This window comes from Atractosteus spatula, chromosome 20 (assembly GCF_055471065.1).
Source record: "Atractosteus spatula isolate fAtrSpa1 chromosome 20, fAtrSpa1.hap1, whole genome shotgun sequence".
NCBI lineage: Eukaryota > Metazoa > Chordata > Actinopteri > Semionotiformes > Lepisosteidae > Atractosteus > Atractosteus spatula.
Genome location: NC_142725.1, coordinates 14,578,816 through 14,867,173, shown reverse-complemented (window position 1 = coordinate 14,867,173; position 288,358 = coordinate 14,578,816). Strand labels below are relative to the sequence as shown.

Sequence of the window (288,358 nt, the reverse complement as noted above, 5' to 3'; positions counted from 1 at the left end):
CATCACAGCCAATTCTTTGGACACAGTGCTTGTCACCTGTTGCTCTACTTTGATAAAGTACACCCTGGAGCACAGGCAGCACGTGTCACCTCTCTTGTCAACAGCCTTCTGGATCATTTAAAGGGGAGCAATTGCATCAAATCACGTACTGATGCCACAGATTCTCAATGGCAGGAAGAATCCAACTAAACCTCTTTGTTAGTTCCAAAGCCCCTTGTTTGCTGCCTGTTGCTTGTATAAAAGGAAATTATGCAATGCTAAATGATTACTAATACAATGACATGAGGACAATGAAATGTGGTATGAAATTAAATATTTCAAAATATGCAAATATTACAAACTTGACATTTTACCATTCTTCATTTTAGGATCTGTTTAACTTGATCTTACCAAGCCAATCTGACAAATAATTTTTTGCAGTGTTCCTTTTAGCAAGCAATTTAATTTCTTGTATTTGTTAGATATTCATAATTCTTAAAGTGCATGTTTTAAATTGTCTTACGGATATACTGCCTCCTTAATGGCAAATGCAAGGTCATTTTCTCTCGGTTCTTTAAAAACCACCCCATTTAGTTTACTGATGACAGCCAGTGATGGGTATTTTAGTAAAAAATTTTACAATGAAAAAAAATCAGTATCTTTATTGTTTAATGTTCTCAAAGAAACCTCTAAGAATTATGTATTGAAAATCTAAATTAGTAAAATGGCAATTAATTCTAATCAACATTTAAAGGAAGGCGAAAGGTGAATAATAAACACTCAATAATAAATGTGCCTATTTTCTTCACTCTGATAAAGAAAAAAACTAGTGAAGCTAATTATCCATGCATCACTGTGTAATTTGACAGTACTGTAAATGAATTCAGGAGCCGTGACCTCACTACAGAATTACCAGAATGAAGGATCAATACAACACCTGAAGATAAAATGATCTGTATTTGTAATATGTAGTGAAGATAAAGAAAAATGACATGACATTAATAACTATACATTTAAATCAACTATAGTTACATAGAATAAATATAGTTTCATATAACATACAGTAGTATCTTAAAAGTTGATATGCATCAAACATTTAAGATGCTAGTTCTATGGGACTTATTGAAAGCTGTAGAAAAAAATATAAAAAATAAATTGAACAAAATAAGCCATGAATGCTAATTGTGTTTTGTAAATTAAAACATTCATTGTCATATTGTGTATAGCTCTGCCTTGTGGCCATTGTGTGATGGCTGGACTCCGGCTCACTGCAACAATGTATCGTACAGTAAGTGGTTATTGAAAATGGATGGATTTTGTGTTAACTAGTTTAATAATACAATGCCAACTGACAGCAGCCACTTTTCTATCCTGGTTGTGGTGACCTCAATATGCTGTGGTTGTTCGTTCCAGATGGACTCCCGGATGGTTAATTAAATTCCTTATTTGAGCTAATAATGTCATTGATTAGATTTACTAGGCTTTTGTAATTGTTTTCTGCTTCAAAAATGTTGCAGTTACTTATACTGTAAATATTCGTAAGTAAATTTAAAAATTCAAAGTTGCAGAGCTGGAAACAATTCCTAAAAGTCGAATTTGTAAATTATTCATAATACAAACAAAAGTCATACTGTATATGTACTGTATATGTCCCAATATGTAAGTACTTCTAAATTTGTAGTGATGATAAAAAATATATAAAAACAGCTAAAGAGCTAGGGACTGTAGAAATCTGTTGTAAAAACCAATTACAATTTTTCTGAAAGTGCAGTCCATTCACCAATTTTTTGCTGATGCAAGTGGTGTCCAGTATGATACCTCTTTTTCATTATAGGCATGTCATTGTGTTTATTGATAGATTTATACAGTATAAGATATGTTTGGAGAGAACTATGGAAATTATGCCCAAAATCTAAAAAATGTGCTTGTTGGTGTTGTCAGAATGTTGTTATTTTATTGTTGTTATTATGATTTTAATGTCTAGAAAATCAATGTTTGTCCAGTATGACTCAGTTTGTCTCAGTAATTTATTTCATTTACTGTATTCCTGTTCAGTGTCCTTCATGTGTTAGTGTAGACGTCCTTCACTAGTCTACAGTATTGTATGCCTTTAAATGATTTATCATTTACATGTACCATACTTCCTTTTTCTACTGCTTTTAGAATTCGATTTCTGTTAATTCACTTCTGGCATCTACAGCACCAAAGTATGAGTAATACTGTATATCCCTAGTCTTTCAAAATGATCGTGTGCATATATTTGTCAAAATGCACCATGAGCTTTATCATGCTTTACATAAAGAACATGATTCTAATATAGTGGAGGCTAAAGTTATTCAGAAATACAAGAAATCCTTGGAAACAAGCGTGGGAGATGGTCTAAAATGTAAATGACACAGTGAGCACTATAAGCAATACATCCCTGTGAAAACTGTGCAAGTTCTATTTTCTTTCAGGCATTGTCGATTTGTGCGTCAGGCGGTTGACAGACATACTTCATTCATCACACTTGGGACTCCTGATAACATCTGTTACTGAGATGCTAAAATTCCCTGACAGAAGGAGGCATGACACTGGGGACCTGGGGGTTTGTCAGTTTGTAGGTTTTGGCAAAGAGGTACATGTTAAAATTCACAAATAATGAAAAAGAGAAATGAATGTTATCATAGAGCCTTATTGTTTTATCGTGCACTAATCTGCTTCTCGTCCCAGCCATCCCATCACTGCAAATCTCAATTAATCTCAATTATTCATGCCAATTTTAAACGAACCGTAGTATTAACAAGGGTTGCCAAGGCTGAGCATGTTTTTTTATTATGTGTACAAAAAATGAGCAACAAACAATGGAGGCATTAATAACTGAGTAAAAAGATAATTATGAAGTGAACTGTATTTTCATTTGTATTAATGCCTAACCAGGGCTGGTTTGAGACCAAGTTCATTAGCCTTGTCACTTCAGTCACAATTAGTCAGGTTTACTAGGGTCAGACTGGAAGGTTTGTCAGGCTGTCTCCTCTGTCAATTAATGATGGGATGGGAAGTTACAAAAATGTAGACAATTATGAACAATTATGCAGACAGTTCAGGCTTCCCTCTTTCACCATTAAAAAGTGCATCCATGCTTTGATTTACAAAATCTAAGTGTATTGTATCTTGGATGCATTGAAGCCTGAGTCCGTGAAGTCTTATGCTTAGTATGAGTGAGAATGACTTGGGCTTACATGAACAATCCCCAGAAAGAACTGCTGTGGCTCTGGACAGAACACTAACTGTTAAATGATCACCTCGGTGTGACATTCAATTCAATATCCCAATGCCGATACAACAGGAGTCTTTCTTTCCCCGTGTTTTTTGTTCAAACACCCCTCCACCACCAGTACAACAGCCCTTTGATTGGTTTTATTAGGGGGATCTGACAGTTTCCACCACTGCCCTGCAAAAGAAGGAGAAAATATTAGAGGATTGAATTCAGATCCTGATAGCACCAACAAGGGGATTGCTTTGTTTTTGAATTTTATTTAAAATATTGTGTTTCGATTTGGTCAGCCCACAACAAAAGGGAAATTGTTGCTTTCGAAAGGTTAAAAAAAGACCAAATAGAATGATTTCTAGTCTTAACGGGTTGCCATATAAAAAGCAACTTATACCCTTATACTGTAGATATAACTTATAGATAGAACAATGAAGACCGAGATAGGGTCAAACCAGGCGGCTATTTCAAACTCAGCAGGACAACTGGAATCTAAAAGGAAATTCATTTAAGAAGGAAATTAGGAAACATTTCTTCACATAAAAAGATGTGGATGTCTGGAACTACATTCCCAGTCAGATGAGGTCCAAACTCTGAGATCCTTCAATAAGCAACAATACGCTTTTAGGTTTATGCAGCTTCTAAACTACCAATTAGGGCCTCCTGATTGATGGCCTCCTTTATTTTGCAGCCTTTTATATGATATTATATCCCTCTAGACTACTGTGTTAAAACTAAAATATGATCTTAAGACTTTGTGTCATTTAATACAAATGCATTACTTGTTGGTGTACTGCCTGTATCTCTGGAGCCTCGGCTTTGTTTTAAAAAATCTTTAAATGGTCGTAGACTATTCCTTCCTAAATGTTCATACAGTATATTTAAGCAGATTTAGCAGACTTTCTTAGAATAAAGGTATAAGTGTGGTATGAGATCATGTTTCAGAATTTACAGATGAATCTTTGTTATAACCTGGGTCCCATTACTCCCTTTCTTAGCTTGGACCCTGATGGCTAGTGAACAGTCGAAATTTGCAATCTGTTCCAATTTATTTTTCATGATGTGTTTCTATAAGAAACTATTGTTCTTTAAGGCTCATGAGACTCCACTTCAACTGACCAGTTTATTTTCTATCATTCTTTCTCAAAGCTGTTTGTTTTTCATTATTCTTTCCTGTCAATTTCAAATATTAATGATGTTGCAGAAAGCCTTATAAATTGCCATTTGTTTAATTTCTTTTCTGTTTGATCCAGTCTTTAATTTACCATGGACCCTCATTCTCTTAACAGGCAAGATGTCATGAAATATTTCCCCAATGGATATTCAATCAAATAGCCATTAACCTCCGTCTACAATCGTTATTTTCCAGGAATTAAAAAATAATTATTTCAGACCAAAGCATGGCTGAGGGCTTTCTTTAAACTAAGTGGTTTGTTGGTTTACAGATCACATGTGCTTTATAAATAGGAAGAGCAGATTTTTACCTTGGGCCTTAAACTTCAGCTGTGTTCCCTTTATGAATTCTTATCAGAGACTTGAAGAAAGCCAAGGTTATTGGGCAGGAGATAACGTTTTTTATCGCCTGCGTTTTAATGCTTTCATTATGATACAAAGTTCTGTTTTGTAGCACAAAAATGTGAAGAGTTAGAGGTTAATACACTCTCCAGAAAAGAATGAGGTATTCTGTTGCAAGCACAGTAATCGAATGATTTTTCCCCCTAATTAAAAATTCTTAATAAAAAAGCATAACATATTTCAAATGACCAAAGAACAGTATTCTTTAGCTGAATACCAGTTATGCTTTCAAAGTATATATAAATAGTGCATATTTAATGACAGTATATATTATAATTTATATACTATACATACACCTATATTCTATGTTTTATTCAGGAATTTACTCCTCCCCATTTTATTCTTCACTTTATTCCAATTTGGAATACAATGGAAGCTAAGCTAAGCAAGACTTAGCTGCTCAGAATTGGGATAGAACACCTCCAAATATAGCCAGTTGCTGTTCTTCTGATGAGACATTAAACAGAGGTCCTCGCTGTACATTAAAGATCCCATGGCACTGTTCATAGGACTAAGCGCTCACTCAGTTCCATGTTGGGTTTGCTCAATCCTGCATACCTAAAGTTTCCCCTTAATTCACCTGGCTACTGTGACTCACTCAGACGGGAACTGAGCTTGAGTGAAGACTAAACTACCCTGATATATGCTCTGTTGGCATTATCTCAAGAAATAATGACCACCCCCATCAAACAGTGAAGTGTGTACAGATCAATTGGACTTAAAAAATAATATATTTCTTCTGTTCTGCCACTCAGTATTGTCTCCTGTTGAAAAGGATGCTGCTGACATTTTTGTGAACAAAGATAAAAATTTGGAATCCCTAAATCTCTGTCTCACGGGTTACACTTTGTTAAAGGAAATTTGCAGCCACAGTGCAAAACCAAGTTGTGTAAAAGATACAATTATCACCATTACAGGAGAACTACTACAATATAAAATTGTCAGCGGGACTGAAAATGATAATGAGAAAGCCTGTAGGCTGGCCACATAATGGGCTTAATCATGGATTTCAAGTAGAAAAATACAAGGAATTAAAAGTGTTGAGAGAACGTTCATTCCAGATGTAGTCATGTAACAATATCGAATTAGCAATAGTAATAGAAAAATACAATTAAATCTCCTGGAATGTATAGTTGGGGTAATTTTACAAACAGAGGACATTCAAATGTCTATGATTGACACAAAAATATTATAGCTTCTGGAAAGTTGTTTTTGATGATTCATGGTTAGCATTGTTTATGTAGTTTATGAATCTTGCTTTAGAAGCAAAAATAACCCACAACAATTAGGATATAACTACATATTCAGAATACAGTATGCAGTATGCCTACATTTTAATTCAGTTTTTTTAGAAAGGTTGACATTATCTTGTTTTTTATACTGTTTTTTTCCCTGATAATTTTTAATTTAATACTGCAAATAAATTCAAAGCACTATTTAAAAAAGATGTTGATTCACGAAAGGATAGGGAAAAATGGGTAAAAGATTAGTTTTTGTGCTTTTTCAGAAAGCTTAATATTTAAAATGGGAATTCAAGTTAAAGTTGAAGACATTATTGTCACAATTAACACATGAACAGAAATGAAATCTACCAGGGAAAGGCTTGTGGGAATTGTTATAATATGTTCAGATTTGTATTCACTGTTGGACTTTGAAAATTTGAAAATGTTCATCAACGCAATTATTGTGGACATGACATCACCCAAAAAGTTTAAAAGGCCCTAGGATGTTTGGTTTCAGAGAACACCAATTTTCAAATTCCATCTAGTCCAACAGGGAATGCAACACTATGTGACCTACCATTATAACTTTTACTCTGACTCAATTTCCCACAGGCCTTTTCCTGCCAGATTTCATGAGTGTTCATCTGAGGATTTTGATTACAGTAACAAGAGGTTTCCAGCAATGTCTATGCTTAATAATTAAGCATCTTTATGCTATAATGTGCAGAATATTCTTCGGAACTGGTACATAACCCAAATATAAAATCCTCTTGAATCCTGCCATCCCCTAACCCATCCTCTAAAGGACAAAAAAGAGTAAGTAAATTGTAGGTTCTTGGGGCTTGGAAGAAAATACCTGACAAAAACCCATATGAAGCTGGTCATCATTCTACTGCCAAAGTCAAAGAATGTGTCTTGATTATAATCTATATTCAAAAACTTCAGAACTTTGATTGAGTTTTTAGAAAACTAGATGAAAATAACATACCTGGTACACACTGATAGAAGAGACCTGAGGATCTCATGTTATTGTTCTGCTTCTTCTTACTTTGTGCAGATTTTGCATTGGACTGCAATAAGCATTTGCTGTGCATGATGAATGCTTTTGCAAATTGTTATGGCAGACTTATTCCTCCTGCCTTCTAGCCTGCATTTAAATTTCATCAGCTTTAACAAAGGAGTCGACATTGGAGAACAAACTGCAAGATGCTGTCTTTTTTATTCCTTTGCCAGCTAAAAACTAGATCAGAGCTCTTTTAAAGTCAAGAAAAAGATCTTCTCTTTAGCATGACAGATGGATGCTTTATGACAGGGATCAATAGCTGTAAGGAAATCAGGGATGACGTTTTAAGTACATAGCATTGATCTTTAATGAACTGCATGGACTCCAGAATCTGAAATCTGAAATTTTTGGGGAATTTTCTATATGATGTGTTGATGTTGAAGTTTTATGTTTTATGTTTTATGTTGAAGTTTTATGTACTAGTGCATGAATCACATTAAGTTATTCAGGAAAAAGTTACATTGATTTTGTTTTCTTGTTTGCTTTTCCAGAAATGAATATGGTAGTCAAAATAAATGGTGTTGTTTATGCAATGTAGCATTAATTATTTTAAATAATGGCCTTGCTGTCTTCATAATTGTTATTTCTGAGACGGTATTAGTATTTGACCTGACCAATGTTTTGTTGTTTTCACTATCAAAAATGTACAACAAAGAATGTATTTTATTAAAATGCACTTAATATTATATATATTCTACAATATTATATGTCATATTCCTGTATATACAGTAAATGCATTTTTAATATGTGCAAAACTAAAGTTTTATAACAGCCATTACAAAATGGGGAACTGAAGGTCAGGCTCATTGATTTGTAATGCAAAATAAAGTTAGTAAAGGTCACCTATACAACAAAGATATTACCTGATCTTGAATGCAATGCAGAGCCCTGTTTTGTAAAACAAAATGAAATATTTTATATCTGTATTTTGCTTTTGCCATCACTGAAGTTTTTAAGTTATAAGAAACAAGCTTTTGGGATGCAAAGCACTTCAGTTCCTTAATGAAGTTTATAACTGAAGTGGTAGAGCAAACTGTGAGCAATGTAACGTTACACATTACATAACCCCCCACCTCATCATAACACTTTCATATAATACTTTTTTTTCTTTTTCATCCAAAGGATATTATTAGTTTTTGGTGACTGTCATCAGTAACATCAATGCAAATTGAGAACTCAGATGATTCCCACATTTATATTCTGGTATGATAGCTGACTTTTGTTAGAGCAAACTTACAGGAGCTACAGTATGCAGGAACAGCTATTAAACATGTATAAGACCCATTGGTTGTTAGACTGTTATGGTGGCAGAGTCCTCTTAGGCAGTGTGGCCAGTTCTGCACCTACAGTATAATACTATAGTCCTTCAGGTTTTACAAGTCATCCTTAATTCACCAATTCCCAAATACTTAAAACAATTTTGCTTTCACGACTGAAGCAAATTTACGTTTTGTACCATTCAATCATTCTATATTTGTATTTTCTGACAATCAAGGACCACCATAGGCTGTTTCCTGATAAAACCAAGATATAAGTTCATGTGATCTGAGCTATTACGCAGTTTACTACACTATGTATTCTGTCAGGTTAGAACCTGTAGCTGCCTTCTTAATGAATATTGAAAAGAAAGCTTAACACCTTTACCCTTTTATTGTGTAACCGTAACTTAATCCCGTATTTGAAACTTTGAGAAACTTTTGAGTCTTTGCCCTATTACTTAGAAGCATTACAGGAGAATGTGCTGTTTTGTTACTGTATAGAGAAACGTACTTTTAACATTGCATACACTAACGAAGTCCAATATTCAACAATGTGTGGATTTCATTACATTGAAATCAGGACTTGTTATTTCTGAGAAAGGAGAGTCTGCATGCTTTTTTTGAAAAAAGATCATCTGTTATACAGTATTCACAGCTAGTATGTAAACAAATGAGCAGACAAAATGCAAAGCTACATTTGACTGAAGTCATAAAACATCCAGGAAGGAGCTGAATATGTGTGTGAATCCAAAACACCAGCAGGAAAATAACTGTGTTAAATCATCTGTAACAATTGGCCTTTTATATTAAAAATGTATCGTCATTTTTCTAGGTTGTTTGTGCTGTGCAGCCTTTTGTTCAGTTGTATGTTTTGTACAAACAATACTTGTTTTCTTTATTTTCATTTGACATTTTGTAATGGTAAAATTAACCTCAGTAACATCTGAGTAAGAAATGAAAATATAAGCAAAATCCTTCAATAAAGGCAAAAGGAATTGTAAAAACAATGTCAAGTTATTAATATCATTTTACTGATGAAGAGCCGATTGTCATGGTTTTTAATGATATGTACTGTACACTATACACTTTTTAAATGTTTTTCAGCTTGTGTAGACAGTTATTTCTGTAGTTGTTTGTACATTTTTACTTTTGAAGAAGATAGATGTGTGTAGTTTGTCCATCATTGAATTTTAAAGGAAAAAAAAGAAAATGAAAACTCAAGCCTTCCTTCCCTTTAAGCCTTACATAAATAATCAACCTACTTCAGAAGCAGTATGAATCAGGTACTGAATCTATTTATCCAGATCCAACACAGATGGTTCGCCTACACAATTGAAAGAAAAGATGACTTCTTCTTTCCTTCTCCAAGCCAAGCATTCTCTGTCTTCTCACTACAAGGCCTCTTTGAGAAACCTACGTTTGTTTGCCAAGTCAGGTCTTTCTGAATCCCTGTCATATTTTTTTCCCTGGTAAAATCAATACCCTGTGTCCTCAAAGATTATTAAGGAATTAGCAGTGAAGGCCAAAGTGATGAAAGAGAATATTAACTACTTCCGAGCAAAAATTTTCCAGAATAGAGACTCAAGCATTCAGATTAGGAGGATAACTGTCTGACCTGTGCTTTGCAATGCTCTCTAACACACTCTTGTGCACTTTGGTTCAAATACTGAAGGACCCAAATAAGAGCTGATTTTCTGTACAGCAAAGGCTTAAGTTAGGTTTTCCCTTTAAATTCTGAGCTGAAAACTTGAAACGTTGTTTGTGCTTTTAAAAGATAGAATAACACAATCTTGTTTCCTCCTGTTAATTATTTTGTTCCGTTGGCATCCTTCTTCATTGCTTTATTTTGTCTCAGAACTCCTGGGAGTGCTTGAAAAGGAAAAGTGCTTACAAAGCTTTGACTACCTACAGTACAGGAGGATGCTGCAGCTAAATGCACTTTTTTTTCTTTTCAAAACAGCAAGGACACTTAGACATGAGAGATTTGACAGTAACAGAGAATTACAAAATGCAGAAATGTGTAGTGGGTTATTAGACAAAAATAATACTTTCAAAGAGTTTTTTTTTACTGTGATTATCTTCTTGAGCGTGTAATCTATATTTTTTCAGTAAGAGAAGGTGTAAAATCAAACACCACTTAAAAGTTCTAAAAGTTACACTTTAAAAAGTTACCTTCTTTAAGTCCTCAGTTTGAATTGCTTTGCCTTTTACTGCACACTGAAGCATGAACTGGTTTCTGAACTGAACTGGCTTTAGGGGCTAGAACAAAGTTCTCCCAAGGTCATACTTAATGGCAACTAGCTCTTATCAAAAAAAGAAAGGAAGTGTTGCCTGTCATTTAGCACCAGTGCTTCTTAACCTCAGGCATCCTCTTCTGTTGCCACTGTCCATCTGATTCCTGTCCTTATCATGATGTTCTGTATGGAGCCAATTGCTTCCAGACCCCACTGCAATCACATTGTAATGTGATCGGGTCAGAGTCAGAGCGCTACCATTCTGTGCAGTATACAGTACAGTATGTGAGCTTCACATCTCACTGATTTTCTAGCTGTGGCATGAAATCAATGGAGCATTCGACATTTTGCTCTGTTGAGCTACTGTACGTTCTCCGAATTCCAGCTAAACTTCTGGAACTAGCTACAAGCACTGCAGAGTTTAGGGGTACCCAATATTACTTGCTTTCAGCTGTTAAAGGGGATCAAAACAGACAAGAAGTGCAATAGAACAAAAATTAAATGGTAATCATATCACACAGTTTGCTAGGATTGGAAAAGCTTTCTGTGTTTGTGATGTTTACCACTAATAAAAACACCTTTCATATTTTTCGTGATGAACACTTATTGGTGGATGCTTAACTAGCTTAATTGGCATATCTGTTCATATGTATTAATATATATTTAGTAAGCTGTTTTGAAGTATAATTGAGTATTGATACTATACACTGTATTCCTTAAGTTTATAATCATACATATGGACAGTAGTATAATTTATATCTACAGTTTGAAAAAATGTTTTGTGGATATTTTATTTAAAGAAATGCAGATTTACCCTATAGCAACTTTACCACATTGGCCTTGTCATTTCTATGTCTTCATTGTATGCTGAGCACGATTATGCAGCTCATCAGCGTGTTGCCATGGGAATGTGGTGGTCTAAGGGACTATTGAAGGAAACATACAAAGGAAGCCAAGGTTTTATCAAAGTACTGTTTATGTATAGCTATATTGTGGGTTTTTTTTCAGAAAAACGTCAGATTCGAGAGAATATTCTGTATCTGCAAAGAGCAAGTGAGATGAGTCTTAATGCAAAACCCAGGAAATGATTTATAAATGTTTTGTTTGATTTCGTCTGTCATTCCTGCTGCCAAAATAAGAACCTAGGTGTTAATCAATACTTTAAAGATGGTGGTAGTGTTAAGGTACTGTAGCATTGTGCAGTGTCTTTCTCACACTAGACCAGGGCTGTATAACTCCAGTCCTGGAGTAACAGAGGCTATCCGATTTTCCTTCCATGTGAACCCTTAACTACTTAGCTGAACTAATTATATGCTTTAATTGAACAAGTTGAAGCATCTCCTCGTCCTTTTAGAGAGACTTCTAGAACATGCTGGACAGAAACCCTTGAGGACTGGAGCTGGATAGCTCAGCAGTAATGTGGCCACCTGTGGCATGTGAAACTACCGCCACTTCAAGAGCTTCAGTGGAAATCTTCAGCTGTTCCACTCGACTGTACCGAAGCTAGGGTTGGAACCATTTTGATTAACTTGGTTGGGACAGGAAGCTCCAGAATACTTTTCCTCCTCATCCGAAATGATATGTGCAGTGGATTTGCTCTATCAGCTATGGAAACATTGTAGTCTCTGGTGTTTTCATTTAAAAGAAGAAGAATTTAATCTCAGCTTGTGTTTTTCTAACAACTCAAGTGTATTGGCTAAATGGCACAAAAGAAAGCCTGAATGAAATTGAAAGTGGCCCTGAACGAAGTCTAAGTAAAAGGCAAATGTCAAAACAGTATTAAAAATCAATCATATAAATATGAAGCTGAAAATGAAAGAGTGCGAAAAAGGGGAATAATGCCCTCGTCATCTGAGCTGTCACTGCTCCTGCTCAGAATGATGCCAATTAGGCATCTTTCCCTGAAACCTCTTAAGTCACGAGGGGCACCTCACCCACATGAGAAATGCCAAGGAGTTTGTGAAGTCAGTTCTTTTCTTGTTGAAAACACTGCCTTTACTTTTTTCCTGTAAAATACCCAGTATGATTTCTATAAAGAGCTTAATGCAACACACTTTTTTTATACAAACAGTAATGGCCTATGCATATTGATGTCATGTATTACAATGCAAATACTGTATTAGTATTGGCATTCCACATTCCAAGCATTATTATTAACTTATTTATTAAATGTTACAAAAATTGTACTTTATTAACTGTACTTAATTATTTGTGCTGATTTGTCTTCTAAGGCTATTGCACACTCATTCTTCCTCACAACTGTATCTGGAATTTCAAATGAATTAACTCATTTTAAAAACTGGTGTTAATAAGTAGTCTAAAACTGACATTCATTCACCAGTAAACCATAATTGTCTCTTGCTTAGATGGACACCCATTCAATAAATGTAGAAGAAATATCATTGAGTACAGTTCAAGAAAAAAATGCTGTACAATACTTAGTCAAATAGAGAATTCCATTTTTTGGAGAAAGAGGGACCTATGTTTTTAACCTATTCTTGATACACACTCCATCCTGGAATACTGTTCCTTTTAACGTATGTGTACTGTATGCTTGTGTATGTGCATGTACTTGTGTATGTTTATGTGTAGTGTGCATTTGTATCCAGTATGTGTATGCATGACTGCGTATGTGTGAATGTTTATAGAGCACATAGAATGGCAGTGTTGCATTATGACTAGTACAGGTCACACATATGCACCATTTTCACTACACAATATAAGCTGAATGTTAAATGGCTAGTAGCCTGGAGACAGATGCTTGCAGGAGAAGGAGACAAGCCAGATAGAAAGCTTATTACTGTACATCTGAGGCGCTGCGCAGTGTTCTGAGTAATCTCTCATTTATATAATATCTGGATAACTAACCTGCTGCTGAGACGCAGCATAAGATAGAAGTAAAGAAGGAAAGATAAAAAAGTAAAGAAGGCGAATGGCAGAAAGACTGGGACTAAACAGCTGCCCCCGTCTGGCTAAGGTGGAGAGAACTGGAGCTGATTAATAAAAAAATTAAAGAAAAGTTGAATATCTAAAAGATTAGAAAATCTGTGAACCCTGAGACCAGACAGACAATTTTGAAAAGTTAGGTAAACAGTGAGTTAGAAGCTCAAAGTGAGTTAGGTGTTTTATTTTTGCATATTTGTCTTTAAAGTAATAAACACCATTTTAATTGCACTCCTTTTTTTATCTGTTTTTCTCAAATCCCACCTATCGCGACGCCCCTAGGATGACCGTACCCCCAGTGGCATCACAATCTATGTACTGTATACTACTGTATAGGTGTATGTGAAGGGCAAAACTTTTTGTACTGCCTGTACAGAATCACATTTCTTCTGATTGATGGAATTGTCCCCTTTTTAAAATTATCCCATTTCTCCCTAGTGTACATGCATCTGCCACTGGAGCAGCAATACTGGACTTGCTGTGTCCTGCACCAGTATTATTCCAACAACTTTGTCAGAGAACATGCTTTTTCTTCAGTGAGCACAGGCTGCAGAAAGAACAGCACTTGGGCCCCCTTCATTAGCACTGACTTCTGAATATGGTTATATTTAAATTGGATCTTTGAGGTGATGACAGTAATGCCATCTAGAAATCCCAGGAGGAGAGCCTAGTAAATTCACAGCCTTCTTGTGCTGTTTGGAAATCATTTTTATTGAACATTCCCTCCCCATAGAGAGAGCTAGTAAAATGCAAGGGAAAATGACTGAAAGCCACAGTGTGAATGGGAGAGAACCCATCACTGGCTAGCAAAACAAACAGTTTTCCCATGGTAACATAAAATACTTTCTTGGTAAAATATACATTATAATTGGACTTGCAATAATACAACAAAACTTGAGTGCGATGGAGGATGAATATGGTCATTAATACAAATCTCTACTAAATTATTTTTAATGAATACTTTTTTCAGCTTGACCACCTGCAAACAATTATCAAAATATATGTACATTATATATGCAACTGGGCTTGATGAATCGATTAAGTGATGACATAATTATCAAGAAAAACTTGGTGTTTTTGAATTCTCCAGCTGGAGGAGGCCTGGCTTTTTGATGTAGAGGAGTTCACTGCAGTCTGAGGAGGTGCACAGCAATTAATCAAAAGAATGCTCTGTGATGCAATTATAAGGATATTAATATGCACATAACAAAAACTGTTTGGGAAGGAAAACAAATAGAAAAAACAAAGCTAGTTCTGAAAGTGGCAAAATATGAAAAGAGTGTAACAGTATCAGATCAGAGAAGGAAAGAACAAGATGCAAGTGAATTAATTTGATCATTACTGCAATCCAATTTTCTCCCTGATGAGAGCAAAATGGAGGGAGGATAATAGGGCCTGCAATAAGTGCAGAGTGATAGGAGTTTAGTGTCATTAGTAGAGACAACTTCATTAACTACCCGGAACAAAATAAAGATACAATTGCTACTTCCAGGCCATTAAATTAAAATAGGAGGCTGATGAAAGTGCAATAATAGACTGAAAAGAAACATTAAGATTTGAATGTAAAATGTAAAATGATGTCTGTATTTAAGATCGAAATAACAAAAATAATACGAAATTTTATGTATAAAATTTTATACATATATTTATGTATAAAAACTTTGTTATATGACAATAACAAGAGAAATGTTATAAGAGCAAAGAGCTCACTGTTGCTACTGTACATAACACTTCCTTTTTCTTTGCTTGTGAATATTAAACTCATGGTATCCCAATCCTGTGGGTCATTATACCTCACTGATGTGACAGAGAATGGGGAGCCAGAAACAAAACTAATAAGCATGGACTCCTAAATACTCAGGTTGCTTAATATGTGGTTCATATTTCATCTCATTTAGAACTTTCAAAGATCCTTGATTGTTCAATACTGTACTGTGATCTTTAACTAGGGAGGGTGTAAATACTGTTGACATGCTTCTTAATTGTGCGCTTTCTTCTATCAACAAGTGTAATTGTTTTCTACAGCTGTATGCTACCACCAGCAAAGAAGCTTAGAGGGCAGACAATGTGAGTGAAATGGTGTAAATGTGATTTCTATTTATACTGTTGTGTATATTTTCAGTACAGGAAAAAGTGCTTTCTGATACTGTTAATGGTGATCTAAACCATTTCATAATTAATGCAGTTTATGCCTTTTAAGTGTCATAATTTAAAATTGAAGAATGAGGAATTTATCAGGCCACGGCACAAACTTATTTTTTTTATTTTTGAGCTGTTGAACTGACAAGGGAATTAGAATTCACTGGTTGGATGTAAAAATATATTTAAATTTCAGTGATACTAAAAAATGATGACATGTATGCACATATGTATTTTATTACATATGTAAGAGTATTTTTTTTAATTAATTACACTAGATTGTAGAAAGAAAGTCAAATAGAAATGTTTTTTTTCATCTCTAGAGTGGCACTGAGTTTCACAAGCTTAGAATTTCCACTCTGATGCACTATTGATAATTGTTAATAACTTGAATAACTTGAGAATGTAGTATTGTACATTCCAAAATCTTTCTATGCCAGTCAAAACATGAATGATCTACAGCACATCTATGATCAGTTTAGCTTTATTCTTCAATCCCTCTCAATCCTTTTGCTTCAAAGACCACCGTGTGAGTTCTTATTCTTACATAAATGACTAAATAACAGAAAGTGGAAAATAATTGATTTCTTCTCATCCCCATGCCAAGAAGGGCTGAGAAACAATGGAAGCCCATTATTAACAATGATGAAACGGCCATTTCTCACCAGAAACTGATAAATGCCAGCCATGCATGAAGATAGAGTGTTTAATTATAGAAGGAAAGACAAAGAAGGAAGCAGCCATGAATTAGGAGGTCGGGTTGCTTACAAAGAAAATGCAAAACTGCTCTATCTCTTCTTATGGTCCTGTCATTTGTAAATGTCACCTGTCATCTCATGAGCTCCAGTGCATATATGGCTCCACTCTCCAATTCTGTTCATTCTTCTGGACTTTTACTCTACCATAGCAAATCCTGCTCTTCCCCAGGGCTGGTGGACGTGTCACCATGATTACAGGACCTCCAAGGGCAAGCTGTTTCTGACAGTGCCCCTTTTAAAACCAAGACATTCATTGTTTTTGTTTTCTCAGCTGGAGCTTAAGTACTAAGCATCTGAAGGTCAGGAGGTTGTTTTTCTTTCTTTTCCTAGATAGGGTGATTTTTAAAATGTTTTGTTTGATTTTTAGTCCTTGGATGATCACACATTCCATGTACTGTAGCTGTTCTGAGTTTGGATATTTTACTGAGCTATAAGAAAAATTAGAAGAGAGACAAATAAGGGGTGGTCGTTCAGGCCATTTGGCTTCATTGCTTACTAGTAGCTCAGTAATACAGTTTAAGACTCTCATTCGGCCATTTAGTGGAAGAGGTGAGGGTAACACCTTTGAGGACATACTGTAGCAGGGTAGATTATGTTATACTCTGCCAAAATTTTGTTTAGAAGGTGTTTTTAAAAGTTTTAAATTTATTCATCTGTATTTTCAAATTGAGTCCTTCAGCTAATGAATTGCTATTGGATCTCATGCATCTCATTGGGTTAAATTCTGTTCAATTCAATATGTTGGGAACTAAACAGTTTCAAGAAATAAATTTTCCTTTGAGAGTAGGACATTCCTCCAAGCACAAGAATGTACAGTATCTGATTCCTATAATCCACAGTGATGATCAGAATTCTACACAACTGACAAAATTGCACACAAAGTTCCAAAAAATGTGGTTACAAGTACATAATTGTTTTTGTTTAACATTAAATCGCTTTATCTACATGTTCAAGTTAATTATTCCTTACCTTATATTTATGGTATGTTTGCAACATGCATGTAACACTGTGCTATTCTAAATTAAATTGCAGTGTACTCAGTCTGGCATTTTCTGTCATACAGTCATTTTTGATTTATTTCCTACACTATTACAGAATTTACAGTAAAGACTTAATCAAATTACAACATTTAACACTCTAAAATGTCTTTCTTCCCAGATATTAATTTTTTTAACATATATAAATTCTAATAATTTGCTTCATTAATTCCTTAGCTCATATTTCATTTTGCTTTCTTAAACGTGACAGTTCTGCAGGATGTATTGGTTTGGAAGACATGTTGCTTTTTATTCTGTTCTTTCAGCCTGTTGCTAAAAATATCGCCTATGGGTCAGCACTGGCTCATTCATTTAAGTCTGCATAGTTATTAATTAACATTTTTCATGCCTAGCAATTAAAGGTTTAGGGGTTATTGGGGTACTTTCAAAGCTTCAACCAAATGTCTTTTTTAGAAACGCACAGTTAACTAGGTCTTTCGTTTATAATTATGACTAATAATTTCAAACCAAGTATGTGTATTTACTGATGTACTTTTTAAGGAACATTAAAGTAAGATCCTCCCCTCAATATCTAATCAGTATCTAATTTAACAAATCTGTCTGCTCACTGCTGAGATGTCATTAGCAGGAACACAGAATGAAAATGTCATAAGCTTGTTTAATATTATTTAGATTCATATTCTTGGTTGAATATCTGCATGTGTGTGCATGTAATGCATAGTATGATTTCTATAGGATATTTTGGAAATGGGCAAAAAAAAATGTTATGTCCTGCAGTTGTATCAGATGTTTTTACAAAACTGTAGTTCCAAAAGGCATAAAATTAATTAGAGCGTGATTAGAGGCTCCAATGGGAAATGCAATCATCATGTGTTTATCTGTCTTAGGAACTTTAGCTTTATTATCATTATGAGATAGCGGTGTGCTGTAATGAAGACACTCAGAGTAGTAATGCAATAGCTTCAAATTGAGAGACTGATATAGGTGGAATGCACATAGAGCAAGCTTGTCTATCAAACTACCTTCACATTTTGAGTAAGAGAAGGCACATCTCTGCAAGTTAAATTGCCTTTTTTCATGATTAGGTTTGTTATCTGTAAAATGCGTTGCTTTGGTGTAATCAAGGATATCTCTTGAGTATCCTGGCAAGACCACCTACTGTAGCTTCTATAGGAGAGCAGGATTTTAGACACATATTTTAGGAAGGCCATTTGTAATTGCCAGACCACTGGCGTGTTTTGCATTTCTGCTTGCTTCACATTTTTTTATTATTTCCTCATTTTTCTTCATAGTGACGGTATATTGATGTAAATGTAAATCCTAGTCCACAACAGGAAAATTATATGTATTGTCCTAACCTGAGTCAGCACATAAACTTGGGGCACCACTATGTTTCTTGATTGTGTTTTTTAGACACATTTTTACTCTTCAGTAATAATAACATGAAAGAATACAATAACTAGTTAAGTAATTGAATTTTTAAATACAGATTTTGTGGCTTGATTAGTAAAGGTGCTCACTAAAGTATAGGTTGTGCAATGATCCAGGCATCATGGGTTCAAAGCTCAGTCATGTCAGTGGCTGACTGTGACTGGGATTCCCTAAATGGTGGCATGCAATTGTTTGAGTGCTGACAAGGGAAGGGTAGGATTATTTGTGCAGGGCTGTCTTGGGTATCAACAATACAGTGACCCCAGTGGTGTAGAACATGCCCTGAGTTTATAAGAGTTTCTCTGTGTGCAGGATTCCCTTGTGTGAAAGACATGTTGTGGAGACACCTGTTATTTTCCATATAAGAATCTGATAGATAGGCTGAGTAAGCATACCATTGTCTCACATACAGTATATGGAAGAATACAGGAAGGATCAGAAGGTTAACTCTAAATTTATTGATCCTAAAATGTATGCTTCTCCGAATGCCACTTAGGGCACTTAAAGAAGATATTTTTAAGAATTGAAGGGTGCTTTTGAACAATGGCAAGCAAATCAGATGGGGGGAATCATTTTGATGGTCTGATCTCCAGGAGGTCTCTTTGTTATAAAATAAACCTCCTTTTAAATCTCTATTGAACTGCACTATTACTCCTTGCATCCCTACACAGGGCGTTGCCTACTCACAGTGCTGAATGTGAGGGTCAGGCCTCTCCTCCAGTCAGTGCACAGAGCTGCATTGTCTGTGATGTGTTAAAAGATTAATGTCTCAAGGGCATGCAAGTTTAAAGAGTACCATACCAAATATCATTCCTCATTCTCTCCTTTGCACAGTCGCAGTATTCACAGCCATGAGCCGAGACACGAACAGCACACGATGGACAATTCCAAATCTGGTGGGTTAGGACAAATAACCGGTACAGTATAATCAAATATTAGTGATGATTCTTAATTTTTTAATTGATAGTAGCACTTACCGCCAGGCTACCTGCTACTGATGTCATTGTTAATAAATTACCAATTCAGAAAAATCATCTTATTTATTTGTTTACTATATAAACAAGGGGCAACATATCCAGATGTGATTTTTTCTGCTTTACTTTATTGCCCATATACTGCATATGCCTCTTCGAGTTTGTCTGCTAAACAGAAGAGCCTCTATTCAGCGACTCTCAGACTTTCCAGATCAAATATTTTGTTTCCACGTGCTTACAATTTCCTTAGTAAATATTCTCAGTACTGTATATCAAACTCTTTGAGTCCTAGGAATGCTTGGTAGCATGAAAAGTACAGTGCTTATCTATATCAGTCTCTCCCCGTGTTACGATAAGAAATGGTATTGCTGAATCCAGAACCAATGCTTTTTAAAATCCCAGTCTATTTTTATGAATTTGCAGGGACTTGAGGTTTAGGAGGGGAAACACGCTGACAGCACCCTTTGCCTAAAACATTTAGTCATAAATTCTGTACATGAAGCAAATTCATAAGTAGCAGATAATGATTTGGATCAGGCCAAAGCCACCAGAGGGAGTAATTAAAGACTTTTGAATTGCATGGTAGGAGGAAACTATATATAAAAATATGTATTTTTAACTTGCAAACATTTCTTTTTTTGATGATCTCATGAATTTTTCTCATTATAGTGCCTTTGTGCACTTAGTACATGCTCTTAAACACTTTTTAAGCAGTTTGGTTTGAGCTTAGCAGACCACAAGTCTACAGTATATACAGTATTATACATACAATATATATACAAGTATCTATATGTGTCTGTGGGCACCACAAGTAAAATTAAATTATGTGTGTCTTTTTTAAAGAAGTTACCATTATTATGTTCTGTTATTTTTTAAAGTATTCCTCACTGGGCCTTTTAAATCTGATATACAATGCAGATTATTTTAAGATCTGAAAAGAAAGCTCAAAGTACATTTGAAATTATTTTTACTAGAATTTAAGCTTGCTGAATGCTTAAAGCAACATGTCAAAGGTGGATTTCAATGTAAAATCATATTACTCACATAAAGAATTTATTTTAAGTCTCATGAGAAGGTATCTTGCAGGAGACTGAGATTCTTAAGTGAATGATGGAAGGCATTTGCACAGTATGTGAATTCCATTTAAACCTATCTGGCCAGTTGTGTTTGTTTATGAAACAAACCTTTCAGGTTTGAAGAGTCGCTTCGGGTTCAGTATTTCTTTGATATAGCTATTTGTCGTTTGAGTGATCAGGGAAAATCACCATCATTTCTCAGCTTAGTTTTGGCACGTTCCTTTGAGATAGTTATCAAAAGGTACAAGTAGAGTTTGTGGCTGATACAGTATTAGGACAGAGAAACAAAGGACTTTTTATAGAGCTCCAAAGTAGTGCAGAGCAAAAGATACTTATTGCTACTAATGGGAAAATCTGATCATTCACACTGTATGTTTTCTGTTTGTTTTCAGAACAATGTCTAGGTGACAGGTTTTGTGTGCATACGGAAGGGTTCAATACAGTTATTTCAGCTCCAATTTTTGATTTCCTGTAGCAATGTTTTTTTTCATTTCTCTGAGGCTAATTTAAAATACATGAATGTGTTTGTGAGCCTTATTTTGTTCATCTTAATCAGGTCATCTTGTTAAATACTAAAGTATGCAATGTTATCATCTAAAGAAAAACAATCATTGCACATATATTTCTGTTGTGGGTTCATAAGTCATTTATTTTTATTGGTTGGCAGTTTCTTCATTATGAGCTAAGGCAGTTTTAGCTTATTAATTTTCCCTGCTGGAAAGTAGAAACAAAGGGGCTTTGTTAAATGTGATCCTTGAAAATGCCAGTTAATGTGTTCGTTCTTATACACCATTCCATCATGTGACACATTAAGCACAAAATCTGCACATTTCCATTTTAATGTAATGTAGTTTAGACCTAGTGGTTTTTTTCCAATAATAATTTCTTGACACCAATAAGATTATTTTACCAGTTAAGTATAGACAGGTAAGACACAAAAAAAACTTAAATGAACTGAATACCTCCTCTTAGAGACCCAAGATTGCTGTGGCTTCAAAAGCAAACGTGAGAATAACAATTACAGCAATCCAAAGAATACATTTAAGTGTAAAATCAAATACTTTTACTATTTATATTCTGCTGGTGTTAACATTAAATCAGTAGAGGAAAATTCAAATAAGTATTAATATTTGATATGGAAACCTAAGCGACTGCATGTTTCATTCTCCACTCTGGTGTGAAATATCTATAAGGGCATCATTCTGCCATACAGGGATACCACGGATGACGACCAGGGTGGGGGCTTGGGCACAGTTGTGCTGTACTACTGTACGTTCATATTTTGTTCTCAGTTTTTGAAAAACTTTGCTTTACCAAACACATGCTTTATTGGAAATGACCCATGCAAGTGAGAGACAGTCCTGTATTTGAGATTTACAGTATATACAGTACATTGCTACCCGCCTAGTTTGCTGATGTTGTATGTTATGCTAGAAAGTAGTTTCTAGAAAGGACTGTCATAAAAACTGAGTAGTATGACTCACTGCTTCTCAAGCACTTCTGTTAATGTCTTCCTAAAGGTGGGTCTTAGCTTCTCATTTCAAAAGTTCGAAAAATACACTAGTGTTTGGAATGGGATTTTTTGTTGTAGCAATACAAGAATTAATGATACAGTACATCATCTAGCATACTGTAGTGTATCATAAATAATGTATTTTAAAGGAAGATGTTGTTATAACAAACTTCATTAAGAAAAAAAACTAACTGCTGTAAAGTATGAACTTAATTTTCTAGGTTTATTCAAAATGTGAACAACATATGATGATTATGTCATACAGTATATGAAACAAGAGCTATTATAAGCAATTATCGGTAAACTCTGTAAAATCTATAAATTATCTGTATCTTACTTATTAGAATGTCTGTTGATAAATTGCATCAACTAAAATTATGAGCCTTATACATTTGTTGCTGTTGTTGAATTATGAAAATTTGTACGTAGAATAGTCAAAATAAATGTTAGCATATACAGTACATGGCATTGGTATAAACCAGAACACACATTGTAGCTCTCCTGTTTTTTTCTTAGCTGAGACCCAACAAGGTCAAGTGAGTTATACAAGATTTTTAAAAGTGTGGGAGGAAATCAATACTGGAATGTCCTGACTACCGGTCTTTTGTAATAAGCCCTGTTGTTTACAGCTCTAGTTCATCAGGTGACAAAACCTTTTTAACACCAGTTCATTGCTGCTACTGTGTGAATCAGCACCAACCCAGGGACACCTACAATACATATTCTAATCTTTAGTAAAAAAAATCAGACATGCACGACAGCAAAGTAAGACATTGTTTGTAAAGAATATGCTACCAAAGCTTTATGTGGCAGATATCCGAGTGCACTTTCATTTCTCTCTATCATTCTTATGGTCACATACTTTTAATGTTAGATCAGTATTGCATTTTACCCTTTTATAAACCCAAGGACTAATTAAGAAGCTGTTGGTTGGGGGATTTACAGGGAAAAGGAAAAAAATAATCTTTAGTTGATAAAAGAACATTTAAATATGATATCTTCTACAGTAGTTCAATGCGAAACAGAGTCAGCTGCAGGGCTTCAGAGAATGCATGCTAAGGTATCTTGGCTATATATTGTATCTGCTTTTTGATTGGCCCACAGCAACAGTATGTCAAATGTAGCCTTCACCCCGGAGAACCACACATGTCCATTTGACTTGTGCTTTTCAATACGGAGAATTGTAAGTGTGCACAAAGGAAAGTCTTTGAAATGATAAACTGAGACAAAACACTAAAAAGTTTTCAAATTTAACTTGAAAGAATGAGATAGAATATAAAATCTCATTTTCCAAACCATCAGCAAAAGAGATATGGAAACACCTGGTAGAGTTCAAAGGATAATAACAAAGATGATAGCTGCATTAGGAAATGTGTGTAATTATAACCATTATTACCAGAGTTACTTACAGTACATTTGGCCGGCTGAAAAAGGAAAAAGATAAAGCGCTGCAGCCCTTTTAAAATCCCAGGGATGTAGGTCTAGACATATGCCTTAGAACACAGCTCTGATTAAGAACATTAATCTTACAGCCACTTCAATGCAAGCAGCCCACTCTGCAGCACAGGGAAAAGGAGCTCCAGCACTGCTTCATTTCCCCCTGTTGCCTCAGGGTCTTGTCCTAAAGACTGACACTTGCTTGTACACACACGGGGAGGTTTAAGAGGTTTTGAAGGAATTTTTCGGGGGAAAAAACAGTAATATGTTTTGCAGGTTTGTGTGAAAACCCCCAAGGCAACATGTACATTGTGAAATCAATGTGGCTTCAGATCTAATTATTTATTGTCTGGCTTATAGAAGGGGAGAGCACAGTGAGCTAACAGCTTAAGCTGTAGAGCTGCAACAATGAGCTGAGGTGTGATGCCTAGAGAAAAGTGCATAACTGTCAGTTCATAGCCTGTTTAATTTGTGTACTTTCAAAAATATGGAAGTAGAAAAGGACCCACTTATTAATTACAACAGAACGGTACTCTTCTGTTGACCAGAACAGTACTGACCAGAAACCAGACCAGAAACATACTGTACTGTTAATTCTCATCTTATACAGTACATACTGTACTGTACAATATGCTCCAATATACCATAGATGTGATGTCCAATCAAATAGCCGTTATAGACTTAGACTGTGGTATACCTTGACAAAAGTAGAGTGGAATTATGATGAAACATGAAAAGGAATGGTAAAGCATGATAAAGTACAACCCAAGGCAAGGCACAATGTCAATTTGGGAAATCACATAATGACCACATATACAGATGCAGCCATTCAAAGTGCGCGTTACAGACACGTACCGCAGGTGACGTCGCTCAGTATGACGCAAGATGACGCGGGGCACCGCAGTACGTGATTGGTTGACCGACAGGGGCACTCGTGGTCCGTTGGTCTGTCGTAGAAAGACAGTAAACGTCTTTGCTGTGCCCGTTGTAGGTATTGAATTTTACCACTGAAGGGAAATCTTAGTAGCTGAGCATAAAAAGAATAGGAGCATACTGTAACGCGTGTGAAGGTCATAAACGATATTAATTTTGGAACATAAACATACAGTGTATAGCTGGTCTTGGTACTTTAAAGAAAAAAATACACACCAGTATTCCATTTCTCCCTAAACATTTTAAGCTTCGAAGTCTTTAACTAACGCGATACCGGAGTCAACAAGCATACTTTTAGAATTTGATTAAAAGGGAATATAATATGGAATCGCGTATCTAAAGAATTTAATAATGGTATTCGTGTGCTGCGACAGGGCTGTGTAGGGCTGTTTCGCCTGCCTGTTCATGTGAGCTGTCTTGTAGACGTGACTACCAGCTGACAGGTTGTGTTTTCGAATCCAGCTGGTGCTGGTCTTTTCTTTTAACAAACATTTCTTCGAAAAAATAGAATAGTGATATTATGGACAATCAATTGACTTTTATATTTCAAAATATCGCAACATGATCGATATTTGCGATATTTTGAACATATCTTCCCTTCTGACAGCGGTGCCTGCTTCTATTGTGTGTGTGTGTGCAACAGAGTAAATTTTTAATAGCGTTTTAAGCGAATAGGTAATTAGATTGCTCGTAAACCTAATCGCTTTTTCTACATAAACACAGCATGATTACTCTCTGAAAATGCTTTTCCTTTATTTTTAAAGTAGGCTCAGATTTCAACTATAGATCGTATTATTATAAACTTTCTTGGAAAAATGTATTTTATGTAAACCATGTTTGCTATTAATTCATTTAGGGCTAAAATACGTTCATTGTCTTCCAATCGAGTCGAGTTGACATTGGAAGCCTGCCACACCCGGACTGTTAAACCAACGCATTAGCACGTCAAAGCCCATTGAGGGTATTGAGCCAGTATTGGCTTTAGTATTCCCCCCCTCTCCCCTCAATTCAATTCAATTCAAGGTGTTTTATTTGCATGACAGATGGGTACAAGCAGTGTTGGGTATGTATATTGTAACGCTTACGGCAGACAGGCACTGTGTAACAGCCGGCGCACCAGAGCAGCGCACCGAGGGAGCGTCTGCATTTATAACTTGGTTTTTAAAATTAGTCAAGCAATATGAAGCATCTTCTTTTACTTTTGAGTCCCTTAAATACATTGAACACAGCTTTCTCACCACTTAAGATTGCTCTTGATACCATCCTTACACAAAGCAGAAGGGAGATTTTAGTGCCTGAGCATAAAAAGAATAGGAGCATACTGCAACGCGTGTGAAGTCCATAAACGATATTAATTTTGGAACTTAAACGTTCAGTATATGGCTGGTCTCGGTACTTTAAAGAAAACATACACACCAGTATTCCATTTCTCCCTAAACATTTTAAGCATCGAAGTCTTTAAGTAACGCGATACCGGAGTCAACAAGCATACTTTTAGAATTTGATTAAAAGGGAATATAATATGGAATCGCGTATCTCAAGAAATTAATATGCAATAACTGAGTCAAGGGACTCAGAGGATCCAAGGCTAGACTGAGTATAATAGGCTTCGGGCTTCTATTGTGACATCTACTGTAAATTACAGAAATGTTAAAAGTAAACAAAATAAAGTAACTAAAATGTGGTCTAAAATCACCCCTTTAGACACCCCTTTTACTTCACTGGTGTCAGATATGAAAGGCAATAGTCTCCCGTTCTGTCTGCTGTGTGTTGCAGCAGAGGGACTCCCTGCCGCTGAAAGGGGCAGAGTAACTTGCATGCCCTCTAGTACAGTTTACACATGCACGACTTTAAAAGCTAGCAAGACAGGTTTCGATTCACATTAGCTGGCGAGCCTTGTTAAAAAAACGAATGATAATGTAACATGCCACTGTTCATGAACAAAGTTATACTGAGATTTCCTAAGATACGCGATTAAAAAATAAATAAATAAAAATTTGAATCTCCCGCGGAACACATTCCATAAGAATCAGTGGTTTTACAGTATATATCGCCTTTAAAGGTGGCTTCTCAAAACGCTTTACGGGATAAAAACAACCAGAACAGCAGCAACAACAATATTGTATTTCGTTGCACTTTGAAAACCAAGTAATAACTTAACTATACAGTACGTGCAAACGTTTCGTATGTTGCTGTCGTGAATGTCTGCGTACCCATAAGTATCTTATTTGCCTTGAGTCTGTCTACAGTATCTCTGTCCCACTACCCCCATCTCTCCCTCAATTCAATTCAAGGTGTTTTATTTGCATGACAGATGGGTACAATTCTTGTTGGGAATGTATACTTTGATATTTACACCCGGCGCGGCACCGAGGGAGCGTCTGCATTTATAACTTGGTTTTTAAAATTAGTCAAGCAATATGAAGCATCTTCTTTTACTTTTGAGTCCCTTAAATACATTGAACACAGCTTTCTCACCACTTAAGATTGCTCTTGATACCATCCTTACACAAAGCAGAAGGGAGATTTTAGTGCCTGAGCATAAAAAGAATAGGAGCATACTGCAACGCGTGTGAAGTCCATAAACGATATTAATTTTGGAACTTAAACGTTCAGTATATGGCTGGTCTCGGTACTTTAAAGAAAACATACACACCAGTATTCCATTTCTCCCTAAACATTTTAAGCATCGAAGTCTTTAAGTAACGCGATACCGGAGTCAACAAGCATACTTTTAGAATTTGATTAAAAGGGAATATAATATGGAATCGCGTATCTCAAGAAATTAATATGCAATAACTGAGTCAAGGGACTCAGAGGATCCAAGGCTAGACTGAATATAATAGGCTTCGGGCTTCTATTGTGACATCTACTGTAAATTACAGAAATGTTAAAAGTAAACAAAATAAAGTAACTAAAATGTGGTCTAAAATCACCCCTTTAGACACCCCTTTTACTTCACTGGTGTCAGATATGAAAGGCAATAGTCTCCCGTTCTGTCTGCTGTGTGTTGCAGCAGAGGGACTCCCTGCCGCTGAAAGGGGCAGAGTAACTTGCATGCCCTCTAGTACAGTTTACACATGCACGACTTTAAAAGCTAGCAAGACAGGTTTCGATTCACATTAGCTGGCGAGCCTTGTTAAAAAAACGAATGATAATGTAACATGCCACTGTTCATGAACAAAGTTATACTGAGATTTCCTAAGATACGCGATTAAAAAATAAATAAATAAAAATTTGAATCTCCTGCGGAGCACATTCCATAAGAATCAGTGGTTTTACAGTATATATCGCCTTTAAAGGTGGCTTCTCAAAACGCTTTACGGGATAAAAACAACCAGAACAGCAGCAACAACAATATTGTATTTCGTTGCACTTTGAAAACCAAGTAATAACTTAACTATACAGTACGTGCAAACGTTTCGTATGTTGCTGTCGTGAATGTCTGCGTACCCATAAGTATCTTATTTGCCTTGAGTCTGTCTACAGTATCTCTGTCCCACTACCCCCATCTCTCCCTCAATTCAATTCAAGGTGTTTTATTTGTTTGACAGATGGGTACAATTCTTGTTGGGAATGTATACTTTGATATTTACACCCGGCGCGGCACCGAGGGAGCGTCTGCATTTATAACTTGGTTTTTAAAATTAGTCACGCAATATGAAGCATCTTCTTTTACTTCTGAGTCCCTTAAATACATTGAACACAGCTTTCTCACCATCCTTACACAAAGCAGAAACTGTCCGATGACTCACAGTACAAGTGGAAAGATTACAGATTTTAATCGTCTTTAATTTTGTCTTTAATTTTGCCTGTGGAGTGTATCTTATTAAGCTCTAAATTGCATTTTGAGCGCGGTTTTTTACTTTTTTTTAATTGCATTTTGGGCGCGGACAGCACATACAAGGGTTAATGAACTGCGCCAAGAAATTTAAAATAGTATTCTTTAGGTGTGAGGGTAGGAGTGGACCGCAGCAGGCATAATCAGCAAACCAGGAAAACAAAGAACAGGACAGGTGAGATGTGTATCCAGAAAGCGAGTGATCAGAAAAAGGAAATGGAAAACGCAGAAAAAGAAAACGCTTTACAGGATAAAAACAATAACAACAGTAGTGGCTGGGCAAACGATTTTTTTTATCGAAATACAAATTGAGATACTGTACTGTATAATGATGTGCATGAACAAAGGTATACTGCAATTTTCCTTAGATACGCGATTAATGCTTCGTAGGAGGAGGCGGTCTTTTCCTCTTGTCTAACAGTTTGTCCACAAACAAAACATTCCTGTTAGACAAAAGGAATTGAAAAAAAACAATTTTGTCAATGAAAACCGGTGTGTGTGTCTCTCCCTGCTGGATGTTCCTCTCACAAACTGCTGAATGAATAAAATAATTTTATTGAAAATGCGTTTGCGATTGTCTGGTATTTAATCTGGTCCCTTTTAACTGTTTTTCGATCTACTGTATTGCTTTGAGATGCCACTTTTAAAGGCGATATGTAAAATAAAGTTTTTTTTATTATTGTTATAGAGAAACATGATCAGATTTTCCCTGGTTCAGAAAAAAGATCTAAAGTGCTACACATAACTTTCTTAATTCGATGTATTTAAAGCAGTGAACTACTGTAGGTGTCACATAACATTCAGAAATACAATCACGTATTTGACAAATAAAAACGATTATAATCTAATCCTTCCACGTTTGATCCCAAAATCCCAAGAAATATAAATCTTGACGGGTAGAAAGCTATGCTGAAAGTTTATTAAGATGCTTAGAAGACAAAGATACTGTATCAATTTATGTTGCATTAGCCTGATTATGATTAAAAAACACATATAATTAAACACGCGTTTGCGATTTAAATCAGAACACGATTTAAATCAATATCGATTCCATATTATATTAGCAGAAAAGCTTAAAACTACCACTTTTTCACACGCTATTTCACATGCTAGTTAAATACTTCGATGCTTAAAATCGTTAGGGAGAAATGGAATACCGGTGTGTATTTTTCCTTTAAAGTGCCGAATCCTGGAATCTGACTGGCTGACACCCCTCTGAAGTGGTTCCATAAAATCTGGTATACGGAAAAGAAAGCGTTGATAAATACAAGTGTCTTTTAATACACTCTTTGCTGTGCTCTTGAGGATCCTTGTGATATTTTAAGCTCTAGTTGAATGATAAGTGTCGCATTTTAAATCATTTTCGTAGTTAGAAATTATGAAACGCCCTGTTAAAAGCAAGGAAGTTTTTATGCCCGTTGAAGTAAAACAAAATGCCTGACAAAGTATGGCTTGGACAGATTCCAAGTGCTTGTACAAATGTGCTAAAGAAATTATACTTTGAGTATACAGCTTGTCTAAAGTCATCCATTATTAATACTATTAGTAATATCTTCAGTAAAGGCTTTGATGCATAAATATTTATGATAAAGGTAGGCTGTGTACTTTTGTCCAACTGAGCAATCTTGCTTTCATAAAATATACCAACATTTTAATGACTGATGATTAACATGCTGTAATACACAGTTCAAAATTAAAGGCTCAAATGCTGTACATGAGAGGTTAAGCTCCCCCTGGCGGTTTTACAAGGCGACGCCGGATAGTTAACCACGTGACACCACGTTAACTGCGTCATACCGCGTGATACTGTGACACGCCCACCGGGGTATGCCGCGAAATACCTCACGCATTTTGAATGGCTGCATCTGTACTCTATCATGCCTGTGGCATTAAGGGACTATAAAAACAGCTGATATGTCATTAGAAGTTGTCACAGGCCTCTACACTGGTAACTAGTTTCACAGAGTGTCAATTAGCTAATTATATTATTGGTGAATGTTAGGTTACATGTTCTGACATGGGTGTTAATTAGTGAATATGTGGTATATAAAAGGTTTTCACAGTGTTAGCAGTGGTTGGGTGTTAGGAAGAAGTCTGGGGAGGTTGCTTCGCACTTAGAAGAGAACTGAAGTGACTGTCTTTTAGGAGTCTTCTAAGTGTAAGACCTGCTATTAACTCTACGGTAAAGCCTCCTGCACTGCACAGTGTCATTCTTGTGAGTATTTATATGCTCAGATCTCTGAAGCCACTTTAACTATGTTGTGGTCTGTCACAATGGTAAATTGTATTATGCAGATATATTCATTTGAACACGTTTTAATCATTAGAATTTCATTTAGGTTTTTGTAGAATTGTGGTTATTATACATGACATTTTCAGAAAAGGTAATATTAAGTGCTAGTATATAATAACAAAGCTTCATGAACTCCATCTATTTTCAGTCACTTACTGTAGTATAACACATAGTCATGGTATTAGACTAACCCTGCAGGTTGCATGGTGGATGGGACTCCAGTCCACAACAGGAGCTGACTAGTTGAGAGATATTCATTATCTTAGACAGGATGTCTTTGTGGAAGGAAACTGGAGGACCCAGCTAAAGGCTATGCATTCAGATCCTATCTTAACTCCCCAACCCCTCTAGTCTTATAAGGTTCTGTATATGCGATGTTAACCCAATCAAAAGATGTTTCTGGATTCGCAGATCATTCACCATGAAATTTGATTAATGCCCCATTCAAAGGCACACTTATGAAGTCTCTATTGAACAGGAACTTTTTCAATTTAATTGCAAATAGTTTGTAAGAAAGGGAACACTAAAGGCTCCAACATTTTTTGTCAGGTTGAATGAGTATGGTAATTCAAGTGAAGGCTTTCTTTATGAGTGTGCTTATAAATGGACATGCTTTTCCCTTGAATAGATACTCTTCTTATTTAACATTAGTGCAGTTTTTAGCTTGCTCTCCTTGACATAGCATTTTATCAAAGGTGAAAGACTTAAACTTCCAAGATCAATAGTGCTTAATCTTTATGAAAGCTTGAGGAGAAAGATTGGCCTCTAAAGTTAGATATTTGTTTCTTCTCTTGCAGAAACAGTGAATTATTTTAATTTTAACTTACCCCAAAGTGCATATTTGACAGTCCCAATGCTGAATCTGTAATAATTCTCTAACATAGACATTTCTAAGTAGTATCCTGAGTAGATACTGTATCTAAATCTAAATAATTCAACAGGGAATGAAATGTAAAATGTAAATGTATTTCTAGCATGACTGATGCGTGTTGATCAGTGATAAGATTTTATATATATATATTTACATTGCATTAGTTGAACTAATGGAGAGAAATGCTTTGCAATGTGCAGTAGAAAAAAAGGAAATTACAATTTCATGTTCATGTTCATGTAGCCCTTGGAGAGTGAGAGCTAGATTAAACCCAATTGTTCTCAAATTATTCTCATGTAGAACAGGAACGCAGAAATGCCAGGCAATAACTGTCATAGTTTATTACTCTCAGGGTGGTTCAGTGGGATTGTTACAATTACATCGACCCTAGGGAAAAATAATACGTTTCAGCAATTATTGCTGATTTTGTGATTATTCTCAGGATTTAAAACTCAGAGCTGGAAATTGTTTAAATAAAACATCGTCTGTATGCATCTGTGGTGTCAGAATAAAGTTGCCCTTCTCTTAAAGGATTCCAAGGCTGATCTGTATGTCTGTGTGGCCACTGAAGTTTAACTGAGAAGTTAGACATTAAACCATATAGTTTGATTTTTTCTTATTTGTTGCACCCAGTCATTTGGCCTCTGGCCTTGCCTTCACTCTTTAAGGTATCCCTTCTTGCAAGGTGATGTGCTGCTGTCCAGTTTGACACACAGTGGCTATCCCTGGGCAGGAGCGTTGAGGAAACACCACCCCCAGGTCTTGAGCCTACAGTGCAGTTTAGCATTCAATCTTTGTTTTAAGAAGAATTTACATTTTGTAGTATTATAAGACTGACTTAAAACTTCCATGTGAGCTTGTTAGCAAATATAGTAACTATGGCAGAATAAGGTAGAAAGAAAACACATCACACATGTACACATTATTATGGATTGCATCATTAACAGCACACATGATCCATTTATAAGATGCAGGATATTTTCAGTGCGGTGAAGTCAGGGTAGGGATAAGTAAAACAAATCTTTAATGTTTGTACATCCTGAGCACTAGTCCCTTCAAGCTGCTGTGACTTCGCCAGCTAAACGCTCACTCATCTCACACTTCTGTCTGTTCCTGTGGTGTTCACCTCCCCTCCCTGTGCAGATGAGATGAAGAGGGAGGCACATTCGTTGCTGTGCAGAACAGTATCTCTGTGTAGAACACCTGACCTGGAAATGAAGATCCTGCTGTGTGGCAGTGTCTGTCTGTGTGTTAATTCATTACACCCTGCCCCCTGAGGGGACAGACACTTCCTCCTGATCCTGGGTGGCTCTGAAGATCCCACAGCAACAGTAACAGTTTGAAGACCTTCCCTTCAAGGCCCTGGACCCCACTTTTATTCTGTTGGCAACACTCTTCTCTCTTTTTAAAGAGCGAAATCCTCAGCCAACAGATGGAAGGCTGTTCTTTTCAGAGCCATAGTCCCAGCGGTGGGAATTTGCTGTATTGCTGAAGGGCTGATTCCGTCTGGCAATATTCGAAACTGCTCTCCACATTCTCCGATTTTCTTCTTGCATCCCCTTAGTGGCAGGCCTTTCTTTTTAGCCCGTCTACTTCAGCCTCCCTGGGTCTCACCTTTCACATATTTCCCACTCAAGCAGCAATTTGAGACAGGAAGAAAAGTACATCAAACGTGATGCTAAGCACTCCTTTAGAAGGGTGATTGTGACACCATAGCTCAGAGTCTTATAGACTTGTTTTTTTCTCAAAAGGGGAAAGCACTTGACAAATGTATTGAATATAAAACTAAATGGGAACAATATTCGTTTTTCTAGAGGAGTTTAATGTGTTTTTTGACATTTAGGATGTGCTCGTAGTATTGTAACCTTTACAGCACGTTGGTGCAGCACTTGAGTTATTTTAGTTCTTTTAAGACAATAAAATGGATGGCAGGACAAATTACATTTTAAAAATAATTGATATAAAAACAATATTTACAACATTTTAATTTCAGGAGACAAATACTGCCTTTCCATTCATGTAAATCCCAGTATGCCATTTAGTCTTGCCATACTTCATGGTGCTCAATCTACTTTTGAAAATACTTGTTCTCTTTTCTCACTAAAAGAGCCAACTTTTTCCTCTTTTGTCTTTTGTCCTCTGTCCTCTTTCTCAAATCTCTCTGCGTCTTCCAAAAAATCTTTTTATTTTAAGTTGCTCACCTGGCCAATAACTGACCACACCCACTCATAGTTAGTCAAGAATTCTAAAATATTATGCCTGTTGCATAAGGTCAGATAGATCAGAGGATGTTTCACTAGGCTCGATTCACTTTGTTTGGAATGCTTTGGAGTGGATATGTGTGCTGTCTTAATATTGCTTTTCCTTGCTTTGGAGTGGAAAAGTTGTCACTTTTGTCTACTGTCAACAACATGTGGTGATTTGTATTTAATCTTTAATGTAAGCAAATGATGACTGAAGGGGCTGCAGGTGGCAATGTTTTTCTGTTGTCGTGTATTGTTGTGTTGTTTGTCTCAGATGTGCATATTTAGCATCCCGCTGTTGTAATAACTTTAAAGTTCCAGTGTTGTGGTATAGAGTCATTGCCAAGAATCACAGCTCTGTCTTTTGACTGTGTTTGACTCTAGTCACATCAGCTGAGGATTAGATACTGGCGAGGGTGTTTCCCTGAGGCTTGGCAAGGATGAAGGGGCATGAGCAAACTAGCCTTCCCTGTCAAAATGAATTAGTTCTGGGGTTTTTTAGCCCTGGTTTCTGCTCCAACCAAGCATATTCTCATCCTCCTCACCTTTTGGGAGCCAGGGGTTGTGTCCCATCATTGAGGTTTGAATCTGGACAGGCCTCAACCTGGAATTATTCACGTTTATTTTTTATTTGAAAAGATTTCAGTTAACATTTAATGTACGGTATTTTTAATTAATTAGATGTAGAGATGAGTAAAATAGAATATAGATCTTATTTTTCACTAATGGGCAAAATGCCAGTTCCAGAGAGTAAAATAGGCTGTATTGGTTATTGGGTTAACAGATCAGAACCAAAAATATTGGAATAGAAAAGGCTAAAATAACATGTAAACCTTTATTTGTATTTCCTGGCTATAAAAATGTTCTGAAAGTACCCTCATTCACATCTTAGTAATTGGCAAGTTATACAAAATCAAGCAAAAGGCTAACTTTTCACACCCATTGATGGAAATGCACTAGTGCTGTTGTTCTAATACAATACTGAATATAAATACATTTTCGGATGATCATGGCATCATCAGTCCAAATGATGTGGAGTAAAGACTAAAATACATTGCATTTGCCAAGAAATCTGTCCAATCTCCAGTTGTTTCTGAAAATGCCAGGACAAAACTGTTACATGCACACCTCAATTGATTGACATTTATTAATTAACTGACAAACTAATGGACAATAGGTAAATTAGTGTGATAGAGATGCTGATCACTGTTTGGCTCCTGAATTTAAGTGGGAAGAGTCGTTTAAAGATTTTAAAGCAGGAAAGCTCATACAGTATGCTTTTAAAACATGTGCTGCTCAGCTCCTGCTGGGATTTGATCACAGTGTCTCTCACGCACCTCATGTTTCAGAGCCGTGCAGTGTAGCACCATTCCCCAGACACCGGTGAGCTCTGCTACGCTAGAATTCCACACTAATCAGGTTTCAAGGGGGCGACGCCTGCTTCTAAAACAGGTTCAGCGCCACTGTAGCCTTTTACACATTCTGAAAAAATAATTAGTGGTTCATTTCTTCCCATATTGTGAATTAAGAGTATACATATATATTAGTTCAGGTGGGTAGCTGCGTCAGCATGCGTAGCCTGCAAAGGAACAATTAATAGGTTTATTCCATGCTGAAAAGAGAAGAGAGAAAACACAACATTTCAGCTGTGAAGCCTACTTCAGGTGTGAAGTCTTCACAGCTGAAATGTTGTGCATATACATTATACTGTACATATGTGCGTCTTCTATTTCAGCACATATTAGTTGTGCTGTGACGATAGTAAATATTTTTTAGATTCACATAAATAAAGTACTGCCTTTTCAAACAAATGATATTTGTACTTTACCTGCTTTAATGATGGATCCTTTTAAGTGTGCTTCAAGATTGTCTTTCACTCTTGCTAATCAAACATTAAAGTTTTATGAATATAAGTTACATATTCAGTCAGCAGCATTTACGCATTGCATCCAATGTCAGATGCTAAGCAAGGCTGGTCATTACGCCAAGAAACCTGGCGGAATATTAATGGAACCAGGATTTTGACTGCTTGGTCATTAAAGATCTGATGGCACTCTTGCTAAGAACAGGGGTGTTAATTTTAGTGTTCTGATAAATTCTCCAATAATTGTACTATAATCGATCAAGCCATTTTTGCTGCACAGGAATAATAGGCAAGAATGCTATTGACCACAGGCTCCAGGAAATTGGTTGATTCAAATTCTAGAGTCACATTTTTTTTTAACAAGGTGATAAGTATAGAAACACTGCAAAAGTTTAGCTAATTTTCAATAATCACTCCTGACAAGGACCCTTTGCATCTAATGCTAAAGCAAATCAAGAATTGTAATTATAAGAACAAATATACTTATTTTAATAATGAAATGTCAAAAGCAGAACTGAAGGTCAGCAGACTCATTCTCGGTTTTTCAAACATACATATAGTATTATTCAGTATGCAGCAGTGTGTATTTTATGTATTATTAGACTCTGACATGAAAAATGTCCCTGTCGTCACGGGGAACCACTGGATAGTCACTAAGGGCTGTTAGAAGCCTCTTGACCTCAAGCTGAGAACCAACACACGTAATGAAAAAAGTGTAGCGGAATAAATCCAAAATTCAGTATATCATATCAGAATATGTAGGCTCAACACCTTGTGCACAAAGATTGAATACCGCCTGAATCATGCGTTTTTCATAACCAAAACAAACTTTAACGTTTATCTTTTCAGTCACTGTGATGCCCTGGTGTTTCAAAGCTTAATAACATAGTCTAGTGTGATTTATCTCTTATTAGTAAATCTCCTGTTTACTATCCTTTGAACACTGGCAGCCATTTTGGCTCTGGAGAATGCTATTATACAAAGAACCAGGACAGCTGCCACAAAACACTTCCCAAGGATTTACTGAGTGCAGATTTACATCTAGCATTGTATGCAGCCACCTTGTATATGTGAATGAATGTAAATTAGTATAATTTGAGAAATTTGCTGTTGTGCCTTGGGCACATGGTTTCATACAGCTGTCCTCCAATGAATAGCTGAATTATTCCAATCAGCATTGATTTCTTCCCAGAAGCAGCATATTTTAATGATAAACTCATCAGCATACTGTATAACTGTACTGAGTGTGGTATGACTGATATTTTCTAACAATACAAATGCTAAAACAAAAAGGCTTTTGCACACAACATATTTAAAGTAATTAATTATAAAAGCAGTTTATTTTGTAGTTGTACTAGTTCTCTACAATTTGTTATTGAATTATTTTGCTGCAATTTTTATTTCTGTTAGTCCTATTCTGCAGGTACGGTATTATGATGAATATATTATCTACCCATTCATTATTATCAAGCTGCTTCTTACTGATAAGGAACACAGCAACTCAAGACCTATCAAGGTAGGCCTATACCCTTGACAACACATGCCTCCACTGCAGGGAACATATATACTCAAGCCCAATGTAGATGCACCAATTCACCTACTCAACTGTCTTTAGGAGAAGGGAAGACACCAGAGTACTTGGAGCAATCTCAGCAAGACTTAGGGAGGACAAGCAAACTGCATACGGAACACCAAAATTGAACCCAGGACACAAATGCTGTAAAGTAGCAGAACTAGGGCACACTACCACACTACGCTAAAGATTTCAAATCAAGGTGCAACTTCCCCTGTGTGACACAGGTTTTGGCGATTATCCCAGTACATCAGACACAAATCTACATTCCATTGGCAAAAAACTTGAGTCAGAACTAAATCTGTATCAGCTACATAATCTTTGAGAACTAATGAAATCTGGCAACACATTAAAGGTCTATCATTTTAAACATGTGCAGCCATCGTGCACAATATGCTGACTGAAGCTATCCTGTCTAGTTCTCAGAACAGCATATTTAACTTCATTTCACCATGACTACTGTAAATTAAAAATAGGCTTTCCAGTGCCAAGTTTCCCAAACTCCTGATCAAATATGTCTGTTTTAGCCATAAACAAGAATTAAGATTTAAAAAAATGAATTAGGAAAATATTCCAATAATTTCAGTCTCCTAAATTATCTGAACATTTCAAAACATGAAACCATTTTAAAAGGTTTCATCATAACTGCTACTGTACATCCATTTTTAACACTTACCCCCTCTCTACTGCAACCTGTCTTGTCTGTCATCTATTCTGTTGTGTACAGTGTGTCGAGTGTAACCTACATGCCTTTGGGAGGTGTGCCTGATGAAAACAGGTAGGTTACTCAAAGTCACAATTAAACACAGCACCCTGGAGGTGTGGGACAACTTGACACACCACCATGCCTCTGTGCCACCCCTCCTCATCAAGGGCAAAGCATTCAATAAGGTTTTTAACAAGCTAGTTTTTTTAAGATTGTTGTATTTTTCTACTTAATTTTGTTGGTGGATTATTCATGTTTTCTAAGAGGGATTGCCTTTGATAATTGGTGCTTAGGCTTTAGGCATGTTCACAGACCATACTACCTTCCTAATTCCAGATTTTACTGAATGAAAACCCACCTATTAAACAACAACAGTAAAACAAGATGGGGATTTATTTGCTAGGCTGTGAAGTGCTTTCTTTTCTTTCATTAATCCTCCTACAGTCATGCGCTTTTTTAGAATTTGGTCTCTAGAGGCAATGGTGACTGGTCTGATACAGGCTGCATGCAAGCCCATACATTACAAAATTCCCTGTACTGCTGAAACCTCTACATTACAATTAATCCATTAGTACCGACACTCGGTGCATGACTTGTTTTTTTATCTTTGTTTAAAGTCTCAGAGGCACCTGCAGCATATGTAATGGATAACAAATGGAACAATTTGCTATAATCCAGACCTCTGGGGCACTGAGCATATCTAAAACTTTCTTTGTAGGTTGGAGAAGCCTGAAAAATATCTCAGGAACAAGTTGTATCGAATAATGTTTCCTTTCTGTGCATGTTTGTTTGGCTGGTGTTAAGCTGAAGGAAACCGAAAAATGATTCATTCATCATCTGCAATCAAGCTGATGAGTACAAGAATCAATATGCAACGCATATGTGAGAACAGGCTCCATCTCAGGCCTGCTCTCCTCCTGCACAGCTGCTAGGAATACACACCAGGAACTAACAAAACTTAATAGAACTCTAATTAGCAGGGTTAGTGAAGCCCACTTGCATTATCATACTACAGTGCTGGAGCTCCGGTGCTCACTTAACGAGCTCCAGTGCTCCTTATGGAAAGGCAGCTTTTCAATTGATACAATTGTCACATTAATTATACTCAGGTTTTCAGGTATAAAGGCATGGAGACATATTAAAATACTGAAAACATTTCAAATACCTGTTTCACACACACTTTACTTTACAGTGGAATTATTAAATTTGCTTTTCTCACCATTTCAGTAAGATACGATATTTGTTCCAAATGTTTGATCCTGTAATAATATAAATTCTTTTTTTCTATGTTCTGGCTTCCTTTGTTGAAAATGCAAGCTGAAAGGATGGGCTCAGGAGATGCTCACTAAAGACTCCTGTTATGTTTTATGCAGGTGAGTGTTTTTTACAAAAAATGTTATATTAGCAGACATGGAGACATGTGGCCCCAAGTGTCAGCATTTGTCATTTAATTAAAATAGTTTTCATTAAGACATGTGGGCACAACGCTGCTGCCTCACAGCTGTAAGGTCCTGAGTTGCATATGTTCATAAGATGATATGCACAATAAAACATTTCAGAACGAAGTACGCAGCAGAAAAGCAATTTATTTCTTTGTGAATGATTGTGATTAACGCACACTAGCCTGGAAGGGTGATCTTTCTAATACATATTTTAGAACTAAGCTTAATTGAAACTTTAACCAATTTAAGCACAATGATAAAATGTATAAATAATGCTGTGCGTGCATCTCTTTAAACTCTGAATTAAGAATATATACTATATATCTGAGCTTAAAAACCAATTTGTTTCTGTCAGATTTTGAAACAAACTTCGTTGTTCGTTTTTCAGTATTAATTTTATATAATATTCAGTATCTCATTTTGGACTCCTATTTAGAAAGTAGTCTTTAATTAATGCAGTTTTTAAGTCACACTTTTTAAAAGGCTGTTTTATCATTAATGGAGGGTCAAAGCAATGAAATTAAGCATTGTTTGAATAGTGTTGTACTGCTTTTTGAACCAGAATAATGGTTAACATTTAATAATGTTTGCATAATGGCTTTGCCTGCTCAGTAATAAAAAATGTTTCTAATAATGAAGCATTTTTAATTAATTTCCATGGGGGCTGTTTCAATATATTTGTAAAATCTTAATTTCTTAAACCTTTGTGCACTTTGGTTTTGAGGAGCAGATGGTTGTGAGAAATATTCTAGGGCATATAATTATTCTAGGCTTTCCTTGGAAACTGCACTGATGTGTCATAAATAACTAACCTTACAGACAACTTGATTTTGTAACTTTTGTAATTTGTCTGTAGTTTGATCAGTTCCTAATTAATTTAGTATAGCTCCCCTGGCTGAGGAAACAGAGAGGTGATTGTAAGGACAAGGCAGACAGGACCCCCACTCTTCTTAAGGAATGAGCTTGGGAGCTGCTACAAGGGTTAAGATGGGGTGAAGGGAGGGTTGCAAAAACAAAATGCAAAAAGGGGGACTTAGGAGGCAAAATATTTATATATATATGAGAGTGAAAGTGGATGACAGTAGAATCTGACCTCCTCCTGAACTTCTGTTTAAGACTTCATTAAACGTTTTTTAGAAACTAACAGGATGGTTTGTGTATTGTCCTTAATAAAACATGTTTCACAGTGCAGATTTGCCAGTGTAATTTGCAGAAGATAGTACTTTCCTTTTTTTTAAATTTGGAAGTGCCAGTTGTTATGTGATTTTTTGTACACCACAATTGTTAACCCTTTCAGTTTTTCCACCAGTACCAGTACCCTCCTTTTTCTTCTAAAGCATGCACGTGTGCAACCTGTCCATCCATTGTCAGAGAGTTGCTTATCCTGGAGGTGGTCAGAGCAAGCCAGAACTTACTGAGGTAGGAGGCAGAGGCTCTAACCACTCTGACACCATGCCATCTGTGTGCCAAACAAGCACAACATTTCACCCTCTGAGTCCTGCAATGACTACAAGACAGTGAGCATTGATTAGAGGAGTGATGTACTGTAGTAATCACTGACAACACCACAGGTTCACAGGTGCCCTTGTGGTCATAGGCATTGCTGTTGCACAGCAGCTCGAGAACACCGTGGCAAATGGCTCTGAAGAGCACACATTTTGGAAAACATTTGCAGTCTTGCCCCTTACTCCCCCACATGTGCTGACACAATGATCGTAACAACTGCTAACTCCTTTGAACACTTTGAAAATGAAAATGGGATGTGCAAACCATAGTGATATTTAATAATCATACTATGCACAATGAATTAAAGATGAGGTGTACAGATAAAAATATATTTTGCAGCACAGGACCAGATAATGTTTAAGAATGGTAATTGGTACTGTATATGACTCTTGACTAAAATTTGTACACTTCATTTTGTTCTCTCTCAAGGCTATTGGGTGCGATTTTTATGTACCCAATTTGTACCGTATGAATAAAATACTTTTTTAAAAAAGAATGTGACAGCCATTGAAATAGCTGCTTTCTCAAAGTGTCGCATCTTATCCCGGCAATCAAATGTGATAGGGAAGCAGGAAAAGCAGCACACTGTTTTCCTGTGTCATTACAACTTATTGTCTCACTGATAGCTAATTTGCTACCAGGAAAGTCTTTCTAGCCTGTTGATTTGAGTCTGGCTTTGTGATTTTATTACATTGTGCACTACTTAAAGAAATTATAAATGACCCCAAAGGCTCTCTGATATTAGACACCTACTGAATTGAGAATGAATACTACTTTTGCACATCTCCACAATTCTGAGAAGAATTATTCCAATTATGCTAATGAAAGAAGTGTTACCTTCACCTAACTGATACTGATGTGCAGCCTTATTAGTCCAGCTGCTGGGGATGGTATTTCCTTTTTGTGCTAGAATGTGTGTGCGCATACTGTAGGTCATTGCAATTAATGTCATAGAGGGACAGAGGGTGAATTAAATAATAAGCAAGACAATTAATTCTTCTTAATATCACATACATATACAAAACACCAGTTTATTCTAGAGATATGACACATATGATATGGTAAAAGCAAAACAGTATATTAATAATACTGTTTTTAAACTAGGGAAACTTTGGCAGTGATACAGTTATATTTTAGGTGGACATTACCTTAATGGTTTAGTGAAAATTCCTGTGGCACTGGATAGATTATTCATAGTTTAAAAAGATGAAAAGATAAGTGGCAAACATGAGGAGGCCATTGGTACACCTACTGTACAGTATATGGGGCAGGTACATGTTTTGTCAAAATATGGGTGAATTTGTATGGCAGTCTGTCAATGAAACTAAAATGATATACACAATGTCATGGTGTAACATTCACCATGAAGTAAAAGACACCCCATTAGATCAGCTAAATGCAGAGGAAAGCATTAGACAGCTGGAAGTATGCAAGAAGTTATTTTACTGATGCCTTAAATATATATATTATGTTATGTTACAAATATATATATATTACATACTGTATATTAGGAACAAGTAATAGGTTTATTCCATGCTGAAAAAAAGAAGAAAGAGAACACAACGTTTCGGCCGTGGAGCCTTCTTCAGGTGTGAGAGAGACAGGGCAGTAGGCAAAGGTAAAGTAGCGGGAGAACAAAGGTTGGGAGGGAGGAGGAGTGAGAGGCGGGAGCAGGGGACAGAAAGAGAGGCCAATCAAGAGGTGTGAAGTCAGAATGGGTGCAGAGAGGTGTGAAATGAAACTTCCAATGAATGGAGAAAATTTAAAAGAACATTAGTCTGTCGTTAAGGGAAGGGAGAAGGTGTGATCCTAGCTGCAGAATAATTTTAGTTTCGGTGGTCTTTCTGATGTATGAGTTTGGAAAACCGTCTTTGAGAACACAGACGGAGAGATTAGAGTGGTCGTGGCCGTCAGAGGTGAAATGAGAAACAATGGGCTTGGAGAGATCTTTAATCTTTACAGCCCTGACGTGTTCTCTGAAACGGTCTCCGAGTCTCCTTCCTGTTTCTCCAATGTAGATGGCTGGGCATTTACTGCAAGAGATACAGTAAACAAGGTTGCTGGAGGTACAAGATGCTGTCTGGGTGATCCGGAATTGTCCTGAGGGGCCTTGAATGAGTGTGGTGGTGGCTGTGTATTTGCAGGTGATACAGCGAGCTCTGTTGCAAGGGAAAGTGCCTGGTGTGGATGGTTGTTGAGGGCGGTCAAGGGAGCTGTGAACAAGGAGGTTACGCAGATTAGGTGGTCGGCGATATGAGATAATAGGGCGATCAGAAAAGAGGGCCCCAATGGAGGGATCATCCTGTAGGATGGAAAAGTTGTGGTTAATGGTCCTGGGGATAGGAAGTGTGTTAGGGTGGTAAGGAAGCACCAGAGGAATGCGGTTGTTACGGCGGGAGTTCCTGATCGGGTTGATGGTCCGGGGGGTGTTTTTGGCTCGGGCAAGGGCCCTGTCAATCACACTGCTGGGGTATCCTCTGTTGATGAAAAATGAGTACATTTCGAGGGCTTGGTTCTCGAAGTCGATGTCGTCGCTGCATAATCGTCGTAACCTAAGGAACTGTGAAAAAGGAAGAGAGTTTTTAGTGTGGTTGGGGTGAAATGAGCTGTACAGGAGGTAGCTGTGTGAGTTGCCATGGGCACCAGAATGGGACCCAGCTATGCCAACATTTTTGTCGGCTGGGTAGAAGAACGCTTCTTCGCTTCCTACACTGGCTATGTCCCTGACCTCTACAAACGATATATTGATGACTGCGTCGGTGCCGCCACATGCTCCAACGATCAGCTTGAGTTCTTCCTGCACCATTTCACCAACTTCCACCCGTCCCTCAAATATACGATTAACATATCTTCCACTACTCTTCCGTTTCTAGACATCCACTTGTCTATCAACTACCCCCGACTGTCCACTTCAGTTTTATTACAAACCCACGGATTCACACAGCTACCTCCTGTACAGCTCATTTCACCCCAACCACACTAAAAACTCTCTTCCTTTTTCACAGTTCCTTAGGTTACGACGATTATGCAGCGACGACATCGACTTCGAGAACCAAGCCCTCGAAATGTACTCATTTTTCATCAACAGAGGATACCCCAGCAGTGTGATTGACAGGGCCCTTGCCCGAGCCAAAAACACCCCCCGGACCATCAACCCGATCAGGAACTCCCGCCGTAACAACCGCATTCCTCTGGTGCTTCCTTACCACCCTAACACACTTCCTATCCCCAGGACCATTAACCACAACTTTTCCATCCTACAGGATGATCCCTCCATTGGGGCCCTCTTTTCTGATCGCCCTATTATCTCATATCGCCGACCACCTAATCTGCGTAACCTCCTTGTTCACAGCTCCCTTGACCGCCCTCAACAACCATCCACACCAGGCACTTTCCCTTGCAACAGAGCTCGCTGTATCACCTGCAAATACACAGCCACCACCACACTCATTCAAGGCCCCTCAGGACAATTCCGGATCACCCAGACAGCATCTTGTACCTCCAGCAACCTTGTTTACTGTATCTCTTGCAGTAAATGCCCAGCCATCTACATTGGAGAAACAGGAAGGAGACTCGGAGACCGTTTCAGAGAACACGTCAGGGCTGTAAAGATTAAAGATCTCTCCAAGCCCATTGTTTCTCATTTCACCTCTGACGGCCACGACCACTCTAATCTCTCCGTCTGTGTTCTCAAAGACGGTTTTCCAAACTCATACATCAGAAAGACCACCGAAACTAAAATTATTCTGCAGCTAGGATCACACCTTCTCCCTTCCCTTAACGACAGACTAATGTTCTTTTAAATTTTCTCCATTCATTGGAAGTTTCATTTCACACCTCTCTGCACCCATTCTGACTTCACACCTCTTGATTGGCCTCTCTTTCTGTCCCCTGCTCCTGCCTCTCACTCCTCCTCCCTCCCAACCTTTGTTCTCCCGCTACTTTACCTTTGCCTACTGCCCTGTCTCTCTCACACCTGAAGAAGGCTCCACGGCCGAAACGTTGTGTTCTCTTTCTTCTTTTTTTCAGCATGGAATAAACCTATTACTTGTTCCTTTGCAGCCTACGCATGCTGACGCAGCTACCCACCTGAAATACTGTATATTATATGTATATTATGTATAGCCTCTGAGGGAAGCACACCACGTATACAGTAACTTTCATTTGCATCTCAGATTTATAGTAGCTGAACACCTGAGTACCTTATGCATTCTATATAGGTTTTCCTTCGCAGACAGCAAAGCCTAAATACAGTGTGACTCCTGTCATGGAAAAACATCACTTTCCACACTATATGCAAAGCAAATGTACACTTTGAGCCTTTGGGTTCAGCTGGAGGAATATTGTGCATGCTGTGGAGCACAGATTCTCTCACAGAATCTTTGTGCTTCCAGATTTTCATTTCAGCTGAGCTCCTAAACACTTCCTCTTCTGTCTCTTCCTAGTGATAAAGACCACTTGTGAAAAAAAAAATTCTGTAATTAGCATCAATCTTGTGCAATTTCCTGAATTTCAAATTTGGAATATAAACCACTGGACCTGTGCAAAACCAAGATGGCTTCAAACTTCAGTACTTCAAACAGGTTAAAACAGATCTAATCAAGCAAGCAGTTCAATTGAAATGATTAATTGATCTAGCCAATAAAAGACTCCATTGGCAAAAACACAGAAGAGACGGGTTTGTCTAGGACCAGGGTTGAGAAGCATTGCTGCAGTGTGTTAATATAGCACATATGCTACCCACGGTGTGACCAGCAGGAAATAACTTTCTTTCAAAAGCATTTGAGGATGGATTTGACAATCTAAAAGCCAGCAAACAAATGCTTGTAAAAAATAGATTGAATAATTAAAAGGCAGTCTGTATATTCTGTATTTTCCTTATCACCTGCTGAAGTATTTTATTTGTATTCTGCATGACTTTTCTATATAGATGCCTATCTAGGCTTGTTCTTAGGATGGTTACAGAAACAGCGGAGAAAGACTATTGTTGGATTATACCAATTATTATCATACAAAGCCAAATACATTGTGGCAATTCCCATGACTGTAAAAAGACTGCTTCAGATTTAAATATTCTGATGAAAAAAAAACAAGATCAAATTAATTGATTAAAAAATAATGCAGAGTTCTTTTGAGTCTACCACAAAACATTTTTGATTAAGAAGAGGGAGTTAAATATCCCTATAAGTATAATCACTGTGAGAATGGGCATTTTCATAATGATCCCCTTAATATGCTTTAATAAACTACCAAAGAAAGTATCAATCCAGAAATCCAGGAAAACAATTAATAATCTTTTCATAAAAGAGTTAAATGAATCTATGAGAAGAACTTGAAAGTTCAGTGCTAAAAACCTTTTTATCATTTTAGTAGCAAATTAATGATCTTCTGTTTATGTGCTCATTAAAACCCAGTGTGTTTAACTAGAACACAGACTATTTTCATGGCTACCAAAGCTTTGTGAAAAAAGTTGTCATGGCTCTGCTCATTAGTCTTGCACTGAGAGAATATGGTGTTCTTCGTAAATTCTTCATGTGCTCCTCTCTTTTTCTGGAAGAAGCAGACCAAAATGCTTTTTTAATTAAAAACAAAAGTGTTGAGTACTGATGCATGCTCCGATTGTTTGTTAAGGAGGCTGTAGATGTTAATGGCCTTTAGGGGAGACAGACTTAAGATTTTAGACATCTGTGCAATCTCAAGCATTGTGTATTTGTGGATGGCAGACTTCTTATTGAAGAAAAGGTAGCACCAATGCTGTCTTTAATTTACTGCCCTGATTCAATGCCATTGTGTGTGTTGTTTCTCTCCCTGGCCCCATTTGGAGACAGGCCTTCTCCATGTGTGGGATTTAAAAATGAACAGTTTATGAGAGACGACTAATCCCTGCAGTTTTGCGGCTCCTTAACTCACTCAGCTTGTGGAGGGTGAGAATAGCTCAATCCAGTGGCGAGCTTGTCATCTCTGAGCCAGCCAGGTTTACACCAAACCCACTTGTGTAGACTCTCCAATTTATTAAGATGTGGGATGCTGTCTATCCTTTCTAAAAGAAAAATCATTACTATCATCCTTTGTGATGGAGCATCTCAAATTGCACTATAAAAGAGTCCAAGGAGATAAAAGGGGAAAAAAGAAAACATTTTAAAGAATAATACTTTAAAGTAAGATTCTACATGATCCAAGGAGACAGATATCCCTGTCGCCAATTGCTCATGGAGATATATATGAATGCTCCATTTGTGAACTGGGGTTTGTGTCTCAGAGCTTGAATGGAATCAACGATGAAAGAGGGAATGATCCATTCATGATCTTGAAAGTGAAAAGATTTTAAAATCAGCTTGAAACTAAATTCTGATTCCAGAACAGGATTAATATAAATCACACAACAAGATCTAGTGGAGACCCTGTTTGACTGAGATGTTACTGTCCAAAGCCCTAGGATCCAAAGTTAAGGTGATTCATTGTACGTTTGTTTTTATTCTGCACAGTGCTTATCCATGAATGTTCTTTCTGAGGCATTTGTCAGACTCCAATATACTGGAAGGTTACAGCCACATTCAGGAGCCCTGTTTTAATTTAAAAAAGGCATGTTAGAGGGAGCAGGTGCACAGGACATTTTGACGCTGAGTGCTGAAGCACACTGGGTAATTAGCACGATTTATGCCACATGGCTATCCTAATTCTCAAGTCTTTATCACTGCAATTCTCAGCAACCATACAGCAGGTGGCAGTGCCAGACAGAAATGAGCTTTTGTTTTGCCAAAAATCTAAGTCATGAATATTAATTAATTAACATGTCTGTACTTTGTAGCAGGAAGCAGTCTCGGAGGATGTATACATGTTTGTACTTGGCTTATTGAAAATCATTATTCTTTACTTTGTGATACATGAACTGCTATTACACATTTCAGATAACACAGCATCTGGGAGGAACTTGTTGCCTTTGGGTTAGAGAATAGCAAAAGACATTATGAAATGCATTTGTGGACATATCCCTTTCGGAATTAGATTTGATTTATTGACAGGAAACTATATGGTTGTGCACACAAGATTAGCTGCAATGACTGAACAACAGCTGACCTTCACCTAGGCATCTACTGCCTTAAGATCATAAAGATTCTCTTCATCCCACCTCACTAGGGTACAATTTTCAAAAGACCTGTTAACAATTTTAAGGATTACAACCTTCTAGCCTGATACAATCATATCTCAGAGACTAGGCAAGGCTGGGCCTCGTCAGAACTGGTTAGGCAGACCTCCAAGGAAAACCAGGGTGCTGCTTCAAGTGGTGTTCAAGCAGACCAGTCAGTGGCAATATTTCCCCTAGCACAGCATTTCCAGCCCAATGTCTCAGTATGGTGTCAGGGGACATTGTGTTGTAGGATGTGCACTCCTTCTGATGATCATCATCATTATTCGTCCATTAAAGATCCCACTGCATTGGCTGTAAGCGGGGTATTAACTGCACTGTCCTGGCTAAATTCGACTATGGGTTATTTATTTGGTGACGTTTTTTCTCACTTCTCCTCCTGATGTGCTGTGTAGTGGCAGCACTGGTACATTATGGCTTCTACATGTCACCCTGTAACACATACTGTACAGGGTGGAGTAGTGGAGGTCCACCACTATACATAAAGTGCTTTCGGTTTGAGAAAAATTATATAAATGGAACTGATTATCATTAAGGTTGTTATACTGTTAAACATATGGAATATTCTTTAAGGTTTAGACCCAAGTTTGAAAATGGAGTTCAAGGAAATAGTGTATTTTTCCTCATTCATCGAATGCATAGCTCTATCTCAGTGCAGAGTGCCAACATGTGCCATCTCCATAATTGAATAGCCGATAATGAAATAATTAGTTTCGCTCAGTGATTGATTGCTAGAAAACAGCTAGAAATACTGAAAACCATTGATAACAAGAGAGAGGTCAAAAGAAAAATGAGCTGGCTATATCGGCTTTGGTGCTTTTAGCTTTTTTGTCAGTTTCCAAGTTTCCTAAAACAACAGCAAAACGGAGTTAATTCATCACTGTGACTCACCTGATGAAGTTGTGCTTAATACATTCTGCATCCCACTGAACATCTTTAAGGTTCATTTAGTCTGTTTGTTTTTGGTTTGTTAACAACACAACAATACCACAGTACGAGTTTCTTACTTTACATTTTTGCCTTTTGCAAATCACTTCTGGATACATTCATGCTATGGACAGTGTGTATAATCTGTGCCTTTTTTATTCACAGCTCATTTACTGTATTTATTAGATATCTCAGAGAATGGGAGGTTGAGTGATATTGACTGGTGCTGCATAACTGGTGAGAGAAGTGGGACTGTTGTTATGAAAACTATCAGCCAGTATGGATGAGAAAAACATCAGTTTCTGCAGATGTGAGATATTAAAATACTGGTGTAGTCAATATCTGCAGAATGCCATTTCTTCTCAAGCAGCCCATCACTCAACGCAATAGACAAATTAAGTTAAAAATGAAACCCTTAACTAGTGAACTTCAACTTCTTGTATTTTTTTTTGCAGGTAAGGACCATTCTTATTCAAAAAAGGAGGAAATCCCACAAACCCCAACTCAAGAACATGACAGCTCAAGAAAGGCTGCAAATGAGAGGAAGCCTTCTAACTCCTCCTGCAGGTTTGATGATGTAGTATCTGAAATGCCCTTTTTATAGGAGCCTCCACATTCTGGCCAGGAAATCTGGTTCGTATACTGTACCGACAACTTTTTTGTCTAAAGAAGCGTTTTCTGTTGTTAAAACTTAAAGAATTGTGAGAATCTTTGAAGCTCACTGCTATAAAGCTGTCATCAAACACATGTAATTATTTTCCAAAACTGTATTTTTTCCCCAACATAATTTCACTAGGAATGACAACACCCAAGATGAAAGTGTCATGGAGCAAAATTGTGGGCTAACCTGCTAGGCTGAGGGCTGGCCTGCGGGCCAGAGGACAAGGAGGCCAGGACCCCCCTGCAGGGTGACCAAGGGGCAGCTGCAGAGGTGGAGGTGGGATGCAAGAGACACGCAAGAGAGAGAGACAGGGATCTCATAGGTATTTATGAGAGGAATGGATTGTCAGGAGCGATTGCTAATTACTGACAGCTGTGTGTGATTGAACTGTTGTCATCCCTCCCGAACTTTTGTTATAAACTCCATTTAAAATTTGAACTTCATTTCACAACAACGGTTTACTCTATGTGTTCTAAGGGGGAAAAAAAGATTCACAATATGCTTCTCTTTCTTTCACAGAGCAAACAATAATAAATCCAAAAGGTAATTATAGGTATCTTTGTAGTCTGATTTATGTAATAAAGAAATTTGTAGGCCTAAGTTATCCTTCATTATTATTATTCATACGGAAACACAGGACAAATTGCAAGGAAGTAAATTTTGTTCTTCGGGCAAGATGTGTCCTAGACACCGGTAATATAAAAGACCCATGTGTGTAAGAACATATTTCATGTTTTGTTTAATAAAAAATAACCACGTACTGTAAGAGTATATACGGCATACATTCTAGGTCACGGAAAAACGCATTTTCTGTTTCATGGGAGAAAACGAATTGTACACGAAGGGAGCACAGCAGGCGACTGTTAGTGGTTTTAGCGATTAGCAGGGCGCTTTGTCGAGCCCTGAACTGTGAACAGATCTCTATCGAGAAGTACTGAATCCCCCTTCATAGTGATAGCTGTGCAGCGATGGATATCTGTAATTCGCTGATTCAGGGTTAATAAAATAGTGCGTCTCTCTTCTTTAAAATATTCAAATTATAATTAGAAAAAAGTAAAGGGAGAAAACGACTGGGACACCTTGTGGTGGAGGTGGAAAACTTACTGAAGTGCGGGCTCAACCCCAAATCAATTTGTAATCAACTCCCAGAAAGTTCACCTGCTCACCTGGAGGACACGATGGCGGCCGTTCCAAAGTACCGGACTTCTAAAAATGTACAAACGGGAGCGATATTAACTTTAATTAAACTTTTAAAAAAGAAATAATTATAATATACTGTAGTTGTATCATTGCAGCTTCGGTCAGGATCAGATTTTAAGGAACAGGATTTAGTTTGCTGGGTAAGTCGACGTTTGGTTATTGGTGTTACGTCTTTTTCTGTTTTAAAGTCTATCGGTTTTAAAAGCTTGAAAAGCATCTAGTCAGATTATTGTAACTTAATTTGAAATTAAATATAACCACTCCTAATTTGTTTGTTCATTGTCTTGTTTATGTAGTGTTACCTGACATTTGCATTCAATTCTTATTCAGTATAATTCAAAGCTCGATATAATAGTGTTTTTAGATGTGCTATTCATCAATGGTTTCGATTGTGGAAAGAATGTCAGTTTCAGTTATTTGTTTTCTAGGAATACAAATATGTGCAGTTATCGTCACAAATATATTGGAAGGGACTTTTAAAATGGGCAATTAATATTGCAAAAGCTGAGTATTTTCCTAGTGACAGAAGTTTATTCCTTAAATGTAAACTCGGTGTGCTTTAATGAATATTGTACTAAGACCAATAATCAATTTTTGCTTACACTGATTTTCAGGCTGGTCTTAATAAGGATTGTATATAAAAACGTTTGATGTTGAAACTAGCAAACACAGGCATCTTACTGTCCGGCAATTAAAGTATTTGATCAAAGTTTTTTTTTGCCTTCAGGAGTCACATGGGAACATCCCGTTGCTCCAGTCTTCGTGAACTTCATCTTCAAAGAAAAATGCTTGGAAAATACATTTTACGGATAAGGTGAGTTCAATTTATCTTAAATAGCATTTTTAAATACTTGGACGTATTTACCTGCTAAACAGGACCTATTTTTGCGATCTTCTAAAGCCAAACAAAAGCCCCTTAAACCTTTTCTGTGAGGGTCATTTCTAGCATCCTTAAAGCACAAGGTAATCTTGAGGTTTCAGATGCCTATTCTAAACTATTCAGTTTTTTTATTTAGTGTCTTATTACAATATGTTTAGGTGGTTGTTATTGTTAACTTATTAAACGGGGAATAGCCCCGTCTTGTAAAACGTATTTAAAATCCCAGCTGTAGTTGTACCTTTTACAAGAAAAAAATGTTGGCTAAAAAGTAAGTTGGCTCTCTAATGAAAGTTGTACATGCTGTGTATATAACACTATATATGCAATGGATGTGACAGTTTTGTTCTTGGCCATTTGTTTAATTAGTTTTCCATTCTAAAGGAATAGCAGTGATATTTTGAAGAGATGTTGTATAGTTGATAGTTCTATCCTTTTACAAAGAATAACTTTTCATTTGAAAACGGTTGGCTGTGATGTGGTTATGCATTTACAGTAGAACTTTAGCTAAATATGTATTGCCTTGATGAGTGTGGGCAATATTTATTCTGAGGTTTGCATTTGTGCTACACTCTGGTGGAGATGAGAACACAATTTTACAAATTGAAAACATTAGTATGCTTAGTGAAGGGCCTCTTACAAATCAGTGCTGATATGCGAACATTAAAATGCTTAGAGAAGTCACGTTTATTCTGTTCCGAACCAAGGTCTGCTGGTAGTTGTTAAATGTTCTTGTTTTGCTATGGACAGTAAATGTGTGCTAAAGTTTATTTTTCTTTGTTCTAGGTTGTCCTGCAGACGAGGAACCCTTCTGATCTGAAAAACATCTGTTGCTTTTCTTCATTAAACTCTTTTATGTGAATTTATTGTCTTGTCTTCTGTTTGAACTCTAGCCAGGTCTGAGTGCCACCCTCTGGACTTCTTGCCTCCTGTGGACACTGCCTTTGCGTTTGATATCCATGTGATATAAGCAGTATACCCTCAGTTTATTTGGCTCAGTTTATTTGGGCTATCTCACTTCATAGTTAATTAAGCTCACTAATGAAGTGAGGGTGGGAAATGGTACCCAAAACGGTCTTCTGACTGCCTCAGGTACTACATGTGCCAAAGCCCCGCTCCATAACCTGAAGATGTGACATGGGCACTTGGCCATAGAGCCTGCTGGCTGGCTGTGGTACTACAGAGAGCCAGTGTGGGCTCACAGGACCTGATCCCCCCAGAGATAAGCACAACTCAGTAAACAAGCAAGATGTACAGCAAACAACAATTTATTGAGCACACAATGGCTAGTGCAACAGGATCAGAACCATGTTTGGGACATAACCACCCACGACAGCACCCATCGGGGAAACACTGGGAATTATCATTTAGGATAGTAGAATAAAAAAGATGTAGTGTTGGATACTGCATAAATAGTTACAATCTTTTTCTCAGAAAAGTTAAAGCAGGCAAATAAAGGACTAGTAAACTTGGGTTACACTACTTTGCAAGGCTATAATAGTGTTTAAACATCAAACAGTTAATGTAAAATTTAAACATTAATTTGAGAAATATTTACAACAGAAAATGGTGCACAACATTCACATTATATAAAGCAGATGCTAGAGGGATCTACAGTGAATTAAACAAGTACAGAAGTCCAATAGAAAAGGTTTTCTACTTTTCAGCGTGGAGTTAACTTCTGCTTGTTCCTCTGCAGCCCACACAACCATGAAGCTCCTTATTCAAACCTCTAATTTTAAACAGGATACAATCTTTACTGTCCGCAGAGTCTGGATTCAGTAAATAGACATACAGTATCCTCCAAAGTGAGTGGGGAAGCAAAGAAAAAAATCTCATTTACAGTTAAGTTGTATTTGTGATCATGAGATTAATATGAATAAGGAACAAGTAATAGGTTTATTCCATGCTGAAAAGAGAAGAGAGAAAACAACGTTTCGTCTGTGAAACCTTCAGATGTGAGAAAGACGGCAGGCAGCAAAGATTAAATAGCAAAGGAAAGTGAGGTGAGACAGCCAAGTGACCTGACAGTCCCGTCCTTCGATTAATATGAATAAGTACAACACCCAATTTATGTTGGGTTTTTACAAGCAATAATCTCATCACATTGGAACAAAAGCATACTTTGTGCTCAACACAGTGATTTCAAATGACCATAAGTACCAGGACACATTTACTTTAGGTAAATTGCACACGGTACACAGTGTTTTGTTTCATACCCCCTTGAAACAATAACTGCATTAAGTTACAATTATTGAGCTCAAATGATAGTGTTACCAATCACGATGCTTTGCTGCAGCCATCTACGAGTTCTTGCCTATTCCTGTTGTATTCCAACTAAACTTCTCTTCATGCATTTCTATTGGTTTTAAATCTGGACATTGACTGGGCCACTTTTATATCTTCCACTTTTGTCTCATGATCAACTCCTTGGTTGCACTGAGTATAAGCTTTTGGTCACTGTCATACTGCATGGTGCAGCGCCACCCAAAAAGTATGGAAGCATTTATTCTACATTTTGTCTGTAGAATGTTATTGCAAGGTTCAGAATTCAATAGGCATACAAACAAAGCATGGAAAGTGAGGTGAGACAGCCAAGTGACCTGACAGTCCGTTCCTTTGATTTCACAAGGGAAAAGAGAAGGGTCTAACACCACCTGGTGAGGAGACACAGAGGCAGAACTGAAGGGAATGAGGCACACCTGGAATGAGGTAGCTCACAGTCCAGTTTGCTGGAATACAGTCACTGAGGTCCCGTGCTCCACAGGGTGCAGTGGGCCTACTTCAACAAGCCTGGCAGCTCTCACTGGAGAAGGAACAGAGGGAAATATCAATGGTGCTGAAGCACTCCAGTTCAGAAAATAATTTTTCGAAAGGTCAAAATAGGTAATGTGATATTTTGCGTGGCTGTAAATGAACAACATACTTTTTCTTTTCAGATTATTCAGAGATTATTTGTTAAAAATCAATATGATTTCAATTGTTCTTCAAATATTCATACATAATGTGGCACAATGTTTCAAGGTGCATACAAATTCTGAGTACTATTAGGAAGAGCACCGTCCATTATTTATGAGAGAAAATCTCCATGTACTATAACAGGCTTTTCGCATAAGGAGAAAAGACCTCTGCTCCACATATGTTGCCCCTCCCTTCAATTAGTGAAAGGATTTCATTTTGCAGACCTTACAAACACACAATCTCTCAGCAAATATTCCTTCAATATTGCCTTTGGGTGATTTTCCATTTGGACAAATGTTTAATGTGTAGCTCAAAGTATAAACCGGGTCACCTAAAATGCAGTGTCAAATATCAAATATATGTCACACGTATATGGTATTGCACAAATCAATATTTTTGTACTACAACCACCTTTTGAGAAACAAAGGTCAACAAGAACAGCCCAATGACATGACATAGATTACACTCTTAAGGGTATAATTTTAAAGAAAATGCTTCATGTAGGAATACATTTAAAATAGGAATTATAATGAAAACCAACCAGTAGTCAACTCTGAGAAACAATTTAACAGCGAAGCACTTCAGACCTTGAAAAACACGTATTCACGTGAATATTATGGGGCATACACACCTCGATATCTTTAATATTGTAACGCATACGGCCACCATTGCAGGTTGAATAACAGGGACCGCAGCCGTCAGGCTGACGCAAGATTTCCCTTTAGCCCAACTGGCTCGGTCCCTGTTGAGTGAAGCCGGAGGCCCGGGTTCGAGTCCCCAACGGTGGGGGGCGACGTGAACCCGAGAGCGCTACAATATGTTTATAGATTTAATATATATAAACACAACCTCAATATATTTAGCAGTTATTTCTGGGGGGTTTTAAATGGGAAAAGTGGTACTGATACTTCTGCATAGCGATGTAATAGAATATAGTATAACAATACCGTTACTATAAGCCTTATTTACCGCAACTGATTGGGTTTACAAAGGGCTGACCCCAGGACAGCAGACGAATTGGTAATGAAAGTTTTTTTTAAGGGTTAGAAATTCTACATAACTGACAAGCAGAGCCAGTGAGTTTTGAAATAAAAAAAACCTACGGGATCAAACATTTCCATGTCCCCGACGACTCTACCAACTTCCGAGTTAGGATGTCTAATTAAACAGTGAAATGCCCGTTTCTTTTTGAGCGGTTTTCTTACCATTTCTCTACAGCAAAAAGAAAAAGAGCAAATCCTTAAACTATAGTTTCATGACTCTCGCCCCAACCTATTTAGAACATAATTTAACATCTCCTCTTAAAGGGAAATACATTATGAAGTTAAAACTCATTAAAGACTTTACCCGTTTACTTTACCTGTTTTCAAACAAGTTTTCGGTTTTGTAAAAGATGAATGAACGACGATTTAAAATACAAACATTTTACAACGACCATCTTCGTTTCGTTTTGCAACGTCCGCCATCTTACCTGGCACAGCTGAGGAAGGCGGAGTCTCTTCGCAACACACCTGCAGACTGGAACTGATGAGGCAAAGGCCGCTGATTTTTACAAGTGGATAGTTACTTCCAAAATCACGTCACCTAAACCGCCAATTTATTCCCGTTAAAGCCGGCTTGATAGAGAACCGGCGTCACGAAACTTAGAAGCGGGCTGGTCCCAAGGAGTCTCGAACCCGCAACTTAGAGGGAGGCGCAGAGCTCAGCCGCTCGAGTACTATATTGAATCTGTGAGTGATAAACACTTCAGATTGTGAGTAACGCATAGGGAGTACAGTACTCACACATAGACTAAAGCCACTGCGCCACCAGGCCAGCGAGTAAATGCCTTGCTGTTTTGGTATTTCTTTGTAGTAATCTATTTAGAGCCAAGTCAGGCTATCTACGCAATAAATAAAACGATCAGATTAAAAAGTAATAATACCGAGTTGTATTCTAAGCCGAGAAAACATCAGAACCTTCATTCACTGACCTCCTGTTGCTGTCAATCATGGGAGCTGACACAGGCAGTAAATGATTTCTGGTACACCTCAAGAATGGAACTGCGCATTTTCGATCTGCAGTTATGGAAATACTAAACCTGTTCATTTTTTTAAAAAAGAAACAACTATAGCTGTACTAATCCTAAAATAATCTGCAAGTATTTAAAAAATACTTCTGGGGCTGAGACTCGGAACCATTAGGACTGAGCTACTAGATCCGGATAAAAAGGAGACACCACTGCCGAGCGCTACTCCATCTCTACCAGCAAAAGGCTTAAGTTCATCTTCGTTCCGAGTGAACTGCAGAGACAGAATGCAGTAGGAAAAATCACAGATTGTGCACTATTAAGGTCCAAACCTCTACCACAGGCATTGCTTTTGCTAGTGCACCAGCAACACTGAAACAAAAAATCCAATTGAGCATTCTGGTATGAACCTGTAGAAAGTGAACTGTACAGTACAGTGTATACAACCTGTTGCCTCCCACTAGACTAACCTTAAAAAGTAACCATGATTTCTCATGTTTCTTAAATTTAGAAATATATCTTGAAGAGGCTCCGGTATTAGCATTCATTAATCATTTGTCACAAACTTTTTTCCTCCTTAAATCCTTACAGTTTTAAATAGATTCCTATCCCTCTTCCTGTTATTTCCTTAATACTTTGTATCGCCTTAATACTTTGGTAATGAAGTTCTCAGGCATTGATTATTTTTTTTAGCCTTTCTCAATATTTTTTAGAATAAAAATGTGTGGAGCATTGCGTGGTGCCCTGGGTTCAGTTCTGGCTTGGGGTGACAGCATTAACAGGTCGTCCCTGTGTCAGTGTGGGCGCTCTGCTGTCTACCACACGACGTGCTGGCTAGGTTTGGGCTGACCTAAGTTGTCTTTTTCTCCATGGCCCTCCTATGGAGTGGGCTTGTAGTGCAGCCCAGAAGCCCTTCAATCTATCCCACCTTGTGATGTGTGCTTCCAGTATAGGCTCCAGCAAGCCCTCAGACGGATCTGTGACTGATGATGGATGGATGGAGGTTGGTGTACTGGATACAGTCGGAGTGGTTTATATTATACTGTAAGGCCCCGTTATGCATCGGTCCTGGTTGTGTCTGCTCTCCTGTGTATCTCTGACCCCCGTGTTGTGGGACACAGCTCTAGGAGGTGCAGTCCCTTGGCGAAGATGTATAACATCTGCTTGGCTCTTTTTCATGTCATGGATCCCTTCAGACTCTCAGTATATTCCATTATAACTCAACGCATCTGCTTAAAACCCATTACAGCCTGTGAAAATATAGCATCTGTAAATCTTCCTTCATTGATTAAACAAACAAATCCTGAGTTCTGTTTTATGTTTCCCAGGACATTAATGAAAACAGGCTGCATAGCAAAGCAGTATTTTCTTATCATGATGACAAAAATACATTTAAGCACTATGCTAATAAGCTGTTTTTAAATATATATCCCAGTTTTCTCTCAAATAAATGCATAAATCAGCCAAGTCTTCAAAAAAAACTTGGTAAAATATGGAATTTATGAAGTCGAACATTTCAGAGAACCGAATTGGCTTGAGGTAATATAGCAAATTTATTTCACAACCCATTTAGATTTACTAATAGACTTATAACAATATACATAAAAAAATAATGGGCATACAAACATTTACTCTGCAATGAATTTTGTAAAAATGAATGACTGAATCATTTTATAGTCATTACATATATTGTACTAAAAAATAACAGCACAAAATCACATATTTCAAATCAAATACATCCATCGTCCATTTTGAGATAAACCTTTGAAGTGGATATAGTTCACTGATAATCCCTTTGTCATTCAGCAATGAAATCCACTGTAAGGCAATTTCAAGTACCAGGCTGCCACCTGCTGAGCATCAGTGTGAAATCAAATTTATTGTAAACTTTATTAACAGTATACAGTATATTCACAATTATTAGCACGGGAACAGTTGGTGCTGTGAATGTGTGGTGTATTAAATCTAGATAGTTTTATTTTCAGAGGCAGCAGTTTTAAAATGTCAGTAATTCCAAATAACAGCATGGAGAGTGTGCACATTAATGCACACCAACCTTGTACCAGCACAGAGCTTTAATAAAGTGTTTTTTCCTTTCTCTTTAGAACTAAAATTCAAGGGGAAGAAGTCTCCCTTTCAGAAGTTTGGTTTAGTTTCCTTTAATTCTGAAAAAGACCTTCATTTTTTTAATCATTGCAAAAGCTGTGTACACATACTGTATCGTGTTTAAGCATCACAATATAGATATATTGTACAATGAAGCAGCCTTACCAGTGTTGTAGTGCTTTGATTTGTTTGATTACTGAAATAGTAGCAATCATTCAAGAGGAGCTGAGAATATGGCTTGTTTGTTGCTTTCTCACAGCACCCCTTCTTGTTTCTGAGATGATCCCGAACTCATAAGTTGAGCCCGACACCAGAAATATCCTCCTCTGTAACCCTGGATGGAAGCATGACTGGCTTGTGTCTGGCACTTGTCTTTATTGCTTTTTACCAGCATGCACAAGCCCTGGGTCTCCACTAGAATGAAGTCCCTGAAGGACATACAGCTTCTACAGTGATCTTAGGCACCAGTGATTGCTTCCAGTAGCTGTGCTGTCTGATTAAATTTACCTGAACACCTTTTAAAACTCATAAAAGTAACAGCACCAAGTGCTGGGTTTTACTTGGCTCTGGTTAAGGTTCAGTTGTTCTGTGTATATTTCTTTTTCTCTGTTTCGATAACTGTCAAAACAAGCTAAAATTAGCATAAAGCACAGGAATGCATTAAACCAGCATTTGGAATAGTGAGAAGCTGCTTAAGGATACCCACAACTCTACTGTTGGTTATCTCACTGTGAGGAGATGGGGTGAGGTTGATACAACAGACCAGTTTTTATGTTATAATTATGTAAGGGAAGCACTTTTATGCACGCATTTGTTTGTTTTGATAAGGTTTAGATGGATAGTGATTGTGTATATTGTATGTATCATATATACACGTTTTAACACCAGAATCTTAATAAGAAAGACTGTATTAATGCAGAGTTATATAAGCCCAAGGTTGTTGACAGTATTTACTGCAAAAGCTCTCAGAGAAACAACCTGTACCTGGGAAATCTTAGGAGCCATTCAGATAGTAATGAGAGCTACATCTGCCCACTGAAAATCACATTGCAGTTTGCCTAATTATGTTTCACAACAGTTCATTTTTTCTAACTATAGACGTATTACTACTTAATATAATTGACCATTTTTCTATGTATAGTTTTTCAAGGTGGTTGCCCTGCACTGTACAAATAAATGAAAAATAAAGGGAGGTATTATGTTGTACACAAGGTTTACATGCCTGTCTTTTTTCAGCATTCAGCATTTTTCTACAATACAACAGACCTTACCTTACATTTGTGGATGACATCTTTGGTATTTCTGGAAACATGTGAAAACACTTAATTCAATCATTAATTTATACCCACTTTCAAACTAAACATGGAGAATTTCAGAAACAAGTAAAAGTATTACTTATACTTATACAGCCTATACTATTAACATCACCATCCAATAAAAAGGTGCCAGTCATTCTTATTTGTAATAGAATTCTGACAGTCAAAGTCTTGCAGATAATTGGTTCCTCCAACTTTGAAGACTCAGACTTATTTGCAGAGATAATTGATATTTTCTAAATAAAAGAGAGTAGATGTGATGTTTTTTAAATTCCAGTTTTCAACAGAAAATACTTTTGGCCATTTTTGTCATAGGCAGAGAGAATGCATGAACCTTCAGCAATAAAATCACAGACAACAGAATTTCATGTCCTCAACCTCAACCACCACCCCACCTACTGATAAAGCACAAATAATTGTGCATAGAAACTGGACTACATTTCTCAAGTACCATCTGCAGGAGCCATTTTAACACACCACTCCCTGCTAATTTCATATAGAAAGGAAAAGAACTTAAAAGAAGTTTAAGTTCTTTTCACAGTCCACAGTGAGATTCATCCTTTTGAGGAGCTTTTAAATAGGTAATTTTCCATGCGATATACTAAAATATACTACTTGCAAATATATCAATCTCAACACAGCTTTAAACCATTGATTGCTATTTGTCCTTTACACATCATGTTCCTGTGTAAAAAAGGTTCATGTCATGTAAAAATGCAACTAAATCTAAACCTAAAAGATTAACTGAGGGTTTTTATGCGGAAACTGTACAAAACTTTAAAATTAATACCAAAAAATTTCCAGCTGCTGACACTTTGGTAACAATATTCATAATGCTGAAGACATTAACCATCTGTGGAGCAAATCAGTGTTATTGAACAAATGCTTCCTGCAGACAAAAGGAGAAAGAACTGATCTTCATACTGGAGAATTAGGAATGAATCTTCTATTCTGACAAGCACAGAATGTTTTGAACTAGTTTACTGTACTGTGATTATATTTCTTCTTCAGCAGCAGAAGAAGGATGTTTGTCCAAAATGTCATGAAACAAATTATGTTTTAATCATTAAAACTCTGAATACAACATAAAACTTCCCGCTTCAGCTGTAAAAATGTGTATGTGTTAGATCATTCTGAAATGCTACAGAAATGTAAAAGACCAGGAAGAAAATTTCTTTTCTTCTTTTTTGCCCCTTCTGTGGCAGAAAATTAAGGTGACATAATTCTTTAAATGCTTTTTGAGAACGATATCACAGCTGCTTTTCAGAATATTTATTCTAGTACGTGAAACAGTACTCTACATTACCATTTTCAAACCTGCTTCTACTATGTGCTAAAAGGAATATGCAGTGTCACAGGAAATCCACTTGAAAATGCTTTTCACCATCTAAATTTCTGTATTGTACAAAGTCTGATGTGACAGTAAATTGATGTAATTTAAATACAGTAGTAATCAATGTTTTGTGCCTTATACTTTGGGACCCTCTGTTAAAGTAGTGGTTCAAACCTCACGTGTAGAATGAGCATTTTGTCCTCCGTAGGACTATAACCTTCTTTTGGAACAGAACGGGCTGTTGGACATTGTAGTGCAGTCTTGTTCTAGTCACTGCAAATCCCAAAGTTATTTGATGGCCAGGTTCTGTGTAAAACAGCTGTAAAATACTTCATACGCTAAATAAATCAAGCAATTTCACAAAAAGGAATATCAGCTCAACACTCTGGTATTCGGCACACATTATCTCATGGGACTGTGAAACCTTGCCTTCCCAGTCCTGTGTTAGATAACCATGGCCGTATGGACCCTAGATTATAAATAGACAGGGGCTACAGTTTGTTAGGCACCAGGAACATTTCAGTTGTACCTCTTTCATCGGAAGAAACTCAATGTGGCAGAAACTGTCAGCATTTTGAATTCTAGGCCTATTTTGATGATGCTTTGCAGACATGAGTTTATTAGTTTGTAAAGTGCTCTGTGCTGCTTGCGTGAAGGATGACATTGATGGACTGGAGCTGGGTTTCACAACACGTCTCTGCTGCCAGCTTGCAGTGGGCCGTGGGTGTTGACAAGGGCTCACTGGTATACCACCTTCACACAGAACGTCTCCTCATTCTTGTCTTGTTGGTCATTGATGAAGATGAGAATCTCCTCGACTCCTGCGCTCTGGCTGGGTGCAAAGCGAAGGCCAATGGTGTATATCTCCCCAGCTCCAGTCTGGAACAAGACATTTTAAACAGGATGTTCAAGCAACACAACAAAAAGGGTTGACATAGCAATTGTTCAGTTTGACACTGTTAAAACATTTTACCCCTACTAATTAAAAAATTAAGACTATACTCATGTTTTATTATGTCCTCTGTTTTTGCTTTGTTTAGAATGAATAGAGAAACACCCACCTGACTCAAAAAGTGAGTTGTTTAACAAATAAATCAAAGATTTATTCATATAAAGTGGAAGGAAATTTTGATAAAATTAATGAGTAGGGGGCTGATTAGTTTAATGGTCTCAGCAGTTAAATAAAACACGAAATTAACTTGGATTGTTATTAATGCTGCTAAAAAGATCTACTGTACCTATTTCTGTGTTTTGCATTTGTTATAGCTGCAGGAACGTTTAATCTGGATTTTCTTGATAAGTGTTATTTACTCAGTACCTTTGCTAATTAAAATCTAAAAAAAGATTAAATTAATGGATTTTTATAGGAATCGACAGACAGGTCTAGTTTAGTCACAGGGATATATTTTTATAAATACAATCTGGAAATTTACAACAGAAGACAACTGACTCTAAAGTAATTAGAATTACCACCTATTCTTGAGGATCTAATTTTCATCATGTTTTATAAATGGGGCCTAAGGTTATGCCTTTAAGGCTGAAATTGTCAAAACCAAAAGAAAGGTATTCACCCCTCAATAATTTATGTTGAATGTGTGAAATAAAATCCTGAGGCTGTTGATATCAGTCTGTGGAAAATGCATGTGAAATACTGCTATGAAACTGAGAAAGAAGGAAATAATTTTAGAGAAGTAATTTCATATATCTGTATGCTCTGTCAAATCAAGAGCCAGCTGTACAGTTCCAAACATTCAATTAGGAAGTCAAAAGAAAGCAGTTTATTTTGTCATGGCTGAAACCCAGTGCATCAATACAGTTTAATAAACTAATGTCTCCATGTGTGCAACATTGCAGCATACACACACAAACATACAGGCATATTTTTAAGGCTGAGGTGATGCACAGTACAGTCTAGACCTCATTGTACTGAGCCAACTCTGGGAGGCAGAGCTGTACCAGTGCTCACCTCAAAAGTGTCCTCTTTGAACTGAAGCAGGTCTGGGCGGTTGGTGCGCAGGAAGAAGGCTCTCTGGGAGGAATAGGGATTGGTGTAGGTAATTTTCTTGTTGCTGCCCTTTCCCCCTCCCACTGGGAGTGAAATTTCAAAGGCCTGGAAAGACATAAAAGAAAAGAAACACCATTTTTCTCAAAGGAAAAAAAACACCTTCCAAGTGGAAACCTCTCGGCACTTTCACTTGCTGCAAAAAACATATCAGAAAGATGTATTCCACGCTGAAAAGAGAAGAAAGGAAACACAATGTTTCGGCTGTGGAGCCTTCTTCAGGTGTGAGGTTGCTCAGCCGAAATGTTGTGTTTCTTTTCTTCTCTTTTCAGCATGAAATAAACCTGTACTTGTTCCTTTGCAGCCTACCCATGCTGACGCAGCTGCCTACCTGAACTACATCAGAAAGATGTCAGATTAGTTCTAAATGAACTTCAGTGCAGGAATCCTTCTGTTTTAGTTATCTATGTCACAACAGAATGAAATCACAGCAGTGTGCCATGCATTCAGAAATTACCGACAGAAAAATTATCGAGTGGGATAAAGGCAGACACTTTAAAAGAGGATGAAGGAGAATTCAATAGGAAATTTATTTTTAACATGCTTTAAAATTAATTAAAATTGAAAACCTGAGTCACAGAATTATTTCTGCTCCTACGTGTCCATGTTTTTGTCTTATTCCTTTATTTCTGTCTTGGCTGTTGAAGGACTTCTACATATATTTCCACATTTCAAAACTGTTTTTATAATGCACTTATTATGGTTTTGCCATAATTAAAATAATAAAATTATTTCAATGATTTCTCTCTAAACAATAGTCCAAATAAAATTACATTAAAACATGTGAATAGAGCCATTTACTGGACTGTTACATAGTTTAAATTCTGGATCAATCAATGTCCTGAACAATTGATTTAATTGGGAGATGCATTATATACTAATGACTAATGACATGCATTACTTCCTATTGAACTACAGCAGTAGTAGCCAAGCCTCATTACCTTTGATATAAAGGGCTGTTTACAGGACACGCAGATCAACCAGGAGGCCACAAGCTGATGAAACTCTACATCAACCACGTTCAGGTAGATGAACTTGCTGCCAGCTCTCTGTGGCCGCACACCTATCTGGAGGTCCTGGACTGCATTTGGGGGAAGAACAAACACTTCGGTTGGGTCAACCTGTTATAAGGGAAAATAAGAAGAAATGTCTGCCACTGATTTGCAAGTATAGTCTATTTTCTGTACAGTTTAATTAAAGCATGTTATGACTTTGATCTATTTAAAGCACATCTGACATTATCTATTGTTAGCGCATCTTGTACAAGCAGTTTGTTTTTAACTACTGAATCTGGCTTATCCTTGCCTTTTCTAGTTTTTGTAAAAAGTACTGAGGTAATATACAGATGTCTTCTACAAAGGCACTTGCCACAGCCAGTCGTCCAATCCCCAGTGCACACAATGCAAGCACTACAAACAAAAGAACCCCTTCAAAGGCATCTCCAGTGAATGTCAAGACCCAGTACTTTATTTTTATTAGAATTATTTAAACACAGGGCATTGCAATTGTGCAACAGCATGTAACATCTCTTTATTGAAATAACATTTCTCATTTTCTTTGCCGCAAAATGTGTCAAACTACAAGAAGGTTCCCCTCATTAATGCAGAACGTTGGTTGCTAGGGTTGCTAGGATCGAACTGGGAACAGGGTAGGGTGAAACACAGGAAATAGTGCACAGTGTACCTGAAGCTCGTGGGGATGAGACGTGTAGCACTTCACCTTCCTGACAGCCTGGGTCCCTCGGAGGACTAGCGACAGCCCAGTGAGCTGCCCAGTCAGGCAGCTGACATCCACTCGCTGCAGCGAATGAACATAGAGCTGCCAGATCTGAACAGGAACAGCCAGCCATGGGTCCCTGCAAGAGCAAAAACAATCAAGACCTGCTTGCTTCTTCAAAGAGACTTCATCGCTGCACCACTGCAATCTAGTAAAGTACAGCGAGCTCCCCAGTTAGAGGTACTGTATAGGACCATATGATACAAACTATAGTTTGTTAGGAAAATATTGGCAAAATAAACACAAGGTGCTGTATAAGCATGGCAAAATTAAATTAATTATTTAAAAATAAAATATTGTGCAAATGTGCTATAGTGAACGTACAGAAGAGTTATTAAAAGTCATTTCCTTGTACATACACTTTACCATACCATTTTCAAATCCTACTGTATATTCTCAGATATACATTTTGATATAATTTAATGTCTCTAATATTAATATAGACTGACATGAAAAGCTTAAAGATATCATTTTAAGAATCATTTTCTTTTTTTTCTGCATTACTATTTACATTTCACTAATCATTACATCCAAGGCTTAATTTTGATCCGTGACGACACCATGACGTGTTAAAACTCTGAAGCTGTGCTTGAGCGAGACATGAGGAAATCTCAATGCCAAGTCCAATCAGGGCACAAAACTGACATTCAGATTAGGCACAGCTGATTAATCACGAGAGAGATGAGTGCTTTTTCCCGTGCAACAGAAAAGAGCTGTCAGTCTTCTAATGTAAAGGAATAGAAAGAAAGAAAGAGGATAGGTGCAGATTTTTCTTGTACTGTCATTCAAGTCATGAGGATTCACACTGACATTTCAAAAGATAGGTACAGTACGTACGTGTAAATCATGACGAAAAACTTCTTTATTTGCGGGCTCGGACCTACTGCCACTTTCAAAAAAACATCCTGGGGTTCCCCAGGAGCCTGTAGGGTTTAATATGAAAACAGAAATTAATAAATAAATAAATAGCATTTTTAGAGCCATAGAGCTATAAGCGTCAGTGCCTTATTGACAAATAGGGTTATGCTGCAGGACAAAAAGCTTACAACAAATGGTCTCCGCTTGTGTTCTGATCCGTTATTAACAACATCTTTCAGTGCAGCAGAATTCAGTCTCTATACAGAGATATATGAAAGCTTGAAGCTTTTTGGTACACTGAACAACAAAATAATCTTTCAGAAGATCCTCCCTCACATCTTTTGTTTTCAATGGTTCATCAGCCTGTTTTTAAATTTACCATCTTTTTGGTGTCACAGATGATATTAGGGTCACTACAGCGAACATACACCTGGGGCTCCCCTCCTTGTCCCCCAACTGTCAACCCTGAAAGAAAAAAAAATGTTATTCAAATGATTTATTCAAATAACTTTTCTATTAGAATCCAAGGGATTCTTTCTTTTCTTGATGCAGAACACTTTAATGCAAACTAAATCTCACTGCTGGCAATCATTACTTTTTTGAGATATAATTAAGTCTAATGAGACTTAGTCCCCCTCCCAGCTGTTTTCTCTTTACACCTGATGAATCGAACCAAAGAACATAATGATATTGTAAAACCGACATCATGGAGCTCAGCTCTATGGAACCTAACTTTACACAGACAAGGGCCTTTAATCATTTAACCCCGAACCCTGAGAGTACCGATACCTCTTGCCTCATCCTAGGCCAAGATCTCTGCAATCACCGAGTGTTAGACCAACAAATCACTTCACAAATCATGAATGCTTAAGATGTCGTAGCTTTTTCTTACGAAAAGAAATAAATCAATGAATCAATAAAACTGAGAAGTGCTTTACTACACAGTACCTGGCACCGTGTGCCAAGGGGGAAGGCGAATTGACTTCTTCAGGAAAGACAGCTCGGGTTGGTAAAATCGAAAGGTCTGATCAATAACGTGTGGCGTGGGTTCTACATTCACTTGGCATAAAGCCAGCGGCTTACTGTCCTCAGCTCTGAACGTGACCTGAAATCGCAGGAAATAGAAAGGATCAGGACATCGAATGCAGCTTTAGAGCAAACTACAGGAGTTACTGCTGTACTGCTGTACTTGGAGGGATAAGAACAGCACTGCATACAGTATGTGTTTCATGTCGGTAGAATCCGGTGGCTTTTCTTTTGATAAAATCCAAGCAGCCACAGCACTGGGAATTAGGCACCAGTCTTTGCAGTGATTATCAAACAATAGCTGGACTTCTGACCCTATTTTGATATCTATGTTGCAAATGGTCAAAGTCATGTCAACTGCCTATAATGGGTGTTTGTGTCCACATAGCTCATATACTGTATGTATGTATATATACTGTATATTTCTCATATAATATTTTGGAACTGAAAAAACATCATCCATGATTTAACAGACATTCAGCAATATCAGCGATACCGCTTCTCCCCTATTAGTCCGTTTAACCAAGGTTATACTGTAAATATTTTTTTCTACCATTATTTTCAAATTTTGAAATGTGTGGCTCCCTGTCTGAAAGTATGCAATAGTTTATATACCACAATAATAGCCCTTATGACAAGAAGACCATCTTGGATTTGGCTAAATCTTCTAAGACTTCTCTAAGGAAACTGCAAACTTGAAAGAAGTACAACAACGTTCACATAAAGTACTGAAGGTTGCTGTGAAGTTTTTTGTGGCAAGTTGCAACCATAATGAACATGGCTGCCACAGGCCAATAAAAGTTCTATGCTGATTGTATATATTACATTAAATCTTAGTGCTAAAGTTTGCCAGACTCATTAAACATTGTGTAGACTCAGGATTTCCCTGGAACTACAGGGAATCTGGAAATAAGGCTGATTAGTCATATGGCTTAGTCACATGGTATGGCTTTTCTATGGAAGTTATCAAGAATTTCTCACAACTTTCAAAAATCGTATTCTTTGAATACGCTACAAAGTATACTGTAGATCTGAAAATGAGTGTACAATGCTACCTCATGTCCAAGATTTACACCTGTTCAGGACAGGTGGATGTGTTGTATTGCTTGATCACAATATAGGATATGATGTTTTCTGATGGTATGTTTAATCATGTTTTACCTCAAAACTGATCCGACAAGTTGTGACATTATAAAACAGAGCACATCAAATTTCAAATATACTTAATCTGCATATTTCTGGATACGATTAGAAATGTATAATGTGGTAAACAAATGTTGTAAGTGTGGCATAGTGACCTTTAGAAATTGTAGGATACAAATTAATAAATATGCATCAAATATGCAGACTCTAAGACTTTGATCTGTACTTAAATTACTTAAATCTCCTTGCAAGGACAGATAGATTTAGGGTCATAATGGAATACATGGAAAACCCTACATATTCGGTCAAAAAATATCCTTATTCAAGACTTCGAACCTCTCTTAAAAGTTAAATGCAAAACTGGGTTATAACTCGTGGAGGATGCAGACAGAGATATAGTTATTCTGTAACACAGGAAGTAAGCCATACTGTATGTACACTATAAAATGTCTTTGCCTATAGAAAAAGAAACACGAATTGGCCACTACTCACTGTATTTTCAATTTATCTATGTCTTTATTATAAATTGTGGGGTACTATACTTTATTCTGTGAAATTAAAACCTTTTATGTGTCTGTTTGGAATGACACACTTACTTTAATTATCTTTGGCTGAACTGTTTTTGCCTGCTGATTTTGTGTAACATTGGCACTCCTATTCAGACGTGCATCTGTTGGTCCCTGCTAGGATTAAGAAAAATATAAATTTATGAATGTCATTCAGTGTTAGCATCTTAGTTATGCAGTACACTACAAAAAATGCACTGTTGCAGAACGTTTTGACTAACTCCTCAAAAATAACTATAATAGCTTAACATTCTCTGGTGGATTATTTAAGATATTACTAAATCAAAACCAAAAATGCAAACCTTTCCCAGTTTCTATTTACTCGATGATTATAATTTTAACAATTAATTAGCAACCTAATGCGTAAAAACTTTTCATATTGGAACTGGAAGGAATATGTCTCTCTTAAAATACAATTGTTTCTGAAACTGCATGCCTGCATCGTAGCTGTGTGGTCTGCAGTGAAGGTCTGGTATTTGAAAGGAATGTGGACAGTCTCTTTGGGGCGAAGGTAGACCTGGAGCTTCAGAGTGTTTTCTTGGAGGTGAAACATGTCGTCTTCCAAGGGAGTTAGAGTTTTTGTCAGGTCTTTAAAATGCCTCCATTCCCTGGAGTCCACAATAACACTGCCAAAATACAAATCATTACATTTCCAAAACCCTGCAAGACCTTTTTTTTTTAGTTAAAAGGAAAATACATTATCTGGTTCAGGGACACACCATCAAAACAGATTGAAAGGCTCTATAGGACAAGCAAATGAGATGTCAAAGAAGAAATGTTGTGTATGGCCACAAAAACTGAATTTTTCTATTATGTTTTTCATGGCATATCCAAGACTTACATCTATACATAGGCCCCAACACACATGTGGATTTATGGAGAAAATGCAAACATTTTGTAAGTGCTAGCCTTTGAAATGTTTAAACTTATGATGAAATTACTACACAAAAAATCCATTTAAAATAGAATAAGAGGCATCAGTACTTCATTTAAAACCTTGAAAAATATAGGTCACTTTTGTGTCTCAAACAATTTCTGAATAGCAAAAACAACATCTACAGTAATAAAAAAGATGCTATAATAAAAGTAGAAGAGAATCTCTTTCTTTTGTTAGTTTGGTAGTGAGTCTATGGGTATGAGCAACAGATGATCTTTCTGTTGGTAGAAAATGTTATACAAAGACTCAGAGCCCTGTAGCTTTGTTATGAACCAACCTTTAATCTAACTTCACTCTTTCTCTGATCTCCAGTGTACCCCACTGAGAATTTGGCAGGGAAACATTCCTTTTTTATTTCCTGTTGATCCTTAAAGCCATAATGATTCATCTGTGTTTAATTCAGCCAGGTGTTTAGTAAGATGAACTACTGTCTGCACAGTGCACAAGGGACTCGGAGAGAATGAGAAATTTGGAACTACTTTTTGCTAATGAGCTCAAACATATTCGTTCTCCTAGTCCACAGACAGCAATGGTGATCTTCTCTTGATGATCATTACTACCCTGTATTGAATGCAGACTGGAAATTGAACCCTCTTTACCTAATTTATAATAACCTTGCCACGCACCTGTCAGACAAACAGAGCTCTCTGCTGTTCGATAATCGTTAGCTTTTCTTCAGTATATGATTTTGTACATTCAGACCAGACTTGTAAACATATATCGATATACAATAATAAAAATAAAGCTATTCACAGTGGAATGGATAATTCTAGCAGCAATCCATTTAAATTTTGAAGTATGGTAAGCAGTAAAGTTGTGTATTGCCACAAATGTATTATGCAAGCTGCTCTAATTTTACTTTACAGCTGCAAGGCAGAGGATGCTGCTGTTTGTCTGATTAACAAATGTGTTTCTGACACTACCATCTTCAATTTCAACAACTAGTACAATAGATCCCACTGTACTGTATATATTGAAAAGGATAATAAAGCATTATAATCCACTAATTCATAGCTTTTATGCGCAGTCTCTCATTTTTCAAAATGAGAACAAACTGAATTTAATTTTTAAGATCACTGAAAGGAAATCTTGTATGTATACTATAATTACATTTTTACTGTTACATTTGGATTCCTGCCATATGACACAAAGGCTAAATGACTGTTGATTTCAAAGGAGTAACATCCAATCTGGAGACTACATTACAAACAAAAACCAAACAGGAAAACAAGTCACTAAAACCAGAGATGAAGTAAAATGAAGTATAAGAAGACTGAAGACCAAATGTTATTTTTGATCATTAATATTTCCAGCTTTGTTTATATGACAGTGAAGTGGTTGAAGGCTACAGAAAGGTGTAGAGTCATATTTGGACTGACATGACCTGAATGGCATGGGTACACCTACTGTACCTGAGCTCTTTGTCCTCACACTCAATGGTGACGGTCTGCTGCACGTTGAAGGGATTTTTCAAGGCAAACTCAAAGAACTCAGCTGTACCCAGAGTGGCGTAGACAATGTGCTGGATGGTAATGGCTTTGCTCAGCATGTTAGTGATGCTCTCTACTTTGCTCCGCTCTCGGTATGCTTCAATTATCTGCAGATCCTGAGAGTGCTGAACTCGCTCCTCTCTGCGGGTCTGTTGAGAGCAGAGACAAAAATGTCCAGTCAAGCAAGCTGAATTGAAAAAGCATAGCAGTTAAGCTCATTACCTTCCCCTAATGCCAAATCCTGCCCTCAAGTAGGTTCTCTGCTTGGGTGCCGTACAGAGCAGTGGTTAGGGTGGTGGACCTATAACTGAAAGGTTGTGGGTTCAAGTCCTGCTGCTGAAATGGCTACTGTAAGCATTGCTGAGGGTAACCCTGTAAATGACCAGTGTCCCATCCAGGAGGAGTCATGCTCTCTCAGTCTGCATAACACTATACAAACGAGGACAAGCTCTGTTAAGTTGAGTCTCTAAGCTGTAGAGTACTTTTTTTGTTGTACTTTAATAAGTATGATTTAAAGGGTTTTTAGCCATCTCTGGCCTTCCTTCGTGTCTTTGCAAATTTGTACGGATATTGTGCCACTTTAATTCTGAATCACATTGATCACAATCCCTTGTCACCAGTAGGTCCTGACCTGGTTCACACAGACATTTCCCTTGGTGGAGATTCCAGCTATAGTTGGTCTAGATTAAAGATCTGTATTTCCATGTTTCTCAACATGATTTGAAAACTGAATTTGTCCATTACAACTGCATTTCTCTGATTCTATCCATAAAGTTCTAGCAGAAATGGTCATTATTCCTCCAGGGACCGGCTTGAGAAACAAGGCACTATTTTGTATCTGGGCCAACGTGGCCAGTACCAAGCAAGTCCTGAGGAGGAAATATACTATAAAGGGTGAAATCTTAACCCATTTGTATAATAGATGTGACGCTATTAGTTAATAAGGGTCACATGACTGTGATCTCCCAATCCTTTGCGTTTTTTGTCTCTCACCATGGTGTAGGGCTTCGTCTCACTGATCTGACCCTCTCTCTCATAACGGCGAACTTCCATCATCCGCTCCAACTTGCGCTGACGGATCTCGTCCAGCTCCGGGTCAGCGTGCCTCAGAGCAATGCTTGCCTCCTTCATTCGGCTGTGCAGGAGGGCAGCCAGCTCGCTGTCAGTATCCACTAGTCTCTGGGCACGGGAGGAGTTCTTTACTGCAGAATGAGAGGTAAAGTAACAATAGTGCTTAAAAACTTGCACTGTGCTTGAAATATTCCCATTGCCTACTGTAAAACAATGTATAGCTTAAATGTCTTTCACAGCATGATGTGTAAATTGGACCAAATGGTAAATTGGACAAAATGGCTCACAGGCCAAGATGTTATGCTTGTTTCTGCAGAGTTAAAAGAAAGGAGAGTGCAGCACCGCCCTAGAAGGCAAGCAGGAACCCACTGATACAGACAGGACTTAGTTCATTAATCCAGTACAGTAGCAGTGTGAAATCAGGGGCTTCACTCTGCATGAAATTTATATCATGAAATATTTGGAGGCCTATAAATGAGGTGGTTTCACCTATTTTAAATTTTCTGTTGAACAGAAGCTCAGGTACTGAACTGGGATGACGGCATCAGGAAAGCATGCCAAGTAAATTTGCAATCCTTCAACTAGTAATTGCAGAGTCTAACAGCAAGAAGCTTCAAATAAACACAGCAAAGGACCAGGATCGAGGAACATTAATGAGTTATCGAAAACAGAAGAAATGTCATTACATCCCATAAAATATTTCTAGGAGGTCTTGTTCCTCTTCAATGATAACTGACTGTATGATTTACTCAAGAGACTCCCCCATCTCTCTTCATCAGCCAATTTTCTTTTCCCTGACAATCCCCATACTTTAGGAGATCTCATTGAGTCTCACAGAGTGTCGGACATCACAGATACTTCTTTGAATTAGGCTATTTGGCAACCTGAATATACTTGAGTGAGAAAGGACAGACCTGTTGGGAGATTAATTTACCACGAATAACACAAAATGTAGAAAATGCCACTGCTAAAACTTTACAGTCCATTAAAAAGGTTGAGTTGAAGAGTTCAAAGGTAGTCAGATGTTTAGGTTGTAGTATTATGGTACGAGCTTCCCAGCCATGTTGTTGTTGTCCCAACATTTGTTATGGGATGAATGGTTTGTTTTTAAATGTGATTATGTACCAATAACCTTTTCCACCTTAAATAGACAAAATGGGAGAATACTTCTGAATGTACTGTATGGTATCAGAGTCTCTCTGTTTTTTACAAGTTCAATTGCTCTTTTCTGAATGTTAATATTAATTTGGAGTGTCTATTCTTTTCTCTCTACAGTAAGACGCTGCATATTGTGCACCAACATGGTACAAAAGCACACCCGCTCTCAAAATGGCAACAATTCTGACCATTGAGACTGCAGAGGCTCTTGGAAGAAAGGCTGCCACCAGCAAAACCACTGGTGCCATCATGTGCCGAAACGACACGTGACTGTGAGGGAGGCAGAGTCCCAGTCCTCCTCGCTTTCAGGTTTACATGGTGCCCTAAAAAAAGACAGAGAAAAAGATATAATATAAAGCATTCAATCTTTTCCCTATTCTCAGTCATTTTCTTCAGTTCCCTACGCACGCTAACTGATTTGGACAAAGTGAGATCTGTAGACTGTTTCAGGAACTATTGTCACATGGAAACAAGTAATTTAACACTCCCATACCTTGTGCATAGTTATTACAGCTGGAGAAAGAAAAGCTCAAAAGAGGTTTGGTCTACTGTTTTATAAATATGTGAAATGTTTTTTCTCCTTCATTTATATAATAACATAGAAGGCACTGCTAAAAGCTGCTCTTCTTCTGGTTTGTGAATTATTGCTAATGATGTGTGTAAGACCAATTTATTAACACAGAGATGCATCTGTATTTTGTATTAGGTAAGTCTTAAGTGGTTGTATTTTGAGGAAAGCAAGATTGTCAAATGTTGTCAAAATTATGCAAAAAAGTAGGAAAATGAATCCAGAGGAAAGATAAATGACCATATGGGTTTTTTCCTAGATAATAGAGATCTTAAAAATATTTAAGATATGCTTTGTTAAATCAGAAGCTGATGACTGAAATAAGCACATCTACAAAATGCGAAATGACTCCCTTGAGATAAATGTTATTAATGAAACTAGGAGAATTTTCGAAAAGTTACTTACCAAGTGAGACACATGTGATGCTGTGCAGTAAAACAGACTGAGGTTAATGATAGATATATACTTTGAGGGAGATATACTTTAACAGTCCTTCAGTCTGTATCTCAACTTTTTTCACATATAAAAGCAAAGATTTAAAATATGTACATGGAATATAAATGCAATTGTGTTGTTCCTTGTACACTCAGAATGTGTATACCGGTAAGGAAACATTTCAAGGTCAAGCAAAAGAACAATTTAAGAGATTAAATTTGTTTACAGAGCTTTCTAGGCTTATGTCCTACAAAAGCAAAAGGACACAAAAGAAGGGGATAATATAAAAGATTTAGCTTTCATGTGGCAAATAGTCAAGATATTATTATCATTATTTCCACCTTAGTTGAAGATAACGTGATCAGAGAAGCCTTTCTAAAACCAATTACCAATTTTCTGGCATTGTGACTGCTTCAGAGACAAAGAAATGAAGTGATCACTTCTGTCTCTCAGGAATTAAGAACACAATATACACGGATGCCTTTTTAATATAAAAAAAATTAGTTAATTTCTAATCCCACCGTAGCAGCCCACTTTCCCTCTATTCCTATTTAATTACATGAGCCTTTCACAGCATCAGCACAACACAACCAGAGTCTCTATCATATCATACACTGACTCTTTTCTACATTTACAGGAAATAATCTATTCTACTGATGTCTCCATGAACCAAGACAAAAAACAGATGATTAATCTGCTGTCTTCAAAGATGCTTGCTTGCATTGTGGATAGTAGAGACGGTGCCTCATTTAAAGTGAAATCCAGGAGGAGACGTCACTAGTGAGCGGAGATACAAGACTCTGTCAAGTCTCTACAAAACTCAGGGGATTGATGAACATCAGAGATGTATGTGGCGAATGCTCTGATAGCACACTGTGTAAGGGAAGCGGATACAGTGACAAACTGAGCAGTGGAAACCCAAGAGAGTTCTAGTTTAGACGTTGTGGAGGTAAAGTCGTAAAACTTGACCCTTGACTTGTTCAGACAGGCTGAAAGCAGTTTGTCTGAAAAGATAAATATGGGTTGGACATTTGTTAATTTTAAAATCCAGTGACCATGTCTCATGCTGGCAACGAGCCTGACAGAAGCCACATAGCATGGTCCCCCACCACTCGTGTACTCTAACAATAACAATAATGAACTCAGGGGCATTCTGGCAACATGGGCAGTAGAAACAGGAGTGTTTCAGATGCAGAAAGTGCAGAGTCCAGTTATGTCCCTTCCTTTTAAAAATGTAATACTCTTTGCACACCTGACAGACTAACAAGCGCTGCTGGTGCTAAGAAAAACAATAACGTGAATGAGGACATATTCTGCAGCAGCAGATTATTTTAATGTCTGTTTGGAATTAACTAAAGATGTAAAGTTTTGGACAGTTTTAGAATTAATCCATCCCCAATGAAAGAGTTCTATATCGGTTTTGCCAATTAATTGCAATCTTCTTCTTGCATTCTTTGTGCTGGCAGATGTAATAGTACTCTAGAGGCATGTTTCCTTTAGTAATAGAGTCAATAAAAACTTATTTAAACTGAGTATATTTTGTAGGATGTGAAAGGAAACACAAAAGTATTTACTATATGAGTTAGCCAGTGACAGATACTAAGGCAAAAAACATTTTAAGGCAAAAATAATTTGCCCTTTTCCATTGTTTGTTTTAATGGGCCCTGGTAGGAATTAGATAATTAAAGGTGTAACTGTACATGACAAGGTAATGTTTTATAAGGGATTTAACTGCCATCATTATCTTACTATGTATGAATTATTTCAATAATTATAATGACAATGGTAATGGTAATTAGACAAACAGTGACACATTGTTCCTTTCATTTTGAAACTCCTGGTTGGCTTTCAGAGATGGTTCAGATTAATAAATTGAAATCCTAATCAAATCATCAGGGACTTTGATCAAAGAGGGATCCCACTTCAATTAACACAGGAAGACAGTATGGAAACCCTCAGCAGGACAATCAGCCTGAAAATAAATGGATGGAGAAGAAAAAGATCTTGATATGGTATGTAGCAGACATTTTGCTTAAACCTCCTTAGAATATTTTTTACACAGAACACAGAAGCTATCTGGGAAGACAGCATTCAGAATTCACAGACCTTCTGTGTTTTGAAAACACTGTGTTTGAGTCGTTATCACTGAGTCTGAACAGTGCTCAGAGCAGCCAAGAAGAGCAATAGTTTACAAATCAAAACCGCAATCTGCTTCTCTATTGGCAAATGTTGAGGCTGTCCTGCCAGCTGACTGACAACTTTATGTGTCAGCACCAAAAAGGAAGTAAAACAAATTAAGCCTAAATGAAAAGAAAAATATAGGCAGATTTAGCCTGGGCTGAAAAGGAAAGCTTTTCAAAGGAATAACTGTTTCAAAGTGCTGCCAGGATGAACCCCAGGACTGACAGTTTCAGCAATGTAAATGTAATACTTCATAATAACTGATTTGGAGCTCATTATCTATTCTTCTGTCACTTTTCTGTTTTTCTCTGCTCTTAATTTAGGTGTCTAGTATGCTCCGAGAAATGCAAAATAAATATAAGATTAAGATCTAGTCAACCAAAGGGTGCCATAGTCTCTGCTTACCTATGTTTCCCAAGCGCAGATGCAGTCTACCTCTAACAACTGTGGAGACTTCAATTGGCTTTATGCTGCCATGTTGAGAAATATTGCTGCTTAAAATCATGGAGTCCTGGAAATAGTCTGTTGTGATCACCTCCAGCTCATGCATTACTTGGACTGCAGGCCTTCCTTGTCGCAGTAAATGCTACCAGAGAACAGAAAAAAATAATACATATGAATGACAAGCTAATCAAGCCCCTTTCCACTGAAGGATAAAAGGTATATTGTCTAAGATGTGTTTCACTTGGCTGTGCCCTCCATTTAAAAATCTGCTGCTGATGAAGACATTCCTAACACAATATAAAGTAAACTCATTAAATTAAAAAACAATCTGGGGGAAATATTTTCAGTAATTCTGCAGCAATTAAACCTTCAGATACTATTTAGAACAGTAGCTGCCTTACAATAAGGGTAAAAAAAGAGCCAAGGAAGTTTTCGGTAAAAAAATAATGTACAAATTATTAAATTATTAAATGTTAAACCACAGGGACCTATAACATAGAAGGTTATCACCTACTAACTCTAAAAACAGAACACAACATTAAATTCCTTCTGCTCTGTACTATTTTATAAAATGGGTGGTATATTTCAACCACAAATTTAATGTAATACTCCTTTCTGCAGATCATTTAATATGTGCATTTCCAAGAAAAGCTTCAAGCATAAAGTACAGGATGAAACAATAATTTACAGTGGAAATGATGTATAAGGGACACAAACATACAGGAGATAGCATGTATCTTACACATAATTTCTGTATATGTAGAATATATACATACAGTATATTTATACTTACTATATATATACAAATTATGTTTATTGACACAAATATATGCATCTTTTAATAATATATACTGTATAATATGACGCAAGAAGAAATCTGGTCACCAGTTTGTCCTCCCATTCACTCCAGAGTTGTAGGAGACCGGATACACTTTGACAGGACAATGTAATAGGGGACAAGTTACTAAGTCAAGTTTCTTAGTTTAAAAAGAAGGTCAACAAAAGCACACAAAATAAAAGTCTCTGTGCAATATTCTCTCATTCACTATATATAATTTATGCACTGCAAATAAACGAAGAGCACGCACTATGAGAAGCACTCAAACTAACAATAGTCTCCTCTCAATAAGATTTTATTTAGAGGTAAGGGAATCCTATGCCTATAATACTTAGGCCTCTAATCCCTTGTTTGATCTAAAAAACAAACCTGCTTCACTTCCTACCCTGTGTGCAATGAGCAACGTCAAACACACCTTGAGCTCCACAGCCGAGGAGCCAATCAGGAGCAGCGATTCGGCATCCCAGACGTCAATGTGAAGGGTGTGAATGGCCAGGTAGCGAAGGAACCACCGCTTCTCTCCTGGCTTCAGAAAGCCCGGGTCTAAAAGGTACTTCAGCTGCAGGCCAGGGGACTCTGCATAGAAACAGCACAGACTAAACACTCGGGTACTATACTTCCTAAGAGACAAAATGTTAATCATTCATCCTGTTCTGCAAAAGCCATTAACATACCTCATTTTGTAAAAAAAACTTAGACTTAGGTCAGGTACAAATGCGCAAGAAGTGAAAGTAATGTCTCACCAGGTTGTTTTTGTTTTTCAATTTTAGAAGGATAGTCGTTCTTATTTGAGCAAAACAACTTGCTTCCTTCCCTGTTTGGGCAATATTCAGGGACAGATTCTATCTAATCTGAACCACTCATGAGAATAGCACCCTGCTCACCAGCAAAGCTTAAGTTGGAAATCTAGGAAAAGAATCAAGGCAGGAAAACACTGTTCCACATCAGAGCTTTCATTAGGCAGAAGTCTAAGGCACCGATGTATTATCTCATTGACACATAAGCAGAATGGGTGATGCAAGACCAGGGAGTCAAAGAACTGAGCAACAGAACTGAACCTGATTTTTGCAGACTCATGCACAGGCTCGAAAAAGATCTAGCGAGAAAGCAAGCCTGGCTGTGTAATTCCCTGCTGAGTTATACAATTGAGCTGATCAGGCTGACTGGGAGCTTCTTGCTAAGGTGTCTGAGAACATGGATCAATGGCAAGAAAATATATATATATATATTTATCTCTAACCTTAAAGAAGGATCAGAAAAGCCAACACTGAGAGGCTTTTGCTCTTCTATATTTCTGTATTTCAATGACTGAGGCATTATTTCTAACTGAATAGCTGAGGTTAAGGGTTACTAGGGAGTGCCAAACAAGTGCTTTTGGAGAAATTTATTTTAAATGTTTTTTATTTGACATTCATATTAATGCATATGTTTCCTACGTGTTTCACTCATGTCTGGGCTTGTTAAATAAAAAATGTTTTCATTTCAGAAGCCAACAAATCTCTGTTTTTTGGCTTCTGAAATCTCCAAGTGTTAACATTTGGCCACATAGAAGAAAAAGAAGAAAAGGTGCAACAGAAAGACCAATCAAAAACCTGTGATTTCAAGGGTTGAAGACCAGGGATGCTGTTATATGACTTCTGAATCTGTATCTGAGGGACAACGGCACCACAACCACCACAACTGTATCAATTGCAATGCAATTACATTGCATCAGTAGTCAGGTCTGTACTGAAAATCCCAGAGGAATGGTTCATTCAGATCTAAGAACAGAACTTTCTCTTTAGAGTATTAAAAATTTCAATTTTTCCCATAAATATTTGCCACTAATAAGCAAGCATGATTAAATTAATTTTCCAGGCCCTCTTACCAGAGTTAATTGTGCCATCCTTGTTAATAACAGCTAGAACACAGGGGGCTGGCTCTCCAGATGTCCTCTGTGATCCATCCACATCGAGCAGCTGAAGTCTCTGGGTTGACACAGGAGGAAAGCGGTACAGCTGGAAGGTGAAATAAACTGAGTGTGGCCAATCCGACTTCACCCCCACCTCAGGCACTCTACAGAAAACAGAAACAGAATCAGAAAATACAAAGCAATATAAATCTTCCGCTCAAATTTAGTCCTTGGCAATAGTACATTTGTCTTAAAACAATGTTTCTTACTTATGTTAAAATATGGAAAGAAAGGAGTTGGAAAATTAGTTTTGAAAAAAAATTATGCACAATTCATTGAAACAGCCCATTGTGATTTCATGAGCTTAATGTACTTGCACAAGGGACCCATAAACGTGCTGTGTACTGTGTAAAAATGAGTTAATTCAGGTTGATTCCAAATAAAAGGTGCAGGAAGACCAAGACTCCCAAGGGAATAACTAGTGATTTTTCAAACATTTAACACTATAAATCAGGCTGATTTGGGTGTAGTACTGTATGTGCAGGTTGCCTATGCATGGAACAAATGGAACAAATGTAGTTTGATTACTCCAGTAAATACTTATACAAGGCAATAATAATGCTATATTCAAAATTTGCCATATGTGAACTGTTAAATATTCTTATCGTTAAATAATTTTATTGGTGGACTTTTATGAATTCATTATAAAACATCTGAATTTTGTATTTTTTTTAAGTTTTCACACTACATCTTTTACTTTGTCGTTGTGGTAAAAATCTTTTTGAAAGCAAACACACACAATCGCCGTTATCTGTCACAGTTGTTCTATCTCACACCTGAGCTGCTCCTTGGTACGATTTTATTTAGTAAAAATCGTGGAGAAATGTTTAATTTAAAAAAGATATAAATGGTAAACCATCTGATATTGAGTGTCAGCAAAGAGGTAGTTGCCAAACATGGAGAATGTGACTGAATTTTCATCAAGCACAACAGGTACTCACACCTAACACAGAGGACTAAAATAAACTTTTAAACAGAAGGCAGAATACGTGAAATGTTTGTATGACAAGATAGTCAGTTATGGAAGGTGGCAAGAGCCTACATTTTTGTTGCAGATTCTCATGCCATTGTGAAATCTGCATTTGTACAGGTGATGCCCTTTCACACAGTGTCATGTACAGTATACAGCAGTAAACAATATTACTCTAAAGGTAGTGATCCTGTTCTACAAAGTAATAGTGGGTATGAAGAGCAACGTGTTTTTTTCTTTCATGTACAGAAGACAAGTTGTACATCTTAAAATAAAATGCATGTACTGGTAGGGATTTGTCAGGGATAAGACTTAATTAAATAAGAGCAAGCCTGATCTGAAATAATTCATCAGAACTCATTGAGGAGAAATCAACAGCCAATCACAATGCATTCAAATAAAATGAAAAATAAGGACAATAGCTAGATATGCCAAAAGTGGAGAAATCCTATCGAGAATAGTGCAAGCTGATTCTAATAAGAACTGAACTTGCTTGTCCTCTGAACCAATTTGCAAGGTAGGTTTCTTCAGCTATAAAGAGTCTGCTGAGGTGTGAAGACTTTCATTAATATTCATTCAGTAAACAGACATGATTGATAATTACAGGGCCTTAGAGAGAAATAAAAATTACACCATAATTGCAGTACACATACAATGAGCTGACGTCCTTGTATGGGCTGTGTGTCTTGTTCATAAGGTAATTAGTTACATTTACTGAAGAGTTGACATGAGTGATACCAGGGATGGTAACTTTAGTTGGCAGCATCATGCAAAGAGGATTCATATTACAGTTATAGGTGTATTTTGCACTTTATTACTTTTCAGAGAAGAGGATTAAGATCACTGATTAACAGACTCACAGAGATACCAGTTTAATTATAAAATTAATAACCTCAATATTTATCACATTAAATTAGAAGTTTTATAGTCATCTGAATAATATGCCAGAAACATCCTTGTGTGTTACATCTACCATGGTAGTTATATATGAGTTGTCTAACCAGCTAAGTGGTGCCCAAGCTTCTCTGCTCAAGAACTAACAATGTAGATTTCTGGCAAGTAACAAGGGGGTAGATCACTGGGGCAATTTAGACTAACACATGAAACCCAATGTAAAGTCTGTTTACATGGTCAGCTCAAGGGCACTGCAGAGGTGAGGCAACTCTGCTAAGTTACATACAGCCCACATGTAATAATTTAGAAGAGAAAACTGAGAACTTTAGGATTAGAACTTTCTTCAGGACAAGAGCTTTCTTTAATCTAGACACCAGAATGCACGCACAATTTCTTGGTAATTTAACAAACATTCAGAAGAAGGTTAAGTTGGAGTAGTGATAAAAATCCTTTTATCTATGAACAGAGACTTTTGGTGGGAACTCAAAATCACATGAAGGCCCTGTGGGACAATGACATGTTAAAGAGCAGGCAGGAGAAATGGCCTATACCAAGATCAGTTTCAGAGCCGGGGGGTAGTGGATCTCTTTGAAGCCTTTGCTCCGTGGTCACAGAGGGAAGCACTGGGATGATTAATTTCGTGCCGCAACACTTTGTGTTTGTATAGATACAATAAGGTAAAGAATCATCTACTGTAGCTAAGCATGCCCTTCTTAAACTGATCAAAATAAATAATACATTTCTTCACATTCTGCAATTTGGCAGATACACTCTGTGTATAAGTTCTTTAAATGTATATGAAGCAAACAGGAATATACTGTACAGTATAAATTAAAACAATTATTTAGTTCTTAATGCTTATTTTAAGTATATTTTAATTAATGCATTTTATTCTGTAGTCTTATATAGTGAAGTCTATGGATATTTATACATCTGGAGCAGACAGGGGATTTTTAAAACTTAAGAACACACTATTATAACATAATCTATTTACTGAATTAGTGGGTTTGACACAGGAGAAGGAGGAGAGTGAATGCAGATGAAGAACAATTGAGCTCTTTAGCAGAAGCTTGAACTAGTTCTGACTGATATGAGATAATTCACAGTAAAAGTAATGGGTCCAGATCTTAAGTGAAGCGAACTTCAACTGAGGGAGCAGAGATTCTCCTCGGAGGCTCACTCACAAAATTCTGTGCCTCACCCTGTCACAGAGAGTAAAACCCAGCAAAAACCCACACGTTCAAGCTCAAGGTGCCCCCGAAGGCTGGGTGTGCAATGCTGGAGGCACTGTGGCTCTAAGCATGTGGCACAGGACATTCTGGGTTGTACAGTCTGCTGGAGCTTTGAAGCTCCAGACCGTGTAAGAAAAACCCAGCTGCAGGTCAGCTAGAACATCAAATATCCCCTTTTTTACTAACTGCCCTCTGCTGTTACAATTGGAACAGATCCATCACTATAAGTAACAATTCTCAGAGGGGAAGGTCATTTTCTTTGACCTTCAGCTCAACCTGCAATGATCATCCACAACAGCTAAACAGTTGATACCATTCAGCTCCACTAATAGTCAAACACAGGTGATTTATGCTTACCTGGAGAAGGCAAGAAACTGGAGGATGATCTCATTGTACTGGAAGAAATCAGCTTCCTCTCTCTGGGGGTCAAAGTTGACCGGGTCAGAGGGGTCTACTACCTCAGCCACCTGGCTATTACAGTCTCGGATAGCTGGGAACCCAACAGAGTGGAGCAGAGCCAAGGCCCCTCTCGAGATTCGGGCACTGGAGGTGATGAGCACAACGGAAGACAAATCAATAACCTTACAAAAGACCCAATCCCCTTCACAAGACCTGAAACTCAAATAAAAGCTTCCCAATGCCATAAGGTTAAGATAATACATAAGGACTTCTGTGAAATGCCTTACAGTTTAGTAAATTAAGTTCATCTAAAACTAAGCATTAGAAATATAATAAAATCTCAAAAGGATCCAAAATAGCTAGCAAATAATTTGTTTGCTAATTGATGTTCGAATATGGAAAGGTCATAAAATTGCATTTGTTTTAAAAGAAGCAGACTGTGGTACATCAATACCCATTTACTTTATAGCACAGAGGATTTAGAGTGTTCTCAGTACAAGATGCATCTTATCAGATTAACTTGAAGATCAATCCTACTGTATAAAGATCTGCTACTGTCTTTTCATAACTGAAATGTATCAACGTCTGCCTTGTACAAAACTAAAACTCTGATTTCTAACCTCCTGAACCTTTTGTAGGGAAACTTTTGAGAACTTAGAAAACACCAAGCTGCAAACCCCTGCGTATGGGGAAAAATAAATTCATCCCTCCACTATATGCATTTGAATTTACTCCATTGTAACAAACAATGGAACAAAATAATATCAGATTAATAAAAACCTAATTGCTTAAGTGCATTTTTAAAACACGTTTTCTATTTTTTAAATAATATTTCAATACAAATAAAAAATAATACCATCCTACAGTTTTAGTTTCAAAGGGAATTCAATTTAATACGACACTTATTTTTAACAATTACTTTGAACTGAATGTGTGATCCTTTTAAAAGTGGGTCAGTCCATAGAAAAGGAATAAAACATCCACAGTTCTAATACTGGATCCGAAATATATCAGTTATGAACTATTTGCAACTGCTTTTACTTATCTGTGCGTAAATGACCTTAACTCTCACAACAAAGAGTACACATGTAATTGGTTCTTTATTTCCTTAATGACTCTTCCAGGGTTTTTTTTTATAAATAAAGTATACACTTATCCCATGAATCCCATGTAACAACCTTCGGCTCAATTTTGTATTAATTTGTCAGTTTGTAGTTGTACTGACGTTCTTCAACAAGTTCACCCAAACGAGTTTACATGTAATTCAAGTTCTTCAAGCTAATGTTGTCTAATTATGGCATGCTTTTCTGTATTCTGACATGCCTGTCCCATCTCAACCACATTTTAACATGCATCCATTGCAATTAGTGATGAATTCTCAAGATTTACAAAGAGCCACACAAATTATTCTTGCATGAGACATTAAAAATGAAAAAGATGGCTGCCTTGAGATCCAGTTGGACTTTCAAGATAAAATGATGGGTTTTCTTTTAAAAGGCTGTGGTGGCTTTGAGTACCTCTGATTAACCTATAAATCTGTGAGTGCAGAGGGCTGGCTCTGTTGATGGACGAAAATAGGCTGCCATCATTCTCACCTCGGCATCTGCGTTCCCAGGGCGACGATGGGTGCGTGCACGGGGGTGAAGGGCAGCTCCTGGAGCTGCTCTGCGCTGGGGGACTGGGACTGCGGAGCTGGCAGGCTGAGGTCAGCCTCCAGGTGGGCAATACTGCTGGCAAACGGCAGCTCCTATTTACTCACACAGAAACAAAGACCCACCAAGCACTTAATCAGCTCACTGTGCCACATTGGAATGAAAAAAGAAAGGCTCAGAAGTATTTAGTCACCAAGCCACCAATATTAAACCAAGAAAATGTCTCTGCATATTAACACAGCAACACATGGTACAATTTTCTACTTTGCACCCAACCAAATGGAGGATATGGACAGGGTGATATGGGTACACAGCGATGTAATACAAAACCCTTCACCTTGCTTATTAGCGTCTGCAACCCAAAGTCATTGAAAATTGCACTGCATGTCTACTTTTTAAGTACAGATGAAATAATTGTATATTCATTTTCAGGTCAGTCTGTTCTTCAGATAATGGAGAATTTAATAATTGCTTTATAATGGTGCAGAAATGACCGTGAAACAGCAAACAGGGCAGACCTCTAAACATATGTGGTCGTGATCAATTGCAAATGGAAGGAGGCTATTTGAGAAAACTCCACGCATCAAATGGATATGCCTCGTAATAATCAAACAGGAATAGGAATATCCACACCAGGATAAATTTGAGTGCTGAGATAATGAAAAAAAGCTTCAAAGTTTCACATTTAGTTGCTTCACAGCTGCATGCCCCTAGCAAATTAATATTGTATGCTTGTCTTTCGAAAAAATGAAACACCATTAACTAAAGGGAAAAAATAACTCATATTTAATAAAGTTGTACAGGGCCAGTGGTTTAACTGGTGTTCATTTTTTGCTGAATACTGCAGCTGATGCAACAGCAGTAAATGGTTGAAATGGGAGATATTTCTGAAACCTAATGAGCTAAATTTGAACAATAAATTTAACTTAATGTGCTTAAGGACCCTCTTCATATTTATTAGCAGAATAATAAAGCAACCTTTTATTTGGGAAGAGAGTACACAATGCTATTAAAATATGTACCATTCCCATTTTAATTTTATTTTAACCACAAAACACACGGTCCTTTGCTAATAAGCAAAGATACAGTGCCGAAAACTATGAGTACCTTTTAGGTATAATTTATGTTGCCCTTTAAACCAGCTCTTTTCTAGCACAATAAAACAAACTGAATATTTCAGCACCCACACCCAGACATCAAATTTCTAAAACAAGTCTGATCTAGGAACTGCCATTACACAATATAATAAGCTCCAATATAACTCCCAAACCATTCTGTCTTATTTGACAACACAAAGTCGACAATAATTCAGTTACTGCTTCAACGTATACACTTCCACAGAACTAAAGCCTTCCACAATTACAGATCAGGGCGTTCCTTCTGGAAGTTTATACATCAGAATATAAAGCGTTTGGACCCGCTGAGGACCAGATTTATTAAGTGGAGTATGATCTTTATCATTGATCTTCTTAAGTGGATATGACTTTCACAATTAAAGGTTATCCATCAAAGGGCCCATTCATTTCTTGACTGTCACGCTTCATGATCCAGTATACTCATTTCTGTTTCCTGACCCTCAGGGAAATCACAGCTTGTGGACAGCTGTCAGGGTCCCAGGATAGCACCACAACTCTCACAAATTGATGGGATGTTCAAACTGCAGTCTGGATGATGTCCACAAAAAAAACAACAAAATGCAATAAACAATATCTGTCTTTCCCAAATCTCCACAGACTTGTGTAAAGGACTGTGCTACATGACTTTGCTGTTATTGCTGGAAAAGATGTGTCTATCAGTGCTGAAAAGGAAAAGGATAAAAAAATCTTGCCTGTTGACTGGCAATCAGATTTCACAAGGAGGAGCACGATTCAAGCTAGACCTTTAGCAAACGAAAGAGGTGAGAGGTTGTTTTCTTGAGGGAGGCATTTTAAAGGGCTGAATGTGAATCTTCTTATTATGCATATAACTAATAATTGGAAAAAATCAATGAAGGTTTTGTTAATATTACAGTAAAAAACATACACAGGAAATCCTGAAGGTGGTTCTCTAAAGTAACATGGGTTCTGTCCCACCACTTAATTAATCCCCTTGAGTTCTTTGGATTCTATGTGAACTTTCTCACATTGGCCCCTTTCAAAAGGTGTAAAAGGACTATTGAGGGTTAGCATAAGAAACAGTGTTAACTTCAGGGCTCTTAGAAGCCATTATCTTGTTTCTTTAACTTGGAACATCAGAAATCAGAAAGTGACAAACAAACAAACATGAGAAACAAACAGCAGGCAGGTACCCGGGCTGATGTTGTGCCCTTAAGGCTGAAGGGCAGATCAGACGTGCGTGTGGGAGGCTGTGTTCGCGGTGTGTAGGAGTAGGTACTTACAGCATGTGACAGCTGGTAGGCTGCTGCTATCGGGGAAGGCAAGAGCTGACAGGGAATCTGTTGTTGCCATGGAGATGCTGTAGAATGGCTGATGGTTGGGTAGCGGGGAGACATGGAGATCCGAGACATGGACATCTTTAAAAGAGGATACAAGTACTGAAATACAAGGATTTAGGAGGATGAAAGAATTAAAAAACGATAAAAAGGCAGAATTCGTGGCTGCCTGCATAATAAACTTGCATGTGTGCAAAAAAACAAAACAGAATAAAAGGGTCAACAGATGAAGTTTTACTCAGTTTTTTTGTGCACTGCGTGGGCAATATGCTTTGGAATACTTTCCATCCATGTGGCCTTAAAAGGCTGATTGCATTTAAAACCTAACCTCAATTCTACCTCAGCAATACAAAAGGCATTTAATATTCATTCATTGCCTGTTAAAAACACATTACTGTGAGAATATAGCAAGCCATATAGGCCAAATAGATGTGGCATTAGACAATACTTATAATATAAATATAATATAAAATCAAATAGAAACAAAATCTTGGTAGTGATGTTTTTCTGTGGAATACAGAGTTAAGGACCCTGGTACTCTAGCAATTGGAGACAAAGTGCTTGCAGGTCAGAGAATTTGCATTTACTAAGCCTTTACACTTCCCATTTGCAAGCACATCCCAACATTACACTGACACACCACCACCTTTCTTTCTGCTTTCTGTTGACTGTTTTCACAACCTATACCCCTACTTCAGGACAAGCGCAAGATGGGATTCTATTCTATTCTGGTGTTTGAATTAAACCAGCGATGAAGGTGCCGCATTGCTTTTTTCACACTCTTACACTGAAACAAATCATGCCAGAGCAGACACATGATATCAAAACTGGACATATACAACACGCAGAACCTAATCGCCACATGACCAAAGTCTTCTTCAGGATAAGACCATTTCTTAGTAAAAAACATTAAGAAGCTCATACATACTTACAATAGCTGAAGCAAATATTAAAGTACACGCAAACATATATAAAAGATTAGCTGTGAGATAACACGTTATCTGTAAAGCATTGTGAATTTTGCAGAATGTGGTCTTATTACCAGGATTTTGCAGAATGTGGTTTTGTTACCAGGATTTGAAAGGTCACTTAAATCCAAGGTTCCTTGTTGCTTTCTCATGCTCTTCCATTGAAAAATGGTGAGTGTTGCAAAATTTTTGTACGTGTGGTTAAGGGACATTTGATCAGTGAAATCAATGCCATTTCTTCACATTTGATATACAGTAAGAGATGCACATCATGGTTACATTCTTTGTTTGTCGCTACAAACATTCCATCAATCAACAACTGCTGCATTAACTGCGACAGATTCGCACAATCTGTTAGGAATCAACTTTAATGTTTTTACAAATTTGTTAGACAAAGCTTGAAAATTCAATAAAGGCTATGCCTAATAAAACAGCATTTAAATTTTAAGAAATTCACACTTGTAAATTCTGTTGGCTTTGGACAGAAAGCAATGCATCTTTCAGTATCTTTCCACTGTCAGTATCAACCGTGATGAAGTAACTGTCTTTTCAGACCAGTGAATGATGCATTGCTAGGTAACTGTACGGAGACATAGACCAGCAGGATTGTAGAATTAGAAATGCATTTAAAATGGGAAGCAGTTAACACAGGCAGAGCAGTAAGTTGATAGACACACAGCCAACAAGAAAGGCTGAACTGCATAAAAGCTGAAATGTTTTTAGCTCATAATGCCAGAGACTTTTGACCAAGTGCTCTTGTAGTGATGGATTCTAAGAGATGCTGTGGTTTTCCCTTGGAGTTCAAGACCCCAGATAAGTGCTGACTAACAACATTTATGATAAAGTGTAACTGCTGAACTAGACTATGAGGACTACAGCACTATACCAACCTACAGTAATATACAGAGTGCTTCTTATCATCCCAGACTTGCAATCATCTTCTAAGGAATGAAAACTGGAACTTTTTCATTAATCTTTATTTTAAATATTTAAATATATTCACATAAAACATTACACAAAATACAATCAAAACTCCAAATATCCTGTGCGGCTACGAACAAAGCTTAAAAAGCTGCTAAGTATCTGTATATACTGTAGATACTGTATATGTTTATGAAAAAAATATTCGTAATTGGCTACTATGTCCTATATTACTTTAGGTAGTAGTGAAGAATGAAAAAAATTTTAGAAATGAAAGTGACCTTTATCTACAGAAATTGACTTACACCAGAGCCCTGAGGCGATCTTGGAGGGGAAGTACGGGGCTGAGAAGCACTTCGACCTGAAAAGCAGATGAAGGCAGTTATTAACTACGAATAGCTGTTCATTTTCTGTGCTTTAGTGCAGCAACGGCGAACCAGCCTGGGATCAACGATGATCACGTTAAAACATTTTTGAAGTTTCTTTTAACTCCTAACACCCATTAAAAAAACATTAAGAAACCTGATTATGTGGATGACTGAGTATAGATGAATCATGAATTCCTGAAAATTGAAAATGAAAACTGGACACTCGCTGTAAAAAAAAAAACTGCTGTGCAATTTGGTCACTGATGTTTAATGTAATCCCTTGTACTGTAATTAAAAAAATGGCCTCTCTTATACTTACCTGAAAAGTTGAAAGATGAAATTAACCACATAGAAATAAATGCCGACTCATTACCATGCCTTAGTCAGAAGATAACTAGCTTCTTTGTTTCTAATTCAATTAGTATATTTTTCTCTTCATATTTGGCAAATACAAAAGCACAATTTGGTTTCATTTCTTTCTTCAAGCTATGTAACTCAAGGATTTGATAACATCAATTAATTTACTCCCATTAGATCTCATATACCAAGGCCTTATTAACTTTACAGCTGGGCAAAGCAATTCAGAGGAATACAAATGAATATAATGAAAGCAAATTTTGCAGCAAAATTTATTTTTAATTGCCTTATCACATCACCAATTGAGTTTTCAATCAAATGAGAATCTAATTTCCTCCTCATAGCAAAATCAGTACAGCAGAACAGGTTTAAATCTGCCCCATAAAACCCAGAGTTAAAACACTGTGTAGAGGATTCATTCAAGGTGAGAAACAGCAGCAGATGAGCTGAATCTCTTTATCAGGAATACTTAAGAAATAAATAAAAGACAAGCTGTGGTGAAAGACAGATAGACATCACACAGTTCATTGCACTCTCATCATTATAATATCCTCATTGCTAAAGTCCAATATTGCTAATCCAATGATTTAACGTCTTCTCTAGGTTATTCTCATTTTAGCGTTTTTGGACGCAGAACGAACTTCAAGACCATTGCTACGCTAGCGTGCTCTGCTTTTGGCCACCCTGTGTGACTGACACAGTTCCTAGACCTTTTAACACACGATTTTTTACTCCATCTGTTTTACACGTCTCGAGTAGCTTAACTTAAGTTACTCACCAGGATATATTTTCATCAATGCTCCAATTCTGTGTCACATCTACTTAATACCACAATGGTGCCCTGAAAGAAATCCCTATCTACACTGTTATATGGGGGAAGCTGTAATTAATACAGACTTGTTTTTGGTTTCCTTTAAATATTCAAGCACTTTGCCTCATTAGGGAAATAGTGGATTTACTAGCTATGACTCACTGATCTGTCACGTTAAAGCATAATTTGGAGGGCTGTTACTGGGAATTATATCCCAATGGCACGAAAATGTCTAATAAGTGTTCCATTAAAGGTTACAGAAGACTGTGTGAAGCCTTTTCCCCAAACTCTTTATGGTGGCAGTCATGCAACCAATCTTACACTATGCCATGCTTTTCAATATTTACATATTCTTGAATGATGAAAGGAAACTTGGGACTACAGCAAATATATTGTGTTTAAATGTAGCAGGTCAAAGACTTAAAAAAATTGCCTATCATCCAACATACAAAATGCATAACTCTAATATATACCTCCATGCATCAATGGTGATTCACTGCTCTGTTTGCCTCTGTAATGAGAAACGCCTTGGTTCTGAACATCAGAAAGAGTGAAAACCATTCTTTTGCCATTATATCAGAGGAAAGTGCATAAAGAGCAGCTCCTTTCAAATTGTTCTGTGTTTTATTACCAATCTATGCCCCTAGAGATCTACAGAGATACAGTAAGTAGGTATTCCACTTTTTACTAGTATCCTCTGTTATTCATTCTTTAATAATTTTGCTTTTGGTAGCCTAAGGGCACTAATACAGTAGTTGCAAAATATGAATGTAATGCCTTTTATTGCCAGAATATTTATGCTGTAAAATAACACTAAGCATAAGCAAACATAAGCTTTATAAACTGCTTTTCTTTCATACCACAGTGCAATTCTTTGGAGCATTCAACTAGTAACCTACACTGTTTTCTACCTGAAGAGGAGTGACTGTGTTTTATTATTAAGATCACAGGAATGTCAATGAGTTCTACCATGCGTCTGGAAGATAAAAACATCATATGCAAGTTAATACCCAGAAAAATCCCTAGGGATCTGGCTTCACCTGCTACTTTATCAGACAAAAAATGAAAACTCAAATCAGGTAAATAAAAAGGAAGGGTAACAGGCTCTGCATTAATAGCATTCAGTTTCAGGCACAGCGCATTACAGAGCTTCTGGAAAAGGCAGGACTGAGCTGGGGTTATGTGTGTGTGTTTGTTGGCAGGGGGAGTGTGAATGGAAATTGCATTGCGAATTCAAGTGAATTTCCACAGCTGTCGGTGGATTCAATTTAACTGACATGCTATTACTCTTCAAATCAATCTTTTATACCCTCAAAGGCCTCTGTCTGAACCAGTTTGTTGCAGCTGGAATGGTCAACTTTTGTTTCATCCAGAATTTCAGGTGCAGATCCCTGGAGAAACAAATCCTTGCAGGCTGGTTGATTAATACAAATTAGCAGGCCCAAGAAATACTCCCAATGTATGCATGACCACCTGCATCTGTCATCAAACAAATATGTGACTATTGATCCAAGAAATAGGATGGTAGCTACTGTACCTTGAAGTGAACTGTAAATTCCAAAACATTCATCTTATAGCTACAGTATTTAACCTCTGTCTCTTGAAGTGAGGTCCTAGGATCTTGGCGGAGTGGTCTGAATTCCAGACGTCTCCAGACTGAACAGCTATCAACAGGAACATTAAAACCAGGCCCCAGACATGAACTATGCTGCTCTCTGGTCTGTCAGTACACAGGCTACTCTTCAGATGTATCATTCATGAGGGGTCCTTTGCTATTGATTTTGATCCTATGTTGGACCAGCTCTCCTTGAGATTGGGTTCTTATCTTTCTCAGGCCTCAGTTCTGTAAAAAATCTTACAATCTAAGACCATAGCTGTAAAAAGCGATTCCAAAATTTCTCTTCTAAAATTCTAGAGAATTGAGCAAATGTAGGTGCAAAAACAGGTAATATAAGTACTGTTATTCATATAAAGTAAAACAATTTTTATGTTTAATAATTTTTAGTTTTTTAGTGTTACCATTTTTCAAAGCTAAATTTTAAAGTTTAAAATAAACCTGATAGAAATACTATATGCTGATGCAAATATTAACAAGGTATCATTTACTCCTATTAGTTTCTAAAAAAAATTACTGACCATGATAAATACTTTATTTCTGGCAAGCAATTGGCATTCTTACAACATTATTTTAATTGCTGGCAAATGAGAAACATTATGGAAAAAAAAAACAATATAAATATACAACATCTATGGTGGCAAGTGATTGGAATCAAATCTGTATATTTGTTCGGTGGTTCATAAACAATTACTGTGTAAACCTCTCTTTTAATGACTCACAAATAATGCACTGACAACAGTGTACAACACGGTACACACAGTCAATTTTTGTGACCACATGATCTGCATTTAGTTCACACATTACAAATTGCCAATTTAATGTTCTCACTGTTTGCCTTTAACAGCGATGAGTACTAGTTAATGGGAAAGTTACCACACTGTAAATACTGATCACTCAAAATCTAGCAAACAGAATTAATTAGTTTTGCCATTTTTCTCTTTGTGTAATTACTTTTCAAAAGTGAAGACATCTTGTTATGATCTCGTCTTAAGAATTTAATGTGCTTTAGCTTGAAACGGTACATTGCAAAAATGTTTTTTTTTAATAAAAAGGCATTTTATTGTGTTTTCAGGATTTCTTTCAAAATCTTTTTTTAATAACAGGCAAAACACCTGAAGTATTACAAATCTTTACTTCATTATGTATCTGTTATTATCAGAATTGGAAGCCAGCAAAAAGATCACATTCATAGGGATTTCTAAGATGAACTGGTTTTTAGTTTTCCTACAACATCTATGGTGGCAAGTGATTGGAATCAAATCTGTATATTTGTTCGGTGGTTCATAAACAATTACTGTGTAAACCTCTCTTTTAATGACTCACAAATAATGCACTGACAACAGTGTACAACACGGTACACACAGTCAATTTTTGTGACCACATGATCTGCATTTAGTTCACACATTACAAATTGCCAATTTAATGTTCTCACTGTTTGCCTTTAACAGCGATGAGTACTAGTTAATGGGAAAGTTACCACACTGTAAATACTGATCACTCAAAATCTAGCAAACAGAATTAATTAGTTTTGCCATTTTTCTCTTTGTGTAATTACTTTTCAAAAGTGAAGACATCTTGTTATGATCTCGTCTTAAGAATTTAATGTGCTTTAGCTTGAAACGGTACATTGCAAAAATGTTTTTTTTTAATAAAAAGGCATTTTATTGTGTTTTCAGGATTTCTTTCAAAATCTTTTTTTAATAACAGGCAAAACACCTGAAGTATTACAAATCTTTACTTCATTATGTATCTGTTATTATCAGAATTGGAAGCCAGCAAAAAGATCACATTCATAGGGATTTCTAAGATGAACTGGTTTTTAGTTTTCCTGTTTGTTATTGTAGTATCATTGGTCGAATAGTCCTGACATTACAACATTCTGCTTCAGTCTTGACCTGAACAAGCCTGAGTTTCAGCACAGACCAACTGCACGGCTCTGATGCAGCAGTTTGCTCTAATGATGAGGAAGAACCTTTACAACAAAGGCAAACCCACTTTGCAGTCTCAAACCCAGGATGACATTAGAAAAAGACAGAGCATCCACTAAGATACTCTCTTGCATGCATCCTTAATGTAATCATTTTAATAGTGGTTTGACGGAACAGACATAATACCTTTCAGGAGTAATTTGCACTGTCTGAGCTATGTCATGAAAGCACTTACGGCGCGAAGGAGAAGGGGGTTTCCTCTGACGGGACACTTCGTCTAGGCCACTCCCAACAGACCTAACGGGACTGGCCTCACGGCCATCCGTTCGAACTGAAAACCTGAACCGCAGAGTGCCGCCCTCCACTTCTTCCATCTGCAAAAACCAACCACAAGCTCTCAAGCTCTTGATCAGGAGGACTTACCAGATCTGTGCAAAACCAGCACAAAGTGATCACAGGGTAACAATAATACAGAGAAGGTATTTAAAAGATTTTTCTTTCTCCGGCAGAGAGATCAGGTTTCAGCATCTTAATTGTTTCAAAGCTATGGAGTTCACAATATACAGTACTGTCTAGACAAAATATTAGGAACCCAGTCAAATGCACAGGGAGTCCATCAACCTCTTAAGCCAGGACAACACCTAGATCCAAATCCTATTAACACTTGGGGGAATAAAATTAAATATCATTATCCTTGCCACAGCTTCAAAAAGAGGCAGTCCTGAGTTGGGGTGGGGCAGAAAACCTTGTAGAGCACAAATGTTGCTAGTTTTAGGTTTTTCTTGCCATTCATAGAGACCCAACATATTACTCAATTGAGGTTCCTGCTATTTTGGACATTATGTCTTACAGAAGATCCTCACTTTAAGGAGGGCAGACAAAGGGGACCTTCGCATACAAAACAACTTGGACACAAGATATAACAAGGTCTAGGTGGGATTGTTTATATACAATCAGACAAACCCTTTTGGAAACAAAAGATAACCTTTGTCTCTATGAGCTCTTACTGAATTGGAGAGAATACCCTCATTATAGACACTCACTATACCTTCTGCTGACATCTAAGTAAACCAAAGACTTGCTTAAATATACTATATGCAGTCAACCAAACATGCAAATATACCCATTCCATTCAAATAGAATGCAATTAGTCATTACCACAGTATTTATATTTTATATTGTCAAATTCAGTTCCAGTAGTGACTTTCAGAAATATAACCTGTGTCACTGAGAATATAAGCAGTATTAGGAACACTGCATCTCACATATTTAGAAGAGTCCTGCTTTCCTGGTGCATTCCAAGAGGGAATTGCAGGAGACAGAAGAGAAGCCTTTTTGAAATAAAATGCATCACGGTTCTTTATTTCCAGGCAGGCATATCTGTCTCTAAACATCTCCTGTCATCATTCTGCAGGGCTGCTCAATTAGGCAGACAGCATCATGGAGAGAGGTAGAATGATTTACTTTGTGGAAAGAAACCACAGTAGTGGTAGTGGTGACAGAAGGCTTGGCTGCATCATGAAAAACCATGAAAAGAATGGGAGAGCAGCTGAAAAAATAAGGAGGGAACTGGGGGACAATGGCATATATATACAGCGCTGTGCAAAATTATTTGACATTTTTCATTGTTCTAGATATTTCACTCAGTGTTTTTCCTTATTTATGCAGAAATATAGTCCTATGGTGATCTTCTTTTTAAACCTTAGCCTTTGTTTAAAGATAACAATAAATCTCAATTGATCTGTATCCTGTAGTACAATAATTAAAGTCTAACTTTGGGGATATGTAAAGATGAATGTATGATGTTAATAATGAGGAACACTTGGGAATGGTACAATTTTGAGCACCAAGGCAACATTTCATATTGGATGCTTAAGTACAGTTTACCTTGAGTGGTGAAATTGCTAAATGATAAGCTTGATTTCTTCAAACCATCACTAAGCTACAGTATATTAATAGCAGTCAAAACTGTTATAACAGTAACAGTTATAAGTTGTTGTTCAAGTTTACATTCAAGTTCAAACACTAGTGGAGTCTTTGGGTAAATTATTGATTCACCTGAATCAGTAAATAGTAGAAGTGCTGATTGAGAGATTTAAGACTTAAGCACAGCAGTCTGTCTCATAATTTATAAACCAGCAGGAATTCCTCTGTCTTTGAATAATGGAAAGTCATGGAAATAAACATTTGGTCAAAAATAATTTGCACTGCACAGCGGACAGTGTAGAGCAGACACTGAAAGCAGTATGTTCTCAGAGCAGTAAAATGACATATTAGCCCATTTACAGTTATACAGTACATCCAGAATTGCCTGTAACTATATTGTGTAACAAACGTGACTGCTAATACATAGAACATGATTATTCAATGTAACCCCCTGGGATGAACATTGTCTTGCTAAAGTAAATAGATGTAATTCTGACCGAACCTCCAAATACTACAGTTTGTGTGGATTTCAACTTGAAACTGTATAATTGGCAAACCTTAAACACAATCACAGGATAAAAAGAGAGCATGGAAAGCAAACTGACCCAATTTAACCTGAAAATAATTGCTTAGCTTCCAGACAGTGGGAATAGGAGTGCACTGTAATAAAAAGCTTTGGATATATAGTATGTGATGTAAAGAACCTAAATTCCAGAGAACCTGTTTCTTAAAACTTAATTCTCTAAACAGAAAAAATCACTTTAAGAGGGGCAGGGAATACATTTTATTGAATAAAACTATGGAGCCTAAAAATTTAAATTAAATAATCAGAAACATGAAACAGAAACAGAAGAGCTCTACAGAGATGTTATGACAGGTTAGGAAACATTTTAAGTTGCAGAATGTCAGAGCTGGCTGTTCACAGCACAGGCATGTCAAATTCTCACCAAAGGCTTTGTTGGCTTTTTAAAAAGCATAAAGGCTTTTGAAGGGATGTCCAACAAATGTGTTAATTTCTTATGCATAAATCATGCCATCTTCAAAACATGGTGTGGTGGCATGTTTATAATGTTCCTGAAAGTTGCAAGCATGTTTTTTTTAATTATTATTAATTCTACACATACATATTTACACTATATACAACACAGGTGTGTCTTCACAGGCTAAACTGTATATACTGTAGGTCTAGATACAGATACTATTTCTGTTACCTCAGCAGAGCTCATGCCAGTGGAGGGCGCTCTGTACACCATGACACCGCTAGGGTTAGGCTCACTTCCCCCCTGCAGGGCTAGGCTGACTTCAGAGTTGGCACCACTGCCAGGCTCCACAAATGGGGTCCACACAGCCCAGCGAAGGCACTGCATAAAAGCCATGTGAGAGAACAAGGTGGTGGAGGACGCCTGCAAGAAGAGAAAGAAATAAGACACTTCACAAAATCCAAGTTATCTGTAGTACATTTCAGAAAGTTTTGGGTCTTTCCTGGATCAAACATTAACTCCCAACCCCAAACCCCAGCACACAAACATTTTGCCTTCCGTTACATTTCCCATCACAAGAGAAGATGGAACAAAAAAATTAAGAAAAATATAAACTAAGACCGAAAGGTAAATTAATCTGTTACTGTAGGCAGAACGCTTAGCCAATCAACTGGCTTGCCCAAGCATTGAGATCGCTCACCCACAAATGTCAGGTGTATATTCTTCTGTAGCAAGAAAGCAGATTTCAGTAAAGATAGAATTTTGGGTTTTTTTGCAGTGTCTTGTTGCCTCTGTGTAAGAACTAAATGAATACACACCTCTCAAAAATTACTATCTAGCAGGACTTCTGCATTCAAAAATTTTGCATATTCAAAACTGAACAGAATTTGTAATACTCTTTGCCTAACTTTGTGCACTTGCATACAAGAAACTTTAAGCACAGATTGGATGTTTATGAGCTATAGTACTAAAGTGAGATTTTGGGTACAATTTGCTGTCCAGAATCTGGACCTGGCAAACTGGAAAGTTTGGCCATTTGTCATCACAGGCCCAGGTAAGTCCTGCTCTTGCTGAGGGAGAACTGTAAACAGAGCAAACTGCACTTTACTCTGCGTGATGTACTGGAACCCATTTCTGAAAAAGTGACACACCATCAATCCCTGGGATGCCAACTTGGTTTTTTTTCCAAAAACGAGAAGATTTGTGGTCATGCGGACTTATACAGCTTAATTAGATTTGGACATACAGAAGAAGATTCAGTTCAATTTTATTTTTCATATAGCACTCTTTATATGTTGTCACAAAGCTCTTTCACAGCTATTTACAACCTGTGTAATGATATTTTATTGAAATGGTGCTTTAAATAGTTAATTGAGATATAAACACAAAATTACTTATGAATTGTATCTGATGATTTCTTGTACAACCATTTTTTTAAGTTAATCAGACAAATATCATGCCCAGTACAGACTACAAAACATAAAAGTAACTAATTAGGTAGAATTCAGGTGGATATTGTTAAGCTTACTCTTTTAAAACACTTAAAAAACAACTGTGTAAGTTGTTGAGAATTATTTTTATTTTTTTTACACCAAGCACAACACACCATATTCACGTCATACAATTGTTAATGACAATGAATGACCAAGTGGAGGTCTTGGCAATAAATATTTAAAGCTATCATGACAAAAATACCGACGCAAACTGCACTTCCACCCTCTAATTTTCAAAGAAGTCTGGATAAAAATGTTTAATTCACTGAAGCACACAATCTTCACACCATCTGAAGGCCATTTTTTACAAACTAATGCCTTTGTAAATTTAAGCATGATTTTATGCCAAGAATTAGTACCACTGCACTCTTTAAAGAATTATATTCCTATCTGAAAATAAGCCTCAGTTGCTGCCACAAAATCAGCATTAATAATAAAACATAATATTTATTTCTACCCTCCTCTGCAATTCATTGATTCTTCCCTAGAACTACACTGGCTCTTGAATAGTTCAGTTCAGCTTGAAGTGATTCTAATCAAAGTGAAAAACTATTCAAACTAAAATGCAATTGATTTGCAGGTTGACAAGGCAGTAAGGCCTGGCTTTGTATTTTGCATGCACATTTTTAATTATAAAAGTCAGTAAAGTGCCAATAAATGGATATACACTACACTTCTGCAGTGAAGGCACACACATAATAAAATCCAACAGAGAAGGAAAACAAGCAGACGCAAACTTACTCAAGGATGTTCCTTTCTGTACTACTGCCTGGATCTCTGCATTTTATCAATGGTGTGCAGCCAGGCTTTCTAAGTGCAGGATGAAGGCTAATCCTATCAATCAGATTTGGGTTTTAGGGCAGCATATGTGCTAGGTAATCACTCACTACCAACGGGAATCTGTAAAGTGCTGACTAGGGATAGGAAAGATATTTTAAATATCTACTTCAGGACAAGCAGTGAAACAAGGACCCAAGGACAAAAGTGGAATATAAGTGGAAGTGCTTTTTGAACTGAAAACAGGAAGAATTTCTCTATTCAAAGTGTTACGGGAGTCTGAAACAAACTGCTCAGCCACTACATTGAAGTACATTCCCTGGGAGTCTTCAAGAAATGGCTGAATTAGCACCATCCGTATTACGGCACATGGTCATTTCGCATTTGTAACATTAGACATAGTTGTATCATTTATGCAAATAATAAAATCTCAGTCCTGGCTTTCTTTTCCACTCACAACATTTTTTCTGAAAAAAATAGACTAAAATGTTAATATGATTAAATGTACACATTATTAGTCAAAAAGCTAATTACATTATGACTAAAAAACATTTATATGGTTTGCAATGGGTTTTACTCTTTGGCTCTGATCTCTAATCTGATCAGATACAGCAAGAGAGAAATGTGATATTAACTGCAGTCGAGATGAAGTTAAGAAGTGAACCCATTGTAGGGTTGAATAAGATGTTCAAAAATGTCACTGCTTAGTTCTCCAAATCTCCTTTCCTACTGCATGATTAATCCTATTCTGGTGAACAAAAAAATAATCAACAGAACCCAAATCTCAACATTTACAGACTGTGGCATGATCAGTTCTTGATAAGACCCAAGTAATTTATAATGACACTCCTTTTCTAGTGACATGACATCCACATATAATTTTTAGGTATGAGAAAAGCAAATAATAATTATTTATTAATATATTATTAATTATAATTATTTTGCCATGTTCTAAACAGTATTAACTCTTTTACCATTGTAAGCTTCTAAACTTAATCCTACTCTATCTTTCTCAGCCCTGTCCTGAAGGACCTGGTTTTTTCATAGGTTAAGGCTTTTATTAAACACTGTTCTGATCCATTACCCTAGTCATTCATGAAGATAATAACGATTGGATGTGCAAATGTATAAATACCACGTAATACTCAATTTAAATGACAAATAGAAGTAAAAAAGGGCTTTTCCAACACAACACAATTAAGGTAGAACACTAATAACAAATCCCTCTCAAATTCAAACCCTTCCATGTAAAGAACAATCAGACAATGCAATACAGATAAAGTCAACTCATATGGTGATAAAAGGTAGTCTCAAACAGTGATTTTGAGTTCTAAACGTAACATAGCGAAGGTAAAACAAAAACAAAGGAGAATTGTCATCAGAAAACAAATGCTGCTAAGAATTATATTAAAAAATTAACTTAAAGCCACTCACTTTGTGTCTGCTAATGAGCACAGAAATAGCAAATTAATTACCCTTCATGAACACGGCCTTTTAATTCTGCTCTTTAAAGAAGTTCTGTGATTTCCCCATTTTATTTTATCCACATCATTTATTTTAGCCTGCAGAAGAGGGTTGGCTTGTGGCTAGCTGTCTTTTATAATCTATTCAAAGAAATACCTGCACTTTTAAATACAGGAGACCAGGGTTTGATTTTCCAGGGTAAGCATACAGATCAGCGCTAATGAATCAGAGGCTATTACACATGCTGCCTGTCAATTCAGATTTGCATTCAGTATGGATCCCTACAAAGGTTCTATGTTTCTATAAACCTTTTGTGGCCAATTACTAGGAATGAGATACGCAATGACATTTTGGATGTTATCAAATCAATGCATAGTAAAGCCTTATAAATTACATTACTTGCAGTATAATGTTATGTAATTGACTCTGTTCAGAAACAAAGGGCGGCATAATACATTACATAAAATCACTTTACACACTGTACAAATTTTCAATGACGGGATCAGATTGTAAGAAAGACAACAGGACAGTGGACGATTTAAAATCAATTGGGACTGTTTAACAAAGTAATCATTTATATTTATTCTAACATTCAAGGTTAAAATAGGGCCACCCAGAGTACTCACTAACGTCCCAAACAGCTAACATCCAAATGGCACCAGCATGTATAAATATAAAATAATTACTGGCAATCAAAGTGCAGAAGAGCTACTGCATGACTTTTCAGACCTGAGTCACTCTCTTCTGTAAGGTAGACCACACTTGAAAGAATTTGCTTGATATTGCCATCTATCAGTTCTGATGAGCCCAATCAGCAGCTTTTGCCCAATGCCTTGAACCCACAAGAACAGCACTCACCTCAATCTTCCACAACTCAGCCTCAGCAGGCACAGGACAACACTGGTACAATACAGATAAGGCAAAACAAATGCCAAGACCCAGTTTCTGATGCAGTACATAATACAGATCTATCTTAAGTTACTGATATACTTTTGTCAATCATACATTCACCTACAGTATCTATTAGGAAATGAAGGATTACATCTATAAACATAAACATAAACATATAATGCCCAAATCCATTCAAATGCAGCTCTATTATGAGAGAGAAAAATAATTTTACTTGCTTATGTTCACAGCAAGTTAATCAGCACAGAAAACACATTTGCAATCAGTCTTTTATTTAAGAGGCACCATCTATCAAGTTAAAACATAACCTTGGGCATTGTGTCACAGGGTCCTAATGTGTTTAGCCTCCAGCCAGCCTTTTACCAGCAGGACATAAAAGCTGCAAACATGCCAGAGTTGTGGGTTTAAATCCCACTTCTGCCACTTGAGCTAGGCACTTCACTCCAATGGCACCAGTGAAATACCAATAATAGGCACAAGTTCAAATTTAAATTACTCTGGATAAAAGTATCATCTAAGTAAATATTTCTTATAATATTATGAATAATAATAATATCATTATGTGTGTGCTCTACAAGGAAAATGGGATGGTTGGAAAGTTAAAAGAAATATCAAAGGATAACTTTTAACAGTAGGCAGTTTGCAGCTAGAGTAAAACAGAATGTAATTTGTATTGATCAATATGTCAAAACTAACTGTAGTGGAAAGTTACGTTCTTCCAGAGTGTGTTAATGATGTAAATGGTGGGAATGACATATGGCAGAAACAGTTGCTGAATCCTAAAATTCAGTGGCATGCTGTGACCATTGTTAAGGTATGCATTCAAGGAACTGTTACGTCAAAACCTAAACGCATTTTTTTTAAATGTCATATAACACATACATAACATATACCATAGCACAAAGTGATGCTTGACAACAATGCGCACATGGCTCAATGAGATCATTCTCCTTCTGCTTCGTTTTCAATCCGTGGTATTTTCCATAGTGTTCAAGAGCCTGGTGAACAGTTACATTTATACTGAGACAAGTAGAGACTGTCAGTATGTAAGAGAGGAGTATCACGTGCCCCAGTATAGTGACAGGAACACTATACTATAAAAAAGGTGCCATCCTTTGGATGAGATGTAAACTGAGGTATTATAAGAAGAATAATAATAAGAAGAAGCAGAAGCAGAACAAGCGGAAGAAGATGCTTTGGCTCTCATGGCTTCATCACATGCTTTCTTCTCTGAAGCAGGCTCATAGTTAAAATGTGAAATTTCTGCTTTCTGCTTCTCAGCATGGAATTAACCTTCTTGTTCCTTTGTAGCTCACACACTGACACAGCTCCCCACCAAACATTCTGAAGAATCATAGTGCTTATAAGCGTTTACCCTGCCTAAAATTTACAAAATGCAATATTTCAGATTTATATTTATATCAGTGATATTTAGAAAATCAGGAATTTATGTGGATACACCGGTTCCCAACAGAAGAGAATCTGGTGAATTTCTTTTAGAAAGTAGTGTTTTAACTTATTTTACGTGGCATGTTGGTTTAAAACATGTTCAATAGCTGGCATATGGGAATCCACTGAATACATATTTTGTTAATTGTCACTGCCATTAACATTAGCTACACTACATTCTTGAGTTACACCAGGCTTATTGTAACTTTTCCTTTTTTATTTCAGAAAAGGAGTTAATTTCCCTAACAGAACTGTAACACCATTGAGGAAACCTGAAGTTGTGGTTGTTTTTATGCTGTCTTACACCTTGGAGAGATAATACCAAACCTGCATCAGTATTAGGCTAGTGCATCTGGTTTCATAACTTCCTTAGCACACTTACTGCACTGAAAGTTTGTCCATGACACCCCACCACCACTCTTTCCACAAACAAGCCCTCTAGGGGCCTACAAAACAGATGTTAAACTATTCACCTAAAAAATAATTGCTATGTCCCTATTCCCCTGATCAGCAGTCTGTGATCCATAAACCTAATACATTTCAGATGGATTTTTTCCACTTTCTTAAAAGTAAAATTTCAGAACAAATGCCTTGCCTTAGTGGTGAAAATCTGTATAAAGTGGTAGTACAAAATATGTCTTTTAAAATAAAATTAACAAAGTGAGTTAAAAACAAACATAATCTTAACTCACACTTAAATATTAATTGAAAAGAGAACAGCAAAGTAAACAAAGGAGGAATCACCACACATTGGTGTGATCAATTACTAAACATTGGGACAGTTTTCACTGTTGACTGGGAGCCTCCAGACTCCTGCTATCTATCAGAAAAGATCATCTGATGGAAGGATGACAAATATTTGAGCACAGATTAAAGAGTCAGCAGGCCTAATGTTCATTCACGGGGATTAGGCTATGGCTTGGATTTATAGCCTCCTTCTAGGTAAAAAAGGTTAAATAAAACATTCAATTTACCCTGTTTTGTCTGAAGCCCAGGCAAACACCATAGGGGCAGAGGGGTTATAGTGGCATTCACACTCTCAAGATGGTGCTGTTTGAAAACCTTCCCTCATTACAGTCTGATATCTTGGCAACAAGACCAGGCTTTTCAGTCTTAATCATACCCTTGGGACAGGGCATTATAATGAATCAATAAATTAGCTAGGCAGCCACAGACTGACAAAATTAATTAGGATGGAGAGGGAGAGAGTGAAATCTACAAGTGTCTGGTACCTCCCTTCTACAGAAAAACAATGAGTGATTGAGCACAGGGCTACCAAGGATCTGATTATTCATAATGGTCACTGTCAGCATTATCATTAGCACATTAATAGAAAACAAACATGCGATTTTTGGCATTTGTAGTGGCAGTTTTCAGAAATGTATTGTATTGGCTGTATTTTTTAATTCAATACAACAATCAGTTCTACTATAGTTCCCTCTGATCCCAGAGCATACACATTGTATTATTATTACTGTTATTATTGAAACCGATTTGCTTGCGGGTCTGTTTGTTGCAAGTTAACCTCATGGGCCATAACATGCAATTATGGACACTGCATATGGGCAAGCCTAGTGATTATAAGGCTCGGTGATTCACTGGTTTCACAACTTGCCTCCCACACAAGACTGAACAAATGACTGACAAGCAAAAACATTTAGAGTTGACATTTGGATTTCATGGACACGCCTTTAAAATGAGCAAAGTCTGCCTAAGGTACACAATTCTTACAATGGGTATAGCATAAAAATGACACCTAAGTTCCGTAAACGACAGACTTATTTTCAAAGACAAAATAAACTTTGGTTGTGACTGTTATCTGTCTGAGATTTTCTCATGATGTATTGTTTTTCTAACTTTATTTTCAAGCTTGCTTCTTTATGATGTGGAAACAGTCTTCAGAAAGTAAAAAATTCAACGTGGGAATTTTTATTTTACTCACCTACTTTTATTCTTTGACACTTGCTTAGAAAAAACTGCAATTTATAAACATTTTGTAAAGATATTGTTTGTGCATTCTACATTATCCTGATATCCATCCGATGGGCTTTCTAGGATAATAACATGAATTTCAACCCCAACTTTGATCGCATCTGAAATAAGCTGGTTTTAGTTATGGGTCTGTTATTAGGCCTCATTTTTTTACCCTATGACTGATTTATTGATCACTTCAACCAGGACCAAAAAAAAAAATATGACTCATTCCATTTTTCAAGATGGCTGGCACATGGCTTGCCACTGCTCACAGTGCAGGAGAATTATGAGATTCAACTTTTCCTTACATGAACCCAATAATCCATCACCTCAGTAAGAGTGATCCAGGTTTAAATCAACGATCAGAGACATAAACTCATTCATTATTTACCCAATTCCATTTCACTCAGATGAAATGGATGTTTGAGCAAAAACTGCAGTTTTAACATCAAGGGCTTGCAGGTGAAAAGTTTGAGCAAACAAGCAGAAAATGCAGATCAATAACCTTGAATTACCTTCTTCACTACAATTCAATTTGGCAATCTACAATTATTTGATAATTTACCATCTTGATGATTATTTGACTTTGCTATCAGCCATATGATTGACTTGATGAGGGCAAGACTATTCTCAGAGGAAATTATTCTCTAATTCCTCTAAATTCTGTTCATCCCTCATGCATACCTGAAACACCAGACATTGACTTTGCTTGGCCAAGTAATTGAGTCTTTTTGTCTTGTAAAATACCGTAATACAGCACAAGTATGGCACAATATCTCTGCACTGTATACTTTCAAATCATCACAAATCCACCCATACCCCACTACATGATTGCTTGTTTTATAAATGTTTGCTCTAACACAACATGTATCTGAGTACCCGTCTTTCACTGCACAAAGCTATTTTCACTATCACAAAGGTATTTCCTTCTGGGTCTTTTATGAAAGAGAATACTGTTTTGAACCGCTTATTTCAATGGAGAAAATGAAAGCACCACTCTTCAGAGTATTAAACCAGTTTCTCACACTCCTTCTTGGTGGTAATCTTGAGGATGACTGTATGATAAAGCTGCAGCTTGTTTATCCTTAACAAAAACCTAGAGGCCTTAAAGGCCTTGAGCAAAGCAGCCTTTCCCATGATCTGGCTCTGTAATTAGACGGCAGGAGTGAACTAGGTAGCCTTTGCAGACTACAGTACATCACAGGCTACCACTCATACCACATCAGATCCCATTGTGCTAAAAACAACCTTGACAATAAGGCACTTCTAATCATCCATAACGCTCCTGGTCACACTGTCAATGTAAAACACAACGCCAATAACATTCAAGTTGTTTTTTACCTTCCAAAAGCTTTTCCATCCTGCAGCTGAAGGAGTAGGGAGTGACAGTCACATGTAAGGCCTGCGAACTCAAATGTGTCATACTCTGCTATCACAGACAAGCACAGCAGTAAGAATGGTACCCTTATCTTGACAATTTATTACTCTGCAAAGGCAACAGTGAGTAACACTGTGTTTTCGGAACCTTAGGAATTAGGGCATGTATATTTTACGTGTAAAAGAACTACCATTGTAATCCAAGGAATGGGTCAGCCAGCAGAACATGGTAATGCAAGAAACATCACGCTAGTGGATTTTAATTGAAGCTAGAGTCCCCTGTAATGAGAATCCAATAATGAGCAAATCAAATGACTTTCAGATCAAAAAGAAGGAAAAGCTGCATTTGAGTAGTGTAAGATTATTGGACTGTTCCATATGGAGCCTGATAATGATCTGTTTCTTCTCCAGTTCACTTCCTTACAGAATACATATAACAAAATATTCACCAACTGAAGCCAATACTTATTAATGTTTAATGTCTTAAATTAGGAATGAATCGCAACAAAAGAACATTTAACTCTGAGCAACTGAAATTACAGTGAACAGCAGATCAATGAAATACATGAATATAAGAAGGTAACCATAATGCTGGAAATACACAGACATGCTTTTCTCTCACTTAGCTTATCACATTTTAAATTTTAAATTCTTATTGGTTTTGAACCTGGTAAAAAAGGTCTTTTATACCTCAAATAAATGATTCTTCAGTCTGACTGACATTGGGTATTCTTGGTTTGTGAAAGTGTCAGGCCAACAAGGCCAGCAAATGGCATTATGTTTGGATGAAATAAAACTTCATGCATAGAACTTCCTTGTAAATGTAATGACGCTGATACTGAATGTTCTGAATGCAATGTTCTGAATGGGCAAATGAAAAGGTTATCACTTTAATTAATATGTTCTATGGAGTTCATTCATTTCTCTAAATGGTTATATAAAGCATACATCAGTGAAAGAATATTAACTGTACAATGTGGTCTAAATGTAGACATCCAATTATTGCTAATATTGCTTTTGTTGAAATGAGTGGCACTACACAACTGGAAGCAACAAGGACAATAGTTAACTGTATTTATTTCTGGTTGACACAATGATTCTCCCAGCTAACCAATCTAAATCTAAATACCCTAATGCGCATGCAAGCACAAGCCATCCTGAAAATTCATTTTTCCAAAGCACTTAAAGTTCCAGTGGGATGCTAAAATTATTCATAAATACCCTCTGCCCTCTGTAACGTCCTGGCATTCCAACATGCCCAGCACTAATGAATTTCACCCTGCAGAGATATGAAATATTTCTGGATCAGTCCTTCACACTCACCAGTCCTGTTCACCACGGTTTGAAATATCATTCATTACTCAAATATTAAAGCAGTTTTCCTAAAGCTTCCACTGCATACCATATTTCATGATATAAACTTACACTTACTATTGACGTACAGAACAGGCTTAAAACTTTTCTGCCTGGCCAGGGAAACCTAACGAACATGTAGCAGCCAAGATTTTAAGTCCAAGAATCATAATAGAATTCTAGGCTATAGTAATCCCCACTCCCCACTTGACCACTGGCAGGGCCCAGCTAATTGTGTGCCACCTCTTGGAGTACCTCTGGTAACAACAGTCTGGTGCTGTTACATGAGCAAAGAGATCCCATCTAACCGATAATGAAACAATTGAACAAGAACAACAGCATTTAGTTTATAGATCTCCTCTCACAACAAGTATCAAATACAACACAGAACAAAACAATACTGAAATCAGATTCGCTGGAAGAATTACAATAATAATAATATCACTTTATTAACCCTTTACAATTTCTTGCATTAGGAATTGTCTTTTCGCATACCCCAGCTTGCTCTCCATGAGACACACAGACAGGGAGAGAGCCTGGGGTCAGAGCGCAGGGTCTGCCATTGTATGGCGCCCCTGGAGCAGTTGGAGTTAAGGGCCTTGCTCAGGAGCCCAACGGAGTAGGATTCCTCTGGTGGCTGCGGGATTTGAACCGGCAACCTTCCAGCCACAGGCACAGATCCTTAGCCACAGAGCAACCGCTCCGCCCCAAATAGTAGCCCAAAATGGCAGGCTTAAAAGAATAAAGTCCTGTCTGGGTCTCATAAGGAAGGAAGCTGGCTTCACCACCTAATCTGCCCTGTAGAGAATGGCTCTGCTGCCTTGCTGTTCCATCTATCAAGCATTACAGACTTGATAGATAAATCAGGGGGAGCTCAGACTGCAAGGTGTGCAGGGAATCAAACAAGTGTGCCTCAGCTCGTCTGTGAGTAAAGTCCTTCAAATAAGGTGACAGCCAACCGCTGAGGAATATGGGAGCAGAGCTTTGTGGCACTTTACACTACACACTAACATTTTAAATTATATAGATCAAATCCCTCAATTCATTTCCATTCTCATACTCATTGCTAATGAATAAAATGCCCCCCTGCCACCTTTAATAATATTTGCAAAAGAGTTGCTGAGCACAGTGACTAACCCTTTGGATGTTAGACCCTAAACTTAGAATATTTTAACAGGATCTAACAGAAGTCATTATAACACTTATGACATCAAGCATGGCTTGTGTTTCACAAGATTCTACACATCTGTCAGATTTAAAAATACTCTTGTGTACGTCTCTTCAGCAGAGACATTTCAAACATCGCAGAATTGTCTGTATGGATTTCAGAAAGTGCAATTAACATAATTATCACCTGAAAAATGTGTTACCCTTAGCACATTCTTAATTCTTTGTTGCTTCCAATTTAAAAACAGGGGTATAATTATTCTTCATCTTCCAGTTCAATCACAAAAGCCCTTACTCCATCAATGTTAAATGAATTTGTAACTTCTATAATGAGGGTGCTATTGGGCCATATCAACACTAGTCAGAATTATCAGTACACTAGCGACCTAATATAAACAACAGCATCAGCATGTTTTTAACCTGCATGTGGTCGACAGCCCAAAGAGACATATTCACACAGTTCTGCTAACTAAAGAAAATGCAAACTATGCCTTGAATCATTCAAGTAACATCTGCAAACATACTTTAATGTACTTTTCTATAGGACCATTACTCCAGCCTAAAAGATAATTTGCTTTTTTACAACATATACAGTACTGTACAAGCTAACTACCCTTTTCCTTTACAATTATGTGTTACTAAAACATATTCCATTAACACACTCAATAGGAACACAACTGACAGTGGGGCTTTAGGGTTGAGGAGAAAGAGAATCAAATAGAATGAGCTGCACAGAAGAAGAAAAATCATTAAACTAACTCACTTTTCTGAGACAGATTAGCTACCCCTAGAATATTTTTGTTTCTCTCAAAACGCTCCTACTGTACATTAGAAAGCTTCTGGAAACTATTAATTTTGATCCCAGTAACACTTGTGCTGCTGAAAGAGAAGTTGCAGAAAACCCAATGAAACCCAAACTAAATTAAGCAAAACAGGAGGGAAATGAGGTGAGCGCTTGAATGCGAGAAGAGACTCCCCCAAGGAGAAGCTATGGCACGCTCTACTGTCCTGTGCTGCTGAGTGCCTTTTTCTTCTCTGTCAGGGTTCATGTCTCCCAGATCAGCATAATTCATGAAGGGAGGCGCAAGAGGAATCGATTAAAGACATTTAACATCTGCATGGCCTGATTCCTGACTCTCATCTTGAATGTGACGTTTTCACAGAGTTGAGTGCTGACAGGGTGAAACTGACTCAGATGGCCATCTGGGAGATTTGTGTACTTAGCACTTGAGCACTAGAGAAGTTGACATTAATTTTAATTAGATGTGTATTGCCTGCGTAAAACCACCTTACTTATTTAAAGTCCATCACAGGATGGAAACAGCACTAGGGATAAATGACCTCAAGTGACTCCAACTTATCTAAATCATTTACACAGGTGCACTTTAAGTGAACTTCCGGATTTATTAATGCTCCCCAATGATGTAGGAACAAAAAAATCATATAAAAGAACGATATCTGGTTGTGATGAAACAGTTCATAATATGAAGACGTTTAAGTAGGTAGCTGCATTAACATACGTAGATAGTGCTGTAGTAGTAAATTGCAGACAGTTCATAACAGTGGCTACCAATCCTATTCCTGGTGACCCACACGATTGCTGGTGCTTGTTCCACCAGAGCACTCAGTTACACAATCAAGCCCTTCATTGTCTTATTCTTCATTTAATGAGTCCAAGACCGAGAAAAAGAAAAAGAAAATTTGAACCAATTGTTCCCAGCTCTTACACATGATGGATCTTTAACCATTGAATTTTGTAAGTGAAAAAAATTCCTAAACTTGTGACTAGGAACAAAATGCAAACATTCTAATGAAGGAAGTTCTTAGATCAATTAAGGCTTCAATTAACTAATTAAAGTGGGATGGACCGAAAACCAACAGGTGTGTGGGTCACGGGGAACTGGATTGGGAGCCACTGATTTATGGGCAATCAGGCCACAATGACACTGGAAAAGCCTTTACATTTACAAATGTATTGTGTGTTCCCTCCTTCTATATCCCAGGAAATGGGAAGCACAAGGAGGCCTGTATATACAGTGGTGTGAAAAAGTGTTTGCCCCCTTCCTGATTTCTTATTTTTTTGCATGTTTGTCACACTGAAATGTTTCAGATCATCAAACAAATTGAAATATTAGACAAAGATAACACAAGTAAACACAAAATGCAGTTTTTAAATGAAAGTTTTTATTATTAAGGGAAAAAAAAAAACCAAACCTACATGGCCCTGTGTGAAAAAGTGAATGCCCCCCCTGTTAAAACATAAATCAACTGTGGTTTATCACATCTTTGGAAAGCTGAGTTCAATTTCTCTAGCCACACCCAGGCCTGATTACTGCCACACCTGTTCTCAATCAAGAAATCACTTAAATAGGACCTGCCTGACAAAGTGAAGTAGACCAAAAGATCCTCAAAAGCTAGACATCATGCTGCGATCCAAACAAATTCAGGAACAAATGAGAAACAGAGTAAATGAGATTTATCAGTCTGGAAAAGGTTATAAAGCCATTTCTAAAGCTTTGGGACTCCAGCGAACCACAGTGAAAGCCATTATCCACAAATGGCGAAAATATGGAACAGTGGTGAACCTTCCCAGGAGTGGCCGGCCGACCAAAATTACCCCAAGAGCGCAGCGACGACTCATCCAAGAGGTCACAAAAAAAACCCACAACAACATCCAAAGAACTGCAGGCTTCACTTGCCTCAGTTAAGGTCAGTGTTCATGACTCCACCATAAGAAAGAGACTGGGCAAAAATGGCCTGCATGGCAGAGTTCCAAGACAAAAACCACTGCTGAGCAAAAAGAACATAAAGGCTCGTCTCAGTTTTGCCAGAAAATATCTTGATGATTCCCAAGACTTCTGGGAAAATACTCTGTGGACTGACGAGACAAAAGTTGAACTTTTTGGAAGGTGTGTGTCCCATTACATCTGGCGTAAAAGTAACACAGCATTTCAGAAAAGGAACATCATACCAACAGTAAAATATGGTGGTGGTAGTGTGATGGTCTGGGGCTGTTTTGCTGCTTCAGGACCTGGAAGACTTGCTGTGGTAAATGGAACCATGAATTCTGCTGTCTACCAAAAAATCCTGAAGGAGAATGTCCGGCCATCTGTTCGTGACCTCAAGCTGAAGCGCACTTGGGTTCTGCAGCAGGACAATGATCCAAAACACACCAGCAAGTCCACCTCTGAATGGCTTAAGAAAAACAAAATGAAGACTTTGGAGTGGCCTAGTCAAAGTTCTGACCTGAATCCGATTGAGATGTTGTGGCATGACCTTAAAAAAGCGGTTAAGGCTCGAAAACCCTCCAATGTGGCTGAATTACAACAATTCTGCAAAGATGAGTGGGCCAAAATTCCTCCACAGCGCTGTAAAAGACTCATTGCCAGTTATCGCAAACGCTTGATTGCAGTTGTTGCTGCTAAGGGTGGCCCAACCAGTTATTAGGTTTAGGGGGCAATCACTTTTTCACACAGGGCCACGTAGGTTTGGATTTTTTTTCCCTTAATAATAAAAACCTTCATTTAAAAACTGCATTTTGTGTTTACTTGTGTTATCTTTGTCTAATATTTCAATTTGTTTGATGATCTGAAACATTTCAGTGTGACAAACATGCAAAAAAATAAGAAATCAGGAAGGGGGCAAACACTTTTTCACACCACTGTAGTTCCATTGCACTTCCAAAAAGTAGAATTTTGTCATGGATTTGTTTGAGTTGGGTTTATTTTAAAGAAATACTTACAGTGTGTAAATAAATATAGCCCTTGTGTTTTCAGGAATTTAATTCATTATTTAAGACAAATACAGATTTGCTATATCATATCCCATTCTATTATGATTACAGTTTAACATTTTTACAACTATTTTAAGTAAGACACACTATCCATTACATTCAATGTTCATATTTAATCAGTGGTATGAATATATAATGAAGACATTAATATACATAATATAATACATCGTATGCAAATAATATCTCAATAAATTATTTCATATAAATAATGACAGAACAATCATTGGATTGTCTCCTTTAAGCAGTAGACTGATGAAGCTATAAGATGAGGTTGGTTAGTATATATACTGTACATGTTTACAACTGTATGTACAATTTTGTTTTTTAGTCACCTTTTTTAAAGCGCAGATATAAGAAACCTCAAAAGTATTTTACAACACTGCTTGTTATTCAATTCCCTATCTTGAAAACGCACTGTCAAAATTCTGCAGTGTGAAAAGGACAGCCTTATGAATAAGCCATAAATTAACTACGAGAAAGGGAGAGTTTGGAAGAAAAAAACGTTAGTAGTGGTGTGAAGATAAGTCACAGGTGTACAAGCCAAGCAAGGTTGTGTTTACCTGCAACCCAATTAAAATACCTACAAGAAGGAGAAAGATGTACACATATTCAACCACCTTTAAAAAGTCATCACTAAATAAGGAGAGGCTGTGTTTTCTACCTTTTTGGTAGAGCTTAGCCTATATCCCCTGACATGCAGTTCAAATATAAAATTCCCCTGCCTGTACTACAAACACACACGCCTGAGCAAAGCCCTGTACTACACTATAATTACTGAACCACACCCAACAGAAAACATGAAGTGTATTTTTTATGGGCAACAAAAGGAAAATTAAAAAAAATAACAATGATTTTTATACATTTTTCATCATTTTTTCATTTTATCTGACAGACCTCCAGAAATATTTTTTTCCAATGCTGATGGACAAGATAACTGCAAGCATTATTAACTGAGATCGACCTTAAAGAAGGTATAAAAGGAGAAAATGAAAATCTTGAACCATCTGTTTGAAGATATAGCAAAGGAGCCAAGGCAACCTTTCAGCTGCTGTGGTTATGTTAACTCGAGCAGGTAACACAAACCTGGGAAAGGTCAGGGCTAACCAGCGAGGCATGGCTCTTGGGTCACCTGAGCTTTGTAAAAGGGCAAATTCAGACTTTTGTTTATTGAAGACTGAGAGATTGGAAAGGTCATCTATTAATCACCCACATCTTCTTAACTGCTTAGTAATCAAACACAGTCATTTCTGCTTAGTTAGGTCAAAAGCAGCATCAAATCTGACATGAGCTGTCTAGAAATGAACACCTGTTACAGCTTTTCCATGCTTGTACTGTATTTGGAAAATAAAGCAGATTAGTTTTAATTATTTTAGTAATAAAATTTCAGTATATTAATATAAAGCCTTCTTGTTTTACTGATTTGCACTAAGGCAAGTTGTTACTGAAACGTGATCCTTCTGTCAGGTACATTTGATTTGGGTTATTAATTTCATTTTTTTCTTCTGCACTAGCATATTTATTTAATGTTACACAACATTAATAGTTTTGTTGATTATCCAAGTTCATGGTTCCACTTGTACAAAAGAAAATCACAAAACAATAGCATAGTGTCTCATGAGACATGAAAAGGCAACAGTGGGAAATCATTACCTTACTTCTGAAAATCTGAAAGGTATATAGAAGGGCAAATCAAAGAGATGAGCTTCCTAGCTCATCTATTAAGTCCTTCAATACATTACTGATCCATACAGTAAACATATATGATGTCAGCAAATCAGCCGACAAAAGAATTGAACTAAACCAATGAGAGATAATAGTACAATAATTAATAGGTAAGTAACATTTTCATGTTTATTTATTTTGATGGTGAACCAGGGCTAAATCATCAGGAACACTTCACAATTTCAATAATTTAAGTATTATTTCCAAAATAAAATTTGGAAATCTGAATGCAGCTGCAGCTTTAGAATGTAGTGCAGTGAAGGAAACTGTGGCGCCCACCATTTTACATGTAGATAGCAGTCTTAGACTTTCAGCTTATCCTACTTTCAGGAGGGGAGCTACAGCAGTGCATCAGTGTGTGAGCTGTAAAAGAACAAGCAGACTGCAAAGTACAGAGAAGGAAGAAAAAACACACCTCCAGCTGACCTCACACCTGAAGAAGATTCCACTGCCAAAACACTGTGTTTTTTCTTGCTTTATACTTTTCAGTGTGGAATTAACCTCTGCTGGTCCCATTTTATTGTTAATCAGCCTTATGATTGAGACTAATCAGCTTGAGCCCAGAAACCATTAGTAATTCAACTAATTCAAACATGATTAGAAGTCATTTCCCTGACAACAGTATAATCTCTGAGCTGTATCATGCATTTATTTTGCAGGGATCAAAATAAAAGGTTATACTTCAGTCAAGACGGCTATTTTATTTTCCTGACAAACCAAAAATACCTGAGACACATTCAGTTTTAATGCAAGTGTGTAATAATAAAATAAGTTCAGGGTAGCCTAACCCATGGATTCTGACCATCAAAACAAAGGTTTTTCAAGACATATCTACAGTTTGTTATACTATTAGAGCATATTATCTCCTGATATTTTTTGTAGTGCCTCTGAATCACCATTGCAGAGAAATGAGAAACCCTGAACAAGTGGTGCTTAAGAGTAGAAACTCCTCAACACCAGGTTATGTTTCCTGTTGGGAAGTTCACCTCCTGCCCAAGAGAACAGACGGTCAGTCACCTACAACATGGCACCTCAGAGAGCTCTGCCCAGCAATCCAGGGGTGTTCATGCCTCACATTGACAAAATGTGAACCACGAAAAGTTACTCTTCAGATGTAAGATGTAGGTGAATTAATCTGAAAGGCCACATAACACTGCTTATAAATGTTTTTGTCCCTGTTTTTGCCTTTTGTGACTCTGCATGCCTTGGTTGTAAATTGTATGAGAAGGAATTTAAAGTTTATGATGCAAAGTGACTCAATCAAGCCTGTTTTAATTTCCAAATTTCCTTGATAAAGCTTTTAGCTCTCTCTTGATCCTATAAAACACATAAAAGCTACAGACCAACACTGCATTCACACTGGTTTAAAAAAAGACTGTAATAGCACAAAACTGAAACAGAAATGCTTCAGTCTTTTAACATATATATATAGATAGATACACTATATGGAATTCAGACTTTTGCAATGGTTTTACATTCAACAGCTCCATCTACTGGAAGATGAAGACAGATAAAGACAAAGAATAGGGGACAGATTTGGAAATCCATGGAAATTCAAGATCAGCTGCTTCAAAATGACTCAGAGAAACTGTCAGATAAAGCAAATACAGCCATGCACAGAAGAGCTCATGCAAGATTCTTTCAAAAAGGACTATGACTGGTATCTCAATATACAGTATAGCTGAATCATAGCCGTAATGTTTTCCTTATTCTGCATACAGAATACTGCATAAGGAGAAGTTTAAAGTACTTCCAGCTGTGTCAGCACTGGTGTGGAATTTATCTAACCATCTGGCAACATTATTCAAGGTCCAAAAAGCCCAAGGGAAAGGTACAGAGTTTGCAACTGCATTTCCTGGGCTCAAGACACACATATCTGCAATAAAGGACATTAGCTCTTTCAGGTTAGAAACTGTGGCACCCACCACATATAACTGCAGTCTTAAACTTTCAGGTTTTCCCATGTTCTGAGGTTTGAGCAGGGAGCTACATCAAGGTTACTTGTCAGCTGTTGTTTTTATAACAAAGAGTACTGCTGAGGACATTTTTTTGTTAATGACCCTTTTCTTTCAAAACCTAACACAAAGCTTAACAAAGATTACCTTTGACCACTGGATCTCTCTCTCATCATTTGCCTTGTCTTTCTGGACTTTCCATCTTGGGTTTAACTCCAATATGACACAACTTATATCATTGCCAGGACGGACTGGAAGTGGATTCAAGATTTTCCAAGGGACTGCTAATGGTCTCCCTTCACAGCCACCTCTTAGTAAGATGAAGGCTGAAAGTGAATCAGCAAGCAAGACTCTCTTAAAAGGCACATGTTATTTTCCCTGTTGGCAAACATTGTGAAAACTGCTCAATCCATAGCATACGAATCAGACTGAAAACTGTCCCACAAGCAAAATTGGGTGCATTGTCATATTCTTTATCTCAACAGTCTATTCACTGCTCAACAAAATTCTCTATGCTGCAATTTAATCCTGCTGTCACAAGAAACGCATGGGCCAGCAAACAACATTCATGTGTCCGTCTTGATCATGATGAACATTTTTCATTTTCTGCCCAGCAGAATGTATGAGGAGAGTGTTCAGGGAGCCTAAATCATGGCACTGTGCCATGGTATTGCGAATTAACCATAGTTTGTTCTTACTCCCAAAAATGCACAAACAAAACTGTCTGTAGGCCATAACTGGATGGGTTGTATCAGTGATTAATCAGAGTAGAAAACATTTGCCACTGAACACACTACTATGGATTATTCTAATAACCTTCTTAATTAACCTAAATTATTAATGTATTACTTCATGTGGCAAAAAGAAATGTTCATGGCATGCATTTAAAAATAAAATAACATTCTTGCTGATTTTTGAACAGGTTGTTTGGCAAGTTGTGGTCATAATGTGTATAGTATTGTTAATATATGTAATGAGCAGATGAAAGAGACCACTTTCACAAAATGCCAAACCTCCTAATAATGCTGAACATGCTTTCCAGACAGCAGGTGGGAATAAAATTAATTAATAATTCAGAGTTTTATTAAGGTAGCCCATAGAAACATACTCACCAGCGCAACATTCCCTTCCACCTTGATTAGTCACCGATACAACTCAGTGAGTTTCAGAAACTGACAGCTGCTGTCCTTCATCAAGTACTCTCAGCACATAAAGAAATTAAATGAAGCTTCTTTCAAATAAAAAATATTTCATAAAAGATTCATATGGAACAGTTCTGAAGATTTTGTGTTTCCTGCAATTCACCCAAGCAAAGCATACTATACATTCTATTAATATATCTGCGACATTTCCAGATCTACAGAATTGCCCAAAGAACCTTCACTTTAAAGGACAGGAACAGGCAGTCTCAGAACAGTCCTGTCCAGTCCCTGACCTTGCTTTGTAAGCTTTGCATAATACACTAATGAATGCACTGCAACATTACCAAAACTCTTAAAGGACTTCAACCTTCTGTCCCTGGGCTTCAGAATGGAAGCACCAGTTCATAATTAAGTGCTAATCCAATGTCTCCATCCATGCCTGGCACACAATCTCACCCACACATATAATTGGCAAAGATACATTAATCCTGAAATGATTGAACTTTAGGGTCTTTAGCATCCAGAGAACTTCATCTCAATGCTAACAACCATAATAAGATGACAAGAATTACAAGACACCTATACTTGAGCTCCCCGCTTGTTTAGTTGCAACCATAAGTGGACAGCTCTGGCTGGGCACGAATGAGTTCTCCTAGAACAGCCTTTACAAGAAATAAAATAAACAGATGACCTGTTTCATAGCAGGAGCCTCCACATGTGGACCACAATGGGAAATGGCTCTGAAAAAATCCTGAATAAATTCCTTGCGATTGCATCTTCAGTCCACAGCTGAGCTGTGGGAGCAAGCTATTTACATATTGTTGTTTTTATTTACTATGGTTGGCTGACAAGAGAGGCAATTTCAGCTTCCAATGGGATTGATCTAGGCCTACAGATGGCAATTGTTGTGTACAAAAAAGATGTGATGCGTGTCTTTATTTTAACTATTTATTTACTAGAGGGATTCTGTACACTGCATGAAAGCATTTCCAATAATAAACTAACTTGATTTTTGATGCTACAGCACTTGGCTCTAGAATATAATGAACACCTTGTTGGAATTGACTAATACGGCAACTGATGAAAACAAGAAACATCAAATTGTAACAGAAATAGTGTCAACTTGAAGGGTATGAAAGGACTTCTTGAGGGACACACTCAGAAAGCTTTTCCTTTGAGTCTGGTATCCGGAATCTCTGCAATCTTGCTTGTCGCACTGTAAGGGCTTAACCAAACATGATGATGATGCTCACTTACTTTTCCTTCACCGCCAACGGGAGCCGAGAAAACGTACTCGAGCTGGAAGACGATGCCAAAGGCAGGATGATTCACCATCTCCTTCAGCGTCAGGTAGCTCCTGAGCACGAGGGCATGCCGCACAGATGAGCTGCATGGGAGCCAGCAAGAGAGACAAAGTAACAGATATGAAACATGGGAAACATTAAATATTCTTCAACATCGTCGGAGAACCCAATCATTGATGGACGTGACTATTTTTTTGTGCAAACATTTGAAACCTCTTTATTTATATTAAGTGTTAAGCACTTGTGATAAGGCATAAGTTACATTTACACAGCAAGTTCCTTTCATAAAAAGAATTTGGTTCGACAAGTTAAATGTGAAATATCTATAAGGATGTTCAAAAGTCTTAGACATCTCATAGACAATCAGTGTATACACAATCATACATATCACTATAGCTTAGTTTGGGTGAGAAGAAGGCAAACTTGTCATTTAACAATCTTTAATTCACATAAATCAGAATCTTTAAAAACACCACCACAACAGTTTAAGGTACACATTACATGAGAAATCAAAATAAAGTGCAGTGTAGCAACTAATATACCATATTTATCAATCAAACATAACTGACTCGCTGTCGCATTTCGCATTATTGACTTTTATTTTTCCTCTCTAAACACCCATCAAGTTAAAAGCTACTTTGTACTTAAAACATAGATCTTACAGGGATTAATTTTTATCTTAAAAAGTAGATCACAATAGCATGTCTAATACTTCTGAATAGCAGTGTATATATATATAGTATATTTAAAGAATAAGTTAGAGCTGTTCTAGTACTGGGATACCTGTGTCTTCTGAATTTTATTAGAAGTAAACCTTGTTAGTTTGGCTCTTTAAGTGTTTGCTTGTATTTTATCAACCGTTTTAGTTTTTAAATAATAGAATGAAGTAATAACTTAGCATAAAATGTGTACCAGGTACTGAATTTCTTCTCTCCTTCCACTCAGGTTTATTATTTAAATGATTTGATTAAATACAACTAATGGGTCAATGCAGAACTAGGACTGCTTAGTATGAGAGCATTTGACAGTGTCACTCCCACTTGTGCCTGCAGATCATTAAACAGTAAACAGATGTTTAGAAAGCTGAAAGAGAACAAGTATATCTAACTAAGCTGAAACAGAGTTCTGCTCACTATATGTCCTGGAAATGACACACATAAACGAGATCCTGTGAGACTAAATCCAAAGTGCACAAGACGATTAAAAAATCGATTAAGAAAAATAAGCTTTCATAAGCTTAAAAAAGAGCTCTGTTGGAATGAAGGCACAGGGGTAAAGCAGACCCAGAACCAGGAAACAGAGCTGGAGAATGGTTTTCTCTGTTTATTACAGTTTAACACTATTCCCTACTCTGTGTTTTCACACACCCCTCGTAGAAACATACTGAGAAACTGAAAAGAATAAAACAAGGTCAGACAAACAAGTTTCTAGTCGGTTTTTGAATACCCCAGGAGAGTCAAATTGACAAGTGTTTAAACACAACGTGGCACAGAAGCTGCCAGTTTGCTTCCCAATAACTGCATAATTAGTACCTACGCACTGCTATTCATAACACAGTTTTAAAAAACGCTAATGCCAGTGCTATATTTTGTAGAAGGGATAAAAGAAACTCTGTCCATTTTCAGATTATGGCTCCAAACTGTGTTATTTACAGTATGTGGGTACTGCAGAAAAGATTATACCTAATTTGTTGCACCACAATCTCTGGAGTTTGACATGGTTTACTAGTTCTTATTTATTCATACTTGGCAAATGTCAATTTCAAGATTATTTTCTACTACTAGCACTGATTATTACCATGTTTGAAATATTCCATGACTCTTATTTGCCATGCTCTAGTGCATGATTTGAACATACCGGTTTACAGAAAAAACAGAGAAAGCCATAGAAGAGGACTCTAAATTACAAAAGAAAGAAGTCAGTAAGCATTGAAGCCATATTATTAAAGTTAGGATGCATTGCTAACCAGTAACATTTTGATGTTAGATTAATACTAATACATGTTGATGTTATAAATAGATTAATACTATTTTAGGATTAATAATAGAATGTGTGTTGAGATTATTATTTGCAATTAACTTTGTTAACGTCCTGTAATGTGTACCCAAGCAGAGTCACCTGAGCTTGGTCAGAGAGCCCTGTCTGCCTCTGAAGCTTCCAGTCCTGCCCCTGGCTTCCTCCGGCTCGGGCTCTAGAACCACCACCTGTGGTCTGTGCAGGAAGCCCCAGCCGTTATGAATGCCAACGTGCAGACGGCGCTCCAGGACCACGACCTCATTGCCATCCGGGCCAGAGTTCTCCTGCGGGGAGAGAGGAGACACCAACCGTTTCCACACATACTCAGGCCTGCACAATCAGGAACACAACGGCAGCACGCGGGATGCTCATCTCCACAGCAGTACCTGACGTGCGCATCCACAACATCCTCAAGTTTCAATACAATAGCTGAAATGGGTTATTCCAACTGTTTATAGTTCCTTAAAAGAGCCACAATAACAAAGCAATACAGATGTCATTGCAAAAAAAAACCTTGACATGAAGAGTTAAAACCATTATTGAAAGAAAGCTTTAAGCTTAAGATTTAGGAGATCTGTGCTGTCAGGTGTAAAAAAGGATTAAATGAGAGCTGTGCCATATTTTACCATCGGTTTTACACAAAAAATAAATAATACGGAGAACTGGAAACTGAAAACAAATATTAGTCTGTAGTGTCTTTAATTTTCACAGTCTTAGTCATAATCTGTCTTCAAAATGCATTGGTCAAAATGTTTAGGAACTGTTTTGCTTTTTTACACCTACTAACCTACACAGTAATGGATAACTGAACAATTATCATTACAGAAACTATTAACTGAGTCACTGCATGCAATGTGGTGATCTCAAAGTGACATAGACATTAGGGTTACATCTGAAACCCTACAGAGCTAAATCAGAACACTACAGTATGTACCTCTTATTTGTCCAAAACAGTAAAGCTGTAGTAACTTGAATGCAGGTCATCTATAAATGCATAAGATAGAAAAATATATTTTTAAGTTTTATTTTTTCAACAAGATCCAAAGCAAATCTGAAAGATTGTGGGGGTCAGTGATGTTATAGCTAACTGTTGCCAACTGCTAGTTCTGTACGTAAATTATGTTCTTACACACCTAAATTCAGATTCTGCTGTATCTGTTCCAACTGTATATCCTCCCACTTCCTCTCAATCCAATTAGTGTATCAACTATGCATCTGTATTTATAACTTGGCTACAAAAACTGCCAATGATGCTTTTTGATTATTCCCCATTAGTGCAGCAACGAGCAAGTTCAAAGCACTACATATTTTAAAGGCACAGCTATCATCTCTGAGATGTAGATAATGTTGAAAGAGCAGTTCTATTTTGCTGATCATTTTCAGTACATGTATCAACTAGTGTATCAGATATCACCTTGCTCAAAGGGACCCTAAGACATTAACATTCCTAATTTAGAAATGAGTCCAATATCTACACTGAGAGGTACTTAAACCTTTGAGTTTTTAGCCTTTACTGTGCCTTCTGCAACTAATGAATACTAATGAAATTCCACCACTTCATGGATAAAAGGGCCTCCTTAATTTTGTGTTCTTTTCTTGGAACTCACAATCTTCAAAGGATCTCATTAAGATTTAACACAAAAGACATGAAAATTCTGTTTTTTTTCCAAGGCAGGAATTCAGTAACTTGGTTTATCAAGGTTTTCAGAAACCATGCTCTTTGAAAGAAAAAAATGGCTTATACTAACAAAAACAATTATACTAATAACAGTAAATGATACAAACTCAGTACGTCATAAAAAAAACAGATTTTTTAAAAACTTAAATTCTGTAAAATAAAATCTTGAAGTTAATCTTTTATTGGGCTGTTTAGAGAAGACATTTGGACTTGACCCACACGCGACAGAACTTTGAACAAAAAATGGAATATATGTCAGGTGCCAGATCTCCGTACTACAACAGGCATCTTACTAGCTGATAGCACAAAGAATCCAGGCTTCTTAAGGTACCATCTCACTCACATGACACGATTTAACAGTAAAGCTCTAGACCTGTGCTTAAAAATTTCAACCAGCAAAACAGATTTTTATTTAGACACAGTTGAAGCAGATTTCAATGTTTTCCACATGATAAAAGAAGGTGATTTCAGTACATTCTCCTAGATTAAAAAAACAACATTTATTTTACTAACTCCTTGGTTTGGCACTTCAGCTGCATAATGATTAAGTTCATCAGATAATAGATAGATAGATAAGACTTTATTGATCCCGAAGGGAAATTGATGAAAGAAGGTAATAGATTCATTACAGGCATTTCCAGATTTAATAGATACAATCAAAGAAATAATGTTGAATTATTATTTCTCTATCATAAAACTGTTTAGTTAATTGTAAAACATATTCTAAGAAAAAACTCAAACAAAATTTAGCATATTATTAGGAATGGATTAAAATATCTAAACATGCCTTAGATTTCTAAGCCTTAAGGCTGCTTGTCAGTAATGGTTATTTAGCTTTAACATTTATGTTCTTCCAAATTCCTTCATGCTCTTCAGCGGTTTTATTTGAGAGCCAGTTTGGCCGCAGAGGTAGAAGTAGACATTGGCAAACTGCACACATGGTCTTTGCAAGCTCAAGAATGAAACACAAGTTGAGTTTTGATGGCTAATACAACTCCACCGAAGTGGGGGAGAGTTAACTAAGCATTCTACAAAGAATCGATCGAAGAAGTCAGCAGCATTTGACAAAAATTAAATACAATAGTGTGCTATGCTGCAAGTGATCTGTCCTCCCTGCTTTTCATCTACAGGAATGTAAAAGGCGGGTGTGCATTCAAAGAATGGCATTGTTTTAAAACTGAAAGGGCAATAATAAAGTGATCCGGCCTGCTGCAGTCAAACAGTTTTCAAAGCCTCTCACTTCCATCTATCCACTTTTTCAGAGCTGCTGCTGTCACATATTCTTTTCTTGCACCAGAAACATGAATATTTTAGAGATAAGAAGCTTAGGGGGAACAATGAAATTGCCTGAAGATAATTTATACACCAGCACCATCATGGTAATGCAAAAACTCTCAGTAACGATGCACACAGAGTTGAGACCTGGGACTAATAATGCATTCCATCCATTTTTCCCTTTCACGTCAAGATCTAAGAACTTTCTGCAGACGACATGTCATTATTCTGAACCCCTTTAGAGAAAAATAAGGCCAAGGAGACAGCGTTCAAAACTGTGGAAAACTTACAGGTGTAATGAGAAAAAAAAACATTCTAAAAGCTCAGCTGATAAAATATATTTCCATTCCTTAGGTACACAAGAGGATTACAATAGCATGTCTCATTTTGAGGAAACAAAGCATTAAAACCTTCTCAGCCTCCATTTTAACTATTAATAACATTTATAGGAAGTGCTTAACAGAAACACTAAATGAATTTCTTACTTGCTTACTTCCGTTATTTACTTACTTTACTTGATTACTGAAGTTTTTTAATTAACTAAACTTAGCTTACTTAACTTGCTTATTTACTTATACTTACTTATTTAACTTGCTTGTTTGTTTACTGATTTAACTTACTAGCTGCTTTACATACGCCTTTACCTACTTAACTTGCATGCTTATTTTACTTGCATACTTATTTTCTTTAAATTATTTGCTTGCTTATATTACTTGCTTACTTACTTTACTTACCACTTCTTAGACATCATAGGCCGAGCCGTCTAAATATGTCGATTCACTTTTAGTGCTATACTTTTCATTACCAAAAACATCATTTTTTAAATTGTTTCTCAAAATATTGAAAATGCACGTGATCTCTTCATCTTAACATTACCATTACGTTTTCAAAACAGCAAAACTATTTTTAATAAACAAATAAATCAACAGTATAATGCTGACAACACTTCAGACAGAAATTGCACAATGGGAGTAATATAAATATTTTTACTAGCAAAATCAAAACGCAATACCATAGACTATACTGTATATCAAACGTCACAGGAAAGCCTAAGCTTTTCACCTGTGTTTCATAAAAGCATCTCGATGAATTCAAAACAAATACACTACCAGATAATCTCTTTAGGCAATTTAAGCTCATGCTTTCATTCACTTATAAAACATTCCTGATTTAGCTTTTTAAAACCTTAAACTATAAATAACATCTTAGGATGGGATTATGCCAGTATTAAGGAAAGGGGCTGCAGTATTCCTTAAGCCATAAGTTTTCTAGTAGAATCAGATAATTTATCTATCAATCCATCCAGACAGCTAAAATGAGCAAAATACTACTTACTGTAGCCTATTCATTACATGGTCTCTGCAACTCAGCAAGCAATGAAAACATTGATTTCAACTTACAGTTTAAGTAGAATTCTTTAAAAGAGACAAACGTTTGGCAGGGAAAGATGCTGTTATTTTTATTGCTCCACTCTGCTATGTGAAAATGAAGAAAATATAACTTTTAGTGAAGGAGAAACTTCCAATGCAGTAATACTAGTTGCTTTTCTCTCTGCTCTGGAGCTAATTTGAATAAATGTGACATCTAAAACTTGCAAAACAGTCATTATGTTCTCTGCTAAATCAGAATGTTGCAGCTTGTAATGATCTTTGCATCTATACTTTTAGGGAACACATAACAGGTTCTAAACATAGAATATACAATGGTCAGCGTGGTTTATAAATGTTCTTGATTCCCATGTCGGATGTATGCCAGAGAATGACAAAAAGAGATACTGATTTGCTTGTGTTTACAGACAGAGCACTGCATTCCATAGGCAGTGAGGTGCTGATATTTGTGACAAACACATACTAAACTAACAAGCTCCAACAAATCGCCGTGCTAGCAGGGTTATCAGGATGACCAAGACTGACACTTCAAGGATTCGTGTCAATCCAGTGGTTGTCACGCCAGCTCCTGCTTTATGGTTTGATGCTGGAGTTATTTATTTTCAGACACATTTGAGTTGCATAGCTAGAGTAATTATCTCACAAGCAAAACAGTTTGAGTTGGTAACTGCTGCCTAGCTGGAGTGAAGATGATGTTTTCAGTTTGTCACTCTTGCAGCAGAAGAACAATAGGGATCCACGTCAATTATGATGTTACTCCAACCCATTCTTTACTCATTCAGCAACAAAACAATGCAGTCAGAGCAGAATGAGCACTCATGTCAACAGCTGCTGTCCATGGTACTGAAACCCCATAACGTTGTCATACTTGCAAGTGATTATTTCCCATAATGTAAACACACCATTTTTTAATTTTGCTGAATGTCTTTACATTTACTGTACTTAATCAGTAAGATTGCTCATATAATTTGGAAGTATCATATGATTTCAGTTCCTGTTGTAAAGAATGTTTGCATTATCAATTAAATGAAAAGGTATTTTCACAGAAGTAAGAATGACTTCTTATACTAAGGAACCACAAAATTACAACAGAAAATGCCACTCATCAACCTGTGATTAACCAGTATTGTAAGTGCTTAAAATAAGATGGATTACATTATTGTCTACTATAGAAGGAAAACAAACAGATTTGGAACTTAAACAATAGGTTTATCCCATGGCTGTTTTCTGTTTTTTTTTTTATATGTAGCTTCAGGCTCCGTTATATATCCATGATAAGTCCATCTTACTTTAATTCCATATAATTCTTTAAACAATCCAAATTAATATTTCCTCCCACTCAGAATTTACAGTAACACAGCAAGCGATTAGAAGCCTAATTAACTAGATTGTTAGGAATTTTAACAGTAATAATGGGTTAGGGAAGTGCTATAATTTTTGTAGCAAATTCCAAATGTTGATAGCACCAACATAACAGTTATTTAAATTGGCATTTAACAGTTATTTGGAATCTTCAGGCTTTCTACTTGCCCAGGCTGATCATATAAGTTTTTGTATCATTTTTATTCTCCTATTGTTTACAAATATATCTGAACATGACAAGGATTTTCAAATCTATTTTGTTTTCTTAATTAGAAGACTTCAGCAATGTAAACTTGCTATCTGCACTGTAACAGTCCTTACAATTCAACCTACAAGGAGCGTGGATAAAAAACAAAACAGAAGCAAAATTAATATTATAGCCAAGACCGTCTACTGAATAACATGGGTCACAAAATAATGTAAGAAGGTCATTTGTGCCAAATTCAGATATAATTGTTGCTTACAAAAAAGCAATAATAGGATTAGTATGGTATTCAGTTTCAAGAAATGAAGGAGTTTTATTAAAAAAGGAAATAAATTTGGTTTCTGAAGGTTGTTGCCTTGCACTCAGAACCACAGATGAGCTGAGGTGATAAAGGTATTTAATAGGTTGTGGAAGCTCAGAATTTAGTCACATTATTGCAATGAAAATGGGATTTTATAATCATGCAGACTTCCACAGATTAAGGCTTCAGAGACAGTCTGAATTTCATTTTGCACAATTTGCTTTACCATACGATTACTGGCAATTTATACTATACAGAAAAAGGCACCTATGCAAAGCTTTCAAATTCACCCCCACCCTCCCATTAAACACCACCTGTGAAAGCAGAAGACTGGTTGGAGGATTAATGAAAGCATCAGAAAAACAACAGCTGTCATTTTGATTTATTTCTCATTTTCTGTGTGGCTCTTGTGCTTCTACATTGTAATATTGTGACCCATCTCAGGCCCAAGCGTCAGTTACACAAATTATGTTTAAGTAATATTTTCCCTTGTAATACTGATTAGTTGTAGAAAAATTAAATGTATCTTCAAAATAAACAGCTCAATGTAGGTGTATTTTAAAGGTGTATTATATAATTAAAAAAAACGAAAGCAGTGCACATGAGCAGACTGTTTAACAGTAATTTAATTAGCAAAAATTGAAACACAGTGAAAGAAACATTAATCAGTTAAATAAAATGAGTATAAAGAATTGCAAAAATGGGTAAAACATATATTAGAAAGGCTAAGACATAAATATTAAAGAACTGTAAAACTACTGTAAATAGTTGTGTCATTGAAGCTGATACCTTGGTTCCTTTAATAAATACTGGATGAGATCTGTGGATCAACTACAAACTAATAACCAAACAAAAGATATGACCAGCCAAATGGCTTCCTTTCATGTGCATTTCTTGTGTTCTTATAATATTAACATTTTATCTTGACTTACACAAACTGAAGTATTAAATTCAAAATGCATTACATTAATCAGGTCCTTACAGCACAACACAAACAAATCACAAGACAAAATCAGAGCTTTACAAAATTTCTGTAACAATTCAACAAGATTTCAGTGTCTCATTATTTACTTTGAGGAAGTCCATGGCTTTACATGCCTATTTTTCCTAGGACTGAGATTGTGTGCGCTGGGACTCAGTAATTAAATGTATTTAATCTTTGAAATTCCGGATCACCTGAATCTTTTGTTTGGTTTCTTATAGAATTGTGAGCACACTCCCACAGTGTTCTGAAGATGCTTCATCATGTCGGCATGACTCATCTGCCAGAGAGGAGTAAAGACTAAGGGCAGTGATTATTAGCACTTCATTCTCACCCTCCTACTCATATGCTCCCTAACAGATTTAAACTGACAATGTCTTCAACTAAAGAAAAATTACAAATGCCCTATTGAAATGATTTGCTGAGTACTGAAAGACTAAAAGCCACTGGGCAACACTGGGTTAGCTGATTTAGATACAGAAAGCAAATTGTGACTAAAACTGCTGTACCTGTTTTTTTGTTGTTGTGTTTAAACACGTTTTAACACATTTGGCAGCACAATTTTCTTTCTAGATCATCCCCTTTCCTTTGCAGATCTAGCTTTTTAATAATGCATGCAGCAATTATTTTGTTCCAGTTTTATTATAGGAAAGAATCAGCAGGCGAAAAAGCAGGTTTTACAGTAGAGTATATCTTGCTTACTAGGGGACTGCATTCAATTGTCTGGAGGTTAAGTATTCAAAAATCAGTAGGACTTTTGTCAGGGCTAAAGACACATTAGTCTAACAATGCTTTCACAAAGCTTCCTGTTCCTGCTGTAGCTAGTCTGTGTTGGGTGCCCCTTGAACAACAAAATATTAGGCCCACATAACCTTATCGCTTATGTTTTGATTGTGACTAACTCCACGTCAACATAGATCATAATATGTTTTTATCTTTCCCATTGCACAGGATGTTAAATCCTGAAAATGCCAGAATAAGGCCACCGGGCCAAAATCACCTGTGCTATACAAAAAATGACTGGACAGCCTCCCACAGAATGTGTGCTGCAGGTAGCTAAGCCTCTGTGGTTTTTGACTGATCTTTTCTTTTTTTTTTCCTAAGACAAGGGAAACTATGCAGTAAACCTCCTGGAAAAAATGAATCTGACCTTCAACTGTGATCTCAATGCCTGTTGTACAAAATGTACACTCCACATTTATTTTGAAACACTTCTATTACAGTTTAAAGAGTGTCACTTCTAACTGAGATTAATTTTGATTCTCTCTGTGTGACACAGTTACAAGAATGATCAAACATAACTTGAAACATCATATCCACACATACAACAATCCACGGCGTGGTTGGAGGCTCATGCTCTTCCATAAACCGAGAAAAGCTTTGAAATAAAACCACATAAAAAGTGCACTGCAGCAAGATTAAAAAAATAAACCATAAAAATTTAATAAATTAAAACTTTTAAGTATAGAAGTTTAATCAGGTTGTCAGCAGCAAACATTTCGGATTTGAGTTTGTGAAATTAGGGTGCACTTTTAATAATGAAGCTAGTGTTAGACATCATCAATGAGTGTGTGTTGGTTTTGGAGTCTTGCCCAGTTTCAAACAGATCTACTGAACTGAAGTGTAAGTCAACATTAAGCTTAACTTTTTTCCTTCAAGAAATTTATCTAGAGGCTTTATGAGACTTGAAAGTCCTCAGTTTTTGAAATGTGTTTTTACACACTTGTTACCTCATCTATGATGGGTGAAAGTAGCCCAGACATAGTGTCAGTCGCATGTCCTGATTTCGACTAGCACAAGATAACATTAACCTTTTTTAATAAAAACATCTACTGGCAAAACCAAACTCCAATAGGTCTCTACAAGCACACTGGGATATCTCATCAAAGAGTGCAATCAGCATCGAGGAGGTATGACAAATGTGTTTAAAACCTTCTCAAAGTGACTTTTATCAAAGAGAAATAAATCTGGTCATTCATGGGCATTCTCAATGAAAGAACAGCCCTTATATGCAGCCTGGGTCAGGCTTTATAGGGTGGTAAAATACTGTAGGTTTCTACAGTACATTGAGGTTTCTTAATGCAGGGGCACACAATTCCAGTCCCGGAGGACCCTGTCTAGCTGATCTATATATTATCAACTTCTGAAAGATCTGGACAAAGGTGTTGAACTGCTCCAGTGAAGCTAAGATATATAGTTCATCAAGCAGATAGCTACAGTAATAGTTCAGGTTGAATGAATATCTGCAGAGAGTTCAGTTTATTAGGATGAAATGACTTAAAGAAGTTTGTGCAATTTTTACTCACATATTTTTTGCTTCACCATTTTATTGGATAGAAGCCTTATCTGTTCATTTGAAAGTCACATGAATAAAAATATTAGATATCATCATAAAGACAGAATGGGGTCTAATTTCCAAACGATTTTAATATTTCAATGCATAAATGCAGTCTCATAAATCAACACATTCTGTTTTTGAATAGCATCACAATATGCATGTGAGCATACAAACTGCATAGGGCAACTATAGATTATTAATTGCACCACATTCAGGAACTGCCATCAAGTTTTTATTAGTTTAAAAACTATTTTAATTACTTAAAACCTCTTTAGTGAACAACAAAATTAAATCACAAACTTTTAACAAAGGTGGCCACATAATTATCAAGATTCCCATGAGCTCAGTGAATAACGCAAGTGGTTATCTACACTAATTATCCCTAACAGAAGTGGTATTTGTGTTTGTGAAACCTCAATAAAGAGTTTTAAACATATTTTGCTTGTGTTGTGTGTGATTACAGAAGCCCAATCTGTTTTTGAAAATCCCTTAATTGCAGTTGGTTTGCATATCTGAAAGTGTGGGTTTGATTCAGAGGTTGTTTCACAACCGGCTGTTTCAATTCTCACTGGTCTGTGGGGTGATTTTGAGGTCCTGCACTGGAATACTAGTATACTGTTACTTCCTGTGAAAATTGGTTACGTAACTAGATTCATTCTTCACAATCAGTCCACTGTTTCTGCACAGAATAATTTTTGTCTACGATGAGGTGAGTGACCACTAGGAAAGTCACTGATTCTACTGAGTGTGTTCAGCAGCAGGGGTTCAGTACAGAGTGACTGCACCAGTTGTGGTTGTGGAGTAGAGGGTATGTAGCTGACACAGAAAGCATTATCTTTCAAGACTCTGAAATCTATTTGAATGCATGCAAAGTAGATTATCTGATGCTCCAGTACATATAATTTACATCCGTGCATTACAAACATGCTCTTGGAAGCACTGAAACTACCCTTCAGTGAAATCAATTTAAGCTGCAGTGATGAAGCACCACAACATTTTCCAGTGCTTAAAAATTCAGCTTCACTACCATTAAAAGCACCAACACCCAAGTATAGATCTGCATAACTCACTGCTATCCGGTGTTAATACTGTATTCAACGGCATGGATTACTCATTTCAGAGGCATGAAGAAGATCAATAGATAGTCTCAGGAGCACTGCCAAGCCTGGGTGGGAGTGACACTTGCTATCTCATTCTCTTTCATTTAAAATTAATTTTAATTAAAAATCCACATTTCTTCCTACTGAACTGCAGGTTAACAGCTTTGCTAGGCAATGTCAGGCGTATTGCCTATTGAAAGGTTCCTGAGGCACTCTCAATTTCTTTACACGAAATCTTCAATAACTGGCTCTACTTATCCTGCTTTAAACACATTCTTAAATTGCTTTAAAAGACTTGCATGAGCATATCAAACATTAGCTCATGAGCTCTGCAACTCTCTAGTACGTCCCATTATTTTTTTAAATATGGAAATTAATCCAAAACAGTTTACTAATGTGTTTGATTTTTGTGCATTGCTGCCTGTTACAATTTCCCATTGGTTACTAATGAGATGGCTTCTGTGTCTACCTGTACACCAACAGCTCCATCAATTCTAACTGCAGACAAAGCAGACAGCTCTTCCAAAGGGTCTGCAGGGCTGCAGAAAACACATCAGGCAATTTGCATACAGAAACTTTGTAACTCATAACCATGGGTGGCAGCACAAAGTACCCAGGCAGTAATTACCAAAAGCTGCAACTTCTTCCACAAAGAGAAGCAAAATGAAATCCAGGAAGTATTTTGTGATGCAATGACATATTCCAAAGAGTTGCTTAAATGGGCAACTTTGAATTGGATGAATGATGAATGAAATTGATTCTGAGTTCTACCCGTCAGATAACTTCATATATAATCAGTTGTGTGACTAGGACAATGCTGTGAAGCACAGTAGGATTCTTAAAAGTGATTAGAAGGTGCTGCACTTAAGAATGACATTCAGAGTTATTTTAAAACACAGCTCCAGCATGGGAACTTTAGCTGTACATTACGGAAGACAAAGTAGCTTAAAAGTTCCAACGAACAAAACAATGCAAACACATTTAGAAAAAAAACAACAAATGGATGTTCACTTACTTTCAAAAAGCTTACTTGATGGTAAAGACAACTAGCAGAAGCGGAAGCCGCTCAAGATATTCAGGATAAAATCACCAATTTTCCCCAAAGCTCCAGGCTGAGCACATGCGCTGCGAAGCATGAACAGTTTACACAGCGTTCTGTTTGTATACAGTCAGCTCAGCAGACAAGATATGTCAGTTAGGAAGTCAGGGACATTTTTTTAAAATAATTTGATTAAAATTTAAACTGTCTGGTTTCAGCAGCAGAGCCTGAACTCTATTCCTTGCCAGAAGCACATTACAGAGGCACAGCAAATTACTCCCTGAAGAAAATAAATTAGATTTGTTTCATTCGTTAACTCTCATAATAGCACTCTTTAACCTGTTTGACACAAATAATTCAGGGAAAATGAATTATTGAAGCTGGTCCACCAATAGCTAGAGGTACACTTTGTTTGCAAGGTACTTGCTAAAAGACAGCAACTGTGAAACTCCCTGACAGGCTCATCTTCACCATTATCTATTAATAGAATGTCCCAAAACCTACTAGACAGGTCTAACATTGCTCAGAGCATGAATGGTGTTATTAATGTTATTACAAAGGCATCATCTTGTTAAAGGATTATATCCCATTGGTGTGGGTCTTGTGTACAAGCACAAACAGAAAAAACAGTGAATTAAATACTGATGAGCTTCTACAGATTTCCTAAATCTTTATTTCTCTTTTAGCAGAAAACTCTTTTAAGGGCTCTCATGAAGAATTATTTCACTCTCCTTACCTTTTTTAAAAAAAGGGAAAGGTCACATGACACACAAGTTCAGATTGTCTGATGTGAAAAGACACTGCTTTTCAGTGGGGGTGGAACTGTGAGAATGATTCAATTTACAGAATTCTTACTCATTTTATGCAGAGTGAATACACTGTATAATAAGGCACACATGTACATAAGATACTTTTATACAGAGCAACTTACATTTGTACCCATTTTTACAGTTGGGCATTTTGCTGGAGCAATTTGACGAAAGTCCCTTGCTAAAGGGGACATCACTTGTGCTCTGCTAAAGAAATGAACCCACAACTTTCCTGTTGAGAGTCCAGACCCCTAACCACTATTCCACACTGCTGCTCTAACATATTTAGACTTTGAAAATCTCAGCATTCCCTTTAACGATTCTAACATCCCAGAGGGTAACAGCATATCTGCAGAAGGACTCCTATGTGGCTCAGCTAGCCAATGCACACGTGTAACACAGGCTGAACTCTGTAAACCAGACCACATCGGTACAGGTCTAAACTGTGCAATTAGCCAACTATGAGCAGGGTTACTTCAGCAACAGTGCACAATTTGAAGTGATTTGGAATTACTCAAGGTAATTCCCCCATCTTATCGTGTGACAGTAATGTTGCAGTTTATTGGGCACCTGAAGGCTATTCAAGACAGAGGTATTAACCACTGACAGGAAAATTACTAATGTATCACCAATCCAAAAAAACAAGTTAAACCACACCAAGTACTTCTACAACATACACAAGCAAGGTTACAAATCAGAGCACCATATGTTTATACCCATTTATACACCAGGGTATTTTACTGGAGCAATTCAGGTGAAGTAACTTGCCCAAAGATACAACAGAATTCAATTCCAATTACAAGTCCAGAACCCCAGCCACTGCGCCGCACTGCTGCTTTTGTTGGGCAAGAAATGTTACTTCTAGTACATGTAAGAATATGGAAATGACAATTAGACTTAGACTGGAGGATAGTCTATACAACAACATTCTAAGAGAATCTACTATTCCACATGGCATGCCAGGATTTTCAGAAGGCCTTTCATTAAGAAATGTCAAATTAATACAATGCATTAGTGAGACCTCATATAGAATATGGTACTGTATATGGTTTTGTACAAATAAAATATCGCTGCTATAGAGGGCAAACCGAGACACTGCCAGGCTTAAAGGAATGCCATACACTAACAGGCTAAAAAAAAAGAATCTTTCAAATGTTGAACCAAGAAGAGTATGAGGGAGCCTGATAGAAGTGTTCAAAATCCTACTGGATTTCAGAATCAAGAGTGAAACCCAACCCAGAATGAAAACCACAGAGAAATGTATTTAATACCCAAGAACAGTAAGCATTTGTAGTCTGGAACACACCTATCAAGCCATTCTGTCACAGCCAATATCCTGAATTCAATGCAGAAGCACCTAGATATGATCCTCTTGATCACACAGCAGATAGCAACCAAACCTTTTAGATGGAAGGAATGGTCTCCTACAGTTTATAAACTTTGTTATGAATTAAGCCTTTTATCCTGAGATTACACTTTTATTCAAATTATTCAATTTATTCAGATGCTGCTCTGTTGCACAAAATTGTGCTAAAACTGGAATGCCTCATAAAAGGGTCAATCAAATAAATTGCGAAAACTTTTCTAGCAGGTTGACAGTTTTCTCTCAACTTATTCACCTGTTAGATGATGTATGAGAGGTGGATGTTCAGACAGTTGTCTTTTCCTCTCTCCCTCTTTCAATCTATTGTTAGAAAACTGAGCTGCAATGATGACACACCAGGTGTTAGGACTGGCATCACAACAGAATCACTCTACTGTGGAGCTAGAAGAGTCACACTTACAAAGGTCACATGCTCACTTGGGGTCTAATTAAAAATATACTGTCGTATACAATACCACATGAATTATCGCCTGTGGCACAAGAAAGCATGCACTGTTGTCATATCAGACTGTTACTGATCTTTCTCCTCTGCCATGCTCTCAGACCTTATCTGCAAAACAGACACCTGATAGAGGCCTAGCCAGACAAAATCAATGATGTTTCTACTCAAAGCCTCTACTGAGAGTCAAACAGTACTGCTGGATATCATGTCAGAAAAATGTATCAGGCACCCAAAGGACAAGTAATTTATTATTTTATGTGGTTGCAACAGCTTAAGGTACTGCACAACATAACAACAATAACTAAACAAAGCACTGCTGCCACTATGAAGAGTAATTATAGTATTAAAATTTTCATTGGGTGCCCTGTTTTCCTCTCACAGTGCAAAGACACACAAGAAAGTAGTTTAATTTGCTTTTTGGAATGTGTGTCTGTGTCTGTTTGTGCCCTGTGTGTATCCCGCCTTGATAATATTGCTCACTGGGACACGCTGAGGCTCGCTGATGATCCTGTACTGGACACAGTGGTTAGAAAATGGATGGTTGGATATTAGTAGTAGTAGTAATTATAATAAACCTTTATTATTTAAGAAGAGGACATCAAACTGCCAACAGTGAGACCAATGTTCATATCATATAGTTTTTCTCAATCTACCATAATTTCAGGGTTAGGAAAGAAAATGATGTAAAAATGCATTGAACTCTGCCCTCTTGTTCCCAAACAATAACTCGTAGAATCTTTTTTCTAATAAATATAAATATGACATTTTAACATTGTGAGTTTTTAGAATCCATGGCTGTGAATTTGGGAAACACGGTGAATATAAAAATGAAGTGGGTTTAAGCTAGAGTATGAAGTCAAAACCAAACAATAGCAATCCAACTAACTCCTGTCTCTACCTTCCCTATCCATTAATTTCAACTACCCCAAAATTAACAAAGGATGTAGACAAACACTGAATCTCAATTCCCTTCCCACTTGAGCTCCAACCAAAGATTTTGCTTGTTACTATCTGAACCTGAAACATGTCTGTTGCATCAGCAACGGGAGACTCCTAATCAGTACAAATTAGACAGATCCTAGGCTGGTGATATGTAAGAATGTAAGTGTTTTTGGAAATGTTATTAATCATGTGGCTTCCTACTTCATGCACACATATCATCTGTCAGCATTCATCATGCAACAACTTGGGAAATAGGTGAGTATTAAACTATGTGCTCTCCATGAGTCCATTTTCACATGCTGTACTTTTCTAAAAGAAATGAAAAAGAAAGAAAAAACACAGCACAAATTCTGAGGCAAGGAACAGAGATTCCTTTCTATATCAGTGTAAAAAACACAACTGTAGCTCAGTTCTCCTTCAGTAATAATACAGAATCACAAAGTAACAATTTAAAACACTGACAAATTAAATCAAAGGCTCTAAAATGTAAATGTATGAAACCAATAGGTCAAACCTCAAAAGCACTACACTGAATTTTTTTCAGTTTTGTTTCGTAAAATGGCTATATACCAAAGGCAATGAAGACTAGCACTCCATTTCATTTTAAAAGGTCACGGTATCGGCTGAAACATTAGTCTAATAAAAAAAGAATTAAATGTTTTATGTCAAGAGGCTTTTATAGACTGTAAGTCTTCACAAGGTATTAGAAAGGCTTGTAACTGACACCTTTATTACATTTTAGAAACACAAAATATTTTTTTTCTGAAAACCAACCAGTGAATGTGTCTGATGGGCATTTATGCAGCAGTGCAACACTTTAAAAAACCACACTTGCTCTCTTTCCTATAAAATAAAACCCGGCAAAAATTAGGGCTATGGGACCGTTACTTACACCTCTTCACACGTTCAGCATTGCCCCCCAGACTTTCGCAATGCAAAGTGACAGGAGAGTATTTGAAACAAGTCACAAGTCGCTTACTGTTTGGGAGAATTACATTAATTCTTGTCCCTTCTACCAGCAAACGTCTTTTAAGTCAGCCACAAGGAACAGAAATTGCACCGTATACATAACTGCAAGTACATACAGTAAGAGCGTTCCGAGACATACAGGGGAAACATCATCTCTTCTCATCTCTCGGGGATACAGCAAAGAGGGATCTACAGCTATCAGCCACATGCTCAGTGCAATGTCGGAGGGCTACTGTGGGAAGAACTGGCACTTGATGTGATACACTGATAATCTATTAATGAGAACATCTGATACTACTGCTTGCAGGGGCTGTATGCTAGCATTTGGTGCTGAGCCATAACTTTTAATGCTCTACAAATCACAAATGAATTAATCATTTTACATAGATATTGTCATTTATCCCCTCTTTCTCCTTTAGAATAAGAAGTCTACATTAATTAAATATCATTATCAGGACACTTCATTTTTATTTTAACCTTCAAAGGAATAATAATAAAAAGTCTATATCTTAAACAACTTTATATGTTTAATAACTGTTGTCTCTCCATGTTTCACATTGCACAAAGAAATAAAAAGTTAACATAAGACTATTTTAATTCCACAAAACTAAATTTCCAAGAAAATGGTCTATACCAGATTTTAAAATTTGAAACAATAACCACAAGATAAAAAAATAAAGAAGAAAATAAATCATTTGATATAATCCGGAATTCAGATATGAACGAGTGGATTCACGAGCAAAATATTTCAAAATATTATTTTAAATTAACTCAGGAATGAATATTTAGATTAGTTATTTTTTTCTCCACTTCCTGAAGAGGCTGTTAAATTTACTTTTTATGTTACTGATAGCCATGAAATGGGATGCAAAATACATTGCTTTAAAAATGTGTTAAATTCGGGTCCAGTTGAATATTTTTTCAGAAGATAACAGCTCTCCAGAAACTTTGTAAAAAATGGCAATGATTCCTTGAGTCCTTCGTTAAATTAAAAATAACTTCTAGTATAGTGTTACATAGCAGAGTACCTATTCACACTGTGAAATTTATGCTTTGATAAAAGAACAACACATCTTAGTTTAAGTCAATGTAGGCCTGTTTTTTTAATGTAACTTTGGCACAGAGACCACAAAGAACAGAAACATGTCTTTCACACCAATTTGTCACACATAAAAAAGGAATGCACATGAAAATCTCACACTTTGTGCTACACAAAATAAAAAAGATATTAAGGTCCAGCAGCTAATTAAAATACCTTCTAGCCCCTTCCCAGGTACACCCACTTCCCCAGCCACACAGAGACAGCTAAAAGCTGGGTATAGTTTCTGGTTTTGACAGCACAAGGTGAGGTGAAACACTTCCTCTTCTGCACTGGAATGTTTGCATCTACATTAATAACTGGTATGAAGGAAGCAGTGTGATGCATACAGAGGGGGCCTTCATTATAGGTAATGAGGAAAGCACATTTTTCACTAGCTCAAAGCAGATGTTTTGCAGAAGCCAAAGCCTTTATAGACAAATAAACACCGGAAAATTATTTTAGGGGGTTTAACTTCACCTTATGAATTCAAGCCCTACATAAGCTTGAATTAAAAGAGATGCACACACTCAGACAGAAATTTTAACTCCTTTCAATCTATATCAATCCTGACAGTAACTCATGTGATCCAATTCTCAGTAGGATGTTTCCTCAGTGATGTTCATCTGATTGTCGGTTGTGACGGGGACGTAAACGGGCATACCCTGTTCAGCCGGTCTATGTTGAGGAGCTGCAGGAGGTCCTCCTCAAACTTCTCCATGGATGGGTGGAGAATTACAGACAGCTTGTCCAGGTAGCATGTGAAGCTTTTTAACAAGCGGGGCTTCCGCAAGCAGTCACCTAAATTGCAATCAAAACAAGCACATTTAGTATACAAGATCAAGAAAAACAAACAGGTGGGCCCACATCAAAAACATCACAGTTTACAGTACATTTTACAGAGGGAAACGAAGACGTTCATAAAATGGATTGTTACTTCTTCTTTCCTTGCTTAAACACGGCGGAGGAAACTAATGTCTCTGAAGCTAAGCTCTCAGTGCAAAAGTCTTCCTGTAGATTGGCAGAAAAGTTCAGACTCCAGCAGTCTCGCTTTTCAGAATTTTGATATAAACATCAGAGTTCTGGAAGATTTTTCTGACATGTCTACTTGGAACAAAAAATTGCAGGAAATAATGACTTATATGAGGAAATGCCAGAAAATTATTCCCTAAGATTCAGTGATGTCTCACCATCATTTTTCTCCATTGCATGCTCTGTCAGTGTATTCAAAGCCTCCAATATATCCACCATCCAGATGTATGATAGTGATGTGTCTTTACATTGTCTATGCAACAATTCCAATGATTGGGTCTAGGAGCATTTAACAATTGACTGCTTGACATGTTCTATAAAAACTGACCAGTGTTCCACAGAGCTGAAGAGATTGGACAGCTGCTGAAGAACACAAAAAAGCTGACTAAAACAACAGATGATTTCACAGTGTCACCAGGTCAGGTTGAGAGAGTGCCTCCCATCAGGGACATCCAAAGCTTTCTTGTTGAGCTTCAGCACTTTTTTCTTCACCCTTTGTTCATGCTGCTGCTTGTTGCACCTCGTTATATGCAATTATAATCTCGTTCTGCAATTTTCCTCACGGGATCAATAAAGTATCTATCTATCTATATGACTCTACTCTGCAGTCCAGAATGTCCAAATATAGGACAATTGTCCAAGAACACTATGCCTTTCCTGTGGTGTCATCAACTTTAAGAAATCCAACAAAGTGCACTAGGAAGCATCCACCAAAGTTGCATAGTCTGCTAAATGTAAAGTCACTGATACTGGAGTGACTTAGATCAGGGGAGTCAGACCACAATGACTAAAAAGTATTTGGCCATACTGACTTTAGCAACAATGGCATTTAATTTATATTTTGCCTAAAAGTAATCTTTAATGGTGCCCTGTTCGGCTGTTGTTACATGGCCACTCATGACTGGGTTGTCATTAATTCAATTTGCCTGAGGAAACTTCCATTACACAGGTCATACAGCTTTACTGAATGGCATTGATTCAGCCATTGGCTGTATTCAGCTAAATAACATTCAATGACAACAGCTCACGTCAAGACGACTTCCAGTATCTCTGTTCAAGAGCTAACATTTCCTGGGTAGTATTGTCAATTGCTGAGCCTGTGTTTAATCTGCCCTATTATGCATGCACTCTGGAATGTTTGTGGTCATTAACAGGCCATTTAACAGGTATTGTACTTCACAATACCTACCAATGCTTTACATAGTTTTCACCAATGTTATTTACTATACTTTTTAACCAGGTGTAACACAGTAAATAATTTGTAATTCACACCTATATTTTAACCTTAAGCATGCTAAGCTTTAATGGAACCCATTCAATGACTAACAGGTTGTTTTAATGATCTTTAAGCATCACTTCACCCTAATGGACAATCAAATTAAATGACTGCAAGCTGCTGCTTATATTTATAAATCCAAATTGAAGAAATGTATTGATTTTTTGGGTGTACCTGCATATTATTCAGCCTTAATGGCACACATGCTTCAGTGTTATTGCAGGTAGTATTAAAAAATGGTAAGAAAACACTAAACGAGGCAAAGCAGCTAGTTAGCATCCTTTACTGTGTCAAAAGACGGAGCTCTTAAAACTTAAAATGCCTGCCTCTTTTTGGGTTTGTGTTATTAATGCAATATTCTTTGATTCCTACTTCTAAATTCCTGTGTGGGAATAACACTTTGATCGTCCTGAAAGCTCCACAAGCACTGCATTTTTCTGAAAGAGGCTGCAAGGCTCAAAGGGATGTTAGTTCTAAAGTTATAGCTGCATTGCTGTAGAATCAATAGACCATGACATTGGGGACCGTTTCCGAACGTCTTACGAGATGTTTTATGAGCACTGCCGCTTTTACAAGGGGAAATGAGACAAGGAATTGATTGGGTTCAATTAAGATTCTAAAAATGTGTCGTTGCAAATTGGAACAATTAAAAAAAAGTAATGGAATCAATATGAACTCATTCCAATCTAAACAGGCTTGATTTTCCATTGTTCCTCCTCTAATAAATGTGAATCTAATTTCAGTTGAGGACTCAGATGATGGTCTCAGTTTAACAGTGCCACCAAGATCCTGTATTGATCAGGGGATGATAAATAACTCTAGAAGTGTCTTTACAACTCTAAATCTGATGTCTACCCGAAAGTCTGTTTCTTTGTTTGTTGTTTGATTAATGTTATTATCAGTATTGCTTCAGGGTATAAATTCATAGGTAACCAATTATTTTTCTCACACAGAAACTGATTATTTCAACCACCAGGACCAGCCAGAATATGATCACGTTGACTCCCAGGGCTAAAGCAGCCTGGCTTATAATCAGCAAGACAAACAAAGCACTTTAGGTTTTATGCAGAGACTTAAACCTGGATCAAACTTACACTTCTTAACAACCAAGGGCAAGCTGCTCAGAAACCCATAGCGCCAATGGATTACTGAAAGCCTGTTCTTGGTGTGTAATAAACCCACTCTGTCAAACTCTATCCATGTCATTAGCTTTCCTAATAAACTTTTTTTTTCCAAAGCAGAGTTTGACTTTCAGAACAAAGAGAGGAAAGGAAGATGTATAAAAGTCTGACTCTACAATAAAAGAGGGGTAATGATGTGCAACTCAAAATCCTTTCTGCCTATGGCTTGAACTTGAATATATTTCACACAATTAGAAAAGGCATCAGCCTATAGCGACTGTGCATCTAGAATATTTCGTTTTAAGTAGTTTATTATAATATATTTCTGTCCTAAAAACATGATATTGTGAAACAACACTCATTTAAAATGATTTTTAATATTTAAACATCTGCTGTATACATTTAAGAGCAAAAAGAGAAAAACTGCTTATAATTAAAGTACATTCATAAATTCAACATGAATAAATTCATGGGATGTAGATATTAATGGTGTTTGTGTCTGATGGATTTGCAAGTGAAAATTTCATTAATTAACTGGACTATTGCTTGGGTTGATCGATACTGCAGAATTAATTTTGCTCTGCTGGTGTATTCCATGAATATTATTTCAGAAGGCCCTGCATTACTCTAGTGGGAATTCTGATAAGCAGCCCAAATAGGGACAGAATTTAAATGAATCCAATATTTCTTTAACATGCTGTTCCTAATCCCCACACAGAGCATTTATGCATTACTCTGGCTGTTTGTCTCTAGTGCCAAGAGAATGTTTCCTTCAAGACATCTGTGTTCTGTTAAGAACATGACAAAGGAGAGTTATTAAATCTGTTACATGTGCTTTTGTGTGAATGCTTTGGACAGTTTGTCTAGCTGATAGTACTAATCTTGATTGACATACTCTTCAAGCAAATGCCTAATGCAATGAAACAAAGCTATGAAAAACACTTTGAGCTGAAAACTAAAACAAAGCAATGTTCTGTGTGCTTGAACATTTTTTAACCACAGATCTATCTTAAGCAAGATGCTGTCTTGGATGCCCGCCTGCATGCCCACCTTTGTAACCTTACATCTGTGACTGTGGTCATGACATGTAGCACAGCTCCGATTTAAAATCATTGTTATGTTTTCTCTGCCACCATCTGGGGAGGCGACCTTCCCCACCCTTGTGTGAAAAACAGTGTATCAACTGGACGACCACAATGATTGAAATCATCAGAGACAGGGCTGTTATCAGTGGCATGGAGAACCTGAGGGGGCTGATGAGAAATCACAGCCAGAGAAATCTATGGTGTGGCTGGGCAATGAGAGCTAAGAGATGCAGGTTCCCTGTACTCAGAACAGACTTCCCACTGCAATAAATAACTCCTGACCCTTTTAAAGGCAGGAGTAGGAGAACAGGACACTGCCACATATATTTTACCCAGGAGACAGCACGCAGAAGAATATCAAACCAAACCATTTTGGTGGTTGACACAGTTGTTATTCACATAATCGAACAAATAAAAGCCTTAGCAAGTATTAAATGGTTTCTTTTAGGTAAACATTCAGAGAGTCAAAAATAACATAGTAGTATTCAACACCATCACCTACCAGCACTTTACATGCAGCTTCTGGTCACAGGGACACGTCTAATTGCAACTCCTCTTAATGGTGTAGTTTAGTTTTTTGTTGTGTACTTTGATATATATTTTCCTTTCCATTCACTACAATTAAATTAATTTATTGCTCATTCTCTGTAATCCCCACTTTCCTGAGTACTACTTCTGTCTGTCTACCTGCTGCATGGCTCAAGGTGTTCTTCAAACAGCCCTGATCTTACCTGGTTTCAGACCTCCCAGATTTCAACTCGTCACAATTACTGCAACTTCATCTGTATTATTTCCCTAAAACATCTGCCTTCGGGTACTGACGTGATATTGGGATTTTGCAAGCAATGAGATACATCCCCTAAATTGTCCCACTCTGCTGATGACTCTCAGAGACCGGCCAAATCAGCCTTTATTCAATACCCATTCTGCAAACAACAAGGCAGGCTTTCTAAATATTTTCTCAACTTTGTGTTCTTGACCTGAAACCTGGAGCAGACAAAATGACGGCCTCTTGTTTAACGAGATTATACCTGCAGGATATGGCTTCTTTGAGCAATCTTTATCCTCTGGCCATGGTGTGGGCCAGATTGTTATTTATGATTTACTTTTCTGTGTAAGTTACTGTACCTCTACATTATTTTGAGCATCTTGTTTTAAATGTCTCTGTTCCCTAGTCTACAATCAATGTTACAATTTACAGACCCCCGAAGCATAATAATGTTTTTAAGTGAGTTTGCTGATTTACTGTCTCCGCTATGTTTCAGATTTAATAAGATCCTTTTTCTGGGTGACTTTAATAACCACACTGATTAACAGCCTTTCCAATTTAGCTACTGATTTGCTAGCTTTGTTGGAATGCGTTGGTCCAACACAGCTTGCTCTCAAAAAGGGTGAAATCTTGGACATTTTTGTCTTCTTTTGTTTCACACTTACAGTAGTTTGAACTAGTAAGTGTCTTTCTGGTCAGGTCTTTCTGATCACTTGGCTGTTCTCTTTGATCTAGAATTCTCTGTCTCCCACTCTCCAACTTTACATTCTGTACGTTTTTGCAACTGGCAATCAGTTGACCAGAATAGATTTGCTGATTCTGCTATCTCTTCATTGTTTTGCTTTCCTATCTATGATACTCTGGATGACAAGCTGCAAATGTTTGATAGCTCTCTTTTAACTTCTCTTGTTACCTAAGCTCCTCTCAAAAACTTCTTCCAACTCCTAAACTCAACGTGCCCCATGATATGCTGACCAGTCGCTTTCAATAAAGGCACTCTGCCACAAACTAGAATGTGGTTTTCTGGCATGAATGTACATCTACCATCCTAGAAGGACCATTTGATTGAATACAAAGATACAATGAAGACTGCTTGACTCAGCTACTTCTCCCATATCATTGGAAATCCCAGATACCCATGCTTTACCATCAAAGATTGCTAGAGCCAAACTTCCCTACTACATTACCTGCCTCATCCTAACATTGCAATGCTTTTTTTACCACCAAGATTTGACAGGCATCACATTCTCTCCACCATGCTTGACACTACTACATTTTCTCCCTGTCTGTTTGTTTTTGCTGGTCCTCCTCTTTCCTGTTTCTCTCAACTCGACACTGCATGCATTAGGATTGTGTATGAAACCCACCACCTTTCTGCTAGATCCAATTCCTATTGTTTTGTTTCAATCCTGTTATCCAGCCCTACTGTTCTCGACATAGGAAATGAGTCCTTGAGCATTGGAGTCATACCAACAGCTTTTAAAAAGGCTTCAGTTACCCCTGTGCCTTGACAATTTACATCTTATATATAACTTTCCTTTTCTGCAAAGATATTACAATGTGCTGTTGCAATACAATTTAACAATCAGCTTATTACAAATAACCTTTTCGAACCCTTCCAATCTGGTTTCAGACAAATACACAGCATAGAAACTGCCTTTGTTCAAGTTACTAACCATCTTCTTATGGAAGCTGATTCCAGTTCTCTATCTATTCTAATTCTCCCAGACCTAAGGGTTGCTTTTTACACTGTGAATCATGACATTTTTACTCTCCCATCTTGAAACTGTTTTTAGAGTTCTTCATCCCACTTGTTTCTTATGCATTGTTATTCTTATAACTGTTTTTTCTACTTTACATCTACTGTAAAGTGCTTTGAGATGCTGATTTTAAAAGCTCTATATAAAATAAAGTTTATTATCACAGTAATCCAGAAAGAGAGGAAGAAATTTAATTCAATGTATTATTGTTTTATGGTTTACCTATTGATATTATTGATATACAAATATCAATGGATTAATATAAGCAATTTCTTTCACAATCTGCAGTGACCATGATTTAAAGATACATTCATCTGTAAATACTAATTTCTGATAAAAATAAAGTCATTGTCTAGGTACACAAAATCCTTCCCGAATGTAACAGGTCTTTTGACTGCACAAAGAAAGCCAAATTTAAGCACGGGGTGATTAAAAAATATCACGCAGTTCTTTGATACAAACACACATTGACATCTTGCCAACATTTTAATGGTCTTGACACATTTCCGTAAGGAGGTGCTGGGACTGTTATAATAAGTATGTCGACTGCATCATCTCTATTAAATTAAGACATCAATTAACAGCAACAATTTGAAATGGTACAAGAACACACTAGGGATGAAAATAAACATGGGTGGCTTTTTCACTTCCACATCCAAGTGGTACTGGACTGGAAACCGAGATACTGCTATTTTATGGTTTCTCTGGCATTGCATACACAGAATCAATCAATCAATTTCACAATTCTAACCTACTTGAATTTCAGTCTAAACTACACTTTAAAAATTCAGTGTCTAAAGAAATAAAGCTTTAAGTAGTAGGATAGGATTATTTATTCTGATGTCACTTTAAGCTGTAGCTTGATAATGAGAAATGACACACCTTCTGCTAAAGGCAGAAGAAGCATGTCCTTCGAATTTTATTAATCAAAAGCTTGTTAAGTTTTAGTAACACTGTAACTGGCATCACTCACTGCAATGCCAGCAAAAATCAGGAGACCCAGAACAGCCAGGTCTTGAACTATACACTCAGTTAGCAGTAGTCCTGTCACTCCCCTGAGTATAATGCTAACCACTCCAAATCCTGCAGATATACTGCCTCATCACAGACCACCTAGCTTTACAAAGAGTCAAAGTCACTCTTCAGCTGTGTTCTTTCCATGTTGGTTACACTTACCTGAGTTGTCAGAGGCTGGTGCCACTCCTGGAATGTCCTCCGTCCTGGACACCAGTATGTTCTCTGGTAGAAGGTGCATAATGGTCTCCATCGCTGGGTGGGACTGCAGGGAGTACCGAACATGAGCCCCCTGGATTACTGTCACATAACTGTTTTCTGGGGAACACACAGGACATAAAATGGAATTTACTATCCTGCATGACTGCAATCATTCAACCCTCAAGGCTGTATAAAATTCTAAAGGAGCCAAGGACTTCTAACAAATACCTCTATGCTTTTATAGGACATTACCTAAAAGACATTTCAAAACTGTAAAAAACAAGAAAACTGGCCAGTACAACAGGCAAAACAACATAAAAAATGCTGCAAATGACAGTAGGTCATTCAGCCCGTCTTTCTGTTAGCGTTAGCGTAAGTCTGTTCATCATAAAGTGATTGCATATTAAAGGATTTTTAGCCAGAATGAATGGAGCAAATTAGCAAAATACTTTGTAAAGTTCTGTACGCTGAAGTTGTTGGATATAAAGTATTTTAAGTAAGGCATTTTTCAAACCGAGGCTTGAGTGCAGAAAAAAAGTCAAAACAAGCAAGCAGGTCAGTTATAAGCGCCAATAAGCACTGGAAATAAGCTGGCACAGGTAAGAACCACTGATATAATGGAAACAGTTACAACACAGGTATACAGCTACCTCAAGAGCTACAATTCTGCACTTATTCTAAGCCTCTATAGATTCTCACCAGTTGAAATCCACTTAAATTCTGTCATCAGTGCATTATATCACAGTAACTACCAAATGGCTAGGCAGCCTGTACCACCACCCTTTGTGTAAAAAAATACTAATTTCCATCCTAAACAGATTACGACACATTACACATTTCCAGTTGTGTTCTCTGTCTTTCATTGCATTGCACTGGATTAACTTTGTCAGCACCGTTTACAATTTTTTTAAGTGCTGGGTATGAAAAACCCTAGTCGCCGACTCTATAATGCACATCCATCATCTCAAAACCTGCTTGCTAGTAAATAAAATGTCATCCAACTCTAAGCTGTAAATGAGAAAATGTGGAACTGACATCATAGAACGTGGTGACTGGGCTGGTTCATACTCCACTGGCTTGGGTTATCCACATTCGCAGAAGCGTACTATTCAACCATTCAAAAACTTCAACTGACAAACTACTAGTTAAAAACTACATTTATAACACAAAGGTCACACAACTTCAATAAACTGTCCAACGGAAAACTAAAAGGGTACAGAGAAAATTCATACAGGAAAACAGAAAATATGTCAACACTCGGGTCATTCATTAAATGAAGGATGAGATTGAAAGTAGGGACAAAAGGGCACACTACTCGAGGAAGCTGACCCACATTTTTTACCTAAATCTGCAGTGAAAACCTGGTGTATTCAAAACCTTGACATTATATGCTTTGAAGCTAAATGTATCATGAATACACATTGGTGGATTTCACATTTTCAAACTGTCACGTCAAATCTATACCCACCTCCTCTGTAGAAGAAGTATATAGAAATAGCTACATACAAACTCTTCTAAGTCTCTAACTCTTCCAATTCTAAGTAACAGCTTTTTTTATCATCCCTGAAATAATCAGTAAAATAAAATACTGTTTTTAAAGAAATAACAATAACCAATAATATATTCTAAGTAGGGTGAAGAAGGTAAATTACTGGAACATAAGAACATAGCAAAAGTTACAAATGAATGTAGGATATAGGCCTCTCTAGCCCATTTGGTTATTAATAGTGAAATGATGGAAGGATCTTATCCAGTCATTTTTTGTATGAAGCCAACAGATTCAACAACATGGCTAGGTAGGTTATTCCATCCTTCTACAATCCTAGGTGGGTGGAATACGAGGATACCAATAAGGCAACAAAAACAAATATATAATAAAATAAAAAGACAATAAGTTATTTTATTTCAAATATGGCAAAAGCCCAATGCACACAACAGTATTGTAAGTGCAATATGACTTTAAATTTTAATAGCACCTGTTAAAATATGAATAGCACCTTTATCAAAATGGTAATAAAGGTTTTAACACTTATTAGTTATCACTTGTTATGTACTTCAAACAAACTTTTCTAAGACAATGAAGAGAAAAGCTTTCTATGGCTTCAAACATCAAAGCTTTACACATCCAAGTACAGTATGTAGTAGATGCAAGAAGTCAAAGTGCAGTTCATTTAATGTTTGAAATTAAATGAGCTCGAAATTAGTTTTAATTTGTTACAAAAAAGGCCATTTTCCAGATACTACCCAGAAAGACACTCACTAGGTATATCTCCCATGGTGCTCTGGATCTAAGTAGTTGTTCAGGTACAAGTACAAGTACCTGTGCTGGTTGAAGCCCAGGTAAAAATCGAACATGGTAAGAACATCAGAAGATGTGGATTTGGACCTGGTTTTAACAGTAAATTAAGACTTAAATGAAAGGTCAGGAAGAGGTCTCACCCATTTCCACTCTCCTGGGCATAAATATCCCTGCTCCGGGGCACTTACTTGTACACCCTGACTCACACCGTCCCTGTGCCCCATTATCACCTTTGTAGCAGCTCCCCAGCTCATTCCTCCTGGAACAAGAGGGGGTTCCAACACACTCGCTCTTACAGCATGGGTGGTGTTATCTTAGGCAGGCAACTTAAGCGAATAAAACAACAAATACTAATCACACCTCTATTTCACATTAATTGGGGTTTGGGCTGACTAATAAAAGGAACAAAATGAGAGGCTATAAATAAGACCTGAGAACTCAGAATAAGAACCAGACAACTGACTCTTCCTTGGGTCTAAAGATTGAAAATGTATTTTAGCACAGACAGGAAACAAAAGACTGCAAATTCCTCGTGGTTAAGAGCTTATAACTTAACATACAAATTCAAAGTTATTGTGGGAGTAACAATACTGACATTAGTATAAATGTTGTTGCAAATTACTGGAAGTTTTAAAATATGGGCATTTAAAATCTAAAGATTGAGAGGCCTGTGATTTCCCTTTAATTTTAGGGAACAATACAGTTTCAGATTTTATCATTTTGACAATGTTTTGGGAAAATATTCTGGAAACCAGAAAAAATGTTCTGGATTTGCAATAGCTCACTTAGAATTACCACTTTGGCATTAGGAACCTGGGAATAATTTTATCAAAACATGAGAAATTTATAGTATATGTCAAGTTCATTGAGGAACTAGAAAGTACTACAAATCTCTCAAATATTTTAAATGAGCATGAGCATATGTTCATTAGTTTAACTTTTACTCTGAAGATACAAAATGCTTCACTCTATAAAAAGCTACCAAGCAATAAGAGTAATTATAAGCTAAAGTAAATGTGCTATTTATACTTATATGGGAAAGCCAGAACACTGTGGATTACTTTAGCAATGATCAGGTATGGTATTCCACAACAATGCTCCTTTAATTGCCTGAATAAGATTTTGACACTGTGCCTAAAACCACAAGACAATCGAAACAGAAGATGACTCATAATCACAACATTCACATTACCTAAAGATCTTTTCCTACAATCCTTACTAATATGAGATGAACTTAATCTAAATCTATAAGCACTTTAAAAAGCCATTTATTTTAATTCTTCAATGCAATTTTCCAGGACAATTCTTTGGCACTGTCATGGACAAAACTGATTCCTAAATGTAATATTTTGGCAAACAGTCACATGCCAATGTTATCTAAAGATTAAAGATACAAAAACATGCAAGAAAAATGTGGAGAAATGTCTTAACCTTTTTACAACTATATTTGGAGAGAAAAAATGAGCCACTGATTTAGCTAATAACTTTAGATTCATATTATAGAACATGATAAATAAAATGTAAACTGTTCTAGAACAATTATGAGTCAGAAAAACATGTTTCTGCTTCTGCAGAATATGGCACTGTCTTATACTTCATATTCAATTTGAAAGCCTCAGCTTCTATTATCAAAGCAATCTGAAAAGATCTTATCACTGATGGCCCCTCAGTGGTGATATATTGGATGATAACAATTCAGTAGGCGAAGTCATTATGGAGCACGCTGCCTGGTGTGTAGGATGAGTCAAGTGATCCGGAGGTGACTTGTTCATATCCAAGTTGTCTTTCATGGCTGGGATACCCCATCGTGAGTGCAATGACCAATATAGCACTCCCTATGAGTCGCCAGACTTTATTTCAAAGAGGGAAAAATGAAGCATTGTTATTTCTGCCTTTTTTTCTCTCTGTGTGGCACAAATGATGTCAAGTGAGCAGGCTCATACCGGGACAAGGGGAGATGAGAGGCAAACACGCTTCTCTTCTCTGTGTCGGACCACATTCTTTGTAGTTGGAATGAAAGCAAGGGGGAAGACCAAAGAAAAAAGGAACAATCACAATCCTCTGTCCTACTGGCTACTGGGATACATACTGCAGAAATAAATAGATGACTCTAAGAGATAAATTGAGGTGTTTATCTTTAATAAAGAAGGAAATATCTCAAGCCAATACGAACAATGCAGATTTTGCAGCTGCTAAGACACTAAACCAACAAGCTGAAATGGAGCAAAGTTAAACCTCATATTCTGGACTCCATCAGTTTCAAGCCTAGTTAATGACAGAGGCCAGATGTGACTAGGAATCCCCAGATGATGGTGCACGATTGGCCAAGCTCTGCCAGGGCTGCACGGACTTGAATCAGACAGAATATCCTTAGCTTGTAACCTGCAAGTGTGCAATGATGCCAAGTCACCCAGGGCTATCAAAAGTCAGTAATTCTGTGTCTTACTGAGTGCCATGATGCTTGAAATTATCTCATGAATGAACACTCCTCTTCTCTACTCAGCTTTAATTCTACTATAGGTCACTGAGGAGCTTAAAGAGTGACGAAAGATGAATGGATCAATAGGTGGGCATGTAGGAGGATAATATCTGCCCATCCTAATTCTCTGCATGCAGTATGAGTTGTAAGTTGGTACTGAGATGTAAAGAAACATGTGACTATTACAAACTGGGTGAGTATAAAAGAAGAAACAATAGACAAATGTAGGAAAAAAAACAGTTTCCTTGGTAGAACACATTATTAACTTTAAAAATGAAAAAGCCACTCCTTCTTTGTGCTGTAATTTCAAAACTTCAGGAAACTAACACATTCACTTTATCTTTTATTCATTTTAATTTAAGAAAATACCCTTGAGATTCCGAGCACATCACTCAGCTGCAAACTGCAGATATCCAAATTAATTGGATATACCGCAGAAAATAGCTCAATGAAATGTTAAAAAACAGGATTCCAATGAACATGAGAAAACATTCACATTACGATGCATTTCAATAAAAATAACCCAGTAAAGCTACATCCTGTCATTATCTTTTCAACACCTACACACTGCAGCACTCACACCTCTCATCAGGGAGACTGTCAATTCCCCTTCGCTCCTACTACAGGACTCATTAACCCGATTACTGCTTCATCACTTTTGTCACATATCTGTTCAAGTCAGTCCATGAAGAACACTCCAATCACTCTTCAAGCACAATGCTGAAAGTTAAAACAATAGGTATGTCTGCTTGTTACATTTACAAGCTACAGTTTCATAAATCAAATGTAAGATTGCACTACTGTGACTTGGAGGGGAGAAAAATTGGTTATTATAAATTTTAAAAAAACACTAGTAAAAGAAAGCATGATGATGTTGGGAAGCTGACAGTTTTTGCTGTGTGCTGATTCATTTGCCAGCAAAATGTCAGTGCTGGAACACAGGGCAATTACCACTGCAGATATACAGTTATTTGCAGTGACACACTCAGGCGTTCTGTGCTGACCGTGTGTGAAGAGAGCAGATTAAAGCTGAAAAGTTCATTTTCTTTAATCTGCCTAGCTTTAAATGGGCCCCAGTTTCATAGAAACAAACTCAGAGAGCCCTGTTGGTCTGATGTGTGTAGTGGCATGAAAGGCACTAAGACCAGGTTTCCAAGACTCCATACCCAACAGACACTAAGAACTTAATTAGTGCCATATCCCTGTTAAAAATTTAAGCTGCAAAAGAACACTTTTTAGTGACTTTGAAATAATGATGCTGTGAGATAGCTTAACCATTCCACATAACATCTTTCAATTCATTTATTAATAAGGGTTTCATAAACTATTTAAAACCCTATCTGACCACTTGGGAAATACAGATTCTGTAGTGCAGATAAATTCTCCCTAGAGTGTGTACATGTACAAACCAGATATGATTATTTCAAAAGTTAAGAGGCACATAATGTTATGTAGCAGATACAGAATTTAAATGCCAGCCAAACTGAAAATAAGCACCTCAGCCATCTTTGTAATTGCAAACCTTAAAAAGGCCAAATGCATCTGCATTCCTTGTGGTGTATGTGGTAAGGAGAGCTTGCAAGAATGCCATTCACTCAAGGTTTTACATCTACAGTGTTTACTCTCTCAAAATAATCTTGCACAGCATACAGTCCTCATTTTCCATTCATTAGGAGAGTGTAACATAATAATAATAATAATTGCTTACATTTATATAGCGCTTTTCTGGACACTCCACTCAAAGTGCTTTACAGGTAATGGGGATCCCCTCCACCACCACCAGTGTGCAGCCCCACCTGGATGATGCTACGGCAGCCATAGTGTGCCAGAACGCTCATCACACATCAGCTATTATTGGGGAGGAGAACAGTGTAATGAAGCCAATTCATAGATGGGCATTATCAAGAGGCCTGGTAAGGACCGATGGAAAATTTGCCCAGGATGCTGGGATTACACCCCTACTCTTTTCGAGAAACGCCCTGGGATTTTTAATGACCACAGAGAGTCAGGACCTCGGTTCTATGTCTCATCCGAAGTACGGCGCCTTTTTACAGTATAGTGTCCCCGTCACTATAGGGCCCACATAGATCACAGGGTGAGCGCCCCCCTGTTGGCCCCACTAACACCTCTTCCAGCAGCAACCTTAGTTTTTAACAAGAGGTCAGTACCTGGTTAGTACCTGGAAGAGGTCTCTCATCCAGGTTCTGACCAGGCTCATACCTGCTTAGCTTCAGTGGGCTGCCAGTTGTGAGTTGCAGGCTGATATGGCTGCTGACTAAACGAGACACTGCAGATGGGACATGAACCCATAATCCCTGGCTTAGTAAGAAAGATGAATATTTATTATATTATGACAGGAATATACTGACCATACAGTTGTATACAGCTGAAGATATATATAAAATTAATTATAAAGGGCACTATGATATTTCAGCATTTAACACCTCAGAGCATTTCATGTTGTCCTGAGTCTCACCTGAGTCACAAGGAGGTAATCGCTGGCTTATTATGGCAGGAAAGTGGTCCATGTGACCAAAACTTAGTGATTAATGAAAGCTTCAAAACTGAGGAAGGCAGTTAAATATAAACTCCTTAGAGGTAAAGGATGGCCTCAATGTCAGAAAGACTCTGGAAAAAACCAAAAATTCAGCCTGTGGTTATGGCACATTCTTAGCAGGGCTTACAGCATGATAGATAACCCAAAGCTTTTGAAAACTTCGTTATGGGAAGTAATAACTTTCCCCAAAGTACTTACCGTGGAAGAAAAGTGAGAGAGCAAGAACAGCGCCCATTATATTTTAATAAAATGTAGCGATCCTCTGACCCAAGTGGCTGATCCATTATTGAAGGAACAACACTGCACAGATTCTCAAAGAATTTTAAACAAAACCAGTGCTTTCCCAAGATAAATAGAATCATTAAACAGAAAATAACAACAGGCAGCCATAGCATAGATGTGCCTTAAGGAATGGGAATTGAAAAAGGAACTAATTTATTACCAAAAGGTGCAATAAAAACCTCAGACCAGCCAATGACAGAAGTTCTTCCTTTACAATACTGTGGAGAGCTGAAAGGGCTGCTTATAAAACAACTCATTAACAAGTCTCAGCATATTTCCTAAACTCTCCAAGGTTTACATTTGCATTTTTCCCAAACAAAAAGTTTAAAATATCATTATAAGACTTCATACTTGTTTTAGCAATTTGTAATGCCTTTCTTCTCTTTTCTTAGTCTTGCTTTATTTCACAGTTCATTTTCTCGCTGGATTAAAATGAAGCCTGAAACACTCATGGGCTATTTCAGTTAAAAAAATAGACAACAGAAACTCACTAACCTACTTACAGGAGACTGTGACTCAAAGCACACACTATGTGATGATTAGCCTCTATCATCAGGATTATATTTACTCCAGGAAGAAGTGTGGATCCTGGATTTGAGGATAAGTGCTTTGCAAATAAAAGGAGTGGAGGTCTTGGAAGCACCTATGGCAGGTGTGTGTGCTCCTTAAGAAGGCCATGATTTATGATTTTCTTTTGGTCATGCTGCATACAGTGACTTCAAAAGAGAAATCATCCATATTTTCTCTAAAACCTGGCATGGCATAAAGCTGTTTTTATTCTTCACACAGGGAAGAGCTACACCAATCCAAGCTGAAAGGTTCAGTGCTGTTCCATAAAATTACACAATAAAGGGGATTATAGATTCTGAAGCAATACATTGTGCTTTCTTCTTCCACTTTAAAGGTTTTTTTAAAATCTCACACAAAGAGCATGGAAGGCAGAATAAAAGCAGACAAGTGAAAAATGCCCATAAACTGTGGGTTAGCGGACAGCAGTAGGCTGTGCATGTTCAGACACCACAGAAAATAATATAGTATCTTTAATTCCAAAATTATTTATTTTCATGGGATTCTGGTATTGGAGAAAAAGAGATATTTATATATCCTAGTAAGATGCTTTGGCACGAACCATGATAAGTGTGCTTTAAATGGCTATATTAGTTACAGGTAAGCCACTGTAAATGTGTACTGAAGCATAAAGCATTCAAACACACTCACATATGCTATGATGCTCTTCTAATCGTTTTCCATTTCAAATGTAAATTAGCTGTGTAATTAACTGAAAATTACAGTTTTAGTACAGTGGTACATCTAGAGTATATCCTTAGAGCAGTTCTCAAATTTCATATTCATATCACTACTATTCAAAATAATTCAAACAATTTTTCCTGTCACATTGGCCATTTCAGTTCTGCCAAAAACAGAAGTTTATGTTACAGACGTACTGCTGCTTTGATCTCTTCAATGTACTGTGATTTATCAGACCAGAAACGATGTATATTTCTGTCTGCATAAATTGCCGTAGTTGCTCATCCACAAAATGTAGCTCTGGCAGACATGTTGTTTTATAGTATACCTTCAAACTGCCATTAGAAGATCATTTTGGTAGAGTATTTTCCATTACAGGAATCCACTTAATGATGCAGGACAGTGGATTTAGCCAAACAAGAACAAGTCTCAATCTATTCATCTCTGTAAGTTTCTCTTGGAATATATCAGACCCAAACACAAACAAAAATATTTCAAATGCAAATGCAATTGCAAAAGCATTTTATTTAGGTTGGAAATTATGTTTTTCACATTGTAAGACAGGGTTTTGTGTCACAATATTTTTCACACAAAATTAAACAGTTTGGGAGGCAGAGGTGTGACAGTTGTGCTTCGTGCTGTCTGAGTAAGTGTGGGGGTGGCTTCCACAAATTGCCAAATGCCCTTTCTCTCTGGCTCCAATATGTCATGGCTGCAGTGGTGTGAATCAGTCCAAATTAACAAAACGCATAACACTAATGTGTTAAAAAAATCACAAACAATCTTCCACACGGATCTGTTTAATTTCCATAACAGCCACTCCAACAATACCTAAAAACAAAAAAAATATTCTTTTCCAGCTAAGCTGGTTTTTAGCAATATTCCTGCATTTAACATATACACTTTTATGAGTGACTTAATTAACTAGACATAAAATATATACCAATCTAAATTTAAATTTCAATAAAAGTCTTAGAAAAAGATTAGGTCTGATTTGGGCATTTTTACTAGAATACCAACCCTAGTTCTAAAGACATCCACACTGAACCCTTTTTTTAACTAATAATATGATTTTTTGGGGTTTGTTTTTTTCAGTTCTGAAGCTGTCAAGAGCTTTCAAATGACAATGTCTTGCAAAACTCTCCTGCCAATAATATCAAATTCAGATGAACTACAAGTAATGTATATATTTTTTCAAATACACTTTATTTAAAGCTGCAATTTTCAAAGTTTTGATCATTTGATATTGTTTTATATGAAGGTGTTTGAATGTAAGCAAAATCCGTAAAGAAGATATGCAAAGTGAAATGTATTGATTGGGTTTTCAGCCTCCTCCTAAGTATTTGGCAGAAGCACCTTTAGCAACAATTGCTCCCATGAGTGCTGGATATGTTTCTACCAGCGTTGAACAGTGGGGAAGTTTTTGAGGATAGCAATCGTCAAGTCACACCACGAATTTTCTGTTGGATTCAAGTCAGGACTTTGACTGGGACTTCTTGTCAGACAATGTCTAGACCTTTGGCTTTGTGCTTCAGGTCACTATGTTTGCACGGGTTTCCTCCAGTTTCCTGCCAAAGTCATACCGGTTGGTTGATAGGCCTCTGAGAAAATTGTCCCTGTTGTGTGTGTGTGTGTCTGTGTTTTGCCTCTTGCTTGCTGGAATAGGCTCCAGCTCCCCTGCAAGCCTGTACTAGATGCATCACTTAGAAAATGGTTAGATAGATAGTTCAGCTGTAAGTTACTTCACTATAAATTAGTGAAAACAGGTGTAAAATTATCCCAAAGACAAAAAAGTCAGGAGGACCAATAAAGAAGTGCTGGCCTATATCTGAATCACCGTTTAAGGTGTTGAAACCTAAAAAGTTAAAAATTAAACTTTAATTGAAAACCTAACCTCTAACTGTAATGTAAATGTTTCCAGTTTAAAATTAATAAAATGGCTAATTTTAGCTTCAGACTTCTCAGATTCTTTTTTTCTGAGGGCAACAAACGTTTTGGGATGTGATAGGGACATGCATGAAGCCTGAAAGAAAATTCTATTATGACATTCCACATCTTTCATTATTGCTGTGGATATTGACCATTCTCTCTTGGAATGTATGGAAAAAGTGAACAAGCTTACGTTCAAAGGGGTCATGTAGTGCAGGATGAAGTAAGACCCTGGGTGTCCCATGATAAAGATTCAACCTGTGGGAGCAAAATAAAGTGATTAATTAATATCATTCTTAACTGATGATTCTGCAAAGAAATGTATTGCTTTCAATTTTGTATGTTTGGTACATCAGTAGCAAAGAAATTCCTATATACAAAGGAATACCTGAATTTAGTATAGCTTTCTAATGAGCTTTTCACTGACTTGCTTACTTTGTATTTCATTCTCAAAGCTGTATATTCCACTGCATATGCAATGCTGATTTTAATTATTTTCCAGATAAAACCAAAGCATTGAATAAAGTGTTTATTCCTACAGATGGAGAAACTTCAAATTATGTACATGTGGAGAAAGAAAAAACAAATTGTGACAAGTCAGATTGTCAAATGTTATACTAACATGATATCTCTGCATAAGAGAAACAAAAACACCATTATAGTTCCTCATAACACTGAGCAAAGAAATATGAGCCATGACAAGGAGAAATGGAAATGTGTTATGATACGTTATGATTGCCTAATGTCTTGGTTAATGTGTGTGTCTTCCATTACTTGAGAGTTTTATTCCTTTTGAAATCAATACAAAACTTGTATCATGTGTTTAGTTGTAAACAAGTAGTTATTCAAATCTGGAACAAGCTACCCATTTGCCATGTTGATGAGGCCAATAACCAGGGATCTTTCAGAAACAATCCCAAACCCAAAACCTACACTGGTCCGAAATGCATGCTCATTTAAATACCATTTTTAAAACACTCTCTTTATTTTGTCATTTAACGTAAAATTAGACATGTAAGTGGAGTCCACATTTAATTGTTCTTGTAACCCAAACCCTACACTGGCCTGAAATGCACACTCATTTCAATACAGCATTTTTCAGCTGATTGAAAATGTGCATAACGAAGGTACATTACTGAAGAAGATACATTTCCAAAAGCTATTTTCACTGATTTTGAATGTTTCAGACAAATATTTTTTGGGTAGAGCAACTTTTTAAAATCTGAAGGCTGGAGAGCTTCACAGACGCATTGCAGAATTGCGCTGTTGAGACCTCAGCTAGGATTAAGGTTAGCATTCCCACACTACGTAGACATTTTATACACTCAGGGCTGGATTTTGGGTGAACTTTAGGACAAGTGGTAATTTGCCACTATCTTCAACTTTTCTTTCGGAGAGTTCTGGCTGCGTATATTGTACATTGCACCATTCAGCAGCTGTGTTCCAAAGCATGAGCTACATGAAAACAAGAAAACCTGTTCTCTTGAGTAAACTCTCGTACTTTTGTCATTTAACGTGCAACTATATGTATAACTGGACTCAACATTTAATGGTTCTTGGAACTCAAATCCTACACTGGCCAGAAATGCACCCTCATATCAATACCATTTTAGAGCTTTTTTCAGCTGATTGAAAATATGCCTAAGGAATATAGACACATTATTGAAGAAGATACATTTCCAAGAGTTTTTTAAATGGTTTTGAATTTCTTTGACTCATATTTTTTGGTTTGAGCAACATTTTATAAATCTGATGACTGGAGGGCTTCAGAGACACGACACATTACAGAATTGCTCTGTTGAGACCTCAGCTAGGGTTAGGGTTAGCATTCCTACGCTTCGCAGACATTTTTTTGCACTCGGGGCTGGATTTTGGGTCCCAGGTGAACTTTAGGACGAGTGGAAATTTGCCACTTTCTTCAACTTTTTTCAGAGTTTTTGCTGCTTATATTGTACATTGCACCATTCAGCAGTTGTGTTCCAAAACATGAGTCACATGAAAACTAATAAGAAAACCTGTTCTACTGAGTAAACTCTTACTTTTGACATTTAACATGCAACTACATCTCAAAATGAGATTCTTGGATTAATTAGTTACTAATTGCTAATAACAAATGGGCTAGATTGGCAAATACTCTCCTCTCATTTATTATGTTTCTTATGTTCTTACGAAAGCCTGCTTTTCCCTTAATGCCCTGCAAATGCAATACAAATGTGATCAAATTAGAATGTGGAATACTTGGCTTTTATATAGTTTACTGTAACAGTCTCTAAAACACTGTTTATGTGAACAGAGAAATGCTGCACAAAATATAATTAATGTGTCAGTGGATCTAACAATGGTGGATAATTTTCGTCTGGACTGTGTTTGTTTTTGATTGGTAGAAGGAAATATATATTAATTATTTAAATACTAAAACAGAACTGAATTTGTATATTAAAATCCACAAATAACACTTGTAAGGATTCACGCTGTGCCTAAATTGTGTAATCTGCATGCATTAATATTCAAATTAAGTGAGAAGAAAAACACCTCATAAAATGATCATGTAGAAAAAATAGTTTGCATACAAACAATGTAGACATTTCAGTTATAAGTTAGAAGACTAACACATGGAACATACATGGTTTGCAATAAAAAGAATCATAAAAAACCTGGTTCAGATCACTTAGTCTTCGCTACAATTAATTAAGTGTTCAAGGAATGTGAAAATAAGTCATGGATAAATAAGTGCAATTCAATAAACTAATAATGGTGTTTTTTTCTGTGACACAATACTATATGTATTGTCACGACCTGCATGGATCCCTGTTTTTTTCCATTGCTGTCTTCAAGAGTATGAATTTAAAATGTGGTCTTAAGTGGTCTTAAACTTTTTTTTTTCCTTTTGCTCATTATGTTCCCAATGTTTCAGCACATCTCTTTTAAATGGCAGTTCACCTCATTGTACAAACAGGCCATGAGCACCTTTTGTCCTGTTTGGCAGCAGAAGTCTCCCCTGGCTCTGTCTGGCTGGAGAAGAGCCGCAAGATTCCAAACCCACAGCCCAGAGCCTGATGTGAGCCATCCGCTTTCGGTACCACGGCAACCACCTCCACAATGGCCACCACACTAGGGTGCCTGAGGGAAGTGTGGAAGTAAAGCACCTGCAAAAAAGCACAAAACAGCCAGAGGAAAAGTAACATCCTAGATCACAAAGGGAAAGAAGTAAATAATAATAATAGTAGTAGTAGTTCAGGTGGGAAGCTGCGTCATAGCCGAAACATTGTGTTTTCTCTCTTCTCTTTTCAGCCTGGAATAAACCTATTACTTGTTCCTTCGTATAATAATAGTAGTAGTTGTTTCTGTAATTGTTGTAGGTGTTGTAGTAGTAATTGTTGTTAAATAATTAAAGGCAATGGATGCAGTTTAGACAAAGGTCACAATATAGAGTCTTGACAGTTTGGAAAAAGATACTCTCCAAAGTAAAGAAATTTGCTGACAGTATGTCAGAATGTAAGGTATAAGCATAAGTCATCAAACCAAAAACTGTGCAGCAACATTACCACTTATTCGGAGCACAGGATAGGCCCTAAAGACCAGAGATCGCTGATGCAAACATGGGTTGAATCCAACCATGACTGTAACCAGGACTCCTAAAGTGGTGGCCCTGCTGGGACAGGGTGCCCAGTCGACCAAATGGCATTGTGGCAATACAATAAAAAAATATATGACTTATTACAAGATGTGCTAAATTTGTTGACTCCATGGGATGCTGTTTAAACGTATTTTACAAGGATATCACAGCCAAAAAATAACAATGATCACCTGTCAGTTAAATGGGACTAACATTCTGGCATTTTAACAACATGTTAAATCAAGTGTTACAGTGCTAGAGAATACAAGTCTGCCTCACTCTCGCCTTCAAGAAAGTGACAGAGGTTTCAGTGTACTCTCTGACCTTGAAACCTGCTTACACCACCTACTGTATGTTCAGCCCCACATCCTGCATGTCTGAATAAAAACAACTGACTGGAGAGAGAAATTCCTGACCTACTGATTACAGTGTAGGAGGTTTCCTCAATAAACCTTTTGTAAAACAGCTGACATCCTATCAAGCAGGAAGAACATACATGCATATGTTCTATAGAAAGATATTTTAAGTCTGATTACATATACTAATACAACAAAAGGGACTTACAGTACTCATATGATCTGCAATAAATCTTGAGTATTTTGCACCATACTGTAGACTAGGAGAATGTCATTTGATTTTTTTTTCTGCTGACCTTGTTTTGCTAACCACAGAGCATTTTAATGTCAGATTCCACAAAATACAAATCAGTTTTTACCCTGACTTACAGTCATCCTATTAAAACCATAATTAAGCTTTCCTTTGTGGGCTGGTCATTGTAAAGTATTTTTTCAGAGCTCAGGTTAAAGGCGGACACTTCTGAAACATCATCAATAAAACATTTATATCTTTTTTTAATTGTTTATTTAATCAGATAAAAAAATCAAGAACAAAATTATCATTTACAATTATGACCTTGAAAGAAAGCATTTATACAGGTGGGCATTTGCTGGAGAAATGTGAGTGAAATACCTTACCTAAGGGTACACAGCAGCATCCTACCCTGCCTCTGAACTAATGACACTCCAGTTCAGAGCCCTAACCACTAGTGCACACTGCTGTGTCACTTTCCTTTCAAAACATGCTGGGATACTTGTGCTGAAAAACACTAAATAACAGCAATCTGTATTACATATTTTTAAACGTTCCTTTTCCTTTGTCACAGCTGTGTGGCTTTTTACCACAATGGCATCTAAGAACTCTGTGGTCCGGAAATCCATGTTACAGTTTTGATTGACACTGTAACTACACCGTTTGACAGCTATACAGAGGGCAACTGTTCACTACAATCAGGAACGCTCCCACAGAGATAAAAGTTGAGGCCGTTAAAAAGCATTTTCGACAACAAGCGCTCCCTTTTCATCAGAAATGGCTCAGCCACCCTAACGAAAAGCCCACAGGAAAAAATAAACTAAGAAAGTGTTGGAATAAGAATCTAAATACACTATTTGTAAAGTTTTAGCTATACAGGCACTGGTGTCAATAATCATTGCTTTCTGCTAAGCAATGACAGGTTGCTGGTGTTGTACACCGTGCTTCTCACAGAGTGCTGCTGAGTCATTCACATTGTTCTGAATGTTCCCACCAACCCTCAGAATGTTGTATTGTGCTTCCATTGGTCTGCTAAGACTACTTCTACAGACAAAACTATTGTGTCTTAGTGACTAAGATGAGATGGCTTAAGCTACTGGTAGACAGTCTATAATAGCACAGTAGTCCAGGCAGTGCACTATTGTCTGAAATGCTGCAAATATGGAATCATAGAAGTAATGTGAAGTATTAATTGTCTGAAATATTTCTAGAATTGTTCAGATCTTACTAATTGTTTTATGAGTGAATAACCTGTAAATCATTATCTAGAAAATCTTGCTTACCCATATGGTTTAATAAAATCATTCATCTGTAAGATTTTAAAAACATTTACAAAACATGTGTAGTTTTCCTGGCTAATCTTGGTTTCAATATGTAAAGTCACACCTTAGGCACCAAGATATTATAGGCTTTGGACACATCAAGTGTAAAACTGCTTGTATAGTGTAATTTCCAGGGGTTCCATTTGTTTCTTACTAATGTGAAGTTATTTAGTCCTAAAATGACTTTATCAAAGAACCATTAACTAAGTGTCACAATTGTAAGTACTCACCCAAAATCACAAAGGCAAAGAGAGATAACTTAAAGGCATTAAGGCATTATCTATTGCAGCAAGAACAGCTCTTCCATCCTCTGTTAGTGGTAAAATGATTATAATGTGGGAGCACTATCGATGACAGGTGAATGAATTGAGAAAAGGCAACTGTAATCTACATCTACATTGAGCTTTTATCATTGCATTGTAAAAGTCTCAGTCTTTTTCTTCTATGTTAAAAGAGCTTGCTTTTAAAAAGTAGAGCTCCACAGGAGAAAAAAATGATCAAATCTTTACAATGCTTTTCTTATTTTTCAGTCAGATAATCAGACAGCAGTATTAGTCATTATGTTGTAATGGTACAGAGGTGTGTGGAACATTTTGGCTCAAGATGTTAATACCATTAAACTGCTGGAGAAGAAAATCATCATTCATTCCAGTCTTATGATTTAGCCTTTTTATTTTCTATTTTGATCTTATCATCATTCATTCGCTGCCAAAAAATCTGCTTTAAATTGAAGTACCTTAAAATTTATTCTGCAAACTACATTTTTTAATTCACTTTAAAAAGTTAAATTCCTTAAAAGAAATCTGATTTTAAGTGGTCTTAGACACCAAAATTTAAAATTATGTACCCAATTTTCTCCGTGAGAAAACTGTAGGCAAATTGCCCATCTTATTAATTAGCTTTGAAGAGGGCAGATTGCCCACTGTCTGCCAACAGAACAAATAGGGACCAATTCATCTTAATAACACGGACAATGGTTTCTCAAATGCACACTAGTTTTTAATGCAATCAATTTTATTTTCAGAAGACGTAACATGGGCCAGGATTACATAGCATATAATTTTTTGTTGATCTAAATTCTATTTAAGTCAGGAAATATTTATTATGCTGAAGAGACAGTAAACCTCTTGTTAAAAAGGTAATTTTCTGGCACAGAATGTGCATGAGAGAGGCATGGGCAGTACTGGTCTTTAAGCATTCAGTTTCTTTAAAAAGCCAAGAATCAGCTTTTTTCCACTTTTACAGCACAGGTGACGGGGTGGAGCGGTGGCTCTGTGGCTAAGGATCTGTACCTGTGGGTGGAAGGTTGCCGGTTCAAATCCCATGGCCAGCAGGGGAATCCTACTCCGTTGGGCTCCTGAGCAAGGCCCTTAACTCCAGGCACCGTATAAATGGCTGACCCTGCGCTCTGACCCCAAGCTTCTCTCCCTGTCTGTATGTCTGTGTGTCTCATGGAGAGCAAGCTGGGGTATGTGAAAAGATGAATTTCTAATGCAAGAAATTGTATATGGCTAATAAAGTGATCTTATCTTAACTTTGACAAAAAAAAAGAAGAAATGAGCCTTTGCTTTGGGAATATAACTTTCAGGGTACAAAAGTGATCACCTCAACCAAAGAACGAGAATAATGGGAGAAAACTCTTTTGTTTTCTTAAACAAACAATACATAATTTTAAGAAACTGTAATTCCCAATTACATTGGGGGTTCACAATTTGTTTTTCTGGCACTTTAACTTGTATATTTGTTTTTTTTCTCTCCTGGCAAGTTTCAAAAGGTGAGGCGGTCCGGAGCCTGTCCCAGAAACCAAGAAAGCAAGCTGGGACTAGAGACTAAGCTAGCATGCCAGTTCATCATAGGGTATGCATACATACTGAACACACAAACAAGCACACAGCGACAACTGAAAGATACCTCGCCAGCATGTCACTGGGATGTAGCAGGAAACCAGTATATCTGGAGCAACTCCATGTAGACATATAGAGAACATGCAAACCCCGTGCAGAAGGTATTGTAGGGTTGGAATTCAATCCTAGATCCAATAGCTGTAGGCAGCAAAACTAACCTATATGAACCCTAAACCTATTAAGTTAATAGGAGGTATTATTTGCATTAATTAGCAATTTGTACATTAATTTGTACAAAAAACAGGCTCTTGTTCCCTGATTGTCAATGAATTTAGAGGGAAAAGGTCCCGAAAAGGGTGGTCAAGAAAAGGTTCAATGTGTTAGCAGGACAATACATTAATCCTCCCCCAAGCCACTACACTCAGGGAATCAAGGATATAAATGAAGTTAGAAAGCATTACATAACTGTTCCCATTCCTAGCTCTGGAGCTTAGGCTAAAACAGCTGTCAACCTAATTTACATGTAGAAGAAACAGAAACAGGCTTACATAGCCTGTCAATTATCTGTTCATCTTGTGGGCAAAGTACTTGTGACCTACTGGCAACACCAAATTCTAACATTATATATAAAATAAGAGCTCAGTATTCACAACTTTAACAAATGAGTAAGGTAATTTGCACCTGTCAGTTACAGTGTTGGAATATATATTTAAAAGGCCAGCATCACCAATTCTTCTGTATAATGCTGTAACACTGCTCTTTTTGTAGAGTCAATCTGCCTTGCTTGAACACGGAAGCAGTGTTTATGTGATGCATTTTTTATTTTCTAATCTGATGCACAAAGGGCATGACAAAATTTAAGGCTGTTACTCAGGTAGTTAACATTTAAATCCCCCTCCTCCTTCCCACCTCTACAAGCTGGCAGGTGTAGAAATCAATTTTTGTCTCTTCTTTAGAAAGTCTGCCAGCAGTTCTGCAGACAGAATTCTGTACCTATGGAGAGCTGTCCCACAGTAGATCCAACCTGTCACAATGGATTACTGAGCCCCTACTGACACTATACTGCAACCTTTTCTTAAACACTCTTTTCTTCTGGCACAGAGGACTTTTCCTATCCAAACTATCACTATTGATTAGACTTGTTCAACCAAGGAGGACACTAGTGGTCTCAATTTCAATATGCAGTTACCGATGGAAACAGGACACCCATGCGAACCTCCTTAACTCATGCTACAGAAGATAGAACTTATTATGCATTACAATATTCACAAGGCTGATACTGGATAAAGAGACTGAGTTTAGCTTCTTGCACCATTCTTTTGGGTTTCAATGCTATTGGTACAATAATAAGGTGCTCATTTTCTTCCCCTATGAACACTCTTCCCCTATGGCAGGCTGTGGGCATCTTCTAAAGTGTTAGGGTACTAATATTCCTGCTAACCTATCTGCTTGAGATAATGTAGTTTACAAAACTCTGATTGTAAAACGTTTTCTTGGCTTTGATTGGCTGTGACATTCACATGTTAAAATGCGGTTTTTGGATGTTAGCTTTGTTCACTGCTGCTGGTTGACTCTTTACATTAATAAGGTACCTGGAAGTTTAGTGTTTCCAGATGTTCCCCCAATCTGTGGCAGGTCAAAGCAGCTCAGCTTTCATTTAATCCAATACCAGGGGTAATGTACAGATTAGTACAGAACTCTTAAGGAGTGGTTCAACACGTTTTCTGAGATGCCACAATAAATATGCTCTGTGCTGGGATTGTATAAAAAAGATAAACCCGTTAACTGAATGGCAATTCAATTAATCAGTGAACAGCACATATCGCGTATTGGCCTCTAGTTGAGTGCGAACACAGAGACGTGGTGTAATTTAAATGATATTTGGGCTGCTGGTACTATTGGTTACATAACTGTTCCAGACTCACACTGGAAAAACAATAAAGCAACAGATGAAAATTCACTAGAGCCTGTTCATACAGAACATAGACTTTCTGAAAGGCTTATAAAGGCATTAAAGGAATGAACTGCAAACTGTTACATAAGTATTGTTCCCCAGACTCTCATGAACTCATACTTTTAAATTTTTCCTTCATTTAGTTAAATTAAGAAACCTTCAGAAGACATCCCCCCATGAACAGTATAGCTAATTAGCTCGACACTGCTACATCATTCTTGACTAGAGAACGAAAGAGCTTCAAAAAATATAATCATCTTCCCAAAGATTTATTTATAGAGCTTCCATAAATGACAGATGCTTCATTTTGTGGAAAATTAAACACGATTAAATATGACAGTCAATCACATGCAGCATTTCCTAGTGATATGTATTGCCAATGTCTCATTACAAAAGCTGATGACGTGCAACTTTACTGAAGAAATAAATTTCAGCCCAGACTGAATTAAGACTTAGACCAACCTCACAAATTACAAACCCAGCAACCATTTGCTTGCCTGGAGGTGTCTCAGCTCTTCCCATAGTAAATCCAAAATGAAATCGCATTTTTCTTTAATTTGTGTTTATGTTAGGTTGAAATTTGATTTAGGCCAGTCGTGAAAAGTCTTTAAACATGTCTCATTTTTTCAGAGCCAAAGGATGCAAAACCAAGAATTCATTTAAAGAGCTGAGACAACTCATGTGGTTTTAAAACTAATAGCTACAGTGATTCAACACATACTGTAGGGATATTTTCCTATACTCCAAAGCTGGAGAGGTTGGTGAACCTGCTGTTAAAACTCTTACATGATGGAAGCAGAAACCTTATATTTGCCACCTGCATTTTCAAGGGAAATGTTAAAGCTTAGAATACTAGCCTAGAAAGCCTCGAATAAAAGTAAACAAAAATATAGGTCTACATCAGATTTAAGTTTTATATGTCTTTTTTTACTATAAGGGGATTATGAACACACAAAAAAAATACTTTATCTGAAATATGCACTGAAAGGCAACATGATTAACAAACAAGATATTTCTTTTTCTCATTCCACAGTTAGTGCCAAGTTTTAGTTAATGAGCATAAAGCACAGAAAAGTGTTGAGTGTTAATCACTGAAGAAATGGAGACGTAGGCCAGAACAAATTAATTCTTCATTCCTGAAGACTGTGTGCTGCAGTGCTACATATTCCTCAGTTCTCATTAACAGTCCAATTTTGCTCTATTTATTGGAGTTGTGCAGTTTTGTAAACAGCTACCTTTTAACTGTAAAAGAACTTTAATTTATCATTTCTAACCTGTGATAAGTAATTTTATTATATATGGCCAATCGTACTGGAAATGTTTTTTTTTCTCTGAGGTCCTTCTCGGTGTGCCTGCTCTTTATCATGTAAAATTCCTCCTTTGAGGATGCTGCTTGTTTCTAATAATTGCCATTTTGTAACACAGTATAATAGGGGCCAAAGATGTGAAATCATCTCTGCTGTCAATGATCTTGCAATCAGCTTGATTGGGCCATTAAGGAGAAAACGTCAATATTTTTGGCTTTCTGGTTTTGAAGTGATCACTATAACACACAATCCTGCTGTGCTGCATCTCTCTCTCTTCACAAGTAAATCCACTTGCATAATGCAGCTTAGAAGAAATCCAAGAACTGACATGCTCTGCACGGGTTGTTCCCTACACTGAACACTTTTTACATACATTGTTCTTAAACTTGACACACAGGTTATGCGCCTGCCGTTACATTCTTCAATTCCATGCCACACGCGTGACAGGTCCAGAATTTTGGAAAACTCTGAAATAGTTCTTTCACCCTTATGATTGCCATTAAACACAAAACGGCATTAATATAAATCAATAACACATACATAACTGCCTTGCACCCAGTAATACTGTGGTGAGACTGCAGTGTAATAATTTGTGAAAATAATCAACAGTTTGATGAAATGTCATCAATTCCTCAGTTTCATTTTCTGCCTCATAAATCAATGGGTTCTTTGTGTAAGATTTGACTGGATCATTAAGTCACACGATTCCCTCTAATTTCCCCACACATTCTACAAAACCAAACAAGCAGACCTATAGGGTGTTATGTCACAAGGCTACATTTAAAAAAAAAACAGGAGAGGGAAAAATACAATGTATGCATCTTCATGTATCTTGGAGCTAAAGAGTTTACAGTTCCAAATGCAAACAGTTAACAAAGTGTTAATTAAAATATTCATGTTCCAGAGTTCAACCCCTAGTTAACTGTTGGAGCTGTTGTAATATTAAATGATTAATCCCAAAAAATTCATGCAAGACTCCCAATGAAAGAGGTGGATGTAAACTTTCTGCAACTATTGTGTTACAAAAACTAAGCTGAAAATGTATTTCAATTATTTTGAATTTGAGGTTATTTAAAATTAGTTCTGAAGTTTCTGATGAAACCTTTTTTTACCATTGAATTATTTGTTAAAGTATCAGATCAAGTGCCCCTCATTTTCCCACTCAGTCATTACTATTTGGCATCACTGAAAGATCTGTAGCCTACTGCCCACTAGGAGTGACCTTTTTAACTGGTAACAAACTTTTCCTTATGCCAAATAGGGAGGAGACAAGAGACAATTCTTTTTACCCTTTTTTCTCTTTCATCCTCCACATCCCAAGAGATGCAAGTGACACACTTTATTTTTCCATTCGTGAACCCTGTGACATTTCAAAGATGACATGCCAGTCTTTCAGACACTGGATTGCCATGCAACAAAAAGATTTAGAACATTATATATGGCAGTATGAGGAAAACAACCAGGTTTCTCAAACAACTAAAATTCCAAACTCAAACAACACTTCTAGATTCTGTAGTTTGAACTTTTCTAAATTTTTGCTTTGAATGATATTTTTAAGCAGATGCTTTGCATTTTCAGGTGATGAACACAAATGACTTGGATACTGTGCACGTAAGGCATGCACTAAAATCCCAGAGTGCTGAATGCCTTAACTGCAACAGAACAAAAAGAAAAGTGGAGCTTCTGTAAAACTGCCATGCTTTCCAAGGGAGCTGAACATTTTGGGTTTCAAATTAGATACATGAAGACAAATGGGATTAAGTAAACTATGGCCTCCCACACAATACACCCTGCTGCATTTTCATTTCCTTTGAATTTCTACAAACCACACTGCAGAACTCTTTAGGCAAATCAGCAAAAAGCATTAAAGGAACATTAGAACGCATTAGTCTTCAGCAAAACTGTCATATTAAAGCAACACCACCACCTCCCACCCTCGCCAGCACATACCAGCTTCCTTAAAAATATACAGTATCATAAAAAATTATCAAACACTGCATCAACTCTACAGGACAGCATCAGACATTAAACTTTTAAAACCCACTGAGGCTTACCTTACTTTTAAACTAATTTCAGAATCCAAAAGAGATAATATCCAGATTTTTGCTCCAAGGTTTTTATTTTTTGTAATTATTTGCTTTGCAAAACAGAGCTGCAGTCACAATTACAATATTGAAGATAGAATAGAATCTATATAGAATTTAATAGAATAGAATAAGAAGGGGAGAAGAGGAAGAGAGGCGTGTGGCTGCCTTAATACACAGCATTAAAACAACAAATTATAATAAATAATATGCAAACACATATGTCCTTCATATATAATACAGTCTGGTGTGAACACATCCGTGGTCCTGCATTGTTTTAGTTAGCTGGATGCCCACTTATGGTGGTCAGGATCACATTTCCTGTGGTCCAGCAACGCTTGTTTACTGCCCCCAGCCTGTCCTCATTTCCAGTGTTCTGTGCTTTTGTTTATCTTAGCTTTAAGTATGTGTCAAAATCAACACAGAAAACAAGCAACTGTTAAAGAAACTGGAACAGGGCACATCTTTGCCTGTCATATGCGAGTTTGGCCATGTGGGAACATCTATAGAGTATGATGTAAAAAAGAGAAAGAATCAGATCCTGAAGTTTTTGCCCAAAGTAAACGTTTTCACAAGACAGTTCAAGCTGCACAGGAACAAAGGTGTTTGTTCAGGAGGAATGACAACAGCCAAGTTCAATCAGTTCAATGACTTGACTGTCAGTAATTTGCAATCACTCATGATGTCATTTCCTCACCTAAACACTATAAGCCCACCTCCACCCCATCCCCACCTGTGCAGCTGCCCCTTGGCCACTCCTCACTCTGCAGGGGGTCCCAGCCTCCTCGTCCTGTGGCCAGAAGGTCAGCCCTCAGATAAGCAGGTTAAGCCAAATTTTGACTAAACACTCGATAATCCTTCAGCACACTTAATTCTTGGGTGTTGTTATTTCTAGTGAAACAGGCATAGTCCCAGCTCAAATTGCTTTCAGTACTCATGAACATTGACTGCTCTTTCATATATGACCTAATAAAAATAGACACTCCACTCTCACAATGAGTAATAAGATCCAGGTGAACAACAGTTTCTGAACAGATACAGCCACACACTTTTCAACATACTTTTCTGCAGTACTCATTTTATATTATATTTTTCCATGCAATATTTTTGTACTTTAAAATACAGTACATGCATATGGAAAGCAACAAGCATGCCTATCATTTGTATTTGTTTGTTATTTTAATTGATTTTCGATTGCAAGATTGTTAATGTAAGTCCATAGGTATAAATTGCACATATAACACAAGACAATTATATTTACCATGGAGTGGTCTATAGATTAAAATAAACAGCAAACCTGTAACTAGTTAAAGGCAGATGCTCCTTGTAATGCTGTATAACAGGGTTTAATAACAAACAGTAACCTCTGATTTCTAACTCATTTTAAATGCACAGAAACTTGCTCAGGGCAATTTAATAATACAATCTGGAGGCTCTGTTAGTTTTTTTCATGCCGCTCCCCAGGTCTCTCAAATGTAAAACACCTTTCAAAGGCACATTCACCACGGTTTTCCACTCCGTGAAATCAGCCACAGCTAAGCACATACGTTTAGGCAGATGTTGCTGCTGAAATGGTTTGATATTGGTTTTTGGCAGGAAAGGAGACTGCCTTCCAGGGAGAAACGTCACCTGACAGTCAGCTTACTGCACAGCAGCATACTGGCAGCCATCCATACAAGCCCCTAACTGAGAGAGAACAAAACAAGGTGCTCAGTCACAGACACTATTAACTGGAACACAAGCATACTTGCAGCTAAATAAAAACTGAAATAATTAAACCACAAATTACAATACCCTTCACTTGATTTACCTGCAGGTGTATTTCATGTGATAAGAGACAATCACACCGTTACACTTATTACCCATTCACTGAGACTTTCCATTATTCTCCCCTGCTTTTCTTTGCAGATGTCTAAAGTTTTACTGTCCAACTTCAACATCAAGCATTTATAAAAAACACAGAAAAATGACTCTTGAATACAGTCCTAAGGGTCCAATACTAATCTCAGGATTGAGAGGACTTATATTTCAGAGTATTCAAAACCCTAAAATGAAGGGACATTTAAAAGCTCAAAACACAGTGCAAGCCCAGGTGACAGCAATGGAAATTTGTTTAGAGATAAGAGGCATTATAGATCACACCACCCACTCATGATACAAAAGGTAATTCATTTAGGCTTCTTCAAGTTTCATTTGGGCTTGGGCCTACAAGGTAATAACACCTGGCACACAAAATGAGCTACCTGACCTACTTATTACTTATTATGCATCTAGAATATTTCATGGGAAATTACATTCCAATAAGCATAAATGTGAATCCTAGTAGCTGTGTACTTGCAGATCTATTCCCTGTGCAACCGAACTGTTTGAAGTTCTAGTTATTTAGGGAGATCAATACAAATAGTGCACATCTGGGCATCAGAATGGCAGTGCCTATTTTTTACAGATGAGATTATCTTCTTTATCCAGTCATCATTCTGGCACAAATATATTTACTGGATTTAGTCATGAATGTACCTGTGGGTTGTGTTCACAGTGGCTTACTGTGTTATACTGAGTCATGTCAAATAGCACAAATGAAATGTTGCCTCTATATAGTTGGACCAAGAACAAGGCATCAAGAGGGAGATTTGTTAGAGGAGGCCCATGTACACATTTTTGTCATTTTGTTGTACAACCCTATAGCTCCAAACAATAAGAATGCAGCTAAAGTTATCCAGTAACTCCAAGTGAGTTGGAGTCTATTTCCCTGTATGTGCCAAAAGGTATGTAAAAATAAGATATTATATCTGTTATGATTATGTCCAGAAGAATATAAATCTGTTTGCAAAGAGCCTATGCTTTTAATGATTCTCACCTCACTCTGTCCCACAGACAAAAGCTGCAAACGTCAAAACCATCAGATGGATCTAATCCTTGCTCAAAAAGATGTTTTGATTGTACTGACTGGGACAGAGCCTTTAATCCTGTTCTGACACATATGATAATTGATAATGATAAATCAACAGACACTATATATGTTCATATTGATTCATTAGTTCCAAAAACATCTATATACCAATTAAGAATTGTCCAAAATAAGCCCTGGATTGAGAAGAAAGTGAATCCTTTTCGAAAGATTTATGTCAAAAGTAGAGAAACACTCGGGTCAAAACAATCCACAACAAATACATCAGGGTATAAAGATCATGACAGGATGTGACAGACCAAAGCACCATATTGTAGTGGAGACACAGATACAATATATGCAGGACAGCTTAATGTTTTCTGTTAGATTAAATGAATAAGACTTTTTATTGCTGAGAAAGTGAATTATAAATATACTTGAAAAAAATAATCTTTTGTCATGGGCAGAGAACTTTACCCATCAGACTGCAATATTTATAAGTCAATTTGATTTCTAGTAGATGTGAAACTGTTACAGGAGTTTTCTTATTTGTTGTTGTCTACTAAGATTATGCAGGACAAGGTAAATTCCTGAAAGGAATAATAAATAGAGCATTATTCACCTGAGCATGGAAACTTGATTTAATTCTGGTAAAGCCAAATAATTATATTTTCAAATTCAAGCATGTAATAGTAAGTTTTATGTGAGGGAGAGCAGGGCTTGAACCTGCATGGATTACATACTTCTTTGCTTTACTAAGGGTGAGTTGTAATGTTGAACAATCACCAACACGTAATGTCCATTAGTCCTAGAGAAGATCCAAAGATAGCAGAAAAGTCATGATTGATGTTAAATGTGTTGGAAAATGTACTTACATTTTACGTACAACATATGAGGGAGAGAGTGAGGTTTCCAGCTCATTGCTTAGGGGTTTGGAACACCTGCTCCTAGCCCTCACATACTGGGGAAATTTAAAAAAATTGATTTTTTTTAGTTCACTGCAGAATACTTCCTTTTCAAACATGTGGCTTCATTGTCTAATTAATTAATAACATAGCCACTAAATCCCCCCAACTGTAAAGCTGAGTAATACAATCTTAAGGTTCCAGATTATTAAAACTATGACGTTTGTGAACACAACACCCACTGTATAAACTTTCACCTGAAAATGACTTATACTGATGCTAAAGAAACACTATAACACACGAGAGGTTAAATGGCCAAGACTACAGCAGCAGCCTGGCTCATCTGCTGACCCATTAACAATGGTGCTGTTAAGTGCAGACTGTGATCATGTTTAATAGAGCCTCTACCTTTCAACCAGAAAATGAACTGTCATCGAAAGAAACTTGTCTCACTGTGGTATTTGAGCAGCCAGTAGAAGAAAATGGCTTTCTTTACTTTCCTGACAAAGTATGGTGTCATATCTGCCATGCAAAACTCCCCCTGTGAAAATTCCTGTGAAAAATCTACTTTTAATTATTACATTTCTCAAATGGGTACCAGCACAAACATCATGGCACTTGCTGAAGTGAGGAGTCATCATCTTTACGGTTCCAGCCACACAAGAACGATAGACAAACTACAAGGACATCGATGATGAAAAACTCAAGCCTCGATTCAAGGGGCAAAAAAATTAGGCAATCTAAAAGCCAGGGCTGTTCTGAGAGGGGAAAGTACCTGGTCCTCCGAATTCTTCACAAGTGGCTTTGAAACCACTTGTCAGGCCTAAAAGAAGAATATATTATAGACAACAAAATGGTATCATTCCCTTGTACAGATTTCCTTGATTTTTAATGTGCTCCAATGACATTCACATCATTGAAACATATTTCAGACCTTTGCACTTCAGTTTTAGTTTTTGTTCCAGGGTGTGTGAAAGATTAGTTAGGAAGGTATTAATTTTAAGGCCCCAGCTCCATTATGGAAATTAACAATATCTAATGTGTATGTCTTAATGCAGAGAATTACAGAACTAAGTGGAACTGAATCACTTGAACAAGAGAAAAAATGGCACAAATTGCTCTATAAAAAATAACAACCCCAACATCAAGCAGCATCAGGCATGAAGCATATTAAAATAATTCTTAATTAATCAATTTCTAGAGAAAAGAAATACATTTTTAAATTAATAACCCTGCAGGAAAGTCTAATACATACCCTTGACAAGAACAGAAATAAATGAAAACTGATATACGTTGTCATTGTTATGCTGCCTGTAAAAAAACAGCATTGAGATGAATAATTCTTAACTAATAAATGAAATAACAACAGATGAAGTCCTGAAAACAACCCCCCCACCACCACCAAACTCCTTCTTTGTGTCCAAAGCTGTTCAAAGCTCTGCTTCAATGTTCCTTTGCTTCTTACGGTCCAATGCATAAAAAACCTTGAGTGCAAAACTGGAGAAAGAGCCCCCAGAGGCTCAATCTCTTCGTCTCGGCGAGAACAGTCTCACTGTCTGGAAGAACGCCTGGCCTTTGGCAGGTATGGCACAGAGGAGGAAGGATTCCCTGGAACCACTGTCACTCTGGGTTAGGCTCACTCTCTTTTGTGTAGGAATAAAAGCAGTAGCTACAGTTACACACTGTCTACCTGCTCACAGGATGAGACCATGTCTCCTAGTCTCCCCTGTATTAACACTCACCCCTTGCTGAATGAAGTACAGAGATATGACTTCATTTCAAAATCACTCTAGAGCAGAATCTCACTCCCCAGCACAAAAATGGCAAACCTTTATACCACCACACCCCTGCACATCCTCCTGAAGTACTAGGCCTGACATGGCAGGTAATTCTGTCCTACCTGGTCTAATTATTTACTGTGAAATGAAAAGGGTTAAAACAATAGTCACAGGGAGAGCCTTTTTTTCCTTTGCCTTGTTTCTGCATAGGACAGTTTCTATGCAAATCCATCGTCTGTAACTCATTCCTGCCAACCCAGAGCCTATCCCAGGAGTATGGAGCACGAATCAGGAATACAACCTGGATGGTACACCAGACTATTACAAGGCACGTACACAGACAATTAAGAGATACCAATTACTCTAACAAGCATGTCTTTGGCAAGTGAAAGTAAATTAGACCATGCACAGAAACTCATGCAAACCCAGGCAGGACATACTGTACAAACTTCACACAGAGGATGCTCCAAAACACAATCAAGGCTCCCCTATGTTTTCTTAAACATAGCTGTTTTCAGAATCCTTGGAATTTTCTTCATCATTAAAGATAAATTGCTCCTGTTTTGCCTTTCTGTGCTGAATGCCAGAGCATCTGGTATAAAACTCCTGGGCTGGGGTTGAAGAAAGTAATCTGAGGAAATGATGGTGCTAAATACAACTCTTTCATTGCATCAAAAGATGGAGGAAAACTCCACAAGTAAATGGTTAAGCAGAACTGTTTATTTGTTATATGCTAAATAGTATGCACCCTAAGAAGAGGCAAGTGAAATCACATCATATCTCAAACCAAATGGTACAAGTATTACAAAGAAAAACAGTCTACAAGAGTACCGAGGTTTTCAGCATTGTGCTGTCTCTGTTAGTAACAAATAGTTTCATAAGCAGAAACGCTTAAAATACCTACATTAAAAAAGCCAATAGCTTGACAGGTGGGAAAAAAATAACCTGGGATCTCTATAAAATGGCTTTTTGGATTTGTTACAGTATTCTGTGCTGAATTTAATTAAATGGACAAGTACTAAATAAGTCACATCTTATGCATCTAAATTTTGTAGTATTCAATTATTCCCTTTGTTATGTTTAACTAGTTACATACACATTTGCTTATACCCAACTTTAGTGCAGAGATTTATGAAAAAACATATTAGACTAAAAACGCTAGCCAATCATACATATGTATTCAAAATAAATAAAATGGAATTCACTCTCTCTCATTGTAGAGTAAAATGGCTATCTGCTTTGGAAGATGGTCAGATGGCATTTGTCTTTTTAATTATCGCCCGAGTTGACCAAAAAAGACAGTTAAATTAGTGAGTGAAAATTTTCACGTAAAATGAGAGCAGGCAATCATCAAGGAATCCTGAAAGGCAGAATCATATTATCTACACTGCAAGCAACTCTGACTTGCTGTATCTAATACAATACTGCCCTCTGTAGTAATAAAACTGCATTTCACATGCAACCCTTAAGGATGTGGTTTAAAGAATTCACAAATTCAGTCATATTTCTGTTTAAAATAAAAGGACTGACCTTTCCTAAACCATTTCCTTCCTCCTGTTTATGTGTTTTAGTTCACTATATATCACCTGGAAGACCCCTGTTCTTATAATATTGAGATGACATTCCATAAGCAAATTAAAAATATTTATGATCTTACAGGAGTTCAACAGGGCAATGGGCAAGTAGCAAACCAGACACAGCAAAAGCCGTAAAGCCAGAACTAAATTAAAATTGATGAGAAAATGAAGAAAGGGCAACTATTATCAAGAAAAGCTGAAAAACGTGCATCACTGTCTGTGTACAGCTTTTGTCTATTAAGGTGGTTTATAAGAGATTCCTGCAATAAACAAGACCTTCCCTTGGGACAGACATTTTTTAAAGACGTAATAGTTATTCAGTCAAAGTTTATATTTGTGCCATTATTTTTTCTTTGTTTCTTTTCCTGAATTTAAATACTTGTTGATTTTTTCTTCAAGAGATAAGATAAGATAAGACTTTATTGATCCTGAAGGGAAATCAGGCCTGAAAAAATAACAAAGCAAAAATAATTTTAGATTTTAGTTCCTCATTTAATCTACTTCTGTAGTTTTGCAGGTCATAAGTCTTTTTCCGCTCTTGAGATATTAAAAAGAATCTATCAACACTGACAGACCTGTTCTCAAATTTCACTCTAGTCTGCTATGGTGGTCCATTTTATTTTAATGATATGCTGTTATTTACTAACTTACATGTATTACGGGGATTAAGAATGTTGAACAAAAAAAAAGAAAAAATCTATTGCACAGAAACTGCATTAAATATATATAAATGTGTGCCGAAGATGTTAGACTTGAAAACAACTTTCTGTTCTGAGCTACTCATCTGATGCTTATCTTATTTAGCAGATACAGGCAGACTTCATTTTGCTGTTTGTCAAGAGATGGATGGATGACTGGATGGTACTCTTCATATCGGGCTTATGCAAATGGAAATTCTACATCTGCTGCAGTTATGACAACCTTTGCCATTTGTTGTCTCAGCCATTTTGTCTGCCTGTGCTGAGAATGTTCTGAACAGCTGCAAGCATTCAACCTACAACAAGTGGAAGAGTTTCCATGGAACAAAGCCATCGCAGAATATTTCACCTTTAGAGCCTTAAAATGGACGGATTGATGACAAAAGGAATTAGGTCTATAAAAATATATATAGTCATGATATACTGTAGTGATGGATGTGTCTGTTCTTATACTCCTGTCCCAGAGCACACTGTCTGTGTATTCCAGGAAAGGTTACAACCTCTGCTGGTCACTGTAATGGCCTGAATATACCCATCATCACTCATGACATCATTCTTCAGCCTGAAGAATGGAAGACACAAGCACACTACGTTCTCTTAATGCGAAGGTCTTCCATTCTATTTATTGTCGAGCACCAGTGTGCAGGGCACTTCTCTCAGGTCCTTGAAAAGGAAGAAGCTTGTTTGATTCAACCTCCCAGCAGAGGAGGATTTCTGTAGTTGCAAACAGCTGACTCAACATAACTTCCTGTTTAAAATCTACATGTTTCAAAACAGCTTTCAGTTGTTTGCAAAATAGATGGGAAATGTTCTTTCAAACATTAGGTTAATATTACCAGTAATGCATTTACGGTATATAACACTGAATTGTTGATTCTACACCAGAGGTAAAAGAAACATGCAATGGCTTAAAAAAGCTATAACTACAGAGTGAGACAGATTCTAACCTTTAAAAGACAGGTACGGCCTGAAGTACTGTATATGAGATTAGCTGTCTGTACTTCATGCTACATAAACACCCTCTTTCTCCAGTACTAAGCAAATATTTAAGAAATCTTATAGAGAATGAAATGTCATAGGCAATTATTTTTTCAGGTGATGGAATTCACAATTTCATACTAGTAATTTTATCTTTTACTGTCCTTACCTATGAAGCAAGTATTAGTGCAAGATATGAAACAATAAACTGTTAGTCTGTTATGAAAATATTGCACGGATGGGGGAAAAATATTTAATTTAATTTTTATTGCAGGACTTCAAAAAGGAGACAGTAAAAAATCCGCCACATCAGACCTATTTACTCTATTGCTTTATTTTAAAATGGTGAATTCCATCAAGAATATTTCCCAGTTAACAATGTGGAGAGATACTATTGAATATTAAAGAAAATTAGACAATTTTATGCAATTTCATTGCTTAATATTCAAACAAAATCTGATAACTGCTTTACCTGACATAATATCCTTACTATGAAGCAACATCCTGCTATAAAAGAAGGGGTATTTAGTTTTTGCCCTAAGTAAACATTATATGGCACCTTATTTTAAAAGTCATCTTAAAAGCCATTTCCCATTTTAGCTTCTGCCACATCTTTCAATTAGCAGGCTGAAGAGATTGAAATTCTGTCCTCCTCCTGAAGATCTCAATGCCAAAAAGAAGAATAACTGGTATTGGATACCAGCCACTCTGGACTCGGCAGTCCAGAGAGAGAGAAATAAATTATAGATAGTGCAGCACTCGGACTATACTATAGTCTCCAGCACCATCCAGCTTGTCACACAGCACTACTGAGTGCGCCTGGTCTGCCAACCTTTACTTTGAGGCGGGTAATTAAAAATGATGCCCACTTTAATGCTGCGTGCTGTCGGGGATTCTTTCTGACATCCCAAGACAGGGTCTCAAAGTGAGCGCATCTGGCAGCCATCACTTCTGTCTGGAATTAAGACTGACTCAGCGCAAGCTCTGCAAGAAACCTGCATAAAGGGCTACTGACAGGCTTCTTCCTCCTCCACAAGCATGAACTATTCGACACAGGACAGAAAAGCCTCTTTCATCCCGTGCCTCTGCAACATGAAGCAGGGCCTTACAAAACAAACCTTGAGCAGAAACAGCAACTAACTGTTGAGGCCTAATTTGTGTTCACTGACAGAGATTTACCAATGAATCTTTGGTATATAGGAGGTATAAATATCCAAAGACAGTATCCAAAGTTTGCTTTCATATCCTGTTTTATAATACAACGAGACTTCGCATTCTGCTCATTTCTTTCCTTTGAATCACTCACATTCTGCTGCAAAGTACCAGAAAGCCACAAACACTTCTGAAATCACAGCTTTGAACTGGTAAAAAGTGGTATTACAGAGGAACTATGGGCAGCACAGTGTTACAGAGGTTAGCATTGCGGCCTAGCTCACTGGAGCTCTGTGATCAATCTCAGAATCTGGACTGCCACCTGTGTGGAGTTTGCATGTTCCCCCGTGTCCATGTGGGTTTCCTCCGGTGCTTCGGTTTTCTCTCCACAGTCCAAAGACATACTGGTAGATCATTTCGCTTCTGTGAAAATTGGCCTTAAAAGTGTGTGCATGTCTGTGACTGTCTGTGTGTGAACTGGAGAAGCACTGGTGTTCTGTCCACAGTGTTTCCCTGCCTTGTGCCTGTTGCTTTCCCAGGTAGGCCGTGACTCCCTGATTACCCTAAATTGGAATAAGCAGTTCAAAAATGAAGTGATGAATTCAGACAAAGTTAGACCCTAAATGGGTACAATAGAAGTGCTTATGCTTGAAACTAATGAAATGGTTGACAACAAGAACCTACTATTAAAACTAAAAAAACTTAATACAATGATAATGGTCTATCAAAAAAGACCAACCAGATAATGTGTCTTTCTAGAAGGGTTAAAATGTCTAAATAATGTGAAGCAAAGTCCTTTTTTTTTACCACTGGTGCAAAATTTAAGATATCACTTTTTTTTCACAGGGATTACGCATGTAATTGCTGTATAATCCCCCAACAAATACCAGCAATTATAAAGCACGGAAATCACACCAGTGATTGATTTAGAGGAAAATCACAGCAATTTACAGCTAATCTACAACACTACACTTAAGACATCCTACAGCCAACAGGTTGCTAATTACACATCACAGCCACCACTGATTGTTAGTTTCATTTACATTTTTGTCATGACTGCAGCATCTTGGCAGTTTGTCAGTTTTATGGAAAACTCCTAAAATCACCATAAGCCTCCAGGGGTGCCTGGAAGCTGCTTGAAAATTGCTTTAAATAAAACTCTGGCTTCTGGAATTGCAGAAAGGTGGTGACTGTAGGGAATTCAATTAACAGTGTAAGGAACAACCCAACAATGGCATAATCTTCTGAATGAGTACAGGTGACCTACTTTAGTTTAAGCAAGTGGCATGAAGACAAACAGAATTTCAAAATTTCAAAAAGCTGATGAGGATTGAGGAGGAGGAGCCAGAAACCCCCTGATCTTACAGATCACAACACTGTAGCATTAAAAATAAAAAATGCCTTAGTAGAAACACACTACATTATATAGAACTATAATGTAAACCCTAACATAATGTTATTCAGATTTAGATTACAGGATCATTTTGTTAGACTGTTTCTCCAAGGAGGCATGAAAGGAAAAACACTCTTTTATTTTATGAAAGGAAAAAGTAACTTTCCTATTGCACACATGCGAAGAAATTACTTCACAACCTTTTTGTACATGACAGGAGAATAAGTAATTTACCCTCCAAGAAAAATAATGTTAATACAACTTTAAAACAAACTTAAAACTGTTTCTTACAGTTTTTAGCCTATATCTCAATAAAACATTGACCCTTTTCTTTCGACTGAAATAAGCTGTTTTCTTGTTTCAGTGCATACAGTATTTGTGAGTTGTTCATTACCTCTGCTTAACACTACAGCCCTAGTACCACTGGAAAGAGATGAGGACTTCCTCTATAACAAGCAGTTCCATTTACATTTATTCACACCACACTAGTGCATATTAACCCCACTGTAGGGTTAAAATGCACTGGTGGAGTGACACAATTTATTTAATTACTTAGCAGGGTGAAGATCTCACTTTACTTAATCATTTATGTATGCAGATAGGTCAACTGAGAACAAATTCTGACTTACAATGAAAACCTGGAGAGTATCCATTCATGAGGCCCGTCACTAGAGCAATCTGAGTGATGCACATTGCTCAAGGGTACAGCCACAGCATCTCACCAGAGATTTCAGTCCACAACTCTCTGGTTCAAAATCCAAAACCTCACCCACTATTGCATACTGCTACCCAGACAGCACCTAGGACCCAAGCAAGCAAGCCGCAAGGGCAACTGCTGTAAGGTTTGCTGTTGCTCTGCTGTGAACTGAGGTTAGCAAAGGTAGCACAGGTCCACTAAACCCATCAAAACCCTTTTGGTCCTAAGAACGTAAGAATGGTTACAAGCAAATGAAGGCCCCTGGACCCATCTAACCCATTCGGTAGCCAATTGATCTAGGAACCTAGTTCAACTATACAGTGGGGTAGTTCGCTCCATACTCCCACAACCCTTTGAGTAAAGAAGTGCTTCCTGTTCTCAGTTTTAAATGCACTGCATAGTTCCCACTGTGTTCTCTGGTTTGTGCTCTCTGTTTATTCTGAAGAATCGTCTTTGGACATCTTTTCTGCTACATGGTGATCAGAACTGTAAGCAATATTCTAAATGAAAGAGGTCAGTGACTTGGGGAAACGTTGTCAAAGCCAGGTAATGAAACATCCCAGACTGAAACCAGCAATATCTGGACCACAGGGCTCAACAAGAGCTCGAGTGAACTCTTTTACTAGTTACTGTATGCCACATTGCAGCTCCAAATTCATATTTCAGAAGCAACTGCATGGGCCTTCATTGTAAGAACAGCACTGTTTCTTTGGTCTTTCACTAGAAGCAATATTTAAATGACGGTGTTTATAGCTTATGGAAATACCATTTGTATAAATGAGCAATAAGAAGTAAATTGAATTTTAAGATTAATTTCTCACCATCTGTTAAAACTGAAACTACTTCCAGAGGGGGTTTCAATTGTCTAAATGTGATTCTTATGGGTCCCTATTTTTAATTTATTACTTTCTTTCTTCACCTTTGTTCTCATTTATGTAAATCACCTGGAATGACATTACTGTCTACTTTTCTATTACTTATCATCACATCTTTCATATTTAATGAAAATGTAAAGTTGTTTAATGCTCTTGAGAAATGATAAACTATCCATCAATGACAACTTCTTGTTCTTATATAAACATAACATTCATGTTTCCTAAATTAATACAGCAAGAGAAATAAAATTCTAGTTGAAAGTAACTGTTATTAAATTAAGTCTCATTTAATTGAGGAACTGATTAAATTTAAAAGGTATTTCATTGAAATACAAGCAACTTATAATTTGACAGCTCAATCAAAATATTTCAAGACAAACCCTAGTGAGCTCTAGTTAGGACTCTTTAGAAGCGAGAAAAATATGACTATAGACGTAGTCTCTCTCAGATTTGAAAATTATTTTTATAAGAAAGAGACAGTATATTTAAGAATGTTTTCATAAAAAATGCTACATCAAAGAAATGGTTAAAAAGACACTTCAAATATACATGCATATGCATATATGCATATGAAAACAAGCAGTTTGTTTTGACAACAGTCAGCACAAGAAAGGAAGCCCCGAAAACAGACACACTTCAATGCATGGATCGAAAGTATATGATAGAGACGTTTTTAAAAATCTCCCATTCATTTGTGGTTTGACGAAAGGTGTCAATACGTTCAGCACTGAAAAGGACAGACGCGCAGTACAGAAGCAGAGGTAGCTGGCATGTGTGCTGCTGTCCTTCTTACCTCGTTAAGAGAAACCCTGCATGGCTGGCCTTGGGGTGTCTTCATTTGTTGCTCTGAGCTCCTCCACGTCCTTCCAAAGAAATGCCGGTAGGTGATATCGAAGAGGGAAACACGGAGCTGGTACTGCACACCCTGAAGCCCCTCCAGGAGTCTCTAGGGTTTAATATTAAAACAATGGTTGAGTATGAGTGCAAGCCATAATTCACTAAGCCACAATGGTGCAAAACAGCACCTTCTCAAAGAGTGACAGTGAATCCAAACGTTAAATTGATCTATACCACAACTCTAATAACAAAGAACTTAATCATGTTTTAAATTTCACAGGACCATGTGGTGGATGGAATTCAAATTGAATTTAAAAAGTTTGAAAATAACGCAGCCTAAGAACCAAATTAAATTTCAAATATATATTTTTGAAAAAAAAAAACAATTAAAATCAACAGATAACCATGGACATTTTTTAGCATTCGTCACATTCACTCCTCTCTGAAACAATAACAAAGCAGCAATATCTCATCTAGAACATGGGGACCAAAACTGTATTCCATATTCTTGTAAAAACGAAGCACTGCCAATCCTATCAATCTCAGGACATTTCAGGATCCAGGCCACTAATGCCTTTCTCTTGACATACTAACCTGTAATTCGCCTTCGCCCTATAAACCCTGGATTCTGGATCACTCTCAGTGCAAGGCAGAATGAAATGCGCTGCCACTTCATTCACCACCATTTCACTGGCTGGAGGAGCTCTATCGATCTGGAGAGCCTTTAGAAAACACCTGGACCTATATCTGTTGTCCAAAAGTCCAGATCAAAGAGCAGAAAGGTCTCTCTCTGGGAGCACAACAGTTCTGAGGCACGTCTTTTGAATGCCACTGTAGGCATAATCTAACCCTTTGCCATCAGTGACAGTCCAGATAACAGATACAGATATAATACAAATCATTTCATTTTAATGAATGATTAAAACATGTTACACTATTAATGCTCTGACCTTGAAGTGGAGCAACACAATCAATCCATAATGCTGCACAGACAATGGCACAGATATAACCTGATGTCCCAGTTTCTCCTGCTCATTTATCATACCTCTGTATGGAACATCCTATATAGAGCTCTGGGGAAGGAAAGAAAAAGTCCCTTCATCTAGAGGTCACCTACAAACATAAATCCTGAAGCAGCCACTCATAAACTAAACAAAATAGCTGCTTGTACATATAAATATGAACCTAATTCCAATGACTGGAGTAGGGAGGTAAGGGACCTGGACTCAAAACACTTCACTTCATTCCAGTTAACATCCTGTTGTATAAATGGGTCTCTGGGTAGTCACTGTAAATAAGATATTTGTTCTCAATTGACTTGCCTGACAAAAGTTTGGAAAAAAACAATGACAGTCCAATTTAAAAGATTCTGGTAAATGCAAAAAAATCTAAATTAATATTCTCATTCAGAAAATTACTTGCTTCACATCATGCACTGTAAGAACTTTTATGCCACAGCTATTGCATACACTGGAAATGTATCAGCTTTCTCACAACAGTGTGACCTTCTCAGATGGCTTTTCATAATCTGCAGAGGATTGTTTCAATTTCCAGCATCTTTTGGTTCTGTGCCTCATGATCGGCATACTGTTTTTACCCTAATGTCCTTGATAGTCATCACATCAATGAACCGTGTCAACAGCAACGTATCTGAATCCCATCTCGCATGAGCACATAGCTCCTCTGTACCTAGCTCTATTAAATTGGGAATCAGCAAACAGACACAACCCTTAGAACAGTTTAAACACTCACCATTAATACAGAGAGTCTTAAAAACATTCAGAGTGAAGTACATGCTATTTAGAAAAAAAAGTCAGACCGGACTAAATTAACATACATATCACATAAAAAGAGAAAAAAAAAAGTAATTCAGTCTGCACATACGGCACAAACCTCCATTATATTATTTTTATAATCCAAAGTTAACCGGTTCATCAGCCATCTCATCATAAGCAAAAATTATCCATGAGACTGCACGCAGGGGTTTATGACTAACAAGAAAATCTACTGCACTGTCACTACAACGCACACATCTTCATCAAGAGGAGTTAAGACTGACATCAGGGCAGCTGCACCTTGATGCACAGAGGACCGAATACTACAACTGCATTATCTAGCAGCCATGTCAGAGAGCACCTTCCAAGACATCCGAGAACTCCCACAACTCACCCTACCATAGTGGCCAATCCCGAAGAAACACACAGTGGAGACGGGATAAATGCATTAGAGTTCTGAAAAATATTCAAGGTGCAGAACCGGATACCCGGCTGTAGTTAACACAACTGGACACGGCTGGCCTGGCGAATATGCCTGTAGTATCATCAACCTGTACTATGCTCACCTGTCTAACTGGCATTCCTTCCAAGTGCTGAAGGATGATCTGGAAGCCCTCGGAGTGCTCCTGAGCCAGGCGGCTTCTCTGGCAGTGCGGTGGGATCACCTGGCTTTTCTCAAACCTTTCCTTCCACGCCGTCATGCCGATAGTCATGGTTTCACACGGATCGCCGAGAAAACTGCTAAACCGGTTACATTTATAAAAACAAATAAATAAATGTCATTTTTTTAGGAGCGAACGGGTTAGTTTTTTTTCCCTCTGATATTAACCATGAAAGAAAATGGGAGAATCGTTTTCTGAATAGTTAAGAATTCATTCTAAACACTACTGGTTTTGTTTACTAAAATAGTTAACATTAACAAAATACATAAGCTATATTTAACTGCATTTTTTATTGCGGTTCAGGTTTACACTGTTATGACACGTCTTACCGTATGTTTCTCTCAAAGTTTAGTTTATGTCATTAAGCCATTAACGTGATCGAAAGCATGCAAAATTTAAATCAAGTAATTTGTACAACTGAATTTCACTAGAATTAAAACTACAAACTTGCAATTTGCTTCTTCTGTGTTAATAAAAAATAATCATTTTGTCTCTCAAATTACCGCTGAGATTGAGAAAATCCTGCACTTCTAAACGTAACAAACAGGATTTATCCTGCACCCAAGTATTTCAATTCTTCCGTGTAATTTTCCAAACCTGATCCATAATAAACACAAACTCCTCATTAGTACTTTATTTTACAATTAATTAGTCATTAATATTTTATAACAAATGTATTTTTACTTGAAAAGTTACCTCTAATTTTCCTCTGTCCCGTCGCCTGCCATGTTAGTTTAGGCACGTACTCTATGACTGTAAACAGGGGAGACACGTATTCTAGGTTTCTTATTTCAGATACTTCGAAAACAAACCAGTTCAAGACGTAACCTTTATTTAATTATAAAAATATATTATATTACTCGTAGAATTAAAAAAATAAAGACTTGCGCATTAATAGGAGAATGAAATCGAAGTAAAAATATTACCTCCCCCAATTCTGATGGATCCGTCCTTCGGCTTGGCTTGATGTTACCAGGGAGATCAGTAAACGGTTACAGTGTTGATGTTGTCTTTTAATGTATCAATGGTAAATAAATAGTATTTGGCAAGAATAACAACTTTATCGTCGTTTTAGGCTTTCTTCTTGGGTATATTGTAGTTCACCTATTTTTATTGCCATTTTGTGTTGGTTTTTTTGTATTGTACCTTCCAAGTGTTGTTAATTCCGAACAGTTTTTCTCAGCTTGGTGCGGATTTATCAGTAAAATCATCTGAACCGTGACAAGGAGTGGGCTATGCAGTGGGGCTCCAGGAGCAGAATCGATGCTGTGTTTCGCTAAGGTGGGGGCTGCATTTCAGCATGCTCCTATAAGTCAAGCAGCGTTTCGGATCATATGGTATGAACAGCACTCTTTAAAATGCAAGCTGGCAATTCATTTAATCAGTTTCACAGAGAGTTCTGTACATTTGGAGGGCGTGTGAATACCCTGGAATAAAGATATTTAGGGAATGCGTCTGTTTAATACATAATATTTAACCTCATAAAGAGAAAGGCTGGGTAGCTTGGAACCCAACATAACCGCTCATCTGCCGCAGACGTTTGTTATAAACTCTACTTGGTCCAAAGATGTCGCCAAAGACGCTGTTAACACCGCAGCCCAGCGCGCCCGCTGTCCGAGCATGCGTCCTCTGCAAGCGGAAGTGTCAGAAGGCTTTTGTAGCAAAGCTGGGGCAGGTTGTAACATGTTAGGGTTCTTCAAAAAAAACAGACTCATTAAACTCCGGGGTTTCGGAAGCAATCAAAAATACGGGATGGCGGCAACGAGCGTGAAAGAGCTTCTTAAGAAGGGCTGTAAAACCTTGCAGGTGTGGATATGCGTTTTACGCGTTTCGTCCTCTTTTGCAAATAGTGGCGCTTGCTAAATGAGAAGACTGCATTTTTGTTTTTGCAGTTTTTAATTTGGGGATTTATCTGTACGAAATCTTACACAGAGAACTGTTCGATAATCGCTACAGTTCCGAGTGACAACTTCCACGAGTAATATGCTTGCAGTGACTTTATGAAAGGATAAGGATGTCAGAATTATCTATTGGTATTCTAAAATGTTGGGATTCGCTTTCGGTGCTGCTTGTAAAGTGCTGATTAAGTCGGAAAAAATTGGACTTGCGCCATTTTTAATCTGTGACAGTACACGACATATGGAAAAACCCAGACGTATTTATCATAAATCATTAATTTTATTAGTTCCAAAATGTTCCTGTTTATAATAAATGCCTACTAATTCTTGGCTGCGCTACTTGTATTTCTGGGTGGCTGTAAGGAGGTACGGTACAGTACAGTACACATTTCCCAGGGATACACCTGTCATACTAGCAATTCCTGGGTGGCGTGGAGCCAGTGCTGGAGCTCTGTGTCCATTCCAGACCTGGGCTGCTGTCTGTGTGGAGTTTGTATGTCCTCCCTGTGTTTATGTGGGTTTCCTCCAGGTGCTCCAGTTTCCTCTCACAGTCCAAAGACATACTGGGAGGTTAATTGGCTTCTGTAAAAACTGAGTGGGTGCGTGTCGGGGTTGGTGTCGGTGTGTCAGCCCTGCGACGGGTTGCTGTCCTGTCCAGGGTGCACCCTGCCTTGCGCCTGTTGCTTGCTGGGATAGGCTCCAGCTCCCCCAGGACCCTGGATTGGAAGACGCAGATGAACAAATCCACTGTGATTGAATAAACCTGAATAGTTCGATTAATTTAGTGATCGCTCCGAGCTAAAATGCTCTTCAGCCATCAAGGACCTGAGATCTCCCAATTGATCCGATTACCTGCTTTAAAGATGACCCTTTTTGGGGTCCTCCAGGACTTGGCTTGGAGTCCCTAGATCTAGAACAATCTGAGTGAACTCAAATGCTTTAAAAAATCTTCTTCCCAAGGTCCCGCCTTCGGGCTCTCGGGTCTGTTTGTATGAAGACGGAACAGAAGTAAGCGAAGACTATTTTAAGAAACTCCCCGACAACACTGAACTCATTCTGCTTGCTGCAGGGCAGACCTGGAATGGATGTAGGTGCAGCATTTCTATACTTTAAAAACCCCATTCTCTTTTAAAATGTAGTGCTATTCCATATATGTGCAGACGCCAGTGTCTTTTTATAGAAAATACTTAAATAGGGAATCATTCGGACTCTTCCCAAAGCTAATGGGTCAGAACCTGCACTGTAAATAAACTTAAACTACCAATAAATGCCATTTGTCTCCTCCACTTTCTGTTTAGGGTTACCTTGAATATATATATATTTTTTTTTTAATCGACAGCTCTGTACATACTACCTCCTCATCTCATCCATCTGCACAAATGAACAAAAAGCATGTGTTTGGTCTCTCTACCACGCAGCAGGGAGCAAAGCCATAAAAAACATCCAACGTTCAGCACCAGCAGATGGACCTGCATGGTTCTAACTGACATTTGTGTTCTCCGCAGTCGTCTGCGATGTCGGCCTGCTACTCGGCGCCTCAGACCGCCACACCGAGCTGCTGATCGAGTCAGCGAGGGGTCTCCTCACAGACGAGCATGCTCCCAAGAGACGCAAGATCCTGCAGGAGCTCCTGCACAACCTGAAAGAGACGTCGGACTTGGAGAGCAGGGAAGAAGATGAGGACTGGTTTGAAGGTAGCCAGGCTAGGTTTTAGTGGTGAGAAATGCATACTAGTGTACCACAATTACAGAGGCTTAATTACATACATCAAAAGGTTTCGCAGTCTGCATAAGCACAGTAGAGTGCATGTAACAACTATGCACCTGATGTATTATAATAATATAGCAGTCGCAGGGCCTTTCATTTGCTTTAAAATTAGTGCAGTCTAATGACAGTCTTTCCTGGTGTACTTTTGTCATTCTTCTGCTTTCTGAAGCTCAAAGATAAAACCAGCCACATACAGTACATAAACAACATTTCTGTTTTTGTGATGGCACTTGTAAAAGTGGACACCTTCAGAGAGATATAGCTCTATAATCCATTTTTAAAACAAATGGCAGTTGTTGTGTTCTAGAATGTCAATCAAGCACGTGCCAGTACAGAGGCTGAAATGTAGGAATGTGGGAATGTGAAATGTTCTGTACTTCAACCTCTTCAGGATGTGTGTGGTGTTTTTCTGCAGGCGTTGATTCCAGGTTCAAGACTAAATCTGCTTACATGAAGTACAACTGTGAAAACAGAGTCCGTGGATACCTCAAGGAGGTAGAAAATTTCCTTTGTGTCTTTGTGAAAATAGAAGCTCATAAAACTCGATGCAGAGTCCTCACATAGAAAGGGCCTCACGCGAGGAGTTCAGTTGGCTAGAAGCATCTCCACTGCACAGTAACTTAATAGTAAATGTTCTGTTGTTTTCACTAAATACATGGTCGGCAATGATTGGTAAAAAGAAAAAAAGAAATACTTCTCCAATGGGTTCCAATGAAATCTCGAGCTATCCTCTGAAAACTAACATTCATTAAAGGAGATATATATTGACTGTAAAAATGCTGTTGCTTAATGATACTTATGCCGCGAATGGCCTTAACCTTGGTGATTTGGTGAAAAACGGGTGATTTGTTTATTTAAATTGGTTAGAGATCACCTGATCAGAGTTCTGACTTTACTAAGACCACATAACCTCTTAAATTGATCACCATTCATGTATTGCATTACAAGATAAAGATTTAAGAGTGACTTACAATACCTGCTTTACTGTAGTTCTCCAGATCCAGGGTTAGCCACCCCAGTTTTAGGTGTTAATTCTTAACTGCTGGAGTAGAAAAGAATAAGACTGCTTTAATGAACTTAACACCTTTATGGTGGGATAGCACAAGTCCTGAGGAGAATATGTTAAAACGTGCAGAGGAAACAGAGAAACTAAATCCATTAGCGACTGCTCAGCAGTCACAAGAAAGGTTTGAAAGGTTTATCGTGTATGATGTGGTTTTTCAGGTTGATGGCTATACTCAGAATATAAAGTGTCCCAAGGCTCGGGGAGAGTACAAGAAGACTGTGGACATGATGGCTGAAAAGCTGAAAACCATCAAGTACAACGGCTGCTACTTCGACAGGAAAGAAAAGGAACCCAACCGCCTCTGCACTGAGGAAGGCTGGTTTTCCTGCCAGGTGTGTTGATGTGGTCGACCCAAAGCGCGAAATACAGTTTAAAAAGCTAAGGCAATGAAGAAGCATTGTCTATCACTTGAATGCATTTATATTCTTATCCTTGATGTAGCCTTGTACACTCTTCAGCTATCTGCTCTCTCACAGCTCCAGAAGTGAAAGCCTTCCAGAAGAAATGAAGCACTAGCTGAAGAGTAGGCTACCCAGTATACTGAAAGGCATTGCTAAAAATCTCTGCGTGGGAGGGTCTTTATTTCCCAGCTGTTATTCTTCTCTGCTGTATGTTTAATTTTCTTATCTACCATCACTGTGGTCTTACCAGGGAGCGTTCGATCAAGATGAGTGCTTGTCCCTACACTCCATCAACCCCTACGGGAACAGAGAGAGCCGAATTCTATTCAGCACGTGGAATCTTGATCACAGGTACCTCGGCATTTATATGATTTGCAGCCACAATTCAGAAGTAAGCAATAGAATGTAACTGGATATTGATTGGGCCAGAATAAGCTTAGAGCCTGGAAGACATATAAGACATAAAGTAAGGTGACATGAGCAAGTAGTTACTGCAGTTAAGCCAGCACAACTGGGATTGCATTCTCCTGAGCAAGGCATGTCTCCCAGATGTCGATACATCTGCATTTCCCAGCCTGGTCCTGAAGGAACAATGTCTCTTCTGGGGTTTTGCTCCAGCTGAGCTCTTAATCACAGGCAAATTGATTTCAGTTTTCTGTTCGTTTCATGTATGTTAATATGCTTTCAGCTCTTAAAAATCAAGTGGGATTAGCCATTAGTCAACTCTATACAAATTGCCTGAGCTTCAGAACAGCCCGTATGTGTGCTGCATTAAAGATGGCCAGTTAGATCTGTGCAGGAGGAATGCTCATGGTGGGTGTGTCTGACATGGTGCCATACCCACTTGTATCTGATTCATCGTGGATTGAGGAAGTAGTAAGAGCTGTTGAGTCTGAAACAATGGCCAGCAAATATTGATTGTACACATCTTAGTCACCTGAATAAGAGTCTCTTCTGAGACATTTTTCCAGTGTACTACTATGCTAGGAAAACAGTCCTGATATCACAGATTATTTATAAATAACAGTCCAAATAAAAATGATAAGATTTTTAATATATGTGCCAATAAATATTTGTAATGTTAGATCCCAGGCTTTATGTTTTACCTGTTGCTAAGCTGTAGTAACACAGTGGTGTAGAATATGCATTCGCCAGTCAGGATGCAGATAATTACCAGTTCCTTTTATAATGCAAACAATGCACAGTAACCAAAAGAGTAAGGACACATTACCTTTCTATTTCAGGATTGAGAAGAAGCGCACAATCATTCCCACACTGGCAGAAGCACTGAAAAAGCACAAAAGCAGTGAAATCAACTTGGACTATTTTTACCGACTGCTGTTTACCCGAGAGAATTTAAAATTAGTGCACATCGTCTGCCATAAGAAATCCGTTCACGACCTGGTGTGTGACAAGAACAAGATCTATAAGAAAGGAAAACGGCGCATTAATACAGAATGATTAGATAGAGAGGAAAAAATACCATTTTATAACTGTGATCAAGTGCCATTTTTATGTTTTAGACTGAAAAAATGTTTTTACCTTTCAATTTAATGCAGATGGAAGAAACAATGAAGAAATTAAATTTACAAATGTACCTCAGCCTTCCACTCGTCTGGTAGATTGATTCCAATACATTAGTGTGTCTCCCAAATGCAGTATTCATGCTTTTCTAACATCTTTTTGATCTTTTTGAAATGTTCAGTGATTAAAACTAATCATAAAACCGGAAAGGGTCATGCCATTCTATTTTTATGGATTTTGTTTCATATTGTTTACCATTTATTTTTTATTTGAAGGAATTTTTACTTTAAATTTTTTAATTAAAAACCTGCTAAGATTTGGGGTTGTCGTGACCTTTAGTCATAATCACACACTCTAGTCCTAATTTCAATTGTGTAGCATCTTTGTAAAAAAAAGGTTTCCAGTCTACTCTAATTACAGCTGGGTGTCCAACCGTCTCAATAGCCTAATATCTTCTGATTTGAGAATAATCGATCTGATTGTTTCCTGAGATACACACAGGGTTCCCGTTTCCTCAAGGTCCTATATAGGCGATAAAACATTCACTTAAAGTAACAGTTGCCCTATGAACCTGATAAAAAAGCATTACAGATAATTACACTAACGTACTGAAAGAATGGGTGGAACAAAAAAACAGAATATAGGAGACTCCAATTTCTACAGTTTTAACATTTTTCATAGAATTAATTAAAAATTGAAAAGAGATCCGTCCATCTAAATACAGTATCATAACAAACTAGTCACAACAGATTTGATGTCCCTTTCTTACAGATCTGTGTGGTGCAATGTGACAAACTTCTCATTGTGTCCGGGTCTACCTCTGTGTTCTGCATAGTGGCCCATAAGGAAAGCCCTAATGTTTGCAATGATAATGTAATACGTCTTGTGTTGCAACTGCTTTACAAAACACAATAACTCGTTTTATAAATGCTTTTTAATGTAGGTTCACATGAAATGAATATAAAGTAAATCTGAACTAAAACAGCATTGATCTTGTACAAAAATACAATTGAACATACTTGCTTACCATTTCCCCAAATATTCTTCACTCACTGACCACATGTAGCATTTCACAATATACAAGATGTTATATTGAATATTGATTACTACACATTAATGCTCTGTATATCACTTTTGTCAACACTTTTGAAAACCATTTCAATCTAACCATTAATTTTTACAATATGAACAGAGCAACACTGTTCAGTAAGTCTTCAAAGTTCATTTTTGTATTTGTGATGAAAATCATAAGTAATCCAACGCATACGTCTTTTGAGCTGTTTGCATCATTCTATAATCAGAAACGACATGCAAACAGAGCAGTACAGTTGGTAATAAATCGAAAATGTTCAACATAAAAATTCACTCCAGCAATAAAGACTATTTCTATTATTTTAACATTTAAGGCAGTAGTGGGCATTTAATACAGGTACTACAGTAGTGTAGTGCAATGTTGAATACAAGAAAATAACATGCTCATACAAAATTTTTCAAGTGTATTATATACACACATCTAGGATTGCATTACATTCAATTATAAAGTAAACCCCTTCATTTCTACTTGACCTGAACCCATTTTCTTAAGTCAATCTTAAACATTGAGCAAGCTCCTCAACAGTATATAACAATCACAAGCACTTATGTTGGTATTTTACAGTAATACATTGCTTGTGAATAAAATAAAAACCACTTGGAAAAGTGGCCTTGATACTTCTCACAAGGATGGGTTGCCTTTTGTCTTGGCTGTAGATCAAAACAGTCCATTTTTTCTGTTCTTTACTTGTTGCAAGGCTCCTGTGGGAAAGAAGAAAACAACTTTGCAGACCTCAGCTGTTCAATCACGTATGGTGCAGCAGTTTGAGTGCTATGCCTATCAGCTCTGAAACCGTCCGACTCCGTTAACCAAATACAACGCAGGAAACCGACAGATAATGGAATTACCAGAAGCATTTGTTGTTGGTTTTTTTTAGCCATCGGCAATGAAAATGACCAAAAAAGGAAAATTAGTACCTCTCTCATCTGCTCCCATTGCTTATGTAGCTTCCTGATTGTATGGTAGTGTTGCAACTTTCTGGAAGGGGAGATTCTACAAATAACATTTCGGATAATTTTCCAATCAGTATATATTGCAACAGAGGTGCCAAGCTCCACATTAAAATCTGTGCTACCCTGCAATCGGCTTCAATCTTTTTAATAGAACCTGCAAAAAATGGAGGTATGCCATGTGTCATCACTTGTTTAACACTCAGATGTATTTGATACATGAAATACATTGTACATTGAGTACTGTGTGTGCTATAGCATCTACATTTTCTCAATCCCTTGACCTCACTAAAGTCCCTTAATTTAAAAAAGGCTATTAAACAGCAGAAAGGGCTGAGAGACTGCTCAGCTGGACTGCTTCATGTAACTGCCAGTACATGATTCAAGGCGATGTCTTGGTGAACTGAGGTTTTCCAGGAAAAGCGGTTGCCAAAGTGATTGGGATTTGCAACACTGAGTCCCCAAAGACAACGTAAAGCAAATACCATTCTGCTGAGGCTGTTCCACGTGGCTGTCTTCGTAGAGGTCATCCTCGTCGTCTTTAGCAATGAAGTGTAGCCTCCTGTACTCCCTCCGGCTCATTGGGACTGTTGCTGGAGCTCTGGGAGGATCGTCCTGCAGAACAAAACCGTATTATCATAAAACCTTCAATCTATGCGTGCTGATCTGGTAGCTAATCAGGTTTAAGTTTATCCTGGCTTCTGGAGTACAAGGCAAACAGTTCTGAGTGTTCCCAGATAGGTGGCTATGCTAGTCCTCTGCAAGATCACTCCCATTGACACTGCTACTCGTTTTAAAAGCTGGGCAGAGTCAATGTGACACCTTGTTCTTCACTCAAGGCTACATCAGCAGCTCATGCAGTCTGGGGACATGACTACACAGCCTTCCGGTTTGGTGTCCAGAGCCCTGCTCACTACCGCAAGCTGCATTTCTACACTAAACCCATTAAGTTTTTTTGGACACAGCCATGCACCCCTGCAGAGTATGTGACCAAGAAGTCCTGCGATTTTCTCTTTTCATAAAGAGGTGGTCATGTTTCCAGTCCTAAACTATGACATGCAAGTTTGTTTCTCTTAAATCTGTAACTTACTAAACCAGTTTCTCATGACTAATTTGTGATAAGTGTGTTCTTCTACCAGGCTTGTATCTGCAGAAGAAATTCTGCTCTAAAATGTTCTGCACTTAAAGGTTTGAAGTCATTCATTACCCAGGATGGGACATAATCAAACAAAAGGCCTATTTCCATAACTATACCATTCCACCACCCCTACCACAAGCAGATAAGGTACCTGTACAAGTTCTATATTCCCAAAGAACTGGCCCACTGGCATTGGCTGGTTACTGTCCTCGTCCAGGAAAACACTGTTGTCCATCTGGAGCTCCAGCTTTGGCACAGAATTATCAACTGCTCTCTCCTCACTCAAGTTCTTCGCAACACTGGATTCAGACTCCAAAGTCCGGCACTCGCTGGCTCCCGTGGCGCTCATCTCCTCTGCCTCGGGGAGATGGCTCTGTGTGCCTCTCGCCGCGCCGAGCTCCCTTGCAGAACTCCCATTGATGCCCTGCTCCTGGACTGTTCCTCCCGAGAGGCCACCGACCTCTTCGGGGACATCTGCTGACGTTTCTGGCTGCGTTTCAGGCACTTCACATTTCTGCCGTTTGACAGAACGATGGGATTCAGTCTTCTTCAAGGGAGCCTGTAAAAATGTAAGTCTTTCATGAAATGTGAGAACCGTGATTTTGATTGCTGCTTGACAGAATAGACTCCAGCTTCCCCGCAACCTTGAACTGGGTGAAACAGCCCTTTTTAAAGTTACTAATAATCTTCTTATGACCTCTGGGCCTCCGATTCTGCTTCTATATCTATCCTTGTTCACCTAAATCATGACATCTCACTCTCCCACCTTGACACTGTTTGGAGTTTCTGACATGACTTTTACCTTACTGATCACTGACATTTATCTGTCTTAGGGGTTTTAGTTCTGAAGTTGGGCCATTAAGTCTGGTGTTCCTCATGGCTTGATACTGGGCCCATCTACTATTCAGCATTTCCATGTTCCCACTTGGTCAGTTATTAAAATCACATGCTCGGAATTATCACTTCTATGTTGATGACTCTCAGGTCTACATCCATACTAAACTTGTCACTGTAGCAGCTGTTTCTATGCTCTCTAATTGCATCTCTGACATAAAATACTCCATGACTCAAAACTTCCTTCATCTGAACTGCCACAAGATTAACTCATGCTTCTATGCACCTCTCATCAATTATGTAAAGCCAATGCAGTAACCATATCTGTGGATGACACTGTACTTGAATGTCAATCTAAATTGAAGAATTTGGGCATGATATTTCATTCAGGCTTGGCATTTGAACACATGTACAATATATTGTAAAAATATGTCAGGAACATCACCAGACTATGTCCTATATTATCTGTCTGTAGCAGAAAAGCTAGTTAACACATTCGTCTTACCTAGAATTAATTACTGCAACACCCTATTCGCTAGGGTATCTAAATCCAAACAGAATCCTAAACAGGTCTTGTGCAAGTGATCACATTACTCCTTTCCTGGAGTCCTTGCACTGGCTTCCTATCAGGTTTTATGTCAAATTCAACATCCTCATGCTCACCTTTATGGTCCAGACCTCTGGAATTCTATCTACAAGGATATCAGAGAGTCACCTACCCTAGGCACATTCAAAATCCAGACTCAAAAACTTCTTCAGAAAGGCTTTTATTTAGTTGGTGTCGTTGCTCCTGGCATCTTCTACTACATTTTTTAATCCCTTGTGGTTATACATGCTACTTTTGTTAACTGTTTTCTTTTACCTTTTCTGTAAAGTGTTATGAGAACCTACTTTTAAAGGTTCCTGTATAAAATATAGTTGACTGCTTATTATTATTATATTATTACTGTGACTGACCTGAACTGAACTTTCCACTGCTGTGATGAGTGAAGCATGGGAGCTCTTTCCTTTGAGTCTCTCTGAGCTCCGGACTTTACCCCGGCCCTGGAAAAGAAAAAAAAAACGAAAAATCAACTGGAATAGGAGCACCAATACAAACCTGATACATCCATCCATCCTTTTTCTAACCTCTTTTTCCATTTCAGAGGCTATCCTGGCAAGCAACAGGGTACAGCCTGGATGGGACGCCAGTCCACTGTAGAGCAGACAGACACGTACACACTCACACCAGGACCAAGTTTCACAGAAGCCAATTAACCTATCAGCGTGTCTCTGGACTGTGGGAGGAAATCCAAGCAAACAAAGGAAGAACAAACAAATTCCACACAGATAACACCCCCAGGTCTGGAATTGAACACAGGGCCCCATGCTACTGCAATGCTACCTACAGCACCACCAGTTGCTGGTTCAAATCCCATGGCCGGCAGAGGAATCCTACTCCGTTGGGCCCCTGAACAAGGCCCTTAACCCCAGCTGCTCCAGGGGCACCGTATAAATGGCTGACCCTGCGCTCTGTGTGCCTGTGTGTCTCATTGTTTCCACTTACATAGCACTTTTCTGGACACTCCACTCAAAGCGCTTTACAGGTGATGGGGATCCCCTCCACCACCACCAGTGTGCGGCCCCACCTGGATGATGCGACGGCAGCCATAGTGCGCCAGAACGCTCACCACAGTGGGGAGGAGAGCAGAGCAATGAAGCCAATTCATTGGGGATTCATTCAGATGGGGATTATTAGGAGGCCATGATTGGAAAGAGCCAATGGGAAATTTGGACATGCTGGGGTTACACCCCTACTCTTTTCGAGAAACGCCCTGGGATTTTTAATGACCACAGAGAGTCAGGACCTCGGTTTTACATCTCATCCAAAGGACGGCGCCTGTTAACAGTATAGTGTCCCCGTCACTATACTGGGGCATTAGGACCCACATGGGCCGCAGGGTGAGCCCTGCTGGCCCCATTAACACCTTCCAGCAGCAACCTAAGTTTTTCCCAGGAGGTCTCCCATCCAGGTACTGACCAGGCTCACACCTGCTGAGCTTCAGTGGGCTGCCAGTTGCAAGTTGCAGAGTGATATGGCTGCTGGTGTTCTAGCACTATGAGAACTGAGAACTGTGGCTTTGTTCTCACACATAACAATACACAATTATCTTATTGCCCACCACATCATTCATCATGGTTTCATGATAGCTCTCAATATAATAAAATGTGTAAAAGATACGTGATATGGGAATATAAAAGATATAAGATATTACAATGTAAAAGGATCTATTAAGGATCAATTTGCCTTACTTTTTTAGTTTTAACTCTCAAAGACTTAGGTTACCTTTAAATAGAACGTTTTCGCACCAATCTTTACCACAGCTAACTCCCTTATGATACATAATCCTTGACACACAACATCCCTGCCGGTTATTGTTTTGGAATGAGGTGCTGCTAGAACAATACTGTTTGTTTTTTTTCCCCAAAGGGAAGGGTGAAGAGCTGAAGCCTCCAGTGTAGCCACGTTGTCGACGCAGACTTCCTGGGATCCGTGTGGAAATGGTGGGATCAGATGAACTGAACTACTAGCAGCAACCTAACGTGCAACAAGAATTCAAGGGCCTCCTCTCGCTCGAAACCTTTCGTTTACAGAACATCTCAGTGTGTTGCGCTGCATCGCTTTACCTACCGGCGGAACAAACCTGGAACCCGAGTTCACACAACCGGGGACACAGCGCAGGCACAGACCTCGCTACCCTCACGGAAACCGACCTGCCGCCGTGTGAACGCATCTTCTAAAGCGAAACACGGGTCTGGAAATCTAGTTTCTGGGCTCCATTTGAGCCCCGATCGCCAGTTGAACTTTTCTTGGCCCCAGCTTGCTTTTCCAGGAAGCTTTTATTATGTAAGCGAGGGGGTGTAAATATGTATGATTTGTATCCCGAGTGTTACAGCACCTCCAGGCTCTCTCGTCTCAAACTGGCGAACGCCGGGGAGTTGTCTCAGTTAAAAAGGCCGGTCTATCGCTATGTACCGCGCCTACAGTTTTTGAAAGCCTGGAAGTGTTTCTCCGAGTTAACCTACCTGTTTTCGACTCATTCCCGGTGGTTTACCGAGGTAGGCAAAAGTTAATAAGTACTGCCGGGGAGGGTAACAAAAAAAAAAGTTTCTTCAAAAAAGCACGGCTTCAAAACTCCAAGCAGCCGCTCGTCAAATGACGCGACTGTGCGGCAAGCCCAGCCCACCGCCGGGAGGGCCGGAGGCGGCCATTGTGGGGGTTACGGGTGCGCTGTGTCTTGGGGTGCTTAGTACGGGGCATCTTCCCAGGCACAGGTCCTTTATTAATCGACACGTGTGCTTTGCTGATAGATTAGAATTCCATTTTTTTTTTGCATCTATCAACTCGATTATTAAATGCCGAAATGCGTGTGAGATGTAGTGTTCGTTGTGTAAGAACTTGTTTTGCGCTCTTTGTATGAGTAAGCAGGTGTTTAATGGCTTTTGTGCCGAAGACATAAAAAACAAGATGTGTCGCTATTATTATTATTATTATTATGATGATTATGTAGATCTTCTTAGTACCGCTGGGTGGTGCTAGGTGCATTTCTCTTATTTTCTAGCTTGCATCAGACAGAAGTACAATCCTTGCTGCATTTGCGTTAATATACAGTAAGCAGAACTTGTGTGGTTTACCCCTAGGGGCTATTTCGCAAATCGAGATTACTTAGTTAACCGAATAACAAAAGTCTGACTGTTCGGTTTCACGAAGCGGGATCAAACAGCACCAGGTTAAGCCTTTAAAACCTATATATTCTGAATGTTGTAAGTATTTACAGAAACTCGAACACTTGAGATTCTTGGCCACAGTATTTTTACTGTGTTCGCGACTCCGAGCGCATCAGCAAAGCGACGGTGCGTCGTGCGATAAGGACAGTGGTGCTTGCACTGAAAGTCTTTAGATTCAATCATAGCGATTCCGGGCCGTGCAAAGAGGAGCTTCACTCTACTTGTAGTTTTTTTCCTGTACATTAGTCCCGCGATCTACTGTATAGATTTGCATGCAGGATTTCCTAATGTAAGGTGCTCTGAACTGCACAGACATTAAAAGCCCCACCGGGTCGAGGGAGACCGATTTTGTTAAAAGAAAATCAATTCACGACATCAATGTACTGGTGAAAAAAAATGTTTCTAGCCTAAAAAATATGAATTGATTACACAAAAAGTCCATTATCACCATGTTTCCTATGATATTCGATGATCCGTGACTTACGGTGTCAAATCAGCAACATGTAAATGACTCGAATATTCAGAGAGTCCACATTGTGCTTTAAATTTAAGCAAGGTATTGAACACAAGCAACCATTGGTCTTAGGTACACTGTGCTGTGAAGACATTACATGTAGTTTAGGATATATTCCTCTAATTATGTCTGGGTTAATTTTTTCTTCCGATTATATGTAGGCCACATTTTACTTGGCTTGAGACTTTCGTCAATATGGTGGTGGGAGTCTCACCTATACTCATCGATTCACATAAAAAAAACGTTGGTAAAAAGACAATAACCCAATAAAGGAATAATTCTTTATTGAGTTGATGATCTTCATTCATTATTACCAATATCTTCACTATTAACGTTCAGTCATCTTCTGCTCGTGATTCTTGCTGCTGGCTAAAATGAGGTATCATTTTTTTTCAAATATTGCACCACACTCTGTACAGTATTTTACAGTTGTTCTAAAGAAAACCACATACCACTTTGGATGATATTCTTGTATTTTGTTTGTCTATTGCGGTCCAGTTCCATGCATAAAATACTGCAATTACTGCTGCATGAAAACAATATTGTGCTGTCACATGATAGTTTAAAAAGGGGCTCCACTTCAATAACATAATGATAAAAGTTAAGTAAAGACGATATCTGCATGCTCTCGGCATGGTGATAGTTGTGTCATATCTTGAGATATTTCATTGCATTATGTTATTAACTTCTGTATCGCCGATACGGTGTTAGGCGACGTCCCCGGCTTTTGCAGCATTTATAACAGCTTTTATCTCCTCATAGTTTTCCAAAAGGAGTCGTAATTCATGGTCACTGGAATAAAACGCACGTTCACACTCCGTGGTTTTGCTGGTGCGGATGAAGGAATCGATGTGGATAAAACATGTTATTGGCGACAACACCGCTGTATGCTCTACTGTTCGTGCACTGATAAATAAATATTGATTGATTGATGCTCTGCTGTCTTCTGGAGGTACAGTAGTCGTGAGCGCGCAGGTGGTCAGACTGGCCTAACTTGTTCAATTTTACCAGGAACCGGAGTTCTCCGAGGGAAAATGGAGCAAACCTGAAATCAGTTATCGATTTAATCCTATCCAGCTAATCTGACAAGACTCTGAAGTAGTTTAATCTATTTCACGAAACAGCCGGTCTCACCTGCAGTGTTTTGGTTTGTGTGTGTGAATAGTGGGTTATTTATTTTTAATAATTACCATATGTATCAGCAATATATATATAAAGAAAATATAATAAAATTGTAATTCTGCAAACTCGCAAGCAAAATTAAGATGTATGCAATGTTTAAACCAGCATTTAATAATAAAAAAAATAATATTCGTCGTTTGTAAATTCATGTACAGAAATAAATCCGCATAACCGGCAGTAACATCTGAAACCACTAATCTTTACGCACCAGTGTGTACACAAAGAGTCGTTGGGGTTTGGAACAGACTACCACGCAATACTCTTGCTTCCTTCAATAAACTGTTGAATGAGATGACCAGACCAATAAACTGCACGGAAGCAAACTGGAAAGATTGGCCAAATGGTATCTTATCGTTTGTAACCTTTCTTATTTTCTGTATACTGCAGTAAAGTCACGCTTTTCAATGAGTTATGAAAGGGAACGCGTATTTCGATATTGCTACGACAGAAAATACACGGGGCGCGGTTGTAGGCGGTTTTGACTTCGCCCTCTAAGGTGAAACGGGAGACTTGGCTGTCCTTTAGTTGCTCGGAGAGGAGGTGTGGGTTGGGGAGGCTATGACAAAAAAAAAGTAGCGGAGACAGGAGTAATTAGCAGACGCATCGGACATTGGAACAAAGCAGAAATGAAAACGTTAGGAAACAGTCGGACCTTCCGTGTGAAAAGAAGGCAATAAATGCACTTCAGACAACGGGAAAAGCGAAAGACAGACACGCGAGCCGCGCCGGAGTAACTTCTGGAAGACATTGTCATTCCTCGCCAGTAGGCATCCGCAGAAAGTAGACAAATTTCAAGCGGGATATCAATGACTGTGCACACACGTTTCTTCCACGGAAAGATTTCAGTTTCGGAGATCATGCGTTCCCCGCAGCGCACAGCAAGTGTGGCAGCAGTTGACCGTTTCTGTTATAGACTGCGGAATTTAAAACAGCACGACACGACGACGGTGCCGCTCACTGCACAATGAAAAAAGCGGATTTTTATTTTAACCAGGTTTGCCTTTGCAGCTACTACACCTTTGTATGCTGAAGATAATGGAGTATTTTTTCAGACGGAAGAGAGCGCTGAAAACTCTTCTGAGTTTGTCTTTGGTCTGTGCCACGATATTAATGATCCAGAAGTTCAAGCTGGTGGAAGAGGCTACTAAGGGCACTTTAATGGTGAAAACCAGGGCGGACGCCGGTTGGTCCGGGGTGAACAAAGATGCATTTAAAAGCAACTCTTACAATCATCCCTCCCCGGGACAGCCTGAGAATTCGGAAGCGGATCATCTTGTCCCATTTTCCAACGTGACGCGTGAGGTTTGGGATGTGAACGCTATCAACTGCAGCGAGAATCCCGACGTGAAGAATAAAGACTGGTTCAAACGCCTGGACCCGAGATTTCACCAGTTCGTTCTGTACAGACACTGCAGGTATTTCCCAATGCTGATAAACCACCCAGAAACGTGCCGGAGCGGAGACGTGCACTTATTGATGGTGGTCAAATCGGTGATTGAACAGCACGACAGGAGGGAGGCGGTCCGCAGGACGTGGGGCAGAGAGCAGGTAACCGGTGGGAAGAGAATCAAGACTCTGTTTTTGCTGGGCGGCCCTTCCACCGGCAAGGACACGAAGAACCTCCAAAAGCTCATCCAGTACGAGGACAGGATATACGGAGACATCCTACAGTGGGATTTCATGGACACCTTTTTCAACCTCACCCTCAAAGAGGTGAATTTCCTGAAATGGTTTAACATTTACTGCCCCGGGGCGCAGTTCATATTTAAAGGGGACGACGACGTCTTTGTGAACACGAACAATCTACTGCAACTGATTGATTTTAAGACAGAAGAAGGGAAAGTGCGAAATTTGTTTGTAGGGGACACCATTTCCAAAGCTATTCCCATTAGGAACCGTCAGAGTAAGTACTTTATTCCCAGAGAGCTTTACGACAAACCGTACCCCCCGTACGTGGGGGGTGGGGGCTTTTTAATGTCTCCTGAATTAGCTCGGAGACTCTTTATCGTCTCTGAGAAACTGGAGCTTTATCCCATCGATGATGTATTTCTGGGCATGTGCTTGCAGAAAATAGGTGTCGCCCCAGAACTGCATCCTGGTTTCAAGACTTTTGGGATTATGAAGCGCAAAATCAGTCCCATGAACAACGACCCATGTTTCTACAAAAACCTTCTAGTGATCCATAAGATGAGCCCCACAGATCTGCTTAGAATGTGGGATACAGTGCAAAATAAGGACTTGATATGCGCCAAAAGGATTGTACTGCCCTGAATGAATGTATAGTTGCATTCCTTTTACCGGGCTCTGCTCGAAACTTCACTGAATTTTTACTGGATAAGATTTATTTATGTACTGTATGTGACGTGCAACTCATCTTAGGTGTTGACACTTTTAACTGAGGAGGCTCAGTCTGGGAAGAATGTGTAAATTAAATGACACTTGATCTTTTAATCATCTGATCACAGCCTTATGCCAGTTTTACATCGTTAAAAAGCCGAGTAATCCATTCACGTCTTTTCTTAGTTTGTAATTCCTGTCAGGGGTGTCACGGTACAGTATTCCTTTGTGAGTCCATAGGAACAAAAACGTTCTCCTACAATATCCAGAACTTTCGTCTTTATAATATTTTAAAATATATATTTTTAAATATGGACAGCTGTTATCTCTTGAAGACCTGGATTTTGGTTTTCACACTCGGAATGAACTGCTTATATTTCTTTCAGACTTCATGGACTTGACCAAATTTTGATTTACATTGACAGTTTGATTTTAAAATGACAGTCGTGGTCCATTAAAAAAAAAAAAACATGCACCCAATACAAAAGCAAAGTGTTTTACGTTTTTAAATAAGTTTTTCAGAAAGTAAGTTGGAGGAAAACTCAAACTTAGGTTCAGATTTAACGGCAATGTGGATGTAACGTGAAAACAAGCTTCTAGTGGAATACATTCTAAACTGAATGCTTAATAACTTAATCACGTGGGGGAAAACAGAAACAACCCATAAACGATTTTTACTCCTAAAATATTACTAATACAATTTGGCCTAGGTTTAGGCACTCACTGAGCAGAGCAGCTTAAAAATAAAATTACTCCACTCGACATATCTGAGAACCTGTTTTCTTTTCCTCCTCTCGACATTTAACAAAACACAGTTTGGCACATTCACTGTTTAATCAATAGAACAGAAAGTGATTACGAATTATCCGCTTCAGAAGGATGAGTGGAAATACAGTATATTCACTGGATACTGAAGGAAGTGCTGATCCTTTATAAAAAAAAAGTTCAGGGCTAACAGAACACAGTTTCTGTGTGTCAAAATCAACAGCTAACAACAATGACATGTTTTGATTAAGAAATAAGCATTTGTTCTCAGATAACCAGCAAGACTGGTCAGGAAATGGCAGTGTGCCAGTTTGGTTGGACACGTTATTGGCGGGGTGCAGTTGAGCCAATCATAACTCATTGTTAACCAACCTCATATTAGTTTTGGCCCCCAGACGTATACTGTTTTACGGCGAAAGGACAACTTGGTTAGTCTCTTTCTTATATATATTTAAGATTAAATGTGCATATTAAAAATGTGTGTATTATCATAGGGTAGTGTAAAGAAAAATATGTTACAAATAAAAAAGTAAATGGATTTACAGTGGTGCCACAGTCCTCAAGAGATGATCTGTCTCTTTCATCATATATACATATATAATGCTGAGAGGCAGTAAAAATGCAAAAGATGAGTATTGGGACCAACAGCATTTATTGTGCCTTTAATGCCCCTCACTATACATACTGTACAGTATGTGAAATTCATCATTGTCTAGATAATGACATGATTTAATACAGCTGTGAATGTAAATCATTATTGCCCTGGCATTATGGAAGAACTACCAAGAAAAAAGTTTTGTTTTTATATATATATAGCTGGCCACAGCCTGTAATTGTGAGCTTAGCTGTTCCTGTATAGTCAGCCACTTCGACATCATCTGCAGCAGAGCACATTTCCCCCCGATGGTTTGATTGCAGTCGGTGTTAGAACTTTAACAGTTCACGAAGAATCACATTGTGCTTGTAAATCGGACATGTTTTTTGTTTCCTCTGCAGTTTTCAAGATCCATATTTACTGTACGTCAGTTTCGTTTTCTGGCAAGAACATTCCAATACTGAATTATTTAACAAGATGCACAGCTAAGTAATACTCTTTAAAGGGAACCTTGGAAGTTCTCTTTCCCAAAATATGAGGCAAATCAAATATATTCCTTGGTTTTTTTTATTGCAAATATTGGGATGCCATTTCTCCCTCTTTTTACTTGAATTGCACTAATAACACTGTTTTTTGCAACACTGTTCACTGTTGTTACAGATAGAATCTATGTCTTTAACTAGGAAAATATGCTACTTAAAGAGCTGGGTGGAATTATTTGTATTATTATTTATTGGTTTTACTCAGAAAAATGACTGCTGACTGGGCCTTTCTGAAAACTGGAGTCAGTGGCGATGCCCTTTACAGTAGCTTCCTGTTTTCTTTTAACTTTTTAAATAAACACGTCCCAGCAAGGAATTTTCACGTTGCACTCAGAAGTGATGCATTATTTCTATTTCCTTACAGTGCTGGACATTTGAATGGTTTCACTCTGCTGTTATTGTCACATTTTCCTAACAATGCTGGATGTTTAAATTGTTGCACTCTGATGCAATTAACTAGAATGGGTTCCTTTACCAGACGATCTGTAGCCTCCAAAGAACTACACAGTGTGCATGTGTGTGGAGTATTTCCAATAAATAAATAAAAAAAGTTTTTCTTTTCAATGCAATAAAAAAGAAACTAGGTTTCTGGGACTGTAGTTAGGTTGAGTATTTACTTTAAGCTTCACATCTACATTGCAACTTGTCAATAAGCTTTTTTTTTAATACCAGTCTTCATGTATTCATTCTGCCACACCCTTCATAATTTTGGAGTGCTGCAATTTCTTTTTTGTCCTAAAATGCGCTGATGTTGGCAAGAGTTTTGAATGTCATAAGCAATCGGAGTATTAATGTAGTTTTTCCATTGCTGAATTACAAGGACTGAAAATAAAGCCATCTTTTCACAGACTAACGTTAAGAGTTGTCAAATTTCCAAATGAAATGGCTGGTGTTTACACAAACTCTGTCTTTCTTAAGGCCTCAAAGAACTGCCATTCATGGAGCCAAAACAGCTACACTCACACCAGGAGGGTTTTGGGTGTGTTTCAAGATCAGAAGCGTTTATAATTTACATCTAGAGCGCAGTCATCAGTGCTCTGGGATGCCATGGACAGCAAAGTTGTGTTAAAGAAGGGGTGCAGGTTTACTGGAAATTGTTATGAGTGTCTGAATATGCTTACTGCTTTTTCTTGTTTATTTATAAGGAAATAGGTTTGGAATGAACCTTCACATTCATTCCCATCTCCAGTTTAGCACCAAGTTCATGAAACAGAAGGAGGATTCATTTGAAGGAGAGGGCAAGATGTAATATTGTAAAGATTAAATGGTGGAAATAAATGTAAGACACACTGGGACTGTTGTGCTTCTTAGACATGCCCTAATTGTGTGTCAAAGCAACTCTAGGCTGTGGTTTCAAGAGCCGTGGAGGGTGGAGGCTTGGACTAGTCACCCTTTTCTCTTTGAGTTTGCAGAGCCTTTTGTGGTTTTCTGCTAATGACAACTTCAACATGCAATAACAGGTATCTGTATCACTCCTGATCCAGAAAAGACACAAGCCATTGATATGTTTAAGGACATTGTTTATTGATGTGAGTGATTAATGAAACATTTAACTTTTCTTTTGGTGTTATGCCATGAAAGCTTTACAATGTCTAGATGCATGACTGCCACACTAATCTTAATAATCGGAGCAAATTCATTCTTTACAACTATACTTTGCAGTGCATTTGGTTAAATACAGATTAAGCTCACTTATGATTTTCATAGAATTTGTAACTTATCAGTGTGATGCTGCTTGAAGACAAGAACATTTGTCTTAAATTTGCATTGATTGAAAATATTAAGAAAGGCAGCAAAATAACTACTTGGGAAATACAAATTACTTAAAAATATTTAAGCTGCAATAAATTAATCTATACTCCATCACACGTGCATAGTTTCTATAACATTAATTACATATCACTTGCAATTAAAAGTACTAACAACGATTTGTCGACAGATAAATCGATAGATTTATTTTTTAAGAGGAACAACTTATTTATTAATGTTCCTCTTTAGCATAAACTATTTTTAATTTGACCTGAACATTTAACATTTAAGCAATGTTACATTACCTTAACTATTGAGTAAGTGCTTCATTAAAGACTATTTCCAATATCCCTATTTTGAAACTTTGGAAAGCCAATGTCTGCTGTGATGTACTGTATTTTAAGTTCTCTGATGACAAATATAGACACAACATAAACAAAATCATGTTGGACAAATTATAGTTACACACAACAAATACAATTAAATACTTCTCATGTTTTAGACCCTACTGTATTGTTGCATGATGACACTCTACACAAAAACACTAAATTACAAAAAATACAGAAAAAAGATTTATACAATCCATTTCACAATCCTAATTCAGAGTGACCCAAAGATGTGTTCTGATGTGGATAAATGACAGTAATACAGCAGAAAGTTGCACAGCTCCAAACAAGAACAGTTAAGGAAATCTGTATAAAGCTTTTAAGCACAAAAGAAAAGGATTCAACTACAGGGGTATTTCACATAGTATATAGTACTTTTAGTTAATTACTTTTGCCATTTAGTCTTTTGATGACTTAGCTGTAGCTTCAATCACAATTCCAAGGTAGGAAGCATTTGACTGCATAACCACTTTTTATATCAACAAACATCTCTAATGTCAGTATTTATCAAGGAAAATTCTCCAGTTTGCCTACAGATGTATATCCATAGATACAGTACAGGCTGTGGTTTCCTTCAATGGTCCACTTTTTCTGCTCTTAAATGACTCTAGCAGATTCACTTACACATTTTCATGATGAGTATCATGTAGCAGCCATGACTACAAAAGAGTCACTGTCACATCGAGGTGTCTATTCTTCCATAGTTAGGATAAACAAGTACAGCAATTATTCATGTATGAGCTACACGTGTTCTTATGGTTGTAACATCCTCTGCAGTTCACCTAGATTAAGGAATTGCTACTTTTGGGGCTCAGGTAAAGTATGTAACCTTTTCTTAGTCTCATCAGTGCTGTGAAAGGGGAACTAGGCTGCATGTGGTAGAGTCTGTGATTAGTTTACTATAAGGTGCTAGAAGAAAAGTAAATTGATCTGACCAATTTTAAACAAAGTGTTTGAAAAAAACACCAAGCAGGACACGGCCTAGTTTAGAACTATGAGCTAAAAGCACAGGAAGGCCGCTAGACAGTATATTTCAGTATAGACCAAAGCACTAAGAGTAACAAAGAGTAAAAGTCATGTTCCTTTAGTTTTGTCTAAAAGGAAATCTTGTTTTGCTTTTTCATTGTTACAATTACATTTTCATCAACACCTACAAGATGTTGTGATGAACTCCACACAAAGTATACAGGACTTTAATGTTAAAATTCTGCAAATTCTACAAAGAATTCTGCACACCTGGCTATATTTATGGAATAAGCTAGCTTTGATAGCTATTGTTCTTAAAAAATCAGAATATTACTTTTTTTCAGAATTAATAGTCTGAATTTGAGCAAGTTTGCGAAGAAACATATTTCTTTTGGTTTTAAAATCTGAACACCAAACAGTCAGTTAAAACAAATCTAGTCACATTTTTCTTATAAACTTTTCTCAAAACAAACACCATATAATACTGCAAAGCAATTATAAAAAAAACTTTCATATATCAGGCTTTCTTTGCTGGAACATGAAAAGTAAATTACTTTTGTATTTTATTTTGGTCAATAGAAATGTAATGAATACCCAAACAAGCTATCAAGGAAAAGTGTGAAAAACAAACATTTATATTTGGCAAAAAGCTAATCTGTATCAATCAAGCTAACTGAGCACTCTTCAATTATAAGTGTTTGCTACTTTGCTACGGTTGTAAAAAAAACCACTAGCACAAAAATGCAACCTTCTGTGAAACAAAACAGTTTCCTCTTTTCAGTGAAGATGTACTTCTAATATTAACAATAACTTCTGTCCATCATCAGTTCACACATAAGAAGTCTTTATTTTGAAACACCACTGCTATGATAGTGAAATTTGCCTATGATCGTTATTTATACATTATGGGTCTTGAATGCACTTAAAAAAAGGTTCCTCACAAGTAATAAAAATATAACGATAGATAATCTTCTTAAATTAGAACAGTAACACTGGCGCAGCACGGACAGAGGAGCTCCTAGCACACAGGTAAAACACACATCAAATAGAAAAGGAATCATTATTAAACTGTGGAAACTATGACACATGTAGCCCATGTGGCACCTCAAAAAGAGCTTCTGTAAGGAACCCCACTGCCTCGTTCAGCAGGGAGAAATTCAGGGTCACCGCTTGGCTGGGTTACGGACCCCCATTTTGTTGACTCCTGCTCTGGGGGCTGGGATCTTGCTTGATGTAGCCATGGACCGACCTCTCGTCCCCAAAGGAGCCTGCTTTGTTGCAGATGGACCCATTTTCCCTGTTCAGAAAGGAAGGAGATCTTTTTTTTTTTTTAAGCTCGGCTGCCACTGTTCTCTTTCGTGTCTTGCGCCGAAGCACTACCGCCCTTGCTTTGAGAGACTCAGCCTGGAGCAGCTTTCAAACACTCCCTGTCAAAACCACACTGGCCACTGTTCCCAGCCCTTTGTGTCAGCCATTGTATCCCAGAGCTATATCCAAGAGTGTTCTCCACTCCTCAGCGGTGCTAAACACTGCCTCGGTGCACAACAGTCGGCCCAGGGATTAAAGCTGGCTGGCAAATTGAGTTTTTTCATTCTTCACATGGGTGATTTAATCCATGTGTTAATGAAGGAGTTTTTACAATTCAGCAAAAAAAGAAACTTTTCCTTGAAGCATTCTGGAGAGCGTACAGCTGAAGTCAAGAAATAAACTACAGGGATTTTACAGATCTGTAGATTTTAATATCAGACTGAAGTTAGTTTCACTTTTTCTTCTTTTTGCGAAACAAAAATCCAGCTAACATTAGCAACTTTAATACCAGACTGCAGAGACAGAAACTGGAATTGTGCCTATTCTAATGTTCCCGGTTGTATATAGGGTCTTTGAAAACATTGAACTCCTTTTCAGCTTTGCTACTGTACGTGAAGCAGGACTGCAGTAAAGCTGACCTGCCAAGCAAGTTCAGTGCTTCCCCAAAAGAAACCCTCACTGTTTATACCGGCCTCGTCAATTCTGAGGGCCTCTGTACATGTGGAAGCCAAGGATGAATAGTTTACCTTGTATCTGCTGTGTCCTCTGGAGGCTGGGACCCTGCGCGAGTTCTGTTTGCACCCATCCCTCCCCATCAGGTGAGCTTTCCAGGCCTGTGGAGACCGACCAAGTTAGGCTTCTGCGGGGTGACAACCTCTGGTGTGCCTGCAGTGGCTGTGTCAGTGCGGTTTACGGTCGCTGCAACCCTCAACACACAGTTGGAACCCTTCTGCTTCTGACTTTTATTCACCTGAATTCTCAGTTTTCCCACACAGGAAGCTGAAGATTATTATTTGTCAGACACATTCATCTAAGGCAATTTACAAAAGGGTCAATATTATCAAAATACAATACAACAGAAAGAATACTTATATGTACATGATAAACCATTACGTTGCATCTTGAATAATGTAATAAAAGCTATAGTAACATTTTACGTGAGAAAAGAATAACATTTCTTTTATGAGTGAGTCATAACAAGCAGTAAAGGCAATACAAAAAAATGTGATTCGGCTTAAAATAATCAGTGGATGTTCTTTTCAAAACGTTGTTGACCAAAACACAGAAAGATATTTAAAGAAAAAAACTCACGGGATGTTTTTAACTTGGTAACAATGATTCAGGATCTGTCCAACGTACAGTGTCTTGTTGATAGCACAGAACAAGTTGTCCCACACACCTGTTTACAGTATTTGGAAATGTGGAAACCATTTGCAAACTATAGATTTTGAGAGTTTACATTTTTTCCGACAATGAAAGATGTTCTATTCAAAGAATTCAATTATATTACTGACACTTTAAAGAAAGTTTGTTTGTGAATTCTCCTATGTTAAGCAATGACTATAAAGACTGTTACTTCATATACATATATACTGTATATATACATATACGTGGAGGCACAGACATAACTAAATGATCAAAAGCTTAAGAATTAAGAACATCCTAATTAACCAGTCAGTAACCATGCAGCTCCGATCCACTTGACAGAAATCTCCAAGTGTCAATTTCATGATCTGCTGCCAAATCAGCATTTTAACTTTTTTCAAGATACAAAATGTGTAATTAGAGAAATGACACAAACCGCTATAAAATTAAATTGCCAAGAACATTTTGATAAAACCTGTGGTGTCAGATGGATTTCCTTGACAAAAGGTTTTGCTTACAGTTTTTTCTTAACTGCTTCACACTACACCCCTTTCTCGGCTGAGTTTGTTTATAATTTAAAACCATGGACAATAGGTCTCTGACTGAATTACATTCTCCCAGGGAATTAGCAACAGTAATATACTTAACCATAAGGTAAGGAAGTTTAGCCTGTTTTTCACATACTTTTTTGTAGCAAACCTGAGAATTTCAGCATATCAGAGGAATTTTTTCTCAGGTCTCAAGGATATTCTTTTACCAACACTACTACGCTGGAAGGTAAGAAACACACAATGTTGGCATATCATGTTAAGGAAGTAAGACTCCAGTAATGAACCAAAAACCCAATGAATTCACCTGACAATTGACTGCAGAGCAAAGAAGTTCTACTAGAGATCAGACAGAAATGTGATAACACTTGTACAAATATCTCAGAAGACCACACCTCGTAATACACAAGAATATCTGTTTTGTACATTTCTACCCCACAGAAATGAACACCGTGTGTGATTAACTATAATTATGTTTCCATTGAGTGTTTTCCTTCTTTGAAAAGTTCTTCCTTGTTGAATAGACACTGCGTATCAGGTAATTTGAAATCTTAGATGGTTTGTTTTGCACTGCTGTGTAAAGTGACTACTTCTTTATCTAACTTTTTTCTCCTGATCAGACGGTGGAAGTGTATTCCCTTTTTACTAAACGGCATTTCCCACATTCACTGCATTAAGGGCATTTTCATCAGGGTTTACTTCAACACTAAACCTGTACAAAGAGTGTGGCTCTGAAAGGGGATATAAGATCATCAGTAAATCTAATAATACACTTGACATTTTTTAGCCAAACAGTCTAAGTATAACAAGCGACAAATCGTTTGCTCGACATAAGCACATTGGAGGGATTTCTAAAACCACGAAAAAACCACAGGCAACAATAATGGTTAAATAAAAATCATGTAACTAACCATTGCACCCAATAGAATATGGAAGAAAAATATGTAAATAGCTGACATAACCTTGCACAATACAGTGGTACATGCAGACTGGGGTCTGAAACTCCAGTAGAACTAAAACTTCCTTTTGCAGCGTAGGCTAATGAATGTCTTGCTTATCCAGATTCCTTCCCCACAGAGGGCCTGCCTCAGTGATCTTAATAAATAAAATCTCTGTTAATGTTGCAATCATTAAGGTTCTCAGGAAACCATTTGAGGAAGGACATAAAGAAAGGTCTGTTAGCACCAGTCACACACAGACCCAGGTGCGCTCTGGTACATGTTTAAATATGCAGGCAAAGACTGGACTTTTCTTTTTTCTTCAACACTGCCTCTCTTACAGAAATTAATTACAGACTCCGGTCATACAAGGAGTTTTACACAGACCTGAGGACATGGCACATAACTCTTTATCTTCTTGTATTTTCTTTCTTATAACATGAGAAAAGCTCACAATGAGAACTTGGCTCCCTAGTTAATTCAGGACTGAATTAAATATTTCATTTCCTTTTGCAATGGCTGTGATGCCTCTATTGCAAAGCTTGCAGTAAAAACACAGTATATTTTTGTAAAGGTCAGGTATAAACGTGACCTGTATGTGAAAAAGAGAGCACAAGCGACTTGGTAATTGCAATAGCAAAATCTGAATGGCTTCTTAAGAAGAAACTCTCTCTCGTAAACTGCAAAGAGGGGTTGGTCTGACTAGAAAAGATTCTAGACTAGTAACAGCTTTGACTGAAACAACTGCAGAAAAATCAAATGATACAACAGAATTTTACAAGATTCCACACGGTACCCATTGTTCCTTGGTGTCTAAAAGCCCAGCCAGAAACAGAAGTGAGGTGAGCAGCAGTTATGACAGATAAGAGAACTTCAGTGTCTGTCAGCTGCCTGTTGGGAAAGATAAAGTGGACAGAGGACAGCAGAAACGCTAGGAGAGAGATAACATTCAGAGACTCTTGTAGGGCAGCCGCAGGCAGAAGTCCCTCTGTATGTGGGCTCAGAGCAGCTTGGCAATAGGCGAAGGGCAGGCCAGATTGATTACACTATAAAACATACAGCAGCCTCATGACACCATCTGCTGAGAGCCCAGGGCTTGTTTTTCACAGTTGCCAGGTTTGTTGAATGCCGAATGCAGACAACAATAAACTTTGCAGTTGGGTGAAAGTCTATGTACAGTAAAAACCCCAAACACAGTATGTTCTTTACCCAAAGTAAACAGCTTTGAAAGAGGTTCAAGCAGCCAAAAGTGCTTCATTTACTTCTATCATAAAGAATTTAGATAGAAACGTGTGCTTAAATATCATGGGACATGTGAAGTGTTTTCAGACTAACTTAAACCCCCCCTTACACAAAGTAAAATGACAACTTAGGTCTGGGTTTCCAAACTAGACCCTGCTTTTTTTCCTGAAAGCTTATCTCACCTCATCTCCAGGCGTGAAATTTTCATGACATAATGAACAGTGGTTGGACAGTTTCTCCGATTTAGGAGCTAAAAAACAATAAAAAATGAGAAGTAAAACTTGAGGCTGTCAGCAAAAAAAACACCTTGTGAGTCTACTGTATAGCTTGCATAGATCAGACAATGTAACTGAACTTCCTAGAACCTCATGACAGTGTTCAGTAAGAGAATTTCAAATACGTTCCGATGCTGGGAACTAGGTGACCCTGATGTCTCCAAGGTTACTTCAGCACACTCACATTCCTTTCAGAAGAAGAGACAGGAGCCCAGGCATTAATTATTTAGGCAAAGTGAACAATACAGGCTCCCTGGCATTGATCTGGTATCTTTTCTCACACTAAGCCTGCTGGACAGTGATCCATTTCGCTGGGTCACAGATTCATTATTTAAGACAGAAAACATTAGGTTTATCCTTCCTTTTACTTTAACCTTTTCACAATCATTTTCTACTTCTTAATTAACTAATGATGTGTGCCTTTTTTTGCTTACAGCTTAAGGCCTAGATCAGAAAACTTCATTAAATAAATGTACATTTTGGCACACTAATACCTTCCAAATCACTACTGCAAAGAAAAATATAAGGTGTTCTTTCACTTTAAATTAAGGTTAAAGGCTCATTATGGAAAAGATCTGAATCTTCTATTAAGGACCAGGATAGGAAATCTTCCTTTTTTAATTAACTTCGTCTTAAAGAAGTTTAACTTTGCCTGGATTGTTTGCTTTTATTATGAAGGAGACTCTTACAAAAAGGTCTTCTGTGCAATTCACATGTAAACTATGTAAATTAATAATGTAACTTATATATTCAATTAAAATGACAACAGAAGTTCAAGTAGGTAGCTGCGTCAGCATGTGTAGGCTGCAATGGAACAAGTAAGGGTTTATTCCATGCTGAAAGGAAAAGAGACACGATGTTGCAGCTGTGGGGCCTTCTTCAGGTGTCAATATGACAACAGGGTGTGCTTTCTGTAGTGCTTCTGAAGCGTGGATGATTACTCACGATTGCAGGCTTTGCTTCGGACATGTTCAGACAGCTCATCTTTGGGAACAGCCTCAGCACAGCGCTGACACTTGGTCAAGTTACTCTTGCTTTCGCATTCGGACAACAAGTGTTCACTCATGCTGGCTATCTCAACAACCTGGAAGAAATTCCACATTATTTCTCATTTAAGCCAAAGTGTTTATACATTGTTGGTCAACGTGTTTATGCAGTGACTTAAAGTTATTACCTATTCTTTGTGTATCAAAACTTTGGTACCCTTCTATACAACTATATTTTCTGGCCAGTGTGAGTAAAGTACTGTACTTTGGTCAAGAGTACAGTGGCAGTGTCCCAACCTTGGAATTGAACCCACAACACCATGGTCAGAACCCCAGAGCTCTAACCACTACTCCACCCTACCACTACGTCCTATACATTATTTGCATGCGCTACAGCTATGGAAGCCAGAATTTGTTTTTGAACTGGAAGCGAAATTAAAATGAATCCTGTATGAGTAATAACAAATTAACAATTGTTACTGTAATAACAGATCCAAAAGGAGCATAAAACAAATGTAATATGATGGTGCCACCTGCTTAAAAATCCATCATCTTACTCAGTGATTATGATAATAAAAATTCTAATGATAATGAAGTTTTGCATTTGTTCATCCAAAGGCTGGAGTACAAGGAAGTTCAGTAACTTGCTCAGGATCACACAGGGCAAGTCAGTGGTAGAGATGTGAACCATGAACCTCCTGGCATTGTCCATGTTGTAAAAGTGTCCACGTTATTATTACTATTACTAAAGTTATCATCATTTTTATCATCAGCAGCATCTTACCTTTCGCCATCAGAACACCTAGCCTGCTCTTAAAACTTAAAACTGAATGCAGGTCCAAAATGTGGCAGCATGTTGTGACTGCAGAAGTGTGGTGCTGTTTTAGAGACTACCTGTCTGCAGAGATCGCAGCGGCTCAGCATGGGGCAATGCTTCCAGTAATGCAGATCCAGACCTTCCTCTGTGAACGAGTCGTCCTTTTCACCACAAAATATACATAGGCTGAAACAGAACAAGAGTGTCTGTTCAGAATGGAAACTGAAATGCAAAATCATGATCATCAGCGGCAAAAATGGTTTAATCCTAAACCATGGGACTGAAAATTAACGTTCAATTCATTAAAATCTCTTTTAGTGGATTAATTGGAGGTATAGTACAGTGCCACTTGATGCTATATGCAACCATTCTTGAATAAAAAGGATTTAAAATATTGACTTTAGAAAGTAAACTTGTTAATGATGTTTAGGCATTCTGAAGTTAAAAACATTGGAAGAAATATGATGCAATCTGCATATGCTTCTGAACTGCATTGAACTTTGAACATCATGCAAAAGTTCTTCACCTACATACAGTATACTGCAGGGAATTGTGACATTTTTTTACTTGTTTTGTGAAATACAGCATAAGCTTTAATTCCACATTAGGATGACACAACAAGGCCTCAAAAACATTAAGAAATCAAATGTCACAAAGTGGTGATGGTTACAAAATAAACCATGCAAACAGGTACCCAGTAATCATCACCTCTTTGCATTTGTAACTTCCTTGTCCATTCTTTCAGAATAAAAATAAACTCAACTTGTCTAAATAATGTGCAAAAGAAGAGTCGTCGTCAGCAATATCTGGGGGATGAGCAGGGGGAACTTTTCGAAACCCTTGAGAAGGAAAAAACAACAGTGACAATATTAGAACACTAAATCACACTACAGAGAGTGAACAGCAGCACTACAAATTTAGAAGAACTAAATGTGCATATAAGGAGTTCAATTATTTAAGAAGAATAAGAAAAGATCAAATATAAAGTACATTCACTGACAGAACTAGGAATGAAGTTTCAAAAATAAATAGTATTACTACAAATAATAGTATTAACAGAACAGGTAACACTTACTAAACAATAATATTTGTGATTCCCACATTTATTTTAACACTAACATGCTGCGCTTTTATAGACTAACACCTTTCAGCAGAGAAATATACAGTATCTAACATGGACTTCCATCAAGTCTTGTTTCATTATGGATTTGTATTTTATTCTTTCACTCTCACATACTGTACACACCTGCCTTTGTGGGTTTGTGAGCCTCCTTGTCTTTCACCTTGTTTTTGTCCTGCTCAAAGAAAAGGAAAAAGCAATCAATTTTTGGTTCAATACAAGTGCAACTACCAAAATTCATTGGCTGTAGCATCGCCACCCACAAGGCCATAGCCACCCTGCTCAGAGTGGTATGCCCTTTGACTGCAATTCTCAGCTTTAAACACATGCAGTAGCTTAGAAACTGTGCTACGACATAATATGGAAGTTATACCTAATTTCCAGTGAGCAGAGACTACCCAACTCATTTCAAGTAACCTGAGTTGGATATGAACATAGACTATTGGAGATGAAAATAATAATAATAATTAATAATAATTGCTTAAACTTATATAGCGCCAATTCATAGGTGAGGATTATTAGGAGCCCATGATTGGTAAGGGCCAATGGGAAATTTGGCCCGAATGCTGTTGTAATGAATGTTACACACCTACTCTCTACTCTGACCACAGAGAGTCAGGACCTCGGTTTTACGTCTCATCGAAGGACGGCGCCAATTTACAGTATAGTGTCCCCGTCACTGTCCTGGGCAATAGGACCCACATGGACTGCAGGGTGAGCGCCCCCTGCTGGCCCCACTAAAACCTCTTCCAGCAGCAACCTCAGTTTTCCCCAGGTCTCCCATCCAGGCTGTGAGCTGCAGGGTGATATGGCTGCTGGCGAAAAGTGATGCAGATGTTTGACCCAGGAGGATCACACACCTTGCCATTGGTTGTAAGGTCCTTCAGGGCTGCCAGCTGCTCCTGAAGAGCCCTGATTTCCTCCTTCTTCTCCTTCTCTGCCTCCTGCCTGGCAGCCTTCTTCAGTGTCTTCACACAAACAGGGAATAACAAGATATCTTCTCTGCTTTTTAACTCAAGCAACCATATGAAATCCAGGCTGACCACTCTTTTGTTAATAACCTTTTTTCACCACTGGGCTCTTAAAGAGTCAGAAAGAACTAAAAGTCAGAACTTAAACTTAAAGACTCAGAAAGACCTTTATACCTTAGTAAGTTACTATACAGCCCTATTTATACCATATGTACTGATTGCTGTACTGATCAATTGAAAAGGCATAAACACAAGAACCTGACTCCTTATTTACTGAGTTTTTTTTTTAATTACTTACGACTTGGAAAAGATCCAGAAAAGAAAGTCCACCTTAAACCATTTTGTGAGTTTTAGCCTCATGCTGTGAAGAGTATATATGTTTTGTAAAGAGAAAACTCAATTAACTCAATCGATACAGCTGCAAACCATACACCATTGAATCAGCATAGCAAAACTAAAAGAGGTAATTCATGCTCCAGATAAAAGCAGAAGCTCACAGAGTCAGGTGCTGCTCAAGGGCCAGATACTGTATATAGTTACCACACGTCATTAGCATTCAATCGTACTCGAGGTTTTCAGCAATGTCTTCATCTTGAAATGTGCAGTAGCTTTTAGCTTAGGGATTCATGTAAAAAAAAAAAACATCTGTTTCCTCTCAACTCTTTTTGAGTGTGGTAAACCTTGAAACTTAGGGGCAGTGCTGTGCAGAACACTTCCGTTTTCATGTGGTTTCCATGTGCACTTTTACAGTGCCACACTGAGCGTGCTATCTATCTCACCAACATCACTCCACCCCAGAAAATGATGAAATATGGTAAATGGGAAATGTAACTGTTTCACACTAAAAATATCTTAAAAGACTCCTGGGGGCCAACATACTACACCTGCTAATACAGTATGTTATAATTATGAAAACAGAAAATCTTTTGCCAGGTAGAAGTTCCAATTTCTGTGGAGTACACATCAGAATGGTTTTAAAATGAGAAGCTGACTTAAGTACAATCAAAGCATCAAACGTCAGCAGTTACTTATCTCACAGCGCAAACCCATCCACTGAGGAAAGAAAAGCCTTGCTTCTGTGGTACAGGTGACTGTGAATGTGGAGTAATTTATTCCACTGAAGGACCGCAGTATTCCAGGGATTACTCTAAGAGGGTAGAAAAACTGGACTAGATGTCATCAGCCAGCTGTGGTTCCACCGTTAGGCTGCATCATGCTCACCTTGGTCTGTGTTTCCGCAGGGCGCCCGTCAATTTTTGCAAACCCATCAAAGATGTTTTTATAGAGGACATTCTTGCGAGTGCTGGCGTCATCCGTAGGGAGGAAGTCCATAATAGCGCTCTTGTGCTGGCGGTACATGTCCTGGATAATCCGGGAAGCTGTTTCACGCACCTCTGAAGTACTGTGCTCCAGTGCACCTATAGCAAACTGAGTAACAGAGATGATAAACCTTTGAGGAACAGACTTGGACTGACATGGATACAAATGAGGAGTTTTATTGGATTATGATTATATTTTTTCTGTGTATTTAAATTGGACTATTGCATTACCATGATTCCTAATACAAACTGTTATCTTTTTTCAGCCTTTGTAAGCTTCACTGGATAAGTGTATCAATAAAATAAAATATTAGTAATAATAAAAAAAAAAGATTAAAATGTTTGCAGTAATAGAAAACAGGGATAAATTGTATTTAGATAGAAAATAATTTTAGCTGTCTCGGAAGCAACTAAAATGAATTATTTAAAAGACGTTTTTAAGTACTAACAAAACACAGTATTGACACAGTATGTTGGTTAATTAAATTCAGCAGGAGTTTAGCTTCTTTCACTGCAAATGGATGGGGAAGGCAGTTCCACCACAAAATACTATCACTGCTGAACTACACATGAAACAGAAAATACTGCAGACCGCTATCAACAACAACCACTAATGAATTCATACTATTATCATTACATTAATAACTATACTTCATATTACAGACCCCTTTCACTTCTTTAATTGCAACCTGCCAGACTGTTGACCAATGCTCTTTACTGAATTCTGCTACAATATATAATAATCCATAATACTGCCACTATTTCATTATAATTTCAAGATGATCACATATTATATAGTACTATCATTACTGAAGTTTTATAAATTACAGATAAATCAACCAATATTGCTGATGGAATAACTATTTCATGCTATATTTGTATACTGTATCATATATTATTTAAAAATTTTATTACTTCATTATTGTGAATTAGTGTAGTCTAAAATGATGTGCATATTATGAATAACAGGAAACTCCACTAATAGAAGAAAGTTCCTACAGCAATTCATTTGACATACAGTATAGAACAGAGCATTATTGGTCACTTTTATTTAAAGAATATTTAAAATGGCCATTTTCTGTCCTATGTAAAAAAGGAACTTCTAACCACATGCATAAAAAGGGCCCCTAGCTGTCTGAGCTGCTGATGAAACCACAGAGAAGCCGAGCTTAAAAATTTCTGACACTTTACTAACACCATAAAAAGCCACACAATGAGACCCTCCTGTAAACTGAAAGAGACAGCTAATCTCCTGGCCCACTCTGTCAACATCTGAATAGTTCACGCATGGATACAGTGCTGCGCTTGGAGATGGGAGAAAAATTGCTGCGCTGAGCAGTGGTAAACAGGGCTCTGTGCACTAGCTCACTTGTCTTCGTTTCACAATAATCACCCTAGGAGTATTTTAAACATGGGTTTCATTTATCCATTCTGTCAATAAAAACAAACATGGCATTCATTTTGTCAAACCTCAGCTTTCTGTAAAATAGTGTACTTTACATACAGTAGCTATCCTACAAAGTCATTTAAAGTGAATCGTTTCATGTCGGATGGAAACTGTCTGTGCGTCCCGCTGGTTTACTGACATCCACTGGTTCTCTTAATTGCAGCAGCTGCCACATCTCTGGTCACTTTTCTGAACACTGTACCTTTGTACTTCACTAAATATTTAAAACATTTCTGGGAAGTATTCAAGGATTTAAAATACAGGCAAATACATTCAAAAACAGAATGTATTTTTCTGTATAGCTATTTGTCTTTAAAAGCAATATGCATAGAGCAGTTTTCTATTCAGAAACACAGGCAAATATCATTGCATACACCCTATGTAAAGAGACTATCACTCTGTTTGAGCACAGCAGTCAAGGCCTCAGGACCAAGAGCTAGTGACCAGGTACACTGACTGACAACAGACTGCAGCTGGATGAAGAGGGTGGAGTGTCTTCAATTATCTACAGTCTCACTCACGTAGCTTTAAAATAAGGAACAAGTAATAGGTTTATTCCATGCTGAAAAAAAGAAGAAAGAGAACACAACGTTTCGGCCGTGGAGCCTTCTTCAAGGCTCCACGGCCGAAACGTTGTGTTCTCTTTCTTCTTTTTTTCCAGCATGGAATAAACCTATTACTTGTTCCTTTGCAGCCTACGCATGCTGACGCAGCTACCCACCTGAACTACTATAGCTTTAAAATATACTGGTTCTTTAATTTACCGAGACTGAAACCTCAATGACAATGCAGTTCCTTTTGCGAGTGATATACAAACCAAGTATTCAGCATAAAGAAATGCACCGTTAAATGAAAAAGAAAAAATGAAACCCCCAAGCGGGGTGGTTACCCGCATCACGTTATTGATGGTGAAGCCAGAGCCATCGGTGCCCAGCTCCTTCAGGAGCTTCTCCAGCAGCTCCACCTGACTGAGAGCCAGGCGGCTGGGGGTGGTGGACTTCATGGGCTTCACCAGCTCAGCGGGGATGACCTGCAGGGGCCTGACCTCTTTAAACAGCGCCATCTCCTGCACCGGAAGGGAACAAAGCAAGATCTGAGGTATTTCAGCACTACTGTGGCAACATCTGTAACCAGACACTTCTGAGCCTGATCTTGATAGGTCCAGCTTGACAAATCTCTGGAATTAAGCACGATCTTGCATTTGCAAGCGTACAGGGATGGCTTGTCCCCTCATTCACATCCTCAAGTGTTTTCAAAAGTTGGAACTGGGAGGGGAAGCTCCATAGTGGTTCAACCAGTAAAGATGCTCAGAGTTGATTATCATTGGCCAAATGGGACCAGGATTCTCCAGTAAGTGGTGAGTAAGCTCCCTCTTATGAATGTGTTTGTCAACCAGTGTCCACACTTTCTGGGCATACAGTGACTCCTGCAACTTGTTGGGCACCTGCAGGCTTGCAGTTATGTTAATGAGAGAGAACCCACACCTCTAAATGCGTTTAATTACCCTGACAGGCACTGTGGATCTTACGGCATGTCAAAAGACGAATGGCTTACTGGTGGGAGAGCAGGAGGAGAATGTTTGTCCGTCCTCATTCTCCCTCTGTGTGTACAGAACCTGTTACAATTGGCAATTCCAAACAGAGCCAGGATATAATTCAACAAAATAAATGTCAATTCCAAAGCTCTGTTTAGAAAATCAGAGGAAGCCCAAGGCCTTAGATGGATGTCTTATGAGGATTCCAGGAGTCATGGAGGCTGTTAAAGGGATGGACTGGGAATCTCTTGCTGGTAATGCCCTACTTCCTGGCTGTAAGCCTCCTATAAAAACAGCATACTAAAGGCTAGGAAAGCTTTGTAACTGCAGTGACGAATAATTATACATCTACAGAACTCATGAGTCATTTCCAGCTAGGCTGTAGACAGAACACAACCTGATTAAATAAATCCAGTTCAACTCTACCAAACCAAGGCTGTGATAATTCATAGATTTAGACAGATAGATTTGCATGGCCCTTAACTCCAACTGCTCCAGGGGCGCTGTATAAATGGCTGACCCTGCGCTCTGACCCCAAGCTTCTCTCTCTGTCTGTGTGTCTCATGGAGAGAAAGTTAGGGTATGTGAAAAGACAAATTCCTAATACAAGAAATTGTATATGGCCAATAAAGTGATCTTATCTTATCTTAAATAAACAGGTAGTGGGGGGACTACATTTACATACACTCATTGAACGGTTTTATTGCAGAGGGGACAAAGGAGCTCTTATGTTTTTATATTAAACACTGTCTCCCTGACAGGAAGATTATGAATTGAGAATGGAGAGGATGGGTGGAATCAGCTATGATGTTCCTTGCCATTCTGAGAACTGTATTATGGTATAATGCCATAGCTGAAATAAATTTGGTCCACCATGAAACACTGAGCAGTCATAGAATATACTCCACATCAGGTGTTTTTTTTAATACACAACTGCCAAAATATGACTCAGTTCCATGAAGTGTATTTGCCTATTAACTCAATGAAGTAAGACATTACCTACTGTGAAGAAACAGAAAGGCATTACACAATTTTTTACATTTCTTGTTAACAACTTCATACAGTCAGAAAGTGAAGACATTAAATTTTACAACAAGCAGCAATTTTAAATAATTCCAGGCTGATGTTAACAGTGGCAGATCTAAGCCAACCTTGGCTATCACAGATGTTGTTGTTACTATGATAACTGTCACGGACTGAAGGCACAGTAAGAGTAGATTACTGTCCTGTGGCTGAGGTTCTCCACAGTCCATATTAATACAAACATATTGAAAATCTTGTTTTTATTCAATGAAAATATCTTTAGCAAGAGCTTTGTTTTGTTAAAACAGCACAGTAAGGAAGGCTAAGGTTTTAAGAAAAAAAATGGTTTTGGTTAACCCATGTGGCATTTTTAAAATACATGTGTCTACATTTCATGTTCCATCAACCACCCTTTCCTGGGAAACATTAGGTTGTACATGGTTGATATTTAGAAACAAATTTCTAATTGTTTGCTTCATTAAAAAAGAAACTACGATCTTGACACCAATTTACAACATTACAATAACCAATCACTGCTTTAGCCTACATAGTCAGCTGATTCTGCAGTGATAAAAAAAGAGTCTGACGTTTAGCTGCATTTGAATGCTCAGACAAGTGTGGAGAGGAGAAAAATGCACCCCGTTTGTTTTCTCTCCTTTTCACTCAACTCAGACTGGAGATCTAAGACAACCTGGGGGAAACAGAAGTCACAGCTAGCATTTAAATTCTCAGACAAAAGAGGAAAACGACTGGAACTGTAACAGAACCTGCCAAAGAACGTCATGGAAGAAAAGCCGTTAATTTCCATCAGTAATGCAGTTTTACTACTACCCTGCCTGCGTAGGGGGAGACTCCCCTGGAGGCCCCTGAGGACACTGTAATACACACACACACTACCATATTGTTCTCCAAGCAGGAGCTAATGGAAAGCACACCAAGAGGAGCTGTGCAGGCCAGTTTGAGCAGCCTGCTGCCAGCACACAACAACATGGGGATTGTTAGAGAAAGGCAGGCACCTCTCGGTGTGACAGGAAAACAGCTCAGAGAATGCAGATCTCTGCAGTTTTGACTGTCCTGCCATGTCAGAATTTGCCTAGTTTACGCAAGTCATTTAATATTTGGTGTAAATTAACTACAGCTTCAACAAAAGCAGTGAAACAAGCAAACAAAAATAATCTCTATTATTTTGCCTCATTGATTTCCCACCATCAGAAAGCATCAGGAGTTTTTTCTTTGCTTGATCAAGTCCTTTTCTGCCATCTGAAGGTTTTATGTCAGAACCCTTTGCCAGTACAATGTTCACACAGTACCCATCTTAATGTTTTAGTGAAACTCATTGTAGGAAATGCAAAGAGTCTCTGAAATACCACTAAAATAAGTGTTTCAAGCTGGAAACCTGACTGAAGAGCAAGCTCATTTATACGACACATTTGCTATGATTCAGCAAAGGAAATGTGTCAAAAGGAACTTCAGCACCTCACAAACTTACATTGGCAATGTCAATATTTCCACAAATTACTGTGTGCCTACCTGGATGAAGTTTGTAGCCACAACACGAAGTCGGGTAGCTGAGTCTCCAGTTCGAGCAATCAAGTTTGGCCAGGTCTGCTCCAAACAATGTGCAGCCTCCACTCTACCCAGCTTGTGCTTGGGGATGAACTGGGTTATTACCATCTTCAGAAGTTTCAGGGAGGCTTGGAAAACCTAGGACACCGCAAGAGGTCAATATAAAGGAAATCATGAAATCCAAGACAGGCTCACAGAAATCCTTTCTTCAGATTTCCAGCTGAACTACTGGAATATATGTTCATTAAAATATGTTTATGAAAGTAACATTGGCAACACTGGCTAAAATGTACTCAGGGCTTTTATGACCTGGCCTCCTTTATGTTGTCTCTTAACCAAACCAGTGAAGCAATTTCTCTCTTTGCCACCTGATCAGCTGAGCAGTGGGGCTGCTGGTACAGAATGGCTACTTTGCCACACAGCTGGTGGGTGTAGTGGATCCGCTCCTGTTTTTAAAGCACTTTGGTGTCCTTCAGGCTGAACAGCCTTATATAAAATTCAAGGAATAATTATTAATAATGAAACAGCATTTGAATTTCTATATGAATGCATACTTGGAAAACTTGTTTTTTTTAGCATTATATCCAAGGTTGTTCTGAAGACTGGACAGCACACGTGTTCATAAACATTATTCAACAACCTATCAAACATGAAAGGACAGTTTTTAATTTGAGCATTTCCTAATGATCCTTGCAATGGGGTTTCTGAAAACATTTACTTGCGTTGAAAACGCAATACTTGGAGTTTCAAAGCTTTCAACACTTAAATGCCCCTTAATCACAATGAAAAACAACAGGTTTTCATTGAACGCCAATTTCTATAGTAGACAAGCACAAGCTTTTATCACATTCTACTGCACATCCACCTTCAATGGTAAACAACTTCACCGACACCAGTGAAAAACTAAGGGGAAGTACATTTTAGATTAAGAGTGGGAGTGCCTTTTTACACAAAGTGTTGGGGAAGTCTCAAACAAGCTATCCAGCCAGGTCAGGCTGTTATAGGTGATACCATGGATTTCTTCCAAGGATCATCTGAATGAGATCTTCGGCTCATTCACCAGCATGCAGGTGAAATGGGGTTTGGATGGGTCTTATGCCTCCCATCATTTGTAAATTTCTTAAGCGCTTATTGTTAAAGAAGTGGAAGTGAAATGTAAAATGGTGGCTGTTAAACCACTAGTGAAAGCAAAATCTACAGTTTGTAGTATTTACAGTAGATGAAAGGGAAGATTAAAAAACTGCCAATACTGTCTTTGTTGTGAAGTACCTTATGTGATGAGCAACGCCTAAAGAACTACAGCTTTAGACTTCCTTTTCTACTACTGTAAAACATTTGGCTACAATGTCTCCTTCTAGTATTCAAAATTAATGTCACGGTATAATTAAGTTCAATCAGATATTTTCCCTGTTTGCAGTATTATTAACATGCAACACAAGACAGTTAATTAAAATAGCAGGGATTCCTTTGTCACAGTAAAAAAGCTTCCTTATTACTGACATTAAAGAAAATCTTTATTTTAGAGTAACATTTCAGGAAAGGCTGGTGGGAATGTTGCGGGGACTATGGACTTATTGTTCTGAGTCCTAAGCCGGACCGCAAACTGCCTGTAAATTAGCCGGGCCATGAAAAGTGGCAATTTGAGTAGCTCTTTGAGGAATTTCAGAAATAAGACGAACTAATTAATCAGAGTGCTGACAGCAGGACAATAACAAAGTAAACACTGCAGGCAGAAGATTGAAACGTTGGCCTTTAAACCAAGGGGAATGGGAGAGACTAAAACGAGGGCAGTATCTCCACCTGCACGGATTCGCAGCCGAGCACAAGCTCGTCAGGAACGAGGCTGGACATAATAGCACACGTCTGCTGTCAGGCACTGTTTTGCATGACAAAGACGCAGCCTCACACAGAACATTGAGGAAGAGGCCCAGTCTTAACCGAAAACTGTAATGGGGAAAATTCCCTGATGATGGGACAGCATCCTGTTTTGCACTCTCCATACTCCCCTGCGAGAAAACCTCTGCTCAGCAACACCCCTTTTATTTTATTAGACTAGAACAAAGGCAATAAAATGTGAGTTAAATTTTGGGTGATCAAAGGAAGAACAACTCTGTGCCAAATATAAAAATACAGTGGCAACAAATATTCTGCAATAAACTGTGTACTCAGTATTAAAGTTTTATTGCTTCTTGCCTGAAAATGCTTCATAAAGAAATAGAAATATCTTTCATTCATAATACAGTATAAAGAAATATCTTTATCCTTTTTTACTAAGCCCTTTGACATTCAGATAAAAAGGAATTAAAATAATAGCAAGTGCTATGGTTATTATTCTATAATTTGTTTGCTTAGCAGATGCCCTTATACATATTTGTTGCTTTATCATTAATCTCAAAATATACGGAAAACCCAGGATAGTAACGTTCAATTAGATGAAGCAAGAGGTTTTTGTAAGAAAATGTAACCACACGCTCTCGATTAACTCTAAATGTTCAAACCTGGTATGGCAAAACAAATAATTGTCTCGGAAAGCAACACAAACACATGGATGGGACAAATACAAAAGATGATCTTTGGTTCTTCCTCCTACACATTTGCAGATGTACTCTCTGGCAGTTACTTACAGAAGACACCTTATCCGAGAGGGATTTCCTGACCAAAAAGATAGCGGCTCGCATCAAGGTCTTCAGTTCTTCCTTAGGCATTCCTGATGGAACATCCATGAGCTTCTTATAAACAGCTACCAAGGCGTCCTCACGGTAAGACCAGGTCTTTGAGTAGGCCCCTGCCACCTGGCATATTGGGAATACAATCACCAAGTTCACACATCGAGAATACAGGATTAAGATCAAGAAAATCACTTGTACATGTGAAACAATCTCAAGTTAGGCACCAGTTACACCTTCACTATTTATCTCCTACTAAGATGCAATCTTCTAGGATGCTGGACCAACATGGATGGAATCTGTCTCATCACAGCCATCACCTTAACTTAAAAAGGGGGCTTTACAACACAGGGAAATTCTCGTATTCAACGTCCTCCAATAACAGGAATAAAATAAGGCAGTGCAAGCAACCATTAATGCAGCTGATGTTTAAGCAAAAGATTTTTTAGAGCAAAAGAACTAAAAAAGGTTGAAAATGAAAGGCGACCATTCAGTCCTTTTAGTTTGTTTGGTCACTGGCAGCTAACTGATCCAAGGATCTCACCAGGCTGTTTGTTGTAAGAAGACAGGGTTTTGCCTTCCTCCAACACTATCATAGGAACATGATAAAGCTGGTGGCAACATAAATCCTCATTAATGAGCAGCAGATCGAGTTAGTTCCAGAGCATGTGCACGTCCAGACCAAGGAACATAAACCTGAGACGGACCGACAGGCAGCACAGCTGCCTAATGACTACCTGATCGTCAGGAGACAACCACAGACAGCTGTCCTGTCACGCCAACCAGTGAGAAATGAAGAGAATCTCATAATCTGTTGAAAACGCTGTAAGACTCCGGCTTGGTGTTATAAATGCAGACAAAAAATGTGTGAATGCAAAAAAAATTAATGTTTCTGTTCCAGAGCAGACAAACCTGTCTTGCAGAGTCACATATTTCAAAAATTAAAATGAATCCTTGTTATGAACAGTTTTGTCTGTGACCTAGAGGTGGACATCCACTCAACAGAATACCATAAATCCTAAGATGGTACCAACTAAATTCTTTGACTATGAAAATATACTTGACGCTATTTGCCAAAAAAAAACAAACCACATGCGTTAACAACCAAATGTACTTTGCCCACAGAAGATGTTGTAAATGGTTTATTATCTGACCATCTACGTCTATGTCAATCACCACTAGGTTTTCAGACCAAGCAAAAATACAGAACATTTATCTTGAAACTCTTGATCACTATTTTGACTTCAAAATGTAATGCAGGGTTAATAAGAAAAATATTGAGGTGTTTCTAATCCTGGAATTTTATTCTAAAGGCATGGTTTTGCTGAAGAAATTAATTTGGATATAATTTGCATTGACTTCTGTGTATACAAAGCAGATATGGAGAAGCACAGTGAAGTGACAGTCAGCATAGACACCACACAGCTCTGCGGCTCACTCCTGTTCCAAAATGTTTTCTCTGGACCAATATCCCAAAGGAGGTGATCGAAGATGTCCTGCCAGCCTTACCAGTCCCTCTCCATACACCTCAATGGCAAAGGTGGCCTCCCTGAGAGCCTTCTCTGTCAGGGGCTCTGGCTCTCCAGTGATGCCCGGGGTCCTGGGGGTCCTGGAAGAGTCTGGGGGGGGCGACTCTTCCAGCTGGCTCTGCCGCTCCCCCGTTTGTTTGCGCAGAGCAGGAAGAGGCCTCTCGTCGTATGGCAGGGCGCTGACCTAAGGGAGATACAGCAAACAGACACCGCGAGGTTCAGCAATGCCCGAGACAAGAAACATAGCACACACACGTAAATTACACAAACAATGATACACAAACAGGAACAATTATTGCAATGGCTGTACTGATGTTAACAGGGCAACGTTCAAACCTTTCTAGGCTATCACAATCCACTCCTGCTCATTTCCAAATACTATACTAAAATGAAGAAAATGGTGTTTGCTTCTGGATTGTTATTGGTAATTAACAGTAAGCTTTACACTGTTAATCCTTCTCAATTTCTTTCAGAAAAGAACTTGCCAGAATGTAATGAAACCATTCGTAGAGGTGAGATATATTATTCCCACTGATATAACTAGTCAGGAGCTACGCAGTGAAAAAGCAAAACAAAAGTTTTGCCAATTCATGTTTTGAAAGTTAACAATGCACCCAAGGATGTCCTTTTTATAAGCCAACCCAGACAACAGTCTCCATTTCAAGTTCGAATAATAAGGGATTTTTTCCTTTGGTTGAACTCAGCCAAGACTAAGATCAACCAACTGTTTAATTGTTTTAATTAAATGCCGAAACTCTACCTACAGAATGTCATTCCTGTAATAAAATACCTAACGCTTGGTTACAGTACAGGGAAAGAACTGCGATACCTCACATTCAAAATCAAATAAGAGCTCTTCTCAATAAAGTAGCGACAAATGACAGAAGAATGACTCTCAAGAGTTGCTTAATGTAAGAAAATGTTATCAACAAAAAGAGGCTAATCAGTCCATCTAACTGGTTTCATTGAGGCATTTCATGTAAAAAGCCTGGGTCTCTAATAATCCATTGTATGCATCTTCAAACTGCAAGTATTGTTGATTCAACATGTTTTGACCTTTATGCCTGCACATATTTCCTTACTGGAATTTCCAAAAAGTAGAAAGAAAAATGTATAAATGTTTCATAAACTTGTTAAGTTGAGCCCAAATGGAAAAAGGCATAAAACAATGCTATATAAAATCAATAACCTATGATCTTCCTGCATCTGCATTATTGTCCTCTGATCACGGGCATGCCATGCTCTGTGGAAGACAGGTGTGCCGGAGCTGTATCTGAAATAACGTGGTACTTCACAGTGCCGTGACTTACACTGATCTTGGGCGGCTCTGGCTGGGCCACAGTGGATGGCGGGCTTGGGGTTCGCAGAGGGGTCACGGGCCTGGCGGGGAGTGACGGCTCTGGATCGGGGGGTTTCTCCGGCTTTTTGTCCCTTTTCTTTTGGGGCGGAATTTCTGCCGGTTTCACCTGCTGAGGAGAAGCAGGATGGCTCAGGGGCTCCAATGGAAGGTCTGCCATCTTCCGGATCTGGGAGAAGGAGATCAAAGAATAAAAGAGCGATTGAGAGGATGAAAAAGAGGGAAAGTTATTGTCAAATTGGTTTCTAGCTCCCAGCCCTGTAGGCCTTGCCATTTCACTGACATGTCACAGATTTAAGAGGGAAAAAAGAAAATAAATAAAAGGCTATTACTTTAAAGATTACATCATTACTACAGTAAACACTTCAACTGAAAAGACAAGTTCCTCAGAGTAGCGCGTTTGTTAAACACATTTGGCAGGCTCCAGCTGCTGTACACTGGCAGCTCCAACTAAGGTTCATAAACACCTCAAATTCAAATAATACCAACGTTCTTAACCATTATGATGCATAAAAGGGACTTTTCATCCTGAGTTTCATGACAGGGCACCGTACGTGGTGTTTGTTAATCTGAGCATATAAGACAAAAACGAAAATCACATACAGTACTCACCGAGCCCATGTCAAGCAAATTGTGTATCTCAAGCTGCTGATACACTTTCAGACGGTATTCATCCATCTGCTGTTTCTTCTGCTTGGCCAAGTCATAGTCCTCCTTGTCAATGGCACAGCGTTTTTCTACCTCATAACGGCCCAGGTGCTCCCCAACCTGAAGAACACATGCCAAGAGGCAATGTGAAAAGAATACTTGCAAAAACAAGGCCGTTTCATTGATTTCAGTACAGAAGATACTAATACTACTAATATTAATAGGAGATGGGTACCCTGAAGTACTGTGGAATACAATGAAAGCATCTCAAGAACTCGGGCAGATAATTACACATCTAATTTTCATGACCGTTCAGTCCAACACAGTTCCATTTGAAGCAAATCATTAATTGATTAATAACGTTTAATTCATAAGATGCCATTTTAGAGGAACAGAAAAATATACAGTTAAAAGCTTCCAAAAACCTGGAAAAAGATGGACATAAATCTCACAGGAAATGATGGCATCCTGTGACATAAGTATCCTCACCAATAATGCAGGTTGGCAAACGGTTAATATGTACAGGATCTGTACAGTAGTTTAAAACTGTAAATGTCTGTTTCTGCTCTTTCCAGTTCCTCGTGGGATTGAAAGTCAATGAGAATGTGCACTGTGCACTTTGTTGTTAATTCAAAATATTCACTTCACATGCTGATTTGCACCCATCGGCCTTGTTCTATTTATTTTGGACTCAGTTCTCGAACTTTAATATGTTTTTAAACGTAAAAGATGACACACAGGATGGGCAATGCCAAGGGAAAGTGTTTCTGAAAAATACACAATTCTCTTTAGAGGTCAGATAGGTATATGCAAAGAATAAGAACAGGAAACAGTTTTAAAAAGTTTTTAAAAAGCCACACAGAGCACCAATTATTTTAGTTCTTAACAAATAAAGAGGTTATGAAAAAGACCCCTATAAGGTTTTAAACCTCTATTTTTTCATTGCCTGAGAAAATGAAAATCCCTTTACTGCGATTCAGTGCACTGCAACACCGTGAAGGTGCAGTACCTTCTGCAAGTCGGCGATGGCCTGCTTCAGCTTCTTGGCAAAGTCGAACCTCTCCTGCCGCACTGCCTCGTGTTTTTTCTCGTCCAGCTGGCGGATTATTTGAGCCACCTCTGGATCTTGGTACATGTCGAATGCCAGGTCATCCAGTGGGGAGATCGAATCAGATTTACTGTTCGGGACGAGAAGAGAATCCCCAAAACACACAGGAGTGAGTGGAAATGGTCTGCGTGTACAACTGAAGGGCAGCAGGGTGACACCTCGAATAAGTCTATTCATGACGTTTAGTTATGGGCCTTTCAGGTCAATTTCATTTTTTTCCCCAGTTATTATTGTTAAATACCTGCTCAATTCGGAAGTGTCAGATGCGTGTTTCGCAGTCGCATACTCAAGGAGCGTGATGAGGGCAGTAGTGCTACTCTGACCTGACTTGACCTGCCCACCCACTGGCAGTCCACTGTTCAACATGCCGAAAGCTCTGCAGTGCCTGACAGGAGTCCTGGTGTGAAGTGGAGGTGCACTGTGTCCTTCAGCTACAGAGTCTTCTGTTTTTGCCAAGAACCTGGAGAGCCCTGGCTTACTAATCCCAGCCCTAGACACTGGCGGCACACTGAGACTGTGTGCTACTAACCTAGTGGGCTAGTGACATGTCACAGTCCTATCTACTTTAGTAATTATGGTATTTAGTGATCTTACTGCAAATTACTTTTGTACCTGAATAAAATAATATACCGTGTGCATTTATAATAATTTATTTGGATTAATTCCACATGGCTGAGCCCTAATTGTATGTAAAGTGCTAACAAGAGCTCTAATTACCTTAAATAGGTTCCTTCCAGGGTGACATCATTGTGAATGCTGTTGAGATAATGTTCAATCAGCTGGTCCCTGTTTGGCTGCAGATTAAAAACAGAATTTGCAGCATATGTCTGATCTCATAAGAGAGGAACACGTCATCTTTTAATGCCAGGGGAACGGGTCATCTTTTTTCAAGAGTCTTCAGTAGAGAATGTTTTGGGTAACAGTGCAATTATAACAGCAAAAAGACTGACTATTCTGAGCTAGTTTAGAATAAAAGCCACATTATTCTAAATCATATACTTAACTTTGCATGCAATGTAAGAAATTTTAAAAAATGCAAGCTATCTCAATTTTAACAATTGAAATATCTATAGTGTATGCTAATGTGAATGGTTAAATTAAGTTTTGTTATACAAACAGTGAGAAAAAGACAGAATGAAAGTACTGTTAACTACCCGTAATCTATCTCCGGAAACAAGTGCAACAGAGTACAGTAATTTGCAACACATTCCCAGTGAATATAAAGCAATTGTTATCCTAGAAATGGAAGGAGATTCCAACAGATTATTCTGTAACAATGCTGTAATTGTTTGGAGGAATCCATTTTTACATAAAAAAATCAATCTCTTCATCCAGCAGAGGTCAGTCTGCACTTTTATCAGATTACTCGTGTCCAACTCTTGCAAAAACATCCCACACAGTTAGACAGCACTCTCATCATGTTACTGCATTCCTCTCCTCTTCCTCCACCTCAAACAGTGCAAGTTAATCAGCTGGATGTATTTGCAGCATACAGAGAAAACCAGTTCAAATTTCCTCAACCCTCCAACAGCAAAACAACACACCATTATCTTATGTAAATATAGGCACTTTTTGTATGAAGTATTTTATCAAATTTTATGAGACAGTGTTTCAGTATTATTCTTTAAATCAAACTGGCCACAAATTAAAAATCTGAATCCAGACATGAAAAAAGTCCAGAGGCATGTCACCTGAAAAGGAAGCTGCTCATACAGTATCAACTTAAAGAATGTAAACAGCTCCCTCTAGGGTTTTTCTGCAGTACTGCCACAGCTAACATTATTGAAGCACTGTAGCACAACTCTCCCAAGATATATTCAGGGACTAATGACTCAGAAAGGTGAAATAAAACAATAAATTAACTCACAATCACATCCATTTCACTGCTGTCTACCGAGTCTCCAAGAACATTTATAGCAACTAATGCAACCTGAAATAAATAAAAAAAACAGTTTGAATTTTAACAACTTTTTGCATTCCAAACTTTTAATCCAAAGACTGCAAAGATTATATACCATCAGGTCACTTGTTATGAATTTCATTAAAATGTTTCTTTTGCAATGAGGAAAAACTTAATTCTGAGCTAAAGTGAACACTGTGATGAAAAATATCAGTTGAGTAAGTTTAGAAATAACTTGGAAGATGTATCCTTCTACTTATATACTCTTGTATACTCAAGTCAACCATGCTGAGATACATGGCAAAAAAAGTTGTATGCAAAGGAACAAGTAATAGGTTTATTCCATGCTGAAAAAAAAGAAGAAAGAGAACACAACGTTTCGGCTGTGGAGCCTTCTTCAGGTGTGAAGTATACAACATAATAAAATGGAATAGATCTAATCCCCTCAAAGGAATAAGTAAATGTTTGTCCCATGCTAAAAAGAGAAGAAAAGAAGGCTCCACAGTCGAAACGTTGTGTTTTTCTTCTCTTTTCTGCATTAAATGAACAAGTAAAGGTTTCTCTGCAGCCTACGTATGCTGACACAACTACCAACTTGAACTTCTCTAATTCCCTTCATACTCTTACTAAGGACTGAATTTCTCTCACCTGATTATACAGATTGTAGCGATTTACATGGTTTTTGTGAAAGATCAGCTTCAGATATGTTCCAACTGCATCCACGTGAACAGACTTCAGCTCCCGAGCTTTAAACCCTGTTTTCTCATTGTCTGAAAGAGATACATACCTAGAAAAACAACAACTGCTCAGTGCTACAAAAGTCATAAGTGTATCATTTGTCCAGGTATACTAAATACTGAGATTGAAAACACTCTTGCTTTACAGGACTGCTTAATGATTTTCTAATTATATCTATTTTTATTTTCTAAAGATAGTAAAGTCTTTTCTTTAACCTTCCAGGAAACCTGAAGAACTGTGTAGGCCAAAAGCACTGTGCAAAACCTCTACAACAGGTGTAAGGCAAAGAGTTGTACAGTGTTGAGTATTACAAGCATGTGCATGAAGCCTTTCAAAACCTGCTTTTTCTCTGTATCTGAATAATGTATCTACCTAAAATAGGTAGTAACGAGTAGAATTTGAGAATTCAAAGCAGAAGCAGAGAGACAATCAGAAAAAGGAAAGGCAGACATACTGTACCTTTGGTAAACAATGCTTCCTAAAATTAGTAACAAGTAGAATGCCATGTCATATGACATGAAAACATGAGTGTCTGCATTTAAGTCCATTCATCATGTCTGCATATGTTTGACTTTAGCAGTCCTAAAGATACTTTCAGGCAGCACTTAGCTGTTAAAAACAGGTTACTTTTTTGAGCAAATTTTCAAGTAGCCTTCTCTGCATGCAACCAGTGTATAAGTGACATCAGTGTAGGTGGTAGGAACAGACAGTTCCAGCTCCAGCATTTTCTCCCAGTGTTCCTGCCTCGGAGTGAAGCACATTATTATGCTTTCGGGCATGCTTCCCAGGTGAAAACGCCAGGCCTTCTGCTTGTCAGCTAGGAAGGAAATCGCCCATTTTCTGGCTAGGAAAATGTTTGCTGGCACTTACCCAAGCCTGCAGAACCTGTCTGATGGATTGGGTGAAAAGGACTCTGGCAGACTGTCGCTGATGTAGAACTCAATCTTTGCTGAGATCATGTACTGGTGGGCCAGTAGTTGTAGCTTCCGGATGCGGCAGCGCTCCACCAGCTGTAGAGTAATTTCCTGAGGGTATGGGCAAAACCTACGTAAAGCCAGATGTGTCATTATTAGTAATGAGTTTTGCTCACTTTCTTTTCCATCCCAACTGCCAAAGGACAAAAAGGCCCCAGATAATATGGCAAAGGGTTTACTGTGAAGTTACTGTCTGTGACAGTATATCATTTTCCAGCATATAATTTTTTTGTGTAATCTGATTTTTGCAGTAATTAGAGGTGGCTTCATCTTTTAGTACCAGAATACCAAAAATGGGAGTATTAGCAAACACTGCAGAAGTGGCACAGAAACTTCAACTGGTCTTAGGAAAACAGGATTTAGACAAAATATAAGCAGCACATGCAGGTCGTACACAGTATAAACACAGGAAACACAAAACATGAACAAGGTATATAAACAATAGGTGTCCATTATATCTTCTATGTGTTGAAGCAAAAAACAAAGAAAGTGGAATATTTGTCCATGTCTGTAGGAGTGCAGAGTTAAAATCAAAGGATGTTATGTTAAAATTGTACAATGCACTAGTGAGACCTCACCTGAATGCACTCCCCATTAGTTTCCCTCATACATATTAATAAGACTGTTGACCCTTTATAACAGTACAAAAATATCTCCAGTTTGAAACAAGACATCAGATTTTTTTAATGAAACTACATGAAAAGGATGGTCTGAAATATAAATATGACAAGCCTCAATAGAGAATACCACAGTAGAAGCTGTTTATATTTTAACTATAACAGCAAAGAGCTTCTCTAACTCACAATTCAGATTTCCATGTTACGCATCACTCTAATCTTACTAATTACCTGGCTGATCTCCATCCATTGACGGTGGGGGCATGAACCATCAGCTCCTTGGCATTGTAGTTATCCTCATGTCCAGAGGAACTGACCACTACAAACCCTATCTTGCGTGGCATTCTGCAACAGTAGGCAAAGTGACAGGCAAAAACATAGAGGTTATTATGCGTCACAATGCAGTCAATTTTTTAACTTGTCGAAAGATATATTACTCGGGCTCCGAAGTAGGCCAGCTAGCAAAGGTGCTTGCCCAAGTGAAGAGCTCCACGATCCAGACATTGCGGGTGTGAGGCTGGGACATGTCACTAGCCAACAACTGTCTGAGCGCCACTCATGGTAGGCCTGGGATTAGTCCACCAAGGCTCTCCTGGCACCTCAGCCACCGCTAAAACTTCCAGGAGCTCTCCGGCCTCAAGGGAGCTGTCACAATTAACACAGTTTTTCTCGAGTCAGCACTGAATCAGAGCACAACAGCACTAGCAGCCCTGAGCCAAGGCGCTCCATTGGCGATTTCAAATAAACCAGAAGCTTAGGGTTCAAGACTTTAGGAAGTCTATCAGTATGTAGAAAGTTAATTTTTTCAATGGCTCCGGTGATGGAAGCACAACATGCTGTTTTGATGTTATGAAAACAAGGGTGTTTACAAGGGCTTCATATTGGCTAAGGATAGAGATAAGCAACTAAATGGGAGCTGTCTGCAAAACTATCACGACTGCAATCTATATTTCAAGGGTCACAACTGTGTCAGTGGGACTGGCTCCTACACAGAATAACACAGGATATGCACAATGTGCCATTTTCATTCCTACACTGAATTAAATCTTGTATACTGTTTCTACATTTGTCCATTTGAAAAACACAGATCTGAAAATTGCTTCATTACAAATTTTAGAAAGCAATTTAATTATTTCTTATACAGAAAGTACAACTGATCAATCTCACTGTGATATGTCATGATGGACAAAGAGTAAAATACAATAAGGTACAGTGCAGTCATGGTACATGCATGGCAGAACATAGGCAGGTGAGTTAAAGCAGAATACAAAGAGTGGAAAACCAAATAAATGGTCTAAGTATGGATCCTGGTATATCATTCTATTATTTACATGGAGCTTGCACCTGTTAGAATCCATAGGGCCCTTAAGAGGACAAAGCTACACTGTGGCCCCAGTTTGATCCAAGATGGCTACTGAGAGCTAAGTACTCATAAACAGGAATGTTAGACACACCCATGCTTAATGAATGTAGGGCACTCCGGTGTCTGGGAAATGAGATATTGGAATAGGTTGTACTGGAGTAACAGAATATCAGTCCATTAATTAACTAATTGTAGCTTAGAGCAAAAGAATCAGTCTGCAGAGGAAGGGCCTTGTGGGTGATCACCCTGCCTTAAACCAAGGAAAAGTGCCAGAGACCCACAGTACCTGTGAGGGCACTCTGCTGGTAGGAAAACAAGACATGGTGATCCAGGAGCAGATGGGTATCTGTACTCAGAATCAAGATGTGTTGCATGAGTAACAGCTGCTGTAATGGGGGCATCGATGTTTATAGAAGAATGCTGCTCACCAAATAGGATAAGCCAAGACTGTGAGCAACAGACTCCCAATATTAGGCAACTTGGCTGGTTACCAGACTGCGGGGATCATCAATTTGTGTGGTGGCTTGGGACGAATGCTGTACTGAGGGGTGCTGCAGTCACTGGACAGACCACAACTGGCTTCGTTTGGCTGCTCCATGTACAAGAGAAGATGCTGAAGTGTCTCTAGGAGTCAATGTTTACGAAATCTTAATGAGTCTGTAGGATTCAGCAATCTGCGTGGTAGTTTGAGAAAATACAGGGAGGGATGCTAGACAAATGAGCTGTATGGTGCCGTCATATGTCTGGCCAGCTAAGAGGAAGCAGCACGTTTTGTGACTCAGAAAATTAAGGACACAGGCACCACAGTGTTCATAATGAACACTGTCATAATATCTACAGATGAATGGGTATTCCGAGATATGTAATGGAAAGACCTTCAGGGAGAGTAAAGTATAATCTGTGCCTAGACTAAAAAGAAATGATTTGCTCAGTCTTTCCCAGATGAGGGGAGGGGACCAACAGATGATCAATAATCGCAGAGGGACTGTACAATAGCATCAGACTGCAAAAAAGGGTCATGGGATACAGTGATGCAGTCAAATGAGTTTGAAAAATAAAAATTCATTTGCAAAAAATGAACAACTTCACTTGCCCTTTACTGCAGTGTAATACTTGTATACCAACAAGGTTCTTGTCAGATCATAATGACAGAGTACAAGGATGTGCAGTTACTTGTTCAGGGGTTATACCATAAGGTAACAGTAAAGTCTGGGCCTTGAACCAGGACCACTCAGTGACAAACCCTACTCCTTAGCCATTGCACCACCTAACCTCTCCAACCTTTAATACATTTGTTGCACATATGCTTTTCCTGGATTTTAAAGACCCTTACTTTAATATAATAATTCCTTACTCTTATATAGTGCTTTTCTAGACACTCCACTCAAAGCACTTTACAGGTAATGGGGATCCCCTCCACCACCACCAGTGTGCAGCCCCACCTGGATGATGCGACAGCAGCCATAGTGCACCAGTACTTTCACCACACATCAGCTCTCAGTAGGGAGGAGAGCAGAGTGATGAAGCCAATTCACAGATGGGGATTATTAGGAGGTCATGATTGGTAAAGGCCTGGAGGACATTTGGCCAGGACAACAGGGTAACACCCCTACTATTTTCGAGAGAGACCCTCGTAATTTTTGAACCACCAATTTCAAGGTTTATATATGCCTTGCTGAATCATCTCAATTTCAGTAGTCTTAAGTGGATCGAAGCCCTAAATATATTTGATTTGTATAGAAAATAACCTCTGGAGGGAGCTGGATACTTAGTTATGCCTTCTTTAGCGTAAAGCGGGATACCACATGAGTTGTCAATCTTATGCAGAATCAGGGATTCTAACAGAGATGTGAGAAATTCGCTAGAAAGCGAACCTTGCTGTAGGACTTTCGTGAAAAACTCACCTCTAGGCACAGCTTCAGCGTCATTAAAAACGCACGGCAAAATCAAATTGTAGTCCTTGCCTGCTGTACCGGGGTCAGTTAAATCCCTTCAAGAAGGCGAGATTTACAAGCATTTCCTAGAAATAAAAATGAATTAAAATACGTGAATCGCTCGTGCCACTGAAGATGCGACCTACATAAAGTTGTTGATATTTCCAGTTGTTTAAAGCTACACCGTTTCGAACACTTTTAGAAAAACAACCCGTTTTGCATAAATCCTTTGAATACAAACAAAAGGAATTCTGGAAACCTAAGGTTATTGCACACCATAGGCTGAATATTAAAGATGTTTTTCTATAACGATCCTTTTCACCCTGCAATGTGCACAGATGTAGGTAAAACTGCTTTGTCGCGCTTGTTGTAGTTATTGTTTAAATTGACGACTGTTTCTGATTAAGAAATAAAAAATGAATTGAACGTCTCTGTATAAAAACGATTAAATCAGACAGAAAGAACTACAGAACGTAGCTGCAGAAGAACGTAGCAAAGTTTGTCAAAAAAACTTTCCTCTAATAACAAAATGTTCTCTGACCTACCCAAATGTTGTTTCGCTGTCCGTCTATATGTGACGTTATAAAGTCAAATTAATTTAGATTTAAATCGAAACAGCTTTCAAAACAGACATCGAAAAACAGTGCTGGCATTCAATTAAACTAATCAATTCTACTTAAACTGATTGACATAAAACTTTGGTCTGGTTTTAGTAACCATAACAGTGGTGCTGAAGCATCACAAACTAATATACTAATATTTAGAATTTATTTTTTGTAGTTTTTACTTCCACCCATTTCTCTAGCTTCATCTCCATAACCACCGTTTGACAACAACTAGGTGACATCCTGTGACTTCCTGAGTAACAACCCGGAAGCAGATTTCATTCTACTTCCGGGTGTGGGTTCCTTCTTTTCTGTCTCCGGAGTTCAGCTCAGCAGCATGGAGGGAGAGAGTGTAAACCGGTGGGCAGAGATTGAAAAGGCTGAGAAAGAGAAGAGACGAGAGCTCGTCCTGCAGGGAGCCAACATCGATAAGAAAATTCAGCAAGCTGGGGGGCTGAATCCCAAAATATACGAATTAACACTACTGAATTACCTTGAAATCAGCCAGTGTCCGAGTCTCCGGGCATTGCATCAGGGAATTGAAAATCTCCTCCATCTCCAGAGTCTGATACTCTGCCGGAACAAACTGTCCGACATCCCCAAAGGCGTAGGCAGTCTCAAGTTTTTGAAAGTCTTGGACGTCTCCGTGAACGAGCTGGTTTCCTTACCCGATGAAGTCTCGCAGCTCGGCGAGCTCACCACTCTGAACATCAGTTGCAATAAGATCCAAACCTTGCCCGGCGGGCTCAGCAGGTGCACAAAGCTGTCTTCCATCAACATCTCAAAAAATGAGATCACCAAGTTCCCTGACGACTTATATTCGGATGAGCTGGAGTTGCTCAGCACAATCATAGCCTCGGAAAACGCGATCGAGGAGCTGAGCGGAGAAATCCGTTGTCTGACCGCTCTCAAGGTTTGTATCAATAAGCCTCAGCAGTACACGTGCTTAAGAGGAGAAAATGAGCTAAGTTAAATTGTATCAAATTCACAACAATACGGCATGTGTTCGGGATTTTTCTCAGCGTCGCTATTATGTTGGCAGTAAATCCCTTTGGCCTATCATTTAAAAAGTTGGAAGTGGGTAAGAGGTGACAGAGGTCTTTCAGGTGGCAATGATGGTCATCTCAAATTGTCAGTTGTCATATCAAATACCTGCTGTAGGTTTTTGCTCTGATCCCCTGAAATTTACCCAGTGGAATAGTCCAGGCTGATCTTTTTATTCTGTCTGTGTCCTGCAGAATTTGGATCTGTCTAACAACAGGCTGACTGACATCCCCGCCGAGCTGGCCGACTGCTCCAGGCTGAAGGAGATCAACTTTCGCGGCAACAGCCTGAAGGATAAGCGTCTGGAGAAGATGGTGAATGGCTGTCAGACCAAGTCCGTTCTGGACTACCTTCGAGCTGGTGGGAGAGGGAGAGGAAAGGGCAAACCCCAGGAGGCTGGGGAAAAGGAGGCAGGGAGAGAGAGAGAGAGGAAGAAGAAAGCTGACAGGCGACAGAAGAGCAAAAAAGAGACGGAGGAGGAAGAGGAGGAGGAGGATCTGAATCGGCTGGTGGTCAGGATCCTGCACGTGTCCGAGGGCCCAGCTGCACTCACGGTAAAGGCCACCCCAGCAGTTAAAGACGTGCGGCCCTACATCGTGTGCTGTGTGGTGAAGGGGATGAACCTGAAGCCCGGGAATGCCCTGAAACGGTTTCTCACAGCGCAGGTAACGAAACTCTTGGGGTTTGTTTCAGGTAAGGCAGCAGAGCCGGCAGGAGAGTCATCTGAGCCAAACCCAAGCAGACTGCGGTGTCTGCACAGAAACACAGAACGGGCACGCTGTAGGGTCAGCCTTTGAAGGCAGTTCTTCTCGCCAAAACAGAGCTGCTCGTTCACAGAGCCGCATGTCTAGTACATGGCCCTACCCTTCCGAACAGCCCTGGGATTTTCAATGGCCAAGTAGTTTAATGTCTGATCTGAAGCATGGCTCCTCCTACCGAGTCCAGGGTCACCCTGCTGGGATATTTGTGGGGGAAACTGTGATGCAGAGGGAAGAGTCTCACCCACTAATTCACAGATGCCACCTACCAGTAGGAAACCGGTTTCCTTCAAGGCCCCCTAACTCAGACCAAACACGGCCCGGCTTAGCTTCTGAAATCTGATGGGGGCTCAGGGCAACTGTGGGGGGAATGAAACTTGCAGGCTGGGGTAAACAGTGTGGATTCCTGCAGGAGTGGTGCATAAAGACGATGGAGGAGTTGATGTCTTTTAAGTAGTGCAATATTTATTTTTAATAAATGAATGTTTGTATGTGATTTGAAAGTCTCTGTGTAGGTAAAACATAGCTGCTTGGAGGCAAAACAAATTTCTGAGAAATCCGACAATGAAATATGATCATATTGTAAATGTACACGAAAATGTACTGCATTTCATAAAGGTGCGGGCAGCTGCACCGCTTGAAAGCTTTTTTCCAAAGTGAACCACTAGGTGGCACACTGGTGTTACTGAATAGCAAAGCTTTTCCGATTGTAAATTTGAAGAACTAAAATATGTTCTGTTTAGTTTGTGACTTTGGCCATATACGGCTTTCAGGAGCTCCAGTGTTAGCACGGGCTATATTCTAACCCTCCACCATTATAGCACTGCCAGAAAATGCGTTATGCAGTTGTTTGACCGATGGAGCTCCCTGTGGTTGTGAATTTAGATCAAGCTCCACGATGAGATCTGCGAGAAGAGAACAGCTGCCACTATAGCGACTCATGACCTTCAGCTCGTCAAAGGGCCTCTACTGTATGATGCAAGGCCACCCAAAACACTAAAGGTAATGTGTTCCTTAAACACCCCAATCTCCTGTTCACCCCTGGGATGCATGAACCTGTGCCGTTAACATATCCTGCATTCATTTTAAATTTCCTTCAGTGTAGCAGTTCTGCTATTATGAGCACAGCCTATTTTTATTTCTTTAGTTTCTTCAATAATTAAATTGGTTTTTGGTGAAGGGAAGTGGGGTAAAGTAGTTTTTTTTCAAACTACGTTTTTGTAAAAAAAGGTTTTCTGGTTCTCATGAGGTATTTTGGGTTTTTGAATTTCTGTTGCAGAAAAATGACAGAAGATGAAATATGCAAATAGATTTGTGAAGCCTTGGATTTAAGAATTATTACTGGGATTTTCTGGTCAGTGCTCCAGTTTGAGCTCGTCTCACAATAAATGAAGCCACAACAGAGCCCATTCATTCTGTGTTTTTTTTAATATATATATTCTACTTCTCAACTTTTGTGAGTGCTCGGTGCAGAGAACTGTTGCAAACAGCCAAAATCACATATACCCAAGTCCACCCCTATACTATTGCATAATGTTTTGCAGTATTTCAGTATGTAATATGTGATAATTAAAATACTTGTGCGTTGACTTTTAGTTAAAAAACATTGACCAACTAAAAGAAACAACAGTAATCACAAATTTATAGCAATCCGTTAAAATTCCTCCTCTGCATCCAGCGTGCACAGTCTTTCTGCCTGCGTGATGAGCACACCCCACTGCAATAAAACTTGTAGAGTCATCTCCAGCCTGTCATTGGAGGCTGCCAACCGGGAGCGTTTGCTACAATATAAAAACAAGGCTCAGGCACTAGCTGGGTTCATCTCACGATCCTGGTCTGTTTTGTAGCTGATTTGAAAGCTGCGGATAACCTTCAGCTTGGTTTCATTCTTCCATATAAGACGGCCAGACCGAATCGCAAATAAGCAAATTCGCAAATGTTAAATTCACGGAGCCCCTGTTAAACTTCTGGTATTAGTCTGCCGCTAATGACATTGTGCAGCTCATTCTTCATGTCTGTCTTGAATTCTTTTGGTTAGTGTTTTATTGTCCAAGGAAGCTCCTGGAATCCAGTTGCAGTTTTGTAGTTGAAGTGGGTCTGCATTTTAAACAACAGTCACTCAAAGTGCAGAAGATGGGGAGTTAGTAAGGGATGGAGCGATGCCAGATTCTTCTTTTGTGCAGAATCCAGTTTCTGAAGCCCAGGTTTAATTAGGTGCATGCAGCCCTCACATTACTGCCAGTCTTAATAATAAATGAAGGCTGAATGTTTCTCCACTTGAGCAGGGGGGTTATTGTTTCTGTGTACGGTTACATTGCACAAGACAGGTATAGAGTTATACATGCTGGAGGCACAGCACATCACTCTATGCAATTGACACGTAGCGATCTTTACACTGAAGGATCTCCGAGAGGATGTCTGGAGGCTTGGATCAGGGTGTTTAGCACATAATCATTATTTTGTTATGACCTAAAAATTCATTTTTTATTTGTTAACAACAATAGTATTTGTAAGTTAATAATAATTTGATAATAATAGGGGGCTACCATTAACAACACGTGTATTCAAATTGGGTTTTTCAATTAACTGTCTAAAGAATTATTGGTCATTGTGACAGTGATCTAGGCTCTACTGGAAAACGGTGCGTATATATTCATCCTAATTGTATATTTATCAGAGGTGGGCTGTTATCTAGTATTTTCAGTCTTTTAGATTTCACACTATCCAGTACATAAAACCTGACACTGCAAAAAAAAGTTTAAATTGCCTAAATAAGTGAATATTTTAAAAATGATAGACAAGATAGACGAAACGTCAGAAAATCTAATAGCTATCAGCTCATTATATTTATTAACTCCGGATATGTCTTAACTCAAGTAGAAGATTAACTTGTTGAAGATAACATTGAACTTTAAATTTAATTTTTGCACAATTGCATTTAACCCCTTAAACGTAGCTGCGCAGTTTGTAAGGATTTTCATCCTCTTTAGAGAAGTCCTGAATATTGCATGTAGAGAAAAAAACATTTGAATCTTCCGAAGAGGGGCCTACTCACAGAAGCCCACTGGGTTGTGCCTCAGTGACGGGCCAGTGACAGACGCTTGTTTTAACTGGCAGATCGTCCCGCTGGGCCGGAAGGAGATGAAGGCAGCGGATTTAGTGAGGCAGCTCCAGCTGGAAGCGGAGGAGCAGAGGAAACAGAAGAGGCGTCAGAATGTGTCTGGGCTCCACAAGTGAGTGACTGTGTTTGACCTTCCCACCCCACTAATCACGGATTACAGACCAGGTGCATGACTGCAGCACTTCATCACCGGCGGCCTGGAGTCTCTCCAGTGCTGACCCTCCAAAAAGTTCCCCACCTTTGGTCAATGCATTTTGTGAAGAACTGCGGGTTCTGAGTTATGATTCTGTTTGCAGCTGTCTTTCCTGTACAATGTATTCCTGTGCGCAGTGGATAGCACAGTCACTTCACAGCTCCTGGGTGCTGGCTTTGAATCTGGCCCTGTCTGTTGGCATCTTCTCCCCATGCTCAGTTGTCCAGGAAGGGTCCGCAGACGTGCTGTACAGGTCGATCTGCATTGCTCAGTTGTCATTTTGCAGGCATTCATGCGTGTGCCATGCGGTCTCAAGTGTCATCTCCCTTTGTTTGCACCTGGTGCCTGCTGGGATCTAAGGATCAAGGTTACTGGTAGATAATGGACGTGTGGACTCTGTTTATGTTCAGCATTTTTAAAACTTTCCTTTTATATGACCTGATTTAGTATATTCTCCCTGGTAAGCAGCATAAGAGACTAATGATAACCATAGATGTCTTAATCCAGGTCTGAAGTCTTTAACCTTCTGTGCTGGCGTTCTGCTTTTGTGGTGCCCTTTTCTCAATATTTCTGCGAGCTGGTTCATGTGTTGTTTGCACTCTGCTGTGTCTTGTCTCAGGTACCTGCAGCTCCTGGATGGGAAGGAAAACTACCCCTGTGTGGTTGATGCAGACGATCATGTCATCTCGTTCCCGCCAATTACCAACAGTGACAAGACAAAGGTAACCACAGCAGCCTGTGGGATCAGTGGGGCAGGGGCACTGCTGGGCACTCTCAATATGGTTATGTGGCAGTGTTCAGCACAGCATCTATTGATAACAAGCTGGTGTTGCCCTCGTAGAAGACTGGTTTCTGGAAGGATGTTATGTGTTCAATATATCCATAAAACTGTGCAAAGTGCAGAGTTTCAGGATTAAACATTTCCTCATACCTTATGTAGCCCATTTTATTGTGTCTCTCCGGATATATTCCCACCCATCTTATCAGTTATCTTGTTTCTTTTGACCTCATATTGATAGCAAATGCTGACTCTATGATCTGCTTACTACAGCATTCTGTGCAGATGGCTCAAACTCATGATATTCACCCTTCTGTACTGCAACCAGCTTGTGCCCCTTTTTTCCAGTCATAGCAGACTTGTTGTGGTGCTTGGATGCCAAATTATGAGGTGGAGAAGAGGTTCTGTCTTCTGTGTGACAGACTGATTATCTAATGGACGCTAGCCATTGTAAAGTCTTCACGATGCACAAGAGGGTTCAACAGGTTTGCTAGATGGAATTTTTACCATCTGCTGAGTGTGTGAATAAGTCACTTGTTGGAACAATGAATCATTCAAGTAACCAAAAAGCAATTGAAAAATTAATATTTCCATTAAGGATGAAAGAGTTTTGCATTTTGCATTGATATCTGATTTGCACCAATGTTAAGAATAGCCATTAAATTTTTGATTACATAGACAACTGATTTTTATAGGTCTTATCATTTCAGTGTTTTTTTACTGCATGAATAGCCATAACAAAAAAAATCATTGACATATTTTCCCTCATCCCCAGATGAGAAAGTCTACTAGAGAGCTATTTGTAGAAGTGACCAGCTCAACCAGCCTGCAGATCTGCAAGGATATCATGGATGCTATGATTGTGGTGAGATACATATTTTAAGGAGTTAAACACCAAAGTGTTCATAAGATAGGATCACTTTATTGGCCATATACAATTTCTTGTATTAGGAATTTGTCTTTTTTTGCACACCCCAGCTTGCTCTCTGAGACACACAGACAGGGAGAGTAGTTTGGGGTCAGAGTGCAGGTCAGCCATTTATACGATGCCCCTGGAGCAGCTGGGGTTAAGGGCCTTGCTCAGGGGCCCAACGGAGTAGGATTCCTCTGCCATCGCATTTTGATCTCTTATCTGATAATCGGAAATTACCAGAAATTAACCTGAATGAAACGATGGCATTTTAGTTCGTCTCTTGCTCAGAGAGAAATGAACTTTCTTGATTTCTCTCCTTGAGCTATTTATTCAGCACATCACGTGATCTTAAGAAAAAGAATAAGTTACATTTTTTCAGATATGTTTTTTTGCCAACAGATTGTAGTCTGGCCACTGCTTGCTCTTTTAGTGCCATATAAAACCTGAAACTGTCATATTATTGCAGAATGCCTGTAGGACAGGCTAATGCAAGCACTCAATAGCATGTGTATAGTGCCTGTACCCATGTGCAGTGTTCTGAAGCAGCTAGAGCTGCTTGAAAAAGGTACTGAAATAAATGCGTTGTCTGAAAACGCTGCTCAGTAAAGGTGATGTGTCTTCTGCACATCTGCCGTATAAATAGTCATCTCATCTCAATTTTTCTACAGCTTACTCCTGGTGAGGGTCGCGACAAATAATTGTTGTCATTTGCAAATTGACAGGAATAATAAACAACATGCAGCTCAGTAAAGCTTTCAGCAGGCAGATGACAGGTCATTGCAGATCTAAGCCCAGATAAACAAGTGCTCTGTTGTAACACAATAAAAGGAAAATCCTGCACTCTGGTAAAGGAGCACGTTCAGGGGTGGCTGTTAGATAGTGAGGGCTCTCGCTGCACTGGAACGTGCCGTGAAAGTTAGAACTAGCACCTGCATTTCCTCAGCAGTAGCCCTCCTCCTGTCTGAGCTCCAAGAAGCTGCCTGTTGTAATTTGTGCATTCTTGGTTACAGTTCTCAGGTACCTCCTGAATATTTTACTTTGTTTAAGCAAGTGTTTGAATGTCTATTAGAAGCTCTTAAGATGAAAAGCCTGCTTATTTATGTTGGTAGAAAATAAGAGAAAACAAAAATCAAGGAAAACGTTTTTTGTATCCTTTGAGTAAAGTATACATTTCAGATCTGTAAATTTATAAGCCAGACTTATCATAATTAGCATGTATTTGTGTATAAAGATTTTAATTGAGGGGTGGCGATTAGGACTATGAAATAAGGCTGACTTTGGACTTGTGCTTGTAGCCACGTGTATTCTAGAAATGCAGTACTTGCAAAATCTGTACTGTGCTGCAAAGATTATTTAAACAGCATTGCAAAGACTGCTCTAATACTTTTTTTCATAAGTGCTAGTATAGATTTTTTTTAATTAAAAAATATGCAAGTATTGAGAAATGATTGGTTTGTGCACACTTTATAACAAAGTGTCGTTGTTGTTTTTTATGCATATACTCACAGGTGGAAGGTCTTGACTGGTGTGAGATGTACTGTTTTTATTCAGGTGAATAAACTGTACAGATGACTCTGGTGACTTGTTTTGTTCTTGTTAGATAAACTTCAGAAAGAGATCAGCCTAACCTCACCAGCCGCCAGATACAATGTGTCCTTAACTATCTCTGTTTTGCTTTCTTTGGCCAGAAAATGGCAGAGCTGAACAAGTTCACCTTTGACCACCGGGAGGAAGCGACATCAGACGGAGAGGACGGTCCAGCACGCTGGGAGGAGGCCGCGGAGCCCCCCGCCGATGAAACCGCCTCTCCAGAGCTCATCGTACAGCAGGTTCGAATCGCGGACACGGATGGAAACCTGAAAGTGGTCTACCCATCTAAAACGGATCTTAACGTGGACGTGAGAAACCTGACTGTTATCCGCTAGTGCCGAGTGAGGCCTCTGGTCCTGTGGGATCGGCCCCGATTCCCTCTGCATCCTTTTGAGCAGTAGTGGCTCTGAAAGAGCTGTTCTGGGTAAATGGACATGAAAGTCCGTCTGTTTTGCTGTATTGTTGTGCTGTAAAAGTGAACAAATAAGAAGGGAAAGAGTTACTAATGAGTGGAATCCAGAAGGCCCATCTAGCCTGTTTGCTAGTTATCTATCAATCCCAGGATCTCAGGCAGCTGTTTCCTGAAGGAAACCAGGGTATCAGCTTTAACACCATGGCTGGGCACCTTGTTAGGTGTGGAACACAGTTCGTATGCTTCCCTTAAACACCTCCTGTTCAATAGCTTTGAGAAGCCTTTTCTGAAGCTTATTTTTATAAATAGCAGAGTTGATCAACACAGAAAAAAACACTTATCAGGAGGAGGAACAGAGCTGTCGTACCCAGCACATTCTACCAATAAGTAACAATGCCAGGCAAATGGGGAAGGTTTAAACAATCTTAAAATGAATTTGTTCACTGTTCTTTTTTTGCTCCCCATATATATTTTGTAAAGCACTTCATCTTTGAAATTTTCAGGTGCATATTACACTCAAACAGTATTGAGTGAGGTAACTGGTATTGATTAATGCACTAACTTTGTAGATTCCCCTAATGTTATTTCCCACATCATTTTATAACACTGCTTTTTGACGTAAAGGCATGTAATACTCCTGAGAAAGGAAGGCCACTTCATGTTATGTTGCTTTAATTGTTGCATAATTTGTTTTTATATGGGACAACTAATTTCTTTTCCAAAATAAATATTCCCATAAGAAAGCTCTATATCTTTTTGGAACTGATGTGATTTTTTCCAACACTTCTTACTTCTTAGTACTGGAAGAATTCTGCATGACAATTTAATGATTCATATTGTGTTGTTAGCTGTAGTCTGTGTTGTTTGTCAGATAAAATTATTTTCCTTTTGTACGGGGCATGAAAACATTCAGCCCCTTTAGTTTTTAGCACTTAAGATCATAAGCAAAGTAACGCCGGTCACTATAATTACTCGATATTATCGTTCTGCCTGAGATTCCACACGGAGAAAGCATGTAAGACGCATCAGTTTGCACTTGACGTGTAATATCCCTTTTACAATGGATACCTTCACTGTACCTCATGGGTTCTCCACACGCTATCTCCAAAACTGGAACGGTCCAAGAATATGTTTAGAAATTAGAAGATGCTTGCGTCATTGATAAAAAAAAAAACTTATACAGCAAAGCGTGCTTTAAAAACGATCATTTGCATTGGTAGGACTTTGTTGCGTGAGGACAAAGGGAGATTAGGGCTGAGCACTGTACCCCGTTTCACCTGATCGAGCCCTGAAACGGCGCGGCGCTCGAAGGGATTATCCGAGCACGCCTCAGGATGTACGTTACAGTCCGGGGCGCTCTGCACCGCCAGGGTAACGGTGCGTACAGCCGAATCAGTGACGCCCTGAAACTCTATGGGAATTCGGAGGGGACCTAGAAAACGTGTCGGGTACTGTTACCGATCACATTTCTGTGTTGGGCTAGAAGTGACTAAAGGAGGCGTCAACAGAGCAGGTAACTGTATAAAAAGCCTGAGCGCCAAGTTAAGTCGACGTATTTAAAACCGGCGCTTACGAAATAAGCTTTCAGGCCACGGTGACCACATAATCGGAAAATGACCATGAAGACGGGTCACAGGGTAAAACACAAGAAGCAGCCTTGGTCTGAGACGAGCAGGGGAAATTACAGGAAGGTAAAATGGATAGAAGCAGGAGAAGGGGCCGGTGAAGAGCCGTCGGCGATGAATGTTAAGTGCACCAGCAGGCCACGTACATCGAACCCATCCATCGCCAATTTGCGATCGGAAACTGCCTCATCCTTTCGCCCGGTGGGCAAACGGACTAACACGGCAGGGCTGATAACCAGGTCCAGCCCTTTGGTGGTGGCAGCTCTGCAGAAATACACCCCCAGGCGCAACAGCACCGATGACCTGACGGGAACCATGCTTTTGCCTCCGATCAAGGGGTCCAGAATTTCCCCTGGTCGGTCCGTATGGATGAAGATGTGCGCGTCGCCTTCTCCGCCTTCTCTGGGACGCGAAGAACCCGGAGAGAAAGAGAAACTCGAAGCCACCCGGCTGTCCAAAGCAAAACCGGACAGAGAAAATCTGTCAGGCCGGCTCCAAGCTAATCGGCGAAATGAGACCTTAACGAGATCACTCCACGTGTATGATCACTCCAGTCTCGCTGCCCAGAAAGTCGCGAAGTGCCTTCAATATGAAAAGCCACTGAGCGCCGCTTTAACCAGCACAGAATGCGTCAGTAAAAAGTCCAGCGTCCAGCTGCAATCGGCAAAACCGCGTTCAGCTTCCCTCGATCCATCGGCTAAGAAACAGAAGCCGGACCAGGGCTGCGCCCACAACGCCCCCGAGAGCCCGGGGAAGACCACCGGGCTCCCTGGTGCCGGCGCCAACGCACCACAGAGCCAAGGGGCTTTTTCCACAGGATCTGCGGCTGAAAGCGGACATCAGCGCGCACGACCGGCGGAGGACGTGGACGGCGATGGAGAAACGCACCCCCCGCCGGAGGAGGACTATTACACGAGCCAGAGAATCGCCGAGTGGGTCTTGAAAGTGAACGCCAGCCTGTTTTCTCCGGCAAGCGATACGCACAGCACCAGCGGCGGCCCGGGCACAGAGCAGGACACGGCCATCAAGATCATCTACGACGGGGACTGACAGCTGATGACAACGTTTCTTAAGCTCAAACAAAAAAAAAACAACAACAACTTTCCTCAAACCGGTTGACTATGAATGCTCTCTGCAAACACCCCACAGGCTTAGAAGGTCAATTGTGGTCAGGCGCTGTAAATGTTACTTTTGCTCTCCAGTATGAGTCGGACGGCACCCTTTTTATTTATTAATTGTACAATTCGATGTTTTATTTTTATTATTAGCTTCGTGAATAATAAATTGTTGCCATTAGGCAACCATTCATCCTGGACCGAACTTGCTTCACGTAATCCTGGCCCTATACCGTTAAAGAGGAATTGAACCAAAAAACACGGTCTCTTGAGAAATAACTGGTGTATTTTCAGCTATTGTGCAATGTTATTAAAAGGTTGAAAGGCATGTAGCCTACCTGCGACTAAACACGCTCTAACGTGCGGCTCTGTCCTTCACCTCACTGAGAACACCTGGACCGCAGCGCTTTCGGGACAGTTTTGGCAGACTCAAGTCTTTTGCGGTATTCTCTCCGTTTAGTCAGCCAGGAGATTAACGACTTGTGTGGCTCCCGCTGTTCAGAGCACATCTAGTTTAACCGGACGTATGTGTTTGTTCCCAGGTATGTGCTTTTAAAAATAGGGGTCGTTTTTTTTTCCATTTTCAATTGTCTTTCGACAGGCATGTCGCTCGCGCGGCATTCATTCACGGCACTCACGTCACGTGCTCCACTGCCTTCACATGCCGTAACCATGAAGGGTAGCACAACCTGAACTTTCTAAATTCAAAATGTATTCCATTAATACTGTACGCTTCTTTTTTTAAATTGATTTTTGAGGTATATAGACCTGCTAACACTTAATTTACATGTGCTTACATTTACTTAATGTGCTATGCCGCTATGATATATGAATGTTTTTTTTTCAGTTCTGAGGCAAATTACTGAACATTTTAGGAATCAATGATATAGCTTCCATTGAACAAATAATATATTTCGCTTCTGAAAGTGTTATTATCGCATGAGACTGCCTTTATTTCACTGCTAAAACATGTACGTTGCGATTATCTGTAATAGTGCCAGAACTTTACAGCGGCGATAAGTAAATAACCTTGTTCACCAATAATTCATTTTAATATTGGGTGTAATATATACAGGTACTTTACTATATTTCTAGTAATCGTTCCATGTAATGTTGTAGGGTTTTATCGAACACGACAATATTTTTGTCCGTGTGTATATACAGTATATATATATGGGAGATGACAGTCTTTAATGAAGTCGGGCACTTTCCTCACCATCTCATCTGAAGACGGCACTGTCTACAGTCCTCAAACTGCGACATTAGTTTGGAAACTGTGATCCTGAGAGAAGGGCTCCACCTAGAGTTCCGCTAATGGCACTTACAGTGGCAACCTGATTTTCCAACCTATCACATTGCCTGCTCCGCTTCTGAGATCTGAGCCGATCAGCCTACAAGGTAGCAGCGCTACCGCCCTGCATGGGCCTACTAGTCTGTAACAGTATCAGACTTTAAGGAAAACATTTTCCACTAGTATATGTTTCAGATACTTAAGATGTCAGCCTTTAGTTCTTGTATTGTGTACAGTAAATAGCCTATATATCGGACTTGGATACCTAAAACCCTCTTCATTTGGTTCCATGAATGCATGGTCAAATGAAACAAAACCTTTATCCTATGCAGCAATTGTTTGTGCCAGACTTTTATCAGTAGGTACCAGAAAGCCAGGGCAGACCTGCTTCTTTCAGTATCAATTATACTGTATCTTAAACTACCTGATCTGCAGCCTTCAAACACACACTTAAGAAGGGAAGATCTTTTTATAGTCAAAGAGAGTCACTAACCTGATCTGCTTAGAATAATGTATAAGTTAATTTCGGAATACTACTGCATTTGAGATATTTGCTATCTTAATGTAATATTAACATTCTTCTGGGAATCTTTTTCATGATTTTATGTAGACAATTTAATGAAATTTCTGCCATTGAGAGATACTAGTTGACCATCTTTATGAAACTGTGGTTCAAGTTATATATCTCTGTTTATACCGTAACTCTACAAAATCAAATATTGGAAGGAACAGTTTTTAGTTATAAAAAATATCTTTGAAGTACAGATTTCAATCCCTTAAAGGTTATACTGGTCTGTTTAAACAAATATCTCAAAGTATTTTGAAAACAAAAATTGAATATGTTTTATGATGTCATTACATTAAAAAAGGATACAAAAACCTTGTCATATGATAATGAAACATTTAAGTTTAATTTGCTCCGTTTAAAATTACAACTATGCCAGAGGGCTGTACAGAAGAAAATGGAAACACAACAGCAGAAAAATACAAAGAATGAGATCAGTAAAATACAAAGTAAAACAAATAGTATATTTACACAGGTTGTGCCTTCTAAACTAGAATGTTTTCAGATGTGATACAAAACTCTGAGCTTTTAGTTTCTCTGGGTGATTCAGTGATTCTATAACCCTCCCATTCTCCCTACAGAATGAAACGCAGAGCTGATACACCCATTTCTTTGCTTTAATTGGAAAGTACGAGTGTGCAGGATTGGTCAACTTCAAAGTTACCAGGTTAAAACTATCAGCCTCCACACTGTAACAGGAAATGCCTGATTCATTTGCAACATTTTTTTAACGAACTTGCAGTACCCAAGGAGCACTTTTCCTTAACCAGGTTTCTCATTTTGATTTCTGTACTTTGGAATGACAGTAGAAATTGAGTATGAGAGGCATGAGTCCATACTAAAAAGAATGAAGATGATGACAATTTCAGTCATATTCATAAAGCAGACATGCTACATAACCCAATAGAGCAGGTATTTCAAACCACACAGCCATTGTCCTGCAGGCCTGGATTGCATGTGAACTTTTCCTAATTAAGCAAATAATTGATCCCATTAAGTTATTCAGAGGTCAGATGGGAAACCCGAGGACACCATCACTCTCCAGGATGTAGAGCTCACCGTGGATAAAACGCTCTGAAAATTTCCCAGCATGAAAGCACACACAGAATACAAGAATAACTTCTCACATTCAGACAGTGATTGTTTACTTTAAAAAAAAACTTGTATACATTTACATTCCACGCAGAGATGTACAGAGTGTTCATTTATGTTCCTTGACATGTTTTAAAGGACTATACGGGATTCGATATTGACATTTGGTTGTAATCCACAAATAATGGGATTATTATTTTTTTAAATTCCGACAGTATTTACTTCATTCATACTTTAAATGTCTCCTATTTGCACTTGTGGACGTAGTATCCGGAAACGTATCCAATGAGGTAAATGACGATCATGAAAACAAGGACGGCCGCCACTTTCACAGCGATTCCCAGATTTCCGGAGAACATCCTATCATAGCACCTGCTCAGAGCAAAAAAAAAATACACCTGAGTTTCAGAAACGCTAGGATCATTCTATCTATCTAAAGATTTATCACACTCATTTGTGAAAATGTACATCGCTTTCTCGACCACCACCTTCAGCCTTTACTATTAGTATGAGCCTTGTCTTTACACATGCGTGATTGAAACTCTTTGCCAGGGCTGTATTAATCATGGTTAAATGATCTCACGCTAACACTCCGGACGCAGAGGAAGACCCAGTCATGCGCACGTCATCCCGGGTGCTCTCATTCCAGCTGGTGTACCGCACATCTGTATCCTGGGGCTCCATTCCTCTATTGCACACAGCTGGAAAGACAACAACCAGTTACTGGATATGCGCTGTCTTACGTGTTTTCTGCTGAAATGGAGCTCAGTGAGTTCCACTTGTAGGATTTAGTCACTTTGCCGTGGTTGTTGTACTTTTAGAAAATCTGAAAAAAAGTAATTTTTGTATAAATATGATTTATTCCCTGTAAACGAAGCTGCATAAACCACCACTTGTTAAACAGATGTTTCAGTATAGAAGTGTTTCACGATAGTGTGAGAGTCCGAGGGAGTAGCAGCCTCGTCGATTTCCTTGTCGGCTAGCAGTTAAATAAGTAGGCGGTAAGAGTGTGTCCGTACAAATGGAAATGTACAGTACCATGATGTGGTGCTTGCCAATGCTACTGAATTGCTGTTTATGCAAGGAAGAACAGTAGCAGCTGGGAGAAAAGAAACCCCAGGCGCACTAATAAGGCACTAAAACTCCAGTTAGTCGGTTTAAAAACACCAGCATGGCTGTGATCAATGTTTATTTTAAGGATCTCGTTACGGCAACACTTGTGCAGTCAAGTTCTTCTGGCTATTAATCATTCTACGTGACTACACTGGGAATGCAATTTAGGGAGAATGTAACAGCTGCTGTTGACGGACTTCATTGTCTAATATGTGAGCATTACATTATTAAAACTCTCGTTTCACATTATTTCCCTGATAACTTTCCCATGGCAAAACACTGAAAAGACTCATGTTTCAAGCCTGTGAGCTTCTGTTGTAACACTCCTGAAAGTGAAGGGATACAGGGTACCTTCAATTATGATCTCATAAAGACTGACTTACCACAGAGCATCTTGAGAAATTAATGTTTTTTTTAATCAAGAAATCACAGATGATTATTCGTAATTTTTTACTCTTTAAGTTTCCTTTCTATTGCGAAAAACTGTTCCCAATTCTCAGTTATGAGACCAGACACGTTTTAAGCCCTGTTTATTCTAGTTTACATTTTAAAATGTTTGTGCACCACAAATATTAAAAAACAAGTCACGAGTTCAGTTCATAAATTCAAAATCGCCTTGAAACGATTAACATGCAAACTGAGCGCTAAACTAAACTGATGTTGCTGCTTAGTTAATGCGCAGCTCTGAACAATTCTTTTGAAGGAATTGAATAATTTGAATATGAAAAAAACAACAAAGAGTATTAAGAGTTAAGAGTATTTTGCATGATCTTGCGCAATTATCCATTTTACCCATAAAAGGCCTTCAATAATTTACATGAAACAAAAAGAACCTTGCAGTTCAAAAAGTGAGAACAGGTGCAAATGACAGAATAATAAAAGTAATTGCTCTGCATGTTCAGTACTTGAAGGTTTGCAAAGACATGAAAGTTTAGACAATCGATTTATTTTGAGTTCCTGTAAGTAATAATTTTTCGGTACTACATTATTACCGCTATGCAGCGGTAGATCAGGACGATTTGAATTATGACCAAAGAGCGGATTAGTAAAAGTCTAAAAAACGGTTTGTTTTGCTCTTCGCTCATGTTACCTGAAAATGAATCCAAGCTGCAGATAAGAAGACTGTCAGATTTCGCGACGTTTACTTCTACTCCCACGCAGAGACTAGAACCTAGAGTTATATACTCCTTGTGTGGGGACTTTTGACTCTGGTAATAATTAGATCCGACCTTTGGCCAAGGAGAAACTCTTGAATAGAGAGCTGAAGTCGAAGCAGGAAACGTCCCATCATTTTGCTCAATTGCTTATCACAACGCTATAAATCAAAAACAGAGATTCCAATATATATATAAATAACTTGAGCCCTATTTCCCAAGGAAAGCCATTTTTTATTCCATTAATTTCTATTTTTGCTGCTTGTTTGATTATTGGAGTACATTAATTGAGAATAAATAAAGCAGACACAGAAACGAACAACAAAAAACAAGCAACGTTAATAGGGCAAAAACACAAAAATCCCCCTTTCGATATCCTTTTGATTGATCGTGAATGAAAATCAAATACAATAGTGACATGATTTGCACTGACCTCTCGAGTCTTGTGAAAAATGTGGTGAAGGCGATCTGCTCGTGAACTAAAGCAATTAACGAATCTCCTCAGAAGAAAAAAAGCTCAGTAGTCTGAGATCTTTAGAAAATGTAGATTAACAGTAAAACCTGGAAACGGTTATACTCATGGAAATAGTTATACTCATGCGTTGAACAGCAATGTACTGCAGTGTGTTCTGTGATCTCTGAGACTGTTCATGTATTCTTAAATATAAATTCAAATGTCCGATATACATTTTGGGGAGTCATACCTTTTGTACACGAGCGGTTAAGAATAGGGATGTTTAACGAGTGTAAGTGGCCCTTGAATACATTTTAAAAATAGCCTACCGAATGCAGCATCAGATTTACGTCGATTTCTCTCCACTCCAAAGCAACGAAATAAAAAATACTCGAGGCCCACCGGTGCCTCTTGTTATTCTGAGACCATTGTCCAGCAAACATTCATAACAGCACTTTAATATACAGTGACGCAAAACTCTCCTTGTGTCTTTCAATGAAGAGGATGTTCCGAAAACATCAGGGTCTGTCAGGCTGTCATAAGAAGGCAAATTAACAGAAATTCCTTTCCGAATGTATGGATACACAGCATTTTTTTTTAAATGGAAAGGGATTAAATAATCTACGTCTATATGAGATTTCTGCTTTCTTATAAATCAGTTACTATTTTATTTTGATTTTTTTTAGTAATTTATAGCTACGTTTTTATCAGTCAACTATACTCCAAAAGAGCTTAAACAGTTACCGTTTGCTGTTGCCATTCATTCCCATCGCATCTCAAGTGCGGCATAATAATAACGTTCTTTAAAAATAGTAATTCGAGTATTGCTTATTTCTAAAAATTGCTTGTTTGTAAAAAATAACGTTTTAATAAATGCTACTAAACTTCTTTTTATAGTGTAATCATGTCGTCATAACGTCATGTTATTCACGACAAGAAAATATAATCTGAAGGTAATCTGATTAAGTAGAGGAAACCAAACATTATCTACAAACCCGAAATATTGCGCAATTACTACAAATACCCAACGGAATGACGCAAGAACCGGTGGCGCATAGTTAATGCGTCATCATAGAGCGACACGCATTTCTTCAAGGTGGATTGTAAACATACTGTTAGATTTTAAACACAATTTTCTTGTAACTGTACAATTCAGAAAGATATTATATTCCTCTTTCAGAATCTGTTAATATTCTGCTGTGGGATTGGATTTTGTCAGAGAGAATGTGTGGATAAATTTGGGAAAATCGCGACATTCTCTTCAGGTGGGATTCAATTATTTCATTTAACATGAACTGCACATTTATGTAGATGTGTATGTATGTGTGTTTCTTAATATCCGTTTATTTATGTCTCTGTCATAGTTTAGGTGTCAGACAATTAGCTCTAAGGTGATTTGTATACTTGAATTCTGATTCATTGACGTATAGGTCAGTTTTTGTAGATAACCATTCCTTGTTTTAACACGAAACAGTTTTTTGAATTGATTCAAAATTTATTTTAATAGAATTGTAATTTAAAATTTGACTGAGCAACACGCAGTCCAGCTCACATTAAATAATTCAAAAGTAGGACAACATGTAACCTAAAAAATACGAACGAGTAAAGTCCACGTTAAATACTTGAATAAATGCAAGATTTCGGCTGTCAAGCCTTCTTCAGTTGTGTGGGAGAGAGGTAGCAGGGATAAGAAGGACAGAGCAGGTGAGAAAGGTGTCTAGATGAATGGAGATCTGGGGGAGAAGTGTGAAAATATGAAATTTATAAATTAATGAAGAGGTTAAAAAAATAGACCCGCCAACGAGAGAGGGGGTGGTTAATGTGATATGAGATGATAGGAGTATTTGGGGAAAAGATTTGAGAGGTTCGCTTATAAAATGGAGAATTTGACTTTGATAACCCTGGGAACAGAAATGTTGTCGGAACCACCACTGGGATGTGGTTTTGAGTGTAGGAATTCCTCATTGGGTTGATGTTCTGCTTGCTGCTTTTGGCTGAAGTGAGGGCCCATTCCATACAGCATGAAGGCTATCCTCTGTCAATGAAAAATAGAACATTTTAAAGGCTTGGTTTAGGAAGTCCTTGTAGCTAAGGAAGTCTAAGGAACATTGAGAAATGGAGAGGGTTTTTACTGTCCGATGGAAGGACCTTTGAGAGAACTGTGTGAATCAATGGGTTTGTAATACAGAGGTATTACAGTAGAGGAGCTGAAGGAGAGACTTATGTCCATAAAAGGAAGAGTGGTAGAAAATATATTAACAGTCAGTTTTAGATATGGATGGAGGCTGGTGAAGTCTAGTGATGCAGGACATAGATGTATCACCTGTCAAGGTCTGGGACAAAGCCAGTACAGGAGAAGGTGTTTTCTTCTACTCAACCAACCATGATGTTTGCATTATGACTGCATTGCAGTCCTGGTACCCATGAGGACTCCGCTGACCTGGTGCCAGAGAAGTGTATTGAAAGAAAGTGCATTCAGGGAGAGGCCCTAAAAGATTAAATATGTAATCTGCCTTGTTGCCTAAAAAATGTTGACCTTTTTTTTACTTAGTGTGCTGACAGCATGACTACTCTTACCAGACAGGATCTCAATTTTGGACAAGGTATGACACTCATTTTCTTATTCACATGCATTAAAAAAATATATGTCTTCTTTAATATGCATCTGTAACATTTTTAAATGAATGGTAGATTATGTATCTGATTTTAACTCTTGTTCTTTCAGTGGTAGCTGACATCCTGTGTGAGTTCCTGGAGGTGGCCATTCACTTAATCCTGTATGTCCGGGAGGTGTACCCCACAGGGATTTTTCAGAAGAGAAAAAAGTACAATGTTCCTGTGCAAGTAAGAAAGAAAAGCCCTGATTTTTCCTTTCTACCACTTTCTACTAATCATTTTTCAACTGCTCTTATTTCTCTGGTTTTATTTTTTCAGATGTCATGTCATCCTGAGCTGAACCAGTATATACAGGACACCTTGCATTGCATCAAACCATTAATTGAAAAGGTAGGAGATGCTTTTATAGTTGTTTTATAACCTCACATTTAGGAACTAAAGACCTGAGCTTGCTTCATGGGTAGACTGATTTTAAAACCTTTTTCCCTAGAATGATGCAGAGAAAGTTGTTGTCGTCATTATGGACAAAGAGCACCATCCAGTGGAGAGATTTGTGTTTGAAATTTCACAGCCCCCACTGCTTTCCATCAGGTTAGTTACAGCGCAGTCAGCGGTGGCTTCTTGTAAAGAGTTTTATTGTTTTCCTTCATCATCTGTCTTCTTTGAAATTTATTCAGAGATGATTGTCAAAATTAAACTTAGGAGAGACTTCCTAACTAGCCAATGTTCAATGTATGAATCGTTTTTATAGAGCACAAAAAACACATCAATGTAAGGTACGGATGCTTGTTATAAAACAGACCATTCCGTAAGCTTCAACAACAACTCCACTCCCTTTAGTTTAATGCATGACAGTCTACAGATGTTTTACTTTTGATGAATCGGGGACTAAAAAACTAAACAGATATTATTAAATAAATTTAGAGATTTCACAACAGTATTCTGGATACTTCTAGTATTCATTGACACCACTAAATAATGACTTTTAAATAAAGGGATAATTACTTTTAAATGTAGAGATTATTGAACACCACTAGTTAAAATAATTATTGATGGCTTATGTACTTCAGTTTCTTTCTTAAATGACTACTGAATATTTTCTCTCAATGTGCTTACCTGATTATAAGTATTTTAATCATGTTTTGTTGTATGGAAGGCTCACTTATCTTACTTTTTTACTTTAAAATATAAACTTTTGGAAGTTGTTGGTTGTGATGTTTTGTGTGTCCTGTGTTTGCAGCTCAGATACTTTGCTTTCTCATGTGGAGCAGTTGCTGAGAGCAGTCATCCTAAAAATCAGCGTATGTGATGCGGTGCTTGACAATAATCCTCCAGGTACAGCACTCTTTGTTCTAATGTATAGTAATCCTACATCATATTATTCTTCTGTTTTATTCTAAACATTAGCTGTACAGGAATGCCTCCTTTAACTGATGTTTTGGTGCTGATTAATGAATTGCTACATGGAGCAGGAAAATTGTTGACCTTGCAGAGATAATACAGATTTAGTCTTACATTGCTCTGGCAAAACCAAATGCTTCTTTAAAAGGGTGCTATTAAGAACAGTTAAAACACTGCTTTCGGATAGCTTTCAGATTCTAAATTTAGAAAAGGATTTTCCTCAGCCATCTAGACTGTTTGGTAGTCAGCAGCTAATTAATCTATGGATCTAATCCTGCTGTTTCTTTATAGAGGCCACAGTATCAGATTTGACAACATGGCTCCATAGCTTGTTCCAAAACCCCACCCTAACTCTTACTGTAAAGAAGTGCCTTATTCTTGGTTTTAAAGACAGTTAAACATTGTTTTTTTTTGTGCCATGTGGTTCATGTTTCACAGTTTATTATGTATGAGTCCACTCCGATGACTTTGTGATGCCTTTGAGGATTTCAAATACAAGAATTGGGTCCCCTTGTAGTCTTCTCTGTTCAAGCCTATAGAGGTTCATTTCCTCCAGCCTGTCAGTGATGGACATTCCCTTAAGCCCTGGAATGCATCTAGTTACTCCTCTGTGGACTGATTACCTTTTTTGTAACATGGTGACCAAAATTAGACAAAAAGTCTAAACCTTGCTCTACTACTACATTGCACGTTTGATTGTAGGCTTGATATTGAGTCTCAAGCACAAACTGTAAATGGCACGTTTTTTTTATGTACAGTATTGCCTAGTGAATTTAGGATGGAATTTTCCTCTCCTTTTACAGGATGCACATTTACAGTGCTGGTGCACACCAGAGAAGCTGCCATCCGCAATATGGAAAAAATTCAAGTTATCAAGGTTGGTAAAACATTTCTTATGGTAAAAAAAGGAGGACTCTTGAGGTTAAAGCTGTGGTACTAATTACAGGGAGCTATAAATTGTAACTGGTGTTTTGGAGGGAATAGCTACACATTTAAAATTAGTTACATTAGTATGAACTCTAAATTTTATTTTTTCTAAGAGGTTTCTGACCCATTTTTTTTCAAGCCCTTGGTAATCAAAACCTGTTTTTTTAATCACTTGCTGTATTTTTATCTAGAAACAGGGGAAGCAGCTTCAAAAATAGTTTTGTTCTACAGTTTATTTTAATATGTGAATAATCAACATTGGAAATCCAAACCATGTGTTTCTTGTGTCTCAGGATTTCCCGTGGATAGTTGCTGATGAACAGGAAGTGCACATGCGAGAGCCCAGACTTATACCTCTGAAAACTATGACATCCGATATTGTTAAAGTGAGTAGACTTTACTGGTATTTCTAATGTAAGTGTTTGACAGAAATAAAAAGAATACCTCTTGTAAACATTTTAATAAATGTGTTGTACATCCAATGTTTAAGTGAATCAAAGCTGCTCTTTTAACCCTTTACAATTTTAATTTTTTTTTCTTTCTGATCAGTAGCATGTGGGTGAGTGTTATTGTAGTTTACAGTTTACAAGTCTAAAACATCTTATATAAAATTAGGAATTACAATATATGCATGTTTTGAGAACCAGAAATTTACTCAAAACCTCCACTGCTCCCTCATTAAAACAGCATTGACTGTTACTAATACAACTTTGAAACAACACAGGCAATTCTTTAAAAAAATGCTTTTAAAGGAATTTGGAAATGTGTTTGTAAAATGGGAGTTGTTTATTCATTGCATTAAAGTTTCTATATCTATGATAATTACATATTTCTTTTAATTTGGGATAACTATGTGAGACCTTCTTTTTCCCCCCTTTCTAGATGCAGCTGTATGTAGAGGAAAGGGCACAGAAAACTTCATGAACTGTACTGGAGATACAGAGTGTGCCAGATCTGAAACATACCTGGCATACTTGTATAATGCAGTCAGAGACTGAGGTGCAACTTTATCTTGACACCCCCTGGCCAACATTGGGCTTTCTTTGAACATTGCAAATGCAACTGCAGGCTTATTTTTCTTCCACATTTACAGCCAGGAACATAGCAAGACGTGGATATGCAAGAATGGATTCAATTACATAATGGAAAGGATTCATAAATAGCCTTAATGCCTTTGAATTTGCATTTACAGTTGTTGCTCATTTAATATCTTAGAGGTAGAAAGCATTTCATACAAATACAAGAGATCTAAAGTATTTGAAGCAATACCTCTGGAAATGTGAATGGTGAGGAAAATGGTTTTAAAATTATATGTAATTGATGCAAGGTTAACATTTACTGCAGCATCCTTAAGTATCAGATGTTATTGTAAAATAGCAGATTTTAGAGTGTACATTATGTAAACAAGACTTTTTTCATATCCCATTACAATTTCTGTAAAATCTGTCATCACCGTTTACAGTTGTCAAATTGTCAGGTGGCTTTAAATTCCAACTAAGAATTATTTGGGTATTTGTCCTTGTGGATCTGATATTTTTGCTTTGTGGCTAGAGATACAGTATGATATTGATAAGAGCATGCTTTGATACATTGCCTAGAATCTTGTGGCTTGATGGCTCAATTGTTTAAAGTCTTGTTTTGATACCAGAAATATCTGCTTGAAAAAAAATGACAACTGGTTGGCTTTGCTATATATACAGTATGAGTGCACATTATTTCACTGTAGAAGTAAATATTGGATAACTGTTCAGTACTGAAATTTAAAAAGCAATTTCAATGCAAATGAATAACAATGTTAGAATATATGTGTGTCTTGGTGCTTTGGGGGTGGATGGGGTGTAACAGTGTCATATTGCCTTAAAGAGATTATTCATTCTGCTTTGGAAAATGGGAGATAAGGTGTGGATTTGACCTCTTTTCCAGGCAGCAGACAATCTTGTCCTTCCTTTTTTCCCCCAGAACAGTTTGCTGTTCCATAGGACTCTAATCAGATAATTCAGTCAGATGTTGAAACAAAATTTGAAGCCATCTTTGCATGGCTCTACATAACAGAGATGTCATTGTCATACCATGTAGGAGTGTAGCTTTGCTGGAATGTTTAGGACCTCTCAAGGGCCTTGGGATCTTCTGGCACTGTAAGTTCTATTGTCTTTATATACAATGGAGGTTTCCTTTTCTTCAGGGCGTCAGTTTCCAAAATTTAGAATCCAGCGGAGTTTGCTATAAATAGACTGTTTTTGCAGCAGTCAACCTTTTCCTTTTAGCAACTGGAACAGAAAAATATTTCCCAGAAGAATTTCCTCATACTTCATCAAATCTTACTGGTACAGGACAAACACCTCCATCCAAGGTGGTGTAAAATTGTAAATGTGGACTATATCAATTTAATAAATATGGTTTTTAAATCTTAATGTTAATTTCTTTTTTATTATCTTATTCCCAGCTTCCTATTCTGCTAACTTTGTCTGGAAAAAGGGCTGTAATGATGAGATTCCGAGATATTTCATAAGTCAGAATGATGTTATTCATGAAGAGTTCCCAATTTATAAACTGGATTATGTCAAATATGGAAGTATGGAATGTGTCAAAAAATAAGAATATGAAATATGAAACTGTCTGTCATTCGGAGTGGAGGTTGAGCTGCTCAGAGAGACTTGCTGTATCTCTACTTGGTCCTGACTCTCCTGTAAGGAGCTGCAGATCTTGCACCACGACACAAGCTGAGCCAAAGTGGCCACATTGGAGGAGCATATTAGTAGGTTCTTATTGTCCCCATGCAGGTACAGTGCTCATAAGCACAAGGCAGAGTCTTTGGAAATGACCAATTCAAATTGGGTGGGTAAAACTAAAAAATAACAGGTCATTCCAAGATAAAATATGAATACAAACATGTTTTCATTATTAATATGATCACAGGTACCAATACTGAGAGCAATATTTTTTTAAATCAAGAACAGCTGTCAAATGCTGTTTCATATATTGAAGCATAAATTAAAAAGCTCCTTGTGATTTTTATCTCATGCAGAAAAGGCTGCATCTGTGTAAGGGTGTTCCAAAATTGTATTCAATTACCACAAAAATGTGTGATTTCAGTTACACATAAGAAAACAACACCATTAGGCAATGTCTTTTGTTAAACAAAAACATATTTTCAGAATGTAGGAGTCTGTCTTCTGGTCATTTAGATATTTTTAGCTCTTCCTGGTTAAGATGGGCTTAGGTTTAGCAACTGGTTGCATTTCTGTGGTGAAAAGGGGGGGCACTTTCTCTCCTTTCTGTGTGAGCATTTGGTGAAATTGAGAACGGTCATCAATTATTTTCTGAAAAAGAAAAGATACACGTTTGACAAAGAATAACTTCTCATTTGCTTTTCATGAGCTTGTCTTATAAAAAAGGCTAGTGTGTCCAGTTTTGTTTGTTAGCCTTTGCCAGAAACATTAGTATTCCACTTGTCTACACTTCTGAGGACCTATTCTTCGGTTAAAATTTGTATGAAAGCTTCTGTTGCTGCTTTCTAGTGAATGGTCTCTTGTTGGAACCATGACAGGACAAGACAGAGCTGAAGGTAATGTCTTTCCAGTTGTGAATGACCCGCCCCTATAAATAGAACATTGTTACTCAGATCAATAGGCTGTTATAAATCACAGTCGAGCTATATCCCATGTTACAGATACTCCTGAAGTCTTTCCACTGTCATCTACTGTACCTGCATGGTGCGCAGAAGCTCAGAGTCACTGATCTCGGTGTGAGGGGGTTTGGCACCAGGAGCACAGTAAGCAGCCTGGATGATCTTTCCACGGATTCTCTCAAACTGGACAAAAAATATCGGGGACAAAAATCGACATCTTACTTTTCTTATTGTGGATTGTTTTGGCTTGATAGAGTACATTCATAGCACAGTAAGCCCTGCTTATACAGTTTGGAGAATATATTGATCACATTGTAAAGAGCAAAAGCCTTCTGTTCATGCAGTCTTCTGAACTGTGAGCATGAGCAAATGAGGTTAAAAGACCAGATGAGGGGAAACTATGAATTAGCCAGAGGAGAACAAGTTAGTCTTGCTGATCAGCTACAAAAGAACAGGTATCTAAAAGCAGGAGTTAGGTGCAGGGACATCTCCTGAGATGGCAATACCCTGGATTGAAGCTGCTCCAGAGAGACTTTGGCCTGATTGTGTTGTTGCTGGAGACTGTCCCTTTTGCCCTGACACTCCTTGCTGTTTTTTTCCAGCTCTTTAATCCTGGTTCTCTCTGTAACCAGCTCCTGCTGCAGCTGGAGTTGTTGAGCCTTCAACTCTGCCACCACTGTGTTTCCCTCTGACAGCTCCTGTTGCTGCTGTGCTATGTGCTGTATGGACAGTAAAGTGAACCACAGTTACTGTGGAGAAATGGTAAAGCCCTTATTTTGTCATTTATTTTATTTACGTTTGTGGTAATAACTTGGTTACATTTAAGTATCTTTATCAACTTTTAATATGTTGATTTGACACACCATTTAAATTAAGTTTAAAGAGAACATTGAAGAATATTTTCATAAAACCTGGCACCGTATAGTTCAAAATATTCATTGGGTCAAATCACTTTTTCAATGAAAGCCCAGTCATAATTATTTGAACTTCATTTTTAGTCTTATAGTAGAAATTCAGATCTAATGGCAAATGTCTATACAATTGCTGAATTTTCTAGAATACCCCATTTGTGTATGGGAAAATCTAGGAATCTGAGGAATGTAACAGGCCATTGAAAAAATGTTGTTTTTTCCATGAAGATTATATATGCCTTCAAAGGCACCCTTACTTTTTGCAGTGTGAAGTTCTCCTTTTCCAAATCTGCCATCAGTTCTTCATTTCTTTTCCCGTCACGTAAACAAGAAAACTAAAAAAAACAAAGATTACTGTCCTGTGCTTTATGATAAATCTAAAAAAATGAATATATTCCCAAATACGGTAAAGCAATACACATTTTAAATTTGATATAAAGTTTATCTTTGGATTATTCTATTTTCACATACTATTGTTGGTATTACTTTGGATTTTGACATGACAGGAAATATAGCAACAATGCAAACAGTGAATAGTTGTATGCAGCACATTCATGTCAATCCAAATCAACAGAGCTTATCTTTCTCATCATCCTCTGGGCTGCCACAATACAAGATTGAAGTACTTTCATTGGGAAGTTGTCCAATATGTCTCTGTCTTCCGCTTACGAAATCTGCATCCTTTCACTCAATTTTGCAACCTGAAATATTGCTTAGTACACTTGTATCATCTAATCTCAGAGGGTTAGGTTTAGTCCGGTCAAGTTGCTTGCCCACTGATGTACCTTTTTCGACATGGCTTGTAGTTGTGACATCCTGTCTCTCAGCTCCCTCCTGAGTCTCTCCTGCCTGTGCCCGGCTTTTGCCAGCTCAGTCTCTCGGGCAGACAGGCTCCTCCGCAGGGAACACACAGTGCCTGGTGTCAAAGGTTGACAGGGAAAAGGAATGAGTACTGAGCTGCTTTTTATTTGACACGTTTTAGATCTCCTGGAATGTGCTGGAATGTGTGGGCCGTAAGGTGCCACAGCAAATGCTGAAAAAAAGCCCTTTGTAACTTTCTAAATCAGCATCAGGAGTTTTGCAAGGTAAATGTGCATGATATTTGTTTAGTCTCCCCCTGGTTTTTCTAACCTGCATCTTGCATTTCCCATGGTTTGTGTCATACTTTGCTGTTCCTCGCCTTACAATGCCCATGTACACACTGTGCTTTACAATGCTATCCTGTTTTTGTCTTGATATACTATAGTAAGACTTTACAAAAACAGTAGTGCTACAGTACCTACCAGTAGAAATTGTGTAGTTGCTTTTCATTTCCTGCAGCTCCTTCACTAGCTTCTCATTGGTGGCTTTGAGTTCCTTCATCTGCGATTCAGACTCCATCTCTTGATTCTTGTCCATCTCACTACGTTTGTCTACGTTAAGTTCCCATGTGTCTGGGCTCTGAAGAGTACAAGAAGTGAATTTTACTGCTATGTGGTATAGTATTCTGACATCATATTGAGAATACTTCTAGAAATCAACTCAATGTTTGTCCCTAATAAATGCTTACAGAAAAAAAGGTACACACTGAGAGAAATTTACTAGATATGATGATTGAATATTAAATTCTTTTTAGAAAGTATCTTAAAATGTTCCCTTTCCTCTTGCCAATAAAGGCTAAGTTATAAAAACTCTTTTTAAAAAAAGTTCCAAATAAAAGTTAAAAAAGATTAAGCTCTCATTTTTCTAATTATGGACTGTATATATACGTTGTCCATCCATCCATTTTTGTACAAGCTTCTTCCAGTTCAAGGTCACATGGGAGCTGGAGCCTATCCCAGCAAGCTACAGGTGCCAGGCAGGGTACAGCCTTTATGGGACCACCAGTCTATTGCAGGACAGATACACAGACACACACGCATTCACACCTGGGCCAATTTTCCCACAAGTGCAAAGCTTTACCTCATGCTGAGATTTCACAAGCTCGGTTTCACTGTTTATTGGATCATTCTCCTCCTGCTCAGAGATCTCAGCTGCTTGTTGAAACTGAGGACTGGCCCGTTTTAAAATGTCTATTTCTTCCCTCAGTCCAGCTATCAGGGTGTCCTTCCTTGATGCCTCCTCTTCAAAGCTCCTAAGATGCTTGATCTCTTCTCCTAAACGCAGGATCAGTTCTGCCTGTTGGCACAGACTGCAGTGAAGTTGGTTTAAGTGAACCAGAAAAGAGGAGTAGCAAATGTAGGTCCTGCTAGTTTAGGGTTTAACTCACTGATGCTCCCAGCTATTCCTAATTGGCTTCATGAGAGCACAGTCTGTGTAGTACAATCTATACATAAAACATACATAATCTATACATAAACTAATTAAATCTATACATATTACAGTGGGATTTAAATTTCCCTTTTTCTTTAATCAATAGGGTAAAAGGACATGTCAATGCATAGAACTCAAATATGGAAGCTGCCGTAAATGTGCTTAAAATGGATATTATTCACTTTTTATTAACTTTCTTCCTAGCCATTTGCAACTCACTTCCTCTTACTCTTATTTCCTATCCAACAGCAAGAATCTTAGCAGCTTTAGTCTGTTGGGTAGTTAAACCCCAATAGAAAACCCACAATTAAATAGTACTGGTCTTGTGTTGTTCTCAGCGACGAGGCAGCGGTGGGCAAAGCCATCTCTAACCTGAGCCTTGATGACCTCCTCATTCCGGGCCAGGCTCAGCTGATGGGTCAGTTCTGTCACCTTCTCCTGGAGGGCCTCGATCACATGGTCCTTTCTCACGCATTCTGCCTCAAACTCTGAGAGGCGGGTGATTTCATCACCGAGCATCAGCAAACACTGTTCCTGCAGAGAGGAAACTCTCAGTGCTCTGTGGTCATCATAAGGTTATGCAAGCTGCGATTTTTCATTGAGAAAATTTATATTGGACCCAGAAATCTTCTTTTGAGTCTTGTTTTGATGAGTTCCTACAGATGGATTTGTTTCTTTTATTATATCTAGAAAAAGTCACGCCCACATGCTGCAAAACTCTTGTGCTGTAGGTGTTTTATAAGGGGACTGCTAGAGTATTACTGAACTAAAATAGTAAATATCTTGAAATATCAGCAGTCTGCTACAAGAGAGCTCTCTCACCTTCTCGTGCAACAAGGCAATGTACCATGGGCATTTCCCTCCTGCGCTGGTGGCCAAGACTGGATTGTTGCGCTGGACTTCTCTAATAATTTGGTCAATAGATGTGTTATTGTGAAGTTCACTCAGACTCTGAGAAAGCAGAAACCTGCAAGCTACAAAACAACCTTGCATTTCAAACTTATTCATTCCTTTCATTTATTAGCAGATTTTCTCTAATGGTTAAAGCTTGTAATTTATACCTGTAAATGTTAAAAATGACTTACAGACTTTTCTTATTGGTCTTTAAGAAAGGTTACAATTGCGAGGTGACCATTCAGTCCATCTAGCTTGTTTGGTTGCTAAAAATGAATTGATCAGATGACCCCATCTATCCATTTCATCAGGAATCACAGGGCCTCAGCAGACACAATGTGGCTCAGTACCGTGCTCCTGACTCCCACAATCCTCTGTGTAAAAAAGTGCCTCCTGTTCTCAGTGATAAATGCACTTCCTGTCGACCTTCACTTTCGTCCTCTGGATTGTCTGTCACTGTTAATGCTGGGGAAATCAGTTGAGCTGACTTTGAATGTGCCTTATAGGATGTAAAATATTTTTACCAGCTTTACTATTGATTTAAGATTTTAATCTGTCTGTGTGAGTTAGTAAGGAAATATTTTAGCTGTTCTTCCATTACTCTTTTGCAATGTGGTGCCCAGAATTGTACTTGACATTCCACATCGTGATTTATTAATGCATTGCACAATTTTAACACAACTTCTTTTGGTTGTCTTAAGTTGTCTCTTAAATTCAAGACAACTTATTTTTAGAGAAGAAAAAGGTGTAAAAATCTTCAACACATATGTAAGGCTTAGCTTGTCACAAATGCTGCAGAACAGGAACAATAAAACATTCTGCGGCCATTATAGACAGATCTCACCACTGCTGGCTGATGCCGGAGATGGAGGGATGGATGTATTTGGTTGCAGTTTCGTTCGAGTGCTGTCAGATGTGCCAGTACTGGAGCTGGGTGGATAACTAACACTTTGAGTCCAGGCACCTGGAGAAACACGATTGGTTTTGCCATGAGAGGGAAATTATTTACTCAGAACATACTTTAGGGTAAATAATAAAAATACTGCTTACCCCTTGTAGCAGGCGCAGATCTGCTGGCTTTGGGATGGTCTGCTGAGGTGTTGGTCCCTGGGCAGCTGGCCTGATAGTCTTCAATAGAAGGCAGGTGCACCTTCTCATTGTGCAGGTCGCCCTGAAGGTCCTTCGCCACCATCATCATGGCCGGAGGCTGCAATGGCACATGGAGAAATAACAGCACTTCCTCGGGTGTATTTTAACTACTACGTGCTTGGACCTCAGGGATTTTTACACAGCTTTGTCACTGTTCCAACCATCAAAGATGTAAAGTAAACAAAATAGACGCAATGCAAATGAAATAACCGCTGAGGCAAATGCAACTCAGGATAGTGGATACCTCAATTCATGACCCACTGGAGGGCCTCTTGGCTCTGTAGAGGCCAAGCCCTTCAACCTTTCAGACTGTGGCCATTGTTTACTGTGTATATCCCCATATTTACCTGACCTGCACTGCCGTATGTATACACACCCTCTCTCCAGCTTCAAGATACTTTCAAACGCATTTTGCTTCATTCTCTACATTGTCTATAAAAGGGATATTCTACCTGTGACTCTTGCCACAGTCCATTGTGGAATATTATGACAGCCAGCTCCTTAATTATTTATTTGATGATTAGTAGGATCGAGACAGCAGTTAACGTGCTGTCTGTATCAATGTACTTATAGGAAACTGATTGGAAGGGTCCTGAGTGCTGGGCAGCCCTGGTCTGTATTAACTTGGAGGATGATAACTCTGTTGACTGTTATTTTCTGATTACCTGATTTTCTTGCAAGTTTGAAGGGGTCCAGCATGTTTTCCTTTGAACTGGTTGCGTGTAACTACTTCTCCCACAGTGCCGATGGGCTGTCTGCGGCCTAGCGAGGGGCGTCTTATTTCCAAGAGTTTTCATCATCTTTGAGGGTGAGGCAGCCCCCTACGGTTGCCATCCGGTACATGAAGACATTCACCTGGAGATTCAGAAGTGCGTTTAGATGCATGTTCTTTCGCAAAAAAACTGAAAAATAAGTAAATAAAATGAATTAAACTTAATGAAAAATCTCAATGGCAAATATTACTTGCACTCACCTACTTGCAAATGCTAGGCATACAATCAAATGCTTTATGCCTTACTTAAATAAATTTCTCTTAAACCACAGCATGGTACAGTAAGTCAATGGACTACATACTGTACGAGCTTAATCTAACTACCTTGAGACACATATGAGGTAGCATTGCATGCACTCCACCTGGGAAATGAACAACTCTTCCTAATTATTCAGGTCATTCAAGGATAGCAATAACCTGTAGCTTTCATTCTGACAGACCTTGCCGCAGGTTCATGACTTTTAAAGAGCACTCAACTGTTCAGTCATACAGAAGTGATATCCCAGGTACATTAGGAAAACAAAGATATTTTTAGCTATCACATTCCTTTATGTACTCTTATGCAATGTTTGTGTGTAAATTCGGTTCCCGTGGAAACGGGCCCCCAAACAATGGTATCTAAGCAGCACATACAGTAGGAGAAAAAACACGCTGATGAGGTCAAATAAGAGGTTTCTCTGTCCTTCGGCTCATTAAACGTCAATATGCTGTACACTACTCTTAGCTACTATTCATATTTCTGTTGGAGCTAGAGATTACTGTGCAGTAATTACGCAAAATTTGAAACCACCTAAGAATATTTCTTTTATTATTTTTCCGGCGAATTTGATCATTTCGTGTTAACTTCATGCAGATGAAAAATCTTTAAAAAATTAAGCATAATGCAATATCCAACAGCCGCCGGCGCGTTCAGTTTGAAAATCCTCAAAATGAGTACTATCACCGTTTTTGTGACGAATGAGTTGTTTTTTGAAAACGCTGCAGTAGTCCTGTTTGAAAGTTGCAGGGTTTTGTTTTTGAGTTCTTGCACTGTATTCCTTATACATTCGGTCTCTGCAAAAGACTTACCTAAGAAATCCCTGTTTTTTGTAAGCATCTGATTGTCGGAGAAATTAGCTCCTCGTAGTTGTTTCACAATTGTTGAGCGCCTGTCTACGCATTTCTCTTAAAGGAATTTCGGCGGTGAACCACGACTGGAGCCATTCCTCACCCGAAGGACAGTTTTTAGATAAGAACCAGGGTGAGGTGCTTACCGTGCTACTGAAGAAAAATAATTCATATTTAGAAGCGGCGTGTCAAGAGGAACTGAGTGGAATAATTGGTCCCGATTGTTGCGCACTTCCGTCGCCAGGCAACAGGGAAGACTGTTGTTTTGTGTTCTTCGGTCTGCCGGACTAACATTATTTCTCACCTAATTGCAGAGAGAATGGTACAGAGCCTTAACAGTATATCCGGTAAACGAGTAAGATGGAAAATGTTTTTTTTAAATGGCACATAAAACATTTTGGTCAGTTTTGTATTAAAATGACGTATCATTCATTCACCTATGTAATAATGAGAACATAACAAATTGTAGACTAATATATGCATGTTTGAATATGTCTATATTTGCTATGTTTTCTCGCAATTGACAAGACCTGGCACGAACCATAGTAGTATGTAACAGCTAAAATTATTTTAAAACATAAGCCAAAAAAGAACTGAACTTTGAAGCTCCTCCGTTATTATATTTTGTTCCAGAGAAAACTAGTTGAAGATGAACTTCCCCGCAGTTGTACAGTATGAAAAACCCTGTGATAGGTGTAATAATTAGCAATCCTTTTGTTCATTTCATTTAGTATTAATACTAGAAAATAATTTACGTTAAAACATATGCAAAAGACGAAGACTTAAAGTTTTCAAATAAAGCCCAGTGTGTTTCTAGACAGAATCGGTCTGCATCTGTTTCCAAGCCTTTGTGCTCACAATCTGAAATGAAATTAGTTGTGACTGTGGAAAGGTGGTGAGGAGAGCCTTTTCACTTTCCCGGAGGATTGATGCCATGTTATTTCATGTGAGTGGAAAGGATATTTTTCATTTTTGTCATTCTTCCCAGCGGGACTCGTGCCTGAACAAACAGACTGTGGTACAATAAAAACAAAAACAGACTGATCTGTGGTTTGTTACAGCCAAAATGATAAATAACCGAAAATAGGTGATGTCTGAACAAAGAATTTGGGAGGAGCAGTTTTATCAGGAGCGCAATGCAGTGCTGATTTCGAAATCCTACTGTGGGGAAGCATTATGAAAAGGGAAACCGAATCTTACTATATATAATCAAAATTATAACAGTTTAAATCGGGGGATGTTGTGTGAAAATTGTATTACGGGACGCCAAGTATTCAAACTCCGCAAAGGCACTGACAGAGTAAACCCAGCGCATTCAGAATGAACAAATACACACGAACGTCTGCAGAGCAGACGAGCGGAAAGTGTATAAACACATAGAAGATCATTTAAAACTGAGAACAGGTGTTACATCTTTGCCCAAAGGGTTTTGGGAGTATGGAACAGAACAACCCAGCCATGTTATTGAAGCCAGTATACTGACGTCCTTCAAGAAACAACTAGTTGAGATCATTGGATCAAATAAGCTAGCCCCAGTCAGGGCTGGAAGGGACACGTGGCCTCCTAGCGTTTGTAACAAATCTTTCGTTCTGAAATCCCTTCAGTAAGTAGGCTTGCTAGTTCACAGAGATGCAGGGAGATGTCACTAGCAGTACTCGTCCGGAAAGAATATTTTGCGTTTCCTCCATAATTTCAAGAAATGATCTTGGAATGATGCAAAGCTCATTGCTTTATAGGGACTACAGGTTTCTTGGCCAAATTATGAAATCGTACATCGTGCACAAAAGCAGCCTTTAATATCAGGATCCTACACAATTAGGAACAATATTTTCAAATGAGACGCGCGATCTTTTCTTGTTGGTGAACAGCTTTCTGATTCAGGTTTAAAGTTAGGTTCCTGTGCACATATTTAAATAAAAAAGATGGTTAAAATATTGAAACAGACAGCCACTTCAAATCTATATTTTAAAGTAGACCTAAAGAAACGGTAAATTGCTTGTAAGATCTAGCTGAAGCGAGCAAGCCCCTAATTTAAAAGTCCATAACCTACTAGAAACGAAAATACAGCATTTCACTTTTTGGAGAAATCGGTAAAATCTTAATTGGTAGTTACTAAAATTACGTAATATTTTAATAGTTCCATTTCTTAATTTTGCGCTACACGTGAGGCTTTACTCTTTTCAGCTACGCCTCAGTTTCAACTGTTAATAATAGTTTTTGTTCTTCACTGACCAGAAGGAGTATTCTGCGCAGCGCTGGAAAAGCAGATCGAAGTGAGTTTTTCACACTCACCTTTTACTAAACCTAGACTTAGCTTTTAGTGATTTCGCATAGTCAGATCTGCAGAGAATTAAACTTTTTTTAGAATAATTATTCTTGGCATGTCGATCATTTGAACACGGGAGGGATTTTTGTAGGTCTGGAATTTAGCTTCGACATAACAGCTCTCTGTCCAGCACCTTTAGAGCGTGAAGACAGGCTTAAAAAAGTGTTCTCAAAGTCAGACAGCAAAGGAAATGCTTTCAACTAGGCAAATGGGATAAGCTTTTGGTTCGTTGTAACAAATTCCTTATTCTGTGGTAATACTTATGAAGCAATTCTCACCTGATGCTAACGCCAAGATCCAAGTGTTTTTCTACACTTTATGTGCAGTATGTTCAGAGCGAGTATACAATAGCCGGATATAGTTGACCGCATAATCTTGATTTAGTTTTCTTCTGCTGCTTAATAGGGACTGGAATTTGGGTAGGCTGGGTTAGCATGTTTTAACTGGTTGAGGATTATAAAGCGCATCGGTATTGCTGGCGAGTGAAGTAGGTTTTTTAGTAACATACTTCTCTTAGTTCCAGGGTCCACGCGGGGTTAAAGAATGGACATGAATTTGAAAATGGGCGTTGCATTTTGGCTGGTAAGTTTGATCTGTGTTATTCTGTAGTAACAGTACGGTTTATATGGATCTTTATAAACTTAATTAAAAATGACGAACAGCGATTTAAAAAAAAAATGATTCCCGTGGATTAGTGATTAGTGATGCAGGTTGGGATTTTGCGGCCTGGCAGCGCTGGGGCTCCCGAGACAGTGCTGTCTGCGTGGAGATGTAACGTTCTCCCTGTTTTCGCGTGGGTTTCTCCAATGCTCTCATTGTTGACAAAAAACCGTTAGTATATTGCAAAGGAACAGGTAACGGGTTTATTCCATGCTGAAAATAAAAGAAAGGTAACACAACGAAACACAGTGCAAGGCTGGCTTGAGAAACAAGAGACAGATGGATGTCTGTCACATACCCTGGCCATAACAATTCCATAGTTTTGCTTGAGAAGATCAGTAGAACTGACACAAGGCGCGGTTTGGTTTCTTACTGTACTGTACATCACCTCAGATGAAGACAGGCCTGCCAGAAGGGTGGGTTTGAAATCCTGTGATAAATGTGACTTTGCTGCCTGTTAGAGACACCCAGAAGTTTATGTGGATCCTATTACTTTGTCCAGTGAATGAGCTAGTGTTACTTGTAGTAACACTATAAATCAATCCTTATGTTTTTTTTAAGGCATCAGAAAGATTTTGTTGCAATACTTCTTGATTTTGGCTTATTATGATGACAGTATTCTGTGAGAAACCCGTTACGTTTTTTAAAGAAATGTGGCATCCAATCACCAACATTCCCTGTACAAAACAGCATTATTTATAGTGATAATGTGCTTAAAATTCTCAGATTAGTTTGCTGTGCTACTGTAGTCTAGCCACATAATACAGGAATCTTCAACATAACTTTTCATCCCCTACAGCTGCGTCCAGGACTGTTTCCCGCAAGGTGATTTTTAAAAATGAGTCTTTGTGTTTCTGTAGAGTTGTGTTGCACTGTTCCCCTGTGATACAATGTGTGAGGTGTGTGATCCCCAAGAATATGCGCATGGAGAAATCTGCTGTCCTAAGTGCAATCGTGGTAAGTAGGATTAGAATAAAAGTCCAATAGAGAAAGTTGATAGAAACTCTCAGTACTGGAGTTTTTCATTAGATGTATATCTGGTTTGTGTTACACACCCTCACTAGGGATTCAGTCACTGTCTGAGGCCAAACCTACAATAAATGACATTTGTCCCCACAGAATATTATTTGCAATGAGACTCTTTTACATAAATACTCAAGGCATTGTGAACAAGACTTCTACAAACTTTATTGGACTGATGTCTTGTGTGCTTGTCAACAATGCTAATTTATTAAGTGCTGATGCAGAACAATTAAGTTTCCAATATTGCACTGCAATGAAACTCATCAGCCTGTTTCAATGATGTTGTAAGAAGTTCTATAGCATCCTGTGTTGGTGAACATTTACTGTATGAGACTGAACTTATTAGGGTTGCTGACATGGATGAGAGCTATTGGAAAAGTTTTTCTGTAATTTTGGTTTATAATTGAAGCGCATTGCAGATAAAATGTATATAAGTACCCATGTACATGTTGACAATTCACTATTGGGTGTCTTTCCAACAGGAGAAAGAGTTGCGAAGAACTGTACTGACACAACCAGCACATTATGCGAGACCTGTCCAGAGTCTACATACATGGATCATCCCAATGAGCTGAATGAGTGCAAAAGATGCCAGAAATGTGAAGGTTGATCATGTGCTTGCAAAAGCAATTTCATCACACCTTTCAGTGCTATAATGTCACTGACAGAGGAGCATGTTTCAGTGGAAACATAGAATGAAGGATGAAAGTTTTATTTTCTTTCTCTGAGACCTGCTAGACATAAACAGATGGCACAGTGTCTTGAGTTCTCAGAATAAACAGTGTGAGGGGGAGATCAAAATGTGTTCTTGGCCACATTCTCCTGCATTCCGAGAACAGATGAAAAATATGTTTTCTGGGTAAATGTTCAGTTAGAAATGGGTGAAACTGCTCATAAGTCAAAGAATGAAATCATGCTATTACACTGCCTTCTACAAATTCCTGAGTAGTATTTTATTTTGCATGTACAGAACAGGTCAAACACTTCACATTTCTTTTTATTTGTGCAGAAGAAGGGATGATCACAAAACTAAGATGCTCACCCACTTCCAATTCAGTGTGTGAGTGTGGCGAGGGATTCTTCTGTAGTGTTCCAGCAGCCCGGGGATGCAGTAAATGCCTAAATCACACTGTATGTTCAGAAGGACAGTTTACAAAACAAAACGGTAAGGACAGAGGGGAAATAAAGGTTTTGTTCATTTATCACGCTGGTGAAGAATCCTTCATTTCATAATGCCTGGGAAATAATCCTGTGCTTTATCTTAACTGAAAAAACTTCATCATGAAGTATGTCGACACTGTATGCCAAACCAAAGTCAAACTGTGAAGTTATGATCTAAATTGTGAGCTCACATATCTTTATGCATGGACACAAGTTTTAAGAGTTCCTTACTATGACACAACATCCTTCAGTGTTAGAAGCAGCACACATCACTGTTTGCTGCTGTGGTTGGAAGAGGTCATGCAAAGCATTTACTTCAGTTATGGACACCTGGAGCCTATCTGAAAAACACAGGGAGAAATTCGGAAGTATATCCTCGCAAGGGACACCAAGCCAATGTAGGATGTAAAACGTGCCCTTGGCCGCATCAAATACTATCTAATACCACAGAAACCCCTACTAAGGTAAAAATAGTATTTTAACCTTAATAATTATATTCTTTCTCTTTGTGTTTGTCCCTCATTGTTTTGCACAGGAACCTTAGAAAATGACACCAAATGTGAACACTGCAGCACCATCACTAATTCTTTAGCTGAAGCCTGTGGCCATAATGAAGAGTAAGTGGCAATCAGTAAGGATTGTTAGGGATAAATGCTCTATAGAATACCTGATATTTTAGTTGTTGGTTATGCTGTGAGTACAACAGGTTTCTAGACTGTTAAGAGTCTGCATAAGCCTGCCAAAATGTTAGTGCTTAAAATGGAAATGTATATAATAATAAATTATTAAATAAATAATACTACATTTTTATAATAATAATAATAATAAAAATAATATAATATAATAAATAATAATATTTTTTCTTTAGCAATGGCATTGGGAAGCATCAGATCATATTAAAACATTACAAATGAAACCATTATGGGTCCCCACAAAGGGGTCATGACTGTGAAGTGGAAAAGAGATGATGTGTCTGATTTCAAGCTTGTGTTTCTTTTACAGCTGTTTGAGGAAATGTGGAAATTCTGGCCCAACATTCTGTGTTATTGAGAGACTTGTTTTAGCATTGGCTGGTATGGCAACATTTACATCAAGAATACTTTGAAAATTATAAAGTTATAGTTTGTTTCTATGCATATAAATTGTAATTCTATAGTATTTCAAGTGTAAGTCTGTTTTGACCATATAATCCGCTGATCAAATAAACATTTTTTTTAAATCTACATTTTTTACGAACCAACTGTAAAGTAATTCCTGATGCTAATTCCAACAACATGTTATTTAAAGCTTATTTTTACTATGTCATGCTCGTTTAAAACATTACCACATTAGAAGAAAAAAATGTTTTTTGTTGGAATGCTTACAAATTTGTAAGAACAGAGGTTTAGCCTGCAGCATTTTTATTATATGTATTCCCTCGTTACACACCAGACAGAAGCTATTCCACCACACTGCTGTGTGTTTCCACATGTGGAATCAAATCCCAACCCAGAGTTCATTTTCTTGCATAATTATTGTTTTGGAAGCCCTTTTGCTTCAGGGCTCTTTTGTCTGCTATACGGTCTGTTTCGTCTGCCACACAGAGAATACTATAGGCAGCCCTTAATGCTTGAAATGAATGTATCTACCAAATCAAACAGTGCAATTCCACTGCAAACCACACCTATAGTGACTCAAACCTCTCCTTTCTAAGAGGTAGGCATAAGCCCGGTTTCTGGAAAACTGCTACCTTGTTAATATGCGTCAGAATCAAATTGTTGTTTCTAAATCCCTCCTGCAGGCATCTTGGTGTCGTGTGCTGTTTTTCACAGGGAATGTTGGTGATTGGATGCCACACATCATTAAAAAACAGACAAGCTTTTAATTTTTTTATTCTCATGTTCTGAGATTCAATGATAACATTGGAAATGTACTGTCTAGTACTACTAGTACCAACAACCTGTCTTTAGTTACTGAAATACAAGACCTGCCCACATGTTCCAAATTAGGCAGTTCTCCTATGGTGGAGGGCAGCATGATGGTACAGTGGTTAGCATTTCTGCCTTGCAGAGCTGGGGCCCTGGGTTCACTTCGTGGGTTGCTACATGACTGGAGTTTTTATGTTCTCGTGGGTTTCGTCTGGGTGCTCCTGTTTCTCTCACAGTCTGAAAACATACAGTAGGTTAACTGGGTTCTGGGAAAAACTGGCCCTGGTGTAGTGTGTATTTGTGTCTGTGTGTGCCCTGCGATAGACTGATGTCCTGTCCAAAGTGTACCCCACGTTGCTGGTGTTGCATGCTGGGGTAAGATCTGTCTCCCTGGCGGTAAGGAAAATGGATCCATGGATACTACAATGGGAAATTCCAACAGACAGTGGAATTTGCATATTTTTTAAATACGAATTGATTATTATCTTTTCCCCCATAGAATAGGCAATTGTGGGTTTTTTGCACCTGAGCTCACAGCTACAGCCCCGGGGAGAATGAGGAATTGTAGGGAGTCTCCTCCAACTTGCCCCTTCCCCCGCAGCCATGCCAGTGTTTGTGAAGCTTTGATCTGATTCCCATTTCTTCAGTAACATGAAATACAGTACATTTACCCCTTTCTCTGCCTCAGTGAGTGTAAGTCTTTGAGCCTTGTTTTTAAATTCACCTGCCTGCAGATACTAGCACAGTTACAGAGTGCACCTCTGCTTATTTCCTGTGGGTTTTTCTTTATATAAGCAAACATTCACGTTTATAAACAGCACTGCAAACACCTCACAAGAATTTATAAACAGTCCACGTAGGTGCCAAGAAAGGGGTTACAGCTTTGAATTGAAACAGGAAATCAGAGTTCTGGTTCAACACACCTCTTCATTAAAGGACTTTTTGTAGCAGTGTCTGGCATATGGTTGTAAATGGTTACATGTGTAACAGGAATATTTTGAAAACTAAAAAAGAATTAGTACGACTTATGACACAAGTGTCATTTCCTTCTACTTGATATTTGTTTCAACATATATCAGTGAACTAGAGTGTTATAAAACATTGCCTATGTTTTTCAGATGCTGCATTCAAATCCATCCAAGATCTTACATTCTAGAATAGTTGTTGTTTTGAAGAGGACATTGTGAGGTGATGGAAAAACTGAGCCTTGTGTAATTCAGAGATGCAATTCCCTCTACTGCTATAATGTCTTGCTGCACAAAAAGCACTCACTTTCGACTTGACTGGATTTCACAGAGCACAGCACGCTTGGCACAGGGGTTAGCGTTGCTCCCTCACAGCACTCATAACTCTCCCCTCACTGAGACCAAACGGAGTCTTTTGAGCTTAGATCAATGAGTTTAAAAGTAAGTTTGACATTTACTTCTCTCTTTTACTTTTCTTCTTTTAATTTTTTTTCTGCTTGGAAATAGGAGGCTTTGATTGGCTCGTTATTTGGTGCTACAGTTATTGCTACTTTGGAATTGTGTGAAATCCAACCATCCTTTTTCTAACCACTTCATCCAATTCAGGGTTGCAGGGAAATCAGAGGCTCTCCTAGCAAACAAGGGACACAAGTTGGGGTACACCCTGGCCGGGACGCCAGTCCATCGTAGGGCAGACACAGAGGCATGCACACTCACGGCAAGGCCAGTTTTAACATACCAGTATGTCTTTGGACTGTGAGAGGAAACCAGAGCACCCAGAGGAAACCCATGCGAACATGGGGAGAACATGCAAACTCCATGCAGACAGCACCCCGGGTCCAGAATTAAACCCAGGGCCCCAGTTCTGCAAGGCAGCAATGCTAACCACTGCTCCACTGTGCTGACCCATAAGTATCCAATATTTCCGATTTTGTATCGACAGTTTGTTTTTGTTACCTGCATGCAATAGTGTTCCCTTCCTATGAGCTACACAGACTGCAACAGATTCACGTAATTCCACCTCCTGAGCAGAGCAACTGACGTGTTCTGTGTGTTGTAGGACTCTGGTCCTTAAGCATTTACCTAGTGACTTCTTTTGAACAGTATGGGCAGGTATTGTAATGTCTTGTCCTTTATACAATAGCTGATGTCAACTGTCTTGAACACACCTTGTTCAATTTGTCTTCCAAGTAAAACGCATGTTGAATTCAAGAGAGAGACACTTCTTGCAGGGCATGTTTCCAGTCAGAAAGGACTGGTTGAGCAAAAAAAATGTAATTGCTTGGTGCATGTTAAGATAATTAGTTATATACGATGCTAATAATCACTCTTAAAAAATGATTGAATAGCAAATCAAAAGCAAAAAAAAATAGAGAATAACCCTCTACTGGCATGGGTATTTTTAAAAGAATTACATTAAAATAACAGTTTTTTGCAAATAATACATTCTCTGAGTTATTGTAGCTTTCTTCTACTTAGAAATAGCTGAAAAGGTTTGGCAGCACAGTACATTCTTAGCTCATTGCTTTGTTATTTGCAAATCAGTTGTTATAGTCAAACCCAGCTCTGTTACACAATCTTTTAGACACCCTCAGAATCTATTTCATTGGATATAGGAAACTTGGTATTTAGACAGCAAAACTTAAGAACAATAAAATTGTCACAAACACGATCAGGCTGTTTAGCCTAGATTTGTCATTTGGTTGCTTAGGCAATTAGAATCTAGATTATTTGTCTTGAAAAATCTCAGGAAGAAAGAAATTCCTCCTGTTTTTAGAAATAAATGTACATTCTCTTACACCATTGATTATGAAGTAGTCCCCTGTATTAGAGGGTTTAGACACTATGAATGCTCTCAGTACCTTTACATATGACTCATAAAGATTTGAATTCAGTACTGAGCATTGTGTTTGTTTTATTTTATATTTATAGAAACTGTTTGGCAATTTGTATTGCCAATACAAATGTATTTGTATTAATCTTTAGTAAAAAAACAAGCAATGAAGTCTGTAATACATACTTTATAATTTAACACCAAAAGGACGTTTTAGAGACAATTGTTCTTTATTTAAATATTAACTTCAACCGAACAACAGCTTTCACACATTTGTATTTCATAGAAACCACGTGTTTTACCTCCATTGTGCTTCTGCACAGCACCTGAAAGGCTCTGCATAACATTTGCTTGTTGGTAATGCTCAAGAACATTTATTATATTATCAATCACTTTTTGTATTTAGGTTAATTGATTACTTCAAATGGCTTAAGTTTGAAATACAACATATTTCTTGAAAGATTCTGTGTTTTTGGAATCATGAAAATGGAAATTTCCAAGATCCTGTGATTGAAGAGTAAGCAGGTAGGTAAAATTCGATTTATTTGTGATGTGAAACAAAATAAATGGAGAACACAGCAGCAGAATTTATGTACTTCTCTTTAAAAAAAAACAAGAAATGCATTCTTTTCTGATTATGAAGCTGGACAATGGTACTTTCAGTACCAGTATGGGTAATTTAGAAAAAAAAGAAAGAAGGAAATATTCTAAAATTACTTTTATTCTGATTTCTTGGCATGTAAAAATCAGTTTATCCTTTTTTTCATTTCCAAAAACATATAGTTTACTCAGTGAGAGAGGAGAAGTAGGCAAGATTACCAAGCTGATGTCATACACTGACAATTAATTTGGCATTGACTGAATTTCAATTCTGATTCACATTAATACAAAATTAACTAAAAAGTATTGTTAACTTAATTTCCTGTGGCTGTTCCTAAATATAATTTTGTATAAGAATTTAACTCCTTTGATCTTTTCTGTCATATATAAAGTTATTTGATTTGTAGTACTGAAAAGACTCTCTCTTCAGACTTCAAACTGCCATTAGACTGAATGAACAGGCTTTGTGTGCAAGAAAGTGGACTTTAAAAAGACTGTCTTCACTTGCCTCTACAGCTCTTGGAAGACTGAAGAGTTAATGGGGCTCATGGGTTTATACTCCTTCTGTTGTGTCTACATGGAAAATACGTGAGACTTAATTTTGTATTACAGGCTTTGAGTAATTTTTAATCCAAAATCAAGTTATATTAAATTTTACTACAAAAGGCATCAGGTGAGGATAACTTTTATGGTCCTGTTTTACTGACCACCACCTTTTGAATACACTAACATTCTAATTTTTGTTTTTAAAGAAGGCTCATTTATAAAGGTTTTTTTTTCTATCAAAATAAGCTTTACAGTATTTCACAAAATGTACATAGTCTATCAAACTCATATCAAATAAAAGCTTTCTAAGTGAGGTGATTGTTATCAATCAGGGCAACTGGATGATGGGGCTGGATATGCACAATGAAAGAGTCACTCTGAGCCCTATGCTTGCTTTTGTCCATTTCATTTCCCTGTCCCGGCTCTGAAACTGGCCGTCCTCTGCAGGAGCTCGGGGAACAGGAATTTCCTATTTAGTCCTGGTACAGGGCCCACAGTCCCTTCCAGCGCCAGTGGCAACATCGTGCTTCACCTTCCCTCTGAGCTAGAACATTTCTGCCGTGGAATATCTGCTGCACAGCCTGTACTCATTTGCTCGTACATCACATTACATCAGTCATTACAGGGAGTAGTGAGCAGGAAGGGTCACTTCACGCTGGCAATTTGGGGGAACAAAAATGCATGTTTGTGACAACATGGTGACTTACAGAACTTTCACAAATCTAATGATTTTATGTTTGTACATTTTTTCAAATTAATAACCTGTCAAATTATTGGAACTGCAGTTCCCCTTTAATTAATAATCAACTTGTCTGACTGTTAATTATGATTGTCTTCTAACAACCAATTGCAATGAAATCAGAATCATAACTAGCAGAATTTAATCTGAAACTGACTTCACAGATAGAAAGCTTTACAGGATTGTAAGGATGTTTTACTATTTTATTTTATGACTGTGGTAGACTAAAAATAATGGGAACAAATAAGTGCCCTCAATTTTAAAACTGAAGGCAATTGTCTGGCACTTGGGTCCAGTGACAAGGACTTCTTGAGTACAGGTGCTCTTAAAACTTGAGCGACCTGGTTGCAGGTTTGAACCATATCATTAGGTCACTGTGAGTGCGATGTCAAATGTATTGTTTTGCTAGATACAATGTATATTTTCTGTTTTTTTCTTCCTTTCTTTCTTATATCTTAACCATGAGCAATTGAACAAATCAATGTTGTGTGCACCAAAAGGCATTTGGTCTCTTTATGTGTAATATAAGGCAAAGTGAAACAACTACATTTAAATGAAGCAGTGCTGTGTTTGAAATTGTCCAGGCACTATTAAAATCAGGCATGAAGACATCGCATAGTTTACATTTGAATGGCCACATTCTCTGGCTATTATAAAAACATTAGTCATTGTTGTCAGCTGTATTGCACTTTTTGTATGGGGAAAAAGTCTTTAACACTCCGTAAAAACGTCACTAACATTCCTACGTAAACATCTGGCTTTTTGATATACAATAAGCTTCTTAGCTTTTATTTTAAACATGTTTCTTTTAACACAAAATAATTAACAACACGAACTAAATCCCCACTATAATACATTTCAGCTGCAATAAACTAGTCCTTTCATGTTTCCCTTCAACAAATACTACGGTCTAACTCTGGGTTATTCGGTGACACGTTTTAAATGTGCAGCCTCTCGGGTGACCTCTAGTGCCAGGCTGCCGGAAATAAACATTCCGCCATTTCAAGTCTAAAACTGCTTAAAATACTTTCTGCGTTGGTTAGTTACTCTTTATGCTAAATAACAATAACGCTTTATTCTGTTACATTTTATAATACTCATTGCCCACTGGCATAATAAAATTCGATTTATCTGAGATGTGAAACAAAATAAATGGAGAACACAACAGCAGAATTGATGTATTTCTCTTAAAACGAAATGCTTTCTTTTCTGATTATGAAGCTGGGCAATGTTAGTTTCAGTACCAGTGTGGGGAATTTAAAACTAAATATTCTAAAATGACTTTTATTCTGATTTTTTGGCATGTAAAAATCAGTTTATCCTTTCTTTCATTTCCAAAAACATATAGTTTACTCTTTGAGAGAGGAGAAGCAGGCAAGATTACCAAGCTGATGTCATACACTAACTGACAATTAATTTGGCATTGACTGAATTTCAATTCTGATTCACATTAATGCAAAATTAACTAAAAAGTATTGTTAACTTAATTTCCTGTGGCTGTTCCTAAATATAATTTTGTATA

At 38.0% G+C, this 288,358-nt stretch overlaps 10 protein-coding genes and 1 long non-coding RNA gene across 19 annotated transcripts; 5 read left to right on the top strand and 6 right to left on the bottom strand.

Moving 5' to 3' along the window:
- Nucleotides 1-53,190: 53,190 nt before the first annotated feature.
- On the bottom strand, nt 53,191-56,352 carry LOC148817618 (uncharacterized). Its single transcript, XR_016094596.1, has 2 exons — nt 56,258-56,352; nt 53,191-54,742 (listed from the first exon to the last, which is right to left on the bottom strand). It is a non-coding gene; the product is annotated as an uncharacterized LOC148817618 (long non-coding RNA).
- A 2,653-nt stretch (nt 56,353-59,005) lies between these two features.
- nphp4 (nephronophthisis 4) lies at nt 59,006-186,838 on the bottom strand. The gene is made up of 29 exons (XM_088938431.1): nt 186,692-186,838; nt 184,307-184,459; nt 160,826-161,004; nt 158,052-158,116; nt 147,026-147,181; nt 139,471-139,607; nt 121,617-121,798; nt 119,452-119,581; nt 97,851-98,042; nt 94,949-95,087; nt 89,937-89,992; nt 87,689-87,823; nt 85,255-85,406; nt 83,618-83,803; nt 80,081-80,268; nt 78,629-78,789; nt 77,337-77,517; nt 73,912-74,070; nt 72,512-72,720; nt 71,441-71,667; nt 69,528-69,717; nt 69,122-69,205; nt 67,305-67,461; nt 66,736-66,821; nt 66,336-66,421; nt 65,406-65,577; nt 64,664-64,843; nt 63,627-63,770; nt 59,006-62,539 (listed from the first exon to the last, which is right to left on the bottom strand). The coding sequence occupies exons 1-29, from the start codon at nt 186,836-186,838 to the stop codon at nt 62,399-62,401; spliced, it is 4,374 nt and encodes a 1,457-aa protein (XP_088794557.1). The 3' UTR covers nt 59,006-62,398.
- A 1,569-nt stretch (nt 186,839-188,407) lies between these two features.
- Nucleotides 188,408-193,652, top strand: dffb (DNA fragmentation factor subunit beta). Its single transcript, XM_088938433.1, has 7 exons — nt 188,408-188,593; nt 189,646-189,772; nt 190,191-190,379; nt 190,868-190,947; nt 191,677-191,850; nt 192,170-192,270; nt 193,164-193,652. The coding sequence occupies exons 1-7, from the start codon at nt 188,408-188,410 to the stop codon at nt 193,378-193,380; spliced, it is 1,074 nt and encodes a 357-aa protein (XP_088794559.1). The 3' UTR covers nt 193,381-193,652.
- Nucleotides 193,653-194,368: 716 nt separating this feature from the next.
- Nucleotides 194,369-200,632, bottom strand: c20h1orf174 (chromosome 20 C1orf174 homolog). Of its 2 annotated transcripts, none has more exons than XM_088938301.1 (5): nt 200,525-200,632; nt 198,416-198,502; nt 196,776-197,183; nt 195,972-196,101; nt 194,369-195,237 (listed from the first exon to the last, which is right to left on the bottom strand). In XM_088938301.1, the coding sequence occupies exons 1-5, from the start codon at nt 200,537-200,539 to the stop codon at nt 195,194-195,196; spliced, it is 684 nt and encodes a 227-aa protein (XP_088794427.1). In that variant the 5' UTR covers nt 200,540-200,632; the 3' UTR covers nt 194,369-195,193. The 2 variants fall into 2 exon arrangements, with proteins under 2 accessions (XP_088794427.1, XP_088794426.1); XM_088938300.1 differs by lacking the exon at nt 194,369-195,237 and adding an exon at nt 195,250-195,529.
- Nucleotides 200,633-203,945: 3,313 nt separating this feature from the next.
- b3gnt7l (UDP-GlcNAc:betaGal beta-1,3-N-acetylglucosaminyltransferase 7, like) lies at nt 203,946-205,370 on the top strand. Its single transcript, XM_088938250.1, has one exon. It carries the CDS (start codon nt 203,946-203,948, stop codon nt 205,191-205,193), a length of 1,248 nt encoding a protein of 415 aa, XP_088794376.1. The 3' UTR covers nt 205,194-205,370.
- Nucleotides 205,371-208,670: 3,300 nt separating this feature from the next.
- cep104 (centrosomal protein 104) lies at nt 208,671-242,405 on the bottom strand. The gene is made up of 23 exons (XM_088938497.1): nt 242,101-242,405; nt 241,526-241,641; nt 238,490-238,603; nt 237,538-237,711; nt 236,578-236,716; nt 235,897-235,959; nt 234,747-234,823; nt 233,931-234,099; nt 232,886-233,041; nt 232,227-232,442; nt 230,897-231,100; nt 229,346-229,513; nt 226,686-226,859; nt 223,488-223,664; nt 221,054-221,260; nt 219,722-219,829; nt 218,988-219,036; nt 218,505-218,580; nt 217,819-217,927; nt 216,884-217,022; nt 215,846-215,913; nt 212,317-212,403; nt 208,671-211,559 (listed from the first exon to the last, which is right to left on the bottom strand). The coding sequence occupies exons 3-23, from the start codon at nt 238,600-238,602 to the stop codon at nt 211,368-211,370; spliced, it is 2,865 nt and encodes a 954-aa protein (XP_088794623.1). The 5' UTR covers nt 238,603; nt 241,526-241,641; nt 242,101-242,405; the 3' UTR covers nt 208,671-211,367.
- A 63-nt stretch (nt 242,406-242,468) lies between these two features.
- lrrc47 (leucine rich repeat containing 47) lies at nt 242,469-251,717 on the top strand. The gene is made up of 7 exons (XM_088938400.1): nt 242,469-243,073; nt 243,399-243,869; nt 244,848-244,964; nt 247,080-247,195; nt 247,896-247,998; nt 248,830-248,919; nt 250,656-251,717. Exons 1-7 carry the CDS (start codon nt 242,498-242,500, stop codon nt 250,890-250,892), a joined length of 1,710 nt encoding a protein of 569 aa, XP_088794526.1. The 5' UTR covers nt 242,469-242,497; the 3' UTR covers nt 250,893-251,717.
- A 4,208-nt stretch (nt 251,718-255,925) lies between these two features.
- smim1 (small integral membrane protein 1) lies at nt 255,926-260,394 on the bottom strand. 4 transcript variants are annotated; one of them, XM_088938035.1, is made up of 4 exons: nt 260,123-260,393; nt 258,861-259,085; nt 257,241-257,358; nt 255,926-257,029 (listed from the first exon to the last, which is right to left on the bottom strand). In XM_088938035.1, exons 3-4 carry the CDS (start codon nt 257,339-257,341, stop codon nt 256,903-256,905), a joined length of 228 nt encoding a protein of 75 aa, XP_088794161.1. In that variant the 5' UTR covers nt 257,342-257,358; nt 258,861-259,085; nt 260,123-260,393; the 3' UTR covers nt 255,926-256,902. The 4 variants fall into 4 exon arrangements, with proteins under 4 accessions (XP_088794161.1, XP_088794160.1, XP_088794163.1 ...); XM_088938034.1 differs by lacking the exon at nt 258,861-259,085 and having other exon boundaries at nt 260,123-260,394; XM_088938037.1 differs by lacking the exons at nt 258,861-259,085; nt 260,123-260,393 and adding an exon at nt 259,708-260,113.
- A 25-nt stretch (nt 260,395-260,419) lies between these two features.
- Nucleotides 260,420-266,731, top strand: mad2l2 (mitotic arrest deficient 2 like 2). The gene is made up of 9 exons (XM_088938029.1): nt 260,420-260,643; nt 261,930-261,981; nt 262,104-262,222; nt 262,313-262,384; nt 262,485-262,585; nt 263,235-263,329; nt 264,199-264,272; nt 264,616-264,708; nt 265,205-266,731. Exons 2-9 carry the CDS (start codon nt 261,942-261,944, stop codon nt 265,244-265,246), a joined length of 636 nt encoding a protein of 211 aa, XP_088794155.1. The 5' UTR covers nt 260,420-260,643; nt 261,930-261,941; the 3' UTR covers nt 265,247-266,731.
- Nucleotides 264,772-275,240, bottom strand: LOC148817609 (coiled-coil domain-containing protein 27-like). 3 transcript variants are annotated; one of them, XM_088938028.1, is made up of 13 exons: nt 275,222-275,240; nt 273,862-274,051; nt 273,098-273,254; nt 272,892-273,011; nt 271,976-272,127; nt 271,526-271,687; nt 270,803-271,018; nt 270,145-270,301; nt 269,647-269,777; nt 269,119-269,196; nt 268,457-268,669; nt 268,029-268,133; nt 264,772-267,642 (listed from the first exon to the last, which is right to left on the bottom strand). In XM_088938028.1, the coding sequence occupies exons 2-13, from the start codon at nt 273,994-273,996 to the stop codon at nt 267,514-267,516; spliced, it is 1,755 nt and encodes a 584-aa protein (XP_088794154.1). In that variant the 5' UTR covers nt 273,997-274,051; nt 275,222-275,240; the 3' UTR covers nt 264,772-267,513. The 3 variants fall into 3 exon arrangements, with proteins under 3 accessions (XP_088794154.1, XP_088794153.1, XP_088794152.1); XM_088938027.1 differs by lacking the exon at nt 275,222-275,240 and adding an exon at nt 275,037-275,215 and having other exon boundaries at nt 273,862-274,098; XM_088938026.1 differs by lacking the exon at nt 275,222-275,240 and adding an exon at nt 275,037-275,215.
- A 2,070-nt stretch (nt 275,241-277,310) lies between these two features.
- On the top strand, nt 277,311-281,466 carry LOC148817608 (tumor necrosis factor receptor superfamily member 14-like). Of its 3 annotated transcripts, none has more exons than XM_088938031.1 (7): nt 277,311-277,348; nt 277,919-277,983; nt 278,922-279,018; nt 279,567-279,689; nt 280,094-280,249; nt 280,781-280,862; nt 281,248-281,466. In XM_088938031.1, the coding sequence occupies exons 2-7, from the start codon at nt 277,945-277,947 to the stop codon at nt 281,348-281,350; spliced, it is 600 nt and encodes a 199-aa protein (XP_088794157.1). In that variant the 5' UTR covers nt 277,311-277,348; nt 277,919-277,944; the 3' UTR covers nt 281,351-281,466. The 3 variants fall into 3 exon arrangements, with proteins under 3 accessions (XP_088794157.1, XP_088794159.1, XP_088794156.1); XM_088938033.1 differs by lacking the exon at nt 277,311-277,348 and adding an exon at nt 277,762-277,820; XM_088938030.1 differs by lacking the exon at nt 277,311-277,348 and having other exon boundaries at nt 277,831-277,983.
- Nucleotides 281,467-288,358: the final 6,892 nt, after the last annotated feature.

Coding starts and splice junctions, on each gene's coding strand:
- nphp4 (XM_088938431.1), bottom strand. CDS start 186,838: ATGACTATCGGCATGACGGCGTGGAAGGAAAGGTTTGAGAAAAGCCAG. Junction 87,824..89,936: donor GATCGCCTCAGGGCTCTGGT/GTAAGTCAATTT, acceptor CCTCTTTTAAAG/ATGTCCATGTCTCGGATCTC. Junction 80,269..83,617: donor CAGTTTCTTGCCTTCTCCAG/GTAAGCATAAAT, acceptor TGTTTTCTGTAG/AGTGCCTGAGGTGGGGGTGA.
- dffb (XM_088938433.1), top strand. CDS start 188,408: ATGCGTCCTCTGCAAGCGGAAGTGTCAGAAGGCTTTTGTAGCAAAGCT. Junction 190,380..190,867: donor AGATGAGGACTGGTTTGAAG/GTAGCCAGGCTA, acceptor GTTTTTCTGCAG/GCGTTGATTCCAGGTTCAAG. Junction 190,948..191,676: donor TCCGTGGATACCTCAAGGAG/GTAGAAAATTTC, acceptor GTGGTTTTTCAG/GTTGATGGCTATACTCAGAA.
- c20h1orf174 (XM_088938300.1), bottom strand. Junction 196,102..196,775: donor GGAATATAGAACTTGTACAG/GTACCTTATCTG, acceptor TTTGTTCTGCAG/GACGATCCTCCCAGAGCTCC. Junction 195,530..195,971: donor GGAACAGCCTCAGCAGAATG/GTATTTGCTTTA, acceptor TGTTATTTGTAG/AATCTCCCCTTCCAGAAAGT.
- b3gnt7l (XM_088938250.1), top strand. CDS start 203,946: ATGCTGAAGATAATGGAGTATTTTTTCAGACGGAAGAGAGCGCTGAAA.
- cep104 (XM_088938497.1), bottom strand. CDS start 238,602: ATGCCACGCAAGATAGGGTTTGTAGTGGTCAGTTCCTCTGGACATGAG. Junction 237,712..238,489: donor AATGGATGGAGATCAGCCAG/GTAATTAGTAAG, acceptor GGCTTTACGTAG/GTTTTGCCCATACCCTCAGG. Junction 219,037..219,721: donor ACCTTACAACCAATGGCAAG/GTGTGTGATCCT, acceptor TTCTTTGAGCAG/GACAAAAACAAGGTGAAAGA.
- lrrc47 (XM_088938400.1), top strand. CDS start 242,498: ATGGAGGGAGAGAGTGTAAACCGGTGGGCAGAGATTGAAAAGGCTGAG. Junction 244,965..247,079: donor GGCCACCCAAAACACTAAAG/GTAATGTGTTCC, acceptor TTTAACTGGCAG/ATCGTCCCGCTGGGCCGGAA. Junction 247,196..247,895: donor AATGTGTCTGGGCTCCACAA/GTGAGTGACTGT, acceptor GTCTTGTCTCAG/GTACCTGCAGCTCCTGGATG.
- smim1 (XM_088938034.1), bottom strand. Junction 257,030..257,240: donor TCTGCGTCCGGAGTGTTAGC/GTGAGATCATTT, acceptor TGCTCTGAGCAG/GTGCTATGATAGGATGTTCT.
- mad2l2 (XM_088938029.1), top strand. CDS start 261,942: ATGACTACTCTTACCAGACAGGATCTCAATTTTGGACAAG. Junction 263,330..264,198: donor GCTTGACAATAATCCTCCAG/GTACAGCACTCT, acceptor CTCCTTTTACAG/GATGCACATTTACAGTGCTG. Junction 264,273..264,615: donor AAAAAATTCAAGTTATCAAG/GTTGGTAAAACA, acceptor CTTGTGTCTCAG/GATTTCCCGTGGATAGTTGC.
- LOC148817609 (XM_088938028.1), bottom strand. CDS start 273,996: ATGATGAAAACTCTTGGAAATAAGACGCCCCTCGCTAGGCCGCAGACA. Junction 271,688..271,975: donor TTGCCTTGTTGCACGAGAAG/GTGAGAGAGCTC, acceptor TCCTCTCTGCAG/GAACAGTGTTTGCTGATGCT. Junction 271,019..271,525: donor AGGAGGTCATCAAGGCTCAG/GTTAGAGATGGC, acceptor CTGTGCCAACAG/GCAGAACTGATCCTGCGTTT.
- LOC148817608 (XM_088938031.1), top strand. CDS start 277,945: ATGGACATGAATTTGAAAATGGGCGTTGCATTTTGGCTG. Junction 277,984..278,921: donor TGGGCGTTGCATTTTGGCTG/GTAAGTTTGATC, acceptor GTGTTTCTGTAG/AGTTGTGTTGCACTGTTCCC. Junction 280,250..280,780: donor ACAGTTTACAAAACAAAACG/GTAAGGACAGAG, acceptor TGTTTTGCACAG/GAACCTTAGAAAATGACACC.